The sequence below is a fragment of the Misgurnus anguillicaudatus genome, chromosome 6 (genome assembly GCF_027580225.2).
Source record: "Misgurnus anguillicaudatus chromosome 6, ASM2758022v2, whole genome shotgun sequence".
Taxonomy (NCBI): domain Eukaryota; kingdom Metazoa; phylum Chordata; class Actinopteri; order Cypriniformes; family Cobitidae; genus Misgurnus; species Misgurnus anguillicaudatus.
The window spans coordinates 20,240,900-20,485,479 of record NC_073342.2 but is presented as its reverse complement, the minus strand read 5'-3'; the positions used below and the strand labels follow the sequence as shown (position 1 = coordinate 20,485,479).

At 37.1% G+C, this 244,580-nt stretch overlaps 13 protein-coding genes and 4 long non-coding RNA genes across 27 annotated transcripts in view; 4 read left to right on the top strand and 13 right to left on the bottom strand.

Moving 5' to 3' along the window:
* Positions 1-9,973: 9,973 nt before the first annotated feature.
* LOC141364176 (uncharacterized) lies at positions 9,974-11,891 on the bottom strand. Its single transcript, XR_012369828.1, has 2 exons — positions 10,429-11,891; positions 9,974-10,153 (listed from the first exon to the last, which is right to left on the bottom strand). It is a non-coding gene; the product is annotated as an uncharacterized lncRNA (long non-coding RNA).
* Positions 11,892-15,521: 3,630 nt separating this feature from the next.
* On the bottom strand, positions 15,522-22,611 carry kcna1a (potassium voltage-gated channel, shaker-related subfamily, member 1a). Its single transcript, XM_055193074.2, has 2 exons — positions 21,836-22,611; positions 15,522-21,271 (listed from the first exon to the last, which is right to left on the bottom strand). The coding sequence occupies exon 2, from the start codon at positions 21,065-21,067 to the stop codon at positions 19,589-19,591; it is 1,479 nt and encodes a 492-aa protein (XP_055049049.1). The 5' UTR covers positions 21,068-21,271; positions 21,836-22,611; the 3' UTR covers positions 15,522-19,588.
* A 1,283-nt stretch (positions 22,612-23,894) lies between these two features.
* On the bottom strand, positions 23,895-26,728 carry kcna6a (potassium voltage-gated channel, shaker-related, subfamily, member 6 a). The gene is made up of 2 exons (XM_055193075.2): positions 24,853-26,728; positions 23,895-24,406 (listed from the first exon to the last, which is right to left on the bottom strand). The coding sequence occupies exon 1, from the start codon at positions 26,299-26,301 to the stop codon at positions 24,871-24,873; it is 1,431 nt and encodes a 476-aa protein (XP_055049050.1). The 5' UTR covers positions 26,302-26,728; the 3' UTR covers positions 23,895-24,406; positions 24,853-24,870.
* A 12,534-nt stretch (positions 26,729-39,262) lies between these two features.
* Positions 39,263-74,401, bottom strand: gramd4b (GRAM domain containing 4b). 5 transcript variants are annotated; one of them, XM_055193068.2, is made up of 20 exons: positions 74,109-74,401; positions 66,169-66,376; positions 64,921-65,041; positions 54,738-54,858; positions 54,390-54,448; positions 53,044-53,179; positions 52,080-52,105; positions 51,608-51,699; positions 50,373-50,464; positions 49,123-49,171; positions 48,949-49,020; positions 48,819-48,862; positions 47,192-47,301; positions 46,960-47,114; positions 46,779-46,796; positions 41,915-42,065; positions 41,737-41,830; positions 41,293-41,383; positions 41,146-41,214; positions 39,263-41,071 (listed from the first exon to the last, which is right to left on the bottom strand). In XM_055193068.2, the coding sequence occupies exons 1-20, from the start codon at positions 74,135-74,137 to the stop codon at positions 40,955-40,957; spliced, it is 1,854 nt and encodes a 617-aa protein (XP_055049043.2). In that variant the 5' UTR covers positions 74,138-74,401; the 3' UTR covers positions 39,263-40,954. The 5 variants fall into 5 exon arrangements, with proteins under 5 accessions (XP_055049043.2, XP_055049044.2, XP_055049047.2 ...); XM_055193069.2 differs by having other exon boundaries at positions 41,915-42,062; XM_055193072.2 differs by lacking the exon at positions 74,109-74,401 and adding an exon at positions 73,816-74,031.
* A 2,643-nt stretch (positions 74,402-77,044) lies between these two features.
* Positions 77,045-85,758, top strand: LOC129433076 (5-hydroxytryptamine receptor 3A). Of its 2 annotated transcripts, none has more exons than XM_055191532.2 (10): positions 77,045-77,634; positions 77,735-77,791; positions 78,277-78,422; positions 78,587-78,631; positions 79,026-79,132; positions 80,198-80,367; positions 81,076-81,200; positions 81,559-81,769; positions 84,007-84,186; positions 84,329-85,758. In XM_055191532.2, exons 1-10 carry the CDS (start codon positions 77,595-77,597, stop codon positions 84,619-84,621), a joined length of 1,374 nt encoding a protein of 457 aa, XP_055047507.2. In that variant the 5' UTR covers positions 77,045-77,594; the 3' UTR covers positions 84,622-85,758. The 2 variants fall into 2 exon arrangements, with proteins under 2 accessions (XP_055047507.2, XP_055047506.2); XM_055191531.2 differs by having other exon boundaries at positions 77,046-77,634; positions 78,274-78,422.
* Positions 85,759-87,501: 1,743 nt separating this feature from the next.
* celsr1b (cadherin EGF LAG seven-pass G-type receptor 1b) lies at positions 87,502-162,243 on the bottom strand. Its single transcript, XM_073868728.1, has 35 exons — positions 158,595-162,243; positions 141,569-142,207; positions 134,961-135,183; positions 130,730-130,845; positions 128,603-128,691; positions 122,041-122,198; positions 121,067-121,230; positions 120,563-120,688; positions 117,240-117,400; positions 116,330-116,521; positions 105,912-106,025; positions 105,658-105,832; positions 105,446-105,581; positions 102,825-102,951; positions 102,323-102,506; positions 101,855-101,956; positions 101,654-101,748; positions 101,327-101,536; positions 101,005-101,188; positions 100,200-100,340; positions 99,892-100,102; positions 98,573-98,740; positions 98,338-98,464; positions 97,381-97,581; positions 97,064-97,238; positions 96,827-96,939; positions 96,634-96,710; positions 96,392-96,518; positions 96,073-96,198; positions 95,805-95,941; positions 92,861-92,955; positions 92,561-92,704; positions 92,236-92,448; positions 88,470-88,716; positions 87,502-88,397 (listed from the first exon to the last, which is right to left on the bottom strand). The coding sequence occupies exons 1-35, from the start codon at positions 162,067-162,069 to the stop codon at positions 88,373-88,375; spliced, it is 8,997 nt and encodes a 2,998-aa protein (XP_073724829.1). The 5' UTR covers positions 162,070-162,243; the 3' UTR covers positions 87,502-88,372.
* LOC129433813 (5-hydroxytryptamine receptor 3A-like) lies at positions 111,404-115,150 on the top strand. Its single transcript, XM_073868729.1, has 5 exons — positions 111,404-111,644; positions 113,140-113,264; positions 113,691-113,901; positions 114,091-114,261; positions 114,406-115,150. Exons 1-5 carry the CDS (start codon positions 111,449-111,451, stop codon positions 114,702-114,704), a joined length of 1,002 nt encoding a protein of 333 aa, XP_073724830.1. The 5' UTR covers positions 111,404-111,448; the 3' UTR covers positions 114,705-115,150.
* Positions 162,244-163,280: 1,037 nt separating the features above from the next.
* Positions 163,281-169,143, bottom strand: LOC129433941 (E3 ubiquitin-protein ligase Hakai). 2 transcript variants are annotated; one of them, XM_055192682.2, is made up of 6 exons: positions 168,992-169,143; positions 168,102-168,260; positions 167,916-168,016; positions 167,736-167,819; positions 166,069-166,142; positions 163,281-164,559 (listed from the first exon to the last, which is right to left on the bottom strand). In XM_055192682.2, exons 1-6 carry the CDS (start codon positions 169,002-169,004, stop codon positions 163,572-163,574), a joined length of 1,419 nt encoding a protein of 472 aa, XP_055048657.2. In that variant the 5' UTR covers positions 169,005-169,143; the 3' UTR covers positions 163,281-163,571. The 2 variants fall into 2 exon arrangements, with proteins under 2 accessions (XP_055048657.2, XP_055048658.2); XM_055192683.2 differs by having other exon boundaries at positions 163,281-164,544.
* Positions 169,144-170,833: 1,690 nt separating this feature from the next.
* Positions 170,834-176,409, bottom strand: LOC129433942 (protein FAM3C). 3 transcript variants are annotated; one of them, XM_055192685.2, is made up of 10 exons: positions 176,390-176,409; positions 173,527-173,593; positions 172,559-172,660; positions 172,395-172,451; positions 172,199-172,313; positions 172,065-172,123; positions 171,929-171,979; positions 171,545-171,629; positions 171,335-171,461; positions 170,834-171,253 (listed from the first exon to the last, which is right to left on the bottom strand). In XM_055192685.2, exons 2-10 carry the CDS (start codon positions 173,543-173,545, stop codon positions 171,167-171,169), a joined length of 702 nt encoding a protein of 233 aa, XP_055048660.1. In that variant the 5' UTR covers positions 173,546-173,593; positions 176,390-176,409; the 3' UTR covers positions 170,834-171,166. The 3 variants fall into 3 exon arrangements, with proteins under 3 accessions (XP_055048660.1, XP_073724825.1, XP_073724826.1); XM_073868724.1 differs by lacking the exon at positions 176,390-176,409 and adding an exon at positions 173,699-173,791 and having other exon boundaries at positions 173,527-173,596; XM_073868725.1 differs by lacking the exon at positions 176,390-176,409 and adding an exon at positions 173,699-173,755.
* Positions 176,410-176,720: 311 nt separating this feature from the next.
* Positions 176,721-184,699, bottom strand: LOC129433940 (interferon-induced GTP-binding protein Mx3). Its single transcript, XM_055192681.2, has 15 exons — positions 184,266-184,699; positions 184,129-184,156; positions 183,770-183,966; positions 183,429-183,542; positions 183,171-183,263; positions 182,610-182,764; positions 182,396-182,534; positions 182,109-182,307; positions 181,922-182,000; positions 181,733-181,855; positions 181,347-181,479; positions 180,071-180,226; positions 179,855-179,931; positions 178,123-178,332; positions 176,721-177,637 (listed from the first exon to the last, which is right to left on the bottom strand). The coding sequence occupies exons 3-15, from the start codon at positions 183,957-183,959 to the stop codon at positions 177,413-177,415; spliced, it is 1,893 nt and encodes a 630-aa protein (XP_055048656.2). The 5' UTR covers positions 183,960-183,966; positions 184,129-184,156; positions 184,266-184,699; the 3' UTR covers positions 176,721-177,412.
* Positions 184,700-190,015: 5,316 nt separating this feature from the next.
* LOC129433943 (interferon-induced GTP-binding protein Mx3) lies at positions 190,016-192,860 on the bottom strand. The gene is made up of 4 exons (XM_073868726.1): positions 192,442-192,860; positions 192,227-192,303; positions 191,928-192,137; positions 190,016-191,168 (listed from the first exon to the last, which is right to left on the bottom strand). The coding sequence occupies exons 1-4, from the start codon at positions 192,617-192,619 to the stop codon at positions 190,944-190,946; spliced, it is 690 nt and encodes a 229-aa protein (XP_073724827.1). The 5' UTR covers positions 192,620-192,860; the 3' UTR covers positions 190,016-190,943.
* LOC141364323 (uncharacterized) lies at positions 192,397-202,921 on the top strand. The gene is made up of 3 exons (XR_012370051.1): positions 192,397-192,558; positions 201,335-201,449; positions 202,313-202,921. It is a non-coding gene; the product is annotated as an uncharacterized lncRNA (long non-coding RNA).
* Positions 193,820-194,511, bottom strand: LOC141364324 (uncharacterized). Its single transcript, XR_012370052.1, has 3 exons — positions 194,415-194,511; positions 194,216-194,338; positions 193,820-193,946 (listed from the first exon to the last, which is right to left on the bottom strand). It is a non-coding gene; the product is annotated as an uncharacterized lncRNA (long non-coding RNA).
* Positions 202,922-203,325: 404 nt separating the features above from the next.
* Positions 203,326-221,455, bottom strand: LOC141349076 (interferon-induced GTP-binding protein Mx3-like). The gene is made up of 15 exons (XM_073868727.1): positions 221,378-221,455; positions 218,521-218,578; positions 218,172-218,374; positions 217,821-217,949; positions 207,083-207,175; positions 206,363-206,517; positions 206,144-206,282; positions 205,846-206,044; positions 205,644-205,722; positions 205,441-205,563; positions 204,954-205,086; positions 204,584-204,739; positions 204,368-204,437; positions 204,051-204,267; positions 203,326-203,702 (listed from the first exon to the last, which is right to left on the bottom strand). Exons 2-15 carry the CDS (start codon positions 218,574-218,576, stop codon positions 203,478-203,480), a joined length of 1,977 nt encoding a protein of 658 aa, XP_073724828.1. The 5' UTR covers positions 218,577-218,578; positions 221,378-221,455; the 3' UTR covers positions 203,326-203,477.
* Positions 208,119-211,175, top strand: LOC129432396 (uncharacterized). 2 transcript variants are annotated; one of them, XR_012370049.1, is made up of 4 exons: positions 208,119-208,404; positions 209,333-209,393; positions 209,526-209,672; positions 210,848-211,175. It is a non-coding gene; the product is annotated as an uncharacterized lncRNA (long non-coding RNA). The 2 variants fall into 2 exon arrangements; XR_012370050.1 differs by having other exon boundaries at positions 208,119-209,193.
* Positions 221,456-229,224: 7,769 nt separating the features above from the next.
* On the bottom strand, positions 229,225-239,621 carry LOC129433938 (interferon-induced GTP-binding protein Mx3-like). 2 transcript variants are annotated; one of them, XM_073868722.1, is made up of 14 exons: positions 239,385-239,621; positions 239,025-239,224; positions 237,395-237,523; positions 234,387-234,479; positions 233,699-233,853; positions 233,480-233,618; positions 233,190-233,388; positions 233,029-233,107; positions 232,827-232,949; positions 231,225-231,357; positions 230,854-231,009; positions 230,638-230,708; positions 230,322-230,537; positions 229,225-229,973 (listed from the first exon to the last, which is right to left on the bottom strand). In XM_073868722.1, exons 1-14 carry the CDS (start codon positions 239,447-239,449, stop codon positions 229,749-229,751), a joined length of 1,983 nt encoding a protein of 660 aa, XP_073724823.1. In that variant the 5' UTR covers positions 239,450-239,621; the 3' UTR covers positions 229,225-229,748. The 2 variants fall into 2 exon arrangements, with proteins under 2 accessions (XP_073724823.1, XP_073724822.1); XM_073868721.1 differs by having other exon boundaries at positions 229,230-229,973; positions 239,025-239,227.
* Positions 239,622-244,414: 4,793 nt separating this feature from the next.
* mxh (myxovirus (influenza virus) resistance H) overlaps positions 244,415-244,580 on the bottom strand; it is a 10,107-nt gene continuing 9,941 nt past the window's right edge. The window contains exon 14 of the mRNA XM_055192680.2: positions 244,415-244,580. This exon is cut by the window's right edge and continues 504 nt beyond it. The gene's annotated coding sequence lies outside the window, so the exon portion shown is untranslated.

The following is a 244,580-nucleotide window of genomic DNA, read 5'->3' as shown; positions in this document are numbered from 1 at the left end:
TATATATTTAATAAAAAGAATATAGTCCTATTTTTTATAGGCTATATATTATTATTAGACGGCTCTCTGAAATACTTCATTCTGATTGGTCAATCACGACATTTCGAGATCTGTTATTCCCCATAACAACCGCTAAAACTGTTGATAACACAGCTCATCCGGGTATTGCGAATCATCTTGACCGGTACTACTTAAGTGTTTGTATCACTCCGCTATCGCGGTCTCTTTTCTTATGAAGGTTTGAGCTAATAAAATATTTTTTATTTCAGAATCAATACATAATCAAGCAAAAAGTGGCACAAACAATATATGCTTTGTGTGATAAACTAGGTTTCTTTTCCAGACAGGGCTTAAACCTAATCCCAGACTGAAGTGCTTTAAAGGTGCAGTGTGTAGATTTCAGCACCATCTAGCAGTGAGATTGTGAATTGCAACCAACCGCTTAATCCACCGTTCACCAAAAAGCATAGAGAGGCTACTGTAGCCGCCACAGGACAAACAAAATACAGTAGTGACAAAACGTGCTCTGTAGAGCAGTTTGTCCATTTAGGGCTGCTGTAGAAACATGGCGGCACAAAATGGCGACTTCCATGTAAGGGGACCCGCGGTGTATGTAGATAAAAACGTCTCATTCTAAGGTAATAAACACATAACAGTTTATTATGTAAGGTCTTTCTACACCACTGATAATATAGTTATGTATATAATAGTCATTAGATCCGTCTAAAAGTTACACACTGCACCTTTAAAGGGACACCAGGCAACGTTTTCGTGTTAATTAATCATGTTCGTAAGTCGGTATATGGTTAAATGACTCATTACAGGGCGAATTAAGATTCTCTCGCCTGCCCCTACTGCCTGTAGGAAGAATATCCCACTTGCAAGTTTGGTGTATCCTACCTGCGCCCTTCAGTCTTGCAAAGTCTCATATATCGCGGGAAGCAGGATCCGTTTACGGCAAGCATCCCCAGCACAGAGGAAGGCTAATGAAAACCTGCTAGCGATTGTTGCAAACGTGTGTATAATTGCAGAGCCGGGGAAGAAGCAGTTTTGAAGCCAGTTCCTCTGCTTAGCTTAGTGTTTGAAACATAGACTGTAAAAAAATATGGACGTAGTGACATCACCCATTGGTTTGTGAAGATCGTTTTTGAAGCTTAAAGCAACACCAGAGTTTTTTTTACCTTAAAATAACGTTCCAAAAAAGAACAGGGTGAACGGCACTTTCACATTCGCTTTGCAGCCCTCTATCGGCCAAAACCGCACTAAAGAAGTTTACACCGTCGGGTAGCGGTCCTGTAGTTAGAGTGAAAACTACAAAAACTTGCTTTACGGCAGACCTACAATCCAGCTATGCTGCAGTATTTACGACAGTGGTAATGGACAATTACGCTTCTAACCTGTAGGGGGAGCAAAGAGCAAAAACTCTTCAGTGTTGCTTTAAAGTAGTTGCCTGCCGTCGCCATCTTGGCCGTGCTTCACCGCGAATCACTCACGGAAAATCGAAAATGGGTAAAGAGGCGAGAGATGGGTGAAGCTGAGGTGGCTGGTTGCTGAAAAGTTGGGCATTTTTAACATGGTGGTCTATGGGAATTGACTCCCTTTTGGAGCCAGCCTCAAGCGGTCAGTCGATGAATTGTAGTTTAAGTCACTTCCGTATTGGCTTCATCAGAGAGATCGGAAGGTTGCCCCTCGGTTTGAAAGCATTAACTACCAGACACTAGGGGGAGCTTCGTAGAGAAAAAAAACACTGACTTGAGTGGTGTCCCTTTAACTAAAACAGCTTGCACTCAGATCTCTTATATACATCATACATTGTTTTGTCTCAAAATGCACAGCAGTATTATTTATTTTTTGCAAGATATATTTGCATTGCATATTAATCTCCTTATATAACTAAGACATAGACCTGAATTAAACCCTGTCTGGGAAAAGTGGTCCAGTGAATAAATCTGTAATAGGGATCATGGGACGATTACCGGTTTCACGATTAACCACGATAAAATGTCCTGACGGTTAGTATTGTCGTTTTAAATTTAATTATCATTACAACTGTGATGGATTACTGTGATTTTGAAAAGTCGTGGTAAATCCTGTCCAGCCAGAATCAGTTTGACGCAGGGCGCACACGCAACATAGTTTTTTGCACAAGGCGGCATTTAATGTATTGTATTAATTCACGGTAAACTTATTAGACGGATTAATTCATTTTTTTACCACAAAAATAATTTCAGGGACATGAAATATTAAATTGTGATTTTCAAAAATAAAACTTGTTCAAATGTTTTCAGTGTGTGTATCAGAAATGTTCTAAAAGAGCTATCTTATTTTAACAAAACCATGATAATATTGGTAATCGTGATAACTTTGGTCACTATAATCATGATATGAAAATTTTATGCCGTCCCATCCCTAATCTGTAATAGGTGGCCAAACTTAAAGGGATAGTTTACCCAGATGAATGAGACAGAAGATATTTTGAGAAATGTTTGTAACCAAATAGATCGTAAGCCCCATTAACTTTCATAGTTGGAATATACAATACTATGGAAGTGAATGGGGCTCATGAATGGTTTGGTTACAAACATTTCTCAAAAATATCTTCATTTGTGTTTAACAGAACAATAAAAATTATACAGGTTTGTAACAACACAAGAATGAGTAAATTCTTTTTTTTTATTTTTGGGTGAACTAGCCCTTTAAAAATGTGTGGTGTTCAACATACATTTAAGAAACAGATGATTGTGATTTCTAAAATTATTTTTACAATTCCATTTTGCAATTCCCTTTACTCACTAAAGACATCAACTTGACATTATTGCTGACCACCGTCTGTTTAAAGCCTATCCTGTTTGTTTAATTGCAATGATGAAGATACCGGAAAAGAAAATTAATCGCAAAATGGCAAGCTTAATTTGATACTTATTCAGAGCAGGGGCGTCGGACTGGGGGTAAAACCAGTACTGATTACCAGGGCCCCAAAGGAAGAGAAGCCCCTTGAAAACTCTGAAATATATAATGGGGTGGGGCATGGGGGCCCATCAGGACTGCCTATGCATAGGGCCCGAAATCTTGTGCAACGCCCCTGATTGAGAGGCAAAAATCTTGCAGTTTTCTTTTATCTAAATATGCAACATGGATAATTCTGCCATAACACTGTCAGGCAGAGCTGTCTTAACTGAAAACAGTCTGCACTGAGATCTTAAAGGGGCCATGGCATGAAAAACTGACTTTTTTCATGTTTAAGTGCTATAATTGGGTTCCCAGTGCTTCCATCAACCTAGAAATTGTGAAAGATTAGTTTTGGTAAACCATTTTCTGCAAGCATGTGAAAAATTAGGTCATTGAAATTTGGCTCCCCTTGTGATGGCAGAATGTGATGCCCCTTAATCTGCACTATCCAACCACTGCCGAGAGAAATGGGTAATTCACAGCACAATTGAGTTTCAATTGCAACAAACCACCATCATTGTGATCAGGGTTTGAATTTCATAAATGACATACACAAAACGCCACATTTTTGCTCAGGCCTACAAAGTGTCAATTTTAACATGTTATAATAAATTATATGGTATCTTGAGCTAAAACTTCACGTGTGTACTCTAGGGACACCAAAGATTTATTTTAAATCTTAAAAAAGTCGTGACATGGCCCCTTTAACATATCAGCATCATTGATTTGTCTCAATATGGACATCACTGATGCTTTTTGTAAGGCATGTTTGTTAAAACTACTTAAACGTCCTGATATAACTAAGGCCTAATCCTGGATAAATCAAACCCCGTCCAGGAACCCAGCCATGTGTTTTAAACAGGTAGGCTTTTTCCCCCCTAATATTAAAGTTTTGGCTAAATGAGTTTCAAATTTTTCGGGTCTTTTATCCTTGAACGTTGTCTCCCATCATCAGCTTACAGGTCTGCTGGCATCTTTACACCTGGGTCTCAGCTGATCACACAAGACTTGAAAGACAATTATACTAGCATGCAATTGTCCTATAGCCTACTAACAAAAAAAAAGTATTATAGTTGCTGACCCATGTGCTCATATTCAAGCTCCGTTTAGGGCACAGTTGTTTTTAATGTGATTGTGTTTAACACTTTTGTAGGTCTCCCACTAAGTACGGCCCAAATTTCTTTTAACTTACCTTAATTGACATCTAGTTCACTTTTAGAGACCAGTCACATACTTGATCCATGTACATACACGCGTTAATAGGGAAAGGATGCAAGAAACATTTAAGACCACTGAAAAGACGAGACAAACTGGCTTTGTAAAATGTCAAAGAAAATAACGTAGCGGATTAACCACATTTGACCAAGGACAGAAACAACAACTTCAGTTTTCCCCAAACTTTTTATTAACTTCAAGTGATTTTACACAGTAAACGCAACTTGGACAACTTCGTGAGAGCATGCATCCATTATAACCCAAACAAAAAGACCAAATGAACACTTAAGCAGGTAACCAATACAAAAATCTCACCATCAGCAGCACATCTGTAAACGTGCTGAATATAAAACGCAATTTGATCAGACGTGGTTCTCGTTCAGGGTGAATGTCTGAGCACGGGCTTGTTTGCAAGACCAGTGGATAGATCTGCAAAAGTAAGCCACGCTCAATTTAATCTGCTCAGTGTATTACAATCCACGGATCTGAAGCACATGCAACAGAGAAAAACTCTTCGTGGCAGCCGAGCCGTCCACGCACGAGACGATCAAACCCGCGGGACCGAGCATCAGAGTACTCTATAGCTTTTTTTAAACGCATCGGACCTACGGGGAGCTTCCGGTCATATACTGAAAGCTTAAGACAAAACAGTATACTACCGTACAGGAAGCCGTGGAGCGTTAGGGTTAGGCGAAGTACTCTGAATTTCCCTTTCGCGGTCTGCGTTTATATACTGTTGATGACGTCACACTCATGGGACCGCCCAGCGTTTGCTGATTGGTTAGTTTGCGCGCCAAATTATCGATTTAGGAGGTCAGTCACATTTAATAAGCATTGAATGCATCTAATTAAACAATAATTTACGATCAATTTTAATTATAAGTGGATGTTGTGGTTAAATTACTTGTATTAAGATTGAATTGTTTTGGACATTAGAAAAAATGTTTAAGGAAAACGAAATAATAAACAACAGGAAATAAATGTATTCCAAGTTTTACTAACATTTGGCACAGATTATTGAATCAATAAAATAAAAAATAAAAATTATGTATTAGTTATTAACTCAAGTAATATGTCAGGGGCAAAAAAGTAGTTTGTCCAAAGATTTTTTTTTAAATTATTTATTTGTATTGTTAGTAAATAATCTCAAAATCGTCTGTTTTGAAGTGTTTTATTCCTGTTATTTTTACAAAAAACGGTGCTGTTACTTTGGCAGGGATTTCTTATTTCCACAAGATGGCAGCATCCAAAAGTCATCCAAAAAGCAAGACACCGTGTATATTAGTGTGTTGGTAGATAAACAACCCCCATGAGGCCTGAGATGATTTAAAACGACGTCAAGTGTGAATAAATAAGCTTTAATAGTCTAAAACAACTAAAACAATATTTTTATTTTTTAACAAATTAAAAAATGTGTGTAATGGAGAGTGGTGAATTGTTGTATTGTTGGGTTCACGTATATTGATGTGTACTTAAATGTATTTCCAGGAAATATACTTATATAAATGCACTACAAGTTCATGCATTCATTATAAGCGTCTGTCAAAAGTATAAATATGCAATGGTAATGCATTCACACATCTTTTCAGGTGTAACATATTAATCATTGTCCAGAAACATAAGACAATGGCATTACAAATACATATGCACCAGAGAGGCAGAGCAGCTCAATCATTATCTTATTTTGCCATGATGTGATTTTAACATATCGTTTACTCTTAGAGCCCCGGAGCTTTTATTCAGGTGCTGAGGTGGCATTAATTGGTGGGAAGGTGAGCTGGCTATAATGCAGGCAGACAGCATATTCTGGGCCAGTGACAGTGAGTCAGCATCACAATAGGGGGGGAGGCAGAGATAGAGAAACACAGAGAGAGAGAGAGAACAGTAGAGTACAGTACATCACTTACCAAAGCTGCAACAACCAACCCCCTACAAAAGAAACATGCCTATACCACAATTCATTTTTATGGAGCAAGCAATAGGTGATTTTTTTTGCATACAGTGTACAGTATTGTTGCAACTACTGCAACTGTTACACCTGGACATATTGCAGCATGCTGCAGTGAGTCTCCTTGATGGTGCTGGTCTGACATTGAACAGGCTAGAGATCTTTGCTAACCTATTAAAAACGTGCCATGAATTGTAATATACATTACAGATGATGTTTTTTGTATTTACCTTTAGGACGTTTACAAAGTAAAAAATTTGAAAAGATTTTAAAAAAATGCATACAAAAGTTAACTTTTTTATGGTCTTAATTAAAACATATTTAATGAAGCTGTGTACAATAAGACCTTATTTGCAAAATCAACCTAATTTTTATCCAAATTTTGGGGGAAAATGGGATAAGAAATTGTTAGTCCCAATATCTTTTAAGGATTTTTATATATTTTTATGCAAAAGAAAAAAATAGATTAAGTTGATTTTGCAACATATTTACTAGAGGGTTATGTTGTAATGTAATACTCCGCATCAGTGGAGTACAGATATCAAATAAGTGAGACATTGTTTGCAGAAGGCTGCAGGAGTTTACATACACCTCCTCTCTCTCTCTCTCTCTCTCTCTCTCTCTCTCTCTCTCTCTCTCTCCATCTCTCTCTCTCTCTCTCTCTCTCTCTCTCTCTCTCTCTATCTATCTCTCTCTCTCTCTCTCTCTCTCTCTCTCTCTCTCTCTCTCTCTCTCTCTCTCATGCAGGAGCTGCAAACTGCTGAAATCTCTGCTTCATAGAGAACTGCAGAAGCCTGCTGGGAGCTGCTGAGCCTTACTGACCTAACTGTCCTTGACTGCTTTTGAGAGAATGATGGTGAGTGGGAGAAAGCGAGAGAGAGAGAGAGAGAGAGAGAGAGCCCAGTTGCAGTATCAAACTCTTCGCTCTTCATGCTGTGCCTTGCTTGTCTTCTTCAAATTTTTGCAGCAAAGGAAAAGCATATATAAAACTTAGTAACATATGAAGACAGTGTGTTATGCAATAACTGAGGAAACATTTTTGTCATTTTCTGATAAAATATCAACATTTCTCAAAAGAAGAATGATCCTTTCTTATACATGAAGTGCTTTGACAGCATTTATAAACTGTAGACTGTCATTCAGCTGAAAGGTAAAGTTGATGATGTGATGCTTATCAACTCAATGACTTTCATACTGCCATCAATGTCAGAAACTGAGCATGCAGATCATGTGATCTAAAGGGGAGGGGTTTCACCGAACCTGAGAGTGAGGGAAATAACCTGAATGACAGACAAAAGTCATATTGATATTAATAATTGTCAGCAGCAGCTCTTTGACCTTTCTCTACAGTTTTAATTCTGGAGTTCATAATCTTATAGAAAACATATTAGTTATTTTTAAAGTGACACTTTGCAGTTTTTTTTAACCTTCATAATATATTTTCAAGCCCCTTGTGATGGTACATCGACTGCAAATAGGTTAAATGACATTGTGTACCATAGCCTGACGGGGTCTGTATCGCTTTTACTCGTACTTTTAAACTTGGAGTTTCGGGTAGTAACCCGAGCACAAAACAAAAAACTACAAAAATCTGCTTTACGGCATACGTCACTTTCTCCACTTCCTCAAATTCGGACGTTAGAGCGCAACTATTTATTTTCCTGATGTTTTTGTCATGGCCGAAGCAGCAACTAAGAAAAAGAAACCCAAGGTTTTGTCGGAGGAGACCAGAAAGAAAAAACGAGAGAGTGACAGAATAAAAAGAAGGACGAGGATCAATTATATTGGGCCAGCGTTCGCTCGCTGGCGTGAACTAAAGAAGGAGGAGGCGTTTCTGACCGATGCTGACTTGGCCCCCATGCTTTTGGACTGGTAAGTAACGTTATAGTGCCTACATATATAAGTCCTGTCTGGCACTCGAACACTATTTTTTAAACGTGAATTTTACTGGAGGCTACTTGGAGTTTAGAGAGAGACTTAAATCACGTGACATTGTGGCTCCGTGGTGGCGTCATGGACCTAGGACACGGGCGATCCGGGTTTGATTCCCCTTTAAGGGGCCAGTCACACCAAAAGCGTTTATAGCAGTTGCAGGCGCCTTTTTTGAATGATATTCTATGGGCAGGGCGCGTTTGCGCGCTGTTTATGCACGCCGAGCGCATTGCGGTTTTTTGCCGCCTGCTGCGCACGCGTTTTTGAAGGAGCGCTGAGAGCGGAGAAGCGCCCGACGTCATTCGCGTCTTTCCATTGTCCAATGGAATGAGGGGAGAGGCGGGCCTTACGTTGTGGTGAGGGAAGTTTACAGTTGCTTTGAAGAACTCGCTCACTCTCTCCTGCGTGTTTGTGCACCTCTCACCCTCAAACAAGGTCAGAGCAAGCGTTTCTTTTTAAAGTTTCTGCTAATATGACAGTTAACAGCAAAAGAGCGCTCACGCTTCAATATTTGATTGACAAGACAGCTGACTCGGTGGTTGCTTAGCAATAAGATAAGCCGCGTCGCACTGCTCTTTTTTTAAAAAAAGGCAGTGCGTCGCGCCTTGCGTTTGCAAGCATTTAAAGCGCTTTTGGTGTGACTGACCCCTAAGGCAATATTTTTTAATATAAACTTTAACCAAGCGACCACTATTACAACTGGCTTGTAAACGTGAGCTACCCGATCTTTTGGCGTTTGAAATAAAATATAACCCATGAAATTATATTCATATGACATGCTGGAAGGAACACTTTGTGACCTAAAGAGTTGTCTTATTTTCCTTTGCGACAATGCTGCAGAGCTTGTGGCCTCTAGGGGTGCTAGACGTGAAAAATACATGTCTAGCACCCCTAGTGGCCAAAAAGTTCCATGGTGTGCCTTTAAATGCACTGCGTTATATCCTAAAATGTAATGCTACGTCTCTTAAAGGGACACTACACTTTTATTGAAAATATACTTATTTTCCAGCACCCCTAGAGTTAAACAGTTGATTTTTACAGTTTTGGAATCCATTCAGCCAATCTCCGGTTCTGGCGCTACCACTTTTAGCATAGCTTAGCACAATCCATTGAATCTGATTAGACCATTAGCATTGTGCTAAAAATAATAATGATGTAGTTACATCATGTACTAAGACCGACGGAAAATTAAAAGTTGCAATTTTCTAGGCAGATATGGCTAGGACTATACTCTCATTCTGGCGTAATAATCAAGGACTTTCCTGCTGTAACATGGCTGCAGGAGGCGCAATGATATTACGCACTGTCCAAAAATAGTCCCCTGCCATTGAAAGTTACTAAGGAGACTATTTTCAGCGCCTGCGTAATGTTATTGCACCTCCTGCAGCAATGTATTTTTTTTGTGCGATGCCAATGGTCCAATCAGGTTCAATGGACCATACTAATCCACGCCAAAAGTGGCAGCGCCAGAACCGAAGACCAGATGAATGGATTCCAAAAAGATAAAAATCAAATGTTTATGAGCATATTTTCAAAAAAAGTGGAGTGTCCCTTTAAATATTTGTATGTTATAAAAAATAATAATACTAAATGAAAAAGCCAAAGAACTTGTTTGACTACACTGTCAGAAAAAATGGTTAAAATACGTACCCTAGCTGTCACTCGGGCAGCTTTAAAAAGGTCCTAATTCGTACAGATATCTATACATTTGGTAACAATATGTACCTCTGAGGTATAATACAAACTGTTTAGGTCCAAAGCTGTACGTTTTGAAAGGGTACCGCCCCGGTGATATCTGGGAAACATATTTTGACCAAGTTTTCTGACAGTGTAGTCACTTAACATCACCTTATGTATCATCAGTCTTACTGTAACAATGAATAACACTGAGGTTTCGTGAACCGATATAACACATTACCTATAAAAAGATGTTTCTCACAAACTGGGTTTAATGGGACATAAAGGGCAGCCTCAGCTGTACTGTATACATATATAGTGATGGATGATGATTCAAAGTCTCCCGTCCACATTGCAGCAGGCTGACACAGCTGTAAGAAGAGATCTGTATTCTGGGAACAGTGAGGTCAACCAATGCTCAAACACTGCAATCTAATAAAAGTCTGGACAGAAAAATGGCTATGTATTATAATCATACATGTCTTGTAAGGGTGCCACGAGGTTATATGTCACTGTACAACAAGCTGCAGTTATCCTGCTTGCTCTTTTTTCCCTAAAGCTTTTTAATGTTCCAAAATGCTTATAGAAACCATATGAACAAGGCTATTATCTATCCATAGAGTGGCATTAACTTTCCAGCCTTGGTTTGACAAAGAACAATGTGCATAGTTTACATACTGTACTGTAAGATGGAGAGATGGACATACCTTAAATTATTAAACACAGCTGACGGCAGCATTATAGAGATAATGCAAAGAGGAAGAAAGCCATAAAGTGAGCCAAAGGAGAGGCACAGCCTGAATGAATGGATGACTAGATTGATGCACGCATTAAAATCCGCATTACTCAGCCCAGGGTGACCATCTGATTTCAAAGCAGCACAGCACAGAAAAGAGAAAAATGCTTTATCAGTTAATCACAACACATGATATGATACATGCAAGATCGACACCATCTGCTTTACCATGCATTCAAATGTTCATTTAAACCTATTCAAGACCTCATGAGAGTTCTCTAATGCAGGGAAACATGTTGTATGACATGACAGCAGGAATTGTGTTGAGTTGGCGCAGGGCGAGTTTCCATCTTTAAGAGAGTAACTGGCAGCAGGGAGCGTGCCAGAGGACAGCTGAGTAAGGGAAACGCAAAGTCCCATTAGACTCACTTTCCATTTGATTTATGAGTATTTACATCTGTGCATTTGTGTTTTTGGGTGTGTGAGAGTATACTGTTCAAAATGAAACCATAAATCAATGCATCATTAATATTTAGTTTGTGGTAAATCATTTTTGTAACTCATTTACTAGATTAAATATACATTATATATCTCCTCCTATCTTATGTTTAACACTTTGCAATAAGGTTGTAAATGTTATCATTAGTAAATGCATTAGCTAACATTGATCAAATTCTACAGCAATTGTTAGTTTTAATGTTAATTTCAGCCTTTACTTTAAATTTATTTTAATCAACATATTTTTTAAACATTGCCGTTCATGCGATGTTTTCAATGTAATGTAATGTGGCCACAAATGCATACCCTACTGAAAAATCCACCCAAGACCAGCATAAGAAGGTAGCTGGCCTTACCCTTACGAAAATGAACCATGGTTTTATTGTGGTAAAAGTGTAGTAACCATGTTTTTTGGTGTATTGATTACTAATAGCAAAACTATGGTTTTACTACGCTAACCATGGTTTAACTATATGGTTTTTGAAAACCATAGGTGTCAAAACCATGGTTATTTTGTGGTTACCATGGTTTTACTTTAGTAATCATGTTTTTTTTAACTGTAGTAAAACCATGGTTAATTTTTGTAAGCCTGGCAAAGCTGGTCGTCCAGCCTGACCAGCTAAGTTCGGCTTAAAAAGTGACCAAAACACAGCTAGACCATCTTAAAAAGTGACCAAAACACAGCTAAACCAGTTTGCTACACCAGCAATAACAGCTAAAACCAAGCCTGGGACACCAGCTAAAACCAGCTCACCAGCTTATGCTGGTCTTAGCTGGATTTTTCAGTAGGGTAGCTTAGCCTAGTACTGCAAAGTGCAGGGTTTTTATGATTATAAAAAAGTAGAAATGTATATCAATTTCAGCCTGCGAAAATTAAAATGTAATATTACTTTCTTACACTGTGAAAAATTGTAGCCTATTAGGATTAACTAACTAACTAACTAACTAACTAACTAACTAACTAACTAACTAACTAACTAACTAACTAACAATTGTAATCCGCAGTAGCCTACATAGCTTTTCCGGTTAAAATGAACAAAAAACTATTTTTGATGAAGCAGAAAAAAATCTGTATTCAAAACTATTTCTCTATTTTAGCGCGATTCACAATGGAAAACTTATAATAATGAGCTAGAATGTGATTTTCGCAGGAAAAGTTTTAAAAAAGTAATCCATCTTTGCGTGATTACGTCACGTGCGTAAACAGGAAGTAGATGACCTGCCTAGACCAAGATCATACGTAGAATATAAATTTAATATTATATCAATTTATTGTGTTCTTTAATCTGGGGAATTATGTTGTTAAAAAAACGGTAAAGGCTCAAATTGCACACAGTCTGCAGTTAAAAAGGGAACGCGACAGCGCTCGTGCTAAAATAACATCAGTCAGGCTTTTCGGAGCAGACAGAGACGTTTTTTTCTGAACAGGTAAGCATCTATGTTGAAACATTAACGTTTTCAATTAGTCTGAACAAACGTGGCAGATATATTACTTGTTCAGATTACATTTTTTTAGGATATATAACTTTTAGGATGTACTTTTAACCGTTAAGTCTGACAGATCCGCTGTGATATCAGATTCATCCGCGCATATTATTAACGGGGCGAAGCACAACGCCAGTACAGAAATTTACTCCGCAAATAATTTTATAGGGAGGCCAAAACTAAGATGATTAATAAATGCTGTGAAACTATATTGCTCATTGTTAGTTAGCTAATGCATTTACTAATGTTAACAAATAAAACCGTATTATTGCATATATTTTTAATGTTGGAACCATATTATTTAACATTTGATGCAAAATAATTTTTATTTACAAATAAAATGTTTAGTAATGAAATAGTATAGAATACAAAAAAATGCACTGGTTAGTGCCCTTAAATGTTCATTCAAGGAGTTTGTAATAAAGCCAACAAACCTGTCTGACCCCAACATACTAAATAACTTAGGGCCTCCATTAGGGCGGTCTGTTTTTGTGAATGTGACATCTTTAATCAGTGCAGCAGACGGCAGGCAGATTACACAGCACCCGCATGTAATTGCAGAGTTTCCAACTTCATCATTGCATGCTGTACCACTGAGGAAATCTTCAACAGCAATACTACAAAATTAACATTTGGAGAAAACAATGGTCATACTGAGGGACAGAGGAACCCAGAGCTTGTTGCCCTTCTCCAGTACGACTTTCTGCCTCAGGAACTGCACTGGGCTTAATGCCAGCTCACCCCACCCCAGCCCGAGCCTGCAGTCGAATGCTGCAGCTCCAGAGGGCACTGCAGAGGATGAGAGAGGTACTTTCAAACAAAAGCCACTCTAATATCATGTTTAAACGTATGCACGATATTACTCAAGGGACATAAAATGTGCCTGTTTAAGAAGTGAGGTAGATTGAAAGCCAGAGAGATACAGATCTTGTTTCCTAAGTAAACTGCAAATTCACTTCCTTTTTGTTTTTGTGTTTGTTTAGTGTACTAGACAGCTTGGAGCTTTATGTTGCAACACACTTAACCACACAGGCAGCCCTATTGAATCTATAAATTCAATGATCGGTATAAGTTTACAATTGTGCAGTGTTTATATAGTTGTTAGGATAATAAGCAAAGGTGTTCATGATTATGTCACCATGGGGAGGGGGTATACAGATGCTGATGTGTTAAAATTTTTGTTAGATGATCATTTTTATACAACATTAAATACTTCTGTACCTATAGCTCAATTGGAACATTGCAGTATCAGCACAAAGAACAAGGGTTCGATTTCCAGGGAAAACACATACACTTGTCAGAAAAAATGATCCCTAGCTGTCACTGCGGCAGTACCTTTAACAAAAAGTACACCTTTGCAGCTACAAAATTCATATTAGTTCCTTAGAGGTACCAAAGAGTGCATATTAGTACCTCCAAGGTACATATTAATACAAAATGTATACATATCTGTATCTAAATGGTACATCAGGACTTTTTCAAAAGGTAGTAGTACCCCGGTGAAAGTTAGGGAGTATTTTTGACCAGTGTACTGATGAAATGAAATGTAATGCACTGTATGTCGTTTTGGATGAAAAAGATGACTTAAAGGAAAACACCACCGTTCCTCAATATTTTATGATGTTCTTACCTCAACTTAGACGAATCAATACATACCCATCCTTTTTTTCAATGTGTGCACTTCACCCTTGCACAGCGCGTCGTGAATGTGTTAGCATTTAGCCTAGCCCTATTCATTCCTTAGGATCCAAACAGGGATGAACCCAGAAGCCACCAAACACTTCCATGTTTTCTCTATTTAAAGACCGTTTACGTGAGTAGTTACATGACTAAATGAGTAGTTTTACAAAATAAAACATGGAGATTTTCAAGCGGATAAAAAACGAGAACTATATTTTGTGGCGGAGGAGCACTTGGTTTGCAGCACTTCGACCTCGGGCGCAGTACCATCGTCACTCATGTGAACTGATGATGTTACTGTGCCAAGTGCTCTTCCGCCATACAATATAGTTCTTATTTTTATCCGCTTAAAAAAAATCACATTTTATTTTGTGCCACCATACTTACTCGTTTAACAGAGTCCTGCACGTGTCCATTTTTGGAGACCCGCTCCCGCCCACAACCGCAAAGTTTAGCGTGATAATATCAAAATTAAATCCGGACCCACCTGGACCTGTTAATATTTGGCCCGTTACCCGACCCGTATCCGCACACGCATAAATCACACACGCTAAAATCATTCCAATTAAAGTGCTTTATTTTTTTATCTCTTATCTCTCAACATCACAACAGCGTCATAAATGGGCTAATGAAACAGGCTAAAGTGTGCGTTGTTTTGCGCCATTCAAGTAGCCTACCATCGGCACAAATGGAACCTGATAACTATACACAAATAGACCTATTAATGAAAAAAAGAACAAGAAAAAATACAACCTACCTACACAATGCTTTCTAAGAGAAGACGTTCCCAGCTTCAGCTATCAACGGCAACTCCAACTAGGCTACGAGAAGAATCAACAAAGGTTGCGCACTGTCGCAGTGGTGGTGACGTAATGGGTCAAATGTCATATGTTGTGCGTGTAATGGTAATTTAGACATACAAATATTGCACATATTTTCATTCGCGCTACTACCCGCCCGCACAAAGTTAATTATCCGCCCGCATCCCCGCCCGTGAATTTTAGGAATGTCACAATCCCCGTTTAAGACACTTTTATGCGGGTATCCGCGGGGTACCCGACCTGTTGTAGGACTCTGCGTGTAACTACTCATGTATCAGTCTTTAAATAGTGAAACCATGGAAGTGTTTGGTGGCTTCTAAATTCATCCCTGTTTGGATCCTAAGGAATGAATGGGGCTAGGCTAAATGCTAACACATTCACGACGCTCCGCGCAAAGACAAAATGCACGCACCGAAAAAAGACAGGTATCCACCGACCGCCTACGTTGATGTAAGAACATAGTAAAACATAAGAAAAGGTGGTGTTTTCCTTAAAGCATACTATATTCATGGAAAATGCCATTTACAACAAACATTTAAAACATTTACATATATTTATAGCAAGTAACGTACACCTGACAGCTGATAATTAAAAATTTATTGATTTAGATGTATGATCAAATTATATTTGACATAATAAACAAAAGAACCCTTGCATAGATCACAGACCATGCCGTTGTCAATGTACAACAAGTTAAAACATTGTAGAGTAAAATTGGGATAATGAAGACACAAAACGTACAGAAACATGAGAGGTTTTACCAAATGTAAATTAAACAAACATTTACATGAAGCCATCACCTAACATAACCCTGTAGCTGAGATGGTCTGCACTTTATTTTGGCTGTATTATGGCAATCCTGGATCCTGAATTAAATGTTTTTAAATGCATCACTAGCATGACATTTCTCAATCCGCGATTTCTATCATTCAGTATCCAGAAAGCAAACAGGAAATCACCAATAAATAAACAAGCATACTCAATACATTCTGATCTCCGTACTTTAAATAACTTTTCCAAACAAAAGATAACATAAATAATGAAGATGGCTTTAGGAACGAATGACAGCAAGGGCTTAAAAATGATGCAACCGGAATATAATTGATCCTCAGTTTTGAAAGGCTAAGCACATGCAGTCTTCCATACACCATGCAGATTTTTGCAATTGCTAGGTTGCTGTTGAGTTTTGGTTGGCGGTATGGTGTTTGGTTATTACAAAAAGTACAATGTACAGTACGTTTTCGATGCTAATGCCGTTTATTGTATTTTATTTCATGAAATCGATAAAACAAGCTATAGTCTACCTATATATTTGTAATGGCTTGTCTTACGGACCCATTCGTGAGTCTACCGCAGTTTTATCGAGGGTTCTTTAAAGCACAGTTATCTATAGTGCCATATGAACGCAACATGGTAATATAGCTAGACGAGGCCACGCAGGTGAAGAAAAATAAGTATGTTTGCAACATCCTTCAAAAGGCCACAACCTGGGAAAATTCCTCCATTTTTGACAACCTGCCTTTACATTGGGTAACGGATATGATGGCACATCACTTTCTTGAAGTATTACTGTATAGTTTTTACGTGTATTTTCTACATTTTGCTTTTTAAAAAATAAAATTTGATTTGGTTGTTGTTAGGAAATTCTTAATAATGCAAATGTATGACACACACGTGCATGTTATAGATTGACATGTTAGAGACAGAACTGATCTCCAGCCATCATTTACTGCATATAAACCTCAGATCAGAGACTAAAGAAACTTCTGAAAGCTTAATTTGATTTAAAGGAGGCGAGAAATGGACAACACTTCTGAGAACTGGATGTCTGTTATGTTTTGCTTTTCTGTTATATCCAAAGTACATTTATACATTTTGCAAACACATCATCATTCCTCTTGCAAGATAATAGCTTTAAATCCGCATTTTCTCTAGAATTTGCCACAGCCCTTGGTATATGGTAACAAAAAATGTATTATGAACAATCCTGTAAATCCTGAAATTGCTTTGATTCATGGTACAGTTGTTTTATATATAAGATTATGCATAGCACCATAGGGTTTAACAACAATTCACAATTCGTTATTCAGTTAAATTACTGAGCTGTTGTCGTAAAAAATATAAAGCATGTTTCAAGGTTGACACATCATTGATTTTTGTTTACTCGACCCATTCATTTCAGTTTGCATTAAGAATGAAACAAGCACTGGTATGAATTATAAACAAAAACTGACGGATAAAACCCTGAACAGTGCTTGCTGGCACAAAACTGACTAAAGAAATTATTAAACTCATATAGTAGTACAGGTGAAATAATGCCGTTTGCCTTAGTTTACAATCACACCTCAATGAAAGATCTTAATATGAAAGATCGCATGATCCGAAAACTCGTTTATAGGTCGGTCCTGCAGACTAACTTCACTCATTTCACTTCATAAAACAGTGATTTGTTAAAAACGATTGTTTCAATTTAATATAAAATGAAGGAGCCCTATGCATCAGAATGGCCCAGTCAGTTTACATCAACATCATCACGTGGTTACACATTAATGTTTAATCCATCAATACTCATTACATCATCCGCTATGTGTATAAATTCAATTAAGTCTGCATTAAATTTACCAACATGCAATGTAATGCACTGGTAGCCTATTGATAACTACATCAAGGAGGGTGATGGCCTAACACAGTCTAGCACTTGAAAAACCAAATAAACCCTAATTTACTATGACATACCCTGTGGTATAGGAAAGTCTGTGCTGTTATCTCTCGCGTCACGTATGTCTGTCTTGAAAAGGGACAAAAACAAACCGAAATAACTGTTGATTGTGCTTAGCATGGAAGCGTTATCGATGCGAGGGTCAGCGGTGGTTGCATTGTAGCATATGTTTTAAGTGCTTCGAAAAAAGGCTGATTCTGGGGTACTGTAAGTGTATTATTTCTAACATCTGTATCACACTTCACAGGCTGTGATATTCTGCTCTGCAGTGAGCTGTGCGGTAACCTCACTGAGGTAGACTTTTTATTATGGCACAACTTAATTAAACCGCGAACAAAGGCAGATTCGAAACTCTAAAACGTTCCCTCGTTTGAACGTCTTCGTTTTCGTATTCAAGCTCGGCCGTCGCATGAAAATGGCGATTTTGTGCCTGACGTTTCACGTTAATGAAATAAAGAAAGCAAAAATGAAATGCACTCGGTTTACAGCCTCAACGTACATTATGACAGTCCGCTTGCCTGCCTAAAACTCAATCAGAGGCACTTTTCATCTGTCGGGTTGCTGAGAGGGTTAAAGGCACTAGCAACTAATATGAGTAACTCTGGCGTGTTTTCTTTAGCATCCTGCTAAATGAAGCAATCTGAAAATGATCCATAATGTCCTAAATTCGATCGCAAAATGGAAGCATGAAGTCTATAACTGCCTGCTGTTTTCTTTTCGAGAGGATGCCCATGCACTAAGTTAAAGTCATTTCTAACAGGTGCGCTTTTTGTATGATTATATGCATTTCGATAGTATCTCGATAGCAAATTTTTCTGCGTCTTTGTCTACGTTTTAGATCGAAAAGTTTGCATCCCGGCATTGGGGCTTGCATATATATTTTGTCACATTTCAGAAAAAGTCGGGAATCGCGCTCCCTCGGTTTCCCTGATCGCAACGACGACACCCTTATGAGGTATCTTATTTGCAACAAGCTGTATTATACCGATGGCATGCATTAAATATACTAGGATACACAGTACCTTAGTCGATTAGGCCATAATGCAGTTTCTTTTGACATGCTATGATATCGTTAAGATTCTGTTTCCCGTTAGGTTAAACATTCAGTTTTTTAAATACATTGAAATAATAAACATCTCAAATCATGACACACTAGTGCACTTTTCATGGCAGCAAATGAAAGGTTATAGATGGAGGGATGAGAGAGAGAGAGAGGCTGATGGAAAAGAAAGAAAACGAAAGAAAACCAAAATAGGAACAAATGTCCTATCGTCATGAGGTAATGCGTCAGGCATGCCAATATCAAAATGAGGATAATCTAAACATGCTAACTGTGAGGCTCTTCTTTCGGCATTGTGCTGTCTTATATCTAAAGGGCATGGCAATTGATCACTTGGTGATATCTAAATTACAGCATCTGCTGGAAAATAGCAGCAATGCGGATGTCCATGGGCCGATGACCTTGGCCTCCGTAGCATCCCAGCAGGAGATACGTCTTGTTCATAAGGTGCTTTGCTGGTCAGTTGATATATCGAAGACCACCTATCCACGAGGCGTCCACCAAACGCTGCAGATGTCTCTGCACATCTTTCCAAGATGCAGCGTGCAGCCGAAATGTAATCTGCAGTCCATGCGTGATGGTTTTATAATCACATGAGAGTCGTCTGCGAGGGGCAGCCGTCACGAGTCCTTCAATGCCTGCGGACATTAGCTGGGTGTGCGTCTGTGTTTTTTTTTTTGCATCATCCTCTTTGAAAATGTATTGGACTAACTGTATACTGAATGATCTGCATCATGTTTTGGTCTGTTATTTTGCTTTCGTCTGCATTGTAGAGATTTTCGCATTGCAAGGGCTCACACAAGAGGAGGTAAGGTAAGCATTCGTATGTGAGTGAATCTTCAACTGTCCCACACTCGCATTCTGAGCTCTAGACGTCGGTTAGCAGCTTACTTTTGTTAACACAGTTCTGATTAGCGATAGTGCAGTTTCCAGTTCTGAGATTGGCTTCTCTGAAGTTGTCAATGCTGTTGTTTATGTCTCCGTCTATCTCCATGTACTCGGACTTGCTGACGGTGGAGGAGCTGCGGCGGCTCGAGTTGGAATCGGATGCAAGGTTAGGATTGCTCACTGTGAGGAGCTGCGCTTGCTCCTCGCCTTCGGTTTCCCTGTGGTAGAAATAGTTAAAGTTGGATACGATTACAGGCACGGGAAGAGCAATGGTCAGCACGCCGGCGATGGCACACAGGGAACCCACAATCTTGCCCCCTATGGTAACCGGCACCATGTCCCCGTAGCCCACGGTGGTCATGGATACGACAGCCCACCAGAAGGCATCTGGGATGCTGCTGAAATGGGACTCTCTTTCTTCGGCCTCTGCAAAATAGACAGCGCTGGAGAACAGTATGACACCGATGAAGAGAAAGAAAATGAGCAATCCAAGCTCCCGCATACTGGCTTTTAGGGTCTGCCCTAAAATCTGAAGGCCTTTCGAGTGCCTGGACAGCTTAAAGATTCTAAACACCCTGACCAGACGAATCACCCTGAGGATGGCCAGCGATGTTGCCTGCTCCCCCTTTCCTTCTTTCCCATTAGGATCTTCTGCTAACTCGGTGCCCAGTGTGATGAAATAGGGTATGATGGCCACGATGTCAATGGTGTTCATCATGTTCTTAAAGAAGGCCGCTTTGCTCGGGCACGCAAGAAACCGCACTATCAATTCAAAGGAGAACCAGATTATACAGAGGGTCTCTATAATGAAGAAGGGATCAGCTAGGATGTTTGGTTTGTAGTAGAAGGTGGTGTTGCCTATGATTTGTTCGCGTCCCCTCGGGTCCGCTTTCAGTTCAGGTAAGGTCTCCAAACAGAAAATGACAATGGATATCAAAATGACCATAACAGAAACAATAGCGATTCCTCTGGCCGGTCCCGAGCTCTCGGGGTGCTCAAACAGAAGCCATATCTGCTTTTGAAACTCTTTCTCCGGTAAAGGCCTCTCTTCCTCGCGGATGAAGCCCTCGTCTTCACGGAACCTTTCCATCGCCTCTGCGCCAAGTTCATAGAACTTAATCTCCTCCGAGAACATATCCAACGGGACGTTCGCCGGCCTCCTTAACCTCCCCCCGGACTGATAATAGTAGAGAATGGCATCGAAACTCGGACGATTTCTGTCAAAGAAATACTCATTTCTCAATGGGTCGAAATACCGCATCCTTTTCTTTGGGTTACCTAACAAAGTCTCTGGAAACTGGGCGAGAGTTTTGAGCTGCGTCTCAAAGCGCAGACCGGCTATATTGATGACCACCCTTTCGCAGCATTCGTGATCGTCATGTTCAGGGGGGTACGTGTCCTGCGGATGCCCCGGCACGGCAGAGGTCTCGTCCATGTGGTCCCCGGCCACGACTGTCATCCTGCAGGTCAAAGTCGCAGCTCTGCAGGAATCCCAGTTAATTTAATTGAGCAGACATCCAATCGCCCTCCCAGGGGTGCTGCTTTTCTCCCTTTCTCGAAATGATCTTGGGTATCCCTGGGTAGGGTTTAACTTGATCTTTCCTCAGCGTGGCCCCACTGCGGTTGTCATCGCTCCTCTCAGCTGCATCCGCTACGGCCGCCTCTGTCACCGAGTCAGAGAAAAATGGATCGAACAGCGGCAAAATTTGCCAGCTCAGCAAGTTCACAGTAGTTATTTATTTATTATTTACTTATTGTTCTGTGCATTAATCGCATACGCGTGCAGCCTTAAGGGCAAACTCTGCATCATTACACTTAGTTATAATATTCGTAAAAAGATTTGACAGGACAGTGTCACTTTTGCTCAATCACAGCATGCATGCAGTCTCAATTCACATGCTACACTCTTAGAAATAAAGGTTTCTGATTCGTTGTATGGTTTCATAAAGAACCAAATTTATGGTCTACAGGACCTTTTTGTTGTACTAAAGCTTATTTTAAGTGAAATGATCTGCAGACTATAAAAGGTAAGAAATTGTTGTTTTGCTGAAAGAGAACAAGAAATGGTTCTTTAATGGCATTGCTACAAAGAACCCTTTAGTTTTAAGAGTGTTAGCAGCATATTTGAATAGAAACACAATGCTTAGCCATAAGTTTGGGTAAATAGACTAACGGTACAAAAAGCACATAGACTTTAACTTAAGGCTGATGCAGTTTTGATGCTTACCTCGTAACTGAAGGAATGCGGGGTTTGCTGTATAAATTTCTTTTCAAATTAATCTTCACATCTTCGTACTTTCTGTAACTGTTTTGTTGCGGTCCACGCGGCACATATACCTCACATCCATAGTGATTATTAAAAACATTCTTCCGAAGATGCTATGATAAAATAAAAAATCGCTTGGAAAAATAGTCACATTCAGTATAAACGGGTAGTGCTAAAAGACAAAAATCATAAAGAGAGGATGAAAAACAACGCGAAGCCGCAACGTCCTCCCATGCGCTCGTGCTCGCGCGGCGGCACCTCGGCGTAAATGGCTTATGCTGCATGAGAAACAGTAATGCTGCAGCTCAGCTCAGGCGGGAGATACATTAAGGGGGCAAAAGCGAACCATACCATTTCCAGACATCACTGCATCAGCAAAATTTCCCTCTTACGAGTAGACAAGATGACGAGCGGTCGGTTTTATCCGGACACACTGACATGGGGCTATAGAGGCGAAAGGCTTCTTAAAGGGGGCGAATCGATCAGGGAGAAGGAATAATTCCTTAATCATGCTCAACATATTGTTGCACTGTATTGCACATGGGAGAGAGAGTAAGAGAGAGAGAGGGGGGTAGGACAGTAGGAGAGCCGTGGAGTGGGATGGGGGAGGGGTTCGACGCAATGCAGACCGGTTGTGCTAACGCGTGTGGCCGTGAGTGCTGGTCCACGCAGTGCGCGATATAGCACTTATGTGCCAACACTGGCGCAGTATCTGATTCGCCGGGCACTTTTAACTGTTCTCTGACCACAGTAACCCATAATCACGATAATAAGAAGTGATTTTCTGCGACGAGGAGACTTTTCCACACCAGATGAGTTGCACTTGTCCACGCGTGTCGTTTGAGAGTGTATCAGAGAAGCGTCGCGTGGGGGTTGGATTATTTATAGAAGCATGTGGGTGTGTGTACGCGGAGCAGTTTCAGCACCATGGACGGCGCTCTTTGCAGAAAAACCTTGATGATATGCATTTTTAAGTAGTAATTTTACGTTTTTTGTAATCGTATGTTTTTGATTCATTACTTTATTGTAGTTTTTGTAATATTCTGTACGTAAATCAACAGTAGTTTAGCTAACCATAACAATTTTACCTGATGGTTGAAACCAAAAACTAATATAGTTACACCATGATTACTACAAAATAACCATAGTTACTGTTATTTTTCCTAAGTTGTGGTAATGGGGGAACACTTTCTATTTTTGTACACAGATTTATCAAGGATGTACCCTAGTCTATTGATCTAGTCTTTCTGTCTTATAAAGTGTTTGGCTGTTCGGCCTGTGTGTTCAGGGATGGTATAATACATCCCTTAAATTACATTAACACGAATAGATTTTCCTCTGTCTGGACAGTGATGTGTCTTATAATACACCAATAGATGGAGCCCAAACACCGCCAATCGTTACCATAATGGAAATAATTTAGTACTTATTAATGTAGATATACTGACGGCAGGGGAGATTAAATACATATAAACATCAAAGCCAAATATATAATATAAGATCGTATTTGTGAGGGAAAAGATTGGCAGTCTATATCCTCATTAAACATCTAATTGAACAGTTCTCATTTTTGCACACAAATCAAGAACTGATGTCCATCAGCCAGCCAGAGTATGCAGTTAGCTCTTAACTGCTAAATATCATGAATAAGAAATGGAGAGCCCCTTCCTCTCCTCAATTTGCCGTTCAATGACTTCCCCTCAGTATGTGTACTTTGCTGGGTTACCAGTGATAATAGTTCAGTCAAGAGAAATGCATCAGCAGTCATTAATCAGAGCTGTTTAACGTGTCATAGCTCCCACCTGACATACATTATTTATGTAGCAGGATTTCAGTTATGTAAGTATGGTTTTCATCTTTCTAGCTTGTTAAATTGACAATGGCGAATTAAATAATAGAACGGTACTTCTGATCATTTAAATATATATTATTCACATCAGCAATTTATAATTTTGTATCAGGCTACTACAAAACTGCAAGGCAAAAAGAGATGCAATTCAAACAGAGCTTGACTACTATGAAAATGACAATATATTTATTTATCAAAAATAAGTTAACAATTCATACTTTCATAAGGTGTTAGAAAAAATAAAGTTTTCATTTGGTCTGAGGCTGTCGTGTGGGCTGGTTAACTAGACAAAATGTTGAGGTCATCTCAATGTAAAACCTCTATTGTTGTGCACTGTCAAGAGAAGAAGCCCACTCGACAGATCTGTAGCATCAGACCATGCGTTTTCTTGTTAAATCCATTAATAACATTAATTCCTGAGCAAATGCAACAATTGCAGAGTAACCCCTGAATTTTAAAGCACGTTATGACAGTTTATAGAAAAGCCACAAGGTTGAGCTTATTATCCAAGTTGCAAATCTATTACAGCGCATAAAAGCCTTAAACATGGCTTACAATAATGTACAAATTATGTGTAAATACATATTACAATATATTACAAAATAATTCAATGCACACGTTTACAAAAGTCACAGACACTTAAAAAAAATGCCACAATAGTTTCTTCGTACATCTGCTGCATTCTGCAAAAAATAAAATAACAATGGTGACACAGATGACATGCTTTCATCGCTAAATGTGACAGCTAATAGTTTACAACTATGGTTTTTATACAGGACTTTAAACAGATCCCTAAATATGCCGCACAGTGGCGCTCGATGTTCCCATAAAATACACGTGAACATGTTTTGCTGTACTTTTATTGATATTTTAATATCTTTATAAATATTTATTTTGAATTATTATTAATTTTAATATTAATTATATTAATACATTATTTAAAAATTTCCCTTTTAAAATAACAGATAATAGCATCATAAAACTCATATAAGTCCAACAAACACACAAAAAACACACTGTAAAAAATGCATCATTTTTGTTAAATCAACATATATTTTAAAAAATGATGTGTATTTTTTAAGTAGGAATAACCAAACTATTCCGACATAAAGAAATCATTCATACTTACATAAATGGTACTTTGTTCTTACACATCTGTGAACTTTCCCGTATATTCATCCAGTTGACTGAAATTTAAGTAAGTCGATGGATTTACAGAGTCGTCATCTGAATTATCTGTTTTAAAGAGAGAGGGTTTACTGTCGCTCTTATTGCAGTCAGCCAGCGGCGGCACCGGTCGACCGCAAGTCACGTGCGTGTACTCCACCTGCTCCTCTTCGTCGTGCTCTCGATGATAAAAGTAATTAAAATTAGACACGATAACCGGTACCGGCAGCGCGATGGTAAGAACTCCTGCAATAGCACACATCGATCCAACAATTTTGCCACCGATAGTGACGGGGTACATGTCTCCATATCCAACAGTAGTCATGGTTACCACCGCCCACCAAAACGCGTCCGGGATGCTCGTAAATGACGATTCCGGGTCATCCACTTCGGCGAAGTACGCCGCGCTGGAAAACAATATAATACCAATGAGCAGGAAAAATATCAACAACCCAAGTTCTCGCATGCTCGCACGCAGGGTCTGGCCGAGAATTTGGAGACCCTTGGAGTGCCGCGAAAGTTTGAAAATCCTGAAGACGCGCACCAAGCGGACAACTCGTAAAATAGCTATGGATGTGGTTTGTTGATTGTTGGACTCAACCTCGGCGAGGTCTAATCCCAACGTGACAAAATACGGCATGATCGCTAATATATCTATAGTGTTCATGATGTCTTTGAAAAAAGCGGTTTTGTTTGGGCATGTGAGAAACCTTACAAGCAGTTCAGTGGAAAACCAAATGATGCACAGGGTCTCCAACATGAAAAACGGATCCGTGAATGGGCTGAATCTTTCAATGGTTACGTTCAGCGCGATGTGGTTGTTGAAAACCTGCTCGTCCTCTCTAAACTGCGGCAAAGTTTCCAAGCAAAATATGATAATGGATATCAGGATGACCATAACAGATATGATGGCGAACAGTTTGGCTGGTCCAGAGCTATCCGGATACTCAAAAAGCAACCAGAGCTGACGCTGAAACTCTTTGGAGGGCATCGGACGCTCGTCTTCTTTAGACAAACCCTCGTCCTCTTTGAAGCGCTCGACGACGTCCTCCTCTATCTCGTAAAATCGGACTTCATCCAAAAAAATTTCCACCGGCACGTTAATGGGTCGTCGGAGTCTCCCGCCTGATTGGTAATAATACAGGATGGCGTCAAAACTTGGTCTGTTCCTGTCGAAAAAGTATTCATTCCTGTTTAGATCAAAGAATCGGATCCGTTTGCTCGGGTCTCCTAGCAACGTGTTTGGGAATCGTTCGAGTGTTTTGAGTTGAGTTTCGAACCGTAGACCGGAAATGTTAATCGTGACCCTCTCGCACTCCTGGTCCGCGCGCTCCGCATCGCACAGCTCGTGGCACGGTGGTGCGGGCTCCGCGGACTCATCCTGGCTCATCTCTCGGGACAGCGCGGTCATTTTTGCCCCTCGAGGGTGGTTCTTGTTGTGCTTCCACGATTTCCCCCCACTCCACCAGTTTTTAGGGTCCGATAACTCCAGCCTGACAGCGAAAAAACCCTGATGTTGCTATTGAACGCTCTAAAACTTTAAACGGGTTTATTGTTGTAAGGGTAAAGGAGTCATTCTGACATGGTGCTAAGCGCAGACAGCTCAAACAGATATAACAGTCACTGTGAGTGGGACAGCAAAGCCCACCCTGACTTTGATTGGCATGTTAAAGCTGCCTCGAGTCTTGAACTACCTATATAGTGGCACAAAGGTTTAAAGCTGTCATTTGAAGAAAGTGGAGTGTGCTTTTATTTATTCATGGTTGCATATTCAAGTCTAACACCAAAAGTTATAAATAAAATGTATATATAAAAAACAATTTTATGTTATTTAAACAAATGCATACAGTCTTAAAAATGAAGGTTCTGAAGGGTTCTTTGCAATGCCATTTTTTCCCAGAACCTTTTTTTACTTAAAAAATCGTTTGTGCAACAGAAAGTTTACACTCTAAAGTTTTATTTTCAACCCACCGTTGAAAGCGGGATAAATCAAGCCAGATAGTTTGTAATTTAAATTATTCTGTTGTTTTAACCTAAATTTCTGGGTTGTTTTAACCCATTGTTGGGTCAAATATAAAATTTTCTGACAATAAAACAGCCTGACCATTTTTGGAACATTTAAAATTGTGTATCTTAATTTTAAACCTTTTATTTGCACTCAAATTAGTAATTTTACTCTTATTTATTATTAAATTAAAAGTCTTTACACCCAAAACTCTCACACCTATAGTATTGCAATGGACCTCGTGAACTGAACCCTGAAAGTGCTGGCTTGACTGACATCTGAGCACCCACAGAGGCAGTGGTGTTACAGGATATAATTTATATAACTATGTCACCAGGAAGAAAAGTGATCATGCATCTATCCACTCTATACCGCTTATCTATGCACAGAAAGCAGCCCGAAAGCAGTCCATTACAGTCTTGTCGATGCAAATCTACAAACAGCAGTTAACTATCATAGTGCATTTTGTTAACAGTGCAAAAGTTATGGGTTTGATCCACATACAGACAAAAATGTATGCCTTACTATAAATGCACTGCAAGTCGCTTCAGAATAAAGTAACTGCTAAATGCTTGTTTGTAAATATAGGCATACTAAAGACCTGTAGTGTTGTGATTAATAGCCCTGCAAGTCAAAGTCAAGACCTCTGGTCATTTGTTAGCATAGTGCAGACACTTATGTGCCATGTTTGTCAAAGTGACATGCCACCATTGCAAACTTCTGGAAATTAGTTTTCATGATTTAACGTTAAAAAAATGTGTACACATCTGGAATATTTAGTTATTTCTTCCAAAATTTTTCTCAAGAACACCCTAATAAGATATTGCTCTTTGCAGTGGCTTGTAAGTAGCCCACCTTGTATTTCTAATGGCATTGCATCTATTAAAAAAATAAAAAATTGAATATTAATAACCCTGATAAATCAGCAAAGCACTTCCGAGCAATCAAAAGCGCAGAGTGATTGCTGGAGATAGACCCGATAAACAGGATGAGATGTGGAAACGCCAGGGATTCCTTGGAAAGGAAAATGCTGACTGTGAGTGATGTACCACCTTAAAAGATGGCAGCGAACACCCAGCGGGATAGGATTTCGTCATTCCGTTCACACCCGAAACGGCAGCCCGGTATCCCTATAGGATCCTGGCTCTCATTCCACCTGAATGTAATGGCGTAACTGTACATCAATAGAGAATTTCACATGTTTTCAGGCACTCCGATTTCAAACGGCTCAAGATGCAATCTGTGAAACTCATAATCGTCAATTAAAGTTACCCTCTGCTTCTGTGTGCTTGTGTAAATAACAGCCCGAGAGTCTTTTCCGTGTCTAAATAAAGCTCAGATGAACTTACCCCCCTCCTTCTCCGTTTAGTTTTGCAGCTCGTGTTACAGACAGACAGACAGCTTAATACTTTCACCATCCAGCGCCTACCTTAAAGAACGCCAGTGTGTGTAGTAGGACCGATTTGTACTCATTCACATATTAAATGTGACTCTGTCTGTGAAATCTATTGCTAAAGACTCTCTAATTTTGAGATTAAAATCCGATTTCAATCTTTGACACGACCTTACTCATTCATTATGTAGGAAGATATTATGTAGAAAACAACAATGACTTTAGTAGGGTTTTCACAGGTACTTTATCACATAAAGGGGCACATTTATGCTTAAAGTGATAGATCACCCTAAAATGAAAAGTTTGTTGTGCCATTTAAAACCGCGGATATATTTAGCAGGATGTCTATGTTGGTGTTGTCTATAATGACAGCAAATGGGAACTGAAGTTATAAAGCTCTAAAAAGTATAGAAAGCAAAATAAAGTACAATATAAATGAGAGATTCAACCGATAACAGATTATTCAGACTGATATCTGCCGATAGTTTGGTGGTCATATTAACTTGCATTAAATTCCAAAGATTCTATTTTTTAATAATATTTAGTCATATAATGACCATTAATAATGAACATTACACTAGTTAACTTTCTTTAAAAAATGTATAAACAATTTATTGCATTTTCCTGTTCTCTTTTGATTAAAGGATTAGTCCATTTTCTTAAAAAAATCCAGATATTTTACTCACCACCATATCATCCAAAATGTTGACGTCTTTCTTTGTTCAGTCAAGGAAAATTATGTTTTTTGAGGAAAACATTCTGGGATTTTTCTCATTTTAATGGACTTTAATGGACCCCAACACTTAACAGTTTTAATGCATTTTAAAATTGCAGTTTAAAAGACTCTAAACAATCCCAAACGAGGCATAAGGGTCTTATCTAGCGAAACGGTCCTGTGATGCGCCAGCGCGACCTCACATAATTGCGTAATGCCGTGGAAAGGTCATGTGTTACATACATGAAACGAATATTTGCGGACCATTTTAAACAATAAACTGACACAAAGACATTAATTAGTATCATTCCACATACAACAACGTCAGAACGGTCCTCTTTCTCCACACTTGTAAACACTGGTGCGTAGTTTCGATACGTCATCTGTGACCTTTTGACGTGATGATGTATTGCGTGAGGTCGCGTTGGCGCATCACAATGCATATTTTTATTTTTATTGTCAAAAATGACAATGGTTTCGCTAGATAAAACCCTTATGCCTCGTTTGTGATCGTTTAGAGTTCTTTGAAACTGCAATTTTAAACTGCATTAAAACTGTTACGTGTTGGGGTCCATTAAAGTCCATTAAAATGAGAAAAATCCTGGAATGTTGTCCTCAAAAAACAATATTTTTCTCAACTAAACAAAGAAAGATATCAACATTTTGAATGACATGATGGAGTAAATTATCTGGATTTTCTTTTTAAGTAAATAGACGAATCCTTTAATGGGATATATTGGCCATGACCTTTGGCTGTTTTTAAGCTATCTGCCGATAGTGTGAAAAATAGCTTTTATTGCACAATACCGATTATTGGCCGATATATTGTGCTCTAATATAGTATTATAATATAACCTATAAGTAATTAGTAGTTTAATAACAAAACCTATATGCATGTTACAAGTCTTTCTACTCACACAAAACTGTTTGGAAGCATACAATTTATAAATAACATGTTTCATTATTATTTTTTTAATTAGTCAACATCAAATCCAGTCTACCACCCATTTTGCTTGTGTAATGTATGCGTTTTGAAAGACCAGGGGCAGATCATAGGATCATATGGTGCCCTGGAGTCCAGATGTCAAAAGGTCCTGCCTCAGGTCAGCCTGTGATGCAATAAACAGTCCTGTTCATAAACAACATGTCAGGGTTGTCATCAAATACTAAAATAAAAATTACTGAAATAATTCCTTTACACAGAAATAACATAAACGCAAAATAAAATGAAAACAACAGAAAAGAGTGTTTGAAAAACACTGAAATACAAATGTTTGCATTTACGTTTATGCATTTGTGACCCTGTCTGTGAAATCCAAATGTCTCATAATCTAATGATGAGATTAGGCGCATCAAATTTGATTTCATTCATTGATTTCAATCTTTGACGTGACCTTACTCAGACATCAAGATTATATGTTTTTTACATTATGTAAGATAATTTTATATAGAAAACATAAAAAAATGACTTACCTGGGTTTTAACTGACTGGGTCATGGCAGACGCTTGAATCCAAAGATGTACAAGATATAAAGTTTTTTGACTATGTCCCCATGATCGAACCCATAACATTTTGTGTTAACAAATTTACAATGAAATTCTAAGTTATAACTACTTACAGTATTAGTGATTGCACTGTAAAAAATTTGCTGTAATTAAAGTCTAAAAATGTTTCATGTTCATTTAAATTTAAACAAACTGTTGCCAGTAAATAACATAAATGTAAAATCTACAGTAAGTTACTGGCAGCTAGTTGCCAATAAGACCCAGTAATACTTTAAAAAAACAAACATTTTTTTACAGTGTGTGACTAATGGCCTCTTAACCAGAGTTGACATTGTCATATGTAAGGGTGATAATAGTTTAAGATGAGAGGTGAATAACTGCTAAGAGATACATCCAATTATTACTCACTGATGCATTACTATCTAAAATTAGAACCACCATGAACTAAATGATAGATTAACATCTAATTACTAAACTGAAGGTGAAGAAATGTTTTTATCTGTTAGAAACCAGACTAAGGGACACCTGCTAAATAGGCTCAACAGGTTCATAATGTGAGACTCAATGCTAAGGGGCTGCTGACTTAGACACCTAATGCTACTGCAGATCAAGGGTTCCTCATAGAAAGTGGATACGACCGCAAGGCGTCGCGCCAGTTCCTGGGGTCGATGGTCACCAGTTTTAGCAGGGTGTCAGTGGTTTTGATCACCATGTTTTTGCTGATAGATGGACACGAGGTATGACGCAAGGGGGTGAAACTTTAGATTGGAGATCCGGAAGGTCGGAAGGGATCTTCTGCATGCTCTCTATACTTCTGTCCCTTTCCGCTTTACACTTATACTTCTTGATTAAGTCTTAACTTATTTTAGTCTGTGTGACACTGTTCTTTGGAAGCAAGACTTGGAGAGTAAACTGTTAAACACTTTATAGTTATGAATGTAAGCAATGTATGTTAATCCCAAGCTATACATTCATCTTTCACTAAGCAAAACAATGATGATGGTCAAACAAGAGAAAATAAGATAAACAACTATAATGCAAGGGTGATTCTCACGAAATTGGTGTCATGAAACATTTTGATAAAAAATAAATGCTATTAAAATAAAAAGCATACAGTTACAAACATCTCTTCATGTACTATTTTGCACATGATTTCAAATGACATCATACAAACCAATTTTGTTTTGTTTTTCCACATTTTAGGAGAAAATTATCATTACCACAACATGTCCATGACTGGATTTGTGTTCTTTGACATAGAAATATTTATAATTAAAAAATCTAAAAAAAAAAAGCTTCAGTGCATGTTATACTATAAACATTTACAGTAAAGAAACATGTGGTATTTGGTGATCATTGGTAAATCTAGTGACAATAATAAAGAATATAAATGTGTCCAAGAAAGATTTTCTCATCCTCCGCAACAATTTTTAATCATTGTTTAAGCCCTCAATGAACTAACAATTAAAAAAAATTGTTGGAAGGGACATAATTGAATGTGACACTCAAGATGGCTACCAGGTAAGCAGTTCTCATTTTTTCTCTCCAGATAAAAGTTGAAATTTTGTTTGTCATAATACCTAGACTTTTTAGTTCTCATTACCGAAACATGAGTTTGTAAATGCATATATTTAATGTAATATCATGTTGCGGTAATGATCATTTTGATAATGATCATCTAAAAAATGAAGGAAATATTTTTTAAATCCTCTAAAAATAATGGTTATAGAAAAACCTTAATCTTATATTTGCAAAAAAATGCCTTTAAGGGCTTTAAAAAAATCTGATGCTGGACACCTTCTAAGTCTGGATTTCGTGAGAATCAACCATTAGTACCTCATAGGTACATACCTGTACCAAATGTATATCTAAAAAGCCCCTTTTAAAGAATATCTCCCTAGCGACAGTTTTTTCTTACCGTAATAATAATCTGGTAGTCATTTAAGATAAATTTTCTTAAAAAGATGTCAAACCTATATTGTAAGTTACATTTTTTGTAATTATGTAACCTTTGAGTCGGCAGTCACTGTTGTAGGTATCAAGGGCGTAGATCTGGTTTGAACATTTGAAGTTACTGGGAGATTTTATTGCTAGATTTCATTATTGGGGGGGCTTACCTCCACCCTATTCCCTGGAAACTACGCCCCTGGGCAGTATGTTGACATACTCGGATGAACATTATGTGCACCTAAATGTCTTAGTGTTCCTGGTACAGGAGTAGGACAGACAGATGTCTCACCCTCAGGTCCATTTGAAACTGTATCTAGCCCTAAGAGTATCCCACTGGACTGCCAGTATTAATAGATCTCTACAGACATCCGAATAAAAGTATGGGAAACGCATACACCTGTTACTATTTGTCCACAGCCTCAATTGATTTGATTTTCAAAATGTCAAGCAGGTAGCATGTGTGCTTCAATTACATTTATGTATTTGACAGACCTATCTTGTGATTTACAGTGCTTTCAAGGTATGCATTTTATTAATATGTGCATTCCCTGGGGTGAACCCATGACCTTTTGCATCGTGCTCAATGCTAAGCCACAGGATCACTGTAGGCCTCAGTATTGTACAGTCACACACGATAATTTGCAAAATCAAATCAGACCAGATTTTAGATTTTTAAAAAGTACTACATTTCTTGTTACCCAAAGGTATGGGTAACTACTTTTCCACATTAGGGTATATTTTAAACGGTTTAAGGACAAGTTTGGTATTTTACACTTAAAGCCCTGTTTTCAGATTGTTTATGATGAAATAGAACGGTTTTGACAGAAATTTCGACATATGTGGATGCCCCGAGAATTTTCGGGTGTTTGTTGTTTCACCTCCCACCTCTACAATGGCTGAATAGGTGCACTGGAACAAAATGCATTAAACTTTTGTTTACAAAGACGTGAAACTCACCGAGTGGTCAGGGGTGTTCACTGATATGCTCAAACAAAAATCGCTGCAAAAGATGCTTTCCAACAGTTGTTTTAGCATTCGTTGTAAACTTGTGGACCTATTTTTTCAAACGCCTCACACCCGTACATTCTTCCGCTGAGAGCTTGAATAATAAACACTCCAGGCCAGGTGGTGGCGATAATCCACCTTTGCCAATTGCAAGAATACAAACAACGATCCCGGCGCGAAGTAATACCGTACCTCACAGCATATCTAATACAAGTCAATGGAGTCGGACAAGAACTACGATAAAACCTGTTGGAAAGCATCTTTTGCAGCGATTTTTGTGTGAGCATATCAGTGAACACCACGAAAATTTTTGGGGCAACCGCATACGTCGAAATTTCAGTCAAAACCGTTCTATTTCATCATAAACAATCTGAAAACAGGGCTTTAAGTGTAAAATACCGAACTTGTCCTTCAAAACCTTTATAGCAGTAATAATAATGCAGTAACTGTAATTTATTAGTGACAAGAGTATGCAGCAATCCGCACAGCAAACCAACACAAACCTCAGTTTTTAATAACTGTATGTATTAAAAATAATACTATATTGCATTTTTATTTTATTTCTTACAAATAAATGTAAACTGCTATAAAAATATATTTTCACGTTAAAGTGTCTTGTTTAAAACAATACCAAAATTAGGCTTCTAGACCAAAAAAATCCCAGAGTTATATTAATCTGAAGGTGTACATCACCTTTTCACCAACCCCCCCACTCAAAAATGGCTGCGCCAGTTAAAGGGTTAAATAGCCTAGTTATAAAATGTTGCAACCTTTTGGTGATGCATTGATGAACATAAATAATTAAAAACTTTGCGACATAAAATTCTTTCACAAACTCAAAGTCTTGCATTAGATGCATATACACTGCTTTGGTTGCTCAGACTTTAAATAGCTGCATGTGGTGCCCTCTAGTGAAACATGATACATTTATTTGTAACTGTTTCAAATTGTGATTCTCCAAAATGTAGAAGAGATGGCAAAGTCAGACCACATCTTCAAAGCTAAAAACTATATATTATAGTTTTGTGTAACCCATACTGTGATGGAGATATTAGAACTAAAATTTGTGGATACGCATTTGTCCCAGCAAGCAATATAGACCTTTTGCGAGTAGACGGCACAGTTACGTCACGGCAAGGTGCACACGCAATGTGGTGGAAGAAAAACAGTGGAAATGAATGAGACACGAGTGAAACGAACAATATAACTCACTAGAAACTGTTGAGTGTCAGAATAGTAATACCAAAAAAGATGGCCTTCATTTTTATAAAATAGCGTCATTGAAGACACCATTTGAAGATAATAGGTGTTTATGGTTGCAGTAAGCCCTTTAAAAGGACAGACTGGAGTGATGAAATCATTTAGAAATCTTTTAATAAAATAATTGGAGAAGATGTTGTGTTCTGTCGAAGTCTGTTCCCTCTACGTGTTTCTTATAGCGTTTTCATCACGTTATGTTTATAATTTATTTAGAAGGATTAAAGGTTTGAATGAGTTCATAATATCAATAATATCACCATTTATTCAATATTTTAAAATTTTTCCGTTTCTATTACTTCTTTTTACCTTATATCTTAGCCTATGTCTTCCTACTGTTTGCTATAAAATTATGATGTTTACATACTTAATAAATATATAAATATAACACATAGACATGATGTAAAGTGTATATACAGGCCTATACAAACTAATTTGTATGTAAACATAATAGTTTTAGAGCAAACACGTAGGCTATAAATACAAGGAAGAAATAATAAAAAACAGGAAAATAATGAAATATTAAATAAATGATATTATATAGAATACATTATATTATTGCTTTTATATGTACTTTAGCTATTCATACTGCAAAAATAATTGATTTACCAATAAAGAACAATACATGCACATATATCAGTAGCCAAGCCTTTTAAATTTTTATTTTATCTAAAAAATAAATGTAACGTGGTGCAAACGCTATAAGAAACATTACACTTAAAAGTAACATAGGGGGAATCAGACTTCGACAGAACACCGAAAAAATCCGTAAAAATCACAGTTTAATGATAAAACACTTCACACCGCTATTGCAGAACTGTCACTTTCTGCCACCAGTTGGGCTCCGCCCACAAAAAATGTCATCTCTGTTTGCAAACACGCAAAAGGTCTGTAGTCCGGCGATGAGTAACCCATTTCTAACCAAAATGCACTTGAGTTTGGTTATATGTAATTTTTACAGAAATAATGGTGAAGTGTGTGATATTAAATCAACAGTGATTACAAGGTGCTTGGTTTCTTTATTTTAGGGCTGTGGTTGGTTTAAAAAAACTCACTGAAACCCCAAATTTTGCCTCATTTAGCCTAGATTGCGATTGGACTGCTATTAGATGTCTTTCAAACGCAAAATTGTTTGCTGAGGTTGTTTAAAGGGGACATTTCACAAGACTTTTTTAAGAGGTCAAATAAATCTTTGGTGTCTCCAGAGTACGTATATAAAGTTTTAGCTCAAAGTGTCATATAGATAATTTACTATAACATGTTCAAATTGCCACTTTGTAGGTGTGAGCAAAAATAAATCGCAGTGCTGTGGTTGGAAAGTGCAGATTAAGGGGCGGTATTATCCCCTTCTGACATCACAAGGGGAGCCAAATTTCAATGACCCCTTTTTTCACATGTTTGCAGAGAATGGTTTACCAAAATTAAGTTACTGGGTTGATCTTTTTCACATTTCTTAGGTTAAAAGAAGCACTGGGGACCCAATTATACACTCTAAAAAAACAAACGGTTCTATATAGCACCAAAACTGTTGCTTTCAATCGTAACGATAGAAGAACCATTTAGTGCCATATAGCACCGGTGAAGAACCAGTGAAGCACCAGCGAAGAACCAGCGAAGCACCAGTGAAGCACCAGTGTAGAACCATAAAGGGGCCATATAGCACCACATATGGTTCTACATAGCACTATATGGTTCCACACAGGTGCTCCACTGGTGCTTCACTGGTTCTTCACTGGTGCTATATGGCACTAAAAATGGTTCTTCTATCGTTACGATCCAAAGCAACAGTTTTGGTGCTATATAGAACCTTTTTTTTTTTAGAGTGTAGAACTTAAACATAGAACAAGTCAGATTTTCTTTTTTTAATACTGTTTTGGCATCACCTCAGGTTGGGTGCAAGAGCAAATAAAGGTTACAAAGAAATCCATCAGACTTTATTTCTTCTCCAGTGAAGTCTAAGACAAGTACACCAGTGTAAATACAAACAACTTATGAACAAACAGTTTCCACATCAGATTTCTGAACAAATTCGAAAAGTGTCAGTTGTGAAGATTTTATAGGTGGTTGTTTTCTGCAAAGTTTATTTAAAACCAGTCGGCTGTACCAAAGTGCACGTACAGTAATTAAATGTAAAACATAAATCAACTTGAAACAGGGAAATACACTCGAAAAACAACTCACCCCCCTTCATGCTATAAGCAATGACTTCCAAAGAAGTTAAAGTTGGGCAAAAACAACAACAACGCAACTTAGATGCATGCTAAAAGAATGAAATGTTACAAAAATGTCTTCTGTTTTCAGCAAGGCAATGTTTAAATCCGCCATTTCCCAGCACCTCCAATGTGTATAACAGGTAAAAAGGCTAGTTTTCATTCCCCTAGTAACCCAGGGATCAAACTAGCTTTAGAAAATGGGATCAACATAATTCTTCGTAAACACAATTGTTTAGGGGCAGACGTTTTTGGCAAATTACAATCCTTAGCGGTAATTTTTTTCTACTGCATTCATTAATAAAATACATTTTTAGGATGTGAAAAGTAAAATAAGTATAACCACAATCATTTACCAGGGTGCACTACTGTATCATAAATGTATTCAGTGTTAATTCTAACCAAACTGTTTATTTAGTGGTTTTATATTTAGGAAGCCCAAAAGTGCTACTTAGTAAATTAGGAGCATACATGAAGTCCTGTTCGTACCCCAAAAAAAGCATATACTGACTCAAAACGTTTGGAAAAAAACGGATGGTTTGAAAGAAATTGGCAGAATAAGGCAGATGCGTCATAACAAGGCTTTGGAGCAGATTAAATAATCAAGAAAACTAATCTACAGTGCAATTCAGCACGATCTGAAATCCATGAACATTAGAAGATCAACGAGTTTGACAAAGTCAAAAACTTACAAAAGATAAAACTCATGACATACCAGTTAGTTGGAAAACTGCTCTCTCATCCCCTAAGTAAGAAAAGACCTGCTTTTAATCCTAAAGGAGCTAATGAGGTCTGCATAGTAAACATAAAAAACGTAAACCATGAAGCAATGTATTTAAAAGTACTGTACAATGTCAAAGATGCACAAAACTTTTGTTTTTTTGGTAACATTTTACAATAAGGTTGTATGTGTTAACATTAATTAATGCATTCGCTAACAATACATAAACTAAGATTATTAAATGCTGTTGAAGTTGATTTCTGCATTTACTAATGCATCTTTTAAATCAAAAGTTGTTACTGTTTATCATGAACAATTTGCTTTAACTAACATTAATAAAAAAGCTATTGCACAATGTTAACTAATGCATTTACTAATGTTAACAAATGCAACCTTATTGCAACGCGATACCGCCTCCCTAAGGTGAACTGATTTTATTACAGGGTGCAGGATTTGCAACATAAGTCGTTTCACTATTCCCCGGTTTCACAGACAATGCTTAGTTAGTGCTTATCCTACACATGCTTGTCTTAAACAGATCTTAAAATACACCAGTGCCATTGATTTGTCTCAAGATTCACACCAGTAATGTCTTTTTTAAGGCATGTTTATAAAAGATGCTTAAACATCTTAAGGCATAGTCCTGGCTTTAGCTAAGCCCTGTCTGTGAAACACATTTAAAGGGATAGTTCACCCAAAAATGTACTCATCCTTGAGTCGTTCCAAGCCTGTCTGCTGTACACAAAGGAAGATATTTTGAGTAATGTTTATAATCAAACCGTTATTAGGAACCATTGACTTACATAAGTATTTTGTTTTCCTACTATGGGAGTCAATGGTGCTTCTGTTTTCTGCTTGAATACAACAGAACAAAGGAATTTATACAGGTTTGGAACAACTTAAGGGTGAGTACATAATGTCAGTTTTCATTTTTGGGTAAACTATTCCTTTAATGAGGGGCTGAATACTTGTATCATATAGAGAACAAGGACATGACAAGAATAAAAAAATCAAATAAAAAATATTAAAGGGACACTCCACTTTAATAAAAAAAGCTAATTTTCCAGCTCCCCTAGAGTTAAACACCTGATTCTTACCGTTTTGGAATCCATTCAGCCGATCTCCGGGTCTGGCTGTACCACTTTTAGCATATCTTAGCATAATCCATTGAATCTGATTAGACCACTAGCATCGCGCCCAAAAATAACCAAAGAGCCTCGATATCTTTCTATTTAAAACTTGACTCTTCTGTAGTCACATCGTGCACTAAGACCAACAGAAAATCAAAAGTTGCACTTTTCTAGGCCGACATGGCTAGGACCATAATCTCATTCTGGCGCAATAATCAAGGACTTTTCTGCCGTAACATGGCTGCAGGAGGCGCAATGATATCACACAGCAGCCAAAAATAGTCCCCTTAGTAACTTTCAATAGCAGGGGACCATTTTCAGGCACTACAAAATATAATTGCGCCTGCTGCAGTCCTTGATTATTACGCCACAACGAGTACAGTTCCCAGCCATATCCGCCCAGAAAATCGCAACCTTCAACTCTCCATCAATCTACGCACACGATGTAACTACAGAAGAGTCAAGCCCCAAATAAGAAAAACATAGAAACTTCTTGGTTATTTTTAGCGCGATGTTAGGTCCAATCAGATTCAATGGACCGTGCTAAGCCATGCCAAAAGTGGCAGCGCCAGACCCGGAGATCATCTAAATGGACTCCAAAATGGCAAAAATCATAGACTGTAATAAAGGTGGACGTACTGTCCGTGACGTCACCCATACGTTTCTGAAAATCGTTTTGAAGCTTAAAGTAGGCGGTGCCTGCCGTCACCATCTTGGCCACGCGTCACAGCGCATCACTCGGGGATATCCAAAAATGGGTTAAGAGGCGGGACTTGGGTGAAGCTGAGGTGGCTGGTTGCTGAAACCACGCCCGCCTAGCTCGACTCTAGTGATGGCAGTGGCTGTTCAACCCTCACTCATGTGGCCACGCCCTTAATTATGCAGAACTTTAAGGCTTAATATAATTTAAACGGATGAGTTACAAAAAATTAGTCACGAAGGGCAAAATAAGCTATACAGACCAAAAACACTTTTTGTACCAGGCTGTAAACATTATTTTCTACTGTAAAAGTGGGCCATTTTAACATGAAGGTTTATGAGAATTGACTCCCTTTTGGAGCCTGCCTCTAGTGGCCATCGATGAATTGCAGTTTAAATCACTTCCGTATTGGCTTCATCAGAGAGATCGGAAGGTTGCCCCTCGATAAGAATCAAATGTTTAACTCTAGGGGAGCTGGAAAATGAGCATATCTTCCAAAACAGTGACGTGTCCTTTTAACATTACCAGTGAATCCCTGCTTAGTCTAAACAGTCTTCCACACTTTGTGCGCATTCATTTTATGTATAAGACCGGTGACATTTTTGTGCTTTATTTAAGAGAACATTCACCCAAAAACAACTGACTCATCCTCATGTCATCCCTGTATGACTTTCTTCCAATATCCAATTCAATATATCCAAACAAATTGATTCAAACAAGTGAACAACATAAGGGTAAGTCATTTCTGAGTGAACTATCCCTTTAAAATAGAAGTTGCTTATGTCATGATGCAACTAAAACAAATACTGAAAACAGAAATGTATATATACAATCAATAAAACTTAGCACGATAAAGGACAAATTTTACTTAATGTATCTTTACTGTGCTGAGTGTTACTGACCACCTACGTGTGGTACCATGAAGTATTGAGGTTAAGTCTCTCTTTCTTCCCTAAATCACATCTAAAAGCTCTCAACACCACTACAGTGAGTGCAGCGTTTCTTTGTGCAAGGCCAGCGGTGATGCAATTAAGCAAAAAAAAAACTGCACTAAGCTCCGAGACGACTGGTTACATGATCTGACTACACACGAATCGCACAGATCTCTCCATTAGAGCCCATTGAATCGTATCAAAGGAGTACCAGCTCCTTTCTAAAGTGGTATTTCGCTGTTATATAGTACACAGGACACAACAGGTACGACCACTAACCTTATAAAATATGATCCGTTCTGACAAACACTTGTGTAAGACTATAGTACGTCTGAGAGAATATATAAAACCCCTCCATTAATACTCACAATTTATCTAAAAGAGAATATGAAAAACTGAAGGTTCTCCATTGCAAGTCCATCTTTTCACTTGCATCCTGAAGATGTCAGAAAGACATCTATAGTCTCCGCGCTGGGGTTAGATAGTGCTACATCGACGTAAGGGTGATTTATAGACTACGTTATGTTATATGATCGTGTCCTACGTCTCTGGATTTGGGACTGTGGGAGCTGCTGTTGTATTCATGATCTTCACGTACTGAGTTTGGATGGCTTCGAAGGCCTCGTCCCGATGGATCATGGCACCGAACACGAGAGGCTGCAAAATAAACAGATTCACTTGGTTCAAGTAAAAGTCAAAAATTTGGATGTCTTTGTGGCCGATGATCGTACCTTTATAGTGGACGGTGTCGTAATGGAGATTCCCATTCCAGATCCAGGCAATACCGACAACACCTTGTACTGTTTAAAATAAAGCATCCCGTTAGAAACCGGTTCGTAACAAAACAAAAAAATAAATCAGGAAAGATTTGCTCAAACCTTCTGAAGGTCAGTGATGTCAAGGAGTTTGATGACTTTGTTTTTTTTGGATGAAGCAGCCCTGGAACTGGAGCTCTCGAAACATAAGTAACTGAAAACCACAAAACAATAATTTTAATAAGAAAAGTCGAGGGGCACTCTACAGCAGTGGTTCCCAAACTTTTTCAGCGTGCGGCCCCCCTTGTGTACGGTGCATTCCTTCGCGGCCCCCCAAAGTAAATTTGTGACAAACTCAACATTTTAATAAAAAAAAACATTAAATTATACAAAAAAGTAGTGCTTTTGGTTAGTAGCCTTATTTTTTTAGGTTTCATTGCATGGAATTCACGATAAATTAATGTATTTCATAAAATGTCATAAAACTGGGGGCCCCCTGGCACCATCTCGCGGCCCCCAGTTTGAAAACCACTGCTCTACAGTATATTTGCACTAGGAAATACATACTTCTCTGTTACATATAAAACACCATTGCGGATGTAGTCGGTCGGCATTTTTCTGTCTCTGTTGATCAAGCAACATCGCCATCCGTTTTCGCACACTGCAAATAAACAACGCAATTTATTTGTACTCAAAGTAATACGTTAAAAAAACGTTTTGTATGGATTGCAGTTTCTCCTCCCACCTGACAGGGGGCGCTCATTCTCAGACAAGTTGAAGACTTCATGAAATGGGCCTCTTTTTGTGTTGTATGTCCGTCCGCCCTCCTCCTCCCGACCGATTCCGCACGGCATTCCGGCTGCTTGACTACCGCGTGCTACCACCGGCTGGATCTGCTGAGAGTAACAAGTAAACCGGTTTGTGAGTAGTACAGGAAAGTAAACTTGCGGAACTGCAAGGCGCTTGCGTGTGCCTTTCAAGGATTAGTAATCTATCCTTTAAGTCCTCACCATACAAAGAATACAACTGATCCAAGATCAGCACTTCAAGAGTAACTAAACCCCAGGTCAGAAAAAGTGTGCAGACCCCAACGGAGATAGAGGGGACGAACTGAGCTCGTACCAAGTGAGATCGTAACAAGGGCGTGGGGAGCTTGAACCTGCTTATGTCACGTCATACCGCAACATCCAATTGGAAAATTCAACTGCAGTAGCCTCTGTTCAACCTGAAGAGGGCAGCACTCAGACGTTTTTACACCAGATATTGTAGCATTGAAACACTTTATACCCAAATGTCAAAAAAGTAACTCAAATGAATGAACCCCCATTCTTAGAGATCATTAACTAAAAAAAGTTGGTTTAGGGTTTAGTTACTCTTAAATAAACCAGTGCAGGCCAAGAAGCAGTGGTAACCAGGCTGCATGTGGGCTCTTATAAGTTCTCTGGATTGGAGGCCAAACAGTAGCAAGGGATGATCCAAGAGGGTGCTAAGGACTTGTGCAAGCTCAAAGCCAGCGTTAAGCAGCCTATTATTATAGTTTTTATAGTCGTGGCTGCATTATCCAGATGATTGTTAATAATTTTTTATATGGTTGGTGCAGAGTTGAACAGATGTTATCACTGAATGTTTATATTTGCAGAAACCCCTTTTCATGCACAGGGAACAGGGCTGGAAGATACAGCAAAAAATTTTAACATTTTATTGTTTTGAGAGCAGTATTAATATATTTTTACTACGATGTATTAATATAAAAAGCCACACGAACACTTGATGATTTAAAAAAATCAAAAAGCACATTTTTAGGTAAGCACCAGTCTTTAAGGGTCAGTTCACTCAAAAATGAAATTTGCAGTTAATATTTACCCTTGGGCCATATGTAGGGGATTTTCCCCCCATTTTTATCTGGAACTGTGCTGCTTGGTGATTTAAAAAAAAATAAAATACAACGCCACAGGTGCCAGTACTTTGACAGTCAAAAAAGCAGAAAAAAGTCACCTGTATCTTTAACCCTGTAAAGCCATTTGTATCATATTTGATACAAGAGTTTCTGAGACCTCTACGTCATCACCATGATCAATAATTTTTACTTAAAAACCTTTTGTATACAATCTGACACGTGTGTTGTGCCCTCTGATGGGTTATCTGCGAATTGCAAGAAGTAGGGGGCAAAAATTGCTGCCTTTTTGTAGTGACTAAAGTTTTTGGCAGAGAAATCTTATGCAATTTTGAGAAAGTCAGGGTCAGTATATTTTTTATATTGTTATATATATTTCAATATGGATGTTTACTGAATTTAAGCAACTTATAAATAATAATAATAACAACTAATATTTTGTGTCTTATTTTATAGGCAGTTTTAGCAGTAACAACATAAACAAGCGGCTTTCGTGGTCAACACCTAACTTCCGATAAACTCCACTACGAATAAATAACAACAAAGTACTTTAAACGTAGTTTATTTATATAACAAGTCAAATAAACAACACGTAGATTACCTAGGAAACCAAAACGCTTGTTATTCCAATGAGGTATTTGTTCAAGAGTTAAAGGAACAGTATGTAAGAATTGTATATCAATTAATCATAAAATGGTCCTGATATGTCACTAGACATTAAGAAATCATTTTCATTTCAAATACTTATATCACTGACAACAGTGGTCTGGCCAGGATATTGCCATTTAAAAATTGGAGTTACAGCCCTCAACTGATGTTTATGTTGTCATTTTGTGTAATGGCCACCAGTTGTGTGATTGCAGTACCAGTTTTAGCCACAAGTTTTTTGATTGCAATACCAGTTTTGCGAAACCGGAAGTTCGGACCAGGGGTGTATCTCGTCACCGCATGTGTGTCCGATTAAACAGTCTATAGTAAAATCATGTTGAAAATATGTCTATCAAATATCTATCAATTATGATACATGATTTTGTGTACAAAAAAATTAATAAAAAGGGACAACACAAGATGTGTTAAAGCAACACAAAGTGTGTTGTTCCAATAATAACACAGAGGTGTATCTAAACACAACATGTAATAAAAGTTAAATAAAAATAAAATAAAAGTTGCCCTGATTCTCCTAATTTATAATTTTCTAATATTTAAAAAATTAATAAGCAAACATAACTCGGTTTATGCATAACTAATGCAGTTTTATTTTCAAATGTAACTGTTTCCAAGTTTGTTGAGTCTCATGAGTCGTGATGCATGCTATACACATTCAAGTATGCATGTACATTCAAAAATTATTCACTTTAATTCTTGCATTTAATTTCAATTTACATTTTTGTAATGCACAAATAAAACAAAAAAAGTTACATTTGAGAAAATGTTTAATCAGAAATATGAACATCTGCGTCAATGACGTTTATCCTTTTTCCTTATTTCACGTGGCATGATGGCAAATATATAAAACGATAAATATAACGTTAATTATAACAAAAACTATATTAGCGTTTACATTATAACGATAACTTTATGCTCGCGCAAATACTTGCCTTTAATGACACTAACTTTTATTGGATATTTCTTGTTATAAAAACTTTTGCAATTGTTTACATGTCACTGAATATGTAAATATGCTGTTGTTGTTGCATTTACACAGCGGGTAACCAGCAGATGTCCTCAACACGCTGCGTTTCGTGTAAGTCTAAACAGTGAATCCAGTTTGTGTAATCTAAGTTAATATCTTACATTTTGGCATAGCCAGTGTGGTAGGAAAAAAGCATTACGTAGTGAATTTCACAGCAACTGCATCAGCGCTAGATACCCGAGGTAATTTTATGTTACAGATAGTGCTCGAATTGAATCAAGTCTTATGGGGGTCCCCATCATGACATAGCAGCAAACCCAAAATGGCAACACATTACTACCTTTGAAAGCAAATGTATGATTTATGTAACATCGATACAAGGAAAAACAATCCAAAATTTACAGACTTAAACTAGATCAGAATTTACCTTCATAACAAACCCCCCCAAGCATTATCTTTAATAAAAAATTTAAAAAATATCTGAGGGAACCCCCCAAAGTATAATTTTGACTTCTTATAGGGGGTCCCTAATGCCTTATGGGGGGTTCTGGATCCCCCCAGCCCCCGCCCCTCAATTCGAGCACTGGTTACAGACCTCTGCACTGAGCTTTTCAACTGATTTGATTGACTGTCAATGGTTTATCGTTCATCAGGTGGGGAAAAAAATCGCTCAGAAAGTGATCCCAATGATATCGTTCGTTGTATCCTTATCGTTATAGTAATGGTGTGAACTCCGCTTTTGTCTTAAATAGAAAACGATTTTCAAAACTATATTTTTTATAGTTAGCGTTACAATGTGAACGGCCCTTTAGAGTGTACATTTGATATTTAAATGTATATATTTATTTGATTTTTATTTATGCTAAATTCTTGCTAAATGTTTGAATATTGAAAGCAATTTTTGAGTAAACTATTCTTGTAATTCAAAACCAAAAAAGGATTGCAGAAATATCTCCATAAAATGGTTTTTGAAAAAATGAGATCAAACAGCTAATTTTAATATTTGAGTAAACTATCCCTGTAATGCAAAACAAAGGAAAAGTCCATAAAAGTGTTTTTTTGAAAAAACAACAACTTTGAATTAACAGCAAATTTAAATTTATGAGTGAACTATACCTGTGATGCAAAACAAGAAAGGAGAAATTTCTCCATAAAATGTTTTTGAAATTATAATTTTTTTTACGCAAGAAAATGAAGATTTCAAAACTATATATTTATGGTTTCAATTAAGTGTATATTGGCACCAAAGCCATTACAAACAACTATTTGATATCGTCCAGCCCTAGTGAAGAGTAAATCTGCAAATAAAACATCTACAAAACATTGCTGAATGTGTTCAGGATAACAATTGACTAAAATCTAGCCTATAAGCCCACCACCCAAAATACAACGAAATAAAACACCTGAATCCTATAGTCACACATGTGCACTCTTATATGTAATAAAAATCACATTATAATAATTTCTGATCACCACTCTCCGTTTCTTAAGAGGAAATATGATTATTTCTAAAATAAAGTTTATTGTGCAAAGTAAAACATACAGTGTTAGCAACACCAGAAAAGCCAAGCTCGAGTTTCCACCTACATAAAACACTTATGTAAGCATGAGAAAAATATCACCACATAGATTTGGGAAAGCACAGTATGACTACGAAAATATGATTGTTTATGAACAAATGTCTCCATACTGTGTCATTGTTGCAAACATATGTGTAAGCTTGGCTGCTCTGATGTGTTTGCCTTACTGTATTTGGCCTACTATACTATACATTACTACTGCATATACCAAAAATCTCAGATATAAACCCTGCATTTCACACGCACTCACACACAGAGGATATCTACAGTATCACCCTGTCTGTTGAAGATGGATCAAAAACATCTTTGTACTTCTGTTCACATGCAAAATGTTTTAGTGAGCAATTTATAATCTTGTTTTTGGTCCAACTGCCAACAGACTTTCTAATGCTTTATCCCAACAACACACACACACACACATATACACGCACATATGCAGGACCAGCCATTAGTGGCAAACACAGGCACGGTTGTCAAACCAAACGCCACGCTAGGTCCCTACCTTTTCGAACCCAGACAGCTGAGAGAGGAAACATAACAGAATAAAACATGTGACACAAATCCTGTCACTTATCAAACGAAAGAGGAAGCCATTAATTGTGATGTCACAAGTTCCTCTTCGTAAAGGAAAGAGTTAATCATATATATATATATATGAGGTCATGTGCGTACACTTCACTCACCCGTCTGTTCAGAGTGGCGTGGTTTCGCTCTTTTAGCTGTGGGTCGGTCGGTAAACTGGTCCATACTATGTAGGGGGTGTCGTATTTGTCTCTTAATTTAGGGCAGCTTTTGAAGATGAAATCGATGATGAAGAATTTGATCCCAGCATAGATACCTAACAATGATGTAGGGAACATGCATTTTAAGATTCACATACGGGCTGTAATCATATTAATATACTGAAAGTCTTACCCATCATAAAGCCCAAGAGTTTGTACGGCAGGAAACAGGAAGCGATGAAGGCCACCCACAAACCAACATAGAGTTTCTGAGTGATTTCGGGCTGCACCCACATGAACAGGCTGAAACACAAACACAATGCAGTGCTACTAAAATGCAGGGTTTATGATTCGTGCTTTTGAATATTTTTACACCGAATATCCTCCGATTTTCGACTAAAAACTATGCATGAATGCAATAAAGTCACTGTTGTTTATAGACAATGAAATACATTCTTTATGGATTTATTAAAGTTATAATTATATTTATTAAGCAATTATTATAATTCCCATGGTGGTAATTTAAAAAGTGACATTACTGGGAAATCATTATTTATACTAAAAAGACCCCCTATAATCAACAAAGCCATCTACAGTTTAATTTTAAGTATCAGTACATTGACATATACACTCACCTAAAGGATTATTAGGAACACCATACTAATACTGTGTTTGACCCCCTTTCGCCTTCAGATCTGCCTTAATTCTACGTGGCATTAATTCAACAAGGTGCTGAAAGCATTCTTTAGAAAATGTTGGCCCATATTGACAGGATAGCATCTTGCAGTTGATAAAGATTTGTGGGATGCACATCCAGGGCACAAAGCTCCCATTCCACCACATCCCAAAGATGCTCTATTGGGTTGAGATCTGGTGACTGTGGGGGCCATTTTAGTACAGTGAACTCATTGTCATGTTCAAGAAACCAATTTGAAATTATTTGAGCTTTGTGACATGGTGCATTATCCTGCTGAAAGTAGCCATCAGAGGATGAGTACATGGTGGTCATAAAGAGATGGACATGGTCAGAAACAATGCTCAGGTAGGCTGTGGCATTTAAACGATGACCAATTGGCACTAAAGTGGTAACAAGGCATGATGGATCCATGTTCTGATTCTGTTTACGCCAAATTCTGACTCTACTATCTGAATGTCTCAACAGAAATCGAGACTCATCAGACCAGGCAACATTTTTCCAGTCTTCAACGGTCCAATTTTGGTGAGCTTGTGCAAATTGTATCCTCTTTTTACTATTAGTAGTGGAGATGAGTGGTACCCGGTTGGGTCTTCTGCTGTTGTAGCCCATCCGCCTCAAGGTTGTGCGTGTTGTGGCTTCACAAATGCTTTGCTGCATACCTCGGTTGTAACGAGTGGTTATTTCAATCAAAATTGCTCTTCTATCAGCTTGAATCAGTCGGCCCATTATCCTCTGACCTCTAGAATCAACAAGGCATTTTCGCCCACAGGACTGTCGCATACTGGATGTTTTTCCCTTTTCACACCATTCTTTGTAAATCCTAGAAATGGTTGTGCGTGAAAATCCCAGTAACTGAGCAGATTGTGAAATACTCAGACCAACAACCATGCCACGCTCAAAATTGCTTAAATCACCTTTCTTTCCCATTCTGACATTCAGTTTGGAGTTTAGAAGATTGGTCCCCCCTGACACCCCTAAATGCATTGAAGCAACTGCCATGTGATTGGTTGATTAGATAATTGCATTAATGAGAAATTGAACAGGTGTATTCCTAATAATCCTTTAGGTGAGTGTATATACACTGCAGAAAAGCTAGTTTACATATTTCTAATGATATACTCACTTTTTGATCTTCTCAAAAACGTCAGACATCTTTCCAAACAGATTCTGTGAAACACACACACGTCGTATTAATGTTATGTTTGTTTGCATTATGCTTGTACAACAGGTACACCACGTTTAATCAAACTCACCTGTGCTTTCTGTGCAACATCCAGAACCAACTGAAACTTCTCTGAGACTGTGAGATCTTCCTTTGGAGGTTCCTTAAAACAAAAAAGGTGAAATAATGGAAATCATTTGATGTCATGTCAAATAATGTTCAAACTGTGCAAATATTGCTGTCAATTATTTAAAACAATACTTACCACTGGTTCTGAGACCTCAGGCACGATACTCCATTGTATTCTCCAACCTCTGAAAGACACCAAAGGGTTAAGTATGTACAATATAATTCAGAGCTAGTTAATATCGTAAAGTACAGAACATTCAGCATAGTCTCTAACCACTGAGTATAAAGTCTTATTTAAAAATGATAAAATCATATATTTATGTTATAATCATTATGTGTTGTGCATGCATACATCCTGTTATGTGCGTGTGTGTTCTTTCTAGGTCATTAGGTGAATCTGCTGTTGGGGGGGTGTACAACAAAGCATTTAAATGTGGCTGAACATGCCAGGCAGACGCAGACTGTGGGCTTAATAATTATTATGGATACACCGATATATCGGCCTATAATCAGTATCGGCATATAAAAGCAAAATTTCCACTATCGATTGTATAAAAACAGCCTATGATCAGGGCAGATTATATTCTTGCAATCAAATGAGGTGAAAACATATTTTGAAACAACGATGCACAGATATTAAATATTTCCCGATTATTTCAACTGATATCTGCCGATAACGATAGTTTGGTGGTTATATTAAAGGGATAGATCACCCAAAAATGAAAATTCGGTCATCATTTGCTCACTCTGATGTTGTTACAAACCCGCATAAATTTCTTTGTTCTGATGAACACAAAGAAGATATTTTGAAAAATAAATGGGTTTGTGGACCCTATTTATTTCCATAGTATTCTTTTTTCCTACTATGGAAGTGAATGAGGTTCATGAACCGTTTGGTTACAATAAAGCAAATATCTTGCTTTGTGTTTATCAGAACAAAGAAATTTATGTGGGTTTGTAACAACATGAGAGTGAGCAAATGATGACAGAATTTTCATCTTTGGTTGAACTATCCCTTAAACTTTAACAAAATTCTGAAGATAAAATTTCCTTAATGTTAGTCATTCATATAATGACCATTAAAATTCATTGCATTTTCCTGTTCTCTTTTGATTGGCAGGATATATTGGCCATGACTACCAGCTGTTTTTAAACTATTGGACAAATCACCCAGCAGCGTACCGATTATTGGCCGATATATCGGTGCATTTCTATTATAAAGCAAAACTATCGGTTAACATTAGTATCGGTAGATGTAATTCCAAGTAATCGAATATCGGCACAAAATTTTTGCATTGGTGTATCCTTAAAAATGAATTGCATTTTTATTAATGTAGCACAAGTAGCAGTGTGAATTGAAAAAGTAATAGGTCATGTAGGACATACTTTGCAATGAGGTAATTCAAGGACAATCGCAGAATGGCTAAAAATAGAAACATGGGGATAACCCAGCCATGCCAGGCAGCATTCATATAGATCTGTGGAAAAGATGGAAAAATAGCATGGTCATTTTCAGGCCATATTAAATCATTCTCACCATATAGAAATAAACTGTGGCATGAATTATCTGTAAATACAATCAACTGTAATACTTTTAATGAATTTCTTAATAGGTGATACAGATTCAATTTTGATGATATCATTTGTGCTGGTTATCCAGATAATGTTTAAAGTAAAATATGACTGTTTTTCAATATTTTACTATGTTTTTACCTCAACTTAGACAAATTAAAACATTCCTATCTCTTTTAGATACATGTACTTTTAATCTTTGTACAGCGCCTCGTGAATGTGTTAGCATTTAGCCTAGCCCCATTCATTCCTATTCCTCCAAACAGGGATGAATTTAGAAGCCACCAAACACTTCCATGTTCTCCCTATTTAAAGGCTGTTACATATAGTTACATGAGTAAGTATGGTGGCACAAAATAAAACTTTTGTTTGGAGCCATAGGAATAAATGGGGCTAGGCTAAATGCTAACACCTTCAAGAAGCGCTGTACAAAGATTAAAAGTGCACGCAAAGAAAAAAGATAGGAATGTTTTAATTCATCTAAGTTGAGGTAAAAAACATAGTAAAATATTGAAAAAGGTGGTGTTTTCCTTTAACTGCTTGTTATTAAAGGTAAAGTGTTTTACTGGGTCAACATTTGGCAAAAATAAAGTTGGGATTAAACATGAAAATTTGCCTATATATGTCTTACAGACCATTTTGAAAGATGTAAACAACACTGGTCCAGAAGCACTTCCTGTTGTTTTTAAGCTTTTTAGTTCACATTTATTTTACATTTTGATTCAGTTCAATTTTCTGTTAATAATTAATATTTTGTTCAGTGTAAAAACACTGACACAGGAAGTGCTTCTGGACCAGTGTTGTTAACATCTTGCAAAATGGTCTATAGTTGTGCCTACATATTTGATTAGACTGACAGAACAAGAAATGAAACACTTTACCTTTAAGAAGAGGTGTGGCTTTTTAATATTTGGCCACATACTGTACAAACAATGAGCTTGGAAACATTTTAATTTGCATTAACGGTGTAAAACAAATTTTGGACTGCCTGCCAAGACAAATACAGTAAACCATTACAAATAATGTTTAAAGGGTTTTTGTGGGCTCACAATAAAGGCGATGGCTGACGTGTATACAGAATGCCAACTGGATAAAGCAGAAAGGTTCCTCATGAAGTTAGTTACAGGTTTAGCACCCCGTTCTGAAAACACACAAACACACATGCAATACACAGAACTGAAACACAATCTGTGAGATTAAAGATAAGTGGGAGTTAAAATGTGAAATAAAAAGTCTTAAAGGGACAGGTCACCCAAAAATTAAGTCTCATCATTTACTCACCTTTATGTTTTTCCAAACCCACATGATTCACTTTCTACCATAAACACAAGGTATCAGCCACACAATAAAAGTGAATGGTGACTAAAAATGTCTGTCACTAATATTTTAAAATTACAAAGTGTTATTTTTGGTATTTCACAGAGGGTTTGGAAAGACACTGGGGTGAGTAAATGAACTATCCCTTTAAGTTTAAGTTTGTGTTATTACGTAAAGGTTTGACTGCAGTAAGAAAACACTCACTGAGTCGTCTCATATTTTCAGTTAATCTGCAAAGAGGAGAAAAAATGAATTATTTAATGAGATCTGCCAGGAAGGTGAAATTATAAAGCCAGAAATAGCATGAAAATTAAAAGGACACTCCGCCTCTTTGAAAATATGCTCATTTTCCAGATCCCCTAGAGCCAAACATTTGATTTTTACCCTTTTGGAATCCATTTAGCTGATCTTCAAGTCTGGTGCTACCACTTTTAGCATAGCTTAGCACAATACATTGAATTTGATTAGACCATTAGCATTGCGCTAAAAATAACCAAAGAGTTTGGAAATTTTACTATTTAAAACTTGAATCTTCTGATATTATGCACTGCCCGAAAATAGTCCCCTACAATTAAAAGTTACTATGGGGACTATTTTCGGCTGCTGCGTAATATCATTGCGCCTCCTGCAGCCATGTTACAGCAGCAAAGTCCTTGATTATTACGCCAGAATGAGAGTATAGTCCTAGCCATATCTGCCTAGAAAGTTGCAACTTAAAATTTTCCGTCGGTCTTAGTACACGATGTAACTACAGAAGAGACAAGTTATAAATAGGAAAAATAACCAAATTCTTTGGTTATTTTTTAGCGCGACGCTAATGGTCTAATCAGATTCAATGGATTATGCTAAGCTATGCTAAAAGTGGTAGCGCCAGACCCAGAGATCGGCCGAATGGACTCCAAAATGACAAAAATCAAACGCTCAACTCCAGAGGAGCTGGAAAACAAGTACACTTTCAAAAAAAGTGGAGTGTCCCTTTAAGAACTGTAAAGCAGGCATATGCACAAGTAGCCTATGCACACTAAAAAAATCTATGTACTGTATGCCTAATCCTAAAATGTTTTTTCATGACATTAATAGTTTCAGAGACATTGCTACTCAGTAAATAATGATAATCAACAAAAACAAAGCCATGAAGTAGCAAAGAGACTTTTTTTGGCCTGTTCACCTTTTAGCACTTAATGGTTCTTCAGTCTCGACCGTGCTCTCTTCAGGCTGAAAGCGGAAATCTTCGATATAAACCCCAAAGCGTTCATAAAGCCATTTCCACAACTGAGAGCGTAGGGTCTCTTTCTGTTTTTCACCTGTTAGTTAAAAAATATTAATAAATAGTTACATTTTGGTATTGTGTATATTATACATGCCCATACACATACAATTGTATTAAAAATGTGTGATATTATTAACATCATAAATGGTGGTTAAAAACAATAAATTGTAATAGAAAATGAAATCTCTCCTTATTAATGAAAGAGATTGTTGAACAGAAAATCAGGCAAGCAGCTGAAGGATAAACTGGAATCATGTGCACCTCGACTGATTTTCGGAGCAGCTGATGGAGAAAATATGTTTGTGTGCGTGTCACAATCCCTCAGCATGCTTCAATGCACATACACAATACATTCGATTCTTTTCATCCAAGAAGCACACAGCAGATTTCAATGGAAGGTTTGGGACTCATATTTCATGTTGCCTTATACTTTAATACCAAACAAATGGTTAGTAACCTATTATTGGTTATTTCTTATCGAAGTTGTGGCTTCCAGCAAAATAGATCAAAGACACACATGACTCATCTTGCACTACACATGTCTATCCAATCAAATGCTCCATTAAAGGGCACCTAAGCAAAATCCACTTTTACAAGGTGTTTGGACATAATGTGTGTTGGCAGTGTATGAACACAAGCACCCTACGATGAAAAAAATCCACTCGCTCCTTGTTTTTTAATTCAGATTAAACCAAAGCAGTCTTATCATTAGACATGCCATTTTGATTCTCTTATCAATGTGAGGTCACATTTTTTTAACTGAAAGCGCTCAGTGTCTGTTTGTAAGGAAGTGAAGAGGTGTAACTCATTTGCATTTAAAGGTACAGACATTAAATTGGGCTCCTGCCCAAATAGGGGCATTTTCGACATGCTATAATAAATTATCTGTGGGGTATTTTGAGCCGAAACTTCACTGACACATTCTGGGCACACCTGAGACTTATATTACATCTCGTGAAAAAGCCATAATTAGGTGCCCTTTAAATGAGAATTGTCATATTAATAACACAACCTGCCTGCAACTGGAAATAGCAAGCAGAAAATCCTAGCTATGTTCATTTTTGTGATATACAGTAACTAAAGCCTATTGTTTAATCACTGTTCTGTCAAAACTACCTATTTCAATAAGAAATAGGAAAACTATGCTCGAGCAATATCACAGGTTCTTTATAACATCAACAGGAAACACTGAATATGGTGACCTTTAAAGTAGCTGCTGATTTTGTAATAAAGAGAAGCTTTACCTGTTCCATTGACAGTAGTAACTTGTGGCTTTGAAGGTGGAGGGGGTGAGTCTTCTAGTCTGTACCAACAACACACATACCAAAATTAGTTTTTTTTACCACAGGCACCCAAGAGCAAAAAAAAAACTCCAAGGAAAAAACTGTGGATCAGTTTAATTAAACAACACTACAGAAATACACTTTAACTGCACAATATTGGTAACATTGCCCCCAAAAGACAATTTGTTCAAGTCCAACAGTGATCATCTTTATTCAATGCATATAGCATGTGTCTGTGTCTTGCAATGATATGAGAAATCATTAATGTCACAAAATATGTCAGTTTCTTGACTGAATATCACCTCATACCTTGATCTGAGAATGTCATTCATCTTTTGCTCAAGATCGACTCTTTTCGACTTCTCTTTCTCAAGCTCTTGCTTTAGCATCTCGACGTTTGTCTCTTCTCGAAGCTTCCGGAGCTCCTCCTCTGTGCACATGAAACAGAAAATAAATTAAATTTTACTGCATGACTGAAGAATTAAGGAGATTGTTGATGACATTAAAAACCCCCACAACAATCAGGAATGATATACACTGTAAAAAATTGCAGCCAAGTTAATCAACTTGGTTATGCAAGTCAATTCAACCTACATTTTTAAGTTTTGACTTGTAATAAGTTAAACAAGTTTAACGTAATTTGTCAAGTTAAAGTAACATAAAAATATATGTTGATTGGATATCATTTTAAATTTTTTTTATCAAGCTTTACATTTCCTGGTCCACGAAAACATCTCTCTAGGGATATATCAATATTTGTACATTTTGTGTCAAAATCTACCAACACCGTAGTCAAAAGATATCTGACACTTTTACTTAAAACAAAATTTTACATTAATTTACCCCTTCATTTCAAAACGCCACAGGACAAACATGTAGCCTGAGACAACGTAGGAACGAAACCGCTCTGTAAACAGTTTGTCCATTTAGGGCCATTGTAGAAACATAACGGCAAGTTGATGATAAAGTGTAAAAAAGCAGAGGACACCAAACCGCGCCGCCTCGCGGAAGACACGAAACCGGAACGTCTCGCGGAAGACACTAAACCGAGTTGTCTCACGGTATACACCAAATCGCACCGTCTTGCAGAAGACACCGAACCGCGCTGTCTTTTGGAAAGAAACCAAACCGCACCGTCTCGCAGAAGACACCATACCGCGGCGTCTCGCAGAACACACTAAACTGAGCCGTCTGGCAGAAGACACCAACCCAAGTTGTCTCGCAAAATACACCAAACCGAGTCATCTTGCAAAAGACACTAAACCGAGTTGTTTTGCAGAAGACATCAGACTGCGCCGTCTCACAGAAGACACTAAACTGAGCTGTCTCTTGGAAAGAAACCAAGCCATGCATTCTGGCAGAAGACACCATACCACGCCATCTCGCAAAAGACAAAAAACCGAGCCGTCTGGCAGAAGACACCAACCCGAGTCGTCTTGCAAAAGACACCAAACCAAGTTGTCTCACGGTAGACACCAAATCGTGCTGTCTTACAGAAGACACCGAACCGCGCTGTCTTTTGGAAAGAAACAAAACCGCACCATCTCGCAGAAGACACCAAACGACACCGTCTCGCAGAAGACACCATACCGCGGCGTCTCACAGAACACACTAAACTGAGCCGTCTGGCAGAACACACCAACTGTCTCTTGGAAAGAAACCAAGCCATGCATTCTGGCAGAAGACACCATACCACGCCATCTCGCAAAAGACAATAAACCGAGCCGTCTGGCAAAAGACAATAAACCGAGCCGTCTGGCAGAAGACACCAAACCGCGCCATCTAGCAGAAGACACTTAACTGAGACGTCTGGCAGAAGACACTTAACTGAGACGTCTGGCAGAAGACATCAAACGGAGTCGTCTCGCAGAAGACATCAAACGGAGTCGTCTCGCAGAAGACATCAAACGGAGTCGTCTCGCAGAAGACATCAAACGGAGTCGTCTCGCAGAAGACACCAAACCGAGTCGTCTCGCGGAAGACACCAAACCGAGTCGTCTTGAAGAAGACACCAAACCGAGTCGTCTTAAAGAAGACACCAAACCGAGTCGTCTTGCAAAAGACACCAAACCGAGTTGTTTTGCAGAAGACATCAGACTGCGCTGTCTCACAGAAGACACTAAACTGAGCCGTCTGGCAAAAGACACCAAACCGAGTCGTCTCGCAGAAGACAACAAACCGAGTCGTCTCGCAGAAGACAATAAACCGAGCCGTCTGGCAGAAGACAATAAACCGAGCCGTCTGGCAGAAGACAATAAACCGAGCCGTCTGGCAGAAAACACCAAACCGCGCCATCTCGCAGAAGACACTTAACTGAGCCGTCTGGCGGAAAACACCAAACCGAGTCGTCTCGCAGAAGACACCAAACCAAGTCGTCTCGTAGAAGACACCAAACCGAGTTGTTTTGCAGAAGACACCAGATTGCGCCGTCTCACAGAAGACACTAAACTGAGCTGTCTCTTGGAAAGAAACCAAGCCATGCATTCTTGCAGAAGACACCATACCACGCCATATTGCAGAAGACACCAAACAGCGTCATCTCGCAGAAGACACTAAACTGAGCCGTCTGGCAGAAGACAACAAACTGCACCATCTCACAGAAGTGAGTCTCGCAGAAAACACCAAACTGAGCCGTCTGGCAGAAGACACCAAACCGAGTTGTTTTGCAGAAGACACCAAACCGAGTCATCTGGCAGAAGACACCAAACCACGCCATCTCATAGAAGAAACTAAATTAAGAACTCTCGTACAGAAGGACTGGATGTTCAGCAAAGGAACAAATGTAGGACACGAGGCACAGAGAACTTTCTGACTCTCAAACCAGACACACATGTAGCTCCTCACACACTGCTTTCAGAGACAATCCGCCGTTTATGTTGTAAAAGGAAAATAATATTCTTACAGTTTTAACACACCCCTAGAAAGCATACCGTGTTTGCATAAAACATTTTGCCTCTGTACTCTCATACAGTACAACAATACACCATTCATGTTTTTCCACCTGCCTTCTGTTCCACACAAAATGTGCCTCAAGGTTACCCTGGAACACAAGCCCATCTTCATCTATAATTCATCAGATCCTGCGCCTCCCACAGTGGCGCTACAGTTGTGATGAAGACCTCCCCGCTGCAGACTCAAGGGCAGGTGTGATAAAGAGGAGGCGTGAATCAAGATGATCAGTGCAGACCCCAGAGACCATTACATCACACCGAACAAGAGGGACTGTATGAGGTGCTTCACAATGTTAAAAGCACAAAGTGATATTAATATTTATAGCCTAATTTAATCTTCTATCCCATGATGCTATTCTTCACCTTTTGGCCAGGTCAGAATGTCAAGCATATCAGAGATTAGCTTGAAAATTAAAATCTTTGTAGTCTTTATTGCATTATTCATCAGAAAAATAAATCTCCTATTACAGGTCAGGTGAACTTTAGCTTTACATGAATAATACTTTTGGAAATCTGAGCATTTTGCAAGTTTGCTGGGTCTAGATTTGTGTTGTTTTATGCACCTTAGTAAACAGTAGCGAGTAGATTAACCTTTGCAATGCCAGTTGTGTCTAAGAACAAGATATAGCATTTTTGTCTCATGGTAAAATGAGACACTATAGACTCGAGTGCTACTATATTCCTACGGTTAACTAACTGTAAACCAAGAACCCTTAAGTCAACCATGTTAACCGTCAAACAAGTGTGTCTGTCCAACAAAGCATCATTAAAGAGTCACTAGTCACAATGAACCCTGCTAAATAAAATCAATAGAAACAATCCCAGAAATTCTATTGGATTGAATAGGAATTTTATTGGCTGAATGAAAACTATAATGGTCTCTGTACTAGGTCTCTATTGGTATGTGTTGGGTTCTACTGGTGGGACCATTAAATCCTACTGGAATATGTCCCAAAAACACAATGCAAAAAGTAAGTTTGTACTGACTTTAATTAGCGTTGCATTACAATATTATTATACACAGTACACAAACATACATGATGTAAACAAAAACTTTTATTCTGCAAACGATTAGTTGCAAATTAGTTTTAATGGTTCCTAATGATAGTTTAATGGAAACCTATAGAATGTCTGTAGTGGTTTCTATGTTTTTTCAGCAGGGTCTACTTTATCCCTCAGGTAAAGTGTGTAATTTCTTACCAATAACTTGAAAATCAGGATTTTGGGAAAAAGCATTTTGTTTTGTTCCTTATTATGTAAAGTAAACATAAATAATTGCTTATAAAATACTCAAGAATATTACTTACTAGTAATGCAAACATTTTCTAAGCACTTATAATATGCAGATAATCTCTAAGCAACATTATGGCTTGATGGCGATATATTTGTTGTGGTTATCAGATAAGAAAAGTGCTGTCAGGCTGTCCATTCTAAGTGACTGGAGAACGTGCTAATGCGGAAAGTAAGAAAGAAAAGATGGCAACTAATGGTCCATCAGCATTAAATGTCTTTGCCAAGCAGAAGATCAACACAATCATAGAGGCTAAAATCATGTTTATCATAACCATTTTATGTAATTGTAGTTGCTTTTATCTATACAGAAATTCTCCATTGGAAACTTTCAACCAAAATGCTGGGTTGTTTTAACTCACTATTGGGTCAAATATAAACATTTTCAGGCATTTTTTAGGGTATAAAGCATTTTTTAGAGTTTTTGAACCTTGTTTTTGTAAATGTTATACAGTAGTTTGCTGTAGTATTTCCTGGAGTTTATTAATTTACTATAGACGGTTTCAGCAGTGACAACATAAACAAGCTTCTTTCGTGGTCAACACGTAACTTCCGGTAAACTCCGCTAAGAATCAATAACAACAAAGTCCTTTTAAAGTAGTTTATTTATATAACAAGCAAAATAAACAACACATAGATTACCAAGGAAACACTATGAGTTTGAGTTGTTATTTTCAACGAGGTATTTGTTCACGAGTTCAGTTTAGCAACTAGTCAGACCATTAAAAAAACTGAAAGTTCTTCCCAGACGCGTATTGCGTCACATGAAACCGTCTATATGTAATACTAATGAATACTATAGTATGCTACAGTATAATTACTACAATAAGCTATAAAATATTACAATTTACTACAGTAAATACTATAGAATATTGTATAATTTTTTCTTATGGGTAGGCTTAAAGGTGCAGTGTGTGAATAATTCTTGACAGAAATGCTATATAAATACACATAACTATCAGATTCAGTGGTGTATAAAGACATTACATAATGAACTATATTGTTTTTATTACCTTAGAATGAGCTGTTTCTATCTACATACACTGCCATTATGTGCCGGTGTCATGAGCAATTCGGTCCCTCCTGGCAATTCTGCCCCCTTAGGACCCCCGCGTGATTCCATTACCTGAAAAAACTCCTCATGGGTAGTTTTCTTAGCGTCTTATTACAATTCCTACAAAATCACTTTATGATTTATGTAGTTAGAACGTTGTTAAACTTACAATTGATGTCTTTTAAATGATATGTTTAGTAGTATATAAATGAGGCTATAGGTGGGAGATCATTTTATTATTTAGATATTATATACTGTACCCTTTCCACTTTGGAAAGTTAATATATTACTTATTCAAAACATGATTATTACATAGCTGAATCACACATTAAAATTATAATTTATAAGCCATGATTACAACACTTTTATTATATAAAAAAAATTCGTAAGGTATGTTAATAATTTACAAAAATAAAAATATTGGCTGTTTCTCAATATGCGTTCTTCAACGATCTTGCGTCCTCGTGTCCTCGCTCTACGTCATCATTAACGGTCGAAGTTCATTCCAATAAGAACGCAAGGACAGAGGACGCATGAAAATACCCGTATGTGTTCTTGATACCGAGGATGCATCGAGTGCAGACTTGCTGAAATCGCTTTACGCCCCAGAAGTCATTGCGGCAAAACTTCCGAGTTCGTTCTTCCAAGGTCGCCTGGCAAGACCGATCTCCACGAGGACGCAAGTCCGTTCTTTGCGTTCTTGGAATTGAGAAACAGCCAGTGTTTTTGTAAAGCAGATGATGACACAAAAGTACTGACGTGTCTGCAACATGAATATTAGTTTATTATATTATTTTTTGTTAACTTTCGTTAAAAAAATTTGTATGCTTAATTTTTTACAACGTAATTAGCTTGCTAGACCGCTAACGCAGACGAGATATCGCAATGACACATTTTTGACCAGGTATTAGTGCTAGGTACCAATCAGGGTCCTAGGGGGGACCGAATTGCTTATGACACCGGCATGTTTCTACAGTAGCCCTAAATGGACAAACAGCTTTACAGAGCGCGTTGTCACAATGTTATCTCAGACGACGGCACGTTTGTCCTCTGGCAGCTAGCTTCTCTATGTGTTTCGAAAGAGAGGGGTGAACTCACTGCTAGATGCTGCTAACTGCTATCTACACACAGCACCTTTAATATCTTGCGTTATATTGCTTTAGTCAAATATATCTCACTTTAAGGTCACTTTAACCGAAATAAAGAAAGTAAAATTTTTGAAATATTGGAGTTTGATCATGCTGATATTGTGTATTACATTTGGACATTTTGTTCTAGTTGAGGAAACAGTGACTGTTATCACAACTCTATTGTAATATTAAGACAGCTGTAGATTCCACAAAGGTCATCATATGATCCAGAAACACTAACAGCGATATGAGGAAACACAACATGTCTTATGACTGTCTTAACTGTTTGTTATTGTCCCCTGGCAACTCTTAAAAATGTAAATATATCTGAGTTCGTAATATTTCTTCAGGATGGATTTGTTTGTATACTATAATCCAATATTTTACCACAAAACTGCAACGTGCATGATGGTGACCACAGACCATACTATTATTAACCTTGCATAGTTCTGTTTAAGGTTTCCCAGATGAATTTATGCCAAAATATCAGAGAGGGACACCCAGCTTTTGAAGTCGCCAATGACAAAACTTATGGAAAGCGGATATAGTAATTGTCTTTTTCTCTTTATTTACTCTAAACTACATTACGATTCATTGTGTTATCTAAACAGAGAGGTTTCTGTTGTGTAACAAACTATTAATACGCCCAGTCTGCTATTATGGGCAGCAACAGTTGGCGATCCCAAAATGACCTTTCACTGCTCTTCAGTACCGCAGTGCTTAAGGGTATACACGCGCACACACATGCAAATGCAAACACTGAGTCTAAAAATAGACCAGACACCACTAATCTCATAATACATAATGAATGTATTGGTAAGGCCAATGTAATAAATTGAGAAATCTTATGTTTTATAAAATATTTATACATTATTTCATGGTGCAGAATTTCATAGACACAGGATAGAAAACTTAAAGTGTCCTCTACACCAAGGGTTTTCAAACTTTTTGAAGGCAGGGACCCCCACATATGATAAACCTTTAGTGAGGGACCCCTTTCCTAAAATATATATAACAAATATTTAGCTGTTCTATAAATAGTAATTGTGATATTTTGATAGCGGCAAAAATGTACATAGAATGTGTATTACCTTTAGGTAACATGAAAAAAATTTATTTAACAGTTGTATGTATTCAAGAGTGACAAATCTTACCCACAACTCTCATAATACAGAAAATCAGCATGTCGTACGAGTATGTGCACTTGTACATATCGATCCTTACCACTCAAAGCCTCACTAAATGAACATTGTTACAGGTCAGACAAGTTCAGCTAAATACTTGCTGGGTTTATCACTGTGAGAACAGCTCAGGTCCGAGTCCTAATGAGAACGATCACACTTCACTGCACAGGGTGATAAACTGACAGATACGGTGGGCAATGAACCACTTAAGCCGTGATACACTGCAGGACTACAGCTGGAAGAGGCTGACACCACTAAAGCTTACCAACAAATAAATGCCTGAATGTAAAACTGTATATCCAAATTAAAACTCAGAAATTGTGTTCATTTTCAAACATTTGATGATACAGTACATAAATAACGATATGAAAGCTACTTATATGGACAGAAATTTAAGCGATAATCTACATTATGCACAATTCTTACACAAAGAAATTCTAAGGCAATCTCAGAATGCTTTGCGATAAGATAAAGTTGCGTCCTAAATTATATAATACACACTTTACAGTTAAACAATGCACTATGCGTAGGGTACGGTATTTTAGTAGTAGGGATCCTCCGATCGATCCACCGATAATGCTTGCTATGCTTCTCAATGAATTACAGTGAAATGCCGCTACATCAAAAAGCCAGGGGGCGCTCTCGTGCAGAAACTCAAAATTCGCTGTAGACGAAGAACAATACACACGCAGCTATAACCATAGATATGTATAAAGGCTAGATGTTTTGCCCGCGCTGCTGGCCAATTGAGTGGAACTTCCGCATTTTGGCGGCCATCTTGCCACGTGACGCTCGCCCACTCATAGCATTGAGTTTTAATGGTACAGGTACTTTTAAATGACCACAACTTGCTTAATTTTTTACCAATTTTCAAACGGTTTGGCTTGTTATAAATGTCAAAGATGTACCTAGGACACTGCATGCTTATACTAAAAAAATAGAAAAAATCCATGAAAAATGTTAAAGCATCCAAAATTATAGCCACGTTAATAACGTTTGTAAGAAACCAAACCGTTTAAAAATTGGTAGAAAATTGAGCAAGTAATAATTAAGTAGTAATTAAAAAGTACCTGCACCATTAAACTCAATGCTTAGAGTGAGCGAACTGTCTGAGGTAAGACATCTAGCCTTTATACATATCTATGGCTATAACACGCAGCTCCAGAAAATGTCTTAAGGATATATTTATATTGCTGTTCTTCAAAACTTTTCAGGTATTTTCATGATAATAAAGAATATGTTTAATAATTATGTTTGATGAGTGTTGTTTTTTCAAATGCATGTTATAAACGACTCAAACCAACAGTGATTTTAGATCGATAAGAACTTTCTGATCAAAAGCCGTAGTACATTAAATAGCAGTGAATAAGATCGGCTGTCCGATTTAGAATAGTGATCGGCCACGTATTTTTAGTGGAGATCGGCATTGATCAGAGCATCCCTATTTAGTAGGGTAGGTCATCTCAAATGAAACACTTAAGTGCTTTTTCTAACCAGACGAATATAAGGTCAAATGATATCAAACGAGTAACACAATGCAAGTCAATATTTGTACATTGTACTTTTGATGCCAGTGTTATCTGTTTTGCCCAACATGACCTCATTCAGTGTAATTCTTGAAGCGTTATCGTCTCTGCATATGAACTTTGCTCGCACAGCACCTGATAGCTCCGCTTCTCTTCTGCTACATAAGAGAAACTACAAACGTCAATGTTTCCCATACATGTCAACAATGATCACCACAAACAGACAGTTTCAAAACGATGCAAAATTTGCAAACGCTAGCATATGCGAATGCTAATTTGCAAACGCTAGCATATGCGAATGCTAATTTGCAAATGCAAGCATATGCGAATGCTAATTTGCAAATGCTAGCATATGCGAATGCTAATTTGCAAATGCTAGCATATGCGAATGCTAATTTGCTATGCTTCTCAATGAATTACGATGAAATGGCGTTACAACTAGGGCTGTGACGATACATTGCGCTCCCCATTAAAAAGACCTGCCTTAAATCGATTCTGAATCGCAAGGCTCCGATTCTGTGTTTCATGCACAGCTTGTGCGTGTACTGTGGCTCTGTGATCAGTACGAAGTCCTTATTTAAAATCACTATGAGTTTGAGTCATTTATAATGTGAATTTAAAAAAGCAACACTCGTCAAACACAATCATTCAAAATATTTTTATTATCATGAAAATACCTGAAACAATCTGAAGAACAGCGATATAAATATTCCTTTAGACATTTCCTGGAATAGCGTTTGTAATGCTACTTCTTTTGTGGCGCAAATGGCGTTTCTACACGAGAGCGCTCTCTAGCTTTTGGATGTGGCGACATTTCACCGTAATTCATTCAAATTCATTCATTAAGAAAACGTGCATTTGCACGATTAATCGTCACAACCAAAAGCTATTGAAAGGGACTACTTTCAGGCGCTGCGTAATATTATTGCGCCTGCTGCAGCCATAGTACGACAGCTAAGTCCTTGATTATTACGTCAGAATGAGAGTATAGTTCCTAGCAATATCGGCCTAGAAAATCGCAACTTTGTAACTACAGAAGAGTTGAGTTTTAAATAGGAAAAATATAGAAACTCTTTGGTTATTTTTGAGCGCGATGCTAATGGTCTAATCAGATTCAATGAATTATGCTAAGCTATGCTAAAAGTGGTACCGCCAGACCCGGAGATCGGCTGAATGGATTCCAAAACGGTAAAAATCTAATGTTTAACTGGAAAATTTGCATATTTTCAAAAAAACTGGAGTGTCTCTTTAAGTATATGAAGCGTGCAGTATTATACACTGACTTGACTGTAAAATATCTAAACCAACATAATTGTATAAAACAGCAATGCATAGAGAGCTACTCTTGGGTACTTACGAAGGAAGTGCTTTTCCAGTAAGGCTATCTCTAGGTGACCTTTGATTTCATTGAACCGGTCCGTTTCACACCTCTGGTAGTCCTGGATGGTAGCCGACATGTTGAGATTCCCTGAACCAGCCTACACACAACCAGTAAGAGAAATTAGGCGGAGGAAATTCAAAAGCTCCTGACTCCTATGAGATCATATTGCATCTTATAAACCAGTCGCAGCTTCAATACATGATGAAGACTCATAAGACGACAAAAGACATCAGAGCAATTAAATACTTGTTACAGCTCAATTATAGAGATCAAATTATCACTAATGGTTGTTGTCTGAATACATCAAATTAAAGTCTGTAGTCAGAATAATAAAAGTCCATTAGAAATTGTTCATAAGAACTGTTCTGACTGACACTAGATATTAGAGCAACGTCTTCTCGGATGTCCGGAAAACAAGAAATAAAGCACAGCTCTGGTCACCAATGGAAAACTAGTGTGGCAGCTGTAACTATGGCAACCAGCTGGCAGAGACATCACAGGTTAGCTTTCCTGTCCTTATCTAATTATAAGCTACAAATGAAATTTATTTGAAAGCATGTTTGGAAGAGGCCGGTTCTTTCAGAACATCATTTTTCTTCACAAAACATGCTGTCTGGCCTATTATTGTCCTTTAAATCATCTAAAACATTCAACAAAGGCCAACAGTGAACACAAGGAACCCTCCAGGAACTCCCGGAGTTTTACAAAGGAAGTCTTTCAGATGTTTCCTAAGCTCTGAAACAAATGGATGTTTTGGCTGAAATTAATTGGGAGATTTGGATGTCTGCCTCTTGATGCAATGCAGTGAGATAAATTTGTGAAAAAGTAATATGTAAGTATATACATTTACTTTGATGTAGACATTTGTTTTTACATAAAATTTATTCAAAATTAGCACATTTGGCATTTTAGCTATATATTTTTTTATATAAATATATACTATGTAAGTACAGTAATTCAATGGCAGATAATTACTAAATAAATAAATACTGTATAAACTATACTATCCCACCCTATATTAACCGATGGGTAAAAAAAAACGTTTTTAAAAAGTTATGAATTTGTAAAGAATATAAATTTCATCTAATTGTATATTATATCTTCACAATGGGGTTTAAGCAACCAAATATAATGCAACAGCAATTGGTGTTTAATAAGAATATGATTTAAAAATGTCTATATGATTAAAACAAATATGTTTAAAAGTTTTCCAATGTTACTTACAGGGTCTCGCTGCTCCTCTGCATCTTTGCTTGAGCTCCGCTGTTTCACCGGGACGTCGTCATTACATTCGCTGTCAGACGCGTTGGGGGACTCGGCAAGGTCCAGGAACTCATCTCGCTTCGGTCCTCTGAACCTGATCTTATCCAACCGCTTCAGCATGTTCAACACAGAGATCTGTGTCTTTATCTTAACATGGCGAGAGGCAGCACTGCGGGGACAAGAAGTCATTGTGTTGACATTACACCGTGTTCAAGAAATACACTTGCATAACACGCCCTGGTAAATATTAGTAAGCCAACTGCTGACTTTATCCATAAAGATATCAGCCTCTCTTATCTGGCCATGGAAAATGCAAATAGTTGCAACGCTGCTTACAAAGAGCTTTTTTAAAACCTTTTGTTTGCGCATGGTGAAAGCATCTACGTCTATGTACACCACACTCTCAGAATAAAGTTACAAATGCTGTCAATGGGAAGGTACCCTTTATAAAGGTCTTAATATTTAACATTTAGGTAGGTTGAACTGCCCTAATGTGGGACAATTTTTGAATTTCAGACTTATGTAAAATGTGCTTCCTATTTGATGATTGCTCCACCGTCATACATGACTTGACATTTGAGAGGTCATGTGATTTTTTTATTTTTGCGATGGCATTTATGTATTTTGGGGGGACCTACAAACACTACCTTAGGTGTTTCACTTTAGGCAGTGTCCCAATTTAGGGCAATTCACAATAAAAATATCTAGTCTTTAGGTGCAAAGGTGTACTTTTTTGAAAGGGTACCACCCCAGTGACAGCTTTTGTACCTTTTTCTAAGAGTGCAGAAAAGTTACAAAGTGAGGATTAACAATGAGTTGTATTAATACGAGCCACAGGGATTACTTTTGGGTTGCCTATATCTGGGTCAATGACGTGACGTTAATTATTTTGTGTCTGTATGGTTTAATTAAATGTAAAAGGGTTAAAATTTTCAACAAATTTGCTGATTACTTGCATACATTTTTAGGACCAAGTCTAAAATTTCTGGTTTTATTTCATTTTGACAGATAATTGCAAAAATGTCAATGTGGTGTAACCCGCCTGTGTCAATTGGTGTAACTAGTATTTTGTTTAATCAAAATATAAATATATTCATAAAAAATGTGGACTAAAATATAATCATCTAGTTTAAAGCAACACTATGTAGTTTTTTTTACCTTTAAATAATGTCTCTAAAATTATTTCAGTGATAGAACAACTTTTAACTGGACAAACTGTACTGTTGCTGCAACCTGAGCAGCCTCCTAGCTGCTACAAGCACTCTCTGAAAGTGGCGGTGTAGGGTAGAGCACACAGCCCCGCCCCTCCCCATTTAAGCGTTTTTTTGTTTTGTTTTTCAAATTTTTTGGTTTAAATGTAGCTTAAATAAATTGATTGCGACCACTTATCCTAAAAAATTTGAGGTAATTGAATGAATAATTTTTCTCAGTGTAATATGCTTTTTTTACATACATTTACATTTGTCAAAGATTATTTAGAAAACAGAGCATTAGTCAGGACAAATGTTACAAAAACGCATAAAAATTTACATTTAGAAATAACTAATAAAATTATATTTAAATTTTTTATGATTACGCTTACATGCCATCAAGGTGGATAAAATATTAAATATTTCTCATTCTTTGGCCCTATTCGCGGTTACACCATTTGACATTTTCAGGTCCATTCAGTCTTAACTTTCATAAAAATTGTGCAAATTAAATTTTTTATTGCATAAAAACATAAGTACACTGTGTGCATTGAAATAAACCTATGCATTCTTTTAAAACAAGTTTTTTTTTAAAGATTTTTGAATTTCTCATCTTGCCAAACTGTTTTTGTCACCAACCCATCTATATTTTGGACCAATTTCAGATAATCTTCAATACTAATCTACTGAAGACACAATGTTATCTACATATTGGATGGTTTGACGGTGAGTTAATGGCAAAATTTTTATTATTGGGTAAACTAATGGTTTAAACACCAATTTTTCAATATTTTACTATGTTCTTACCTCAACTTAGACAAATTGATGCATACCTATCTTTTTTCAATGCGTGCACTGCACTTTTAATCTTTTTACAGCGCTTCTTAAATGTGTTAGCATTTAGCCCAGCCCCATTCATTCCTATGGCTCCAAACAAGTTTTATTTTGTGGCACCATACTTACTCATGTAACTACTCATGCAAAATAGAGAAAACATGGAAGTGTTTGGTGGCTTCTAAATTCATCCCTGTTTGGATCCTAAGGAATGAATGGGGCTAGGCTAAATGCTAACACATTCGTGACGCGCTGTACAAAGATTAAAAGTGATCCCATTGACAAATGATATGTATTAATTAGTCTAAGTTGAGGTAAGAACACAGCAAAATATTGAAAAACGGTGCTGTTTTTCTTTAATATGCAAACTGACAGGGGTATAACACATCCGTGCGAATATGAAGGCCATAAGCAATTGTGTTTGTCCTCTGTATAGCATTTTTGGAAATGTCTTCAATACGTGTCTGTGCACCTCTTATGCAAGTTTTCGAGAATGCTGAGGCCGAAACACTCGCACAGCTTTGCGACATGTGACTGGATTATATGTTGGAAAAAACTTCACCAGGGATCAAAGACAACAGTGGGGTTCGGTGTTGGTGTTCCAAACTCTGCATTCCCTACTGTTAGCTGACCTACAGCAAACAAAACCTGGGAACAAAGCGTCTGTTTACGTGCCTAGACACTCAAAACCTCCAGAGTTCTCATTTCACCTCCGAAGCACGGACAACATGCTTTACATGATAATGACTGAACCGAGGTTTTAGACTTTCTTCAGCGGCCTGCATTTGGCATCCTGTGAATTGCGAAGGGACTTTTGTGACATTGAACAGGCATTTCTTGGAGCTCTCTTAAGGCAGAAGAAAATAGCACAAGCGGATGGAATTTATCATCAATGTTGGGATTTGACAGATTTATGATGTTTAAACTCATTAGAAAGTGCCATTTATAAAAATTTACGAGAGCACATTACATTAAATATTAAAAACGAATCATGTCATCTTTCTGAGTGTTCTTTCATATGGAAAAAGTCTTGCACAGTCAAAACACAACAGTAAATCAGGTCTACGTTAAAATTAAATTAGCTTTTCTATCTAACATGCCATAATGTAAGAAAACAACTGATTTAGAAGGATCGATCAAAAAGCTATGCTTATGTTTTGTTATTTATTTTTAAAGGTGCCAAAGAATGCATAATGAATAATGAAAACAATAATGTTGAGCTCTACACTGATTGGCTGTTTCACAGAACAGTTCCCAAGATACAGAATTTGAGGAATAATCAATTATTTTGAGATTGTTAATGGACGTTTCTGATAGGTAAGTTTGTGTTTTTTTTTTCAGTATGGACCTCCAAAATGTAACTGTAACGTCAATTGTAGAACTTCAGCCTAAATGCTAGCATATAACATTAACTAGCATATAGCGCTAACTCATCAGTCACAACTTTGTTTAAGCATTTTAACAATTTTATAATTAAAGGAGCAGTGAGTAAATTTTTGCGGCATCTAGTGGTGAGGTTGCGAATTGCAGCCAACGTTTCAGTCCACTGCTCACCCCTCGCTTTTGAAACGCATAGAGAAGCTACGGTAGCCGCCACTGGAAAAACATGTCATTGACGGAGATAACTTTGCAAAAATGTTTGTCCGTTAAGGGCTTCTGTAGAAACATGGCGGCACAAAATGGCGACTTCGGGGGACCCTCGGTAATAAAAGGTTTTAACCTAAAGTAATAAAACATAACGGTTTATTATAAAAAGGTCTTTATACACCCCTGATAACATAGTTTTGTATTATTTTGTATTTCTGTCAAGAGATCCTTTTAAAAATATTACACACTGCACCCTTAATTAAATGTTGGGGCGTACATCTTGAGTGTTACATCACAGTTGATGTTATATTGAGATTGGCCTGTTTTCCAGTGGTCTTTTGCATGCACAAAGTTTACATAAGAAAAAAACGATATGTCATTACCATGTACAGAGCTCTTATTATTCATCTATGCCTCCATTCGATGGTCTATCAAACATTGAGCTAATTGTTTTGGCTCTCAAAACAATATACTTTGTGTTTGGTACGACTTGAAGGTGATGGACCTTTAATGCTCTCTATCTAGGAGTGAACTTTACCTTTAAATATCCTGTCATGTCATTTAAACCATATTAACACTGAAAAGGAAGTAGCATTAGGGTGTATTTGTTTAATGCTGCTCAGAGGTGGCACGCATGTGCATTGGCATAAATATTCTTAGATGTTATTTTTAATACTGTTATAAATATGCAAGCTGTTCAACAGCTTAAAGGGATACTTCACCGATTTAGCATTCAGCTTTGTATCTGTAGAAACCCGGCAGTATTACTGAATGACCATGTTTCCCTCCATCATTTCCCCCTGAGAGGAGAGATATCTGCATTTTGGTTCTGCAAAAAAGTCCTCCGATGATGCAAAAATCGTCATATTACATCATCGGAGGACTTTTTTGCAGAACCAAAATGCAGATATCTCTCCTCTCATGGGGAAATGAGGGAGGGAAACATGGTCATTCAGTAATACTGCCGGGTTTCTACAGATACAAAGCTGAATGCTAAATCGGTGAAGTATCCCTTTAAGTGCATGTTGAGTAATAAGCCACATCATATTTTTTTCAATAGTTGTTGAACAAGTTTAATTTGTTCAAGTAGGAGCATACTGTACCTTTCCCACTTCTCAGTCTATCCAATAAGCATAGCAGTAAGAGCTTTGGGTGGAGTTCATAATATCTGATCTGATCTCATAACATCTGAAGTTCAGGTGCACAACAATTCCTGAGAACCTGGCACATTTTGTTTTTAGTTCCTACTAATGTAACTTTTTTAAGTATTAGAGGTGGAAAATTCTCTTTTGAGAATTTGAAAACGTTATCCTTTGGTTGGTATGCAGAATATAATATGGTGTTGATCCGTAAATGCCCATTACTGTTCATATAACCTGCCCCACTTGTAAAATGAAGATTAATGTTTCTATTCCATTCATATTCTATTTATTTTACTTTTCTAATAAATTTCATTACAATTACATTCATGAATTTGGCTGATGGTTTCATCTTTCAGCAACTTATGGTATGTTCAAATTATATATTTTTTCAACCCACAACCTTTGTGCTGCAAATGCAATCTTTAACTAACTGAGCTACAGCTACTTTACACTAGGCTACAGGAATATTACACTTGGCTACAAGAACTTTGTCCTGAGCTATGGGAAATTTATGATGGACCTTATAAACTTTACATTGGGCTAGTGTAACAGGTACTTTACATTGAGCTACCGGAAGTTTACAATGTACACTGTGCTTCAATAAAAGTGTTGGCTACTCGAAGCCTAGCGGTGTTGGCTACTCGAAGCCTAGCGGTGTTGGCTACTCGAAGCCAAGCGGTGTTGGTTACTCGAAGCCTAGCGGTGTTGGTTACTCGAAGCCTAGCGGTGTTGGCTACTCGAAGCCTAGCGGTGTTGGCTACTCGAAGCCTAGCGGTGTTGGCTACTCGAAGCCTAGCGGTGTTGGCTACTCGAAGCCTAGCGGTGTTGGCTACTCGAAGCCTAGCGGTGTTGGCTACTCGAAGCCTAGCGGTGTTGGCTACTCGAAGCCTAGCGGTGTTGGCTACTCGAAGCCTAGCGGTGTTGGCTTCTCGAAGCCTAGCGGTGTTGGCTTCTCGAAGCCTAGCGGTGTTGGCTTCTCGAAGCCTAGCGGTGTTGGCTTCTCGAAGCCTAGCGGTGTTGGCTACTCGAAGCCTAGCGGTGTTGGCTACTCGAAGCCTAGCGGTGTTGGCTACTCGAAGCCTAGCGGTGTTGGCTACTCGAAGCCTAGCGGTGTTGGCTACTCGAAGCCTAGCGGTGTTGGCTACTCGAAGCCTAGCGGTGTTGGCTACTCGAAGCCTAGCGGTGTTGGCAACTCGAAGCCTAGCGGTGTTGGCTACTCGAAGCCTAGCGGTGTTGGCTACTCGAAGCCTAGCGGTGTTGGCTACTCGAAGCCTAGCGGTGTTGGCTACTCGAAGCCTAGCGGTGTTGGCTACTCGAAGCCTAGCGGTGTTGGCTACTCGAAGCCTAGCGGTGTTGGCTACTCGAAGCCTAGCGGTGTTGGCTACTCGAAGCCTAGCGGTGTTGGCTACTCGAAGCCTAGCGGTGTTGGCTACTCGAAGCCTAGCGGTGTTGGCTACTCGAAGCCTAGCGGTGTTGGCTACTCGAAGCCTAGCGGTGTTGGCTACTCGAAGCCTAGCGGTGTTGGCTACTCGCAGCCTAGCGGTGTTGGCTACTCGCAGCCTAGCGGTGTTGGCTACTCGAAGCCTAGCGGTGTTGGCTACTCGAAGCCTAGCGGTGTTGGCTACTCGAAGCCTAGCGGTGTTGGCTACTCGAAGCCTAGCGGTGTTGGCTACTCGAAGCCTAGCGGTGTTGGCTACTCGAAGCCTAGCGGTGTGGGCTACTCGAAGCCTAGCGGTGTGGGCTACTCGAAGCCTAGCGGTGGGCTAGTCGGAACCTAGCGGTGGGCTAGTCCTAACTTAGCGGTGGGCTAGTCCTAACTTAGCGGTGGGATAATCTTAACCTGGCGGTGGGGGCTAGTCGTAACCTAGCAATGGGTTACTCGAGGCCTAGCAGTGGGCTACTTGAAGACTAATGGTGGGCTACTCGAATGTTGCCAGTTTGAGTCTCACAGCCGGCAGGTTGCGACCTTAACCCCAATTGCTCCCTGGACGCTGTAGGGATAGCTGCCCACAGCTCCAGGTGTGTGTGTGTGTGTGTTTACTACTCGCTTGGATGGGTTAAATGCAGAGGTCACATATATCGAGCATGCATTACATACTTTCACTAAAGGAACTTTATACTGGGGTCCATGAACTGTACATTTCTTTCTTTTCTTTTAAACGCCATCATGCCAGCTTCTACGGTTATGTTCATGGTGAGTAGACTTTGAATAGTACATTTCAATTTTTATTTCGTAACTCCATAACATGGCAAGATATTAGTTTCATTATACAGTCAAATCTTTATGTATACACACTGCAATTACATCATACATCATTTGAACACCATGTCCACACTAAATGTTTTCTCTATTCTGACGCCACCGGGCGACTCCCTTTCACTCTATTATGACTGGGGTAATGAGTTCAGCGGTCAGTCTCCTCAGTTCCCATGACTGCTCCACAATACATCCTCTAACGTTTCCATTCAACCACACTTCTATTGTCATACCCTTACCACTGTATCTACCGCATGTTAATTCAACAAGGGTCTAAGCACCATTTTGCCTCACACCTGTTAAATAACAAAAACAAGTAATACAGATTCCGTTTAATATCCAGGCGGTTCGTAGATTCACCGGGTATTCTTGAGAACGAGTTGGATCTCATCAATAAAACATCCAGGCTTGGCACAGTTGCACCACTAGTAGATAGGCGATTGATGCCTTGACCTAAAAGCCACTCATCTCTATGAAATAGCTTATTGATCGATGCAATTACCACACAGACATGGCCGTATAAACACCAGGTTCGTGTTGAATGACGATATTTGTAGCCTACACCTGCATTATATTTCAGAAATAAACGTTTTCTTACCTCGTCTTCACGATGTGCTACGAGATGATGATAATGGTTGTCACATAACGTCAAATAAATATACGCGGACATCAAACGAATCATCAGCTCTTTCAGAAATCGTGTTGCGGTAAATACCGTGTTAAACTACAAACAATCGTGCAGTTGTTGCATATTCGTGCTTTAACATGAATATGTGGACGCAAACGTGTATGCATGCAACAATGTTGGACACAACGTAACAAAAGCCTGATGCATTGTAGCACGCGCCCCACCCGCAGCTGTCAAAAGGAAATTGAAAGTTTTGGACCCACCTTGTGCGATATCCGTAATACAGTTTCATTAACAGAGAGGCATGAATATCCGAGCCTCGAGCCTCTCGGCTACCACCTGCTACCAGATCGTTTAAGAAATCCCCCGGTGAAAGCCCGGGCAGAAGACCTGATCCACTCGTGAGGTTTTCCCGAGCCGTCAGATTTATTTTCCAGTAAAATCGTAGTTTATGAATGCATACGAACCGCCGATAATCATTTGCTGGCCGTTTTTTGTTGTTGATATACAGCGACGCTCAGGTCTCGCACCAGGAAATTTCGTCAATGACAGTGACAGACAGGGTTGCCAGATCTCCGTTACAAAAGTACCCCAAAACCTTATTCCGAATACCAAACTGAAACCATGTCACTCTAATACTACAATATATATTTTACAGCACTGTTATAATTTACACCATTTTTTAAAATCACTAATAATTGTAACCGTCTGTTTTTATAGCCTAATAAAAATAAATTCACCAAAAATCGAGGACAAGGGATTTGGCAACACGTTCTTGGGGCATGTCTGTCTGTCTCTGACACTAATTGAAATCTTTCAGGGTCGTCCTAATAAATAAAGTCAAATACCTAAGCTGTATTAAAAATGATTTAATAGGGCAGCAATGTGGCCTGTGTGTTTAACGAGACGCTAATCCCATAACTCTCTCAATCCGTGCTTAAAGTTTATACGTCACGTAAACACCAGGTTCAAACCAAAGGTGTGGAGTTTCATCTGTTTGTTTGTTTGTTTGATTTAATTAAGTAGTTATGTTTTGACGTGAAAAGGCATTGTAGGTCCAGACAACTATGTAACAGGTCTGGTTTCACTCGTTTTTGCTGTGCGCAATTACTGAATGACTGTGTGTGAGCACAAGATGGCGCTCAATGTATGTACAAAACGGACAGGAGGATGAAATTGTACAATAAAAAAGTCTCTCTGAATTTGAAAATGAGAGCAGTGGAGTATATTATGTACACAAGAGGATTGGGAAAGCAGTAAAATATTGGTTTTCAACAGGCATATTTGAGTCTCTTATAGTAATTTACAAAGAGAACACTTTTTATATGTACAGCAGTGGCAGTAAAAATTGCATGCTGAACATATTTAGTCTAAAAATCATGTGTTATACATTGTTTATTGCTCATAGAACAAGAAGGTAAATATAAATAAAGTACATAACTAAATAAACAACATAGATAAAGTATAGAAAAAACTTTAAAATAATGTAATATTTGAAAAATGTATATATACATTCTCAGAGAACAAGAACTGGAGGTGAATAAATAAATATAATTTTAAATAATATAATATAATTTGTTTGTGTTGCTTTTAGAAATAGAATAACACATTGACTAATAAATGGAAGTAAACTCTGTTGCCTATATTAACACAGTAAAATACAAAACTGGTTAATGACCCTAACAATTCATAGTAGACAGGACAAAACGTGCCTATAATTAACTTGCAGATTTTTTCATCTGTTGCAATAATTGGCAGGATTATTGCCTCAAGGGATCGAATATATTAATTAATTTATTTATTAATTCATTTATTAATTCATTTACTTAATGCAGAAATCAATAAATAATACAATCAAATAATTTTATTTAAAAAGGTAAAGTGGGTCCTTAAGCCTTAACAATTTAGTTGATTATAAACATGTCTGATAGCTTTCAACATGATACTATAATATTTATTGTAGTGTACTCTTTTTCCCAATAGGATACGACGTAGTTTGCATATCGTACACAATAGTCATTAAACGTCAGATTTAACAGATTTAAAGACGCAGTATGAAAAGGACTACCTTTCCCATAATGCCACAGTTCGCTGGAGAACCCGGAAGTCGCGCGGAATTCAAACTGCTGCTCATACAACGCGAGATCTTTTGTTTAGTCCATGGTTTTGTCTTACAAATGATATAATTTTTGTTTTTATGTGGATCAACGGCCATAAATCGGAATCGGACGGTTTTTGCTTCCTAACACGTATTCGACATCAGGCTGGCTTTATGCACAGAGAACAGCAGGGTTTATCGATAACTAAAACTAACTAAAACATGTCGGTTAATTAGAAACAAACAAAATATAAGACTACATTTTTGTTGAAAAACTTGTAGGAAATGATAATTAGAAATGTTGCCTTGGAAAAAGATGTAAAGACGTTAAATAAGTTAAAATTAAACTAAAACTTAAATAAATTTACATTTAACTTTTTACTTTAATTAACATGGGGGAAAATGCTAATATAAAATATTATTAAAACTAAAATAAAAACAAAAATTACTATGAAGAAATGCAAGCTGTATTACCTTTTCTTTTTTAATTATTATTATTTTAATTATTATTAGGCCAGCGTCCTTTACCGTAAAGGTGTGGAGCCCAGTTGTTTGCTAAAACTTTGATAAAATCAGCAAATGCATTGACAATTATGAATTGTGGAGGATTTGATATCAAAAGGATTTTTGATATCTCTAACGGTGTTGCCACAACAGGAAGTATCAAAAATAGCATAAAAAATATGATACAGGAAGTGGCCTACATCATAGGTTTTCAAACTTTATAATGCCAAGAACCCCCAAATATGATGAAACATTTATGAGGGACCCCATACCTGAAATATATAGCAATTTATATATTTTTATGCATAATAAATATAATGCTGGATGTACAAACCTGAAGAGAAATATTTTTTAATTGAATTAATTTGCTGTAGCTTTACAAGGATATAAAAACGATGTGATGAAGAAGATGTAATAAGGGAAAACACACTAGAAAGCCAAAATTGAAACCATTTTTTTTTCGCTTAAATTTTCTGGGGACCCTCTAGAAACCCCCAGAGGCCCCCAGGGGGTCCCCGGACCCCAGTTTAAAAACCCCTGGCCTATATCTTCCATAATCTTCCAAAGATGTTTAAAAAGATGTTTAAACATCTTAATTTAATAAGGGATAGTGTTAATTTAACACTGGGGGTTTTGCTGTTTCCCCAACAGTTTATCATATTGAAGTATTATATATTAAGTTAATGCCAGACCGATATGCAAATAATATAGGGCGAAACTGCATTGCACGTTTAAGATAAGCCATCCTTTTATAAATGTGTTGCTTTCTTCATCTCTCCATTTTCAAACATTAGTTAAGGCCGTCTAGTGTTTGCTAATATACAGTGCTTATTCTCAGAAGATATGAAATCTTTTGTGAAGCAGAATGGCCCTCTTTAAGATTGTAAGGCAGCTGAAAGAATTCCAAATAATTACTCTTTTGTGTGAAACGTTAAGACATTCCTAACAATAACATGAATGAGGTCTTTAAAAAACTGATAACAAGACAAACTTGTTTCAAATTTCATGTACATTGGTTACGAACTGGCTCTCCTTTGTTTGACTTGCATAATACCTTGAACGTGCATGGTATTCAAAGAGCTGGTAACCTTTAAATGAGCCAGAGGGTTTTTGTTCTCCTCAAACTATAAAAAGTCAAAGCTGAAACATGTGGAAGATAAGGATATTTTTCATGCCTGCTTATCAAGGTAATGCTAATTAGTTTTTTCCTTTTTCAAAGTTTAAGTACAGCTTATATAAGAGTAAAACATGTGACAGTTGTTTTGTGTTTTTTGCTTGAATTCATAGGAGCTGAAATGGTATCTGCGATCTCAACTTTGATTCTCCTAATGGCATCTCTGACTGGTAATAACTAGCACCTACTTCTTACTACTATTATTATTTATTACTATGAAATATTATGTGGTGATAATTATATATTAACTACAGTGTAGACAGTTAAGTAGCAGGACTTTGATTTCTGCAACTAAATTATTAATGCATAAAACCCTGCTATGGATTTTAGAGGCAGTACGGTCCAAAATCGAAGATAATAAACACCTAAAAAGGGATATTAGTTTTTTTGTTTTTTAATGTAAGATTGTTAAGGGACTATTTAAAAGAAAATTATTTTTTTTATAAAAAAAAAATAGAAAATAAAAAAACCTGGTCTGTATTAATAATTTTTATTGAATACCCTTTGTAATATCATGTCTACATCATTGATATCATTTATATAATTCTGATAATTCTTTTAAATGTAAAAACGAATTATATATGTATTTTGTGTCTTGTGTATCAGTTTATGTGTTTGTTTGTGTGTAATATGTTTACCTGCTCTTATACAGTAGTGATGGCTAGTGGAAATGGCACAGACTGTGATCGAAGGTGTCTGGCAAATATTTTGGTTGATAAGGAACTTCTGAGTGCACCACAGGGTGATAACTGCACCATCACAGTAAACATCACTGCAATACAATATCAGACACTGTCTTTCGTAAGTACCATTTTCTTTGTCATGTTAATCACATTTTATACTGTGTGTGTGTGTGTGTGTGTGTGTGTGTGTGTGTGTGTGTGTGTGTGTGTGTGTGTGTGTGTGTGTGTGTGTGTGTGTGTGTGTGTGTATCAAACATCTCTTAACTATCTCATAATTTTTAGGACACAAAGGCAATGCAAATGAACAGCCGTATCAAGATAAACATGGTGAGTAGATGGGTTTAATGGAATACAAATATAAAAGTGTGTTTGGCTTTGTTACCAATAGTTATAATAATAACTGATATTATATTGTATTATTTACATAAAATATTAAATATTGAGTTCAGATGGCATAATTATGTGTGAGAAAAACACTGTTTAAAAGTTTAATGTCTAAAAAGTTTCTCTTGAAGTCAGAAATCTATTAATCTGAAGGTGTTCTTAATGTATACATTTTTTAAGCAATATCACTTTCATGATCGTGTGATATCACTCTATATCATCACAGCTGTGATTAGGCCAGGCAATCACATTATTAAATTAATAATACAGTAGTTTTGACTTCACAACAAGACTAAAAAGATTTCTTAGTTGAATTGTATTACTTTCTTCCCCATAGCAATGGAAAGATCCTGATCTTGGATGGCTACTTGATAAATATAAATATCCAGCTGTTGTGTTACCTGTTGATACAATCTGGACTCCCACGATCGTTCTGGACAATGCGTGAGTTCAACTCAAAGTAAATGTTATGTTTTCTTCTGTTCATTGTAAAGAAGAGTGATAGAAGAGAACATTTGTCATTATTTTATCATTATAATACCATGGGGCTGTTGAATGCTTTATTCTGATTGGTTAAGAAATATTACGGGTATGCATTATAACCACCAGAGCAATGTCTGTGGTATACAGTAAGCATTGATTCCCGTCCTTTGAATTATTTGAAAATAATGCACATCCGTGATGTGACTCTGCTTTGCATCGCGCCGCATTACCACCTTGGGTGTGCATTATTTTCGAATAATTAAATGGCCCGTCGTCAATTATTTCTAAAATACTGACTGATATTTTATTACATCATATTTTCTATGTAAATACACATTTCCTTTTTTTTGCATTGTGTAGTTTTGTTCACGGTTTTAAAGGTGCAGTGTGTAAATTTTAGCAGCATCTTGTGGTTATGTTGCGAATTGCAACCAACGGCTCAGTCCACTGCTCTGAACTCTTAATTTGAAACACATAGAGAAGCTACGGTAGCCGCCACCAGTAAAACATGTCATCGTTGGAGACAACTTAGTAAAAACGTTTGTCCATTAAGGGCTTCTGTAGAAACATGGCTGCACAAAATGGCGGCTTCCATGTAAGGGGACCCTCTGTGTATGTAGAAAAAAAAACGTCCCATTCTAAGGCAATAAATATATAAAGGTTCATTATGAAAAGTTTTTATACACCCCTGATAATTTAGTTTTTTATATTATTTTGCATTTCTGTTAAGAGTTCCTTCTAAAAATTACACACTGCACCTTTAAAGCAATACACAACTATTCATATTGGCAAATGCTTAGTTTGATTTCCACCAGATGGCAGATGTGGTAAAAAACAGCTTGATCATCAGCAACAAAAGATATGAGACATATATTCCATTCCCTTGTGAAGGTTGATAAGTCTATATTAATTTATTAAACTAAACTATTCTTCTAATATCTGGAGCATTTTGTCACTTTTAGTGTCAGTTTTGCCCCAAATTTGGACTCAGTTGAGATGCTATATTCTCTGTCTCTGACTGTTCAGATTAGACACAACTATGGAGCCGTACACGAATGATGTGCAGGTGCGGAGAGACGGTGTTGTGGAGCACTCTATTATCTTGTTCACATCAGTAAGCTGCCAAATCAACTTATTCAACTATCCATATGTGTTTGGGGAGTGTCCCGTGGCCATCAATGGATGGAGACAAAAATGTAAGATTCAAATTCCGTAATTTTTTCTGCTTTGCCATAACTATTTTCCTGCAAATTTTATGCACACATTTTTCAAGATGAAAAAATGATATCCCTTGCAGTGGCAATGTCACGATTTTACTCTTAAAACACACACATTGACAGAATGTGTCTTTAAGAGATAGTTTACCCAAAAATGAAAATTCTGTCATAATTTATTCACCCTCAAGTTGTTACAAACCTTTACAATGACAAAGAAGATATTTAAAGAATGTTCATAACCAAACCGATCTGGGGCACCATTCAGTTCCATACAATTAATTTGTTCTACTATGAAAGTCAATGGGGCCCCAGATCTGCTTTAGTTTTTCATTTGTCTTGGTTAGATTTTACTCCTCTCTGTTCTCTCTCTGTACACTGAAAAAAATGATTCATTGAATTTAATCAATCTCTCCAAGGTACGTGGCCGCAATCAACCCATTTAAGCTACATTCAAACAAAAAAGATTAGTAAAGTAAAAGGAAATATAAAAGCTTTGTTTAAATGTAGCTTAAATAAATTGATTGCAACCACTTACCTTAAAAAAATTGATTAAATTCAATAAATCATTTTTTTCAGTGTAGATGGCATTTAAGTTTTTTCCCAGAACTGGACAATGTTAAAATCACTCAGTAAGCCTCTGAGAAATAACTGCTGTCTGTTTGTTCTCTTTTTTTTTGTGTTTTCTAGTTTGTTCACTGAAACTGAACATTGCTGATAATGTGTCTTTGATCGGTGGTAGTCAAGGAGAGTGGCAGACTATGAACGTGTCCAAGATTGCGGATAAGTCACAAGCAAATCGCAATTATCTCTTAGTAATTATTCAATTCTAATCTTACAAATGATCGTGTTGAGTTTATTTGTATTCATTCTGTCTTTAATGACTTGATCACGAATGGTCACCCCATCACTCTTTACACCTGTTATTGTAAACATATGTGATCAGATCTCCAATTCATTCATTAGGCTGTAAAACAATTTTTTTTTTTAATTTTAAGCAGAATGTTTATAGTGAACTTTCCCAAACTACATAATCAGTCATTCCATACAAAAGTAAAGTTTACATTGATCAGCTACAACATTAATTTAGTCTACATTTAGTCTCTGGAGAAAGGCATAATGTATTACTTCACTCACACTTTAAGAAATGAAATGCTTCTGAATATTCAATAGGTCACCCTGTCGATCAACCCCTTCGGTGCATTTGTGACTCTGATCTTGCCCAGTGCACTTATAATGTTGGCTGACCTGATGAGCTTTGCTCTGCCATTTCAAGGAGGGGAACTCAACACTTTTAAGGTCACGCTGGTCCTGAGCTTCACCATGTTCCTCCTCATCCTCAATGATCATCTACCTAATGGTGGAAATTGCAGCCCTCTTCTCTGTGAGTAAACGATAACCACACACACACGCACACACGTTCACAAGCATTTTACATGCATCAATTACATTAACAATGGCAATTACAACGGGTGTAGTTGTTTGGCTACTTTATTACCAAATAATATTTTTCGCCAGTGCCTGCGATCAGCCGATGATCTACCACGGCCATCTTGGACACACACCTGTATTGTTGTATATATATCAGGGATGGGCAACTTCGGTCCTGGAGGGCCAGTGTCCTGCAGAGTTTAGCTCCAACCATAATTAAACACACATGAAGCAGCCAATTAAGTTCTTACTAGGCATACTAGACAGTTTAAGGCAGGTGTGCTAAGGCAAGTTGGAGCTAAACTCTGCAGGACACCGGCCCTCCAGGACCGAAGTTGCCCATCCCTGATATATATAATCGAGTTAAGGATATTATTTATGGATGTTTCATGCGCTGAAATGATCACAGCACTGTTGCTTCAGCTCTGCTTCTTGTCATGACATTTACACATACATGGTTATTTTGAAAGACTGAGACATTTACCTTCGTTTGCGCCCCTCGTAGATTTCGCCTCTGAAACCGATTCTTTGTAAAAACTCCGGCCAAAGTGGATATTTTGAAAACCTTCGTTTGCACGCTTGCATGTAAACTGAGACAAGCGGATGTTTAGGCGGCCAATGTCACAGTATGCCCCAGAGCTCACACCTATGTCAAAATTGCAACCTAGGCGCTGCAAGAACCGACAGACGGATGATATCAACGTACCGTGAGAGCGAGTTGAGAAATCACACGTAGAGGTCTAATTTCGATTCGCTCTCGCGGTACTTTGACGTCATCGAACACCTACTGCAACAACTACTCCCTCCAACACAAACCAGTCCGCGTCAACACCATGTGACGTGTGCACGATTTTATTTTGAAACCGAAGAGGTTGAAATGTTTGTTTACGAAAATAGACGCCCACGTGTAAACGTAGCCTTACATTCAAGCTGTGAAGAAACTACCCTGTCCCAAATGGCACAGTTCATGTGAACTTTCGGTTTGTGGCCTTAAATTGCGCATGCTCGTTAAGTCTACGAGTCCGTAGGGTGTCCCATCTGACACTTTTACGCTCCGAAGTGTGCTCATCAGCGCCCCCTTTGAACCCTTGATGCGGTCGCGAAGCCCGCACTGCAGCAGGTTTCGCGCAATCTACCAACCCAGAAGTCCTTACGAAAGAGCAATTAGACCAATTGGAATTACGGAAGGGAGGAGTTCACACTGATGGGCAACTTCTCTTCCTATTTCCGGCGTGACGCTCGAGTCTGGCCCTGTCCCAAATGGTGCACTTCATGTGGACTTTCGGTCTCGTGGCCTTAAATTGCGCATGCTCGTTGAGTCTACGAGTCCGTAGGGTGTCCTATCTGTCACTTTTACGCTCCGAAGTGTGTTCATCAGTGCCCCCTTTGAACCCTTGATGCGGTCACAAAGCCCGCACTGCAGCAGGTTTCGCGCAATCTACCAACCCAGAAGTCCTTACGAAAGAGCAATTACACCAATCGGAATTACGGAAGGGAGGAGTTCACACTGATGGGCAACTTCTCTTCCTATTTCCGGCGTGACGCTCGAGTCTGGCCCTGTCCCAAATGGTGCACTTTATGTGGACTTTCGGTCTCGTGGCCTTAAATTGCGCGTGCTCGCTTAGTCTACGAGTCCGTAAGGTGTCCCATCTGTCATTTTTACACTTTGAAGTGCGCTCATCAGCGCGCTCATCAGCGCCTCCTTTGCCCCCTTGATGCGGTCTTCAGCGAAGCCCACACTGCAGTAGGCTTCGCGCACTTTACCAACCCAGAAGTCCTTGCGAAAGAGCAATCAGACCAATCAGACAATGGAAGGGAGGAGTTCACACTGACGGGCAACTTCTCTTTCTATTTCCGGTGTGAAGCTCGAGTCTGTTCCAAAATACGACTCCGGTGCACCCACGTGGACTCGCATCAAGGGTCCCTAAAGTCTGGACTACATAATATCATCAAAGTGTAGACTTTGAGGAGGTCCACAAGTCCGGAGTGTGCCATTTGGGACAGGGCCAGTAGCCTGGGTGCTAGGTGAACTTAGCCACGCCCACAACATTTCAGGTCAAGGAGTTTGAGTCAAATTCTGACTAGAATTTTGAGTATGACAACGTCAAGCTAACTGTGATGGGTACCTATTTAACTACTGATGTGAGGTAATAAGTACAGTAACAAGTTTCTCTTGTTTTTGTTTTAAAGACTATCACTTTAGTTTCTGTCTGGTCTGTTTGGTGCTGAGCGTGCTGATTTCTCTCGTGTTAACACGTCTGGCTGAAGACAGCAGCATCATTCCATGCATACGCAAGAAAACATCAAAAGCCACTAAAACACATGGCAGCGGCAAAGATACAGAGCCAGGGGGTGGCCAAGAAAAAGACAGTAAGTGAAAGAGTTATTTATTTTAATGGGCTTTCTATGAATAATGTGCCAAATGTACAAATGTAAATAATATAGTTATTTTAATACAAGTTCATGTGAACCCGCATTGCAATCACACTAACGTTATGCTCTACATTTACAGATCCTGATGTGATTGAGACAAAGTCTGGTGGTCTGATATCAGAACAGGCTTCACTCCAGAAGATTGTGAAGTTTCTGGAAAAATTGGATAAAGAGGAAAGTGGCAAAGACAGTATTGTTGCCATTGCCTATCGTCTGGAGAAATGCGCCTTTTTCTTTTTTCTAACCATTTATATACTGTATGCCATAATTCTTATTTGTATTACCCGAACAGACATTTGCAAGGTTAATAATCTAGACTTTTGGGATCAATCTACCTCTGAAGTTGACAGCTATGACTATTCTTCAGAATAATATCCACAGAGCCTCTCTGAACTCTCTCTTCACCGCTGTATGCATACCTTAAGTTATAATAATAGCATTTATAAAGAATGGCATTTATATATGTTAAGATACTTCAGTACAAGGTGTTTTTAAATTAAGGCAGCTCAAACGGGACTAGGATAAGCCCTGTCTGGGAAACCGGCCCTTTATGTACAGTTACGTTCAAAATAGCAGTGCAACATCAGTAACCTGATAAACCACAGTTGTTTGTAGTAGCCATATGGCTCTCCTGATTTTGCCAAGTGGTTTATGTCCTCAGGGCAACATTATGCTGACCCTGGGACAACATTTCAATCAACCAATCAGATTTTAGAAATGTAGAAGTTTACAACCAAGATTAGCTGATTGTAGACCATTGTTTTTCACTTATCATGGCCCCCTGATTTTAGGGTTTGTTATGGTTAGGGTGGATTTAGGTTTTAGTTACAAAAATGTTGTCCTTGGGTCAACACAATATGTCTCTCACTTGGCAAAATTAGTTTGAGCTAGTAGTGTTGTAGTCAAGACCACCTAAACCGTGACCAAGTCATGACCAAGACCAAGACATGCCGAGACCGAGACAAGACCAAGACTTTAAAGGGTCGAGACCAAGTTAAGGCCAAGACAGGCCGAGACCAAGTCAAGACCAAGATCATTGCAAGTCACTGCATTAAAACACTTATGATAAAATGTGGAATATACATATGATTAGGCAATTCTTGTATGTGTGTGTGCGTGTGCGTGCGTGCCATCAGAGAAGTTGATAAAATAATCAAAGGCATTGCAGATATGTGGGAATTTATCTTTGTCTATAAGCAAATAAAAGTGAACAAACACTAAAGAGCTGAAATCAACTTATAACCATTTAATCTGAACTGTCTTTCCATGGCTTACCATCCAACACAATGCAAGTGTTTTTAGTAATAAAATTAGAAAAACTGTCATTGGGAGAAACTTAAACAATGCTTAAACAATGCCAACATCATATGCCAAACCTGAATAAACTGCATAAAATTATTGATAAAAATAAATTTGTGATGTGCATTGCAAAAAATAATTTTCAAGAAAAAATGTTAGTATTTGTGTCTTGTTTTCCGTAAAAATATCTAAAGATTCTTTTCTTGATGAGCAAAACTAAGAAAATAAGTCGTTTTTAGAGCAAAAATATCAAATGTAAGTGATTTTGTGCATAAAACAAGCTAAAAAATCTGCCTACGGGGTAAGCAAAAAAATCTTGAACCTTTTTCTTAAACACTTAATTCAAGAAAAAATTCAAGAAAATTTTGCTTACCCCATTGGCAGATTTTTTTTGCTTGTTTTATGCACAAAATCACTGAAGTTTGATATTTTTGCTCTAAAAACTAGACTTATTTTCTTGGGTCGTTTTGTTCATCAAGAAAAAGCATCTTAATTTAAGAATTTTTAGATATTTTTACTAAAAAAAGACAAAAATACTAAGAATTTTTTTCTTGAAAATCATTTTTTGCTGTGTGCCATCAGTTGTGGTCTTGACCGGTCTTGAAAAAAAATTCCGAGTCCTCTTTGTCCGAGACGAGACAGAGTAAAAATGCGGTCGATTCCAAGACGAGACCTTTAAAAAGTGGTCTTGAGACCGGTCTCGTCTCGAGAACTACACTACGAGCTAGCAATATTTCTGCATTGGAAATGATTTACTTACAGATGTATTAGTGTAGTAGAAAAACAATAGAACCATTTATAATGATCACCACACTACTTGTACTGAGTTATAGACTTATTTATTGAAAGTGGCGTGATCAAAAAGTTTTAAGTTTAATAATAAAGTTTACAAAATAAAAATAATAAGTAAAATGCACCGTTGCATCATTGCTCAGAGCAATTTAATAAAAAGTTGATTTGAGAGGGGAAACGTATAAAGATATGCAGCAAAGTTTATAGGATGCTCCGCTAAAATGATCTTAAATGCTTTAGAAGGGGAAAAAACAAAGCACATGGAAGAAAACAAGCAACTACGGTTAATACAGATAGTCAGGATGGCAAAGATTAAGCCTTTCATCACCTCTAGAAAGATCAAAGATGATCTAAAACTATCTGTATGTACTGTGACAGTCAGAAGACATCTGAATCTGATTTAAGCTGTTTGCAAAAGTTAGGTGACTAGACGACCCCTTTTTCCTTGGAAAGTCACATTTTTTGGTGTTCTGCTAAGCAGGCTGTAATGTGTGCTGCTATGGTGGGATCGTCTGGGTGAAATGAGAAGAAGATCTAGGTGTCATCAACATAGAGGTGGTAGGAGAAGCCATGTGCCTGTACGATATGTCCTAAGGATGTTGTGTAGATGGAGAAAAGGAGTGGACCAAGCACTGATCTCTGAGGGACCCCAGTAACCATCTGGTGGGCGGTGGACAACGTGACCCTCTATGAAACCCTGAAGGATCTATTGGAGAGATAAGACTTGAAACCATTGGAGAGGAGTACCTGTGATCCCTGGTAGGATCTAATGGTTGACTGTGTTAAAGGCTGCCAACAGGTCTAGCAGAATCAGAATGATTTTGATTCCACCTATAGCCGTAATGCTTTCGTGACCGACACCAGTGCTGTTTCGGTGGAGTTGTTGCATTTAAAGCATGACTGCTTGTCATCAAATAGGTTGTTCAATGTTTCCAATGGAGTTGACTATGTATTTGCCAGTGTTGCGACATATGATGTAGTGGCACTTTCGGCTACTTGTTTGTGATTCTGTACCACTCCTTTCACTCTATCATCTCCTTGAATGCTATCAGATAAATGCAAAAATGTCTTCAACATAACATATGCAGTATGTAAACACTAAAATTGTTTTATCAAGTAGTGAGTAAAGTAAACACCAAAATTAGCAACAAAAGAATAATAAATCTTTAAAAGCTGTTTATTTACAATGTTTAAATGTTTTATCAGTGCCAATAGTAAGGAATATAAATACCTTTATTCTTTAACTGCTGGTATAGTATTTATGAACATTGAGAAGTAATGGAGGTATTTCGTGGATACACATTCAATCTATTTTACGCTAGGATGTTTCTTACTAAATGTTATGACTATTAACTAACATGGATTACATAATGACCTGACAACAGTTAGTGGACATTTACAAACCAAAAATGTTTCCCTGAATTTGTAAATAAAAGTGGGTATATTATTTACAAGAGGTTTGGCAGAGCAGTAAAATATTGTTTTTCAACAGGCACTTGAGTCTCATTGTAATTTGCATGCTTAGCAAACATAAAAAAACACTGTTTTTATATGTACAGCACTGGCAGTAATAAAAATGGCATGCTGAACATGTTGTTAAATACTGTCAGTGGTAATCATTGTAAAAATACAACGGACCAAACCGTCCCAACTAATATATAAACCACTGTACAAATTAAGCTACAAAATATACAATATAAACACAACAAGCAACATTTCAAACAGTGCTGGAAAATTATCACAGTGAACATAAATAACAAGTATTGGCATCATGCTGAAATCCTAATTTACAATTTACAAACAAGTTGCATATCTAAAATAAAAAAGTTACCTATAAACATTACTTACACAAAGTCTAAGAGAAACTGTACTGAAATTCAAAATCATATCAGTCTTAAGCATATTTTAGATTTTCTTGCACCTTGGAATCATTACTTTTTCATGACAGGACCATGCTGTGTAGTAATACTGCTTGGTCTTCATAGATGTCACAAAACCAATTCCAGGACATCTGATGTCCTCAACAGCAGACTCAGATTGAAGTTTCATTGCTTCCACTACAAAAAACAGTGAGAAATGTGATCACCTGTAATGTAACCAAATGTAACATAACGTACAACGCTACTTACTCAGAATCAAAGTCTTCCTCTACTGCAGCGATAGGACCCGTCCCTCCGTTCAGCGCCAACTGTGGTGATATTGGAGGTGGTTTGATGATGATGCTCTTGGCTTCGGTTCCCTGGCGAATTTCATCATTTGAGTCTACAGATGGACTCTTACAGGGAAGCTTATAATCACTGAGTTTCTCCCTTAAGCGGTTCTTCATGTTCTTGTCTGTCAGTGGAGGAGGATATGTGATCTTGTTCTTTAAAATGCCTGTAGATCATAAAAACGCATATATGGAAATGATATGGAAATATGTGTTGCACCAAATATGTAATCAGAAGTTTTACAGCGAGGAAAATAAGTATTTAAACACCCTGCTATTTTGCAGGTTCTCCCACTTGGAAATCATGGAGGGGTCTGAAATTGTCATCTGTGAGAGGTATAATCTAAAAAATCCAGAAATCACAATGTATGATTTTTTAACTATTTATTTGTATGATACAGCTGCAAATAAGTATTTGAACACATGAGAAAGTCAATGTTAATATTTGGTACAGTAGCCTTTGTTTGCAATAACAGAGGTCAAACATTTCCTGTAGTTTTTCATCAGGTTTGCACACACTGCAGGAGGGATTTTGGCCCACTTCTCCAAACAGATCTTCTCTAGATCATTCAGGTTTCTGACCTGTCGCTGAGAAACACAGAGTTTGAGCTCCCTCCAAAGATTCTCTATTGGGTTTAGGTCTGGAGACTGGCTAGGCCACACCAGAACCTTGATATGCTTCTTACAGAGCAACTCCTTGGTTATCCTGGCTGTGATCTTCAGGTCATTGTCATGTTGGAAGACCCAGTCTCGACCCATCTTCAATGCTTTAACTGAGGGAAGGAGGTTGTTCCCCAAAATCTTGCAATACACGGCCCCGGTCATCGTCTTCTTTATACAGTGCAGGCGCCCTGTCCCAGGTGCTTCCAAATCATGATGCTACCACCTCCATGCTTCACAGTAGGAATGGTGTTCTTGTGATTGTACACATCATTCTTCTTCCTCCAAACACGTTTAGTGGAATTATGAGTAAAAAGTTCTATTTTGGTCTCATCTGACCACATGACTTTCTCCCATGACTCCTCTGGATCATCCAAATGGTCATTGGCAAACTTAAGACGGGCCTGGACATGTGCTGGTTTAAGCAGGGGAACCTTTTGTGCCATGCATGATTTCAAACCATGACATCTTAGTGTATTACCAACAGTAACCTTGGAAATGGTGTTCCCAGCTCTTTTCAGGTCATTGAACGGGTCCTCCCATGTAGTTCTGGGCTGATTGCTCACCTTTCTTTGGATCATTGAGACCCCATGAGGTGAGATCTTGCATGGAGCCCCAGCCCAAGGGAGACTGACAGTCATGTTTAGCTTCTTCCATTTTCTAATGATTGCTCCAACAGTGGACCTTTTTCACCAAGCTGCTTGGCAATTTCCCTATAGCACTTTCCAGCCTTGTGGAGGTGTACACTTTTGTCTCTAGTGTCTTTGGACAGCTCTTTGGTCTTGGCCATGTCATGGTGCATTTACACCAACCGCGGTAGAGGCGTGAAGCGCGAGTGATTTCAATGTTAAGTCAATGTGCAGACGCGTTGACGCGCGTCAGGAGGTCCCGCGGCGCGGAAGAGGCGTTCGGCGCGGAGCGGAAGACGCGTTTCCGCCTCATTTGCGCGTGAAGCTCGCGCGAATTGAGCGTTGTGCGCGGTACGCGCGAATGGTGCTATTGTGCATTTTGCGTTTCACGCGAATTTGCGGCTGACGCCCAAGTTGAAAAATTTGAACTTTGGCGGAATTTCGCGCCGCGTTAACCAATCAGGAGCCAGCCTGCTGCTGTGGTGGCAGCCCCGCCCGGAGTCACTCACTCAAGCAGTCACTCGAAGTTATATGACACAAGTTGTTATTTCTATAGAGGAGGCAGGAATAAAAAGGACCTCGCTTGGAAGAGTGTCAGTAATACACACTTCACGTTTGAGTCACGTGACGTTTATCGACCCGCGCCGTTTATTTTCCCCCTATAGTAATGTTACCCAATACAAACTGGTAACTCTCTTGATAAATGCACAAGTAACATCAGTCATCTTGCAACACAGACACTCGCACAGCAGTTGCCCCTCCCACAAGAAGCGGATTTTGCTTCGGACGCGCGTCAAATGCTTGCTTTTCCGCGCGTCTACTTCGCTCTACACGCGCGAATGCATTCAAAGTGTTCAAGCGGCAAACTAGGCGCGGTAGACGCGATTTTGACGCCCAAAACGCGTTTGGTGTAAACCCTGCATTAGTAGTTGGATTCTTACTGATTGTATGGGGTGGACAGGTGTCTTTATGCAGCTAATGACCTCAAGCAGGTGCATCTAATTTAGGATAATAAATGGAGTGGAGGTGGACATTTTAAAGGCAGACTAATGGTGCATTTACACCAACCGCGCTAGAGGCGTGAAGCGCGAGTGATTTCAATGTTAAGTCAATGTGCAGACGCGTTGACGCGCGTCAGGAGGTCCCGCGGCGCGGGAGAGGCGTTCGGCGCGGAGCGGAAGACGCGTTTCCGCCTCATTCGCGCGTGAAGCTCGCGCGAAAGGCGCGAATTGAGCGTTGTGCGCGGTACGCGCGAATGGTGCTATTGTGCATTTTGCGTTTCACGCGAATTTGCGGCTGACGCCCGAGTTGAAAAATTTGAACTTTGGCGGAATTTCGCGCCGCGTTAACCAATCAGGAGCCTGCCTGCTGCTGTGGTGGCAGCCCCGCCCGGAGTCACTCACTCAAGCAGTCACTCGGAGCTATATGACACAAGTTGTTATTTCTATTAGGAGACAGGAATAAAAAGGACCTCGCTTGGAAGAGTGTCAGTAAGGACTTTTGGCAACCTGGTACGTTGTAATACACACTTCACTTTTGAGTCAAGTGACGTTTATTCGACCCGCGCCGTTTATTTACCCCCTATAGTAAGGTTACCCAAACTGGTAACTCTCTTGATAAATGCACAAGTAACATCAGTCATCTTGCAAACAGACACGTGCACAGCAGTTGCCCCTCCCACAAGAAGCGGATTTTGCTTCGGACGCGCGTCATATGCTTGCTTTTCCGCGCGTCTACTCCGCTCTACACGCGCGAATGCATTCAAAGTGTTCAAGCGTCAAACTAGGCGCGGTAGACGCGATTTTGACGCCCAAAACGCGTTTGGTGTAAACCCTGCATAACAGGTCTTTGAGAGTCAGAATTCTAGCTGACAGACAGGTTTTCAAATACTTATTTGCAGCTGTATCATACAAATAAATAGTAAAAAAAAATCATACATTGTGATTTCTGGATTTTTTATCTCTCACAGTGGACATGCACTTACAATGACAATTTCAGACCCCTTCATGATTTCTAAGTGAGAGAACTTGCAAAATAGCAGGATGTTCAAATACTTATTTGCCTCACTGTATATCTAATCTAAGTTTTATTTTTGTAATCTACTTGTCATATAGTTACACCTTATTTAAACAACTCATGAATCTTTTCTAAGATCATGTAAGTGTTTTATTTTTACATGCAATTATGCATTTTAATTCAATTTAATTAGATGTTGGCATTACTGTCAAAATCTTATGAACCCCCTGCAGTTCTTTCATGTCACCCCCCTGCTGTTGTGAGGCCCTAATGGTCATGCACATAAATGCAGAAAATGTTCAAATATGCACTTCAAGCTCTCACTGAGATCATCTCTTATATAAAATGTAAAAATATGCATGACATATGTTAATTTCTTACCTCTCCTTGGTAGCTGGTTGCTGTTTGGCTGACTGGGTGGACTGTCATTGTGAGACACGTCTCCGTTGTGATTGACTTTATTCCCTTGGTGAAGTTCCACGCTAACTTTGGTCTCCACGCGCAGTTTCTCTTGACCAGCCACATCTTCACTTTCTGAGGCTTTGTGCGGCTCCTCCGGCCAGCATGGCTTCTTGTGACCGGACACTACGTCCCCTGCACAACATTTGTAACACATGCACAGTGAACTATTTAGTAGTTGTTTCACAGACTTTTTTAAAAATAAAACCTGCCAAGTCTCAGTGGTCATAGAAGAGGTCACAGGCACCTTTAGGAGTACTCTGGATGGTCGATCTTGTATTATTCCATTTGGTCTTTGACCGTCTGGTATCATCCTCACTGTCGGAGGAGTGGGACGAAGCGCAGGAGCTGCTGTGGTCGTCCACGGAGAGTTCACTATCTGAATCGGAGTCTGAACAGACACATAAGTTATCATGAGATTATAGGCACTATTGGTTTAATATAGTACAGTTAAAGTATTAGCTTATCATTACAGCGTAAAATTACAATTTGTTCAATGCAAAAGTGAATATAATATGAAAGCGCGTGAGGTTAATTGCACCCTCACCTCTTGTCTTGTTACTCTTGTGAAAAAAGAGTGTCGAGTCTTTTTCATCCCGCACCACTTTTCCGCCATTTGAGGACACACTGTGTTTTTTCTCCCTGTACGTAAATAGAATGATTTACATTTATGCATTTGGCAGACATGAAATTAAAAGCATATATGTACTCTTTATTCACTCTGCATGTGATAGCTGGGATTCAAACTTGTGACCTGAGCTACTGAAACATGTAGGTGAAGTTTTAGCTAAAAATACCATATAGATAATTTGCTGAAATATATTTCGGAATATGTTTACAACAATATATTTTTCACCAATATATTTTTTAAATGTATTTTTTTGTATGTTTTAAAATATATTTTTTGCGGAATGGGATAATGTCTGCAGTATGCATAAAACAGTGTATAAATCAGTGCTGGTAAAGTAAGTGTAACATAAACATTTTGTACTTAGAAAGGCAAAAGATTTTAATATAAACAAATGATAACTAATAATATAAACTGCAAAAGGCATTGCAGAATGGGATGAATTCCCACTAAATGTGGAAAAGATTATTTCACATTTTATTCATTTATTAATTTTGCTGTAATGTTATCCTCTGGTTTTACTCATTTTTATGAATTTATTAATTTGCTGCAATATTTATCCTCCAGTTTTACAGATTTTTATTAATTTATTAATTTTGCTGCAATATTTATCCTCCAGTTTTACTAATTTTTTATTAATTTTACTAATTTTATTAATAATATTTATCCTTGATTTCTATTCAGTTTTATTAATTATTAATTTTGCTGCAATATGTATCCTCCATTTTATTAATTATTAACATTGCTACAATATTTATCCTCCATTTTTACTCGTTTTTTAAATTTATTAATTTTGCTGAAATGTTTATCTTTCATTTGTACTAATTTGTATTAATTATTAATTTTGTTGCAATATTTATCCTCCAATGTTACTTATATTTATTACTTTATTAATTTTGCTGCAATATTTATCTTTCATTTGTCACTTTATTAATTTTGCTGCAATATGTATCCTCTAATTTATTAATTATTAACTTTGCTACAGTATTTATCCTCCATTTTTACTCATTTTTATCAATTTATTAATTTTGCTGCAATATTTATCTTTCATTTGTACTCATTTGTATTAATTATTAATTTTGTTGCAATATTTATCATCCAATGTTATTTATATTTATTACTTTATTAATTTTGCTGCAATATTTATCTTTCATTTTTACTAATTTGTATTAATTATTAATTTTGTTGCAATATTTATCCTCCATTTTTACTCATTTGAATTATGTATACATTTTGCTGCAATATTTATCTTTCATTTGTACTAATTTGTATTAATTATTAATTTTGTTGCAATATTTATCCTCCATTTTTACTCATTTGAATTATTTATAAATTTTGCTGCAATATTTATCTTTCATTTTTACTAATTTGTATTAATTATTAATTTTGTTGCAATATTTATCCTCCATTTTTACTCATTTGAATTATTTATAAATTTTGCTGCAATATTTATCTTTCATTTTTACAAATTTTTATTAATTATTAATTTTGCTGCAATATGTATCCTCCATTTTATTAATTATTAACATTGCTACAATATTTATCCTCCATTTTTACTCGTTTTTTAAATTTATTAATTTTGCTGAAATGTTTATCTTTCATTTGTACTAATTTGTATTAATTATTAATTTTGTTGCAATATTTATCCTCCAATGTTACTTATATTTATTACTTTATTAATTTTGCTGCAATATTTATCTTTCATTTGTCACTTTATTAATTTTGCTGCAATATGTATCCTCTAATTTATTAATTATTAACTTTGCTACAGTATTTATCCTCCATTTTTACTCATTTTTATCAATTTATTAATTTTGCTGCAATATTTATCTTTCATTTGTACTCATTTGTATTAATTATTAATTTTGTTGCAATATTTATCATCCAATGTTATTTATATTTATTACTTTATTAATTTTGCTGCAATATTTATCTTTCATTTTTACTAATTTGTATTAATTATTAATTTTGTTGCAATATTTATCCTCCATTTTTACTCATTTGAATTATGTATACATTTTGCTGCAATATTTATCTTTCATTTGTACTAATTTGTATTAATTATTAATTTTGTTGCAATATTTATCCTCCATTTTTACTCATTTGAATTATTTATAAATTTTGCTGCAATATTTATCTTTCATTTTTACTAATTTGTATTAATTATTAATTTTGTTGCAATATTTATCCTCCATTTTTACTCATTTGAATTATTTATAAATTTTGCTGCAATATTTATCTTTCATTTTTACAAATTTTTATTAATTATTAATTTTGTTGCAATTTTTATCCTCCATTTTTATAAATTTTTATTAATTCATTAATTTTGTTGCAGTATTTATTCTCCAGTAAAGTTACTTCTACTAATTGCTTTATTAATTTTGCTGCAATATGTATCCTCCATTTTATTAATTTATTAATTTTGCTGCAATATGTATCCTCCATTTTAATAATGCATTAGTTTTGTTGCAGTATTTATCCTCGATTTTTACTCATTTTTATTAATTCATTAATTTTGCTGCAATATTTATTCTCCAATGTTACTTATATTTATCACTTTATTAATTTTGCTGCAATATTTATCCTGCATTTTTATCTTCCACTTTATACAGTTTTATTAATTTATTAATTTTGTTGCAGTATTTTGTTGAAGTATTTTCATGCAAGATGAGGAACAAGATACTGTAAGACTGAAAGGTTCATGAAGGCATTTGTCAATCCATAACCAAGATTTTTTATTACTTAATAATTTCTCTTTGAAGGTCATATGCATTACATACAGTTGATAGCATGGTTGTGCCATCAAATACAATGATACATGAGATTAAATCTGCATATATGACATCCAGCCTGGGTTTATTACCTGAGAGTGCAAGCGAGGTAGCTACTACTATGACTTTTGCCCGATCTCACAGAGCTCTGTAAAGACACCATGGACTCTCCGATGTTGGTGCGATACAGCCCTCCATCCTCTGCGTAGGGATCAACATTCAGAGAACGCTAGAACAACAGAGGCAAAATTTATTATCAATCATTATGTTCCTCTCAATCATGTTGTGGATAAGACTGTATAGGGCGAGATAAATAAAAAACATCAGTGAGATAATGAGCTTTTCTGCAGTCAAGCTTACTGTGAGTAAAGTTGGGTGTGTTACACTGAGATCCTCAGCTGGGGCTTTCTTCCCTATAAAGACACATTTAAGGTTCTTCCTGACGTCTTTGTTGAGAACACAGTGGAACAAAAAGACGCAAATACCCTGGAATGAAGATAAGAAGTCTTTACACTAACAAATATCCATTTTTGGTAGAAAATGTATGTATTTATATATTTAGACATTTGATAGATACTTTTGTCCAATCAACTTACGTTATCGGTATGTGTGTTTTTACAAAACGTAAAGACAAACTAGTATTTATTCACATAAGTTATTATGACCTTTCTCATTGTACCTGTAAGCAGCTGAGAATGGCAAAGAGGTAGTGAAAGGTAAGTGCATCGCTGTTGACTGCCATGAGACCCAGCAGCCAGGTGGCGCTGATGAGCAACAGAAGAAGAAAAGCCACCCGAAGAGCCGAGCTAAAGAAAAGTTTAAATGAAAATTAACTTTAATTTGCATGTATCAGACATTTTAATGTCAGATATATTTTTGTAACACTGACTGTTAAGTTGGAAAAGCATTTGTTGGCCTTACATTGCTCCGGATTTCTCCATTCGCTGTCTTCTTCCACAAGACGCCTTGGCTGCCAGCACGATTAGAACCATATTAATCTAAAAAAAGTTATTAATTTTTTATTATGATTAAAAATTCATTGAAAAAGTTTAGTTTGGGGTGGGGCTATATGCTTGCAAAGATGGCATACCTGCAATCAAAGTCTATCACTTACCAGCACTACTATGGAGATGGGGCCTGTAATGCTCCAGATAAGAGTGTCATAAACAGATAGCCAGCAGAAATCTGGGTTTCCATAACCCTGAGGATCCAACCCCACAGCTAAACCTGAGCGAGAAAACATATCGGCACAAGACGAATTACAACATTTACAAAATCGCAAATAAACATGATGCAAAAATAATGGCAGTCAAAGCAGCACATGGCCAGTGAATGAATGTGTGCATCACACCTGTGATAATAGCAGGTATTCCCCAGCCGATAGCATAGTAGAAGCGCATGTGGCCATGGTTGATGTTGCGCATCTCAGTCAGCATCCGATAGATGTGGAGCCCTTCCACAAACATCCAGGCAAATGTGCACATGTATGAATAGTGTAGGAGAATGGCCACTACTGTGCATATAAACTAAAAAGGACAAAATAATAAAATTAGAATTTCAGCATATAGGAAAGTTATTATTCAAATTATTATCAACCAATAAGGAGGAGTTAGTGAAAGCAAGAACTCTATTTTTTTGCTCAGTGTATAAGGCATCTCATTGGCTCACCGGTCTGTCAGTCTGGTTTATTCCAGTGAGGAAGATGAGCTCAGAGAGGAAGATGGCAGCCACCAGGTTCTTGTGGATGCTGTGGATGTTGGAGCGCAGCCTGCGTAGGATTGCCAAAAGCAGGAAGGTGATGAGGAGGGCCACCAGAGAAGCAGATACTGTGGTGTAGGTGACCACTTTCAGAGGAAGAACATCACCATGCTAAAATGAGAAGATAAGTGGAGAGAGAGAAGATAAATTGAATAAAAGATATCTATAAACTACTATATTGTGCTCCAAAACATTGACAAAATTTCTCTCACTTCTACCAGTACAGATGAGTGATTTTTATGACATCATTTTGCACTTCAGCTTGTCATGAATTAAACGCTATTGGCTATTTTTAAAGGGGAGGGGCCACTCAAAGTGTCCCACCCTAATATCCTGTTGCAGTGGAAATCACATCAGTGCACCGATTCATTACAAATAAGCCACGGTTGATGCAATAGCACCAGGCATTTAGCTTTTTGCTAATGTAGTGAAAATGAGCATATAACGGTTTGCACAATTAAAGGTGCTCTAAGCGAATCTGTGTGATGTTACTTTTTGTTGATGTTTGAACTGTTTTCAAACAAACGGAGAGTAGCTAACTCCTCCCCTCCCTTCCGTGCTTTCATGACGCATCCAACCCTCAACCCCAAATCCTTCTTATCGTTAATTGGCTGGAACACTTTGTTATCCTTTCTGGTAGTAGGTTTGGCCACTTTGTTTTTATTGCAGTTTGTGGAGCCTGGGCTGTCTACAGAGATCGCGTTTTTTACAGTTTGATCAGTGGACAGGCAGCAAGCAGATAGTGAGGAGATGTTTGCTGTATGTAATAAAAAATGTTTTATGGTCTAAAATGCGTGAATTCGCTTAGAGCACCTTTAACACAGAATCAACTTTGGGTTTGTTGCAAATATGCTGATGGTGCTGTACCTCTCTTTTGGAGATGTCCATGAGGACGGCAAAGCTGGTCATGTGGTTACACTGACAGCTGATGTGCGTTGAGTTCCTGAAGATCAGCTCACAGCCTTTAGAAGACCAAGCACCACCACCAGCAACTCTATAAACACAAATGCAATAAAGCTACATCTCGAAAATAAACTCACAATCACATTCAAAACACATTCACCATATGTAAATATAGAGTTTTTTAGTTTTGGATTCTTACGGTATAGAGTGATTCCAGTAGACGCACACAGGTTTGGTTCTTTCCTGGGTCTCCAGAAGCCTGAAGTTCAGAATAATGGGTCTTTGGAGAGGAGTTGAGATGGGTTCTCCATCCTTGTGGACCACCACACTTACTATAGGTGTGTTAATGACGGGACGGGTAGGCAGTCTGGAGACACATGAAACATCAGAGATTTACTGCACCTCAGTTTAAAACCATATTCTCCTTAATGGGAAAAGGTCCAAATTAGCATAATTTATGTCCAGATGGTTTAAAGGTGCAGTGTGTAATTTTTAGAAGGATCTCTTGACAGAAATGCAAAATAATATACAAAACTATATTATCAGAGGTGTAAAAAGACCTTTCATAAAGAACCGTTATGAATCATTATGTCTTTATTACCTTAAAATGAGACGTTTTTATCTACATACCGAGGGTCCCCTTACATGGAAGTCGCCATTTTGTGCCACCATGTTTCTACAAAAGCCCTTAACGGACAAACTTTTTTTACTAAGTTGTCTCCGAAGATGTCTCCGGTGGCGTCTACTGTAGCTCCTGTATGCGTTTGAAAAGCGAGGGGTGAGCTGTGAACTGAGCCATTGGTTGCAATTCGCAATCTCACCACTAGATGCCGCTAAAATGTACACACTGCACCTTTAATATTTTGTCATGTTATGTAATTAACTCAATCCCTGCCAGCCATTTTTTGAAAAGTTGCCTGCCAGCAACTGATTTTCACAAAAGTTTCACAAAATGCCTTCCAGGAAAATGTTCTTCTAAAAATATCTAAACATACAAATATATCAAATGAAAGAACAGACCCTCTGCTTTCAAACAAACAATAAACAAACAAGCAGGGAAAAAAAAAACGTTTTATCCTATCTATATTTTTTTCTTTGCTTATGAACTCTTAAATATGGGTATTTTTCTTGTTAGAGTTCAGATTCAGAATGATTATCAAAACATACACAGAGTTTAAAATTACAAAATAACATTTTGGCTTTAGTTTTTTCATAAATTGCAGTAGTGGATAATCGCGATATTGCAGATTAACATAAAAATTTATCAGGGACACGTTTTTTTTAATGCAAATGTTTTCTCTGTATTGACGAGATAACTCGTCAATGGCATGGAAAGAGTTAAAGAACATTTTGTTAGAATATAACCTTGATATCTTCAATATTGACTGAGTAAGGCCATGTCAAAACTTCAAAGATTGAATAATTTTTTTTAAAAATAAATTACATTATGAGCCGAGATTTTGAAGCTTTACTAAAAATTGTATTGTAAACATTGTATAAAAATCCCTGAATTTTCACCTCAGGCTACGTCGATCTGAATCGTAGCTCTCTGGAAGAAGCTGACCGAGAGATCTGTAGATGATCACCATGGCAACAGCGGGCATGTCAGCTGGTTCAACGTGCCGTCGTTTCTTAATGGAAGATGCCTTATCAACCGCATCCGATTCATCCATACTGGTGTTAAACTTGGTTGGTTCATTCTGGGCTGAAGTGTCTGATGTTAAAACATCTATAGTGAAAATATAACACGGTTAACTCATTACAAATTTGAATGAATATCACTAATATACAATAAGAAAAAATTTGGAAGTTTTCTGGGGCGAGACCTTTGCTCTTTTTTGAAACAGTGAGCAGGTTTGGGAAGAAAACGGAGGACTCCAGCTCTTTCGAGTACACTTCACTAATCTCCTGAAAGTGAGGGATCTCGGCCTGGTCTGTGATGGGGTCCAGAAAATTCACTGCGACAACTTGAAAATGGAGAAAGTGGTCAATACAAAGTATTTAAAGGGACACTCCACTTTTTTTTTTATATTCTCATTTTCCAACTCTCGTAGAGTTAAACATTTGATTTTTACAGTTTTGGAATCCATTCAGCTGATCTCCAAGTCTGGCGCTAGCACTTTTAGCATAGCTTAGCATAATCCATTGAATCTGATTAGACCATTAGCATCGGTCTAAAAAAATAACCAAATAGTTTCGATATTTTTCCTATTTAAAACTTGATTCTTTTGTAGTTACATCATGTGCTAAGACAGACGGAAAATGTAAAGTTGCTATTTTTTTAGGCCGATATGACTAGGAACTGTGTGCCTGAAAATAGTCCCCTTGGTAACGTTCAATAGCAGGGGACTATTTTCGGGCGCTGCGTAATATCATTAAATAGGACTAATATCAAAACTCTTTGGGTTTTTTGAGCACGATGCTAATGGTCTAATCAGATTCAATGGATTATGCTAAGCTATGCTAAAAGTGTTAGCGCCAGACACAGAGATCAGCTGAATGGATTCCAAAACTGTAAAAATCAAATGTTTAACTCTAGGGGAGCTGGAAAATGAGTATATTTAAAAAAAAATGGAGTGTCCCTTTAACAACCTAACAGTCCAGTTAAACCAAGCAGATCATGATACTAACTCATGTTGTCGGTGATGATGGTGAAGGGTCTCAGGTAGGTCTTCCTCAGGTTCTGCACCAGGGTGTTGGCATACTCCTCGAAATGACGGAGCAGGTGGGCTGTGCCCCCATCAGAGCGCTGGATCTTCTCCCAGTGCTCCTTGTTAACCGGATCAAGGATTGCACTTCCAACAATAACAAGGTTCTAAAACAAACATGAGGATTTAGATCACAACCCCTATAAATGTTTACTCAAACACATAACATTCACAAATTCTGGAAAAACTATGGCCTCGAATGTCCATTTGAAGTGTTTGAGAAGCAATGTGTGTCCATACTGCACCTTGTTAAAGTCAGAATCGAGCGTGGCGGTGAGGTCGAAACCCTGCTGCAGGCTTTCATGTTCTAACACGCTGGCCAGAAGATGGTAGGCGACCTTCACGTCATTCCCAAAGAGGCGGTCAGTGCTGCCGGTGGCCGAATTCAGGAGACCCGCAAGGCTTCTTGACCGTTCCCCGTCCATTCGAGAACTATTTGCATGAAGTTCCTCACTCTAAGTCAGAAAAATTTGGCGTCAAATGAAAGACTAATCAGTTTAGAGCAGTACAGTAGGACATGATGGGCTGACAGGCACCAATTTTAGATATTTAGGGGGTGTTCTGGCACAGACCTCTTTCTTTAGGTTTGAGAAAGTGAGGGAGGTGCAGTTGAAGAGCTCAGGTGGAAGCCAACCTTTATCACCGCTGCAATGACGGATTGCTGTGCCTTTAAAAAAAAACGATACGTATAAATCCTTCAACACAAACATTTTCAGAAAATGAATTTAGCGTTTCTTGGTTTAGCTCATGATGAGGCTATACAGGAGTCTTACCGATGGATCCTTTTGGGCAGTTTGTAGCTGCAGGACCACCAAACGTAGTCCTGGGCCACCAGATCCCATCTTCAAAGGCTTTTGGACAGCCGTCATAAATCACTAGATAACAAAAATAAGAAAAAACAGACATTGTTTAGGGCTATAAGAAGGTTTAATGATAAGATTTTATAAGGAACAGGCCACTGTCAATACACATACTTTAAACTGTCATGAAAGCCAAGTATTACACTTATATTTCATCATGCCGTGCATGCTTATGTACGCTTCAATCAAAAACAGCTTTCATATTTTGGCCCTTATTTATACAATTTTGTAAGTTGTCCAAAAAAGCGGCATCATCTCTCATACAGCGCAAGACCTCACTTAAACCATTTTCATACACGATTGACAGGGTTCAAAGTCAATCTTGTCAGTTGCTCTCCTGGCCAATCATCTGAGTGTTTGGGTGATTGACAGCACACATACCCACACATCCCCCAACCGTCACCTCTGCGAAGGGATTGTCGCAACGGTTGCACTGCCGACCCACAACGCCCGTCTTGCAGACGCACTGGCCCGTCACAGGGTCACACGTCCGGGAATGAGCACCGAGATGGAAACAATCGCATGGATAGCACGTGTCCCCGCCTGGAGGCCGGTAGTAGTTTTCCTTAAAAGTGTGAGAGGAAGACAAGACTGTCCAGTACTGACCAGGAAAAGCAACATTATACTAAACATCATATACTGTAAGACGTGAGGATAAGTAAAAAAAGGTGACAAAACTAAAATTTGAAAAGTGCAGAGAAAAGAATTATGCATTCAAAGAATTTAAACAATAAATGTCACATGATCAAATTTATATGCGGTGGGACTGTTGTAAAACTCTTAAAAGTTAATGGTGTCTTGATTTCAAACGCCCCCCTTTGCTACACTTCCTGCGTTTTGCATTATATTGAGAATCTGGAGCATGCAATCACTTGCAGCTTACCTTGCAGCTACACTCTCCTGTGGTTTTATTGCAGTCCCTTTTGAAGCCTTTGCTGACATCGCAGTTACAGGGACCACAGGTTGGGTATCCCCACCAGCCACGAGCACACGGCTGATCCGCTTTGTGTGTGTGTGTTTCATAGTGTGCAAAAAGGAGAGACAAGAAATGGCTGTGTTTTATATGAAATAATAATTCATATTCACTTAATTGTAGTAAAAAACAAATTAAGTTATGTCCCACTGCATGATTTTAAAATGAAACATTTTAGAAAGGCAAATAAAGTCTTTATGTAACTTAGTTGGTAGAGCATTGTGGGAAAAAAGCAAAGGTCATAGATTTAATCCCATATTGAACAACACACATACAGTGAAGGCACTGTGGGTTGCTTTGGATAAAAGCATCTGTGAGATGCAAATAAATAAACCTAAACAACCTAAATATATCTTAATACTTCATTTTTTCTTTTTTTTTGAAAGGACGGAAGCACTTTGAAAGAATTTACTTTGATTTTGGGCATAAAACTCGGCTGTAAAATCAAAGCAAGTAAGGTTTGACTGCGAGGCAGACACACGAGCAATATATCATTCCAAGCATGCTTTTATTCTTACACATTAAAAAACTTGATGGTAAAAGTTACTATAACTAAATCATTAAAACAAAGTTTTGGCACTTTTCAGTAAGCTCCCTTTAATATTAGTAAATGCAATAGCTTATAAAAAATAAATCTTTTTAAAGCATTTTTTAATTTCTTTTACTGTTAGTTAATACCAGTTAAATTTTTATTTATGTTAGTTCATTGTGCATTAACTAATGTTAAGAAATAAAAAGATTGATTAAAATGATTTTAAAAAGATGAATAAATGAAGAGTTTGGTTCCAAAACGCAATAAATCCATTTTGACTAATCCGGGTAAAAATGTGTTTTCTATACTAAGAAAGTGAGAAGATGAAAACCACTATTTTCTGTTACAAACTTTTACGTTGCATCTTTAGGTTACAATAACATAAAAAAATTCAAATCCATAATTTGATTATCAAAGATTTATTATAAAAACAGATAATTTTTTTCGAGAAAATGCAATAAATTGAATCAATATATAAATGTGCATTCATCTTTGCTATGTTATAATAATTTAGTATATAACTAGTGATATACACTGATTAAAAAATAAACATTAATTGCATTAATCAAAACACTTACTTTGTCATATTGAGAACACTGTCGTCACTGCTGTTATACTTGGGACGTCGTGGCTGAACTTTTTTGACAGCGATTAGCTGTAAAATGTTTTGGTCCTGCTCAATTTTCGTTGGCTTCGCGTAAAATAATGGAAACGTTTTTAATAAGATCCCCTGGGGTCAATGTGTTAGCATGACAGAAGCTTTATGCTGTCAGAAGAACAAGCAACAGCCGGCATTTTTCCTTCGCACGAGTGCCTCTCGCGTAAATTATTTGATTTTGATGGCTTACGTTTCTTCCCGACACAGAAACCCACCACAGGTTTATCAATGCCATCAAAATTACTATTTTGTTTTTTTGTTGATCACAAAGTACAAAGTAGATAAGGAAAACTAGGATTCCGTGTGTATTTAAAGCACCGCCATTGTTGTTTCCACTGCCTGGAATGGTGCGCTGTGATTGGCTAAGCAGATTTATTGCATTCTGCAGAGATGGAAGACCACCGTTTGTTGCCGTTTAGAAAAAAGAGAGAAAAGATGACAAAATAACACGGCGGATATCGGATTTTGCGTAAAATTAGAAATGTACTTTTTAATACTGACCAGATACAATACTGATTTTGGCAGTAACTATTTTTCTTTAAAAAAATGACGTTTATTGCGTTTTGGAAGTTTTGTTCAATGTTAGTTCATATTAGCTATTGTTAACAAATTGAACTTTACTGTAATGTAAACCTTTATTTTTTTTTAAATTTCTAGTTAATTCAAGTGACTCTGTTTTTTATGAACTTTCTCTATGTATTCATCACAACATTTAAGATTATATGATGCTACAAGGATCTCATGAAAGATTACTATGGATCAAAAAATATAACTTGCAAGCCTTTAAATAAGGTCAGGAGAATAAATAAATTATAATAAGGAATAAGTAATGAAAGTAGGGCTTTTTAATAGATAAAAGGACTTTCATTTTATCTATTGGTTTCTAAAAAAAGTTTAACATTTAAGCAATACTGTCACAAACACTGCCAGTATCCGCAATTCACGTCCTTGCAAAACCTTTGAAAATATTTGAATTTCTTTAATTTACTGTCAGTTCAGGAGACAAACCATCAAACAGTAAAGCTGCTGTCAGTCGCGAGTTTCAGCATGTGCCAAAGCTTCATCTGTACATCCACCCATGCTTTCTTAATCCTCATCCATCACAAATCTAAACATTTAAAGGCTTAAAGGGACTTTCATGTTACAGTCCTTACTTTAATGCCAGGAACTGACATTCATTTCTAACATTGTTTTTTGGTTGCTAGAGTTTTCTTGCAAACTAGCCCAAACCTAAAAAGCCAAAACCTAAGAAACTGTATTAGTGATGGTTAACTTTATAAGCATTATTAATGAATGAATAACCAAACATAATGACCAAAGAGAAATGATACTCACTTGTGTTCACAGTATTGGCCATAGTAATTGTGTCCACAATGGCATTGGTAGCCGTGCTTGGTGCCAGGTTTGCGCATACAGGTGGAAGCGTGCTCGCAAGGGTTTAGGAGACACGCATCAATACAGTCCCTCCCGAAATACCCTGTGCAAACAGACTGGTAAAGAAAATGCTTGTGTTTTATAACAAGAGTATATTTAATTAACACTGACGCTGTTACCTGGCTCACAGACACACGTGTGAGAGGACCAGGTGTCCATACAGCGGCTATGTGTGGGACACAGGTTCGACTGACATGCATCCGGCACATTGCATCCATCTTTAACACGGACCCTTAACGCCTGATGCATGTTGATGTTAGCCGTGTTGGTGGAGGTCTCGCCTATTCGCACACCCTGTGAGACAAAAACTTGTGAATTATCTCATGAATAAGACAAAACAAACACTTAAACAGGATATGTTTGTGTGACTTACCTGCATGCAGCCAGTAAATCCATTCTGCACCTTGTCATCTTTTTTAAGCAGTCCACCAATACAGAGATTCTTCAGTTTAAGTCCAGGCAGCTCATTACCGATCTCCACCATCCTCTAAATATTAACAGCAGACATGTACAGAGAACAGCAGGATTATTATCGATAACTTAAACAAATTAAAACGAAATATTTACAAACATCAAATCAAACTAAATATAATATATAATATATTTTTTTTAGTGCTGGGCAAAGATTAATCGCGATTAATCGCATACAAAATAAAGTGATTTTTTGCATAATATATGTGCGTGTACTGTGTCTAATTATTATGTATATTTAACCACACACACACAATCATATATTCATTTCAAAATTGTTTTATTTAAATATATTTTTTTGATTTATCTTTAATATAGATTATATAAAAATATAAATAAATATATATAAACATGTAAATGTTTCTTAAATACATACATGAATGTGTGTGTATATATTTATACATAATAATTACACACAGCACACACTCATATATTATACCAATAATCACTTTTATTTTGTATGCGATTAATCTTTGCCCAGCACTAATTTTTTTGTTGAAAAACTTGAAGGAAATGATAATTAAAAATGTTAGCAAAACAATGAAATAAGTTTAAATGAAACAAAAATAAAAATAATAACATAAATTGTAATTAAAATTAGCATTTATTTTGAAAAATAATAATAAAACGAAAACTTTTACAAAAATGCACACAAAATAAACGCTAATATTATTAAAACTAAAATAAAAACTACAATTAGTATGAAGAACAACAAATGCAATCTCTATTTACTTTACTTTGGGCACTTCTGTTTTAAATATTATTATTTTAACTATTATTAGGAGTCGAGCACCGAGAAACAGGCCAGCGACCTTCACCGTAACTCCGGAGCCCTTAGTAGTGCGCATTATCAGTATTATTTTTAAATTAAGGGCATTAATTTAACTAAGGTTATTTATTTCCTGCAAGATACCAGTTTGTCGCAAGATACCAGTATGTTTATAAAAGATGCTTAAACATCTAAGCCCTGTCTGTGAAACTTTCCCTAAGAGTCTTAATTTAACACTGCTGTTTTCCCCAACCGGGGGGTCATCATATTGAAGTATTATGTTTAAGTTAATAGGTTATAGAAACTGCATTGCACATTTAGGGCAAGGCATGGTAATCCTTTCATAAATGTGTTGCTTTTGTTCATCTCTGTGTATTCAAACATTACAGTAAAATCAATGCGATTTAGTGTTTGCTAATATGCAGTGTTTATTTTTTATATATATGTGAACTCTTTTGTGAAGCCAAATGGCCCTCTGTTAGATTGTAAGGTAGCTGAAAAAATTCCAAGTAATTCCTTTTTTAATATGAAACGTTAAGACATTCATAACAATTAAATGAATGAGGTCTTTAAAAAACTCATAACAAGACAAACTTACACAAAACATGGGATCAAATTTAATGTACATAGAGGGTTATGAGCTGGCTCCCGTTTGTTTGACTTGCATTATACCGTGAACGTGGTATTTAAAGAGCTGGTAACCTTTAAATGAGGCAGAGCGTTTTTGTTCTCCTCAAACTATAAAAAGTCAAAGCTGAAGCGTGTGGAAGATCAGGATATTTTTGATGCCTGGTAATCAAGGTAATGCTTTTTAGTTTTAAATTTTTTCAAGTTTAAGTAAAATTTACATTAGAGTAATACACATGACAGTTGTTTTGTGTTTTTTTGCTTGAATTAGGAGCTAACATGGTATCTGCTATCTCAACTTTGAGCCTCCTAATGGCATCTCTGACTGGTAAAAATCTATACAGCACCTAGATCTTATTACTATTATTATTATTTATTACTATGAAATATTATGTGGTGATAATTATATATTAACTACATTTGAAACAACAGGACTTATCTTAATCTTTTTATTAATGCATACATTTAACTTTAATTAAAACCCTGAAATGGATTTCAGATGCAATAAGGTCCAAAATCTAAGATGATGAACACCTGCAAGGAATTTTAGTTTTCTTGTTTAAATGTAAGATTGTTTCAGGGACATTTAGAAGAAAAATATGATTTTTAAATAAATTAGAAAAGAATAAAAACCTGGTCTGTATAAATCTTTTTTAATTTAATACCCTTTGTAATATCGTGGCAACATTATTGATAACATTTATTCTAATAATTATTTTAAATGTAAAAACTAATGATTAATGTCTTTATGTGTTTGTTTGAGAGTAATATGTTTACTTGGTCTTATACAGTAGTGATGGCTAGTGGAAATGGCACAGACTGTGATCGAAGGTGTCTGGCAAATATTTTGGTTAATAAGGAACTCTTTAGCGCCCCACAGGGTGACAACTGCACTATTACAGTAAACATCACTGCAATACAATATCAGACACTGTCCTTTGTAAGTACCATTTTCTTTGTCATGTTAATCACATTTTATACTGTGTGTGTATATATATCAAATATCTCTTAACTATCTCATCATTTTAAGGACACAAAGCAAATGCAAATGGACAGCCGTATCAAGATAAGCATGGTGAGTAGTTGGGTTTAATGTAATACAAATACAAAAATGTGCATGGCTTTGTTACCAACTGATACCTGTTAAAATGAATTGATATTATATTGTATTATTTACATAAAATATTGAATTTTGAGTTCAGATGGCATTATTATGTTAGAAGAACACTGTTGAAAAGTTTAATGTCACTTCTCTAAAAAGTCAGAAATCTATTCATCTGAAGGTGTTCTTACATGTATACATGTTTAATTGTAGACTGAAGTAATATCGCTTTCGTAGTCGTGTGATATCACTATATGGGCCCTATTCACTGATCTATATAAATGACTGGATTGCGCATGACGTCACAACTGTGAAGCCACTGCGCCGCCATGTTGGTATAACCAAACGTTCTATTAAATCAATGGACGCGATCAGATTTTAATGATAAAACATCACTTTACTAGTCTTCGTTTTTATATCTGAAGTTACCCTGTACATTATTACAACACAAACGTCCTAAGCATGTACATAGTTATTTACTGAAAGTTGTACATTCTAGTTTTTAATCAGTTATTATACATTCATCTTCATTACAGTATCAGATCAGCAGACAGATCGCAACATATTTAGTATTAATGACAAACGTGCTCATTCTGAAATCTAAATAAATAATCATACTTTGTACCGTATGTGCATGCAATAATTTGCTGGTTTTATGTTATCTAAACTTACAAGTTACCTAAACCTATTTAGAGAAATAACGCTGACCGTGTAGCTGAAAGTAAAAAAAAACTTTATTTATACCCGTGTCATTAACAGAACGCAGCAGACACACTCACCTTAACGTTTTTTATAAATCCATTTTCCTGCCCGATTAAAGCATAAACATTGCAAATAACACCAGAATTAACAGTTAATTTACGTACACATATCCTAAAAATAATCTTGCGTGACTGATACGCTGTAAAGCAGGTGAATTTAAAACATGATTTTGAATGGAAGTCAATGACGCTGTCTGCCGGTTGGGTATACCAAGATGGCGGCTCGAACTCTGCGCTGGCTTCACCTCACGCTGTTACGTTAAGCGTTCTACGCGCAATCCAGTTATTTATATAGATCAGTGGCCCTATTATACACGCACCGCAATGCAGCGCAATGCGTGACGCAAGTGACTTTTGCTAGTTTTTCAACCCAGCGCAACTATCATTTTAACGTTTAGTGACATGTTGTTTGAATAGCAAATGCATTTGCGCCCAATGTTGTGCCCATGGGCGTTCTGGTCTGAAAACGAGGTGTGTTCAGGTGCATTGTTAGCGCGTTGCTATTTTGAGGCAACTAAAATAGACTACACCCCTGACCAACAAAAAACCTAGTCTAAAGTCAATGGCGCAATAGTGTTTTTGTTATTTTATGAGCGCGTTAGAAATATGCGCCTATAAACAAGATAACAACGCGCGTTTGCTTATCACATACATGGATGCACAGCAGCGCAAAAAAGATTAGATTATTATTTAGTCTCTTCGACATAAATGAGGACAGATTATGAGACGTTAGAATGCGTAAAGAGCTGCTTCACCTGTAGCCTGGTAAGTAAATAAATGCTTTAAACAAATGCATGTATTTTAAATGTTTTTTAAATGCTTCCTCACGGATTAATTGTATATGATGACTTTAGTTTGTACCTGTGGATATGGTGAGATGAGAACTTTTTTTAAGTAATGCTTTATCCATGGCGCTGTCCGAGTGCAGAAACGGCTCTCCGCATGTTTGTAAATGTCTTGTTTGTATTTTTAGAGTACAAACTTTTCTTTGCTTGCATATTTGATAATTATTTTATGAGATTACAATGATTATGTAGGATATCAATACATTTACAGCAATTAAAAGCTTGCTATTTGTACTTCTATGACTAAAAGAAAACAGCTTTTAAAGGTTTTAATAAAAAAAAATTCAATACAAATAAAAACAACACAATATCTTAAACTGGTGTTCTTCTTCTGCTTATTTTGTAGTTTACAAATTCCGCTTTCTAAATAGGGATTAGGCATGGCGCCAGGCGCAACTTGCTTTAAAAGGGGATAAGAGCTGAGACTCTCATTGGTTTATTGCACGTTATGCCCAAAACACACCCATTGCGAAAATAGGAACAACCCTATTAGGCCGTGCGCTTGGCGCATAAACCTTTTTTTCCCGTCATTAAATTAGCAAAAGTGGGTTCGGACATGCATATTTAGAACGTGCGTCGTGCGCTTAAGACAATGTGCTTGGATCGTTAAAATAGGGCCCTATATCTTCATGGCTGTGATTAGGCCAGGCAATCACAGCCGTGATTATATAATAGGGCGATTGCGAAAGCTTTGCTTTTATACAACAGTTTGACGGCACAGGCTTGTAAAACAAAATTGTCTTTAAAAACCCCTTTGTAAGGAACTACTTCCATCTGCCACAAATTCGAAGCCCAGAAAGACAGTTAACCCTTTTGCCGTTTGTGTTGAATGTAAAAGAAGAATGAGTAAGTGACCCTAAACTTTTGAACAGTAATGCATAAAAGATATCAAACTACTACAGCTATATAATAATATAAAATAATAATCATACTTAGCGAGAGGCTAAAGACTAAAAAGACAAAATATATCTTTTTTGAATTGTATTACCTTCCTCCTCATAGCAATGGAAAGATCCTGATCTTGGATGGCTACATGATAAATATAGATATCCAGCTGTTGTGTTACCTGCTGATAAAATCTGGACTCCCACGATCGTTCTGGAAAATGCGTGAGTTCAACTCAAAGTAAATGTTATGTTTTCATCTGTTCATTATATGAGGAGTGACAGAAGAGTACATTATTTCATCAATAACATACTGACTGTTCTATCTTTATTAAATCATATGAAAACAAACACATTTATGTCTGTTTAGATTCATTTATGAAGCTATTCTTCTAATATCTGGAGCATTTTTTATCACTTTTAGTGTCAGTCTTAGTTGGACTTAGTTGAGATGCTATATTCTCTGACTGTGTTCAGATTAGACACAACTACGGAGCCGTACACGGATGATGTGCAGGTGCGGAGAGACGGTCTGGTGGAGCACTCTATTATCTTATTCACGTCAGTGAGCTGCGAAATCAACTTATTCAACTATCCATATGTGTTTGGGGAGTGTCCTGTGGCCATCAATGGATGGAGCCAAAGATGTAAGTGTTCTGTTTTATCCTTGCACTGGCAATGTCACGATTTGACTTGTGTCTGCAAGAGATAGTTCACCCGAAAATGAAAATTCTGTCATCATTTACTCACCCTTAAATTGTGTAAAACTTGTACAAATGACTTTGTTCTGCTGAACACATAGGAAGATATTTTAAAGCTCACATAACACACGCTGTTTCTGCATTTCTGATGTTAATCTGGAGTATCTATAAAGTAGTATTAAAACCTTTATATCTCCGAAAAGAGTCTTTAATCAGATTTATACAATAAATATTAGCTTTACCGATTCTTTCCGATAATGTACGAAAGAATGAAGAAGGAGGAGTTACTACTGCGAGAGGAGCGAGTACGAGTTATGCAACACTATACAACACTGTTTAACTTATGATTCACTACATGTTTATGTCATTTATATAATATGCACGCGACTATTTCCAATATAAGACAGAAGTCTTACTTACCGCATGCTACTCATGACCATAGTTGACAAGTCCGCTTATAATACGCAACTTTGGGCTTCTTATTTTAGCAAGTTGCGTAAAAAAATCACGGGTTGCCGTTTTTTGGGCTTATTTAAAGAAATAAGGTTGCTTGTTATGAAAATCTGTTTTCTTTACATTTATGGTTGGCGTTTTCTCAATATCCAATACATTGATTGACAGTGTCTGCTCACAGCTAATATACAGTAAGTGCTGTGGAGTAATTCGTGAAAAAATCCCACCGAATTCGCCCCTTCTCCCCCTCATTGGAGAACAGTCACGTTCACTGCGCAGGCAGCGCGCTGGCGAGAGCTAATAACTCCGCGAAACTGTAATTTAAACTAAAGTTAGTCTGTTATGATAGTTAAGAGGAGACAGCTGAGTAGATGATGGACAGTCTAACGGATGGACACCTTTTGTAAGGTAAATATGTCATTTTTACCATGTTTTGTAATGTATGAATGCATATGTAATATATAAAACAAGTAGTCTACTAATACTAAAAGAAGATACATATGATATGGTTAAAATTTATTTTATTAAGCTTTATGTTACAGCTACCATTGATGCTCTTATCTTTATCTCCTGTGTAGAAGATTTTGCTAAATAACGTGTTTATCCTTTTGGAGAGGTTTCCGTTTAACATGTTGCAGGCTCATTTATTGGTATTAAATAATATATAATGCTGAAACTAAATAATATTATATTGGGCTTGTTTTGGGCTTGTTTTTGAAGCTGCAGTTGCATATTTGTCACGCGAGAGTTGGCAACTGTGCTCATGACCCGGTTGGGACTTTTCAATGAAATCCAGCGCATCAAACTCACACGCAAAACTCCGCTAGTACCCCGGATAATAAACTATATCCATTGTTTTCATAAGGCTGGCTTTCTTTTCCTTACATCCAAAAACACACTTCTTTCGTGCCATTTTTTTGTTAAAATCACTCAGTAAGCCTCTGAGAAATAACTGCTGTCTGTTTGTTCTCTTTTTTTGTGTTTATAGTTTGTTCACTAAAACTGAACATTGCTGATAATGTGTCTTTGATCAGCGGTAGTGCAGGAGAGTGGCAGACTTTGAACGTGTCCAAGGTTACGGATATGTCGCAGGCAGATCACAATTATCTCTTTGTAATTATTCATTTCTAATCCTATGAATGATCGTGTTGGTTTTATTTGTATTCACTTCTGTCTTTCATGACTTGATCACGAATGGTCATACAATTACCATTAACCACTGTTTGACTCTTGTCACTTGCTGAATAATATGTTTATCTCTTTTTGATAGGTGTCATCATATGGTAAATGTTCACTTTATAAATACGGTCACATGCATTTCTAACCATTTATAACATCGGCCTTGTTGCTACTGATATGGTTATGTTAAAGCAGGTGTAAAAAGTTACCTGTAATATTAAACTCTCAATGATGATTATTGATTACATGATTTACCATCTATTGTTTAGTCTCTCAGCACTGAAGAAAGGCATACAGTAATGTATGACCTCACTCACAGTACAAACTTTAAGAAATGAAATGCTTCTGATTATTCAACAGGTCACCCTGTCGATCAACCCATTCGGTGCGTTTGTGACCCTGATCTTGCCCAGTGCACTTATAATGTTGGCTGACCTGATGAGCTTTGCTCTGCCATTTGAAAGTGGGGAACTCAACACTTTTAAGGTCACGCTGGTCCTGAGCTTCACTATGTTCCTCCTCATCCTCAATGATCATCTGCCTAACGGTGGAAATTGCAGCCCTCTCCTCTGTGAGTGAACGATAAACACGCACACGTGCGCGCGCACACACATACTATTGTTTTACATCTTTTACATACGCTATTATGATGCTCAATAATGACTTGTAACTGATAAAATTCTTGACTACAGGGAGACTTTAACTACTGATGAGGTAATAAGTACAGTAAATGTTCTCATCTCTTGTTTTTGTTTTAAAGACTATCACTTTAGTTTCTGTCTGGTCTGTTTGGTGCTGAGCGTGCTGATTTCTCTCGTGTTAACACGTCTGGCTGAAGACAGCAGCATCATTCCATGCATACGCAAAAAAACATCAAAAGTCACTGAAACTGGCACCGGCAAAGATACAGAGAGTGGTCAAGAAAACGACAGTAAGAGTTATTTACTTTAATGATTTTCTATGAATAATGTGCCAAATGTGAGAATGTAAATAATATATATCAAAGACTTACAAAAACTTAACATTATGTGAATCAGCATTGCAATCACAGAAACATTATGGTCTACATTAACAGATCCTGATGTGATTGAGACAAAGTCTGGTGGTCTGCTATCAGAACAAGCTTCACTCCAGAAGATTGTGAAGTTTCTGGAGAAAATGGATAAAGAGGAGAATGATGAAGACAGTACCAGTGCCTTTGCCTATCGTCTGGAGAAATGCACCTTCTTCTTTTTCCTAACCATTTATATACTGTATGCCATAATTCTTATTTGTATTACCCGGACAGACATTTGCAAGGTTAATAATCTAGACTTCTGGGGTCCAGCTACCTCTGAAGATTACAGCTACAGCTATGACTACACTTCAGCATAATATCCACAGAGCCTCTGTCATTTCTCTCTTCTGCTTCATGGCTGTATGCATAGTCTATGTGTATGTATAGGAAAAGCAGTGCTGATTTTTTACATTTATTAGATAATCAGGCGGATATGTTTAAGTTATGTATAGAAGGTAAAACAAAAAATCCTGACTGAATAGATAAACCCAGTGACTGTTAGATAAACGCAGATTTAGTCTTGTTTTAAAGTTAATCTAATGTCGAATTTTTTTGTTCTGTACATTTTCCATTGAGTTATTCTAAGACATATATAAAACAATATACACTCTTAAAAATAAAGGTGGTTTAACGGTTCTACACAGCAACGCCACCATAGAAAAAGCGTTATTGGTTCCTCAAAAAAAAAAAATTCAGTCAAAGGTCTTTCATAACTTTTTCTAATAAAGTGAACACACAAAATGCAAATTGAACCATTTGCCAATGCCAAGTCAATGCAAAGATGCGAATGAACGCAAATAGACGCACATCGCGCAAGGCGATGTGAATGACACGAATTGGGCGGAACGATTGCTTCAAAATCATGCCCTAGTCACCGCAAATGCGTCTTCACGCAAGTTCACATTTCGCATGACACGAAGATAAATCCGCGAGTAATTTAGAGTGAGGAACGCGATGCTTCACTTTTGGTGTGTACACAGCATAATGTGAAGAACTTTTTGTGAAACAGAAAGGTTGGTGTGCAGGTCAGCGAAGCCCGTATTGAATTTCATAGATTTTTTTCTTTTCTTTTGGGTATTTTAACATGCTCAAATAGTTTTGAAACTTGACACAAATGTCATTGGCCATTAGGACCCAGCAAAGGCTGTCACACGTTCGAGAGCAGGGGGGCTCTGTAGGATTCCCCGTAATGCAAAAAATATTGGTACACAGATCGTGCATACATGTGCGCACATGTAAACTTGGTACGTGCATAGTTCTCATCGACCCGAACAACTTTCACACTTACACCCATTAGCTCCCCCCACAGGAAGTTATGCATTTTGGATTGTTTGAAAAGTGCATGCTGTGAACTTTTAAATACTCTTCCTAAGGGATTTATTGACACCAAACTTAGTCAACCTGATGCCAAGACACTGGAGATGCTAACGTATTTTTAATATCTCGAACGCTGTTGCCATGGCAACGCATCACTTGAATTTTTATATTCAGGCATATTTAGCATGCTTAGAATAACATGAATTTTAGCACACGCATCATAGTTGTAGGCCGTTAGGGGTGGGCAAAAAATATGTTTACGTCATTTATTTATTTAACTTTTTTCATTTGAGCCTTGATCATGGTTTTTAGTCTTGAAATATAAACCTATAAAATGTTTTAAACAAAATTCATAATTTGAGATATGAAAGAAATAAGAAGTAATGTTGAGTTAAGGCATGTACTATTAAGGAAACTGTTTTATAAAGTGTAGCTAAACAAACTGTCTTGTAAAGGATGAGTACACTCATAGTAAGTTAAATAAACTAGTGAGAGAATCAAAAGTGTTTTTAGTGGAGTTCATTTTCTAAAAGTCCACATGATTAGAAGTGTCCACAGTTAACAATCACCGCTATATGGACCAGAACCTGATCTATATCAAGTGGTAAATAATAGAAAAATATACCTGAAACATGCCGTAGTCCAACGACACAAAAGCCATGTATTTGATGTCCTTGCCATCTTTTCCACTCTTAAGCTCTACGAGTACATGGTGCCACTCGCCGTCATCCACACGGACCTGATGGAAATCCAGGAGCGCCACCCGGCTGACACCCAGAAACACCTGGAAGCGCAGGTGCCTGTTGTTCACCAAAAGCATGATGTAAGAGACTGAGTAACCTGATACTGGGAAGGAAACGAGGACACATATAATAGAAAACAGGATTTCCTTGCTCTTTAAAGAAAAATACACTGCATGGTCAATAGCATGTGGGCATCCCCTTATAATTATCAGGTTTGGCTAAGCCCCCTAATTCCAGTGAAAACAAATCCTAAGAGTGCATCATGTAATGCCATTAAGAACCAACTTTACATTAGTTATACTCCAACTGTGGTATCAGCGTGACAATGCCTCCATGCACAGAGCAAAGTCCATAAAGAAAGGATTTACTGAAGACCTTGACTGGCCTGATCTGAACCCCAATGAACAGATTTGGAACAAAAAGAAAACGCCTACTGCTCCAGTTGCACATACTGGAGCGAATACCTGCATCCGAAAGGTTATCCAATCAAAACAGAGTCCATTTAGACATCTTGAAGGTACAATAAAAAAGATTGACTTTTTATTTTAATGGTCAGAAGGAGGAAATTGTCATAAATATCAAACGTATGACTTTTATTTGACACTTTTATCCAAAAAACCAAAGTAAATGCAAGCTATAAATTTTTTCGATTCTGGAATCAAACCCATGGCCTTTGAGTTGCTATTCTAATGCCCAACCAAGTGAGCTACAGAATCGAAAACGTTATATTTACGACTCAAAATGCAAAGTTTTAAAGGAAACGGTGGATTATAGTACAATACTCACCAAAAGACTAATTTTCGATGACTCCCCAGCACTGGCCTGTAACAGGACACCTGCACTCTTTCTGGTGCGAAACATAAAACTCATATACCAGGGAATAGCAATGGTGATTTCAGTCTCGCTCCACGAAACCAGGGCGTGTCCGTCGAAATGCAGTGGGGCGGGCATTACTGCAAAAAGAAGACCATCAGACATGAATAAATGCTTCCAGACATAGCAATCAAAATAGTTGGGTGACAACCAAACAAAACAAAGTAGTTTTATTAAGATATGTCTGTTAAATGAGACGCCCACTGAGAGAAACATGCCACCCGATGCTTTGACGCGCTCTCCTGTCCTGAAGCAGAAATAATCACTATCATTCAAGCACATAGGAATGTTTCCAAGTTATTCAGAAGATTCCTTAAGGAGGAATGTCAAACTTCCCTGCACTATTCTCCTCGGGGGAAATATCTCATTCATCTCCGTGAGGGATTGAACTTACACAAATAACAATAGTTTATCTTTGCCTCAACCCTGGTAGTGTGAAATGGTTTGGGTCTCTCCTCAGTTTGATTCACTGGATTTTATGAAGTATTTCATTATTGAAAAATCTTAAAACATGCAGTGACCATGAGAGCTGTCAACTTAAAAAAAAATACCATACTGTAAATATATGAAGAAAAAAAACATTAAATGCTATATATCAAGTCGTAATGTCTTTTAATATATAAAAAAAAGGTAAAAAAATAAAAAACATAAACAATGTTTTTAGATTTATATATAAAACAAACAGCTTCAGTCAAATTTTCTCTCAGGACATTGGTCGAATTACAGTAAGTTTACTGAAAATGTAAAGTCACTTGCATTATTATATGTATATTCATATTATAGTTATAGTTAATAGGCATCTCATACAGATAGATAGACAGACAGATGGATGGATGGATTGAGGGATGGATGGATGGATAGACAGACAGACGGACAGATGTATATGTATATTCATATTATAGTTATAGTTAATAGGCATCTCAGACAGATAGACAGACGGATGGATTGAGGGATGGATTGAGTGAGGGATGGATGGAAAAATAGAGATGGATGGATGGACGGACAGAGAAATGGATGGATGGATGGACGAACTAGACAGAGAAATGGATGGATGGATGGATGAATAAATAGATATGGATGGATGGATAAATAGATATGGATGGATGGATGGACGGACAGAGAAATGGATGGATGGATGGACAGAGAAATGGATAGGTGGATAAGTAGATATGGATGGATGGATGGATAAATAGATACGGATGGATGGATGGATGGATGGATGGATGGATGGATGGATGGATAAATAGATGATGGATGGATGGATAAATAGATGATGGACGGATGGATACGTCTATTCATATTATAGTTAATAGGCATCTCAGACAGATAGACAGATGGACAGATGAATGGATTGAGGGATGAATGGATGGATGGATTGAGGGATAGATGGATTGAGGGATAGATGGAGGGATGGATGGATTGAGGGATAGATGGATGATAGATGGATGGATTGAGAGATGAATTGAGAGATGGATTAAAGGATGGATAGATGATAGATGGATGGATTGAGGGATGAATTGAGGGATGATTGAGAGATGGATGGATTGAGGGATGAATGGATTGAGGGATGGATGAATGGATTGAGTGATGAATGGATTGAGGGATGGATTAATGGATGGATAGATTAAGGGATGGATGGAAAGATAGAGATGGATGGATGGATGGACGGACAGACAGAGAAATGGATAGATGGATGGATAAATAGATATGGATGGATGGATGGATGAATAAGTGGTTAAATAGATATGGATGGATGGATAAATAGATAGATATGGATGGATGGATTGGGTGAGGGATGGATGGATTGAGGGATGAGTGGATTGAGGGATGGATGGATTGAGGGATGGATGAATGGATTAAGGGATGGATGGATGGATGGATTAAGGGATGGATGGAAAGATAGAGATGGATGGATGGACGGACGGATGGACAGAGAAATTGATGGATGGAAGGATGGACGGACGGACAGACGGACAGAGAAATAGATAGATGGGTGGACTGACGGAAAGTGAATTGGATGGATGGATGGATGGATGGATAAATAGATATGGATGGATGGATGAATAGGTGGATAAATAGATATGGATGGATGGATAAATAGATAGATATGGATGGATGGATTGAGTGAGGGATATATGGATTGAGGGATGAGTGGATTGAGGGATGGATGGATTGAGGGATGAATGGATTGAGGGATGGATGAATGAATTAAGGGATGGATGGAAAGATAGAGATGGATGGATGGATGGATGGACGGACGGACAGAGAAATGGATGGATGGATGGATGGACGGACAGACAGAGAAATGGATGGATGGGTGGACGGACGGACAGAGAATTGGATGGATGGATGGATGGATGGATGAATAAATAGATATGGATGGATGGGTGGATAAATAGATATGGATGGATGGATAAATAGATAGATATAGATGGATGGATTGAGTGAGGGATGGATGGATTGAGGGATGAGTGGATTAAGGGATGGATGGATTGAGGGATGGATGAATGAATTAAGGGATGGATGGAAAGATAGAGATGGATGGATGGACGGACGGATGGACAGAGAAATGGATGGATGGAAGGATGGACGGATGGACGGACAGACCGAGAAATAGATAGATGGGTGGACTGACGGAAAGTAAATTGGATGGATGGATGGATAAATAGATATGGATGGATGGATAAATAGGTGGATAAATAGATATGGATGGATGGATAAATAGATAGATATGGATGGATGGATTGAGTGAGGGATGGATGGATTGAGGGATGAGTGGATTAAGGGATTTATGGATTGAGGGATGAATGGATTGAGGGATGAATGGATTGAGGGATGGATGGATTGAGGGATAGATGGATGGAAAGATGGATGGATGGACAGAGAAATGGATGGATGGATAAATAGATATGGATGGATGGATAGATAAATAAATATGGATGATGGATAGATATGGATGGATGGATTGAGTGAGGGATGGATGGTTTGAGGGATAAGTGGATTGAGGGATGGATGGATTTAGGGATGGAGATGGATGGACGGACGGAGAAATGGATGGATGTATAAATAGATTGGATGGATGGATGGATGGATGAATGGATAGATAGTCTTAGTCAGAAGTATAAGTCATTGGTATTTCAAAGGTGCCAATGTGCAAACATGGGTGAAAGCTATGAGATTTGTGTGTGTCCATTAATCAACAGCAATAAAATAAAAGAGTAGGAAACAGAGGATTATCTTACCATGTTCACAGTGTTTTCCTCCGTAGCCTAATGGGCAGTTACAGTAGTGGCTGTTCCATTTATTCACACAAACCCCTCCGTTCTGACAAACAATCTGGCTACAAAAGTCATGCTTTGCTGCACAACCTGAAAAGAAAGGAAGAGCTTATATTAAATATAAGGATTTCAGTTTGACACCCACTAATAGAAATCAACAAAAAAATGTAGTCCTGTAAAAAAAATGCTTTTCTTTGAAGGGACATAAAACATTATTTAAATGGGTTTTAGGGTAAAACAGTCAATCATAATTTAGTTTTCCTGGACCATTTTTCACCCTTTCTCTGACCGTAGATGCGTGACCTACGCATACAATGCATGCGTACTATTCTGATGATGAAATCTGCGTCACATGTACTGTATGCGAACCTCACGTATACATACAAGGGGAACTATACTTCACATCAATTTTTAATATAAAAAAAAAACTCCCAACATGATCCCCATCATGGACACACGGTTTCTAACCTGCTGATGTTCCGTTGTTGGCAATGAAGCTGGCCATGTCTACAGGCTTGCTGTCGATGGTCAGGTGTCTGATGCAACCCACAAAGTCCCGGTTTCGTACTGGAAAATCTTCAGGAAGGTTTGGAACTCCACCCAAGAGCAGCGGTCCGGTTAGATCCAGTGACCTACATATATATATAAAGATCCCTGAAGCCACAAATACCCAAACAGTCCTCACAGTCTCCATTATCTGACATAATGCCTGTATATTATTTTCATAGGCATCATAACAAATAGTCGAAACTTAGATTTGAAATGATTTAAGGTCTGTGTGTGCACAACGAAATACCGTATCTAGACATTAAAGGGTGGTTTCCCGGACAAGGTTTAGATTTATCAAGGACTAGGCCTTAGTAATATTAGGACATTTAAGTAGTTTTTACAAAAAACAAATATATGTATAAGATACAAGGTGTTTTTAAATTAAGGCAGCTCAAACATGCATTTTTGTCTGTGACTAGGATAAGCCCTGTCCGGGAAACCACCCAAGTGTTATTGGGCATAAAATTGGCATGCACATGCAGAATGGCATGTCACGCTGTGTTTTGAAACAGAGACAATTAGCCTACAATAGCAAATCTCTGCTGTAGATAAGCCAGGAGTGTGTTTCCATTGTAGTGCCCATAAAACTAGTTTGACATGAGACAGAATCCAGAATGGCAGATTACAGAAAGATGGAGCTAAATGAAAGGGGAGTACAGAAGCGCTAAGTAATCTCCTGTAATGATCAGCTATTCAACACCCGTCTGCAGTTACCGTCCATACATACGCTCCCTTTCTATGCAAAATATAACACCCTTAGGACTTTGGATGACGGAAGGTTGTGTGAATGTGCGAGAACAACAGAGATCTAAAGTTTAAAGCCAACATGAAATATTGGGGTTTTGTAGCTTTTAGTCCATGGAGTCTTTGATTCGTGTTTCTGATCTGCTTACTTCTTTTTTCCTGTTTGGGTGGCACGGGCCGCACAGGTGTAGTTCCCGATCTGTCCACCGAAACGGAGAGCCATTGCCACGTCACAGTTATCAACAGCAACCACTGCAACCTTCTCCTCAGAGGGGCCGTGAGGGATGCCGTACCTTCCGATATTGGGCTTGAATAAAACAAAAAATAAGAATATATATAAAAAATTACTCTAAAACCGAAATACTATGCAAATCCCAAAGTCTATGGATCTAAACAGCAATCCCTCTCACACCTTTGTGTAAATAATCATAATAAGCTTTGTTTGTCTGTAATCTCTCCCCCAAAGCATGACAACACTGTTTACACTCTTTGACATTTTGCCCTTCTTACTTCATCTAATTGGATTAAGCCAATGAGATGCTGGCAAAGAGGATGAGCCAAAACCAGAAAGAACCAAACCTTCAATCTTCCCCAGAGACCCAAGCATTTCTACAAGCCAGCACGAATTTGTATTATCATCTGGCAACACTCATGCAAGAGTTTTTTAAATAATTTCAGGTCATTAAAGTTGGTATTGGGGTACTGTTGATGTGCTGAGCTTCTCTTTGATGTTGGGCCTGTGGTGATAAGGAAGTCACAGAGACACAGCTGGTTGTGATGTGAATATCATCCAATCTAAATTGACCTTATGAGGGCCCTCTGGTCACCATTCAGATGTGCAACTAATATGGATGAGACTTTCGCTTTCCTAATCAGGTTTTGGGGGGAAATGTGAGGATACTTTTTTAAGTCCTCAATGTTATTGTATTTAAAGCTGGTCACCACCTAGGCTGACCGTATGCATTATTATAGACAAAAAATGCCAGAAAATGCACCATAAATATGTCAATGCAAAATATATTTGACACAAATGAAAAGATTTTCAGCAATTCCATGATCGTTTGATCTCATTCATGTACCATATAAACAACTGTAACAACAAAAGTTAAGTGTATGTCATTAAAATTCTGTAATTATTCAATTATGTTTATGTGTATTTTGGCACCGGAGTATGTTTTACCTTTGTTAATGTCAGGGAATCAAAGTGACGAATATGACATTGATATTTTACATCTGATCCAGCATTGTGGTTTTTACTATAATCACAACAAGCCCAAATAAAATAACATATCCATGAACAAGGTGCCAGACGCCTCGGGCTGTAGTTGGCACATTCACATGAGGCGGATTGGATTATGAAATGCAATAGTAAGAAACACTAGGCTACCATAACTACCCAATTTATGAAAAAAAACTAGCTAAACTAAAACGTTATTTACTAATTTTAAATTCTGTGTATGTTTTGATAATCGTTCTGAATCTGATCCCTAACAAAATTCCTTCACAAAATGCTATTATTTCAGCGTTTTGCTTAAAAAAAATATTTTTTAAAAAAAAAACATATTTAATAGTTTATAAGCAAAGAAAAAAAATTGAGATAGGATGAAACTTTTTTTTTCCCATTTTATTTGTTTGTTTATTGTTCGTTTGAAAGCAGAGGGTCTGTTCTTTCATTTGATACATTTGTATGTTTATATATATTAAGAAAAAAAATCCTCGAAGGCATTTTGTGTAACTTTTGTGAAAATCACAAAAAATGCTGGCGGGCAGCTTTTAAAAAAATGGCCGGCGGGGAATGAGTTAAATTAAATTGCACTGTATGTATAAAATAGTGTTAACTAAAATTAATATGTTTTTTATATTTATGCATTTCACAGACGCTTTTATCCAAAGTGACTTATAGTGCACTACAAGGTAGTATTTTTTATAAGCATGTGTGTACCCTGGGTTCGAACCATATACTAAAAAATATGAAAAAAAATCTTTGCCACCTAAAACTTTTACGTTTAATCAACTTGAATTTGCAAGTAATTTTAACTTACTATTATTTATCTTGACTAGAGATTAGTTGTTATAATTATAAAATAAAGTTGAAATAAGTCAACTTTATAGCAACTTATCTCTAGTCAAGATAAATAATAGTAAGTTGAAATCTGGGTTGATTAAACGTAAAAATTTAAGGCAGCAAAAAATTGTACAAAATAAAATGTCGATTTAAAAAATGAGAACTATATTGTAAGGCCAAAGTGCAATTAGTTTGCAGCACTTTGACCTCGGCATGCATCATCACTCCTGACTACTCCCCCTCTCGCTCAAACTTCCGTCAATATTACTCCGCCTAAGGTCGAAGTGTTGCAAACTAAGTGCTCTTCCGCCATACAATATAGTTCTCATTTTTATCCGCTTAAAAAAATCTGTTTTATTTTGTGCCACCATACTTACTCGTGTAACTACTCATGTGACAGTCTTTAAATAGGGAAAACATGGAATTGTTTAGTGGCTTCTAAATTCATCCCTGTTTGGATCCTAAGGAATGAATGGGGCTAGGCTAAATGCTAACACATTCACAATGCGCTGTACAAGGATTAAGTGCACGCATTGAAGGAAGATACGTATGTATTGATTCGTCTGGGTTGAGGTAAGAACATAGTAAAATATTGAAAAACAATGGTGTTTTCCTTTAAGGCTTAATATGGGATTGACTTTTGGAGCCAGTCTCGTAGTGGCCAGTTTATGAAGTGCAGTTTAAGTTACTTCCGTGTTGGCTTTATGACAGAGACCAGAAGGTTGCCACTTCATTTGAACCCATGACTTTTAGTGCTGTTAATGCAGTTCTCTACCACTAAGGTAGGTCTATTAGAGTGCCACAATAAGAACCAATGTAGTGCTGATCATTTTACATTTATCTATTCGGGAGCACAGCAAATAATAGACTAACATCTACTTTGTCAGTATTTGTGTTCCCTGATAATTGAACCCATGACCTTTGTGTTGCAAACACAATGCTTTGCAAGCTGAGCTACAGGAACACTATTAAGCTATCGAAACACCACAAAAGGAACAAGGAACGCAATGAAACATTCCTGCATTCTGACACAAATAAATGAAATAAATCCAATCGGTTAAGGCCTGAAGCTGCCAGCCTGGATTTACAGGTGGTGTGAAAACTCTGTGCGTGTAACCCAAGTAAACCCAGGTGTCAACACAGACAGGAAAACATGCCAAACACGTAGCTTAACCTTAACGAACAAAATACCAGGCAAATATCATGTTTCTACTGCTAGCTGATTTGCGTCTCTATTACAACTTTCGACAATCAGTACAAAAACATGACCGAAAGAAAACTGATTCAGGATCAGAGCGTTGACGGCCCTCAAGGCCGAAACTGCAACTCGACCCCCTGCCACTCATAATAAAGGATCCGCTTCCATCGTGAAGCCTTGATGATTCCACGTTCTCGCTTTCGCTGTCTCCGACAACAGAAATGAGCTCGCTGACAAGCTCGATGCCCTCAGGAACAAGCTTACACACAAATCTCGATGACTGTTATTAACCTTCAACCTTGTAACTCATCAGTTCTTTGTCTCACAATTTAAAACAATGTCGTGTGGATCCCTGTGGATAAACATTTTTCATTTCCATACAGGCTGAGGTAAATTTTAAATTGGAAAAAATATGACAAAATTTATTGTTCTGGAGGGCAGAAATGGGAATATTAATACACTCAGGAAATAAAGGTATAAAGCTCACTGTGGTACCCTTTCAAAAAGTACACTTGACGTGACACTGGACCACAAAACCATAATGGTAAATGTTTTTTTTAATAGAGATTTATATATAATTTGAAAGCTGAATAAATAAGCTTTCCATTGATGTATGTAAGGATAGGACAATATTTGGCCAGCTATTTAAAAATCTGAAGGTGCACAAAAATTAAAATATCACTGTAGCAACACATAATACTAATAAATACATTTTTACATAATTTACAAGATATCGTCATGGAACATGATCTTTACTTAATATTCTAATGATTTCTGGCATTAAAAAAATTATTTTGACCGATACAGTGTGCTAAAAATATACCTGTGAGACTTATGACAGGTTTTGTGGTGCAGGGTCACATATTTGAAGAGTTTGGATCCAAAACTTATTTTACTCAAAGTCAATGAAAATCGAGCAGGACCAAACATTTTACAGCTGATTGCTGTCAAAAAAGTTCAGCGACAACGTTCCAAGGATGACAGCAGCAATGACGGTGTTTTTAATATGACAAAGTAAGTGTTTTTTTAAATGCCATTAATGTTTATTTTTTTAAACTAGTATACCACTAGTCAACTAAATGAATATAACACGGCAAAGATGAATCCACATTTATATATTGATTAAATAGATTTATTGCATTTTGAAAAAAAAAACTTCAAAACTGCATTTTGCGTAAAAAATATTCGATTTTATAATAAATCTTTGACAATCAAATTATGGATTTGAATTTTTTATGTTATTATAACCTACAGATGCTATGTGAAAGTTTGTAACAGAAAAGAGTGGTTTTCATCTTGTAACTTTCTTGGTATAGAAAACATGTTTTTACAGAAATGAGTAAAAATGGATTTATTGTGTTCTAAAACCAAACTCTTCATTTATACCTTAAAGAGACATTTTTGGAACTCAAAACGTACATATCTGCACCAAAATTGTACATATTAGGACCTTTTCAAAAGGTATCTTTAGTCATTTTTAGCCACAGTATATAGACAGCAACACATAGACCAGCAAACGTGCTTTTGGGGCATTTTTTGTGATTTACTGCTTTCTTACATAATGTAAAGAACATTGTGTGTAAATATAACCTTGATATCTTTAATATTAACTGGGTAAGGCTATTTCAAAGATTTGACGTAATGTAAAATCAATGACTAAAATCACATTATAAGACTTTATCCAGGGTCACATTTATCTATTTATTTTTTTTACAATACAGCACAGTGGATATTTCAACCAAATCTTGTTATAGAAAATATTCTGACATCCAAACAGAGATGGATTTTACTGTGTTACAAACTTACAAATGTATTACATCAGAGCTTTAGCACAGCTTACTTGATCTTATCATACAAACAACGCTCCAGATGGAGTGAAACTTCATGAAATAAAAACCATATTATAAAGATTTCAAATAACAGGCCCAAGTGTTTTATCCGAAACAAAGCATGTGCCATCTGGCACTATGATAGACTCCCAGTGCGCCATTGTAGCCCCAGATTAACCCACCAGGGGGTTCACTATTGTCTCCATTCCTAATCAGACTATTTGAACTTGAGGTCTTTACATAAGGGGTTAAGGGGGTTGCTGCTACCAACACAAAAGAGCCACCACTATATGCACTATATGCAATCGATTTCAAATAGATGCCTTTAAGGTCTGTTTTATTATTCAATCAATCTACTGGCTGACATATCAGATATATTTGAGCCAGGCCCTTTGACTGTGCACTACGCCTATAACAAATTGATGATACGTATATAAACGGATATTAAATATTTATTGAAAAGGCAAGGATCACAAAGTGATACAAAACACAGACTAAGTAGCAGCTAAGTAGATAATGTGTTGTATGCGAAACTGTTAAGTTGTTTGACCACAATGGAGAAAGCAGAACAATATTACCTTACGGTACATGCTTTATACATACAAGCTATATTGTTTTTAACCATATAATTGTTTTAACCATTCAGCAAATCCTTAATGCTTATAATGGGAATGTTAAACCTTTTTGGCCTTTTATCTGTTCTTTGCAAGTTGGGTGGAGGTTTAAAACAGAAAAATATATCAAAGAAAAAGACAGAGCATGTTGACTGTCATCCCTCAGGGATATATGATTCTTTTGAAGAGTCTTCAGTGAGATTACTTCTAAAGCTTATAATACTGTGAATGTACTTAAATAAAAGCTATATGACTATGGGATAGGGAGTATGTTTATTGAGGTTACTATGGGGTCATTTAGGAACACAAGGAGAGGTTCATGGTAACTTAATGCATTTAAACAAAATGCCTGTTTAATACAGGTGAGAGGTTTTATATTTGCTGCAGCAAACTCTGAAAACTAGTTGCTATTTTTGTCTTTGGACAGCTCTTTGGTCTTGGCCATGTTAGTAGTTGGATTGTTACTGATTGTATGGGGTGGACAGGTGTCTATATGCAGCTAACGACCTCAAACAGGTGCATCTAATTTAGGATAATAAATGGAGTGGAGGTGGACATTTTAAAGGCAGACTAAGAGGTCTTTGAGGGTCAGAATTCTAGCTGATAGACAGGTGTTCAAATACTTATTTGCAGCTGTATCATACAAATTAATAGTTTAAAAATCATATATTGTGATTTCTGGATTTTTTTATTATTATGTCTCTCACAGTAGACATGCACCTACGACGACAATTTCAGACCCCTCCATGATTTCTAAGTGGGAGAACTTGCAAAATAGTAGGGTGTTCAAATACTTATTTTTATCACTGTACATTTTTAAGACACATTTGAATAAATAAATAAAGAAATACTTTGACTTTCCGAATATATATTATCTCCATTCCATAACCAAATGATTAAAACTGTGGAGGGACCAAATGTAAAATTGATCCTGCCACTAAAAACTATTTTTAGTATTATGGGCTGGGTGGCAGTGTTTACCACCCTGCTCATTCATTGGCTTACCTTGTTGTAGTAATGTAGATGAACTGTGTGCCACTGACCATCACTAACCCCACCAGCTACAAACGGAGTCACTGTGGTTTTAGATTCTCCTAAAACAGTAAAGAGGAAACTTGGATAACAGGTGACGTCCAAGAGTAATTTTGATAGTGCTAATCTGATAAAGAAAAATGGAAATGTGTAAAAAACAACCAATACACAGTAGTGGAGAGCGGGGTAACTTGTCACATAGGTAAGTTGTCGACCTGTTCATATCTCCAACACTAGAGGCTCTCTCTCAAAAATCAAATAGTCACTTTGTGTGACAACTTTTATAGTCAACTTTGGGTTCACATGTGGTTAAGATCGCTCTAATCTGACGTTAGCACAATTTTCTTCTTTTTTGGCTTAAAAAGTAAAAAATGTGCACTTTAAATGTTATTTATTTATTTCTGCATTTTCTGATTGTATCTTAACAAAGAGACCATATATATATATATATATATATATATATATATATATATATATATATATATATATATATATATATATATATATATATATATATATATATATATATATATATATATATATATATCAGTGGTCTCAAACTCCGGCGGCCCGCCCTCCCCCTCACCTTTCAAAAGTATAGCATAATCTGGCCCGCAGAAACATTTTTTATTCACTTTGTTTTATATTTGTTAGATTTTTGTTTTAAACGTTTAAGGGTTCGTTCACATGTCGCGTCTAACAACGCGTTAAAACGAGTCAAAGCATTACTTTCCAAAGTGCTCGGGAGCAGAAGTTGCGCTCCGTGGCGTGGGCCGCGTCACCTGTTGCTACGCAGCCATGAGCCACGCGCTCCGTGATGTCGAGGATAACGAAATGCATGATCGGATTTTAATTCCTCAATTTAACCTCGCGTCAATCATATCATTGTCACCATGCGATATAATGCTATATATAATGAAGTATAATATATTATTATGTAGCTTACTATTTAATTACACACAGAGCAGTATTATTTTTTTTCTGTCCAACTAGCTTATGTAACATTGACTACCCATTAAAAATTTTTAGGATCAATTTCACTTATTAATATTTTTCCACATATAATAGAAAATTTATAAAAACTGAAATAACAAAAAACATAATGAAGTCAATACTATGACTGAAAACAATCCAAAATAAATAAAAACAGAAACACTTAGAGGTGGTAATTTTTTTATAATGGTTTATAAATTTATACAGGAAGTCTAGTATTATTATACAATAAATAGTAGAAAATAAACATGACATTTACAGAAATATAGTACTTTTTTTAACGTTAAAATAGCTTTGCGGCCCCTCGATGAAATGTCTGTCTTAGAAAGTTTGAGTTTGAGACCCCTGATATATATACAATAGTCTTCTAAAACCCCACAAAACTAATTCCAAACTAACATTTGGTAAGCACACAAGGAAGATTTTAATATGTGCAACATTTTTCCAGTCCAGTGGTCACAGTAAGTAAATCATTACAGAGATAATGACATGTCAGGACCTCCCATGACTTCCCAGCATGCACTGTAAAATATTTTAGTTGTTTATATCTCTCTCAGACTTAATTACGTTCAGTGGTGGCTGGAGATCTGGGATAGTTGACCTCTGGAGTTCATCATTTACCAGAAACACTGTGTTGTTAGCAGTTTAACATTCCAGGACAGTATAGGAAATGCCTTTCACTGTCTTTATTCTCATCTAATGTGGACTTGCTGACCTTCAATGTTGCAGTAAGACGCATCTGCTTATACTGTACTGGGATACACTTGGGATAAATTCCACTTATATTTTCTTTGGAAAATATTCTGACCGTTTACAGAAACAGGAGGTGGCATTTTACGCACTCTGACTAGATATCAACTCTTGTTGAAGTGTGAGGTTTGGCAAAACAAAGGAACAGGTAGACAGAGGAAGTGTGTTTCATTGCTCTTTGGCCACCTGCTTCCTTTGGCTGAGCTCTGAATGCTGCATGCACGCTGATGTTTCACATATTACACCCAAAAACGAGGGCAAATATTCTGCAGTCTGTACTTGTAAACTAAAATCTGGGTCACTCTTTAAATATGGTAGCAAATGTTATGTTTCACGAGATTGAAGTCAACTACTCACCAGCAGAGAAGGTCAGCTGAATTTGCTCCTCCACAATTTCAATAGCAATAAAATCATGGCGTTCATTAAATCTGCCGTTATACAGCAGCAATGCGTTTCTCTGCCTGGTAGCAAACCTATGGAATTAAAATATTATTTTAATAATGTATCATAATTAACTTGTTTATAACTTCTTGGTATGCTCAAAATGGAAATTGTGGTTTTGTAAAAAGCCATGATAATAAAATGTTACTTTCGTTTAAATGAACATAAATTTATTGGGCAAGTACATAAAAAAATGTCCTTATCATACCAGAATTCAAAGCAATATGCTTATAATAATGTGAGCTGATTTTTTTTAAGGTCAGGGTCAGATTTCGTGGGAAACGTAAAAATAAGTATGTTAAAGGCGGATATAACACTTGTAGCCAATCAGCAGTAAGGGGCGTGTCTACTAACCGTCATCCTTGCCTGGGTTGCGTATGTGTGGGGCGGGTCTATCAAAAGAAGGTCCAGATTCTATTGGGGTAGGTGATTTCAAATATCAACATAGGCTTTCAAACATTGTGCACTCCGCCTTTAAGTAACCTGCAATTTTATGTTTCAAACAGAGATGGCGATAAAGCTGCAAAAAGTGAATTATCGTAGCTTTAAAACATTCCCTGTGGCCGAAATCGCATACTGTGAATTAGATGAAGTACCTACTTATCGATCGTAGAAACAGTAGGTCCTATATAGTATGTGTATGGACAGTATGAATGAATTCAGTTGTACTACATTCGCCATGTTGATTCCAGTGATGTGCGGGTTGACCCAAAAAGAGCGGGTGCCTGCGGTCACCCGCGGTTAAAACATTGCTCAGGTGCGGGTTGTTTATACATTGACCCTCGCATCACTGGTTGATACATCACGTGACATACGTCATCATAATAACAACTTAGTCATTAATCGGAATGACGTTAAACTAGCGCAATTTAACCACAAGGGACAGCTTTTTAATGTATTTGTATTTAAAGGAACAGTATGTAAGAAATCTATATAAATTAATCATAAAATGGCCCTGATATGTCACTAGACATTTAGAAATCATTTTCATTTCAAATACTTATATCACTGACAACAGTGGTCTGGCCAGGATATTGTCATTTATAAAGTGTAGTTGCAGCCCTCAACTGATGTTTATGTTGTCATTTTGTGTATTGGCCACCAGTTGTGTGATTGCAGTACCAGTTTAAGCCACAAGTTTTGTGATTGCAATACCTGTTTTGGCCACAATCCTACATACTGTTCCTTTAAATAGAGCCACATTACCGCTTTCTGACATTTTTAAATAAAACAACGCATCTTCTTTTTCTTCGTTGCTTAACTCATCTCCTTGTTCATCAAAAAAAAAAAAAAAAAATTTAGGATCTTGCTAGAAGTAGCAGGTCATCCGGGTACTTTTCGCCTAATGTTTTTTAAATACTTTCCCTGCGTCCCAATTTGAATACAATTAGTTCTAAGTAGTTGTCAAAATTAGATTTAGTATGTCTCATCTCTGTTAAAGTACTCAAATGTTCATACTTTTCCATAGCAAAACAGTAAATACTTTTAGGGCATGGGATGCAGGCTATGAATTTTGACATACTAGTCGCTTGGCCTACTGCTTTTCGCCTACTGCTTTTCGCTTACTATATAGTATATAGTAACCTGTTTTCAAACAGGTTTTCTGAACACACTCCCTTTCTGCTATTGGTCAGACAAGCTTATAGCCCTGAATTGAACTCATGTCATTGGTTAAGAGCCAATGTTCAAATATAGCAACGTTTCGAAGGTACCACAGAGCTTTTTTGGTTAAATTTGATATTAAAGGGACACTTCACTTTTTTGAAAATAGGCTCATTTTTCAGTTCCCCTAGAGTTAAACATTTGATTTGATTTTGACAATTTTGGAATCATTTAGTTGATCTCCAGGTCTGGTGGTACCAATTTTAGCATAGCTTAGCATAATCCATTGAATCTGATTAGACCATTAGCATCACGCTCAAAAATGACCAAAGAGTTTCAATATTATTTCCTATTTAAAACTTGACTCTTCTGTAGTTACATCGTGTACTAATGCTGCGTTCCAGGCAGGTTTTTAAACCCGTGAGTTGCGACTTCGAAACCACGACTCACGACCCTATGCGTTCCAGGTAGCCTGTAATTCGTGTTTTTACAACCTTCTACCGGTGAAAGTGCACTGGAACGGCAGTCAAACCTGTGACTTCCCACCCGTGAACTCGTACAAGATCGATGTACTCCCAGTTCAGAGTCGTGAGTCGTGGTTTTGAAGTCGTGAGTTACGGGTTACAGGTTGCCTGGAACGCAGCATAAGACAGACGTAAAATTAATTGACGGAAAAATTAAAAGTAGTGATTTTCTAGGCAGATATGGATAGGAACTATACTCTCATTCAGGCGTAATAATCAAAGACTTTGCTGCCGTAACATGGCTGCACACTGCAAAAAATGACTTTCTTACTTAGTATTTTTGTCTTGTTTTCAGTAGAAATATCTAAAAATTCTTAAATTAAGATGCTTTTTCTTGATGAGCAAAATGAGCTAAGTAAATAAGTCTAGTTTTAAGACAAATAATATACAATTTAAGTGAAATTGTCCTTAAAACAAGCTAAATTATCTGCCAATGGGGTGAGAAAAAAAATTGTGAAATAAGATTTCTTTTTTCTTTAACACTTAATTCAAGTAAAATTTTCTTACTCCATTGGCAGATATTTTTGCTTGTTGTAAGCACAAATTTACTTAAATATTTTTTTTTTTTGTTTAAAACTATATTTTTTTATTATGTCATTTTGCTCATCAAGAAAATTAATCTTCATTTAAGAATTTTTAGATACATTATTTATACTGAAAACAAGACAAAAATACTAAGTAAGAAAGTCATTTTTTGCAGTGTGTGCAGGAGGTGCAATGATATTACGCAGCGCCCGAAAATAGTCCCCAGCTATTGAAAGTTACCAAGGGGACTACTTTCAGGTGCTGCGTAATATCATTGCGCCTCCTGCAGCCATGGTACGGCAGCAAAGTATTTGATTATTACGCTGGAATGAGAGTATAGCTCCTAGCCATATCGGTCTAGAAAATCACAACTTTTAATTTCTCGTCGGTCTTAGTATGTAACTACAGAAGAGTCAACTTTTAAATAGGAAAATATCGAAACTCTTTGCTAATTTTTTAGCGCGATGCTAATGGTCTAATCAGATTCAATGGATTATGCTAAGCTATGCTAAAAGTGGTACAGCCAGACCCGGAGATCAGCTGAATGGATTCAAAAACGGTAAAAATCAAATGTTTACCTCTAAAGGAGCTGGAAAATTAGCAAATTTTCAAAAAAAAGTGGAGTGTCCCTTTAAGGATGGGAGAAAAATACATGACACTTATAGTCCATGAATTATGATTACATTTTTAATTAATATGAATTTTTAATCCACAAGTCGACGGCAGAATAGCAGCCCAGGAACATTTTAATATCACAGGCAATAATTGTTGACAACGTCATAACAGAAGATTAAAAAAGATAGGGAGTGGAGGAAAAGGAAATGAAGTGATAAAGCGTGCCAGGAGACATAGCTGGAGGTAATGACGCAGTGATCTAAAGGGAAAGCTGACACTCTGATGTTTGCCATCCACTGGTATCTCTCTCGCTTGGCCCTGTGATGAAGGCACCTGGGAGCTTTGCAGGCAGAGGTGTCAGATAGCACATGGCAAAGGGGCAAACTGACAGGAAATATGAACAAAGTTGCCTCGCCGCACGTGGCATCCTGTTTTTATGTTTTCCATGAGAGGAACTTGTATATCTGGTATGAAATGTTGTATAATTTGCTTGATCTTTTACATGGTAATTAATACATGCTGTAATACAAAGTCTATGGGGAAGTGGAGGAGGCCAAACAGGTGTTTACCCTTAGACAATTTTACCATGGGTATTGTAGTTTAGGAGGTAATGTTACTACTATGAATCAGAAGTAAATTAATGTTAATTTGGTAATATTTATTCATATAAAAAATCTATACTGTATGTATATAATGTGACCCTGTCTGTAAAAACCCAGCTAAAGCCATTCTTTAGAACATTCTGTCCAAATATAACCTTGATATATATTGACTGAGTAAGGTCATGTCAAAGATTGAAATCAATGAGTGAAATCAAACGTTGATGCTCCTAATCTCATAAGTATATAAAGGAGTGGAGGGATGATAAATGGAGGACTCACATGAAGGAGAGGGTGAAGTGAAATCTCTGTCTCAGGCCTCTGAAGGTAATGAAGGATTGGCCGGGGAAGCTGCGTGTGGTCATCTCGCAATAGGGCTTTTCATACTCGCCGTCGGGACACTGGCACAGGAAACCCCCCACCAGAAGATCCACACACCTGCCTCCATTCTTACACACCCCGGCTACACAGCGTCCTGATCGGGTGTTCACCTCACAGCGCTCACCTAGAGAATTACAGCATTAAAAGGATGTTCTCAATTGCCAGAATCATTTCGATTTGTTCCTTAGTTTGCACAAACAAGCATACATCATATTTACAGTAATAAACTTATAATAAAAGTCTGTGGGACAATGCACTGTAATGAGTTTTACAGGAACAATACTTCAACATCAGTGTTCTTCAACAGACTAGTTTAGAATGCTACATTTCGCATTTCAATTGGCACATATTAATGACAAGCACAATTTAGCCACCAAATGAAATTTTAGATTGCACGAAAACGTGTTCCCCTCTTAACCCAATCATTCGAGAATCGCTCCAAACAGCACAATAGCCAACAGTTCTGTTCAAACGAGAAGGCTTTAGAGACCACTGAGCAGCGTGTCCTCTTCGCTTACTGAGTCCAGGCGGGCCGCTGTGTTCACTGACCCCTGCTAGCCTTTGTTCATGCTCGAAAGCAACAAAACCACAGCTAAGCAACAGAAGAACAATGTAGATGTCCTGGTGGTCTGTAAGACACCTGTTATGCTTCACTAGCCTGGCAGGGGGACATGAGATCTGCGGTTAACTCACGAAGGCTCGTTGTTAGAAGATGCCTGTAGCAAAAGTGACATCATTCACACTGTTATAAGTTTACCAGAGGGGTCCTTTGATTTCAGATGTGTTCGCAAAGAACGGTTATGAGCATTTGATCAAATTGAAGATAATTTCAAGATGAACAAATGGATGAAAGACATGACAGCTTTGCTTAATGATGCGATAAAGGTCAAATGAACCTGATTATCTTGTTCTCAGTGTTGCTTTTGTGCGTCTGTCTGTGTGAATGCGTGCGTTCAGGGCATCTCCCAAAGGCGGGTAAACTGAGAAAATTTATTGCCTATAAATGTTTTACCTATAAATGTGCATGAATGTGTCTTGCAAAAAATCTATATTTTATTTAAAACAAATAAAACATTTTCCTTGCATATTTGATGCAAGCAATACAGGTCACTGTGTCACCTGCAGCTCATACAAAAATGCTTATAAAAAAGTTATGTTTTGGGCCATGTTTGCCTTTATTTGATAGACAGTATGTAAGGAGAAGAAAAGAAAGGGTGGAGGGAAATGGGATCGGCAAAAGACTTCGAGTTGGGGTTTTAACTCGGGTTAACTCAGCTCTAATCGGTCAAATTTGACTAAGATAAACTTTTAGACTTGTGTACAAGGAGCTTAAAACCATGTGATGTTGCATTGCTAATAAAATTAGCCGACTTGACATTTACTCGCCAAACTAATTTTACTTTACTTGCAGATGGTGCTGGTGTTTGTATACTATGTACTATGCATGGATAGATAGATGTGTGTGGGATACGCTTAAAACTCTGAAGCCCAAATAACAGAAATCATCACATTGCACAACACATTAAATTTAAGAATTTGGCAGATCATTTTTTTCCAAAGCGACTTATAAGGTAAAGGTTTTATTATTATGTACCTTGCATGGGATCGAACCCTTAACTTTTTGCACTGTTAAAGGAATAGTCTACTCATTTTCAATATTAAAATATGTTATTACCTTAACTAAGAATTGTTGATACATCCCTCTATCATCTGTGTGCGTGCACGTAAACGCTGGAGCGCGCTGCGACGCTTCGATAGCATTTAGCTTAGCCCCATACTATATTTTATGGCGTAATAGCACTTTTGGGAGTACTTCGACTCGCCTGAAAAGTCCGCTCCCCTTCTCCCTCTCATAATGGGAGAGGGAGGGTGTTACTGCGCCGAGTCGAAGTACTCCCAAAAGTGCTATTACGCCATACAATATAGTTCCTCTTTTAAATCCGCTTAGAAAAGCTCTACGTTTTATTTTGTACCACCAAACTTGCTCGTATAACTACTCGTCTTAAATAGGAAAAACGTTGATGTGTTTGGTCACTTCTAACTTGATCTCTGATTGGTACCATTGAATGAATGGGGCTAAGCTAAAGGCTATCGAAGCGTCGCAGCGCGCTCCAGCGCTTACGTGCACGCACACAGATGACAGAAGGATGTATCAACAATTCTTAGTTAAGGTAATAACATATTTTAATATTGAAAATGAGTAGACTATTCCTTTAACGCAATGCTATATCACTGAGCTACACTGAGAATGTAAACTATGTGGTAAAAAAAGAAACAAGGTGATAACATCACCCCAAAAATCTATCACTATGCTGACAAATGCGTCAGAACAAACATCTGAGGTTTGCTTGAAGGATTTTTCCTTGTTTCGCGTGTAATCCGGTATCTCTGATTCCACGCCAGCTCAGTGTGCACGCTATTGTGTTTCTGACATTACCTTGACAAGATCTGGGCCCAGAGGAACTATGTCTACTGAGACACACAAAAGAGCTTCCAAAGAGGTAATGATCCAAATGTCGGTCAGATAATCCCTCATTTTAGAGGAATTACAGGGATACATTACTTTGTAATGAGAGAAACTCATGAGAGCTACTACAGAGGCCACTGTCAACACCTCTAGTTATGACCACATGCTACCTGAGGGCACCGGAGGGCAGAGGTTCACTGCTCTTTACTGTAGATCAGAAACTCGAGCTCACAGAGAGACAGATGCTGTCAAAGTAAGTGATCAAAAGCGGGAACTTTGAACCTCGGGACTGAAGCGGGACTCAGGCTAGCATTCCTGTTGTCAACTTACACAAGGTCATGTCTTCCCACAAAAGTAGATCCAATCTTTTTGACAGACCCCAAACTAAGAGGCTAATTAGAAGGTGACAATTTGCACCCAATTTGGAGTTAACTATTTGAGCAAAACACTCTTAACTGTGTTATTACTTGTGCTAGTAAATGGAATTTATTAAATTCCTAATAGTTAGAGTTAAATGTAGGTGTGTAACTCGTTCACATTTTTGTATTATGCTTATAAAAGATGAATCAATTAATGTGCTAGAACCATACAGCCCCTTTGTACATTTCTTTAAGCAACTGAATTTATTTTTTATTTTAGTACCTACTCATGAAAGTAACCATCTACCAACCACCCATTACACCCTAGCACCCATTTAGAATACCCTAGCAACCGTATAAAACTCCCCTATCAACCACATAAACTCCCCTATCAACCACATAAATCTGTCCTGGCAACTAATCAGAAGACCATAGCAACCACATAAACCCAACATGATCTCACAAAGTCCCGTGGTATAGTGACGGAATATTTTGCTAATTTATTTGTGTCATTGTCACAGATCTCCAAATTTTTCCGTGCCCATACCACAGACTTTCTTTCCCGTGTCAGTTTCACGTACTGGTAACTCAATTGTTTTTCCTATTTTTAAACCATTTTTGTGTGGGTTTGGGGTTAGATTTGAAGTTTGGGTTAGGATGTCACTTTAACTATTGGTTTATACTATTTTTCTAGATTTTTAAACAACTGTCGCCTGACCTTAGTGTTAGAGTTGGGTTTGGGTTAGGATGTCATTTTTTGTTACAGAAAGTCGTTCTAACCCCAAACCCACGCAAAAATTGTAAGAAAATAGGAAAAACAATGGAGTAACCGATACTTCAAAACTGACACGGAAGAGAAAGCCTGTGATACGGGCACAGAAAAATGCAGAGATCCGTGACAATGACAAGGATAAATGAGCAAAATATTCTGTCACTATAAAAGAAATTTGTGAGATCAGGTTGCATAAACCCCATAGAAATCAATTAAAAGACCCTAGCAACCACATAAAAACAGCATAGCAATTAATCAACGTACCCTAGCAACCACATAAGAACACCCTAGCAATCAAATAAAAAAATCCTAGCAACCCTGTAAAACACCCTAGAAATCAATTAGAAGACCATAGAAACTAGGGCTGTGTATCGCCAACAATTTCGCGGTACGATACGTATCCCGATACAAAGGTCCCGATACGATGCGCATCACGATACAATACTATTTTGAATTACATTTTTTGTTCAGAATTTAGTAACATTATTATTATTATCTGTTTATTGTACATTGAATAAGCAGTGTTGTAACAGTTGTTTTTGCCATTCATTTATTAGCTTTTGGGGTAACATAGAAATGCTTAAAATCTCAGAGTTAGTACTTATGTTTTTTTAAAAGCAGTTTTACAAAGATAGTGCCTTACTCTAGGCATTACATTTGTCTCTAACTTAATAATTCTATATCTATGAATTTATGTATTAACATGCAGTCAGAGTTAATACTATTTAGTAGAAATCAGATTATTAATGTGACAGCTATAGTTTGAAGTAGCTCTGTATCTCTGCTCTAGACGTACACTTTTGACATGCAAATCTTTGTCGTGTTTCTCCTCAAATGCGTTAGTACTGTTTTATAAGAGTGGTTAATAAAGCCCTTTGCAGTAGTATAGGCTAAGATATCTGCGCTTTCATACTGAACTCATTGATTTTAAATACGTGCATGCGCGGGAGAGAGAGGGAGAGAGAGCGCGAGTACGCGGCTCACTATACTGACACGTGCGCCAGCGAGACAGACACGCAAAATGAAAGTATACCCCGCTACCTTTAACTCTACGTACTTCACGGGACACATGCGTCCTTTCCATATGGATCACGGATCAACAGCGATTCGTCACCTTATTTTCAAAAGTGCATCCGAATCGATACGGAAGGTGCTGTATCGATGCGCGCATCGTCAGGCGTCCATGACGATGTATCGTCGTATCGATATTTTGAACACAGCACTAATAGAAACCACATAAAACACCCTAGTAAATCAATACGGTAGCAACCACATAAGAGCGCCCTAGCAATAATCAGACAATTCTAGCAACCACATATAAACACCCTAGCAATCAATCATAATACCCTAGCAACCACATAAAAACACCATAGCAATTAATCAGAAGACCCTAGCAACCACATTAAACACCCTACCACCTAATCAGATTTAGAAGCAACCAAAACTCCCTAGCACCCACTAAAACTGCCCTGATAACCAATCAGAAGACCCTGGCCACTACATAAAAGCCCTAATAACCACATAAAAAACTCATAAGTATCAGATAAAAAGAATCTAGCAACCATTAAAAACTGCACTGACAACTAATTAGAAAACCCTAACAACCACAAAAGAACACCCTAACAATCAATCCGAAGATCCTAGCAACCACATAAAACATCCTAGCAACAATCAGAAGATGCTAGCAACCACATACAACACCCTAGCAACCAATCAGAAGACCTTAATAGCATAAAAACACACCAGCAACCAATCAGACCCTAGCAACCACAAAAGAACACCCCAGTAATCAGAAAACCCTAGAAACCAAATAAAACAGTTTAGCAATTAAACAGAGGACACTAGCAACCATAAAAACTGCCCTAACACACAATCCGAAGACCCTAGTAACATAAAAACTAGGGCTGTGCCGATATATCGCGTTCCCCATTAAAAAGACCTGCCTGAAATCGATTCTGAATCGCAAAGCTCCGATTCTGTGTTTCATGCACAGCTTGTGCATGTACTACGGCTATGTGATCAATAGGAAGTCCTTATCAATCTAAAATCACTGAGTCGTTTATAACGTGCATTTAAAAAGCAACACCCGTCAAACACAATCATTCAAAATATTTTTATTATCATGAAAATACCTGAAACAATTTGAAGAACAGCGATATAAATATTCCTTTAGACATTTCCTGGAATAGTGTTTGTAATGCTACTTCTTCTGTGGCACAAATGGCGTTTCTACATGAGAGCGCCCTCTGGCTATTGGATGTGGCGGCATTTCACGGCAATTCATTCAAATTCATTAATTGAGAAAACACGCATTTACACGATTATTCGGCACAACCCTAATAAACACCCTAACAATTGACCAAAAGACCCTAGCAACCACATAAAATACCCTAGCAATTAATCAGAAGACCCTAGCAACCACATTAAACACCTTACCACCTTATCTGATTTAGAGGCAACCAAAACTACCAAGCACCCACTATAACTGCCATAGTAACCAATCAGAAGACCCTGACCACTACATAAAAGTCCTAGTAACCACATAAGAACACCCTAACAATCAATCCGAAGATCCTAGCAACCACATAAAACATCCTAATAAAAATCAATCAGAAGACCCTAGCAACCACATACAACACCCTAGCAACCAATCAGAAAACCCTAGTAACATAAAGCACACCAGCAACCAATCAGAAGACCCTAGCAAACACTCTAGTAACAACATGAAACACCCCAGCAACCAATCAGAAGACCCTAGCAAACACTCTAGCAACAACATGAAACAGGCTAGCAACCAATCAGAAGACCCTAGCAACCGTGTTTTCAAACAAGTTAACACCACTCACCTTTTCCTGAATTTTTTTTGTACGGTCAAAAAAGTCGGAAAACAGATAAAGAGACATTGACTAACCTGTAAAATCTTGCGGACACTCGCAGGTGTATCCCCCCTCTCGACTGCGGCACTTCCCGTTGTTCTGACACGGCCCGGAGTAACAGAGGTCCACCTCCGTCTCACAGTAATCTCCCGTAAAGCCATCAGGACATCTACACCGTAATCCATTCATGGGATGGATAGGCCTGAAAAGAACCGTATTTGATGTAACAAACGGAGCTGTGCTGTCGAACTTCAGAACTGCCACACACTTCATGTAGTTTTCACAGGGCTCACGCAGACAGATGTTATCGTCGAATGGCAGGACGCGCTGAGTTGAGATCAGCCTCAACAGTGTGCGGTTCAGGTAGAGTTGCTCCTGCAACTCCTCCGATGGGAAATAACGTCCAGCGCTTCCTCCGGGAAGCAAAGCTGAAAAAGTGACATTGAGAACGCTACCACTAACATCCGTGTCATTCTGTACGTTAAAGATGAAGACGCCGTCGGGGCTGGTCGAAAGGACCGCAGCTACACCTTCAGCAAAGAGTGACAGCAGAGGGGAGAGGAAACGCTCCTGAGACATGTTCTCCAAACGTACAGTGATGCTGTTGGTCAGCATGTCGTCCGTAATGATGGTCATACGTAGGGTACAAAGGGCCGACACCTGGTGAAGTCCATCTGAGAAGACACAAAGTAACATTAATGTCGATATAGAATGAAGGGATCTACAAGTGTTATTTTCAAATTTTTATGAGGAAGAAGTTTAGTAAAGAGCAAACTTGAACCTAATGCGTAAGTTTTTCATTGTGCAAAAAGGATTTAAAAGAACACTCCACTTTTTTTGAAAGTAGGCTAATTTTCCAGTTCCCCTTTAGTTAAACTTTTGGAATCCATTCAGTCGATCTCCGTGTCTGGCAGTATCAATTTTAGCATAGCTTAGCATAATTCATTGAATCTGATTAGACCATTTAGCATCGCGCTTAAAAACCCCCCCAGAGTTTTTACTATTTAAAACTTGACTCTTCAGTAGATACATCGTGTACATCATGTAGACAAGTAAAAGTTGCGGCAGCCATGTTATGGCAGCAAAGTCCTTGATTATTACGCCAGAATGAGAGTATAGTCCTAGCCATATCGGCCTAGAAAATCACAACTTTTAATTTTCCGTCAGTCTTAGTACATAATGTCACTACAGAAGAATCATGTTTCAAAAAGAAAAAGTATAGACTCGTTGGTTATTTGTTAGCGCAATGGTGTTATCAGATTCAATGGATTGTGCTAAGCAATGCTATATGTGGTAGCGCCGGACTGTAGATCGGCTGAATGGATTCCAAAACGATAAAAATCAAATGTTTAACTCTAGAGGAGCTGGAAATACCCTTTAAACTTCACTCATTGAAGTCACACTGTAAACAGTGAAAGTTGGATCTACTTAAAAAATTACTACAATTGGTAACACTGAATATATTTTCGCACACCGAAAAAAATTGCTGCAAGGCACCACACACCTTCTGTGAGACACTTAGCATCAATAATGGTAAGAAGCAGCAAATAAGAGTTTTATTGTACATCTGGTCCCTGTAGCTTTGTGTCTATTGTCTGTCAGGCATTGTTTAGTGTCCAGTGCAAAGAGCCCCTCGATCATGTGAATAGAGAGAGCTATAATTGCAAGACAATGAAGACAAGTTTCCACTCTGTTAAACTGTCCTTTCACATATTGTCAGCTAAGCCAGACACGCAGTCACAGACACAACAAAACATTTCTCCCCCTGCACGCATACACATTTGCACCTGCGCGCACAAGTGTGTTTACAAGCACAGATGCATTCATACACATTTATTTTATAATAATACATGCATATAAAGGATGAATTATCACAGTATGTCCACAAAATATTATAAAGCAACTTGTTTTGCTGTCTCACCATGTCTTATTTCTAGTTTTGCTAAGGTTATAATACTGTTATTTTAGAATAGAGTGCAGCAGGGATGATGTTGTAGGATTTTTGTAGGCCAACACGGAAGTTAGCAGGACACTGGTTCCCTCACTAAAAGCCTATTTATTTATCCTATAGACTTTTGGATTATCGCAAAAAATAAGCTCAGTGTTTAACAAACGTTTATTTAAATTGTTCAACAAGATAATCTTCACAGATAATCACGATTTCCATGATTTCTTAAGTCTAAATGCGTATACTAGAAATTAAAAGCTATAGCCTTACCATGGGCTCACACCAGCCGCGTTTGAGGCGTCAAAATCGCGTCTACCGCGTCTAGTTTGCCGCTTGAACAGTTGGAGTTTACTCGCTTCATTCGCGCATGAAATTCTAGTCATCGAGACATTCACATGGAAATTCGCATCATGAGAGGGTCTCCTGCGACTCCGCTAGCTTTCTGTAATCCCGTCACTACTAGAGCAAGCTCCTGATTGGTTAACGCAGTGCGTTTTTCCGCCAAAGTTCACATTTTTCAACTCGCGCAATTGTTGCGGCAACGCTCAATTCGCGCAAACTAAACGTGCAAATGCGGCGGAATCGCGTCTATCGCGTCACAATAAATGCATCATTCGCGCCGCGAGACCTCCAGACGCGCGTCAACGGGTCTTCACATTGACTTAACATTAAAATCACTTGTGCTTGATGCCTCTCCCGCGGCTGGTGTGAACAACTAAACTACATCACAGTCTCTTGACATCAACGTCATCACCACCAAGCTTCCGACATCTCTTTCAAACTTTATTAAAGTGCACCAATGGTCCGCTTCACGATTTTACATTTCCTTTGGTTTGTAAGTGCGTATTAGTACATGTTAACAATATGCCAAAATGTACAAACCCCAAAGTAAACGATGACACGAGTTATCATCTCCAATGTAAATCTTGGACTACAACAAACACACGGATTGTAGGCAACATTTACTTCCTGGGATTGGTAATGTAGACAAGACCGACATTATCATAATTCCCCCCGCTTCGGACTCACAGCCTGTAAGTTAACTCCTGTTAGCATTGCTTTGTGAGCAAATCTTTGAAACATGATAAGGAGCGTCACATTTCCAGCTGACGTCAGAGCTATTACGTACAGATTAGCTGGCCAATCAGGAACAGTTTTGTAAAAAATCTGTGCGTTTCAGGAAGACAGGAAAATCTGGAGCTACAAAAATTACCGGAATGTAGAAAATAATATGATTTTTAACCATAAACTAAGCAAACACATTGTATTATACAAAATACACAAAATAATGTTGTTTTTAGCTAGGGTGACCATACGTGCCATTCTTTCCGGACGCGTCCTGGCCAGGATATCGGGTGCGTCTTCCGGAAGTCGTATTTGTCGAACGCATACATCATAGAGGATTATTATTATTATTACAGAAAAGCAACTGTTACATTTTAAGGTAAGAATGAAACTACGATTGTATGTCTTATGTTTTTAACTAAATGGCGTATACGGTCAACAAATACGACTTCCGGAACACACACCGAAATCCTGGCCAGGACGCGTCCGGGAAGAATGGCACGTATGGTCACCCTATTTTAGCAATAAAATAGGGCTTATTCGCAAACACCGGAAGTCGCTAGCCGCGGCCATCTTGTTGACATGACATCTGTCCTGCCCCTAGCCGCACATAGATTTGAGTCGAGGGGAGCAGTAGTCTAATGGCTCAATCTCGTCTGTATTAAGAGAAGATGAGCTTGATTATTGTGGAACGATATCAAATAGACCCAATAGCCTTAAGTAAAGATCCGTCCTTATTGCCAGCCGTAACTTATCCGGATATTTATAACTATATCGTTCATACAGTATCCGCATTCATCATACAAGCACTGAAGCGCCGTTCACATTATAACGATAACTATATCATCGTCCACATCACCAAACAATACGTTTATGCTAATTCGCTCACGGCAGTCGCGCAAATCACTTGCCTTTAATATTGCTTGTAATAAAAACTTTTGCAGATGTCCTCAACACGCTGCGTTTCGCGTAACTCTAAACAGTGAATCTAATAGTTTGTGTATTCTCTTACCTTTTGGCATAACAGTTGGTTAATGTAATAGATTAAAAAGCATTACGTAGTCAATCTTCACAGCAACTGGAGGTAATCTAATGTTATAGAGCTCAGCAATGAGCTTCACTGTCATTTTAAGTGGCCGTGCACCTGAAGTTCAAATAGATTTAAATGCTATCAATGGTTTATCCTTCATCAGGTGGGAAAAATCGCTCAGAAAGTGATCCCAATGATGTCGTTCATTGTATCTGTATCATTATAGTTTTGGTGTGAGCTCCGCTATTCTGTTTAATATAAAACGATTTTCAAAACTATGTGAACGGCCCTTAATTCCCTACCTAGTCAATGCCAGACCTATTATTATGTTCATAGTTATTAATACTTATTTAATAACACTCTCAATTTATGGCAGCTTATTTGAAAGAGCAGTTTCAGCCACTGCTTACAGCTAACCATATGTGATCAAATGATGGGGACAGACTTTGCTGTGAGCATATATCCCTAACGTTACCTGGGGTAAAATGATGGGGACAGACTTTGCTGTTGGGAGTCTCTTCTTCGCTGGTTCAACTCCTCTCGTTTCATGTTTTCTGACAGTAGGTATCGCATAAAAAGTAATTCCGTGGTCTTTTTGCTGTTGTTAGAACATCCGTGTATTAAACCACACACCATCGCGCGGTTTTAAAAAAAATTACACCGATAATACCATGCATAATACCCACGCTGCCTCGCTTGTCAATTGACAGACTGACAGTTTTATGTCAACAATATGGCCGCCGCGAACATTGATGACGTAGATCGAATAAGCCCTATAGGTGCACTTTAAAAACATATTTTCTGATAAGGAAATACTCTGTGGATGAATCTTTATGGGAATTGTGCCCATGTTGTTTCATGCGTCCTGACCCATGTAGATACTTGTTAGTAACTGCTCTTTTTAAGACACTTTAAAGCTTTAAAAAGTCACGAGTGAGTTTACTGGTGTGTTTTATGTCGTAGAATAAAACGTTAAAATATTTAGGGCCAATATCTTATTAAAGCGTTTAACCAAAACCCCTTTCAAAAAACTCATTGACTTAGGAACGATGGAACTAACGATGTTAGATGCTTTAGGAACCTTAATCGTTATGAGTTTACACAAACACACAAATTTATATGGATAAAAAAGGTGTACATCTTACAAATTTTTCTGAATATTTGACACATACTGTACTTTTGAAGTTTGTCACAAATAAACAGTTTCTACAGGGGGAACAGGCTGCTTCATTGTGTTGATAATGCTGAATAATCCCATTAAATCACTTAACTATTTCTCTTCCAAATCTGTTAGTACATTAGCCAAGTCATTCCATTAGAACAATCCGATCCCAGCTAAACTTAGTAGGGCAGTAATGTTTGCGGTAAGTGTTGCTTTTTTAATGAGGTGTGCAATAAAATCTTTACCTTATACTTTATGGCCTCTCTAAAATGCATTAAGTTAGTCTTTGTTTTCCTCAGATTCTCTTAACAATAATTGCTGCTGAAGCAAAACAAACACTACGACAAACACAGAAGATCGAAGTTCAGATGGAAATCGATTAATGCACTTTGCATCTAAACAAACTCTCACCAGTACAAAACAGTGATTCTTAAATAGTTTTGGCCCACCAGTTGAGAACCAGGCAGTGCTAAAAAAAACAGTGTTCAGATCATTTTATAGCTGTCAAACACACATGAAACAGTCTGCAGGTATGATCTTGGAAACCCTCCAGTAAAAAGCTTACAAACCAGATGTCAATGCAATGTCAAGCAATGAGCACAATTCACTTTTTTCTACTATGGAGCATAATGGTGCACAAAAAAACCTATACATGATTAAATGGTGACAAAATTTAAATTGTGGGGTAAACTATTCCTTTTACATTACAAAAGTGTGAGTGGTCGAGTGTAATAACTAAGCCAAACTAAGTTTGCAGCACAAGAAAACAAAGCAAAACTTCATAAAATCATGTTTATAAACTAAATAATTGCTTAGCACCGTGCCACAGGAAGCAACAGCTCTGAAACCTCCTAGAGTACATTGTCATGCCAGCAAGGTAAACAATGTCAAAATCTTCACAGTTTTACTTGGCAATACACTCCTTTACATGACCATTGAGCTGTGACAGTGTTTACAGCGAAAGTGTGTAAAGCGAAAGTCTCAAGGTTAGTTTTGTTTTTAAACACTCCAGAATCTGAAAACAAATCCAAACAGAGCAGTTTTTTGGTACGGTGTATATCCAACACAATCTCATCGCAATTTATTACTATTTTACGAGATGGCTAATTTGCATCAATTCATATGATTTCATTTGTATGTTTTAATACAATCTGCTTTCACCCTGGTGACGTTAGGTTTATGCAATATGATCTCACGGAAAGTCGTGTTGTAGTCACGCAAAATATTATCAATTTATTTGTGTCCATGGCATGAAATTCAGCTTTTTTACTTGCCTTGAGCTCGAATGTCTTTTTCGTGACACTCACACGAATGTCTTTTTCGTGACCCTAAAAATAGTTTCTCGTGTCCGTGGCACGACTTTCTATTTCGTGTCATTTTATGTATTGTTTTCTCTTTTTTTTCCTATTTTTAAATCATTGTCGCTTGGGGTTGGTGTTAGATTTGCAGTTTGGGTTAGGATGTACTTTTATATATTGGTTTCTACTATTTTTCTTACGCTTTTAAAACTAGTTGGGGCTAGAGTTGGGGTTTGGATGTCTAAAAATGTAACAGAAAGTGATTCTAACCCCAACCCCAAGCAACAATGGTAAGAAAATAGCATTCACATAATTTGTCTAGTAAATGTACTTATCTTGCAATAGTTAGCCTGTACGTAACAAAGCATTCACATAACTCGTCTGGGTAATATACTATTGCCGCAATAGCCAGCCTGTCTGGAACCGAGCATATATTAAAACACAACACTGTGTGACACTTGCATTAAATGCGAACGGCCCCTACGCTTATAGGATTTTGTTTCTCTCTCCCTGTCTCGTCACCACCGATGGAACCCGTTTAATCTCCTTATCCATTTACATCCCATATTCATTTACATCCCATATAAATATATATACAGTCAATATATATGTATATCTCCCAAGGGTTTTTTCCCTCCTAGGACATTTTGTTCCTCCCAGGCTAAAAAAGTAGGGAGGTTTTTCTCCTAGGGGTTTTTCAACCCCGAGGAGTCAGACGAGATTGGCTTAACTAAGACCCCTCTTGTATACGAGACATTATTAATATGCTTGCTTGTAAAGTTTATTCATAGCCGCTGTATTTTGCTACTTGTATTGTCTGTCGATCTTTCTGTGTTTCTCCTGCTTCTATTAATGTGAAGCTGCTTTGAAACAATTACCAATTGTGAAAAGCGCTATATAAATAAAATTGAATTGAATAGGAAAAAACAATGAGAAAACAATACATAAAATGAAACGGAAAAAAAAGTTGTGCAACGCACATGAAAAACTATTTATATAAATGCGATTGTCATGAAAAAGACATTTGTGCTCAAGGCATGAAAAAAAAGATAAATTTCGTGCCATGAACACAAATAAATTGATCAAATTTTGCTTCATTTCTAGCTTTTCTTGCACCATTTACCATCATACTGTAGGAATTCATACAAAAATGCAGTCTTCCTGTAAGATCAGGTTGGCATGTCTGAAGTTAACAGGTAGTGCAATAATGACACTTAATATATATATATATATATTATACACTTACTCCCCTGCAAATTTATAGTGGGAGATTTAGAGATTAAGTGTTAATCTGTCCTGTAAATAATTTTGACATCAGTTAACTCACAGATGGAAGGCATGAAGCAAACAGCTCATGCTCCTAATGATAATGGGTTCAAACCCAGGGAACACACATCCTGATAAAAAATGTATACCTTGTAATGCACTGTAAGTTGCTTTGCATAAAAGTGTCTGCCAAATGCAAAACATACAAATGATATCATACAAATTCATACAGATTGTGCCATTGGACAGAGAAATTAAACTGTGAGTAAACTTATTTTTTATTAAACACGGACAGATATTTGTGGGTGAACAATCTCTTTAAAAACAAATTGGAATTGAAGGAATAGTCCATTTTCTTAAAAGAAAAATCCAGATAATTTACTCACCACCATGTCATCCAAAATGTTGATGTCTTTCTTTGTTCAGTCGAGAAGAAATTATGTTTTTGATCATTATGTTCATTTTAATGGACTTTAATGGACAACAACACTTAACACTTAACTCAACACGTAACAGTTTTTTCAACAGAGTTTCAAAGGACTATAAACGATCCCAAACGATGCATAAGGGTCTTATCTAGCGAAACAATTGTAATTTTTGACAAAAAAAACAAAAAATATGCACCTTCAAACCACAACCTCTCGTCCAGGTCCGGTCCAGCGCGGCCTAACGTAAATGCGTAGTGACGTAGGGAGGTCACGTGTTACATATCTGAAACGCACATTTGCGGACCATTTTAAACAATAAACTGACACAAAGACATTAATTAGTATCATTCCACATACAACAACGTCAGAACGGTCCTCTTTCTCCACACTTGTAAACACTGGGGCGTAGTTTCGCGTTCGTCCTCTGTGACCTCTTGACGTCATGCGTGAGGTCACGCTGACGCTTTCAGGACCGGACCTAGATGAGAAATTGTGGTTTAAAAGTGTATATTTGTTATTTTTCTTGTCAAAAATGACAATCGTTTTGCTAGATAAGACCCTTATGCCTCGTTTGGGATCGTTTGTGGTCCTTTGAAACTCTGTTGGACAAAACTGTTACGTGTTGAGTTTTAAGTGTTGAGCTCTATTAAAGTCCATTAAAATGAGAAAAATCCTGCAATGTTTTCCTCAAAAACCATAATTTCTTCTGGACTGAACAAAGAAAGACATCAACATTTTGGATGACATGGTGGTGAGTAAATTATCTGGATTTTTCTTTTAAGAAAATGGACTATTCCTTTAATGGACAAAACCAAATGCAAAAACACAAAAGGCATCAGAACTGTTTGTCTCTTTTTAGTCATCAATCCTTAAATGCTCCCCTAAAAGCATGTTGGAACGTTGACTCTGTCAGCTGATTGGCAGTTGGCTGGCACAACATTAACAGAGATGACAGAAAGTTGCCAAGTTCCATCTAAAAGCATCAGTTTAGTTAACACCAAGATCCACGGCCTGCTTCTCTGGCAGTGACCACGGCAACATCAAGGCTGACGTCTGTCCCAAATATGTACTAAGCAGAGCCAATGGCTGCCCGTCATACAATAGACCCAGTTGAGAGAGGAGCTACTGAGCACAAACAATAGAAACTTTTTGAAAAACTTAAAAGATGAACTTTCCTAATGGTAATATTCACAACTCTTCCAGCATCTGTGACAAAAAAATGTGATGAAAATCAAAATCAAATCATTCGGAAACATTAAAGATTTATTTATGATAAGTCAAGGACCACCATGACTAACCCCGTGTCCAGCTCTTAGCCCAAATAGTTTCTTTGATTGATTGTTTGTAACTTGGATGTTTCCCTCTCAACTATCCTCCCTTGCATTCCTTTCTTGGTCCTATGAAAGCTTTTTCCCTGGCATGGCTTGCGTGGAATGTGGTGGGTTGCTCTGAGAAGTTAATGAACAAAGCATCTCTCCACCGAGTAAGTGCCTGATAATGGAGACCACACCTCAGCCGGTCTTCGTGAATTTGTTGCAATTATTGTTAACATCATCTGTGATGCTCTGCTTTGATCCCTCCAAGCAGCGGTAAAGCAAACAGAGGATCACTAAAGTAAAGCCTTTGCTAGAGGTGTGGATTTCATTGGTTTTGCCATTAACTTTGCCCAAGGCCAAGAGACATGAAAGTGCTTCTACAATGCCTTAGTATTGAAGAGTCTAAAGCATTAATGTAAAATATTGATACAGCATAGGCTTAGCTCGAGTCTGAAAGCCTGGATTTGCAAGTGCAGCAATATACACATGGAGGTACTCACTGCCTTTTTACTATGCAACATATTGTTTAAAGGGGCCATGGTATGAAAATCTGACTTTTTCCATGTTTAAGTGTTATAATTGGTTTCCCAGTGCTTTTATCAACCTAGAAAATGTGAAAAAACAACAACCCAACAACTTAGTTTTGGTAAACCATTCTCCGCAATAGGTCGTTCAGATTTGGCTCTCCTTATGATGTCATAAGGAGATCTTATTTTAATAATACCGCCCCTAATCTGCACTATCCAAGCATGGCACAGCCATTAAGTACAGAGAGAAAGAGAGAAAATAATTCACAGCACAATTGAGTTTCAATTGCAATAAACCACCATCATTGTGATCAGTGTTTCAATTTCATCAGCTCATTTGCATTTTAAAGGACACACCCAAAACAGCTAATTTTTACTCACACCTACAAAGTGTCAACTTTAACATGCTATAATAATTTATTTAAATGGTATTTTGAGCTAAAACTTCACATGTGTGCTATGGGGACACCAAAGATTTATTTGACATCTTAAAAAATTATTGTGACATGTCCCCTTTAACAGAACATGAATGTTGGATACTTATTTCTACATTTAGGACAAACTCAAGGAGCAGCTAAAATATAAATTTGGCATAAATAGCTCACGCAAAAATGAAACTTGTCTTATGATGATACTTTGAAGTATGTTTGTAACCAAACAGATCTGGGGCACCATTGACTTCCATAAGAAAAAATTATATTATGGAAGTCAATAGCGCTCCACAAATATTTACAAATATTTTTTAAAATATGTTTATTTGTGTTGAGCAGAACAATGAAATTAATTTGAAACAACTTGAGGGTGAGTTAATAATGATTTTTTTTTATTTTGGGGTGAACTATCACTTTAAAGGCGTGGTGCATGATTTTTGAAAAACGCTTTGGGAAAGGGAGTCAGGCCGAGTACCAAAACACACTTGTAGCAGTAAGGGACAGCAGTACTAACCGACATCAGTGCCTGGGTTGCGTATGTGTGGGGCTGGTCTATTAAAAAAAGTCCAGATTCTACTGGGGTAGGTCCGTGTTTGTTCAGGTGATTTCAAATATCAACATTGGCTTTCAGAAATCATGCGCCCCGTCTTTAATATGTTATGCTTTAAAAATTTTAAACATGAAATAAAGAATTTCTCTTTTCAAAGCTTTACTGACTTGAATTATTTTGTTGTATTTAAGGTCTTAGCAAAGAATTCAGAGGCTTTAGGTCTAGAGAAGATAATGCCAAATTTGCCCTTTGTACCCATGCACACCAGTAAAAACCTTTATACTCATTCCTAAGTCTTTGTTAAATAGCCTTTGGTGTCCAATGGCAACCGCTTGTGCCTGAAAATTAAGAGCAGCTCTTGAATAATGTTACAGCTAAGCCTCATTTACTGTATAAGTACTGTAATTTAACTCTGCAATCATTACCACACATTGTCTTATGAAGACTAAATCTGTTCAAATCTATCAAAATGTGTTTAGGGATATTTTATTATTTTCACAGTGAACAAATCATGCATGAGTGACAAGTTTTCCGGTTGCATTCAGAATGATCCCCATCTGATCTCTGCTGTTTCACCAGCCCAAGTGACAAAAGGGCCCAACTATGTTCTTCCTATAAGATCTCAACACACAAACAGCTTTTTCTTCAGTGACAGAAATCTGCATGTGAACAATGTCTCTCCCCTCCTCGAATTTTAGAAGCCCCCCACATTTCACCCCCTTGTCTCACCCCACTTCACAAAAGGAGCCCGTGCTTCAACCCCCGGCTTGCCGCGAAACTCTTAAGAGCTTTATAATGGTCCCTCTTCACCATGGCAACGACGGCGGAGAGCCAGAGCTTTTCAAAACTCTTTTTCCCAGACTTCCTTTAGAGGACGCCCATAGGGGAACCCTAATGGGATGCCTCAGTTGCGTTACCAGAGGATCTGGATTCTGAGCTAGCTGAACTGAGCTCTGGTGTTGACCGCTAGTGAGTTAGCATTACAAGTGATCTGACTGAAAAGTAGCTGTCGGGATGAAGAAATATGCACTGCCTTTAATATGAGAAATGCACGGATGACACATGCTTTGCATCAGCCGTGGCAGAAGACTAAATGGGATGAATGAAATGCGTCAGGTTCAAAAGATAAAGATTGAAAGATCAGGGATTATGCGAGGCGCCCTACCTCTGACATTAAAATATAGAGGAAAAGTTCAGAAGATGAAGAATTAAGCACAGATGGCCTTTTTAGTAAATCACTCCCATTATCACCCATTCAACAGCATTCCAGATAAGGCTTGTGAGGTTATCTCTGTGTGATGTTATATAGATGTACGCAACCATGGAGGTGAGTCAAGTTTGGAGAGTAACATTTGCTAAGTATATAGCACTACAGAGGGTGCATTATGTGTATTAACACATTTTTTTCATTTAGGTATGGGTTAAAACACTGAGTAGGCCAATGGACAACCACAGATGCTTTAAAGACCAAGAGACATTAAGGGGCTGGACACACCAAAACTTTTAAACGCGGCTGAAAACGCCTTGAGGACGCGAATGCCAGCTGTTTTTCAGCTGAGTACCAGCTTTCTTCAGCTGAGCGCTTTGGTAGCTGTGATACGTCAGCTGCGAGCCGGTTGGTTGCTGTGGTAATGTCCCGCCCCTCCTCCAGTGTGATTGGGCGGCCGTGTGAAAACTGACATTGACGAGCGGAGCCCCTCCTCCAAAGCTGAACACCTCCCAACTCTCTGCGCCGGTTTTCAGCGCCGAAAAAAACCGCTAGCGGCTGGCTTATTTGAAATACGCCGAGTTTCCATTGAAATGAATTGAAAACATGCGCCGGCCGCGGGCGTAAAAGCGTTGGTGTGCACGCCCCCTAAATGCTTTGGATCTGAACAGCTCTACAGAAAACTTGTCTAAAATGGCAACACAATTGAAGGAAAATCACAAAAAAATACTTTAGCTGTCTTTTCACAGGCAGGGTCACAATTGTGCTTATGTTCACTGCAGCATTTTAGAAAAAAATGTGAAAGAAAAGTTTAAATGGCAATGGCTGACTGATTTAGAAACCTTCTGGAAGTCGAGTGTAAAAAAGCTCAGAGATTAACATTAGCTGGGTTCCATCCAAACGTGAAGTGAATCTTTAAAAAATGTGCAAAAAAGAAAAACAAACAAATGCGAATTAGGTGCCTTTCCATCAAGTTGTTCGAGCGAATAACGGTGGTATTGGTAACCTAGTAACCAACAATAAACAAAACAAGGTACGCTTGGAAAATGGAGAGGGGACTGCATGTAGTCACGATTAGGGTTGTAACGGTATGAGATTTCCACGGTATGATAATCGCCTCAGAAACTATCGCGGTTTCACGGTTTGGCGGTATTAACACTTATTATTATAATCATTAGCTACAATGACCCTTAAATTAATAAAAAACAGATAGGGGGTTTGGGTTGAACATATGGTTTATTATGTCAAACTTTTTTGGAAAAAAACAACACTTTTGAAAAAAATAAACTTTGATTCTTAATTTATTACTTTTTTTTAAATATAAAATAATGAAATACTTATTAAATTATCTAAGAGCTGCTCTGGATATATTCATTTGTTCACATCGTCATATAGTGAGTGAAATAGTGAGTGAGTGTAGTTTTTATTATATATCAACTATAATCAAGTATAATCAACTTAAATTGATCTGTAATATAAATCACTTAAATGGGCTTTAGTGTCGCCTTTTGCAGCCACTCTTCGTCCACATTTCTTGCAAACTGGATATCCATCTTAAAGAACAACCCTGCATTTGTTTTTTGGATACCCAAAGTATTTCCATACTGTAGATTTTAACTTTTTTTCTGGTGGGGGATAGAGGTTAGAATTTGTAGTCTCTGGCTCTGACATTTTCTCTGCTGTACATGAAACGAGTGGAGGAGTCTAGCAGTCAAGCCGAATTAAGTTGCGTGTGTGCAGTAGCGGAGGTGAGATCTGCTTTATTAATTTTTTCCCAAAACCGTGTACAAGCAAATGTTTACGGTATGATAATCGTGAAAGTTAATATCATGGTATACCGCCATACCGGTATACCGTTACAAGCCTATGGGACAAGTTATTCATTTATTAGCACTGCAAGTTGTAATTGCCAAAGTGAATGCTGTGCAAAAAAGAAGAAGCGCAATTTTTTTTGATGCAGGCACACATTACGACAATGTCAAGCCTTATATATGGTGAAGACAACAGGCTTGTTCGACATCATGCTGCGTCGTTACTTTGAAGACGTCAAACTACCACCAGAGCTAGTTGAAATTAGACTTCTTGTCTGATGTGCGACCCCCTTTACTCTTTTTCGCATACGGTAACTGTGGGTTCACACCAGCCACGTTTGAGGCGTCAAATTCACGATTCGCTTATACCGCATCTAGTTTGCCGCATGAACATTTGAGTTTGCGTGAAAGCCGCGCGTGAAATTCTAGTCATGGAGACATTCACGTGAAAATTCTCCTGCGACTCCTCTCGCTTCCTGTAATCACGTCACTACTAGAGCAAACTTCGGATTGGTTAACATGGCACCTTTTTCCGGCAAACTTAAATTTTTTCCTGCGGCAATGCTCAATTTGCGGCAGTTGCGCAAAGTAGACACGCGAATGAAGTGGAATCGCGTCTACCGCACCACACTAAACGCCTCATTCGCACCGCGAGACCTCCACATGCGCTTCAACACGTCTTCACATTGACTTAACATTGAAATCACTCGCGTAATAACGATTTTTGCAAATTAATAAATTTAAAATGTATTAAAAATTTGGCATTTCCATCACTCGTGTTGGTACTTCAAAATGCGAATAAAATCATGGTGATGAAAATATGGCTAGTAGCTGCGTTTGCCATTACAGTTCAAACTGCACAAGTCGAAAAAGCGAAAGAAAAAACGCACCCAACATTCTAAACTTTTTTGCTAATTCGCACTAAAAGCTCGTAATCATAGGGGAACCATTTTTAAAGCACCTATGAAGAACCATCCTGGGGTAATAGCACCACTATAGCACCAGATATGGTTCTATATAGCACAATATGGTTCTACACAGGTGCTATATGGCACTTAAATTGGTTCACCTATGATAATGAGCCAGTGAACCACTTTTAGTGCTATTTAGCACCTTTTGTTTTTAGAGTGAATGGATAGGCGGCAATTTCTTATAAAGTCTCATATATCGCAAAAATGTTATCACGCTTAGGGGTAAGGTGGTTTTGCAGGCAATTCGAAAAAGGAATACATCGGAAAAAAAAATTTTCCCCCCGCATTTAAGTGACCAGACCTGCGTAAAAGTCACATGATCATTCTTTAAATATGGCACGGTATGTTTGATTGGAGGACAAGACAGAAGAGGTGTGTTCAGCTTCATGTGGCATCACAAGAACCTGCGCAAGAAGTGCATGACATCAAAATATGACATCTGGAGTCGACTGCTCTGTATGCTTTGAGTCGCTCTCACTGTATTTTGATTTTATTAGCGTTTAGTTATTGACTTTTAGAAAATATCGCTTAAGTTTTGTCCAAAATATTTAATGGAAATACAGCTAGTGTAAAGCTAGCTTTTAGACGTGTTGATTCATCCTAAAGTAGCTCTAAATTTAGCACTTAATGAACTAAATTTAACACCGATTAAACCATGGAGGAACATTTAGTGTTTATTACGTTTTTGCTCTATAATGATTGTGGTTTAATAAGATCTTAATGAGGGTGTGTGTAGCTTTCCAGAAACCTTGCAAAACTAACAATGATTAACAAAAGCAAGACTTCACGCAAACATCGGACGTGAGTAATGTTTGTGTCCTCCCTCCCCTGTCACGCAGTTTTACCATGAAGTTATGCGTCTCTCACATTACTCGTACTAAGCACATGGCATTTCACAAATTCAATGGCAGTAAGTATGAAAACCTAGGAGAACCACATGAAAGGAAGAAGATGTTGGTCCTGTAAGCTGTGAGATCCACATCCAGGCCAACAACAATAGTAATCAATTCAGCTCCAAAGATCTGAAGTTGTATCGGTGTACACAGGAGTTTTAAAGGATAATCAAATAATCCCCAACATTTTCTTGTCAATTTTGACATTCTATACAAGATAAACAAGTTTTATCGCTGTGACTCTATGAAAAGCCATCACTTCATGGACAGCTCTAATCCCAGTATCACGTGATGTCCTGTTGGGACTTGTAACATGGTTTGAAGCCTATATATGGATTTCCCATAGATAAACATAATTTTATCTTTTTTGATTCATTTTATAACCAAGAGGCAAGTTACGGCTTGGGAACAAAGACTAACTTGAAAAATCACATGTCAAATTGAAGCCCACTTTGACACTTGATCAGTCACTGTCTAATATGGACATCCAGTAAGCTTGGCTCCTGGGAAAATGTATGTGAAACTAACAAACCTGACAGGTAAGAGGTTTAATTTCTCCAAAAGAAAAGGGTTCATTAACTTATATTCATGTTACTACACGATGGATGTTAGTGAGTAGTGACAGAACTTCTGGACTTAGGGTGAACAAAAGTTAATTTGAAAATAGCTGGGAAGAAAAGCAATTTAGATATCCAATTCTACTGCCACAGTTTTGTCTCATCTGTGGCAGTGAAACTCCTTTTATGACCTGTAGGACGGCTTCTCAAAAATATCATATTCCTTGAGGACTGTGCTGCAGTGCAGACAACACTGCAAAGTCTTGAAATCTCTGCAAATAAATAACTTTAAGCGTGATAATTGTTGCCATGGATAAGCTCACTAGGGAGCGTAAACAAATGTGCAAAAGCAGAGACACAGTGAGGCTATAAAAATAAATTCAAAGGTTGAACCTGCTTAAAAAAGAAGATCCCACAAGTAAACAGATCACCACTAAACACTATAAAGAAAGCAATTATCACGGTGGGAAAATAATGAGCACACAAACCCATTTATACTGTGGCAGGCAACCAGCAAAGCAGATGTTTGTAGAAAAAATGTTAAACTACTACACATATTGCCAAAAACTTACATGTGGTATCATTATAATGTGACACTCACCTGAAACTGTTACTCTCATTGTGGCCTCAAGAGGCCTGTTGTTATCCAGGTCCTTGCTCAACTTAAGTTCCCCAGTATTTTGGTTAAGAATAAGAAGGTTAAGCTCATTTCCCTCAACGAATGTGTAGAGGAGCTTATCAGACACATCTGGATCGCGTGCAGGAACCTTTCCGATAACTCCTGTGGGAAAGCTGTTGGACTTATTGGTGATATAATTGTTGAAAATTATCTCGAAGTCTTGCAGCACAGGGTCGTTGTCGTTGACGTCAACTAGGAGGACGTGTACGGTGGCCCGGCTGACAAGTGGGGCGGAGGTGGCCTGGACCACTATTATGTACTCCATCTTGGTCTCGTAGTCTAGGTCAGTAAGGGCGATAAGATCTCCGCTGAAGATGTCAAGCTGAAAGACCTCAGGGATATTGCCTTCAACAATCTGGTAGAGGATCTGGGCGTTGGTCCCTTCATCTGGATCCGTGGCACTTACACGGGCCAGAGTGGAGCCTACTGCGCTATTTTCCTCTACGTAAATATACAGTTCATCCTTTTCAAACACCGGAGCATTGTCATTTCTGTCCAGCACGGACACATGGATGTCCACAGCAGCTTTCATAGGGGGAACACCTTTGTCAACCGCAAAAGCCTTGAGGCTATATGCCGCTACGTTTTCCCTGTCTAGCTTCCGGGCCGTTCTGATGATCCCAGAATAAGGCTCAATAAAGAAGTCCCCCTCTCCATCATCGCCTCCCTGGAAAGTGTAGCTTAATCTACCATTAGAGCCAGAGTCACGGTCTGAAGCAGATACCTGGAGCACACTTGTGTACACGGGTGCATCCTCAAATACATTACCCTTATAAATGTCCCTGATGAACTGGGGTGCATTGTCGTTAGCATCAAGAACGATGATCTCCACGTAGGTGGTGTCCGATTTCTGGGGAATGCCGTTGTCTCGTGCGATGATGGCTAGCGTGTAGGAGGCCTGATCTTCGTAGTCGATCTCGATTTGAGTTGTAATGGCACCAGTATCAGGATCAATCTTGAACTGTGGAACATTGTCCTCCATTACGTAAGTGATACGAGCATTTTCCCCGGTGTCCTCATCTGTGGCACTTATTACAACAACAGTGGAGCCAACAGGCCGGTCCTCGCTCACTGAAACCTGGTAGTTGGCACTTTGAAACACAGGGCGATGAGTGTTGGCATCACTAACGTTAATGTACACCTGAGCTGTATCATGGCGCGTACCATCCGAAGCTGTGATTGTTAGGACGTACTGACGTTCTTGTTTGTAGTCCAGGGGTAATGCTAAAGTGATTAACCCAGCTCCGCTCTGACTAGTGATGGAAAACCTGTTGCGTGTGTTCCCATTTGATATCTGGTACGTCACCACACTGTTTACATCTCTATCTATAGCTGTGACCGTAAGCACGTTGGTACCCACAACAGCATCCTCGTTAACCTTTAGGTTATATAGATGCTGCGTGAAGGTGGGGACGTTATCATTTACGTCCAGTACAGAGATGCTAACGCTAGCTGAGGATGACATCGTAGGAATCCCATGATCCTTTGCTTCTACGCCAAAGCTATAAAACTCAGTAGTTTCCCTGTCAAGCTCAGCACAAACTGTGATCCACCCCGTGTTGTTATTGATGACAAACGGAAAGCCGGGTGACGTGTCGGTCAGTTTGTACTCCAAATGAGCATTGTCGCCCGAATCAGCATCTATAGCTTGAATGTGTATCACGGAGTAGCCAACAGGAACATTTTCTAACACTGAAGCTTGAAAGGGTGTGCTGACAAACATGGGGGAATTATCGTTAACATCCACCACTTGGATAACCACCACACCTGTCCCATCGATATTAGGCGGGCGCCCCCCATCTTGTGCCTTCACACGGAGCGTATACTCCCTTATCATCTCATAATCTAGGGGGCTGATAACGTCAATGACTCCTGTAGGGGAATGTATATAAAACTGGCCCTTTACATTCCCACTAATGATGCTGTAATGGACTTTAGCATTGTTTCCAGCATCTTTATCGGTGGCCTTCACCACAGCCACTTGCGAGTTTACAGCGATGTTTTCTGGGACCTGAACTAGATATCTTTCCTCACTAAACTGTGGGTTGTTATCATTCTCATCCTCTATAGTGATGTGAACCGTCGCCGTGGCAGTGCGCGGACCGGGTTCTTTGCCCTGGTCGTTGGCTTCAACTATGAGCTTGTAATGGGTCTTTAACTCTCGATCCGGACTGACTCTGGTTTTGACCAACCCGTTCCTGGGATCGATTTCAAAGGATGAATTAATCTCATTATAATTGACTATCTTATAAATTGTATTGGCATTGGATGGTGCGTCTCCATCGGTAGCCCTAATGGTTATAACTTCAAAACCCACGTCAACATTTTCACGAATGCTAACTCTATACTCAGTCTGTTCAAAGACTGGCGGGTGGTCGTTAGTGTCGCTCACTGTGATCGTGAGATATGCGATTGCTGATCTTTTTGGGATTCCCATATCCGTGGCGGTAACTTTGAACACGTGGGTATCTTTAAGCTCCCTGTCTAAAGGTTGCAGGGTTGTTATTCCACCAGTTTCAGGGTTTATCTGAAACAAATGGTTAGATCTGCTGTCAAAAAGGGCTTCCATATCGTATTCAACAACACCAGCGTCTCCATCATCTGCGTCAAAGGCTTTGAGCGTAATGACGCGCGTCCCCGAGGGCTCGTTCTCAGGCACGGATACTTGGTAGTTTGGCAGCTGAAACTGAGGTGCGGAGTTCACGTTTCGTTTTTGACGTTTAGCCCACGAGTCCAGGGGCTGTTTATCATTTTGTATTTTGTTTAAATGTAGTTGGACGTCTACAAGTAATGTGCCATTTTGAGAGTTAGTCATTAAACAAAATAATTTCACCTCAGTGTTTGGCAAACAAAACTTTGCGCTCGTGTGGGAGTCAGCATGTTTGTCTTTTTCCACGCACCTACCACGAGACATTTGTGCAGTCCGCATGGATGAAGGTAAATGTTCATAGATGTTTATATGAAAGGAGTCCAAAGAAATGCACTTTTCATATCCATACTGAAGATGCATATAAACAGGATTATGAGTTTTTCTTTTGTATTTAATAAAGCAATTCTGACCATGCACGAATGTGTTGAAATGAACCAGTACGAAGTTTTCAGAAAGCAGTGATTTTATCCGCACATACAGTGGCGATGGATTTTTCTCGAAACGCATGCAGGCCACTTTACGCGCGAGTGATATCCTCCCGTTACTTTTCTCTATCTCCAAAACGAGTCGGACAGACTTCGGTGTGAGATGTCTGTCGATTTTGTACACCCATTCCGGTCCAATTGATACATTTGCCAGTGTCACGCCGGGTCGCAGGGTTTCCCATAGATGTAAATCTAAGCATCCAAACTTTGGGACGTGATGAATAAGTAATCCAAAGCACATCCATATCATTGGTAATTCCATGACTCAATTAATCCAAACAATCCAGAAAGTCTGCAAAATCCCAACCATTCCTGTGACGTAAAAGTGCATATTGGGTCAAAGCATGTTTGTTTGGGTAGAGCGGGGATCACAGTGAGCTGCACTGATAAGTTCAAATGAGTTAGATGACTCCGCCCCTCCCCGCCCACACTCATTTGCATAGACCTGTTCATGTGCGCATTGTGATTTTAAAATATCCAATGAGCTCGAACGGAGCAGATTATATTTTTGTAAGAATAATAAAAAAATAATAATTAAATATACGTAACATGTTCATATTTAAACTTAGATTTCCTGTCAGCGAACTTTTTGGCGTTTTAAAATACCATTGTATACATCTAATTTAATTATTTTTTATATTTACATATTTTATATACTGTTAAATATCATCATCATCATCATCATTTTTTTTTTCGTTTTAATGTCTTGAATCCAATTTAAATAATTTAGGTCGTTTCACTATAAACAACCTCGATCTTCTTCACGTAAATATGTGTGTTTGAACCATACCAAAGTAAATATTAAAATGTATTACAATATTTACTACAGTTTATAAATTCACTATAGTTAATATTACAGAAATACTATAGTAAACATTGACAATGGATAGTTATTACTATAATATACTACAGCTTACTATACTAAATACTAAAGTATACTACAGTAGTTTTTCATATCAATTGTTACATTAATAACTACAGCTGCAGAAAAAAAAGAAAAAATTAAGCATACTTAAAAGAAGTGGATTTCGCATTAATCTTGCTTTGATTTTTTAAACCACAATAGGAAATAGCATAGAATGGGATTTTGTTTACAAACATTCACATACAAAGCATTATGATAATGATCTTGATTAAGTGCGCCCCCTTGAGGATAAAACAAATATGGGTTCTTCTTACTGTCTAGGAACACAAAATTATACGTTAGGCACTGGGGTTTACTTAAATGCACATTATTTGAGAATTAATTGCTGTAAAATACAATATTAGACAGTTTTAATAGACAATACAGATTTAAATGTCTCTTAGGTGAGCCCATAGCATAGCATGTGCACCGAACATAAAGGACATTTTTCCAGATATTGATGCCATTTTGATCACAAAAGCAACAGAAATACCATTGACCCACAATTTCTTATATTTAAGTTAACATGATTCAAATGTTTATGAATGGAAAAGTGAAAGCCAAAAATGTGAAATTAAAATCCACGTTCAAGTGTCATTTATTGCAGTTGTTGGGTACAATATAGTTTAAAAGGTTTAAAACTCAGTTGTTGTATTAATAATGATCTTAATGAATCTTAGTCTGCATTTTTTTCAACTATTCAGTTCTTTAATATTCAATGAAACACCCTGATAGAGGGACAAATACAAAATAGTTATCATTAAAGACACATAGTGATACTCAGAGCTCAGATAGTTTACTTAATCCAGTAGATGACACAATCAACACTTTAACCGTTTGACATACATGTAGGCAGGATGCTACTGGTAATATTGTCTGTAACGTGACTGATCCGGGTGGTGTGGCCCCGGCATCTGTCCCTGTGGTGGAGGGCCCTGCATACGAGGTGGATGAGGGCCACACGGATTGGGCCACATCCCTGGGCTCATACCTCCTGGTTGGGTAAACGGAGGGCTAAGAGTGCCTTGGTCCTGTGGCATGGAGTTTGGGTTATAGTGGTGAGGAGGAGGTGGACCTCCATGTTGGGGAATCGGACCAGGTGGTGGATGACTCATATAAGGTGGCATTTGGCCGATGATGTGTCCGGGTGGAGGGGTGATCGGTGGGGGAGCCGTTGACATGGGAGGAGCTTGGTTATAAACCATGTGAGGTGTGGCCGAGCCCTGGGGTGGATGCTGCATTGGGATGTTGAGAGGGCGCGGTGGTGGTGGCGGCCCGTAATGCGGTTGTTGTGGCGGAGGCATTATGTGGTGCGGGTGGGATACCACAGGTTGGCTGGAATAGTCACCGGGGTGAAGGTGTGGAGGTGGGCCGGGTGGCGTCTGTGGGTGGGCCTCACGGGGGCCAGAGTTCCCAGAGTCATCGTGGATGGGCACTGTGATGAGGTTGCTATGCGTGCGTGTAGTTACGGTGGAAATCCGGAAGGTCTCCGGGGGAAGAGGACGCTGGGACGGTCCCAGATCTGAAGAAGAGGGTGAGACTGGCAGTGGCTGGTTGTAAGCATCGTGCAGAGGTGGAGGGTGCAGAGGGTGCGCCTTGGTCAGGTGAGGTGGTGGCGGCAGCCGGAAGCGGTCTTGTGGATCTGAGGCCATGGTTGGGTGCGGCGGGTCTGGCCGAGAGCTTCCAGATTTGCTGGCCCTCATGTGGCGATGGTTGATGTGGGCCTGTAGATCTCGCTGTGAGAGGTAGGTGCGTTTGCAGCCTTGCACAATGTTGCACATGTAAAGTGAACCCCGCAGGCACTGCTCAATGCGCTGGACGGGATCTGTGCAGCTGTAGAGAGAGAAACTGAACTTAGGATTTAGTAGGGGAAGTGGACTTATTACAAATACATATACTATTACAGTGATTTACATTTGGAGATAAAGCAAGATCTGTCACATCTAAGCAGATATATGTCTAAGCATGAGACTTTCTATATACAAGTGAATTTAAAATCAATATGAAATTAAATTTATTCAGTTTGCTTTTAAAGGGATAGTTCACCAAAAAATATTAAATTCTGTCATCATTTTTTCACTCCATCGTTGTTACAAACTTGTATAAATGTCCCTATTCTGATGAACACAAAGGAAGATATTTTGAGGAATGTTTGTAACCAAACCGATCATGAGCCCCATTCACTTCCATAGTAGGAAAATAGAATACTATGGAAGTGAATGGGGCTCATCATGAACGGTTTGTTTACAAACATTCCTTAAAATATCCTCCATCAAAACAAAGAAATTTATACAGGCTTGTAACAACATGAGAGTAAGTACATGATGGCAGAATCTCTTTAATCTTGTTTATTTTAACAAAAAATTGCTACATTGTTATATGGTATGCCCAGATTTTAGATTCCAAAATCAATCCTGCACAACCTTGTTAAATATGCAATAAATGAAGAGTTCAGATGCAAAACCCTCAAAGTGCGTCTGACATGTTTTCTTATAAATTAGCATTTTTTATAAGGCTTTTGTGTTAAAGTTTAGTAATTTCACTTTAATGGCAATGAAAAATCAATTAATTTATTAATTAAAGTAATTAAAATGCCTTATTTTCACAAAAGTCACTTTAGTAATTTTACTGGTATTTAACTTGACTAAATGGAATTTGACTGTCTTTCGCTGCAAAACCCTCTAAGTGCATGCAAGGTTTTTTGCAAAAACCTCACTTGTGAAAAATAAAGAGTTTCAAAATCACTAAAGATGCAACTAGAAACATTGCAAATAATGAAAGTCAGTAGTGCTGCCTCACGACTAGTCGCGACCAATCGCTTGCAGAACAAAAGCCCCCGTTTTCACAATATGTGTGTGTGTACTGTGTACAATAATTATGCATAAATAAACACACACACAAACATGTATAATTTATATACATAATTATTAAACACCATACACACACATATATTATGTAAACAAAAACTTTTATTCTGCAAACGATTAGTCGCGACTAATCGTGAGGCAGCACTAAAAGTCAGAATTGAAAATGTAAAAATAAAGAAACTGACCCACATATAAGGTAGACCTGGGATGCTTGTGGCTGCCACATTTGTGTTTTATTCATGTTAAAGTACTCACAAGGAACCCAAGTTTAAATGTGATACTTAAATGGTTATTAACATTTACCTTCCATGCAATTTGCTAAAAAAAACGGTGTGGCGTTTAACATATACTTCGTGTCCAGAGCATCTGGTTAATATCCTTATCTCATTTTTGACTCAGGTGGCATTTAGAGGCTTTTGCATCTGAGTTCTTTCTATATATTTGTTGGATTTAAATGTTGGAATGCAGTTGGATAGAAAAGAAAACTTACCCAGGGCACGTCTTGTCACATTTCTTCTCATAGTGTACTGCACAATCATAGCAGAAAACATGTTTACAGGGAATCTATTAAAAAGAGACACAAACATCACAATTCACGTTTTCAATGAGAGATCTCCAACAGTGCAAAGCTTTCTTAAAATGACAAGTTCGGTATTTTAAACTTAAAGCCCTGTTTTCAGATTGTTTATTATGATGATAAAGAACGGTTTTGACTGAAATTTGGACATATGATGCTGGCCCGAGAATCTTCGGGTGTTTGTTGCATCACCTCCCACCTCCACAATGGCTGCACAGGTGCACAGGAACAATCCTTCCTAAAATGCATTAAACTTTCATTTACAAAGATGTGAAACTCACCGAGTGGTCAGGGGTGTTTACTGATATGCTCACACAAAAATCGCTACAAAAGATGCTTTCCAACAGGTTTTATCATAGTTTTCGTCCGACTCCATTGACTTGTATTAGATGTGCTGTGAGGTACAGTATTACTCTGCGCCGGGAACGTTGTTTGTATTCTTGCAATTGGCAAAGGTGGATTATCGCCACCAACTGGGCTGGAGTGTCTATTATTCAACCTCTCAACAGAAAAATATACAGGTGTGAGGCGTTTGGAAAAATAAGTCCACAAGTATACAACGAATCATAAAACACCTGTTGGAAAGCATCTTTTGCAGCGATTTTTGTGTTAGCATATCAGTGAACACCCCTGACCACTCGGTGAGTTTCACGTCTTTGTAAACGAAAGTTTAATGCATTTTAGGAAGGATTGTTCCTGTGCACCTATACAGCCATTGTAGAGGTGGGAGGTGATACAACAGAAACCGAAAATTCTCGGGCCAGCATCATAAGTCCAAATTTCAGTCAAAACCGTTCTATTTCATCATAAACAATCTGAAAACAGGGCTTTACATGTAAAATACCAAACTTGTCCTTTAAGGCATGGTCACATTTATCACTGCACTGTGATATTTCGTAAGCTTAATCCAGTAGGGCTGTAATGATTAATCGTGCAAATGACCGTTTTCTCAATGAATGAATTTGAATGAATTACGGTGAAATCCCAGCTCACCCAAAAGCCAGGGGGCGCTCTTGTGCAGAAACTCCAATTGTGCCACGGAAGAAGTCCCATTACAAACACTATTCCAGGAAATGCTTATAATAATATTTATATTGCCATTCTTCAAATTGCTTCCAGTATTTTCATGATAATAAAGAATATTTTGATTTACTTTATTTAAAGAGTGTTGCTTTTTTAAATGCACGTTATAAACGACTCAGACTTATAATGATTTTAGATTGATAAGGACTTCTTACTGACCAAAACGTCATAGTACAAGCACAAGCTGCACATGAAACACAGAATCGCATTCAGAATTGATTTTAGACAGGTCTTTTCATAGTGACACGCAATTTATCGTTACAGCCCTATAATCCAGTAATCTCATTGGGAATCTTGTGTAATGAGGAATTTTACCTCATAGACTTCTGGTGGCAATGAATTTGACAGATAAATCTGCAGTATTGACCATTTTCAAGATGTTTGCTCTAGCTGTATGTGACTCAAAATCCAGTTTAAAGTCCTGCTGCCCATGAAATATTAAAATGCAATGTAAATGTGACTGTGCCTATAAGGACACAACTGATAATCTCTCTTACCATTCGTCCATATATCTTTATTGGCAGGCCACATTTGTCACAAAAATGAACCGGAGTGTCATCTTTTGCTCCTACCAAATTCAGCTGAGAAAATCGTGAGAGTATCACTTTTAATATGTTGTTATTTACAATAAATCACACAATAAAATGACCTAAATTGTAAATAAATAAATGCATCACCTTATAATCCCAAAATATGGGTTGAGGGTATCTGCGCTGGTTTCCGTAAGCATCTCCGGATTTGCACTCAAACCTTTCATCATGTTTATAGCTGAAAGACTCTGTAAAAAAAACATAAAGCATTTAAGTGCTACTTATAGATATGAATGAGTTAAAATCCAATACACAACCATTAGTAGAACCAACCTTCATCACTCTTTGAGTGCAGTCTAGTAGTGGAACGCTGGGGTCGGGCAGCTGGTTTGCCTCTTATCGACTGTTTAGACAGCAACTTGATCGGGATCTGCCTGCGAACATCAAGACCTCCGAGTGCCACTGAACCATCAGTTCCTTGAAGGTCATTGTCTGCCAATGCATCAACAGGAATTTAGTGTCATTTTTGCTTGTATGTATAGATTAGAAAAATATTAGTAACAATTTGTAAAGCACTGAAAGTTAGCAAAGCAAATGTCATAGGTTTGATCCCCAGGGAACACACACGTGACACATTGTAATAAAATGTCCAGTAATGCACCTTAAGTCGCCCTGGATAAAAGCGTCTGCCAAATACATAAAAGTACTATTAAGACAAATACAAACTAACAACAAACTAACTCGTTATCCTGCAAAGACAACTGGAATATTTGTCACGGGACGCATACAATGCATAACCAGATCAATGTAACGTTAATAATATAAAGTATGAAAGATGGACAGACATAGGAAGTGACTTAAGTAGGAAGAGCATTAGGTCAGCCTTCAATGAAACGGCATACTAATAGTAAGTTATCCCATTTTAAATGGCAACTAACACATATGAAAATGTTAAAGTATTTGTCCGGAGGTCTAATACTCAAAGGTTTGTGTGAACCTGTCACTTGCTGGACCGCGCGCAGCACGTAAGTTGTTTACTAATGGCAGCGCAGGCTAGCTGGCTACATCAACAAACGCGATTATTGCAATTTTCCGCTAGCGTTTTATTTACGACATGACTTGCGACAATATTTACGCGTTTGTATGTTTCATTTGAAAACATCACGGGTATTTAATAAGTGTAGCTGTTTAAGGATAATCAGTTTAATTAGCGTGTAGCTCACCATTTTGGTCCATGACTTGAAGCTAAGCATGCTGGGGAAGATGATGGGCGTGGCTATGTGTGTTTTGTCGCTCAAGGCTGCGCAGAGTTTACGCATACTTTACCCCTCCCTTTTTTGTAGAGGGTATGCATTGACGTGTGCTGCGAAAATGCCAGTTAAACGGACTATTATCAGCTTAAATTGAATTTAGTTGGACTTGATAGCAGAGGTGGACAATACTTAGTTATATTAGTTACGTTTTCCAAGCATCTGTGATTTATTAGGGTGTTTGTATTGGGAAAACATTACTTCACTATATTCTAAAGCATAGAATCATACTGTGTATTCTTTAATATTGCATATTAAAATTTATTTAATACCTATTTACATTTAAATTGTGTACTTTTACTTGAGTAAAAGTACGTTAATGTACTTAAATATTAAATGTAAAACAACAAAAACGTATTATTTATGAAATGTAATAGAGTAAAAATTATGATAATATGCTTTGGAATGTATGTTTTCCAAAGAAAAACACGGATAAAATACAAATACTTGAAAAATACTTTTAAGTAGAAAGTAAACACTCTGTTTGATAGTGACCCTAGCAAATTGTCAACCCACCTGTGGTCTGTGGATGTTGGAATGAATGATCAATTTACTTCTCCTTTCTGTGTTTTTTGGCAGTCTGTAAAACGATAGCTCCGAATTCTTGTTAATCTGTTAGTACAGTCTATTGCACAACAGCTTTTTCCCATTTCGACGCGTTTTCACCGTGTTTGCGCCGATGTCACGCTGTACTCAAATGCTGCCGCTCTGTCTTTTGCAACTCAGTGGGCGTAACCGCAGGAACTTTCCCCTAAGGTGACGTCACGTGCATACCCTCTATTCAGTGTGCATAATATCGCCGCCTACTGTGCAGATATACAGATATAGATATTTTAAAGAGCACCTATTTCATTGCTAAAAGCTTTATTTTGTGTATTTGGTATAATACAATGTGTTGTTTATGGTCCAAAAAAACTCATTTTTTCCACATACCGTACATTTTTGTAGCTCCAGATTTCACTCTCTTCCTGAAACACACAGATTTGAAAAGCTCTGTTTCCCTGATTGGCCAGCTAATCTGTACGTTGTGATTGGCCTGAATACCTTTGACATCAGTCGGAAATGTGACGCTCCTTACCATGTTTAAAAGATTCTGTTGCTTACAGCAGTGGTTCTCAAACTGGGGGCCCTGAGATGGTTTCAGGGAGGGCCTGGTTTAATAACATTTTATAAAATGTATTAATTTATCATACATTCAGTGTAATTAAATGTCAGAAAAATAAGGCTACTAACCAACAGCACTAATTTAATAATTTAATATGTTTTGTTTCAAATTTTAAGTTTTGGAATGTTTTATGTCATAAATTTTCTTTGAGGGGACCTCGAAGGAATGCACCGTTTACAAAGAGTCCCAAACGCCAAAAAAGTTTGAGAAGCACTGGCTTACAGGCTGTAAGTCCAAAGCGGGAGGAATTATGTTGGTGTTGTCTACATCACCACTCCCAGAAAGTAAAGAAAAGAGATTGACATTGGAGATGATAAGTGGCGTCATTGTTTACTTTGGGGGTTGTACCTTTTGCATATTGATAACATGTACTAATACACACTTACACACCAAAGGAAATTTAAAATCGTGAATCGGACAATATGTGCTATTTAAAGACTATTTCTTTTTATACTTGTTTTAAGTTTAATACTCTTTCTATACTCTTTTTAAATGTATAAGCAGCTTTACTTATTATAGTTTTTCTTTATTCAGTCCTATTGTTATATTTCATGTATTTTTCCACCCAAAGCACTCAAATAATCAAAGTATTGCACGAAGGTACACCAAAGTAGCGTTTTATAAATGACACAGGAAAACAGATAAAAAACGGCAATGCTTGAATATAAATAAATTTCTTTTAAATACAGTAACGATATATTTTCAAATATTATACATTATACTATTATACTTTATGTAATGGGCCACACTAGGATGTAAAACAGTGAGATCATCTCAGAGATAGGCTATTACAAAACATGTAAAATGTCTTTGTGTATTTATATAAACTGATATGTAAGTCAGCCATGACAAATACCGTGGCTGTGTTATGTGATTGACAAATCTTCTTTAAGCGGAAGATACATTCAAGACCTCAGGCAAAATCAGTCTAGTCGTGGAATGCAGCCTTCCATCTCAATCATTTCTGGCCAGGCTCCATACTGATTTATTGACTTGTCATTCTTCAGATGCTGAGGGGAATGGTTAAACCAATTCATTATTTGGATTTTTTTATATAACACAAACTTAAGATAATGTGAGAATGGCTTTACCTGCTCAAAAGAGACTTGGGTCATAGTTTTCTTCCCTCCCACAAAGACCCAGTTATCTCTGAATTTCAGTTTTGAAACATAAGCACTCCCAAATTCTGCGATCATATTCCGTGCTTCCTCATTAAGTCTATTGAAAAGATTTAATAGACATATTAAGTGTTTATGCAAATTATGAACTACAGGAAAAGTTTAATTAAACTTCTACATTACTTTGTGGCTGGATCATCAAAAGTGGCCATTAAAACAAATGAACCATCCTCGATTGACTTCAGAAATTCTATCAACTCACGAACATCTGCCAGAAAAATGCAAATCTATTTAAATGACATTCCAAAAGGCTGATTCATGAACCGATGGGGTTCTTGACATATATGCATGTTTGAGCTGCGCCTTAATTTAAAAACATCTTGCACTGACATATCTTAAAATATGTCAGCGCCATTGGTTTGTCTTAAGATGCACACCAGTATTGTTTTATGTTTGTAAAAAACACTTAAATGTCCTAATATAACTAGGCCTAGTCCTGGATTAACCTAAACCCTGTTCGGGAAACTGCCCAATTGTAAAATACTGTACTAAAATGATACAACATACCTCCGTTCCACATATTATAGGTTGCCGTTTTAATCAGTTCACCTGTTGTTTCTGATGTTATTTAAAAAATAAGAAAAAGTATATAAATATTTTTATATGTGGAATACATATTTTTTGTGTGTCTCATCACACTTACCTTTTATAACAACAATAGTAATTCCGGGCCGTCCATGACCAACTGTTTTCTCAATAATTCTAAAACAAAATGACAAAACATCAAATTCAGAGCATTAAATAATCCAGGACAAGTATATCAATAAAAAACTTTACATTTTCCCATCGAAGCATATTTGTGGTCCAACAGCATTTGTTGCTCCACTGGCAATTTTAAAAGCAAAACCACTAAGACATGATGCTGCAAGGCCACATTTGCCAGCATGGGGACCTGAAAACACATATAGTAATAAACAGTTTTAAAATCTTTATAGTGCTAGTGATATAGATTCAAACTAAACTCAGTACGTACCATTTTTGTTACTATCAGGTTTCAGTTCGACAGGATTTTCCTCTCCCACTGATCTTTCTTGTTTTAAACAAGCACAATACAAAAGAAAATAGTTTGAATACTTCGTTTTTATAGGGAAGGAAATATGCACTTTACATGAAAGATCTATATTTTCTTATACTTACCCATTATATTTGTTGGTTTAAATTCATTAGTTTGCAGGAGTCTGAGGACAAGACTCGTGAAAATAATGAAGGAGACCACAGCAAAAACAAATCTCAGTTTATCTGTGAAAACATATTTATATGTTGTGTGTGTGTGTATGTATATATATATATACACATACATACACGCACACTATACTAGGGCTGGGCATAGATCCATCCAGATCAATGTCATACAAAACAAAAGCAAGTGTTTGCATAACATATGAGTCTGTGATGTGTGCAAACACCATGCACATTTATACACACACACACATACATGTATATAAATGTAAGAAATCGTTTTTTTATTTATATATATAATTTATATAAAATATAAATAAATATATATACACATCTAAATGTTTCTTAAATACATACATGAATGTGTGTGTGTGTGTATTTATATATACATAATAATTACACACAATTACTTTTATTTTGTATGAGATTAATCTATATTAATCTATGCCCAGCTCCAATACACACACTCTCACTCTCACTCTCTCTCTCACTCACTCACTCTCACTCTCACTCACTCTCTCACTCACTCTCTCTCAATATATATATATATATATATATATATATATATATATATATATATATATATATATATATATATATATATATATATATATATATATATACACACACACACACACACACACACACACACACACACACACACACACACACACACACGTAGACAATAATATTCCATTTGTTTAAAGTATTGTTGGTGCTCATATGTTTTATATTCATCGTCAAATAAGTGAATCAGTTTGTTACCTGCTTCTTGAAGTCATTGTTTTGGTGAAATTTGACTACAGCTACGAACTTACAGCAAATTTGCAAAGCAAACAATATCTACTGGCCTTTTCCTTACAAGCAAATGTGGTACACAATATATCAAAGTACAAAACATCAAAATAAAAGAAAACATGACTGACCTTTTCGAGGGTGTATCATGATCGAATCAATAAGTATGGCTCCTCACAGAAGTACAGCTGTCTTCACCTGCTAGGATACATACGTTGATACTGTACACTTTGAAACAGCGGTGTAAAAACTATGTAGCAGAACAAACCAAAAACATAATATCTGTAATCTGTTGGTGCTTACTTCCTAATGATAATTTCATTTAATTCTATTGTCCATGCGGATGTTACGTCAATAAAGTTTCACTAGACTTTAGACTCTAGGCGTCAGGCTGACTAATGGCTGGGCAAAGGTAGATGTTGTATTTAACGCATTCGGCCAACCTGACTAACTTGTTCTTCAGGATCATGGTGAGCAAAGAAAATAAACGTTTGTTAACATAGCTAATGGGAAACACTTGAATATACATATTTTCAAAGTATCAGCCTACTTTACAAGCGATCAAACCAGATATAAAGGGACAGATGAATAAAAAAAATTATGCGTATAGAATTGTAAAATAGTGCCTTGTAGTTCTGATTAACAGAGAGATTTTTCCAGTCACAATGGTAATGGGATCTGTCATTCAACTTATTATAACTTGTACATGTCAACTTATTCTACTACTCCTAACAATACCTTTAGAAAATAAAACAACTAGCTTCAGGTAACGACACCATATTTGACTCACACATATCCTAATGCATGTCATTATACCCTAAAACAGGGGTGTCAAAACCATATGAGGGCCAGATCGGAATAAAATGTTCCCTTATGAGGGCAAAACTTTATCATGCATTAAGTCGTAATACCAACGGGTTGGTTCAAGGTTATATTTTCACAGAATGTTCTTTACATTATGTACAATGATTAAGTTAATGGTATGTTTTCTCTGGTTTTGTTCCTAATCTTGGAATACTCTACTGGTTGTAACAAGAACTGCCGACTCTAGCATTCTTTAAGAATTGGCTAAAAACCTTTCTCTTCCTCCAACACTTCATTTGCTAATATCTTTTCTTTTTCCTCTCCTTTTCTTTACAGTCTTAAAAATATTACTGGCCCTTGGCTAAGTATAGTCTACTAGACTTGATGAGACTAGTTCTAGCGCACCTTTGTATTGCTGTTTTTGTGTTACTCTAATTGCTTCTAATGTTACCTTATTTGTAAGTCACTTTGGATAAAAGCATCTGCTAAATGACCTAAAGTAAACGTAATAGTATCCAAAAAGGTTTCCAAACCATATTTCTGGCAAAACTGCAAAAAATAAGTATGAAACAATTTAACCAAAACATTTGACATACCTTATCAATTTTCAAAATAAAAATTTAATTTTAAAAATAAAATTAAGATTTTTTCCATATAGCTGTTTTATAGCTTGCGTATTATGTATTGTATCTTATAGCAACGTGAAGATAATCAACGTTTTTATGTATTATTGTCAAATGCAGCTTGAGATGGATACAGATTAACCATAATATGACACACATTTGCAAGAATTAAGAAAGTTTTTTGTTTTGTTAGAAACAATATGCATGCAGATAATTTTCTTAAATACAATAACTAATAATTTGCAATATATAATTTCTAATGTAGATTATATTGGTAAATTTAATTGCATGACTAACTACAGCATTTAATGCATGTTAAAATGGACATGTAAATAAACCCATTATAAAAACCCAACATCTACTCTTTGTGTAAGCCAGCAAACAAAAGGTGAGAGATCTCAAGCGAAATGTAGGCATGCCATTAAATAGATAAAACAACATGATTTCATGATCTTTAGGATGTCACATGGGTCATTCTACAGAAAAGGTGGAATTCGGGTGATGGAAATTTGCTTAAATTAACTTCTTTCAACACACTGTAAAAAAATTGCTGTAATTTTGCAACTGGTTGCCAGTAACTTACTGTAGAAGATAAAGTCTGAAAATGTTTCATGTTCATTTAACTTTGAACAAAATGTTGCCAGTAAATAACATAAATGTAAAATCTACAGTAAGTTACTGGCAGCTAGTTGCCAGTAATTTAATACTGTAATTTCTACAGACATTTTTTAATAGCATTAATTAACTTGTCAAATCTATGAATCCGCAAAACGGGGAGCTTAATCTATTTTTAACTTTTTAATACTTTTTAATAAAGAATCCATGAGTCATTTATTTATCATTGGTGTTACCTGTGATTTAAACAACATTAATATTGATACTTAATATTTTTTCTCATTACAGCTTGTGTATTTAGTTAAAGTTTGAGTATGAAACAGCAAGAAAAATAATTGATTATTACTATTTGTTTAATTAAATTCTTCATCTTTACCCAGCATTGTATTAAATTATTTGATTCTCAGTTTGACTTTTTTCTTTAAAACCAACAAAAACAAAAAAATTCAACCAAAAAGGCTTTGATGCAAAGACTGAAATATCAACAATGTCTTACTTCCCATATCAACAACTAAATATTACTAAAAAGTACAAGAAAATACATTCATAACACCAAAACTTGGTTTAACACCAATGACACAATGTAACACCAATAACAAAATTAGAATATAATAATAGATAATGCATATGATAAAACTTATAAACTTTCATAAAATTTTCCATCTTGTTTTATTTTTATGCTTTTATGTTGATCAGTTAAAGGAATAGTGCTTAGGAAGTACTCATTAGAGAAATAACACTAATGTGGTAACACCAATGACAATTTACAGAAAAAAACTAATATTTTAAAAAAATGGCTGCCATTAGCCATGTGCTATTTCATCAGAGATGTAACAATCACATACTTATTCAGTATAATGTATTTTTATGATAAGAGTAACGCTAATGACATCCAAAAAATCTTATCTCAAAATTCTTAGATATATCATGATATTTTAGACATCTCACAAACCTTTTGCCTTCATCCACTGCACTTCTTTCACTGACCTCTTGACCCATGAAAAACTTCAAAGAGCTGATGCATTGTTTCAAAATAAAAGTGCTTTGGGTAGGGTAACACCAATGACATAAATTTGGGGGACAAATATTTATTTGATATTATTCATATTAATAGTGTATTTTTACCATTTCAGTGTTCATACAGGGTTAAAGGTAAATGTAAATTTGATTTGTTTTACAAAAAACATGGTTTTAAATAATAAGTAGGCTACACAGTTTAACTTCCATGTATGATCAAAGGGACAGGGCAATTTTCAGGACCAGACATTTAAAAAAGTAAAAAAAAGAAAAAAAAGAAAATTAAATAAATAAACCCTCTCATCATTTTAAGGACAGTCTATATTTATTAAATATATATCATTATGGGATTATTGGGTCAAATTAAATGATTAAGGGGTCTGCAAAAGCAAGGGACAAGCATTTTCACCTTTTTTGTAGAATGACCCAAGTATGAAACAATTTAACTAAAACACTTGCCATGCCTTTATTCCATATAGTTTTATAGCTTGCGTATGTATGGTATCTTACTAAGCAACGTGAAGATAATCAACGTTTTTATGTATTATTGTCAAATGCAGCTTGAGATGGATACAGGGTACCATAATATGACACACATTTGCAAGAATTAAGAAAGTTTATTGTTTTGTTAGAAACAATATGCATGCAGATAATAATAGGCCTACAATTAATAATGATTTGCTATATATCATTTCTAATGTAGATTATATTCGTTAATTTTATTGTATGACTAACTACAGCATTTAATGCATGTTTAAATGGACATGTAAATAAACCCATTTTAAAAACCCAACATCTACTCTTTGTGTAAGCCAGCAAACAAAAGGTGAGAAATCACACGCAAAATCTAGGCAAGCCATTAAATAGATAAAACAACATGATTAACATGATCTTTTGGTTGTCACATAAGTGATGCATAAATTCAGATAATATAATATGGATTTTATAAATAGATCCCTCAAATAAATGTGCAAATTTCTTCCTGAGCGGTGTTCAAACGATTCAGGCGATCCTGTAAATCTTTGCGCTTTCGACCGATATCAGAATCTTCAGACAGAATCTCACACACATCATCCCTATCCAAAAGAGTCAGCATATCATTACACAGGAGCTCAGCAGCCTCTTTCAACATGAAATAGCGGGTCAGCATGGGCACCTGGTCAGACATGCGCTGCACCATAATCTTAAACAAAACAAAGATCTGATTACGTTTCAGTTTTTTTATGCTAAATCTGTGAAACATTAAATATGCACAAAACTTTATCAGTCACAACTGCAAAAACGTTTTCTATAAAATAAGTAATTGATCCAGGGTGGTGATTGGTCCATAGCTGTGCTATATTCACAGCACAGCTAAGACCTCTTTACCTAGCATGTGTATCACTTTAAGGCATCAATACCATGTTTTTAATTTCATAGCATAGTTAGAAAATACTTTATTTTCTAACAAAATACTTTGATGATTGAATAACATTCGGTTTGCCTGGAGTTAATGTTATTGTTTTAACTTTTGTTTCTAACAATTTATTATGCAGTAACCATTTTAAAGGTAATAATAAGGGAGTAAGTGGTTACGTTTGTAGGTAAAGTACCCTTGTTACTGTAGGTTAGGTGCCATATTGATTTGCATCAATTCCACCAATAATATAGAGTATTATATATGTTCACCTCATAATAAGCTTTCAGCATATCACTGTACTTGCTCGCTATATCACAAACAGGTAACTGAGCTTCTGAAAATGTCTCATCGCCATTCTCATTCAAGGTCTTGTAGTAAATTTTATCTTGGGTACTGATCATCTTTTCCATTTCAAACTGCTCCATGATCCTCTCTTCAGCTTTGCTTCGCTGACTTGACTGAATTTGGTCGATTTTGTTCTGTGGTTTCAAGTGAAGAAAGATAAAAAGGAGTTAGATTAAAAATAACTAGAAATGCAATTCCCAAGGAATTACCAGTGCATGAAAAAGCAAAAAAGTTGATTGACAGAAATGTAAAAGAAATTTAGTCTAGTAGTTTACCTAGCTGTTGACATGTTTTAGTGTGATGCTAGCATGATTTAAAAAGTTATCATGATGAAATATGAAGCTAGCATGAGTTAACATGATTTAGCATGAAGCTAGCATGATTAAACATGAAGCTAGCATGATTTTGCATGAAGCTAGCATGATTTAGCATGAAGCTAGCATGATTTAGCATGACGTTAGCATGATTTAGCATGAAGCTAGCATGATTTAACATGAAGCTAGCATAATTTAGCATGAAGCAAACATGACTTAGCATGAAGCTTACATGATTTAACATGAAGCTAGCATGATTTAACATGAAGCTAGCATGATTTAGCATGAAGCTCACGTGATTTAGCATGAAGCTAGCATGATTTATCATGACATTATCATGATTTAGCATGAAGCTAACATGATTTAACATGAAGCTGGCATGATTTAACATGAAGCTGGCATGATTTAACATGAAGCAAACATGATTTAACATGAAGCTAACATGATTTAACATGAAGCTAACATGACGCTAACATGATTTAACATGAAGCTAGCATGATTTAACATGAAGCTAACATGAAGCTATAGGGTGACCATACGTGACATTCTTCCCGGACGCGTCCTGGCCAGGATTTCGGTGCGTCTTCCGGAAGTCGTATTTGTTGACAGCATACGCCATTCAGTTAAAAACATAAGACATACAATCGTAGTTTCATTCTTACCTTAAAATGTAATGGTTGCTTTTCTGTAATAATAATAATAATCATCTATGACGTTTGCGGTCGAAAATTACGACTTCCGGAAGGCGAACCCGAAATCCTGGCCAGGACGCGTCCGGGAAGGATGGCACGTATGGTCACCCTATGAAGCTAGTAAGATTTAACATGAAGCTAGCATGATTTAGCATGAAGCTAGCATGAAAGTAGCACGATTTAGCATGAAGCTAGCATGACACTAGCATGATTTAGCATAAAGCTAGCATGATTTAACATGATGTTAGCATGATTTAGCATGAAGCTAACATAAAGCTAGTAAGATTTAGCATGAAGTTAACATGATTTAGCATAAAGTTAGCATGATTTAGCATGAAGTTAGCATGATTTACCATGAAGCTAGCATGATTTACCATGAAGCTAGCATGAAGCTAGTAAGATTTAGCATGAAGCTAGCATGAAGCTAACATGATTAGCATCCGTCGCTTATAAAAGTCATTCCCGAATAGTCCGCACGTTTGAGAGTTTGAATGAAGTTTCTAAGTTAAACGGTTCGAGCTGTATTAATTGCGGAAATTTGGTTGGAAGAATAATAATAATAAAAATCCCAGTAAGAACAGTACAGCGCATTTTCAATGCACTGTAATAAATGATGTTTATTTCTACACATATTAAAGAGCAATATTTACCGTAATAATATTTAGAAGAGCAGGGTATCGCCGGAAAAACTCATCAGACACGCATAAGAACTGCTTGAGGACGATGTCTTGTGGTGAAGAACATAAAACCAATAAACAACAACAACAAATGTCTCAGGACAGATAATTCTAAACTAAACATTTTTTTACAATACAGACTCTCCCAAGTAACAAGAAAGCTTTAACATGAAAATGTGGTGATGATACCTTTTATGGTATTAAGTAAAACAATTGCTGGATCCTTAAGTTGGGCCACGTGTTCCTGCAGAAACATCTCAAAAACTCTGTAGCTGCTGAAGCCAGCAAGTTCCCGTCCTCTATTCTGTACGATTTGTTCTTTTACCCTTGCAGTCGGATGGTTAACTTGTTTGGAAACAAAATGCATTTCTTTTTATTGCAGTAGAGCAAAAGCAAATTCTCTGTTGTACACATTTTTAAAAATAAAGGGGCCTAAAAGGTTCCTCACAGCGATGCCATAAAATAAAATAAAAAAATCGTACTTTTTAAAGGCGCTCTAAGCGAATTCACGTGTTTAAGGCCATAAAACATTTTTTTGTTTCATACAGTAAACATCTCACTATATGCTAGCTGCCTATACCCTGAACACACTGTAAAAAACACGGCGCCCAGGCTCAACAAACTGCAACAAAACCAAAGTGGCCAAACCTACCACCACAAAACATAACAAAGTGTTCCAGCCAATAAACGACAAGAAAAATTTAATTTGGGAGTGGGGGTTGGGCGCGTTCATGACTCTTTCAGAACCAGGGGGGCAGGGTTTTATATTTTATTAAAGACTCCATTTGTCCATTAATTATTTCTAAAGAAACACGTAAATGTATAAAATGCTTCATTACCTTGTATCTTACATTATGGCCCAGTAGAAGCAAAAACAGGCTAACGATTGCGTCATAACCTGCGACTCTCTGTCACACAGTAGAGAAATTACCATATGGACAGGAAGAGAAGCTCGCAGGCAATCTTTTACTGTCTATGAGGCAATCGAGTGGACGTGGAGGCATAAAGTCAATGGAGAAGCCCATAGAGAGTCAATAGAAGCAACCGGAAAAATTTTTTCAACAACATTCCTTTTGCTGTCTATGAGTCATTCGGTTTTCTTTTGGCACACCTATTAGAAGACTTACAATCGTCAGACAGATTGCTCACGTAACATCTACGTCATCAAGCTCAATTTGAGTCTTCGCACTACGCCGACCCCCAGGAAGTGCATGCTTCAAATTGACTTCACTTGTCTCCGTTGAATCCAATGGGGTCGCTGTGTCCATTTCTTTTACTGTCTATGTTCAGAACGCACGGAAGGGAGGGGGAGGAGTTAGCCACACTCCGTTTTGTTTGACAACACTTCGAACGTCAACAAGAAGTGACGTCACACAGATTCGCTTAGAGCGCCTTTAATAAATGGAAGAACCTTTTATCACCACCAAAAACTATAAATAAATAATAAATTTGATTATATACTGACAGGATGACATTGTGCTGTTTAGATGATCATTCCACTTCTCGTATTCTTTCCGGAGCTGAGTATACAAATTTCCACTAACGATCAGCTCCCCTAATGACAGGGACTTTATTTTATCATTGAATGATAATAGAGTCTGTGAAAAAAGAAAAACTAGTTAGATAAAAATAATATAGTATAGTAGGCTACATTATAATTATACATAATTATTTTTTAAAAAATGTTTGAAAAAAAAATTAAATCTGACAGTGACATCAAATGAAATGAGAAAATTACATTTTTTGTGCCTTCCAGCATTTTCATTATAAAAGTTCTGATTCCCAAACAAATCTAATAAATAAAATCCATAAACAAGATGAAGACGTATAGTGATAGTTTTTAGTGTTTACCTTAATGAGGTATTCTTTAGCCCCCTGAGGATCCTGTGGTGGTCCTCCCTCAATCTCCTTGAGCTCCTTTCTTACTTCTGATGACTGCTGCTTTATTTGTGCATCAAGCTGTGGCAGTGCTTTCTGTAAAAGTCTGTTGTTTAGTAAATATTCACACGTTTGTAAAGGTGTTTAAATTAGAAAACATACTTTGATATGATCGACAAGATAATCGGTGAGATTGGTGGCAAGGCATGGAATAGTAGCTTTGTTCTGAGACAGAAGACATCTGGAGAAAAAGAAAACACACTGTTTATAACATTTGATCACAGTTGTAGTGGAAATACAATGCACAATACAAAAATAATATGAAATAGAAATACAGAAGTGCCCTAACTTGAAATGTCTATGTCTCTTGAAGAAATCTTTTTCCATCTGTACAGCCTCCTCCAGAGGAATTTTTCTATCAATCTGTTGTTGACCTCTACACTTCACCATGATGTAACCTTTGCGCAGCTGGATAACTTTGTTCTGGGCAATAGCCAGAATGTTTTTTTCTGTTCCCACATCTATGAGGTCCGGCTTGGTCAAAACAGCTGTGAGGATGAAAATGGTTCAAATAAACATTTAAACGTGTGCTAAAGATTTTTGGCATGATTTTTTTGTGATGATTATTTACATTACCTACAGTCCTTGTACCCTCAGGATCTACTTCCTGTGCCATTTTTAATGCTTCATTTGTTGCAATGTCAATGTTACATGGAACCACTACCATGTTTATAGTCTCGGGCTTCTCAATAAATTTCATAATCAGAGTTTTGATCTACAAGAAAACCACAGTTAAATCTTGTGCACAGTACTAAACTCTGTTTAGTGCAAAACTTACATAAATACCAACCTGGTTCCCAATATCCCTTGGTTGTCCTTGTACTGGGACTCGGGCTATTCCAGGTAAATCGATCAGTGTGAGGTCACAGACATCAGGTGCCCTGATCTCTAAAGTAATAAGTTGATCTGAGATTTCTGAGGCGTCTCCCGCCACTTCATTCTGTGCTGTTAAACACATACACAGCATTTTACTATGTGTTTCTCTATAGTGGTCACATTTATATACTATTAAGCCGTCCTGACTTGCTCGGCCATCGGAATTATAAGGTTCAGTCTGCAGTAGTTTTTAGATATTTAGCTTCAAAGTTTTTTGCATTCCTATTTACGGCATCAATATTTGTAGTACTCTTTAAAAATTCCTAATATGTACCATTTAGGTACAGATATGTATACATTTGGTACCAATGTACCTTTGAGGTATTAATATGAAAGTAAAATTAATATGCACTCTTTATGTGCAAAGGTTCTGCACCAGTAAAAACTGGACCATTTTAGACAATTTTTTTCAGACATTGTATGTAACAGTAGGAAAAAAGGAAAATTAGAAATATTGCTGTCTATTTCTACTAACCTTCCTGAACGTATCTTTCCACTAATGAAGGATCCTCAAATCTAATTGTCTTCGGTCTGTAAGATGTACGTTGCTCTTGTCTGGGTCTAAAAACTGCAACATGACAAAACTGCAACTTGTCTACAATACTTAAAGAATAAATCTTTGTGGCTAGTAAACACATTTTTTAGCACTTACAGGTTTTATTTAAATTATGCTTTTAAGAATAATAAAAAACTGTACAAATATATAACACTTCACTTATAGAAAACATACAACCAACTGATGAGTTCACTGTTTCAGTTATCTTCTGTCCGTAAGATATATTTGCCGTCCAGTCTGCACCTGTTACCTTTCTTAACTTCAGCTCTAGTGGACATCTGGTTACCATCCCTACACCCAATAAAGTTCAGTTAGCAATTAATCATTGTTAAACATTATGTGAGCAAATTACATGCAGTAGTTAGGAACACAAATGTGTAATTTAATTTTCTCATGAACATAAACATACCAAAGGACACATATGTTTATTCAAATGGTATGTAAAAACAAAGGGTGTTATCTTTATTTGACATTTACTTGTTTATGAAAGCATATGAGCACCAAAATAATATCCTCACCAGTTCCTCTTGGTAATGCAACACCAGACAGCGCTTCAACCACAGAACTTTTTCCAGAACTCTGATCTCCGATCACTACAATAGTCGGTAGTGAGATGTCCTTATGAATGCCAATTTTCCGCAAATTGTCAATTAGATCAATAAATGGACGTATCCTCTCCTCTAAATGACTGTAAAGTTCTCCTCCCATTTTATGACTGTAAAGACGTATAGTTTCTAATGTTTAATATTTCAACACACATAACAAAATACCACTGTATAATTAAATTTGGCACAAAATAAAAAATACAGTTAACCAGTTAATTTAAAAAATAGCATTGCTATTAGTTTAATAAAAAGCTAAATCTTTTTTTACTAACCTTATGTTTGAGACCTAAATGTTGTTATCTGTAGAAAGAGAAAGGAAAACATAACGTGAAGAAAAATTGAAATAAACGTGAAATGTTGTCATATGAATAGATGATGTCCTCATTTTATAATATGTTTTATTTCATACAAACACAGTGTTCTTGGTAATGCTGAAGAGCTTCTCCTCGCCTGATGTGAAGTCCTGTGTGTCAAGCTGAATTTTTGTAGTGATTGTGAATTTGTGTTTGGTCACAGTCCAGGGACGGTGCAAGAGTACTTTGAATGCATGTGCCAAGGGAATATGGGGAAGCTAATCCATTATTAATATTATTTGCAAAACTTGAGATTTGAGCTGTCGGTTTTTAATCATTTTAACACTACTTTATTCATCACAACTTAAGCACATTATTAAAACAAAAAAGCACACATATTCTAAAATTAAACAGCAGCTTTGAGAGCTTAAAGTGAAAGTGTGACGTTAGGCAAATATGGAAACGTCGAAATTTGGTTAATTTCCAAGAATTTTCTAGTTTGCTGTCATAGGTTATTCTTTCTAAAGCAATACAATGTGATACTTCTTTTAACCAATGATCAATAGGCTTTATGCCCAGCTGCACTACTTCCTGAACTTCAGCCAGCTCCTTGTTTCCTGTCTGCCATTATTGGACAAACTGATTAATCAGGTGTGTCTGATTATTGTTGTTGTGACGACTGAGGTCAGGCACACCTGGACCAATCAGTTTGTCCAATAATGGCAGACAGAAAACAAGGAGCAGGCTGAAGTTCAGGAAGTAGTGCAGCTGGGCATAAAGCCTATTGATGGGCCTTCTATGTTCTTTCACCCCTTTTAACTCATTTAACTGAGTTCACTACACTCCCATCCCAGTGAGTACATTGAACACACGCACTGCAAGATACACACACAAATACATGGAGCAGTGGGCAGCTGTTCTCCAACGCTAATAAAAGACATCTATATTTTGCTGATATGTTGTATTTTTAGTTATGAGTATTTTATGCCTAGAATTAGCCAGGGAAGTTTTATAATTCTTTTAAAAGTTTGATAAATTGTGCACAATGACATTTGCAAATGAGTAGGGTGTCAGACTGGTAGGTAGGTCAATGCAAATTCAGATGCTCTTAAAATATTTAAGGCCAACATCTGGCACTGCTTCCAAAGATAAAACTCATCAAATCCAACCAGATGTCCACTGTGTCACTGAAACCAGAGGTGTAAAGTATTGGAGTAAAAGTACCTCATTACTGTACTGTAGGCCTACTTGTGTATTCTTTGGCTACTTTGTACCGAGTATCAAACATATAAGCAACTCTCTACTCAACAGAGGCAGACACAACTTGAGTATTTTAAGTAAATTTACCAAGCATTTGTGCTTTATCAGAGTGTCTGTCTTGGGAAAAAATGTACTTTACTTTACTAAAAAATTTTCACTACATTCTAAAGCATAGAATCATACTGTGTTTTCCTTTTATATTGCATATTAAAATTGTTTTAATACCTAAATACATAATAATTGTGTACTTTTACTTTTCTTGAGTAAAAGTACAAAAGTACTCTTTACTTAAGTAAAAGTAAAAAAAACTAGATGTTTAATGTACTTAAATATTAAATATATACCAAAAACTTGAAATTATGAAATGTAGTGGAGTAAAAATTTTGATAATATGCTTTGGAATGTATGTTTTCTAAAGAAAAACACTGATAAAATACGAACACTTAAAAATTTACTTTTGTGTAGAAAGTAAAAATACTTAAGTAATGTCCGCCTCTGCTACTCAACTACATTTTTGATTGAATACTGTATATGTGCTCTGTACTTCACAACATTTGAACTGAGACTTATTAGCATTAGCTGGGTTTCCATCCAAACGTGAAGCAAATCTTTTCAAAATTTAAAAAAAAATAACAATAACAAAAAAAAAATGTGAATAAGGTACGTTTCCATCAATTTGTTCCAGTGAATGACTGTGGTATTGGTAACCTAGCAACCAACAGTAAACATAACAAGGCACTCTTGGAAAATGGAGACAGGACTGCATGTTGTCACGATAGTGGAAGTTATTAGTTTGTTTATTAGCAGTGCAGCTTGTAATTGCCAAATTGAATGCTGTGCACAGAAGAAGTAATGTAGCATTTTTGATGCAGGCACTAGAAGCAAGGACATTGGGACAAGCCATGGTAAAGACAAGAACAGCGGAAACAGCTGGATGGTCAGTCGCGTGGGTATGTTCGTTGCGTCGGGATTCATTCGGCAGATGTGTTTCAATTTCCCATTATTCGCCTATAACATAAATCACAAGGACCACCTCAAGTGAGCGTATAAACGTTTTTTTTTTTTTTGCGAATTAAGGGATTTTTATTAAGCGAACTTTGGTTTTCCCATCACTTTGGTGCGATACTTCAAAATGCGCATAAAAGTTGAATGCGCATAAAAGTCAAAAAATGGTCAACAATAGCTGGGTTTCAATCCAAACTTGAGGCGAATCTTTTTAAAATTAGTAAAAAGAAAAAACAAACAAATGCGAATTATGTGCGTACTTTCCATCAAATTGTTTGAGGGAATGACGATGGTATATTGGTAACCTAGCAACCAACAGTAAACAAAAGAAGGTACGCTTGGAAAATGGAGACAAGACTGCATGCAGTCACGATGGGGCAAGTTATAAAAATATTATTATTATTATTATTATTAATATTATTATTATTATTATAGCCATGTTTCAATCACCATGATTAAATTAACAAAAAAGAAAAAAACAAACAAATGCGAATTAGGTGCGTTTCCATCAAATTTGTTTGAGGGAATGACGGTGGTAGCTATTGGTAACCTAGCAACCAACAGTAAACAAAAGAAGGTACGCTTGGAAAATGGAGACAAGACTGCATGCAGTCACGATGGGGCAAGTTATTAAATTATTATTATTAGCAAGCAATAAGGTAGGAGAGGCTTTGCTGTATCGTGAAAGTAACGGCTGAAGGGCGTTGTTAGGCACGACGCGAAGCGGAGTGTGGTAAAAAACGTTACCACACAACATTAAAGTAAAAAAATATATAGTCCAACTTTCATGAAGTTAAATCAATAAAAACATTCCTCCCGCTAGAAAAAAATAGTCCCTGACCATGAACAAAAATGTGTTCCAATGTGTAATATGCATGAAAGCTCAAATAAAAACAACAAACCGATACGTGTGGTTGCTAAGGGTGTTGCTAAGGGCGCAGTGATATTAAATAGAACCGTTGGGTGAAGCGGTCATAGCAGTGTTTTATCGTGAATAGAGCACACCTATTGACCAATCAGAATCAAGGATTGGAACTAACCGTTTATAAGTAAGCAATAAGGTACGAGAGTGCTGTATCGTGAATAAGTAACGGCTGAAGGGTGTTGTTAGGCACGACGCGAAGCGGAGTGCCTGCAACCCCTTCAGCCGTTACTTATTCACGATAAAGCACTTGCCTCGAGTACCTTATTGCTTTTATAAAACGGTTACCACACAATATTAAAGTAAAAAAATAAAAGTGCAATTTTCATGAAGTAAAATCAATAAAAGCATTCCTTCCGCTAGAAAAAATAGTCCCTGACTGCGAACAATAACATGAAAGCTCAAATAAAAACAACAAACTGTTCTCAGACTTTGTCTCATTATATGTTTATGTGTTGCTAAGGGTGTTGCTAAGGGCGCAGTGATATTAAATAGAACCGTTGCTATGAAGAATCAAGGATTGGAACTAACCGTTTTATAATTATTATTATAACATTAGCTATGCTTCCATCACCATGATTTTATGCGCATTTTGAAGTAGGCTATGGCATCAAAAACTAATGATGGAAACGCCATTTTCGATTAAAAATCCCATCGCAAAGACGTTTTTGCTCTTGCTTGAGGTGGTTTTTGATATGCGAAAAAGAGTAGGCTACATTCATATGGGAGATGGAAACGCATTTGCCAAAATTAATTGGGACGTAGCAAACATTAAACTGATCGCCTAGCTGTTGCTGGAGTTGTCTTTACCATATATGTCTTTACCATATATGGGTATTTTCTTGATGGAAACGCACCTCACATTTCTTTGTTTTTCTTTATTTTTGCGAATTTTGAAAAGATTTGGATGGAAACCCAGCTATTATTACTCATTACATTTTGCAGGAAAAGTCAGCTACTTTATCTGTTTCTTAAGTGGAAGCAGCGATATCGCTATCTGCAGGCAAATGAAGGTAAAAGATGCGATTTGCCTTTATTTAATTTGCAATTAATGGGGTCGTTAACTCCATAATACTACTAATAATAATCTGAAATAATCTTTAAATAAAATGATTTGATCAATTGTATTGTATAGGCTTTGTGTTTAGATAAAATACTATACTATGCCTCAATCAGCATATGAAAGCGCTCGTCAAAGTCAAAATGATGCGATATGGCCAACCAAATCAAAGAAGGTGGAGTTATTGTTTACAGAAGCCGGAGCGCCAGCTACAGACTAGAGGGAGTTTACACTTTTATATTTTAGCGTACCTTACCTTCACTGTCTTTTGCGTGCCACCACTTCTCATGTTGCTGGTACTTTCTTTGCTATAAAGAGTCAAAGAGCATTTTACTTTATGTGGCGCTGCGCAGAAAGTTCGACATCAGAGTACCGCGAGAGCACGTCGAAATGTTACAAAATGGTCCACGTTTACCTTTGCTCTCGCGGTACTCTGATGTCATACACCGACTAGTCAGCGGCGCACCACAGTCGAACACACAAAGCGTCAAGATCTGGATTAAAAGCATAACGTTACCTGCCCGGATTTCACGCACGCAGATACCCTCAGAAAACTTCGGATTTAATAAACCCTCACCCGCGTGTGCATGTTCGTAAGCAGTACAAGCATGCGTGATGTTTGGTGTGACAGTTTTTAATTTTTTAAGAGAAAAAAAATCTTTTGATAACATCTATAAACAATAATATATGTATATACAAAATATAAGTATATGGTCTTCACATGCACATTATCTGCTGCTTTAGTTTACTATAAAGTGCTCATTTGGTTTGGTGTATTTTGAATGTGACAGTCAAATACACCAAACCAAATGAGCACCGTCAGACAGTCCCTCTATCACCAATCATTCACAAATCATTACTTTATGCTTCTTCTCTTTCTCAGTGGATGAACTGAATCAAATCTGCTGTCATCTGCAGTTAAACATTTTACAGAGACCAGTATTTATTAGATTTTAAGAACGTTTTGGCACTTTTATCAGAAGGAAAGCATAATAGAAGTGTATAAAATAATAATAGAGACTAAAGCTCAGGAACTTATATAAAAAAAAGTATTACCACAAAAACCGTAGTATGCACTCCTAATTAATTTCCTTCACCTCCGGTGAGATTTCACGCGATTCGGCGTTTGCTCTATCTATAGCCACAACCGAGCACTGGTCACAGAAGGGATAAAGCAAACGCCAAATCGCGTGATGAGTGCGGTTTTCATTCTACCTCAAAACCCAACCCTAATCCCAACATCTCGCGAGATTTATGCGTTTGCTGTATCCCTTCTAAACAATACTCATATTGCCGAATCCTTCACCTTAGATCAACAATCATATTCTTAGTGTTTTTTTTACATTTAGGTAGAGATTTTTATTCTGACGCCACGTCACTATAAACTGACTTAAGGTAGCCTTGATAAATATATATTTTAAATATTTTATTTTGTAAAGGCAAGCCACTAGATGGCACTCGAGGACCACGTGTTGCAAATTAAATGCAGCTGTTGAGATTGTAAGAAGTCAATTATTTATTTAAATCATCGAACAAAACACCAAATGTTATATAATGTAATGTACATGATTTATATGAAATTCAGTTATTTTCATTGTAGAAATGGCTTTTTCTGTCATCATTGTATCTCTTTTACACAAATCAATTAGTAGCTGAAAAAAACAATAAAACCATTACAGAAAATTACTATTTTCACAGATTGTTTTATATGAAATGATTTTATATATAAAACAGTAAATCACATAAATACTTTAGCTGGGTTTATAACAGACACATAAGGTTAAACCAAATATGCCCAAACCTAAGTAAGTTTACCATGGTAAACAATGTATGTATCCAAAAAAAGGTTTCCAATCAATATTTCTAAAACGGCAACAAACTAGTTTTATAGCTTGCATATTATGTATTGTATCTTATTAAGCAACGTAAAGGTAATCAGAGTTTTTGTGTACCATTGTTAAATGCAGCTTGAGATGGATACATGATTAACCATAATGACGCATATTTGCAAGAATTAAGAATTAAGTTTATTGTTTTGTTAGAAACACGATATGCATGCAGAAAATATCCTTTAGCCAGTAGAATATTTAAATACAATAACTAATGATTTGCTATATGCCTGTAATTTATGTTAAGAAAATCCAACCAAATCCATGACCAACTACAGAAATGTATGCATGTTTAAATGAAGAGTTTCCAAAACGAGTTAACCCGTTTTAAACATTTTTGTCAAAACATGTTTATTATTATGTTATCATGTTTTTATTGTGTTACTTAGCTGTATTTTATTCTTTATTAAGGCTTACATTTAAACTAACCAACTGCAGTCTGATCAAAGTTTTAAAAACAGAGGTTATCTCATTTTGGAACCAAACTCTTCAAATGTACATAAAAATAAACCCATTATAAAAACCCAATCAAACCAGACAGCTGTTCTAAAAAAGGTGAGACGTAACAGGCAAAATCTAGGCCGTCAAATAGATAAAAGAACATGATTTACATGACCTTTAGGTTGTCACATAAATTACGTAAATTAAAGTAGATGCCTCAAATAATTTTGCCAATTTCTTCCTGAGCGGTGTTTAAACGATCCAGACGAGCCTGCAAGTCTCTGCGCTTTCGACCAATATCGCTATCTTCAGTCAGAATCTCACACACATCATCCCTATCCAACAGAGTCAGCATATCATTACACAGGAGCTCAGCAGCCTCTTTCAACATGAAATAGCGGGTCACCATGGGCACATGATCAGCCATGCGCTGCACCATAATCTATAACAAAACAAAGATCAATATCAGTGTACGTTTCAGTTTTTAAATGCTTAATCTCTGTAACGTTAAATATGAACAAAACTATCAGTCACAACTGCAAAAAAGTTTTTATAATGAACCTGGGTGGTGATTTTTTCATAGCTGTACCTATATACTGGACTATATTCACAATAAGACCTCTTTTCCTAGCATGTGGTTTTGTGTGTATCACTTTGAGGCATCAATACCATGTTTTTAATTTTGTAGCATAGTAACATGTTGTTATAATTTACATGTCATGTACTATACTGTATTTTCAAACAGAAGAGCATTGATGTATGAATAACTTTGGTTTGCCAGAAGTAAATATTATTCTTATATTAAAGGAACAGTATGTAGGATTGTGGCTAAAACTGGTACTGCAACTGGTGACCAATAAACAAAATGACAACATTAACATCAGTTGAGGGGTGCAACTCCACTTTTTAAATGACAATATCCTGGCCAGACCACTGTTGTGAGTGATATAAGTATTTGAAATGAAAATGATTTCTTAATGTCTAGTGACATATCAGGGCCATTTTATGATTAATTGATATACATTTCTTACAAACTGTTCCTTTAACTTCTGTTTCTAACAGTTTTATTATGTAGTAACCATTTTCAAGCTTATAATAAGGAAATAAGTGGTTGTAGGTTAGGTAGCTTTTGTTAGGTTAGGTGCCATATTGATTTGCATCAATTCAATAACATACACATTTCAAAAATTAAAAGGTTTACCTCATAATAAGCCTTCAGCATATCTGTGTACTTGCTTGCTATATCACAAACAGGTAACTGAGCTTCTGAAAATATTTCATCGCCATACTCATTCAAGGTATTGTAGTAAATTTTATCTTGTGTAAAGATCATCTTTTCCATTTCAAAGTGCTCCAAGATCCTATTCTCAACTTTGCTTCGCTGACTTGATTGAATTTGGTCGATTTTGTTCTGTGGTTTCAAGTGTAGAAAGATAAAAATAAGGTAGATTCAAATGTTTAATGATGTTTATTACAACCCTATTTAAGAGCAATATTTACCGTAGTTATATTCTTAAGAACTGGGTAACGCCGGAAAAATTCATCAGACATGCAAAAGAACTGCTTGAGGATGATGTCTTGTGGTGAAGAACATAAAAACAATAAACAACAATCAATGTCTCAGGACAGATCTAAACTAAACTTGACTATTGTTTTACAATACAGACTCTCCCAAGTAACCATGAAGCCTAAACATGAAGGTGTGATGATGGTACCTTTCACAGTATTAAGTAAAACAATGGCTGGATCCTTAAGTTGGGCCACATATTCCTGCAGAAGCATCTCAAAAACCCTGTAGCTGCTGAAGCCAGCAAGTTCCCGTCCTCTATTCTGTAAGATTTGTTCTTTTACCCTTGCAGTCGGATGGTTAACTTGTTTGGAAACAAAATGCATTTCTTATTGTATCACCTGACTTTCATATTCATTTCTTACACTTATTTCACACCTGCATGTTAGATCAGTGTGTTAGTGGAGCAAAAGCAAATTCTCTCTGTTGTACACATGTTTAAAAGAAAAGGGGCCTAAAAAGGTTCTTCTCAGCGGTGCCATAGAAGAACCATTTATTTTTAATCTTTTAAAAAATTGAAGAACCTTATATCACCACCAAGTACGGCTGTCACGATTATGAAATTTGGCTGACAGTTAATTGTGATGATTATGATGATTAATTGCCTGTTTTACGACTTTGGCGATTATGACGATTAATTGCCTGTTTTACGACTTTGGCGATTACGACGATTAATTGCCTGTTTTACGACTTTGACGATTATGATGATTAATTGCCTATTTTAGTGCTTTTTTGACATTTAATTCTCATACATTTTTTGTTAGTTCGTGAAATAATTTTTGACATTATTTAAATTAAATATTTTGCAAACATTTTTACCTGGCAGTAAATATTAATACACATTACACATATTCAAAAGAAATTATTAAAAAAAAATTATATTTCATAAACTGAAAATTCTTCATAAGAAATAAACACAATAAAGGTAATCTAAAATGCAATAAAAATAAACTGACTACACCAGAACAGGCCTTAAATAGTAGCTAATCCTACTATGGTGATATTAGTACTGGACCACATGTCTGTAGTGTCTGCAAAATATCAATTCCTTACAAATCCTTAAGAATAGCATCCTTCACTTCCCTAAATTTGGATTTGCTGTTTTGTTTTACCTTGCAGTTCATACTGCTTATTAAAGTTTTGCAGCATTTTTTTAAAGATGTTTTTTTCACTGTATTGGATGGCTTTGCAATGTATCGTGTTACACTGTCAGTTAAGGAGCGGCATCTGATACTGTCTCGTTTATACTGGCGCTGCAGCTCCCCTTGTGGTTTTTAGACGGATATGCAATCATTGCGGTGATCTGAAATCATTGAGATGAGGCCAAACAATTGCGATGAGACAATTATTTAATCATTGTGACAGCCCTACCACCAAGAACCTTTTGTTTTGGTTCTTCTATGGCATAGTGAAGCAACTTTTTATTTTTAACAGTGTATGAAAAAATTTCACACTGCCTAGGAAAAGCATATTGTAGAAAAGTACAGCAGTAATTTTTTGATAAATTTGCTTATACTGACATATTGACATTGTGCTGTTTAGATGATCATTCCACTTCTTGTATTCTTTCCGGAGCTGAGTATACAAATTGTCACTAACGATCAGCTCCCCTAATGACAGGGACTTTATTTTATCATTGAATGATAATAGAGTCTGTGAAAAAGAAAAATGGTTAAAAAAAATTATAGAGTATATTACATTACAATTATACAGAATTATTTACATTATAAAAAAAATATAAAAAACTTCTATAATATTTTTTTTCTTCTGTTGTATCCCTGTCTGACAGTGATATCAGATTTAACAAGTGGCATTTCCTAGCAGCTTTCAAGCATTTTCATCGATCAAAAGTGCTTTTTATTCCCATACAAATCTAATAAATAAACAAACAAACAAGATGAAGATGCAGTGATAGGTTTTACCTTAATGAGGTATTCTTTAGCCCCCTGAGGGTCCTGTGGTGGTCCTCCCTCAATCTCCTTGAGCTCCTTTCTCACTTCTGATGACTGCTGTTTTATTTGAGCATCAAGCTGTGGCAGTGCTTTCTGTCAAAAGTGTAAAATATCTGTTGTTTAGTCAATATTGACACGTTTGTAAAGGTGTTTAGTTTAGAAAACATACTTTGATATGATCAACAAGATGAACGGTGAGATCGGTGGCAAGGCATGGAATAGTAGCTTTGTTCTGAGGCAGAAGACATCTGTAGAAAAAGAGGACACACTTGTTTTGTCTGTTATAACTAAAAGTCGCCAGGAAAATAAAAATGAAAAACTGTCATTTGTTTTGGAATATTGTGGTATTTTTACAAATGACTTATCTGTAAGCTTTTTTTAAAAATTCATGTGCCCTCATAATCTTTAATAAAAAAACCCCGCAAATATCCTTAATATATAATAATAATATATAATAATATATAAACTTTCGCTTTCACGTGCGCGAGCGATAGTTTCACGTGCCCACACAAAACTAAACTTTATTTCATTTTTTCTCCATGTCCCCTTAGAGGCTCTGTACTGAAAAGATGTTCTGACAATGTAATATAAAAAAATTTACGGAGCCGTTGTAAAGTGCGTGCTACTCACTCATATCAAAACACAGAAGTCCGATTATAGCATTTAGCAACACGACCCAACTTCAAAGATCCCATCCAATCTCGATGGACAAATTCAATTTCAGCCCTGCCTTATTTCATTTCATTCTGATATAGGTCACCACGGGGAAAATTAGGCAATCACTACTTCTGTTTCATGGCAACTTTAAAAACATATTATTATTATCACAATTGTAGTGAAATACCATGCACAGTACAGAAATACTATTAAATTGGCATACAGTGAATAAATGATGAGATTTGGGCGATTCGTCCCTTTAATGTATTAAAAATACATTTGCAGAATCGAAATGTATTTTTTGTAACCTGAAATGTTTATGTTTCTTGAAGAAATCTTTTTCCATCTGTAAAGCCTCCTCCAGAGGAATTTTTTTATCAATCTGCTGTTGTCCTCTACACTTCACCATAATGTAACCTTTGCGCAGCTGGATAACTCTGTTCTGGGCAATAGCCAGAATGTTATTTTCTGTTCCCACATCTATGAGGTCCGGCTTGGTCAAAACAGCTGTGAGAATAAAAAGGGTTAAAATAAAGATTTAAACATGTGCTAAAGATGTTTGGCACGTTTTGTGATGATTATTTACATTACCTACAGTCCTTGTACCCTCAGGATCTACTTCCTGTGCCATTTTTAATGCTTCATTTGTTGCAATGTCAATGTTGCATGGGAGCACTACCATGTTTATAGTCTCGGGCTTCTCAATAAATTTCATAATCAGGGTTTTGATCTACAAGAAAGCCATAGTTAAATCTTGTGCACAGTACTAAACTCGGTTTAGTGCAAAACTACATAAATACCAACCCGATTTCCAATATCTTTTGGTTGTCCTTGTACTGGGACTCTGGCAATTCCAGGTAAATCGATCAGCGTGAGGTCACAGACATCAGGTGACCTGATCTCTAAAGTAATGAGTTGATCTGAGATTTCTGAGGCGTCTCCAGCCACTTCATTCTGTGCTGTTAAACACATACACAGCATTTTACTATGTGTTTCCACATAGTCGACTATTTTAGACAATTTTTTCTTACAGTGTATGTCAGGGCTAGTCAACTGGTGGCCCGCAGGCCAAATGCGGCACTTCAATCTACTTTATCCGGCTTGCCGGTCATCTTTGTCTGAACACTTGAAGCACTCTTGTGCTTAAAGCAACACCAAAGAGTTTTTGTTACCTTAAAATAACGTTTCCAAAAAAGTTTCAGTGGTTCATCCACTCAAAACAGGGTGAATGGCACTTTCACATTCGCTTTGCAGCCCTCTATCGGCCAAAACCGCACTAAAGAAGTCTCCAACCGTCGGGTAGTGGTCCTGTAGTTCGAGTGAAAACTACAAAAACTTGCTTTACGGCAGACCTATAATCCAATCAGAGCCAGCTATGCTGCAGTATTTACGACAGTGGGATTGAACAATTACGCTTCTAACCTGTAGGGGGAGCAAAGAGCAAAAACTCTTTAGTGTTGCTTTAAATGAGGTTCTTACCCATGTTGACACCGACTTATGATTAAACTGAAATTTCAATACGACTGCCACTAGGGGGCGAACCGACAGTCGTGTCTGAATGTAGTGTACAATGGAAAGGTGTTTTACCTTATATATCTTTAAAATATTAAAAAAGAAAAAATGAAGTGGAATTTCAGTCGTTATGAGAAGACTGACTATATGTTTTGAATACTTGAAATGTAACAATTTATGAAAGTACAATTGTTATAAACAAAAGAAGTTTGAGTTATCTGCATTCATTACAGTTAGATAGACAGATAGACAAAATACATGTGTTGATTATTTACACTTGCACTGTTTTATCCAATGTTTATAATTGAACTATTAACATTTGGCTCCTGTAATTATTTTTTAAGTTTTCAGTAATTAAAGGGCAAAATACTGGATACAAGATGTGTGCATCTTTTTTAAAAATGCATGATTGTAAATATAACAAAAGTAACCACATTAGTTATAACATATTTAATAATAATATATATAAAATAGGTAAAAGTAAAAAATTTATAAAAGGTAAAAATAGGGGTAAAAGTTTTGCCTGCATCATATTTACATTTTTAAAATCTGGCCCTTGAAGAAAAGTAGTTGAAGACCCCTGGTTTATGCAAACAAAAGGAAAATAAGAAAGATTGGTGTCTATTTCTACTGACCTTCTTTAACATATCCTTCAACTAATAAAGGATCATTAAATGTATGTGTCTTCAGTCTGTAAGATACATGTGGCTCCGGTCTGGCTGCAAAAACTGCAACTTGACAAATGATTTAGCACTAATTAAATTATTATTTCGAGATGATGAAATACTGTACAACACTTCACTTAGAACAGAAAAACATACAACCAAGTGATGAGTTCACTGTTTCAGTTATCTTCTGTTTGTAAGATATATTTGCCGTCCATTCTTCATCTGTTACCTTCTTTAACTTCAGCTCTAGTGGACATCTGGTTACAATCCCTATACCCAATACAGTCCAGTTAGCAATTCATCATTGTAATATGGAAAACTTATGTGAGTCAATTACATTTTGAACATACCAAAGGACGCATATTTTTATTCAAATGGTAATACTTATAAAAACAAGAGTGTTATTATTATTCCTATAGAAGATACAGTCCTTTCAACATTTGAGCACCAATATAGCAAAATACTGGTGATAATCCTTACCAGCTCCTCTTGGTAATGCAACACCAGACAGCGCTTCAACCACAGAACTTTTTCCAGAACTCTGATCTCCGATCACTACAATAGTCGGTAGTGAGATGTCCTTATGAATGCCAATTGACCGCAAATTGTCAATCACATCAATTAGTGGACGAATGCCCTCTTCAAAATGACTGTAAAGTTCTCCGCCCATTTTATGACTGTAAAGACGTATAGTTTCTAATGTTTATTATTCAGATCACATAACAAGAAATAAACAATTATAAAATTCAGGCTTGTGCACAATTCATAATTTCAGAATTGGCCTCCATTCAATTAATGAATTGGAATTTAAATTGAATTGACTCCACCCTACAGGAAGTTGAATTTGAATTGGAATGGCAGGAAGTGGAATTAAATTCATGGCAATTCAGTGTCACACAACAGAAATAATCTCATATACATTTAGTGTTAGGAAAGTTACTTTGGAAAATTGTTTGGCAACCATTTTAAATACTTGGTTAAAGCAGTGGTTCTCAAACTGAAGGCCGGGGCCCCCAGTGGGGCCTCGAGATGGTGCCAGGGGGGCCCCAGTTTTATGATATTTTATCAAATACATAAATTTATCATGAATTCTGTGTAATTAAACCTAAAAAAATAAGGTAACTAACCAACAGCACTACTTTGTATAACTTAATATGTTTTGTTTAATTAAAATGTAAAATTTTAGAACAGTTTTTGTCATAAATGTTTTTTTGGGGGGCCGAGAAGGAATTGCACCGTACACAAAGGGGGCGCACACAGAAAAAGTTTGCGAACCACTGGTTTAAAGTATAGCATTCTGGGAAATAAAGTCATGTTCCATCGTGTTCCACAAAATTACAATTACAAAACAATCAAACTTAATTATTTGTTATGTGACTAGAGTTTTTAACATTAATCGCTGGGGGCAAACATTTCCTGTTAATGTAATCTGTATAAGTAGTTCAAACTAATATAATTTATAGCATATGTAATGCAATCATATCTGACATATACTGTAAAGCTTAATTTTTAACACTTCACTACACAATATGTATATGAATTTCTTTGAATTTCTATTGAATTGCAATTCTGCTTCCTTTAATTCAAATTCGAATTGTAATTCTAAATCCTGTTTTTGACATCAATTCAATTCAAATTCAAGAATTCTGAATTGTGCACAAGCCTGATAAAATCATCTCAGAAAACAAAATATTTTATACTTACTTTATGTTTTGATAACTATCAATGCTGTTATCTGTAGAACGAAATTGAAGATAACGTATGCAAAAATATAAACGAGACAAGTTGGTTGAAAAAAAGTCCTCCTTTTCAGATGCTTTTCATAATTTGTTGACTTTTGGTATATGCAAACACAGTGTTGAAGAGAAATCACAAAGAGCTCCTCTACTAGTGTGCAGTCCTGTTTGTCAAACTATGTATTTACAGTGAATGTTATATTAGTCACACCCATAGGATAAATATATAGGCTATATTCTGAAGGGGTGGATTCCTGCCTCCTTTTCATTTTATCCTTTTAAATGTTTTTGAACTTTTTAATCAAATACTACTCAATATTTATCCTTCCAGAAATTAAAATGATTTGAATCTATCTATCTATCTATCTATCTATCTATCTATCTATCTATCTATCTATCTATCTATCTATCTATCTATCTATCTATCTATCTATCTATCTATCTATCTATCTATCTATCTATATATATGAACTGCAAAGGATTCTCTTTAAGAAAAATATTTCTTCCTTTAATTGCATCTCTGACTTCTGGTCTTCATTTATGCTCACTAATCAACGGGTCCTAATTGTATATTACCTACAACAGTGGTTCTCAAACTGGGGGCCGGGGCTCACAACTAACAGGTGCCAGGGGGGCCCCAGTTTTATGACATTTTATAAAATACATTAATTTATAATGAATTCTATAATGAAAAATAAGGCTACTTACCAACAGCACTACTTTGTATAACTTACTATGTTTTGGTTAATTTTAAAGGTTACCTGTTAGAAGTTTTTTGTCATAAATTTTCTTTGGGTGGGCCGCGAAGGAATTGCACCATACACAAGGGTGTATGTGTCCCTGTCTGTAAAAACCCAGTTAAATCTTTTTTAATCAAACTTTAATGCTCCCAATAATTACTATGTGTTTCCCAAACTGCACTGGTCAAGTTTACATACATCTTAACAGCAAGTGATTGTACACTACATTCAGAATAAGTTCAAAAGTTACTCTGTAACTTTTCATTCATTCTAATGAACAGTCATGATCATTTATTTGGGATTTTAAGTGTTAAAATTTATGCTAAATAGCACTAAATGCTTACAATCACAGGGCTACCACCTATAAACGTGCATCTATTAGGGACCCTAAGGGTTGATATAGCACTACTTATGGATAGCACTTACAGGTGCTACATAAGGTGCTTTATAGCGCTTAAAAAGGGGTTGATTATGAGCTGAACCACGTTAACTGCTATAAAGAACCAGTTTTTAGAGTGTATTTTGGGAGTGTAGAGCTTTAGAGTACACATGCGCTTGAATTACTTTTCTGAATAATGAAACGACTTGCTGAGGAATGCAGAAAGTACTTAGTTGCTGACAGAGACACACCTTGGTATCTCTTGTTGTTCGAGTTGTTCAGTATTTCTTTTTGAACAAAATTCAATAAAACACCTCAATAATCAATAGCTTGATGTCAAAGTTTACCAAACTTGAATTTAGGCAGTGACATGCAGTGACTTCTCTTTCAAGGAGGCAGGAATTTAAAATATGTTTACAGAGTATCGTATGTGTGGCTTGTCGTGTAAAAATATGTTTTCGGCGCATTATGTAAACCAATGTGCATCATGACGAACACGTACGTCTCTTTTATCATAAACTGCGCGACATGTTTGCATCTGGCATGTATTTTGACATGATGCCTAATGCACATAGGTTCACATGATGTATCGAATAAACTTTTGACATGACGAGTTTCGCATTCATGCCTCCCCGGAAGAGAAGTCACTGCACGCCACTGCAGGTATAAAAACTATTCAGAATACTTTGACTTTTTAATACAGCATTTCAGCTTGCTGAAATACATTATATACAGGGTTCACATGAACATGTCTCGGGTTACATATGTAACTGTTGTTTCCTGAGAAGGGAACGAGACGCTGCGTCTCCCTTGCCATACTTCCTGCATCCCTGTAACGCTGTCTTTGGCAATATTTCAGATAGCAATATACTTCCTGGCTCCTGCGTCATGTCTGGCTTTGTCGTTAAGCTTCACCATTGGTTGAATTTTATATACACATTCAGACGCACTTACTCCTGGAGGCGTCCCCAAAGTGTCACCGTAGTGATGCAGTGTGAGTTCCCCTGAAAAGGAACTGTAACAATGTATCTTAAAAGGTAACACGAATCGATGTAACCTTGCTCTCACTTAAAATGTGTCCCCACATTTACTCCTTGAATTTAAAGGTATTTGACCTGGAAAGTGCTTGAAAGATCCTTGAATTTGAAGTTAACTAAAATGTGGGAACCTTTTATATAACATTATTAACAAAATAAGGAAGCGACTTTGCCTTTAAGTTCTCATACATTCATAGGCCAAAGCTGCTAATGCATTTTCTTTGCATATCACCATTAGCAGTTCTGTATTTTTATAGCTACTGTATATTATTAGTTTAAAATAAAATGAAAAAACATTTTTGTTCTTGCGTTTTTATGCTACTATGTAATTTGCACATCACATATTGTTGTGTGTTACAGTGATGCATGCTGGTGGGTATAGGAATTGAATGTTCACCAAAGTCAAGAAAGGTAACAGGTGGAATCGGAAGACACATCTGGTGAAATGTATATGTGTGAATTCATGCCAAAGCAGGTAAGTAAATAAGTACATCATTTTCAAATGTTAAAACACTGTCACAATGGCATTCAAGTTACTTTTTCCTGCCTTTCTTTGCATCAAGACTATTTAGTACTTTCATTTATAATAGACCTAAAAATTTAATAAAACTTAATAGGTTCCCTCAGATCTTACTTTTAGAGTTTCTTTTTGTTTTCTTTTGTCTATATGTACAGTAGAGGTAAGCTAAAATGTTTTTTTTCCTTATGGGACAAATTGTAGGCTGTAATATAAAGGATTACAAAATTACCTGATTGATGCATTTTATTAAAACATAAAAGAGTAAAATGAACACATAGGTTGTTTTGAGAATTGAATTTGTCCCTACTTCTAAATGTTTTTTTTATCTTGTCTTAGTCAAGTTTCACTCCAATACAAGACAAAAGTGAAGTCGTGTCCCTGAATTTAAAGTGTATCACACCCATTTTAAAAATGAAAGGCATACGTTAAAACACGTCAGTGGAGGATTTTACTAGAAATAACTCTTTAGTCACAACTCATGGAAGGTATTTAAAGACAAAGGTGCTGAAAGCCATGCATGTTTTGCATGAATACTTTTGTGTGGGGAAAACGCATGCATTTTGTTGTTTAACTCCATAGATAGACAATGCAAAACTGTATGATATACCATCTCTGTTTTTTGCAAGCAAATATTGTTTGCTTTAATCTGCATCACATTATTGCCACATAAGCATTTACAGTACATATTAAACATACATATTTTCCAGTTAAAATGGACATTGGTTTAAGCAAAGTGACATTCTGGAAAACATGTGTGAATATTGTTCATTTAATGCAATGTACCATTTCTAATAACGTGAATAACTTCCTGTGTTCAGGCAGCATCTCGGTGTGAAACTCACCAGCCACTTTATTGGGTTCACCTTGTAATATGTGCGTTGCCTACCGGGCGCTAACAGTTGAAACTCCACTGGACAGCGGGGCCGAATAAAGTTCAAGTTGTTATTGACATACATGGCATGCAGACTCTTCTATAACAGTGCATGGCAAGTCAGCAACTGTTTACTTGTATGTGTTTCAAGGGCAGTCCCGCCAGGACTAATATGTCAGTGCATGCTGTTGACATATGATCAAGCGGCCAGCGCATGGTCTATTTTTTTGGTGTGCTGGTGTTTATTTGGACCTTGGTGACATGAAAAGTTTCCTCTCTCTGGACTAAATCATAAACTTTTTAATAGACCATAAAGTAGTAGGTCTACTATAAGAGAATACAGTGTGAAATCTCCCACACCTATACCCGATAGCACTTGTTCCCTTGGATACAAATCATTGTAATTCTTGGAGGCAACACTGTGAAACATTATTTTAAATCAACATAACTTTTTATGTTACTTTAACTTAACAAATGTAATGAAACAATTTCAACTTGTTTTTATAAGTTATGTCAAAACTTAAAATAGTAGGTTAAATTGACTTGCAAAGCCAAATTGTTTTAACTTAATGCTGCATTTTTTTTCAGTGAACATGGAGAGTATGAAAATCTATGTAGAGCACTATTAAATGCAGCTTAGGATAGACAAGGCCTGAATGACCATGATAAACAATTTTAAATTTTAAAGAAAGTAATGCAGACTTTATTTGTTAGATTTAAAATAATTTATTGTCTTGTCAAATACATGTGTATGCAGATAATGTTCTCTTTTCAGTAGATTCTGTAAATACAATGACTAATGATTTGCTATGGCTATAAAGTTAATGTTAACAAAATCTTATTGTAATGCAGATTACATTGGTTAATTTTATTGCATGACAAACTGTTACATAAAATGCCCATTTAAATCAGAAATAAACCCATTATAAAACCATTACCCATCATGTCGTAAGTAAGCAAACAAAGGGTGAAAGATAACAGGCAAAATCTATGAGCGCTGTTCTGTTTAAACAATTTAAATATACAAAAACATAACTTGCATAACCTTTAATGGGTTACCATTACAACTAATCTAAATTTAGATAATATAATATGGATTTTATAGATCCCCCTCAAATACATTTGGCAATTTCTTCCTGAGCTGTGTTCAACCGATCCAGGCGAGCCTGTAAGTCTCTGCGCTTTTGACCGATATCAGTATCTTCAGTCAGAATCTCACGCACATTTTCACTATCCAACAGAGTCAGCATATCCTTACACAGGAGCTGAACACCTTCTTTCAACATGCAATAACGGGTCAGCATGGGCACCTGGTCAGCCATGCGCTGCACCATAATCTAAAACAAAATGAAGATCAATATCAGTTTACATTTCAGTCTTCAGATGGATAAATCACTTAAACATTACAAGATAAATGTATATGCGCACAAACTGTTGTTCATCATTGAATCAACAATTCAATTCAACAATCTTACAAAAGAAAGGTGCTTCAATAAATGGTAACCTTTCACAAAAACAAGATTTTTCAGATTATAAAAGATATGAAAGTAATGATTCTTAAAGAACTTTTGACTAAATGGTTCTTTGAGGAACCTACTTAAGAGTGTACTGTATATTCACGCTACATGTAGCAGATCTATAAATGTGAATGTGTAGGTAAATATGTGAAAACGATAAAAGTTTACCTCGTAATAAGCCTTCAGCATATCACTGTACTTGCTTGCTATATCACAGAAAGGCAACTGAGTGTCGGAAAATGCCTCCTTCATATTTCTGTTCAGTGTCTTAAAGTAAATATCATCTTGTGTACAGATCATGTTTTCCATTTCAAACTGCTCCGTGATCCTCTCCTCAGCTTTACGGTGCTGACTTGACTGAATGTCTTCGATTTTTTTCATGGTTTCAGGTGAAGAATGATAGAAAACAAGCTAGATTAAAGAGGTATAAAAAATAACCAGCATTGTTTATTTGCTACCTTTTATGAGCAATATTTACCATGGTAAGTTTTAGAAGCTCAGGGTATCTCCAGAAACAATCCTTAGACAGGCATGAGAACTGCTTGAAGATGATGTCTTATGCGGATAAACAAACAAACAATAAATGTCTCAGGGCTGATGACTCAAAATAAATAAAAACTACTAAAACATTTTAGCTGTGTTCTTTTATAGTTTTACGGTGGGGTCTCTCCAGAATGACCAGAAAACATATAGATGGGTACCTTTCACTGTATTAAGTAAAACAATGGCTGGATCCTTAAGCTGGGCCACATGTTTCTGCAGAAGCATCTCAAAAACCCTGTAGCTGCTGAAGCTGGCAAGTTCTCTTCCTCTATTTCTTAAGATTTCTTGTTTTATTTTTGCACTTGGATGGAAAACTGGTTTGAAACCAAGAAGCATTTCTTGTTAAATCACTTTACTTTCACATTTAACTCTTAATCCTGTTTTTGGAAGAATGGAAAAGGTTTAAGATATCAATTGTGATTTTTCTATTGTATGAACCACAATAAATGATTAAACACTGTAATGTGAAACATGCATTAAAAGTATAACAGTACATTTTTATTAATTTGAATATATAGGCCTACTTACAGGTTGACATTGAGTTGTTTAGATAATCGTTCCACTTCTTGTATTCTACGCGAAGCTCATTAAACAAATTGTCTTTCATTATCAAGTCCCCTAATGATAAGGAGTGCATTTTTTGATTGAATTCTGATAAGATCTGTGAAAAAGTTAGATGCATATGTTTCATTATAATCATACATAAACAAGTGGAATGAGAAAAAACTGGACAAAAAAAATAAGCGTCCACATAAATGGGTCTAACTCAATATTGACCATTGTAAGTGACATTCAACAAAAATGTCAGTGAACTAACAAATCACTGGATTGTTTAAAAAAAACTGAGCAGCATAAAATATGATTTATCTATTATTTGACGTCAAAGTTGGACTTAAAGGTTACGTGGGGCTTTATTTAGGACCATTTTACCTTTAACTGCAAATCATAAATGTAAAAACAAGACCAATATGGAGTAGCAAAGTTGTGAGAAAAAAACTTGAATTGAATTTCTTACATTAACGAGGTATTGTTTAGCCCCCTGATGGTCCCGTGGTGGTCCACCTTCAATCTCCTTCATATCCTTTCTCACGTCTGATAACTGCTTTTTTATATCTTCATCAAGCAGTGGCAGTGATTTCTGACCAAGACAAAAAATATATAATTATATATATGGTAAATTTTCACTTTTCACTGGTCTGAAAAGGCGTTTAGACTTACTTTGATATGACTAACAAGCTGCTCAGTCAGTTCAGTGGCAAGACATGGAATAGTAGCTTTGTTCTCATTCAAAAGACAACTGAAAAAAAAGAGAGAAGGAACTTGTTTTAGTTATTTTATAATGCTCATTTTATCTGTCCCTTTACTAAACTTAACTAAAAATTTTATTTGTCAAGTGAAAATGTTAATCTAGAAATGTAACCTGAAATAATCATGATTTTCAAAAAAATCTTTCTCCATTGTTGAAGCCTCATCCAGAGAAATGTCGTCATCAATTTGTTGTTGACCTCTACACTTCACCATGATGTAACCTTTGCGAAGAGGAACAACTTTGTTCTGGGCAATTGCCAGAATGTTTCTCTCTGTTCCTCTGTCAATGAGGTCTGGCTTGGTCAAAACAGCTGTAAGAATGAGAAGGGCGATTTTGTAAAGTTTTCTTTTATTTTAATATGTGGAAGATTTTTGGCAAGATGTTTTGTAATGATTGTCTGCTACATTACCGAAAGTCCTTGTACCATCAGGATCTACTTCCTGTGCCATTTTCAGTGCTTCTGTTGTTGCGATGTCAATGTTTAATGGGACCACAACCATGTTTATAGTCTCAGACTTTTTAATAAATTTCATAATCAAAGTTTTGATCTACAAGACACAAAGCTGTAGTTTAAAAACTAGTTGTGCGCAGCACTAAACTCTACTTTCAAAATCAGATAAATACCAACTTTTTTTCCAATATCCAGTGGTTGTCCTTGTAATGGGACTCTGGCTATTCCAGGTAAATCGATCAGCGTGAGGTCACACACATCAGGTGACCTGATCTCTAAAGTGATGATTTCATCAGAGATTCCTGCCCCATCTCCAGCCAATGCAATTTGTGCTGCATGTTAAACACATACATTGCATAATAAATTAAGGGATTTGTTTACTTGAATGTGAATGTAGACTATAAAATATAGGCAACAAGACTTTTGACAGATCAGAGTACAGAAATCAAATTTAAACTTGTAAAAAAAACTTTTAACATATTGAATTGTTTTTAATTCTATAATGTTTTTATACTGATTTCTGTGCTTCACTGTGCTAAAATTTAGAGGGAATTAAGGTAGATTGAGACACTTTTTGACATTGAGATGACTGTCAAAATCTGTCTTGATCCACCTGAATTCATCATAAGAGTAACATCAATGACAAAAGAAACAAACCTGCATTTATGTATTCTTCTATATAAGAATACTGTGGGGCAGTTTCCCGGACAGGGCTTATCCTGGTCCCAGACTAAGGTGCATGTTCGAGCTGCCTTAATTTAAAAACATCTTGCACAGACATATCTAACATACACCAGTGCCAAGTATGTTTGTAAAATGTCCTAAAATAACTAGTCCTGGATTAATCTAAACCCTTGTATGTTACAAAAACAACTGATTGCAGTGCATTTTACTAACCATCTTTAACGTGTCTTTCAACTAAAGAGGGCTCCTCAAATGTAATTGTCTGACGAGTGTATGATACACGTGCATCCTGGCTGGCTCCAGAAGCTAAAAACATGACATGAATTACATAAAACATTAACAATGATGTACAGATGCTGATATGATTCAAAGACATACAAATTCTTTTATAATAGATAGCATGACTTTTACCAGAGGGATCAATTTGAAATGTTGATAAATCTTTTTCGAATGAATGATTTAGTAGTAACAGATAACAGTGAGGTAAAAGTTTGTGAACAAACTATATGTAAAACTATATGTGAATAGTATAAAGTTTTTGCTGAAATGTAGATAGACATAAACGGTAAACCTCATTCACAAAACACTTTGGTCCCAGAAAATTCAGTGTGAACAAAAACGCATCCTGTAAATGTTCTGGGGTTGCTCCCGTAAAGAGGACCTAACGCTGGGTAAAAATATCGATTCATCAACGCATTGCAATTATTTGTTTCTCAATTCAATATTGATTCATCAAATCCTATTGATTCAGCCCACGGGCGAGTGTGTGTGTGTGTGTGTGTGTTTATTATTTTCACCATGGTGGTTACATCATGGGTGTGCATTATTTTAAAATAATTCAAAGGACAGGAGTCAATTATTTGCTTATACCACAGTTACCACAGACATTGCTAAGACATTGCTCTGATGGTTATTTTAAGATATTTGACATTTGTGCGTTTTACTGAAAATTAATCAACACCCATGGAACATTTCTCAACCAATCAGAACAAAGCATTCAACAGCCCTGTGATATAATAATATTTAATACATTATATGGGTGTGTATGAATGGATAAGCTGTAATGTGAACGTTTATATGCAAAGTGAATAGCATTCATACTCTGAGCTTGGGAAATGCTAAATGTATCACTGTGTGAAATGAATTGTGTGTGATCATGATTTTTAAAGTGTGGGAGTTATGCAGGCCTCAAGTAACCCCTAGAGTGCAGTGTTGTGTGGCGAATTGCGTCTTCGTCATTTTTCCTACACTGTAACAAATTTCTGTAATTTCTACAGCAAAATTTTACAGTTACTTCTTGTTCTGTCATTTTACAAAGTTTAGCTGTACATTGCAATGCATTGTGGGTCAAAAAACTATTACAGAAGTTGACAGCTTTTCCCCCACAATAAATTACAGGTATATTTGCGCTTGCCTGTAAATTATGCAGTATTACAGTTATTCACTGTTGAATGTGTTGCACGAGGCAGCTTGACGCCATTTTATGTCGGATTGCAGAGGAGCAGGGACATTGCCACGCCACTCATGCACAAAATGTAAGTATACTATTATAAATAGCTATTATAATTGTTAATGTTGGTTGAAATATAGTTTACCGTGTATCAGTCAAGCCCCACAATAAAGTTAATAAAGAATTTTTGAACAAGCAATCCCAGGTGAAGCAGTTTAGTGGTTAAAATAAAGTAAATGGTATAACTTTCATGTTAACCCTTTTCATATTTAAATTGGACTTCAATGCGTTAACGTCACTCAGGCATGCAAGCAGGGTGCGTGCATGCGCGTACATGCACGTCCACATTGATGCATAGGTCTTATACATGCATACATATATTTTGAAATATTAAAATATTGATAGGATCAGATAGAGAGTTTTTAACAAACGTGCGTGTTCATAGGCGCAAATTCTTTCTCCGCCGGTGGCAGCGTCAAGCAATGCTAAGCAACGAAAGAAGCTCGAAGCGCCCACGCGATTTGAAGAGGAGAAAAGCGGCGCGGTCACGTTTTCCGCGTGGTTTCAGACGCGACATGTAAAGTAAATGTAAAGCAACTGTGCGCGTATGTGTTGGCCATTTCGGTGGTTGCTCGAGCCGAGCCCCGGAGGACCCAGGGGATCAGGGCATATCTGCGTGTTTATTGTAGCACTTCCACTCATAAAACAACAAGTGAGAAACCTTTTTGGGGTTATAATGTTTCCACCTGCGCTGAAAACGCGTTCTGATGGTGTACTGGTAGCGCAGATTGATACTTTTTCGCAACTATAATTGAGAGAGAACGGCCGTTTCTCAACCGAAGGCTTCAGTCTCCGGAGGTCGCATATGCAGGCTGTATGTCATCAAGCCTGGTTTATTATTTTCATTGCAAGTCATGAGCATATTACAACAAAGAATAATAGTCAAGCTTTCAAAAATGATGTTGCTATGAAAAATTACTGTACATTTGAATCTATTTTTCTTTGTCTTTTAGGTGTTGGAAACAGCAACAGACGTTGAAAAAAGACTACAGTTTCCTGACTTAATTGTCTAAGGTAGTCTATTTTTTGTAATGAGTTGTAAGCATTGCAAAGACGGGCTATGAAGGACACAAATTAGTTTAACGTGGATATGTTCATGTGGAAAGCAACAGATTTTTTGCATGTAAACCATTTGTTTATGCTTAGGTGAATCAGCGTTTGGATGCTGAGCATCGGGTGGTTGTGCCTCCACATCCCAACTTCGTGGCTGGAATGGCAGCTTTGTTTTCTATCTACTACAACTTCAATCTGGTGTACCAGGAGGAGCAAGTGCACACTGGAGTTCATTCAAAGGTAACTATGTGCTTGAAGTACAATGCGGTTTATCATTATTTTGTAAAGTGTGCTATTATGAGTAACAGAGATTTTATTTTGCTTTAAAGGTGCAGTGTGTAATTTTTAGAAGGATGTCTGGACAGAAATGCAATATAATATACAAAACTACATTATCATGGGTGTATAAAGACCTTTTCATAATAAATCGTTATGTTTTTATTACCTTAGAATAAGACGTTTTTATCTACATGCACGAGGGTCCCCTTATGTGGAGGTCGCCATTTTGTGCACCATGTTTCTACAGAAGCCCTTAACGGACAAAATTTTTTGTCTCCGACAATGACACATTTTTCTGTTGGCGGCTATTGTAGCTTCTCTATGCGTTTCAAAAGCAAGGGATGAGCAGTGGGCTGAGCCGTTGGTTGCAATTCTCAATCTCTCCACTAGATGCTGCTAAATTTTACACACTGCACCTTTAAGTGTGCTTACAGGAAATCCCTTTAACATGATTTTTTAGTTGATAAATTGGGTTAAGTTAGCAGTTATTTACCCAAATGCTTTATATCATTGCAGAACCAATTAATTGTAACATTCAAACATTGACAATAAAGATTTATTTGATTATATATTTTGAAAAGTAGTTCTGCATTGGGGTAACTGAGCATTTAGGTAAATAAACTGCAAACTTGCTTATCTAGAATGTTTTTCAAGTCTGAAAGCACTATAAAGTTGCTTAATACACTTAATATGGTGTATTATGTTATGAATACTAAAATGTTATATTGTTGTGGTTTGTTTTATGTTTTGTTGTCCTTTGAAGCAGGGGATAGTCGGGAAATTTTTAACCAGAGGACCTGCTGCTTGAGGTTATGTTAATGCAACTAACCTAACCATAACTCATGCAATTTTGTGACTAGAAATCCAAATCATCCCTTCAACTGTTATGACCCTATATTTCACTATTGTCATTGCATTGCAGAACCACTTCCTGGTTTAGCTTGCCTGGACAGCACAACTGAAATTAAATGAATAATAATTACCCGCTGAATTTTTCTGTTGCAGTTTTTCTGCACTTAAGCTGAAAAGGGCAAATCAGCTTGATTTGCACAGCCTGATGTATTTTTGCACTCTCATGTAGAGCAGTTAAGGCACTTTTTCATAAAGTTTATTTTCATGTGATTTTGTGATTTCAGATGCTTCATTGGACTGAACCCGTCCAGTGGGACCAAGACAGCAAAGGTGGTTAGCCAAAAAAGAGGGAAGGTACCGGAGAAAAAGAAGAACCGCATTAACCCTCACGTCTCCTCTCTCCTTAAGCGGCTGATAGATTTTGAATGGCTTCAATTGTAAGTCTCAAGCGACTTCCTCACAATATGAATGGACAATGTTCTAAATGTTTTCTGAATTTCACTGAATGTTAAGAAAATGAATAGAATATGCTGTTAAGAAAAAGACATTCTGAAAATGTACAGTATTGTAACACTGTATTTTGTTTTAATAATAAAATTTCATGATTTTGCATCTTGGACTATGGTTTTATTTAACAGTTGAAGAGAATCTTATCCAATGATGTTTGGATTTAAAGCAAGCCTGGTCTTATTTAAAACACTTTACAATAGGCATCAGCAAAGATTAACTATTTATTTTTTACAACAACACAATGTATTGTAAAATATTTACAGATTTTTGCTGGCAACTCGAGTTGGCAGCAAAAAGATGTAATTATTTCAAAACACATTATGTTGTTGTAAAAAAGAATCTACAGTAACATATTGTATTGTGAGGAATTTACAGATATTACCTGGCAACTAGAGTTGCCAGGTAATATCTGTAATTTGAAAAGAAAACAAGATAATGTTGTAAACTAAATTACAATAAAGTAGTGTTTTAATATAAAAACCTAATACTTTGCTGTAATTTATGTACAACAATAACCTGTAAATGAAATCCAGTATTATACTGTAATTCATTTTTACAGTTATTAAAAGCAAATTCACAAAACTTTACAAGACTTTACTGGCAACTTTTTTGCCAGGTACTTACTGTAAAATCTACAGGCAAATTCGTTACAGTGTAGTGAAAGCATACAAACTTGATGTTGAACTTATATATTTTAGATTATAGTTTTTATTTATCCACCTACACCTACTTCCATATATCTCATTAAACCTCTGTTATATTTATAATAGACGGTCTGCAATATATCTGTAGCTTCCGGTTCTGAAAGTATAGCGAAAGTGAAGCTGTTGTGAATGTGATCCGCTCGTCCGTGGAAACTAGCACAGAATAGCAAAAAAAATATTTTTTATAAAACCTTTATGTTTAAAACCTCCTTGTCCTGGGCACACGAAAAGTAAAATTAAATAAATTATTTGAAGAGCCACCCCTTCTCTATTTGATGGGTATTATTGCCTTTGATGTGATATCAATTCACATAATTCTTACAAAATATAATAGCTGTCCCCAATTCAAGGGCTGCAACCTTATAAGTATGAGATCTTAAAAGGTGACCACTCGGTCTTTCAAGGTGGAAGCCTCAGAAGTTCGCCAAGAGAACTGGGGCACGTTCAATCTCACACCGGTGCACACACTCAAAAAAATATTTAGGCCTAATTCATAAGATTTATGTATTTTGATTACATGTAGAATTTCCATCCATTTGGATTACATACTTCTAATCTAAAAAAAACAAATAAACTTTATATGATAGATATTTTTTAGATATATGTAAATGAAACCAATAAAATTTATGTAATAGTTTTACTTAATCCAATGTGTTTTAAATGCATTAAAAAAATGGATTATGTATTCTTTATTAATAAACCCAATTCACTTAAAATGCATTACATTTAGATATCTTACTAATAAACCATTTATATATTCCTCCCCCATTCACCCTCCTAAATCACAATATGCTATAACAAAAAAACCACAAAAAATAAAAGAAGAGCCAGACCACTTGGTTTTACATTTTATCAATTTATTTAATACTTCAAGGCATTACTCATAAGGCAGCAAAAAAGAGCAGCTAACAACTAGCACGACAGCCATGGCTTATACACCTCGTAATGTGTGCAAAAATTAAATAAATAAGTGTGTTTCAGACATTTCAGCCACAATCAACCTCATTCCACAAATAAGTGCAAACATTTTGAGCAAACAGGCTGCAGAAATACAAAAAACCCTGTAAAACTCGAGGTAGACATAAATCAGAGACAACAACATTACTTTAACATTTTCAGAAATCTGTGACATGATGTAATAATAATAATTTAGAATGATTGGGTGGTAAGAAAAAAAAAACACACATTGGCACATTGCTTAGTGTTTTGAGTGGCTGTGTGCCATTAACAATTTTCATGCATCTCTAATTACATCTTAGATATACATCAATTACATTTTTCAAAAACTTTTCAACTTTTAAAATTGTTAAAGCAATATTCCAATTTAATAAAACAAAAATCCCAATAATTTTCTAACCCCATATGTTTATGTTTTACTTTGTTCAGTCAAGAAGAAATAAAGTTTGAGTTAAAGATTCCAGGACTTTTCTCAATTTAAGACTATTTGACCTCAAGTTTACAGTTTCAATGCAGATTGAAAGGGCCCCAAACTATACCGAATAAGGCACAAGGGTCCCATCCAGCCAAACGATTTTCATTTTCAAAAATAAAAATAAAAGAGGACTTTTAACTCACAACGTTTTGCACTAGCTGTGTGACACGCTAGCATGACATAATTGAAACTACCGCTCCAGCGTTTACAAGCGAGGAGAAAGAGGAGCGTTCAGATGGTGTTGTATGTGAAATGATACTACTTAATGTCTTTGGGTCCGTTTATTATTTAAAATGGTCCACAAATGTGCGTTTCACATTTGTGATGTGTAAACTTCAACGTTATTACGTAGTACACAATGTCGCACTGTGTATCACATGGATAATGCAAGACAAGTTGTTGTGTTTTAAAAGTTTTCTTGCCAAAAATGATAATCTTTTGAATAGATAAAACCCCTATGCCTCGATTGGGATCGTTTAGAGCCCTTTAAAGCTGCCTTGAAACTTAACTGTTGAGGTCCAATAAGGTCTATTAAATTAAGAAAAATCCCGGAATGTCTTTCTCAATAAACAATTTCTTCTCGACTGAACAAAAAAAGACAAGCATTTTCGATGACAGACAGTAAATTATCAGGATTTTTGTTCAATGAAAGTGCAATATTCCTTTAATGTTAAAAAGTTCACTTGTAAATGTACAAAAATTTACCCACTTTGAGGGGGATGCATCAGCGTGTCTGTCAGGTATTCACTGAAGCATCTTTCAGTGATTGCTTGGTTGTGTCAAGTCCAGTTCCATTAGGATTTTTTGAAAGGTCAAAGGTGCACCTGATGTTCTTCTGGTAGTTCAGTTTAAGTGCATAAATGAGTCCAAAAAGTAATTTCACAGCCATGTGTGACACCAAGTAGGTTTTGCAAAACTTCCACTGTCTGTGCAATCCCCAACTCACCAATTTCACAATTCTGGAGAAGAACAACAAAAAAATCAGTCCCAATAGCAGTCAAAGTGAAATTTTCAAAAATGTGCAGGCAAATTGTTTTACAAACTCTGATATTTAAAATATGTAGACTGATTCAAATGTGTAAAATAATAGAACATTAGTTACAAAACCATCAAAAGACCTGAAAACAGATAATCACCTTGTTTAAACATCTAGTTATCCATAAGATATTTATATACACACACGTGCACATACATACATATATATAAATAAATAGATATAAAAATAGAGTAGGTTGACATACACTTACCACATATTCTTTTATGTGTCTCTCCATACCTTCTTTGAGGTAGATACAGATGTCTTCAACTAGAACAAGACAAAAAACCCACATTATTTAATGATTTTCTTTAACAATATTTTATGTAGATAATAGTTTTTATAGAGACAGATAAAGATTTTGTGAGACGAAGAGTATGTATTTTTCTGTTTCAGAAATATTGTGTCCCAGCATGTGTGTACACTACCGGTGAAATGTTTGGAAATAAGCCTCTTATGCTTATCATAACTGCATTTATTGAAAAAAAAAACCCCACCTGTTTCCAATTTTCACAATAAATCATCATATTAAAATGATTTCTAAATGATCATTTGACACTGGAATGATGAAAATCCAGCTTTGCATCAGAAATCAATATCTTTGTAGCATAACTTACATACCCTGTCTAGCAGGTTGTCCCACCATATAGACGATGAAATGATGCTGTATCTGTAAAAAAAAAAGTTTTAGTTAGACACACAATGCACTCAACAACATAGTATAATTGTAACATTCTTTTGTTAATAAAGTCACAGAGATTATGATTATTTTATTCTGATAAGCCTATAGTAGCCTATGACTTTATTTATTTCTTAGGTTTCAAACATTAAACCACAAATATTAACCAATAAAAGCAACAGACATTGCAGGGTAACTTCCAACAGACCGTCTGTGTAGTGAGGTGTATTTTACTCTGAAACATGCAACGCGTCACACATGTAATTAAACAACAGACAATTATATTTAAGATAATCACATCAAACTTGTTAACTTTACTCACCTACAATTTGGCGATTGTAGACTAGTGAGATGACGATCCAGTCCAATGCAAAATTGCGAAGTCCATGTGCTGTAGCGTCTATTTTTGATTTTGGCGCCACCTCCTGACTGGAGTGTGAATAGACGTCATTTCCGCTTCTACTAAAGTCAGTTTCCTGAAATTTGTATGTAAACCAATCTCATAGAATTTATCCGGTTTGTTTCACGGCTAGATTTATTTAATTCATATTCATACATTTTAACTGATTAAATCTAATACTTTTTAAATTGAACAGATTTATATATATTCTAATAAATCGGATTACATATATTTTAAAAAACGAGTATTTAAATAAAATCTAAATGATCCAAATACTTAAAAGCTAATATTGCCAGGAATCGTTTTTTTGAGTGCAACGTTTTGCTACGGTTTCCGGGTTGAATGACATGTTTCCTGGAAACGGTGTGCAACGGAATGCAACAGGTTTTAGAAGCGTTTTCTCTTGTTTAGTGGGTGTGTCAGAAATGTCAGCCCAATCAGGGGCAAGATGTATAAAACCACGCGGTAGTAAAGAGACAGCTCGCTCAATGGGTTCAAGTTGGAATGTTGTCTTTCATTCTGGACGGCAAGGTCAGTGACTGTAACATTGAAGGTCTTTTACAGTATTAAACACACATTTATAACGATTTTATCAGGCTTCAGAAACATTTAAAAAGGACACAAAGAATGGCCTCTCGGCTGCCGTGGTTGCGGCTCTTGCGTCGTCGCAGCGGGGCGTTCGACGCGTCACCGTTTCTGTTTAATAAACGTTGTTCAACGTTGTGCGGCGTTTTGTCGGGGCTGAACGCAGCCCTGAAATGAGACGGTCTAACTTCAGAGGACCCATAATTGGCGTCACCTGCTGCACGCGCCCACCGCGCCTGTCAGCAGGACACAGCGAAGACGTATTAAAGTAAATATCAAATCAGAAAAATATTAATTTATTTTAGAAAATATGACACGTTGATGTAGATTAAACTATTCAACAGTTTATCAAATTAATCAACCTTAGAAATATACGCAACATAAAAAGAATAATATTAACACAAAACATAACTTATAATACTAAAACAGTGACAAGAAAAAAATTTTTCTGGTAAATACACTTTTATTTAATAAAGGTTTTAACTGTTTATTTTAGAATATCCACCCATTAAATGCAGCCGTTGCAGCTGTTAAGGATCCATTCGTTCTATCCTTAAAAGCGCTGAGAAAGAGGACGCATTTTGAGTAGCATCCTTTGAATTGGGACTGCCTTACCAGCCTCAAGTCGCGCTGCTGTGATGCAATCGGTCTTAAAATACGTCCTTAGGTGGCAGCCTTATTGGGACACAGCCATTGGTCCTGTCCCAAATGGCACACTCCGGACTTGTGGTCCTCCTTAGAGTCCACACTTTGATGACATCACGTAGTCCAGACCCTTAGTGACCCTTAATGCGAGTCCACGTGGGTGCAACGGAGTCGTATTTTGGGACAGACTCGAGCGTCACACCGAAAATAGGTAGAGAAGTTGCCCGTCAGTGTGAGCTCCTCCCTTCCGTCGTCTGATTGGTCTGATTGAGGACTTCTGGGTTGGTAAAGTGCGCGAAGCCTGCTGCAGTGCGGGCTTCGCTGAAGACCGCATCAAGGGGGAAAAGGAGGCGCTGATGAGCACACTTCAAAGCGTAAAAATGACAGGTGGGACACCCTACGGGCTCGTAGCCTAAGCGAGCACGCGTAATTTAAGGCCACGAGACCGAAAGTCCACATGAAGTGCGCCATTTGGGACAGGGCCATTGTCTCCAAAAAAACGTGCGTCCTTTTCTGCCACATCAATAGTCCTGTCCCAAATGGCACACTCTGGACTTGTGGTCCTCCTCAGAGTCCACACTTTGATGACATCACGTAGTCCAGACTTTAGGGACCCTTAATGCGAGTCCACGTGGGTGCACCGGAGTCGTATTTTGGGACAGACTCGAGCATCACACCGGAAATAGGCAGGGAAGTTGCCCGTCAGTGTGAACTCCTCCCTTCCTTCTTCTGATTGGTCTGATTGCCCTTTCGTAAGGACTTCTGGGTTGGTAAAGTGCGCGAAGCCTGCTGCAGTGCGGGCTTCGCTGAAGACCGCATCAAGGGGGCAAAGGAGGCGCTGATGAGCACACTTCAAAGCGGAAAATTGACAGATGGGACACCCTACGGACTCGTGGACTAAGCGAGCACGCGCAATGTAGGGCCACGAGACCGAAAGTCCACATGAAGTGCGCCATTTGGGACAGGGCCTATAACGCGTATAGACCCTTCAACAGCTCACGTGATCAAATAGCCTGCGCCAGCATTTAGGTAACAGAAGTGGTGTTATTCCCCATTGATTCTAGTGTGTTAGGAACTCAGAAAGTTTATTAAAATGGTTTCCCAGCATCAAAATGTCATCATTGTGTACGGGTACGGTGTACACATTCTGATGTATGGACTCTATTATCAGAGGTTTAATATAGCCTAATTTAAAAAAATATAAGCAGATCAATATATTGGTAATAAACAACACATTGTCTGAAAAATTATATCATTATAACCTACATTCAGTTTTACCATACGATGAGTTCGCCACTTCCATTTTCTTCTTCCTGTATGATATAGTTGCCTTCCAGCTGTTTCCACCTGTTACCTTGCGCAGCTTTAGCTCCAGTGGACATCTGGTGACAATCCCTATACCCAACAAAATGCAATCGCATCACTGTAACACTAAGAAATTATATGACAAGCAAATTACAGAGTTTCATAATTTGTTATCATGAAATTAAAACAAACATATCAAGGACACAAATGTTTATTACGATGTTCAAAAGTAAAAACATGAAGTCCTTGACCGTAAGAACGTTGCTTGCAACAGCTATTTTATAATAGCATATAAATGAAGATAATCCTCACCACTCCCTCTTGGTAATGCAACACCAGACAGAGCTTCCAATACAGAACTTTTTCCAGAACTCTGATCTCCGATTACTACTATAGTGGGTAGTGATATATCCAGGTCTTTCTGAATCCCAATTGACCGCAGTTTATCAATCAGATCAAGAAATGGACGGATGTTCTCCTCTAAACGATCTTGAAGCTCTCCCCCCATTTTCTGACTGTAAAGATGCATACATATACTTATTCAGAGCACATAACAACATATAATTGTATAAAAATAATTAAAACAAAATTATAAAACATAATTGCCTCAAAATCAATTAATTCAATTGATTGATTCATTAAAAAAAATGTTTGTACTAACCTTTCATTATAACTGTCAGGACTACCTCGAGAAGAACGAGAAAAAAATGCCATCATGTCTAAAGAAAAGGGGAACAAACTAAAGAACTTTAGTTTAGTTATACTTGGTTATAAGAATATATGATTTATTTATTTTTTAGATGATTTTATAATAGTTTGTATTTAGTTTTCACACAAACAGTGCTTGGTATTGCCAGAGCCGGCCAAAGGCATAAGCGAACTAAGCGGTTGCTTAGGGCCCCCAAGCCACCAGGGGGCCCCCAAGAGCACACAAAATGACAGTTTGATATTTCATTTAATAATTAGTAGTTTTTTATATGTGTTATGTCAGCGGTGAACAGTGGTGGTAATTATCCAACATGCAATATTAAATAAAATAAAAAAACACAAATATTACGTTAACTTGTTATTCATCCAGACAACGTGACGTCACGGTGTTTCGTCGCCGACATTTTTGTTTCCGATCACAGCTGCGCACCCTGCTTAGGTTATGGTCACAGCAGCCACAACTGCCAGATGAAGATCAATAAAACACTTCCAGGAGGATTACAATATGCCAGGAATATGTTGTGCTGTTGTAACAACAGTTGTCAGAGGAACCCCGAACTACAATTGTATTATATTCCAAAGGAGTTAAATCGGCGAATAAAGGATTGCCTTCATTCAGAAGTGGCCGCTAAGGACGACATAAATGCTTACCTAATATTAAATGAATAGTAAAAAGTTATCAAGTAATTAAATAATCAAGTAAACAGTAAGTGATAATATAAGAACAGAGAAACAAATGAAAAAACGGACAAATATATAACATTAAGTAGCAGATTGTTTTTTGAGTAACATATAGGCCTACAGCTGTCCCTTTAAAAGCCTAAAGTAATGGATTCATACGTCCTAAAACACTTTTTCCCTAACCTTTTCACTTTACACAAAACCTTTTTATAAACCCCAATGGACATTTGACTTAATTATGAGCGTATGTGACCGTCAAAGCCTGAAAGATGACAGTTCTGCATGCACGTTTGTTTCCGCGGACAGCAGACTTTCTTTTGTGTCCCAGCAAATTATTTTAAGGACCACAACACACAAAAAGGTGTGCCAAGCAGGTTTCACGAGGACTTTTCATGTGTGTATGTGTGAATTATATAATACACTGTATATGATATTGTTTAGGTGTACTCAGAAGATGTGATTCACTGATAACTATGGGTGCAGGGCTGGTAACAGGATACAGCGTGCTATGAGAGGGATTATTCATTTGCGTTAGTAAATTAAAGGGATAGTTCCCCAAAAGATGAAAATTCTGTCATAATTTTCTCACTCTCATGTTACAAACCTGTATACATGTCTTTGTTCTGATGAAAATAAAGGAAGATAGTATTCTCTTTCCTACTATGGAAGTGAATGGGGTTTACGAAGGGTTTGGTTATAAACATTTGTTAACATATCTTGCTCTTTGTTCATCAGAACAAAGAAATTTATACAGGTTTGTAACAAAATAAGGGTGAGAAAATGATGACAGAATTTTCATTTTTGGGTGAACTATCTTTTAAAAGCCAAAACAATTTTCACCAAGTTGTCTACTCTATTCTGTTTTGGGTTTTTTAACTAAAAGCAATTAAATTGGTTAACAGTTTATGCATTGTCTGCTTGTTTATTTAGCTACATCTTATTTAGTATGCCACAAAATCTGACCACTCTTGTGCCTTTGCTACTATTAGAAATAAAATATTGTAGATAGGTAAAAACATGCTTGGCAGATATTGGTATGATGTACGCAACACAGCTACAACTTATAAAATTGATATGGGTGTGTTGGATTTATAGTGTGCAAATTACTAAGCATTGACAATAGTCAATCAGTCGTAATGGTGGCACCAAGGGGCCCCCAAATAAAATTCTGCTTAGGGCCACATGAAGCCTTGGGCCAGCTTTGGGTAATGCAATGTAATTGAAATAACAAAGAGCCTTCTCTTCTAGTGTTAAGGACGTCTGGGTTACATAACCCTCGTTCCCTGAAGGAAGTGAACGGAGACGTCACGTCGTGACCTACGAATTGGGAAACGCGCTTCGCGATGCAGGTTTTTGCATCTGCCGAGTATCAGGTCGTTTTTTTACCCTGAGAAAGCAGAGCATCAGGGAAAACGTGTGCTGGTAGTAATAACCCCATGGAAAATACACACATAGTAACCTTGTGAGGGTGGCAGGCCCGGATTAAGATTTCGGAGGCCCCCTACGCACGCAATGAAATGATATTATCTTTTTAGAAACACCTCTACTTTTACAGGATTTTCACTGACACACAGCCTATGATCACAACAATATCAGTACATTTGTACAAAATACAAATAATCAGTTCACACAACAGGTTTATCACAAGAACAGAATACAGCAAAGGAAACTGCCAAGAACAATGTGCATATTTTCTGTGCTACTAGTTTTAAATTTATTTACAATAAACAACAAGGAGAGGATGGTTTCACTAATAATTTGTTTGTTTATTTTTGTACAAGGCAAAGTTTTATTTTCCTTTTAATTATGTTGGTGTTTAAACACCATATCTTTACAATAAACAAAAAAAAGGGGGTGTCGCTGCTATTTTGTTCATTTCAAAGGGAAAACACTGCACAAATAGTGAGGAAATAAAACCCAATACATAATGACTGACAAAATACAGCTAATGAAATTGTTATAAAAAGTCTTAAACTTTAAACTAAAATCTTTTACGTTTGCCTTATCTTAACTTTAGAAAACTTATTACATTAGCCTATATGAATCAAGTAAGCAAGACAGCAAGGTTGTCTTTTGGCTAATTAGTTGTAAAGAGGCACTGGTAATTTAGTCATTCGGTCTCCACTCACCTCCACACAATTCAAGAAAACACAGCTGGAATACGACCTCTGTGAGGAGCTCCTGCCTACCTATCTGTCTGTTGCGATGTATGCCAACTACTGCTGCGGATAGATGCAAATGGAGGAAGGGCGGGCAAGAACAAATAACGGGCTGAAACGGGCAAGGCGGAATATGACAAACTTTCCGCCTCCGCGCGCGTAGATTCCAAGCATGGACACATGCGGATAGCAGCGTTCGAATATACGCAGTAAATAGGCTTGTTGTTCGACTTCATGTGGCGCCGAAAGAACCGACAGCAGGATGACGTCATTTACCGCGAGAGCGATTCGCGAAATCATACGGAGGAGTTTGCTTTTAAATCGCCCTCGCGGGACTTTGACGTCATCCTGCTGTCGGTTCTTGCAGCGCCGCATGAAGTTGAACAAGCCTAATGATTTCTTATATAAATAATTCTCCCAGGCTCTCAGGGCTGCACTGTTTCGCGTCATTTACAGGACTTTACAAATTCAGGATATATGTAGAAAAGTACTGTACATCTGATAAATCCACTGCTGCTTTTTTTACTAATTTTGAACTATGACGACTACTGCCCCTCACAGTCCGCTCGATTCAGCGCTGGGTTATTTGCGCTTGAACGATTATATATCATTATATACAAATTAACGTCACTAGCTGTTTTGCATTTATGAATAAAAACAACTTATTTTGTGTTAAAGTTTTATTTACAAATGTATATGGAGAAGAGAAGACATGGCATTAAAACATAATTAAATCTAAAATCTGGTGGGAGAGGAGAAGCAAAAAGAGTTGAACATGGAGGAGTAAAGGTAGAAGAGATTGGATTGGAGGGCAATGGTAGGATGGAAAATGTAAAAAGACAAAGAGGAAGGGGTCTGCAGGGTAATATTGTCATATTTTCACTGAATGCTCTTTAGGATGATTTTATGTAGAAAACAATAAATCACAAAAAAAATGTTTTTCACAGATTGGGTCCCATATGCATTATACCTGAAGTGTAGTGGTTCGCATATAAGTCTTTCTGTATTGTGACACATTTTCATTGATGTCATTCTGACCTCTGCACCTGACAATGGCGTAGCCCTTTTTAAGAGAAAGGACTCTAGGACTTTTACATTTGTTAATTGCTGAAGCAATAAAACATTTGTTGAACAAGACATTAATAAGGTGCAATTCAATCTTATTCTAAAGCACTTACAAAAGTCACTTTATTGTGACATGACTATATTAGTGAATGCATGATTGTATTATAGTTCTGCCATTATTTACTCTATTAACACACCTGTTGTTTTCAATGTCACTGAAAAAAATGATTCATTGAATTTAATAATTTTTTTGTAAGGTAAGTGGTTGCAATCAATTTATTTAAGCTACATTTAAACAAAAGTTTTATATTTTATTTTACTTTACTAATCTTTTTTGTTTAAATGTAGCTTAAATAAATTGATTGCAACCACTTACCTTAAAAAAAATTATTAAATTCAATGAATAATTTTTTTCAGTGTTCCAGTTGTTCAGGTTCTCTACCTTTACTTGAGCAACAGGTTATCACTTTCAAAAGATCAGAGAATAAAAACTTATACAGTGCTACCTGTATTCAACACTGGGTTGCCATGTATTGAATTTCTTAAAATATGTTGATAATAAGGCTTTTTTGTGTTGTGCCATGTTTTACTGTTCTTTAATATGTTGTGATCTGTTGCAATGCACAATGCGGTGCTTTGTGTTGTGATGTGAAACCGTACATACGATATTGCTGCTCCAATTAAATAAAAAAGATTAGAGAGAAAAGTAGTATAGCACCATGGCAACGCATAAACTGGAGCACAAATTTAAACCAACTCAATCCTAAGGCTTTTGTTTAGAACAATAACTGCATTAACAAATAAACAAACGTCATCTGACCTCGAAAACATAAGAGACATTTTTTTAAATGTTTAATCTTAAACTCTATCTTATGCATTAGCAACAGGAGCACCACTAGCAATTTTTAAAAAATAATTTTAATAAAAATGCTAAAAATAAGTTTAAATATACTTTTATTATACTTTGGTATACTTTGTTAAAAAAGTTTTTAAGAAAAACATTCCATGATTTTTCTCAATTTTATAAACTTTATTGGACCTCAACACTTTACAGTTTAAAATTGCAGTTCCCTTTCAGTTGGTCACTACGACGTCACGTCGTGACCGACAATTTGGGAACTCGCTTAGAGAGACCAATCTGCTTCGAGTACTACTAAAACGCCAATGAACTTGGCATTGAGATATTTGCATAATGATGGCGCCACCCCGCCAGGTGCTATATAAGCAGCAGGTGCAAATATGGAATTCAGCTTTTTCGCAACCCGCCCTGCCCGCCCCACCCGCTTCACGTGGCAAACGGAAATCGAAGCGGCCCTGAGACAGGCGACCTGGATTTGGATGCTCGGGCTGCTCCATATGAGACCGCTTCAGCATTGGCTTCACGATCGAGTCCCGAGGAGAGCGTGGCGCGCCGGCATCCATTGTGTAACCATTACACCTGTGTTGTGCCTAACATTCCCCACGTGGTCAAACCCCGCGTTTCTCAGGGCCAGTGTGTCCATGAGACAGGTCTCTCGGCATGCTGTTGTCCACACAGATGCGTCCGACACGTGCTGGGGAGCCACGTACGACGAGCTTACAGCTTCGGGGGTGTGGACAGCACCCCAGTTGCATTGGCATATCAATTGCTTCGCTACGCTTCGCTACGGAGCTGCGAAGGATGTACTAGTACGCTCCGACAACACTGCGACCGTTGCGTATATCAATCGTCAAGGCGGTTTGCGCTCCCGTCACCTGTCGCATCTCGCTCGTCTTCTCCTCCTTTGGAGTCAGAAGCATCTGCGGCCCCTTCGTGCGATTTATGTCCCGGGCTCGCTCGATACAGCGGCAGATGCACTTTCCCGAGCTGCGCGCCCCGGCGAATGGCGACTCCACCCCCAGACGGTCCAGCTAATTTGGAAGAAGTTTGGTCGTGCGCAGATAGATCTGTTTGCGTCGCCTGACGATACCCACTGTCGCCTATTTAATTCACTAACCGAGGGCAGCCTCGGCGTGGATGCGTTGGAACACAGCTGGCCTCGGGGGATGCGCAAATACGCATCCTCTCCAGTGAGCTTAATCGCACAGACACTGTGCAAAGTCAGGCAGGACGAGGAGAGCCTTTTATTAGTCGCCCCGTACTGGACGACCAGAAATTGGTTTTCAGAGTTAATGCTCCTCGCGACAGCATCTCCCTGGCGAATTCCCCTAAGGAAGGACTTTCTTTCTCAAGGAAGGGGCACATTATGGCACCCGCACCCCGACCTGTGGGATCTCCATGTATGGTCATTGAGCGCGCGCAAGGTTTAGGTGATTTATCGCAAGCGGTATCTAACACCATCGACGCGGTACGAGCACCGTCCACAAGACAGGCTTACACGCTTAAATGAAACCTTTTTCGTCACCTGGTGCTCACGTGCGCAACGTGAGGACCCCAGAGAATGCTTAACGTTGTGCTTTTATATCTTCAACATAGGTTAGATGGTAGGCTGTCACCCTCCACCATTAAAGTTGATATCAGCGCTATTTCTGCTCATCACTCACTTATTAACGGCAGATCAGTTGGCCAGCATGATTTGGTTATTAGATTTTAAGAGGCGCTCGCAGGCTAAACCCCCTCGCACCCTCCCTCTTTTCCTCCTGGGACCTGTCCATGGTGCTAAAACCCCTACAGATCCCCCGTTCGAGCCTTTGCAGTCTGCAAGTCTGAAGTCAACGAAAACTCTGACCCTGCTAGCATTGGCCTCCGTGAAGAGAGTAAAGGATTTATATGCATTCTCTGTTGAACGGAGACGTCACGTCGTGACCGACGAATTGGGAACTCGCTTAGAGAGACCAATCTGCTTCGAATACTACTGAAACGGCAATGAACTTGGCATTGAGATATTTGCATAATGCTGGCGCCGCCCCGCCAGGTGCATATATAAGCAGCACGTGCAAATAGGGAAATCAGCTTCTAATCGCTGAGAAAGCCGGAAAGTGACTGGCCGTAACAGCAGGTGGCAGCACCTGTGGTGACGGGACGTGACGTCTCCGCTCCCTTCTTCAGGGAACGAGGGTTACATCCGTAACCGAGACGTTCCCTTTCAGTCGGTCACTACGACGTCACATCAGAGTTTGCTCTTTTCCCAGTTGACCCGAAGACCCAAACGGGCGAGATGCCGAAGCGTTAGATCTCTGTGCTCGCACAGCATCCACCGAGAATGCGCTATTATAAGCCAATCGTCGAGGTAAGCCAATATGCGAACACCGCTCTCTCTGAGGGGCTTTAACGCCGCCTCCACTACTTTTGTGAACACACGGGGAGAGAGAAACAGCCCGAACGGTAAAACTTTGTACTGATATGCCCGACCTTCGAACGCAAACTGGAGAAACAGTCTGTGACGAGCGAGAATGGACACATGAAAGTACGCGTCTTTCAGGTCTATTGCTGCAAACCAATCTTGGGGGCGTATTGAATTGAATATTTGCTTCGGTGTAATCATCCTGAAAGACCTGTTCTGAAGAGATTTGTTCAGGACACGCAAATCCAAAATCGGTCGTAACCCACCGCCTTTCTTGGGTACTATGAAATACGGGCTGTAAAAACCCGACCTCATCTCGGTAAGAGGGACCGGCTCGATCGCGTCCTTCGCCAATAGGACTTCGACCTCTGCACGCAGTACATGTGCATCGGACGCTTTCACCGTGGTGAAACGTACGCCCGATAATTTGGGTGTGTACCGGTTGAATTGAATTTCGTAACCGAGGCGGATCGTGCGTAAAACCCAACGAGACGGGCTGGGAAGCTGAAGCCAAGCCCCCAGGGACCGTACGAGAGGAATTAACGGCACTACAGGTGTACCCGCGGTGGGGCAGCGAAGCGAGACAGGCGGGACTGCCGGTGCGTCTGCTGTAACAGCATAAACATCTACAGTATGTGTGTGTGTGACACTGACCTGAGCCCGATGAGGGAGACGGTCGTCTGGTCTCCTCAGCGGAGGACGCAGACTCCGAAGGGGTTGCTGGTGGTCCGGTCTCCGTAGTGGAGAGCTCGAACTCCTCAGAATACCCACTGGCGATAGAGGAGAGGGAGGAAGAGCATCTTCGTCTTCGCAAATCCACAAGTGACATGTTCTCGCAGTGAGAACACTTACCCCCAGCAAACGCTGCCTCCGCATGCTCGATGCCCAAGCACGAGAGACAACGCTCGTGACCGTCCTTCGGACCCATATATTTGCCACACCCAAGATCGCACTGACAAAAAGCCATCCTGAAAAGGACGCTGATCTCCGGATATATGAGAGAGTGGCTGCCTTTAACAAGGCACAAAGCTCTCCGTATCACTCTTTTAGGGAAATTCACTCAGATGCTCAATTGATGATGCGCACAGGGAAAGGCAACGCACACACTAAACTCAAAACAAAAAGATGCAGAGCTGTGGAATACTGCGAGGCGTCCGCTGTGGTACTGCTAGTCCAACCAACTTCAGCAATCGATCCCAACAGAGTAAAGTAGCTTCTCAGTAGCAGATACTGCCGGCTTTCGAAGCGATAAAAAGCTGATTTCCCTATTTGCACATGCTGCTTATATATGCACCTGGCGGGGCGGCGCCAGCATTATGCAAATATCTCAATGCCAAGTTCATTGGCATTTTAGTAGTATTCGAAGCAGATTGGTCTCTCTAAGCGAGTTTCCAATTCATCGGTCACGACGTGACGTCGTAGTGACCGACTGAAAGGGAACGTCTCGGTTACGTATGTAACCCACGTTCCCTGAAGGAAGGAAACGGAGACGTCACGTCCCGTCGCCACAGGGCTGCTCCCTGCTGTTTATCGGCAAGTCACACTTTACGGCTTTCTCAGCGAAACAAAGCTAATTTCCATATTTGCACCTGCGGCTTATATACGCACATGGCGGCGCCAGCATTATGCAAATATCTCAATGCCAAGTTCATTGGCGTTTTAGTAGTTTACGAAGCAGATTGGTCTCTCTAAGCGAGTTCCCAATTCGTCGGTCACGACGTGACGTTTCCGTTCCCTTCCTTCAGGGAACGTGGGTTACATACGTAATCGAGACGTTTCAGTGTTTCACAAAGCCTCGCTTTGCCCACCTCTACAGATTTTACCGGTTAAATACAAATACACAGGAAGTGGGAAGTGAAGCATGGCATGACATGATTTCAAAATAAAAGTCAGAACAGGGTGTCAAAATAAAAGTACAAAACAAAAAACAAAAAACAACACAGGACAAAAACCCTTACAGTTGAGCAAAGATTAAATGATGATCAGAATTAAGACCATCTCCAGAACAGTGAGCAATATTTGTGTTGTTTTTGAGTCTCAAGTATTTTAAGAGTTTGACTTTCATTGCTTGTTTTGTTAGTAAGTGTTATTTTAAATTGTTAGTCATTACCTGCATAAGCCGTTTTAAACGTTGTTAATTATTTTTAAAGTTGAAAGTGTAATAAAATGACAATGAAGTATTTTGATATATTGAACCTTTACAGTTTTTTATTAGATTTTTTATATTGCACCTTCTTCATGTTTTGTGATGTTATAGATGAATGAACTGTTGAATCTTAATGCTGAAAACTGATATTTATAGAACTAAAATTATGTTGCTTTTATCAGAGTTCTAATCAAATATATTATTTAAATAAATATATTAAGTAAATTACAATTAAGCATTAATTGTATAATTATTACATAATAATGGACCAGTCCAGTACCTATTATAAACCCATGGTAAATAACATGTGGGCTTCATTAAATAAGGGCAATATGCGCCCTATGTGTGTTCCCCAGCTGGGTCCCACATAAGCCCCACTCAGTTTCTATATCAAATTCATGTTGGCTAACCCAGGTGGGGCCATAGTGAGACCTCTAGTGTATTTTTCCTAAATCCGTGAGGTCAGTGTTCACGACCTGCATATCAACCGGAACTGGTTTTTAATTTAATTTAAAACAGCTCATTTGTATTAGGTTGGATTTATTCAGTATTCGCTATATCCGCAGGTACACCATACGAATAGCTAAATCCTTCACAAAAAAAATACATCGTTTTAATTACAGTCATTTTTAAGTAATTTTAACACAAAAAATTACCAAAAATGCTTATCAAATTTGTGAACACAAAATGTTTTAGGTTAAAATAACTTAAATAAATAAATAGTAAACTACAAAACATTTACTTTCCAGAAACAGAAGCAATTGCAAAACTACAATAAAAAGAGTTTGTTTTTGTAAAATAAGCCCCTAACTCAGTTCTGTTATTTGAAGTTATGTTTTCCTCTCCTGAATTTATTCACAACATTCTAAATCAATAGTTATAAACAATCATAATACATTATAATGTGTATAACATAGCTTCATATACTGTAGATGACTGTAAAGCCTGCCAATTAGAGCGCCACTCTCAGACTAAGTAATGCAAAGACAAACCTCTGCCAAAGGTGTTCTGCGTGTGTTTAGTCAATTGAATGCAAAACTTACACTACTAGCAGCAGGTTACACATTAAATGTACATTTACATTTAGCAGACACTTTTTTTTAAAGCAACTTAAAAATTAGGAAACAATAAAGTGATTTATCATAGGGTGTAATACAAAAAGTTCTGATTAGTATGTGGATATATATTTTTTTAATCACAAACCACGCAAACACATTGTATTATACCAAATACTTGTTTTGAGTTATGTCAACTTCTCACAAGTCAAAACAAGTAGGTTAAATTGACTTGCAAAGCCAAATTGTTTAAACTTAATGCTGCATTTTTTTAGTGAACATGGAGAGTATATGAAAATCTTTGTATACAGCACTATTAAATGCAGCTAAGGATAGACAAGGCCTGAATGGCCATGATAAACAATTTTTAATTTTAAAGAAAGTAATGCAGACTTTATTTGTAAGATTTAAGAGAATTTATTGTCTTGTCAAATACATGTGTATGCAGATAATATCCCCTATTCAGTAGATTCTGTAAATACAATTACTAATGATTTGCTCTGGCTATAATTCATGTTAACAAAATCTTATTTATAATGCACATTATACTGGTTAATTTTATTGTACGACTAACTGTTACATAAAATGGCCATTTAAATGTACTTCAGAAATAAACCCATTATAAAACCATTAAATTATAAAACCATATGTGCTTCGTAAGTAAGCAAACGAAGGGTGAAAGATAACAGGCAAAATCTACGAGCGCTGTTCTGTTTAAACAATTTAGATATTCATTACAAGAACATAACTTGCAATGGGTTATCACAAATAATGTAAATTCAGATAATATAATATGGATTTTATAGATCCCCTCAAGTACATTTGTCAATTTCTTCCTGAGCTGTGTTTAATCGATCCAGACGAGCCTGTAAGTCTCTGCGCTTTTGACCGATATCAGTATCTTCAGACAGAATCTCACCCACATTTTCACTATCCAACAGAGTCAGCATATCATTACACAGGAGCTGAACACCTTCTTTCAACATGCAATAACGGGTCAGCATGGGCACCTGGTCAGCCATGCGCTGCACCATAATCTAAAACAGAATAAAGATCAATATCAGTTTACATTTCAGTCTTCAGATGGATAAATCACTTAAACATTACAAGATAAATCTATATGCACACAAACTGTTGTTCATCATTGAATCAACAATTCAATTCAACAATCTTACAAAAGAAAGGTGCTTCAATAAATGGTATCCTTTCACAAAAACAAGGTTCTTCAGATTAGAAAAGATATGAAAGTAATGATTCTTAAAGAACTTTTGACTAAATGGTTCTTTGAGGAACCTACTTAAGAGTGTACTGTATATTCACGCTACATGTAGCAGATCTATAAATGTGAATGTGTAGGTAAATATGTGAAAACGATAAAAGTTTACCTCGTAATAAGCCTTCAGCATATCACTGTACTTGCTTGCTATATCACAGAAAGGCAACTGAGTGTCGGAAAATGCCTCCTTCATATTTCTGTTCAGTGTCTTAAAGTAAATATCATCTTGTGTACAGATCATGTTTTCCATTTTAAACTGCTCTGTGATCCTCTCCTCAGCTTTACGAAGCTGACTTGACTGAATTTTGTCGATTTTTTCCATGGTTTCAGGTGAAGAATGATAGAAAACAAGCTAGATTAAAGAGGTATAAAAAATAACCAGCATTGTTTATTTGCTACCTTTTATGAGCAATATTTACCATGGTAAGTTTTAGAAGCTCAGGGTATCTCCAGAAACAATCCTTAGACAAGCACGATAACTGCTTGAAGGTGATGTCTTATGCGGATAAACAAACAAACAATAAATGTCTCAGGGCTGATGACTCAAATAAATAAAAACTACTAAAACATTTTAGCTGTGTTCTTTTATAGTTTTACAGTGGGGTCTCCCCAGAATGACCAGAAAACATATAGATGGGTACCTTTCACAGTATTAAGTAAAGCAATGGCTGGATCCTTAAGCTGGGCCACATGTTTCTGCAGAAGCATCTCAAAAACCCTGTAGCTGCTGAAGCTGGCAAGTTCTCTTCCTCTATTCTTTATGATTTCTTGTCTTATCCTTGAAGTTGGATGGAAAACTTGTTTGAAAACAAAACACATTTCTTATTAAATCACTTTAATTTCACATTTAACTCTTAATTCTGTTTTTGGAAGAATGGAAAAGGTTTAAGATATCAATTGTGATTTTTCTATTGTATGGACCAAAACAAATGCTTAAACATTTTAGTGTGAAACATGCATTAAAAGCATAACAGTACATTTGTTATTAATTTGAATATATAGGCCTACTTACAGGTTGACATTGAGTTGTTTAGAAAATCGTTCCACTTCTTGTATTCTACGCGAAGCTCATTAAACATATTTTCTTTCATTATCAAGTCCCCTAATGATAAGGACTGCATTTTTTGATTGAATTCTGATAAGATCTGTAAAAACGTTAGATGCACATGTTTTATTATAATTATACAGAACTAAGTGGAATGAGAAATAAATAGACAAAAATAAAGTTAAATATTGCATACAATTTAAAATATTACTAATCACCTACAAAGCCTTAAATGGCCTAGCCCCCTCGTATATTAGAATTACTGTCAGAATACAATCCATCACGTACACTGCGATCACAAAATTCTGGCCACTTAATTATCCCTAGGGTATCAAAAGTGTCTAAATATGGTAGATCCTTTTCCTATTTAGCCCCTAAACTCTGGAATGATTTACCAAATAATGTTTGAGTATCAGACACAGTCAATCAATTTAAATCTAAACTTAAGACATTCTTCTTTAACAAAGCATTCACATAAAATGTCCAGAAAATGTACTTATCCCGCAATAGTTAGTTTGTCAAGAACAAAGGATTCACATTACTCAACTGGGTAATATACTTATGCCGCAATAGTTAGCCTGTCTGGAACCGAGCTGATTTAAACCACAATACTGTATGACACTTGCATTATGTTTATTGTAGATAGTAGATTCTGTATCTCTCTCCCTGTCTCGTCCTCGATCCCGAGGACAATGAGACAAACAGATCCAGTTCCTGCTGCTGTGAAGGTCATCACACCACTGATCTACTGACCGTCCTTCAACGTGATGCCCAGTCAATGCCTTACCAATGACCACTGGCAGAACCAGTTTAATTCGCTTACCCGTTCACATACCCCGATAGTATTTATATATATAAATATATATATATCTCTCAGAGGTTTTTCTCCTCCTAGGAGTTTTCCCCCTGGACTAGCCAGGAGGGTTTTTCTCCTAGGGGTTTTTTCATCCCCTGGAGGGTCCGCCATTTTTGGCTTAACTTACTATTTTACAGTATACGTTATATTACTACTACGCTCGCTTTTCTATGCGTTTCCTACATGTATTAATGTAAAGCTGCTTTGAAACAATTAACAATAAATAAAATTGAATTGAATTGAATAAATAATATTGAGACACCGACGCGCTGTGATGTACTACAGTACTTTGCCACGTCACAGCCCGTGACGTTAACACGAAATAGGGTTTAAACCCAGAAGACAAAAATATCACAAAAAAGCTAAAAGTTAACTAGTTTTGTCCAAATATTAAAATTAACAGATGCTAACAGTCTTTTATGATGTGCAATACAACCCTAACTATGTTAACATCTAAAAAAAATGTTGGTTAGTGTTTCATGACACTTTAAGGGTACGTGGGGCTTTATGCGTACACTTACCCTAATCCTTTTGTAACCTTAACCCTTTTGTACAGTGGCATAAAATAAAATAAAAAGCTTCCCCCCTTTTTTGCGTTTTTGGTAGGACCATTTAAATTCCTATCTTATTTAACTGCAAATCATACATGTATAAACAAGACCAATATGCAGTGGCATAGTTCTGAGAAACAAAACTTGAATTAAATTTCTTACATTAATGAGGTATTGTTTAGCCCCCTGAGGGTCTCGTGGTGGCCCACCCTCAAACTCCTTCATATCCTTTCTCACTTCTGATAACTGCTTTTTTATCTCTTCATCAAGCAGTGGCAGTGATTTCTGACCAAGACAAAAATATATAATTATATATATGGTAAATTTTCACTTTTCACTGGTCTGAAAAGGCGTTTAGACTTACTTTGATATGACTAACAAGCTGCTTAGTCAGTTCATTGGCAAGACATGGAATAGTAGCTTTGTTCTCATTCAAAAGACAACTGAAGAAAGAGAGAAGGAACTTGTTTTAGTTATTTTATAATGCTCATTTTATCTGTGAAAATATTAACCTAGAAATGTAACCTGAAATAATCATGATTTTCAAAAAAATCTTTCTCCATTGTTGAAGCCTCATCCAGAGAAATGTCGTCATCAATTTGTTGTTGACCTCTACACTTCACCATGATGTAACCTTTGCGAAGAGGAACAACTTTGTTCTGGGCAATTGCCAGAGTGTGTCTCTCTGTTCCTCTGTCAATGAGGTCCGGCTTGGTCAAAACAGCTGTAAGAATGAAAAGGGCGATTTTTGTAAAGTTTTCTTTATGTGCAAGATTTTTGGCAAGATGTTTTGTGATGAATGTCTGCTACATTACCGAAAGTCCTTGTACCATCAGGATCTACTTCCTGTGCCATTTTCAGTGCTTCTGTTGTTGCAATGTCAATGTTTAATGGGACCACAACCATGTTTATAGTCTCAGACTTCACAATAAATTTCATAATCAGAGCTTTGATCTACAAGACACAAAGCTGTAGTTTAAAAACTAGTTGTGCGCAGCACTAAACTCTACTTTCAAAATGAGATAAATACCAACTTTGTTTCCAATATCCAGTGGTTGTCCTTGTAATGGGACTCTGGCTATTCCAGGTAAATCAATCAGCGTGAGGTCACACACATCAGGTGACCTGATCTCTAAAGTGATGATTTCATCAGAGATTCCTGCCCCATCTCCAGCCAATGCAATTTGTGCTGCATGTTAAACACATACATTGCATAATAAAGTATATGTTTTCAAGATTTGTTACTTTAATGTGAATATAGACTATAAAATATAGGCAACAAGACATTTGATAGATCAGAGTACAGAAATCTAATTTAAACTTGTGGATAAAACTTTTAACATATCAAATTGTTTTTATTATTCTTAATTGTATATTGTCTTAATATTGATTTAATATTCTTTGCTTCAGTGTGCTAAAATTTAGAGTAAATTAAGGTAGATTGAGAAACTTTTTGTCTTAAACCACCAGAAGAAACAAACATGGTTTTGGGTTTATGTTTTTCTATATAAGAATACGGTGGGGCAGTTTCCCGGACAGGGCTTAGTCCCACACTAAGATGCATGTTTGAGCTGCTTTAACATTTAAAATCTAACATACATCAGTGCCATACTTTTCTGAAGTATGTTTATAAAAACTACTTGTCCTAAAATAACTAGTCCTGGATTAATCTAAACCTTTGTATGTTACAAAGACAACTGATTGCAGTGCATTTTTACTAACCTTCTTTAACGTGTCTTTCAACTAAAAAGGGATCCTCAAATGTAATTGTCTGAGGAGTGTATGATACACGTACATCCTGTCTGGCTCCAGAAGCTGAAACAAACATTACATGATTTAAATCAAACATTAACAATGATGTGATTCAAAGACATACAAACTCTCTGTTAATATATATTCTGACTTTTATCAGAGGGATTAACTTGTTGATAAATCTTTTTAGAATATTGAAATTAATGATTTAGTAGTGTTGCTTTGTGTTCGTCAGAACAAAGAAATTTATACAGGTTTGTTACAACATGAAGGTGAGTAAATAATGACAGAATTTTCCTTTTTGGGTGACCTCCTTTAATAATCTTGAGGTTGGGAAATGCTAAATTTATGTTTGAAATTAATTGTGTGTGATCACGATTTTTGAAGTGTGGGGAGTTACCTCATGTAACAACTAGAGTGCAGTGTTGTGTGGCGAATTGCATCTTCGTCATTTGTCCTAAGGCATACAAACTTGATGTTGAACTTAATGCATATTTAGATAATAATTTTCTATTTATCCACCTCCAATTGTTAATAAAGTGATATATTGTAGTAGTCAATGTGTGTGTGATGTACCCTTTGTCTTTCGTCTCATTAAACCTATGTTATGTTTATAATAGAAGGTTTGTTACAATATGTCTGTAGCTTGTGATACAATTGCAGCAGCCCGAGCCCTTACACAACTCTCACGGGTCTAACTGACAATCTATTTGTTGTTACAATAGCGTAACGAGAACGCGCGACAATTATGACGATTTTAAGGAAAGCTAGAAAGTAAACTTTTTTACATCAGAAAGTAAAGCTGCTGTGAATGTGATGCTTGATTATCTCCAGTTTTTCGAGTAGCAGCTGTAGAGTAGCTGCTTTTCTTTAGTTACTGTAAAACATCTTCTGCAAGCTAGGCTATTTTTTTCAGTTACTTTCTGGAATGTTGTAGGGGGGAAACTATCGAATTGGTCATTCGTTTATACAGACAGTACAAGCAATTCCATGCAAAAGTCAACTTTACTATGAGAATTTTTTTTTACCAATCCCATATCTCAATATTTGGTGGCTTAAATAGTTATGCATGCAAGGACTCTCTTTAAACTTTTTCTACATTTTATAACAAGTTTAATAGTGCAGTTTTCAGAATTGTTACACCCCAAACGGCCAAAAATATATTTTTAAATATAATTTTAAATATTTTTCCAAATATCCAAATAATGGCCAAAAATGTAGGCTACTTATAATTTCCAATGAGGGTTTTGCGAGCTGTTAATGCGGCAAGCGCTATTTATCAGGGTTTTTGTTTTGGCAACGCTTTCACTTCAATATCAAACTTTTTACTCCATTAAATTTTATAAATAGCCTACAAGTAGTTGTTTTTTACATTTAATACTTAAGTACACAAAACCTTTACTTTCTTACTTTAACTTAAGTAAAACGTCTACTTTTACTTGAGAACAAGTAGGACTAGATTTTTTATGTAATTGTTATTTAAATGAAATTTAATGAAATGTAGTTAAAAAGTATACTATGCCTAAGAATGTGTGAAGTAAACCCACTAAACACAGAACGTCGGATAGACATGCAGATCATGGCTGCGTCCGAAATCTCTAAATTTCTGCCTTCTGAGGCAGCTTTCCAAGGCAGGAAGGCATCAAGGCATGTCCGAATTCAATGTTTGGTTTACTTCCTGTCTCCTGAGATACCTATGCATGGGCGTACATTGAGAATGTGATTGGTCGAGCCCAGTCGAGTTCGAAAAAATAAAATGGCGGCCAAGGACGCGACTGGACCACACATTTTGTGTAAATAAAGGTAGATTTTCACTTTTTACACCTTTTAATTGCATTTCTAGCGAGAAATTAGTATTGTAGTTTTCAAATATGTGATTAGTTATCACAAAGGCGCTCTCTGTTTATACTTCAAACACGCTGCCTTTGAAGTGTGTCCGAAAGTCTTTCTCTGAGCTGCCTCCATACCTCCGAAGTCATTTCCTCATGAGGCAGCGAGGCAACGAGTCACTGCCTTGAGTTTTCGGACGCAGCGCATGTCTATATTGGGTCCGTTGGTTCGATGTCCAAACTAGATCCACTACATGGACGTCATATTTACGGGCAACATTTGACGTTTGAACTGGGTAATTTTTTGGACGTCATTTGGACGTAATATTTACGGCAACATTTGACGTTTGAAATGGGTCATTTTTTGGACGTCATATTTACGGCAACATTTGACGTTTGAAATGGGTAATTTTTTTGACGTCATTTGGACGTCATACTTACGGCAACATTTGACGATTGAAATGGGTAATTTTTTGGACGTCATATTTACGGCAACATTTGACGTTTGAAATGGGTAATTTTTTTGACGTCATATTTACGGCAACATTTGACGTTTGAAATGGGTAATTTTTTGGACATCATTTGGACGTCATATTTACGGCAACATTTGACGTTTGAAATGGGTGGTTTTTTGAACGTCATTTGGACGTCATATTTACAGCAACATTTGATGTTTGAAATGGGTAATTTTTTGGACATCATTTGGACGTCATATTTACAGCAACATTTGACGTTTGAAATGGGTAATTTTTTGGACATCATATTTGCGGCAACATTTGACGTTTAAAATGGGTGATTTTTTTGAACGTCTTTTGGACGTCATATTAACAGCAACATTTGACGTTTAAAATGGGTAATTTTTTGGACGTCATATTTACGGCAACATTTGACGTTTGAAATGGGTAGCGACAATGGTTTAAAGCTAGGAAAAAGCAGTTGAGTAACCAATATGTGATAATCACACGAAAACAAGAATTCGTTATACGGTCACGAAAAACACGGAAATTCATGATTCATAATATCACAAAAAAAGAATAAAAAATATGTGACTATATCACGAAACCTCGTGAGTCTGGGTAGCCTATTTAAGTAGAGTAAAAAAAAATCGTATAGGCTATACCACACGTAACTCAAAACATAATAACTTACATGCAGTATTACCGACTGATGAGTTCGCCACATCAAAATTCTTCTTCCTGTATGATATAATTGCCTTCCAGCTGCTTCCACCTGTTACCTTTCTCAACTTTAGCTCCAGTGGGCATCTGGTGACCATCCCTACCGACACAATTCAGTTAGCAATCGCATTACTGTAACACTGAGAAATTATATGACAAGCAAATTACAGAGTTACATAATTTCTTATCGTGAAATTAAAGTGACACCATGTAGTTTTTCAACCTTCATAATAAATTTTCAAGACCCTTGTGATAGTACATCGACTTTAAATAGGTTGAATGACATGTCTAGCATAGCCTGACATGGTCTGTATCGCTTTTCCTCATACTTTAAAACTTAGGGTTTTGGGTAGTAATCAGAGCACAAAAAAGCCTACAAAATTCGACTGCTTTACGGCATACGTCACTTCCTCTGTGGCAACGTGTTAGTGTCACGGACCTAAAACACAGGCGATCCGGGTCCGATTACCCTTAAAGGCAATTTCTTATATAAACTCATGATCTTGATTCATACATAAATGCGATCTTCTTTATAAATGACAGCGATTATCTTACATATAGTTCCCTGTATTCAGATGCTGCATTCACGTGTTCACGTATTTACCTTTCTTTTACTGTCTATGCTATTTACATTACAATCCAGGATGCTATAGCAGTCAAACTTGCTCAAACTCACACAGTGTAAAACCAAACCCTATTCATTCACCAATCCCTATTCATTCACCAATCAGATCCGAGCGTTTCTCTCTTCTCTCTTCCTCATTTGCTGCGTTCCGCTGTCACTCACGTGACGTATTAAAAAGCGGCAGACCTAAACAGATCGGTTAACTTGGATTTGGAGCGACAATTTTCACACAAAAGAGAGGAAAAACGAGCGCTATTGCAGAAAATCCTGGTGGCGAGGGAGAGAGGGACGATGCAACAATATTTGTTTGGAATAAGGCAAGGAAATACTTCTGGTCGTTTCTCAATTGGAACGCTGCAGTCTCCGGAGGTCAAATATGCAGGCTCCATACGTCATCAAGCCTGGTTTATTAAGGTAAACTGAGCATTACATTCGCAAGTCATAAGCATACCACAACAATTTACGATTAACTAAGTATAACAGTCAACTTTATAATTGTTAATATTCTGAAATAAAACAGTCTTGATGACGTATGCAGCTTAAAAATACGACATCCGAAGGCTGCAACCTTCAGATTGAGAAATGGCTTCTGCCACGAGTTCCTCATCAGTAAGTTGTAACATAACTGCGTTTCTCCCTGATGCCTCAAAATATTGATCGTTTAGCGTTATAAAGGTTTAGTTTTTAGTTTAGTTTTAAGGTTGGCCAGTTCCTTTCCTTTGCGACAGTGCTGCGGCACTTGTGGCCTCTAGGGGCGCTAGGCGTGAAAATACATGTCTAGCGCCCCCTAGTGGCCAAAAAGTTCCGCGGTGTGCCTTTAAAACAAACATATCGACAAGGACACAAATGTTTATTAAGAAGTTCAAAAGTAAAAACATAAAATGCTGTCATTCCTTTATTAGAGTCATTTACAGTAAAATGTTGCTTGCAACAGCTATTTCATAAATAGCATATAAATAAAGAAGATAGTCCTTACCACTCCCTCTTGGTAATGCAACACCAGACAGAGCTTCCAATACAGAACTTTTTCCAGAACTCTGATCTCCGATTACTACTATAGTCGGTAGTGACATATCCAGGTCTCCCTGAATCTCAAGTGACCGCAGTTTATCAATCAGATCAATAAGTGGACGGATGTTCTCCTCTAAACGATTGTGAAGCTCTCCCCCCATTCTCCTACTGTAAAATATTTCAAATGTTCACTTATTCAGAGCACATAACAACATATAAATGTATGAAAATAAACAGAATTGCCTCAAAATTAATTAATACAATTGATTGATAAATTAAAAAAATGTTTAATAATAAGCAAAATTATTTTTTGTAGGCTACTAACCTTTCATTGAAACTACTATGTCTGTTAAGACTATCTCCAGAAGAACGAGTAAAAAATGTCATCATGTCTAAAGAAAAGCTGGAAAAACCAAGAAAACTTAGTTATAAGAATAGATAATTTTCTTATTCCCAGATGATTGTATTATAATTTAGTTTTTACTCAAACAGTGCTTGGTAATGCCGAATAGAAATAACAGAGAACTTTGTCTTCTACTGTGTGAAGGCAAACTGAATATTTACAAAGAAAATTTTATTCAGTCACACCCAGGGCTGGTGTTCTGAAATATTTGTGTCTGAGATATTCCGTGACCCTGGGTGGAGCACGCATGAACATTTTCACGCTCCTCGGATCTAACAACGCTTTCGTGTTGAAAGATATTAAGCATGTATTGTTTCACAAAGTTCATAAATTATATTGTTTATGTCCAATTCTATAAATGCAGCAATTCATTTGCCAAAGGAGGAGGTTTTGCACTGAAAAAAAAATGATTCATTCAATTTACTAATTTTTTTTAAGGTAAGTGGTTGCAATCAATTTATTTAAGCTACATTTAAACAAAAAAAAGATTAAAGTAAAATAAAATAAAAAACTTGTATTTAAATGTAGCTTAAATAAATTTATTGCAACCACTTACCTTAAAAAAATGAGTAAATTGAATGAATATTTTTTTTCAGTGAGGAGCATGCTACAAACTTGGTCCCATAATAAAGTTTCTGTTGTAATGATTTTGTGGCAGTCCCTGCTCAATTGGTTGCCAATTCTCAAAGACCCCCATGTTAAAATGCCCAACTTTACACTAGAAAATGATATGTTTACAGCCTCATACTAATTTTTTTTTGTCTGTATAGCTAATTTTGAATTTTTTGTAACTCATTCATTAAAATTATAAGCCTTAAACTTCCTCAGTAAAATTTGAGGAAAAATGGTACGAAATTTCGTGGTTATCTGGGACAATGTCCAATTTCATCATTCAGCACTGGTGCAAGAGTGATTTCAATAAATATTTGTAATAAATGCATTACTAATAAAAATGCAGTGCTTCAATATGCAGTTAAATTGAATTGTTTAGCCAACATACACTCTTAAAATGGCTGGGTTATTTTTGACCCATAATGGGTAAATATTGGACAGAACACGTGCTGGGTTGAAGACGACCCAATGTTGGGTTGTTGTTATGCAACCATGGGGTATAGTAACCCGGCAGTTGGGTTAAAATAACCCATCATTGGGTTGTGTTCTGTCCAATATTTACCCATTATGGGTCAAAAATAACCCAGCCATTTTTAGAGTGTAAGAGTGTGTTGGCTGTTTAGTTGTTTTGGGAGAAGTTACATGAGCAAAACTGTAATATTGCTGAAGGAATAAAACATTTGACATTAATGAGGTGCAATTCAATCTCATTCAAAAGCACTCAAAAAAGTCACTTTATTGTAACATGAGTAGTTAATGCGTCTAGATTGTTTAATATTTTTTGTTTATATTAAACTGTATAGGAACAAAGAAGTTTAAAGGGATCCTTCACACAAATACTTTCACTATTTACTCACTATAATTGTGAAAAACTGAAAGTACTACAATGGGGTGCTGACTAGGACACACTTATTGTTTTCAATGTTCCAGTTGTTCAGGTTCTCTACCTGAGCAACAGGTTACTTTCAAAAGATCGGGAAACAGAAACTTATACTACCTTTGTATTCAACACTGCGTTTCCACGTATTGCATTTTTTTCAATATTTTGATAATAAGGCTCTTGGTGTTGTGCCGTGCCATTCTGTTTTATGTTGTGATGCTTTGCAATGTACACATTGTGATGTGTTGCAGTGCTTTGTGTTATGTTCTGATGCGATCCATACATTAGATATTGTTGCTCCAATTAAATATAAAAGATTAAAGGGTAAAAGGTAAAGTACCATGGTACAGCAGCACCACATGTGCTCTAAAGAAATAAACATGTAATCTGGAGCACAAATGGAAACAAACTCAATACTAAGGTTTTTGTTTAGAACAATGCTTCCCAATCCTGGTCCTCGATCACTCCCTCCCAAAACGTTTTAGATGTCTCCTTATTTAACACACCTGATTAAACTCATCAGCTTGTTAGGGAGACATGTACCATTTTGGAAGAAGGCTGATAAGTTGAATCAGGTATTTTAAATAAGGAGACATCTAAAACTTTTTGGGAGGGGGTAATCGAGGACCAGGATTGGGGAGCACTGGTTTAGAACAATGGCATTACCTGATCTAAATATTTTGTCAAAACTTAGTACAAGTGACTTCATAAAATTATTTACTGCAGAAATTGAAAACATAAGAGAAAAAAAAATGTCCTATATGCATTAGCAGAATTGCCACTATAGCAATTTTGGGCCCTATGAAAGAATATGAATTTGTGGCCCCTACAGCACTCATTTCGCACCAAACATACCGTAAAAGCCAACCTTAGCTATCCCAAATTTTTGTCTGCAATTTAATAATACAGACCTGTTAGTTTTCTACTGCTTTTGACCACTGTTATCAGTATTTAGTCAGAGTCTAATCATGCCTATAGCTATAAGATGATTTATTGTGTAAATGATACAGAACAGTTATCAAATATTCAACAACATTCTTAAAGATTAGACATACATTATATGGTGTCTATGAACCTTAACCGAAAAACCTTTATAAGTACTCCCTATAATACTGTTTCTTTACATGTACAGAGTCACACTATTGTTATAAGTTATGCTAATAATTATTTTTACGTATGGGACAAGCGTTACAAAATTGTTTGATAGATGCATTTTATGGAAATATAAAAGAGTAAAACACAAAGTTAGTTCTGAAAATTTAATTTGTCCCTAAATGTTTTTTTTTTTAATAATTTCTTAGAATTTTGGTTTCACAATGCAGTGTTTGGAGAGAAAAGTAAAGTCGTTGTGTCGCAAAATTCATAGTGTATCACACCCATTTCAGAAATGAAGGCATACGTTAAGCCACGTCAGTGTATGCTTTTTATAGAAATTCTTATGTCACAACTTTGAAAAGTGATATATAATGACAACGGTGCTGATTGACATGCATGAAAATACAATGTTTTTGTGTTATTTACCCCATAGATGCAAAACTAGTACATAGCTAGTATACAAAACTACCAGACATATTAAACATACATATTTCCAGTTAAAATGCTGTAGATACATTCTGGAAAACAGAAATCAATACATGTAGGGTTACACTAAATCTTTATAAACTAACTCAATTAATGAACACATTTGATTTACCATTTTGGAATCCATTCAGCCGATCTCCGGCTATGGCGGTACCAATTTTAGCATAGCTTAGCATAATCCATTAGATCTGATTAGACCATTAGCATTGCGCTCAATAAGAGTTTTGATATTTTTCCTATTTCAAAAATGACTCTTCTGTGGTTGCATTGTGTGCTGGGACTGAGGAAAGTTGAAAGTTGCGATTTTCTAGGCAGGTATGCAGCAGCCGAAAATAGTCCCCTTATCTTTCAGTAGCAGGTGACTATTTTCGAGCCCTACGTAATATCATTGCGCCTCCTGCAGCCATGTTACGGCAGCAAAGTCCTATAGTTCATAGCCATATCTGCCTAGAAAATCGCAACTTTTCATTTTCCGTCGGTTTTAGTACATGATATAACTACAGAAGAGTCAAGTTTTAAATAAGAAAAATATGGAAACTTGTTGTTTTTTTTTGGAGCGTGATGCTAATGGCCTAATCAGATTCAATGGATTGTGCTAAGATATGCTAAAAGTGGTACAGACAGACCAGGAGATCTGTTGAATTCAAAACAGTAAAAATAAAATGTTTAACTCTAGGAGAGCTGGAAAATGACCATATTTCAAAAAAAAGTGGAGTGTCCCTTTAACAAAGCAAAAATATAGTTTAAAATATCTTAAATAAATAAATAGGAAAGTACAAACATTTACTTTCCAGAAACAAAAGCAATTGCAAAACTACAATAAAAGTTATTATAAATGATAAAACAAATAGAAAAGCCTGTATTTTGTTTGTGTTTTTGTTAAATAAGCCAGTTCCCTATACACTCGGTTACTTGGATAGATGTTCTGATAATTTATGTAGTTTTGTTTTCCTCTCCTGAATTTATTCACAACATTCTAAATCAATAGTCATAAACAATCATAATACATTACATTGTGTATAACATAGCTTCATATACTGTAGATGACTGTAAAGCCTGCCAATTAACATTAGAGCGCCACCCTCAGACTGAGTAATGCAAATACATTAAACCTCTGTTCTGGACAACCAAGAAAGAGAAGGAGGATATTTATATTATGGTAGTAGAGCATAAACCAAACATAAAGGTGTTACATATGGAAACTAAACAGTTTAGGGTGTTCTGTTAGCTAATATTTTTCAGCATTTTCTGTGGGTTTGGCTGTTTAAACTTATACTCCTGTTGCAGATGTATTTATTGTTGCTTTATTAAGTAACTAAGTAACAGAAATTATTTAAAAGATTGTGTCTTATCATCAGTAAAAGTAACATAATATAACAATTGTAAATAATTACTCTTTGAAAAAAATAATAAAGTTATAGTATTACATTTAAAAAAAGTATTGAGTGACATACATTTACAATGAGCCCAACACAGTTTATTGTGTTATCAGATACAATCACATAAGCAAATCATTTTCATTTTTAATATTGATTGAGTAAGGTCATGTCAAAAATTGAAATTCAGGTTAAATACATAATGCCGTCTTCGGACCAGGGCTGATGTGACTGGAGGTTGATGTCAGAGCATTGGTTTATGATCTTCGGACAGATCAGGCCTTAACTTAACATTCTTAACGAACAAGTTTCAATAGGCTTTATACCCAGCAGCACTACTTCCTAAACTTCAGCCAGCTCCCCGCCTCCTGTCCGCCATCACTGGACAAACTAATCCAGGTATGTCTGATTATTGTTGTTGTGACTACTGAGGTCAGGCACACCTGGATTAATCAGTTTGTCCAACAATGGCAGACAGGAAACAAGGAGCTGGCTGAAGTTCAGCTGGGCACAAAGCCTATTGTTCTTTTGCTCTTCTCTTATCATCCGCGGCTACATCCACTCTGTTTATTTGACGGCTACTCACCTCTCTCTGTCTGACTGGAGCGCACACGCATTTTTAAACGTACACACACGTACATCTGGACCACGGCTTTTTCCCTCAAACGC

Excerpts from the sequence above, each read along its gene's own strand:
- kcna1a (XM_055193074.2), bottom strand. The coding sequence starts at position 21,067 with ATGACAGTCGTGGCCGGGGACCACATGGACGAGACCTCTGCCGTGCCG.
- kcna6a (XM_055193075.2), bottom strand. The coding sequence starts at position 26,301 with ATGACCGCGCTGTCCCGAGAGATGAGCCAGGATGAGTCCGCGGAGCCC.
- gramd4b (XM_055193068.2), bottom strand. The coding sequence starts at position 74,137 with ATGAAACTGTATTACGGATATCGCACAAG. Across the intron at positions 66,377-74,108 it reads TATTACGGATATCGCACAAG|TGCTGCCTCTCGCCATGTTA; the intron begins GTGGGTCCAAAA and ends TTGTCCCCGCAG. Across the intron at positions 48,863-48,948 it reads ATGTTGCACAGAAAGCACAG|AATCTGTTTGGAAAGATGTC; the intron begins GTGAGTTTGATT and ends TGTGTTTCACAG.
- LOC129433076 (XM_055191531.2), top strand. The coding sequence starts at position 77,595 with ATGTGGAAGATAAGGATATTTTTCATGCCTGCTTATCAAG. Across the intron at positions 77,635-77,734 it reads TTTCATGCCTGCTTATCAAG|GAGCTGAAATGGTATCTGCG; the intron begins GTAATGCTAATT and ends TTGAATTCATAG. Across the intron at positions 84,187-84,328 it reads GGGTGGCCAAGAAAAAGACA|ATCCTGATGTGATTGAGACA; the intron begins GTAAGTGAAAGA and ends CTACATTTACAG.
- LOC129433813 (XM_073868729.1), top strand. The coding sequence starts at position 111,449 with ATGCTATATTCTCTGACTGTGTTCAGATTAGACACAACTACGGAGCCG. Across the intron at positions 113,265-113,690 it reads CAGATCACAATTATCTCTTT|GTCACCCTGTCGATCAACCC; the intron begins GTAATTATTCAT and ends ATTATTCAACAG. Across the intron at positions 113,902-114,090 it reads AAATTGCAGCCCTCTCCTCT|ACTATCACTTTAGTTTCTGT; the intron begins GTGAGTGAACGA and ends TTTGTTTTAAAG.
- celsr1b (XM_073868728.1), bottom strand. The coding sequence starts at position 162,069 with ATGGAATTACCAATGATATGGATGTGCTTTGGATTACTTATTCATCAC. Across the intron at positions 105,833-105,911 it reads GATTTACTGGCTGCATGCAG|GGTGTGCGAATAGGCGAGAC; the intron begins GTAAGTCACACA and ends TTTGTCTCACAG. Across the intron at positions 100,341-101,004 it reads CATCATCACCGACAACATGA|TTGTCGCAGTGAATTTTCTG; the intron begins GTTAGTATCATG and ends TCCATTTTCAAG.
- LOC129433941 (XM_055192682.2), bottom strand. Across the intron at positions 168,017-168,101 it reads GCACTCAAAGAGTGATGAAG|AGTCTTTCAGCTATAAACAT; the intron begins GTTGGTTCTACT and ends TTTTTTTTACAG. Across the intron at positions 164,560-166,068 it reads TGTGACAAGACGTGCCCTGG|TTTCTCTCTCTACAGCTGCA; the intron begins GTAAGTTTTCTT and ends TCCTAAGTTCAG.
- LOC129433942 (XM_055192685.2), bottom strand. Across the intron at positions 171,630-171,928 it reads CTATAATATGTGGAACGGAG|ATGTTCGTGAGTTGATAGAA; the intron begins GTATGTTGTATC and ends TTTTTCTGGCAG. Across the intron at positions 171,254-171,334 it reads CCCAAGTCTCTTTTGAGCAG|CATCTGAAGAATGACAAGTC; the intron begins GTAAAGCCATTC and ends CATTCCCCTCAG.
- LOC129433940 (XM_055192681.2), bottom strand. The coding sequence starts at position 183,959 with ATGGGAGGAGAACTTTACAGTCATTTAGAGGAGAGGATACGTCCATTT. Across the intron at positions 183,543-183,769 it reads TGCATTACCAAGAGGAACTG|GGATGGTAACCAGATGTCCA; the intron begins GTGAGGATATTA and ends TATTGGGTGTAG. Across the intron at positions 178,333-179,854 it reads CTCTTCTAAATATTATTACG|AACAAAATCGACCAAATTCA; the intron begins GTAAATATTGCT and ends TTGAAACCACAG.
- LOC129433943 (XM_073868726.1), bottom strand. The coding sequence starts at position 192,619 with ATGCATTTTGTTTCCAAACAAGTTAACCATCCGACTGCAAGGGTAAAA. Across the intron at positions 192,138-192,226 it reads TTCTTAAGAATATAACTACG|AACAAAATCGACCAAATTCA; the intron begins GTAAATATTGCT and ends TTGAAACCACAG. Across the intron at positions 191,169-191,927 it reads TGCTGAAGGCTTATTATGAG|ATTATGGTGCAGCGCATGGC; the intron begins GTAAACCTTTTA and ends GTTTTGTTATAG.
- LOC141349076 (XM_073868727.1), bottom strand. The coding sequence starts at position 218,576 with ATGATGGCATTTTTTTCTCGTTCTTCTCGAGGTAGTCCTGACAGTTAT. Across the intron at positions 205,087-205,440 it reads CTAAACAATACCTCGTTAAT|ATCTTATCAGAATTCAATCA; the intron begins GTAAGAAATTCA and ends ACTTTTTCACAG. Across the intron at positions 204,740-204,953 it reads AAACAACTCAATGTCAACCT|TTTTCCATCCAAGTGCAAAA; the intron begins GTAAGTAGGCCT and ends GTTTCAAACCAG.
- LOC129433938 (XM_073868721.1), bottom strand. The coding sequence starts at position 239,449 with ATGATGACATTTTTTACTCGTTCTTCTGGAGATAGTCTTAACAGACAT. Across the intron at positions 234,480-237,394 it reads ATCAGTCGGTAATACTGCAT|CTTCTGGAGCCAGACAGGAT; the intron begins GTAAGTTATTAT and ends TGTTTGTTTCAG. Across the intron at positions 232,950-233,028 it reads AGCTTGTTAGTCATATCAAA|AAATCACTGCCACTGCTTGA; the intron begins GTAAGTCTAAAC and ends TGTCTTGGTCAG.